Source organism: Canis lupus, chromosome X (genome assembly GCF_011100685.1).
Source record: "Canis lupus familiaris isolate Mischka breed German Shepherd chromosome X, alternate assembly UU_Cfam_GSD_1.0, whole genome shotgun sequence".
NCBI classification, from domain to species: Eukaryota; Metazoa; Chordata; class Mammalia; order Carnivora; family Canidae; genus Canis; species Canis lupus.
Window position 1 is genome coordinate 67,714,948 of NC_049260.1, and position 288,358 is coordinate 68,003,305.

The following is a 288,358-nucleotide window of genomic DNA, read 5'->3' on the forward strand; positions in this document are numbered from 1 at the left end:
CAGTGCAGTGTCCCCTGGTCACCAGAATTTTGCACTTTAAGAAAGTATCCTATGCATGCTGTTTATGTCCTGCTCTTGTGTCTGAGTCATTTTTCCTTCCAGTGAAATCATCTACACTGGCTTTATGCCTATTGTGGGCTGCCATTTCTATCTGCAGTGTTATTGGGACCTAGGAAGGCCAGCTTTGAGAAGGCATGCCTGCTAGGGAACCTGAAATTGAGTTTTGAGGCAGCCTTGTTAACAAAAATTTATGCTGAGCTATTAGTCCTCTGCTGGATCTCCCCTAGCAATGTGACTGCCGAAGTCTGCACACCAGTGTGGCTGTGGGTGTATTAAGTGAACTTGGTAATGGCTGGATGTAGCTGGGCATGGCACAGCGATATGGGTTGATGCTGCAAGTTGACTTGGCATAGCACATTGTGGCAGCTGTGCACCTAGCAGATGCGTGTGGTGCATATGCATCTTAACAAAATTTTTTGTGAGCCCAGAGCAGGCTTTGAATGGATGAGTTCTCAAGAGAATTTCTGGGCATGGTGTACTGCTTGTATATTAGGTAGAAAGTTTCTATACTGCCTAGGCTCCCACAGTTGGGCTTTATTTATGCTTGGAGGCAGGTGAGGTGAATGGCATCTGCCAGGTCCCTCATTTTCAAAGAAGTCCCCCAACACACTCGAAAATCTGTATGAACATATCTGTCTCCCATTTGTCTTCAGTATTGTGTAAATTGCTTTTTTAATTGTTGCCTTTTTTGCAGACTGCTATGTCTGTAGGGGTGGTGACCTGCTATCATTCATCCTCCCAGGTAACCCAATGCTGAGTAGCTGACTTTGAAATCTCCAGGACTCAAGTCATACTGGTTATACAAACTCAGGGGATATAGCCCTTCTGGTTTTCAAATCCAAATGTTATGGGGATTAATCTTCCCCTTGTGAACTACCTGGTATGAGGGCTCATTTCTCTACCTTCTCCCTGCATACGTCTCCCTCCCTTTTGCAGGCAGTCTTTCTGACTGACCTACACTTTCAGATGCAACTTCTTCTCTGTATTTAGTTGTGTACATTGTTCTGTCAGTCTTTGAATTTCTCTTTGGTTTATTGACTTGGATGTGGAAGATATATAGTTGTAAACATGGGACTGTGTTAGCTCAGGATCCTCCTACTCTTCCATCTTCCCACTATCACATCAGATTTCCTGCACTTTCTACATTATCTTTCTCTACTTAAGACTGTTTTGGTTTAGGTTTATAATTAACATAAATCTTCTAGAAGTAAAAATGAAGGCTTTGATGAGGTTTCTCTATCTTCCCTAAGCCATGGCCTACTTGGTTTCTTAGACATGCTTTGTTGAAATGCTATCCAAAAAAAAAAAAAAAAAGAAATGCTATCCAGTTTTTCTCTTCACCAGAGCAATTACTTCACAAAGCTAGTATGATCTGGTTCAGTAAAGGGTGCATACTCTAGTGTTATGGGCTGAATTATGTCTCTCTCTAACATCCATATGTTGAAGCACTAACTCTCCATACCTCAAATTGTGATTTGGAGATAGCATCTTTTAAAAATGTGTTTAAGTAAAAATAAGGTCATTAGAGTAGGCCTTAATACAATATGACTGGGGACCTTATAAGAAGTGAAATCTTGACATACAAAGAGATTCCAGAGATGTGTACATACAGAGGAAAGACCATGTAATGACACAGAGAGAAGGAGGCTAACTGCAAGCCAAGAAGAGAGGCCTCAGGAGAATCTAAACCTGCTGACATTTTGATCTTGGACTTCTAGCCTCCAAAACTGTGTGAAAATAAGTTTTTCTTATTTAACTGCCCATTCTCTGTTGTCTTAGTCCTTTTGGACTTTCATAATAAAAATACCATAGAGTGGCAGATTCAGTATATGTCGAGTACCTATTTTCTGGTTCATAGATAGCCATATCCTCACTATGTCCTTCCATGGCATAAGGGGTCTCAGGAGTTCTTTGGGGTCTATTTTAAAAAGGCATTTATCCCATTCATGACCTCTTAAAGGCTTGACCTACAAATACTGTTACATTGGAGATTAAGATTTAACATATGAGGGGTACCTCGGTGGCTCAGTTGATTGTGTTGACTTTTTATTTTTGCTCAGGTTATGATATCAGGGTCATGAGACAGAACTCCATGTTGGGCATAGAGCCTGCTTAAGATTCTCTCTCTCTGTCTCTCTCTCTCTGTCTCTCTTTCACTCTTCCTCTCTCCCCTGCTCATGCATACTCCTTCTATCTTAAAAAAACATATGAATTTTGAGAAACACAGTATTCAATCTATAATATATCATATTTTGTTATTACACCCATAGAACACTAATATATTTAGAGATAGATAGATAGATAGATAGATAGATGATAGATAGATAGATAATAGATAGGTAGATAGATAGATAGATAGATAGATAGATAGATAGATAGATAGAAAAAGGCAAGTGGATATCCAAGTCCTCCACACAGTGTTAAAACAATTTTAGCCCTAGATTAGATAGGTAAAAATATTTTTTTTTAACTTTAAGGGCAGTGTATGTTAAAATCAGATGTAATAAATTAGAAAAGAGGGGGGAAGACAAAGGACAAAACAGATTCTGAATTAAAGAGACCAAACTGATGGTTACCAGAGGGGACACAAGAGGGGAATGGGGGAAATAAGGGATGAGGATTAAATAGTGCACTTATCATAATGAAACTAAAATAAAATAAATGGTATATCAGGTATTATTTTAATGTTTTATACATCACATACTTCAAATTATCAAGGGTGTCCCTCATTCCTTGGTAACTTGCTTCATATATAGTTGCCTTCAGGGCACACGAAAATTACATTATGAGTATACTCAGTGAACCTAGAAATAGCTGGTAACCACTCTCTATCATTTTTAACACAGTAGTTAAAAGAAAGAGTTATTGGAAAACATTAATCTAAAACTCTCAACGGAGTATACACAAATACCTTGGAATCCCTAATAAGGTTTTTAAAAATATTTCTATTCAAGTTTATTTGAAATATGCACTCATTATAAATCTACTTCTTAATTCCCATCACTTATTTAACCCATGCCTCCATCTACTTCCATCCGGTAACCACCAATTTGTTGTCTATAAATAAGAATCTCTATATTGGTCTGTCTCTCTCTCCCTTTCTCCCTTTGCTCATTTGTTTCTTAAATTCCACATATGAGTGAAATCATATGGTATTTGTCTTTCTCTGACTCATTTTGCTTAACATTATACTCTCTAGCTCTATCCATGTCATGGCAAATGGCAAGATTTCATTTCTTTTGATGGCTGAATAATATTCCATGGTATGTTTATACCACATTTTCTTTATCCATTCATCAGTCAAAGACACATAGGCTGTTTCCATAATTTGGTGATTGTGTGTGGATAAAACTTCTATGAACATCAGGTACATGTATCACTTTGAAATATTATTTTTGTATTATTTGGGGGTAAATACCCAGTAGTGTGGTTCATGGATTATAGGGTAGTTCTAAATTTCATTTTTTGAGGAAATTTCATACTGTTTTCCCCAGTGGCTGCACCAGTTTACATTCCTACCAACAGTGCAAGAGGATACCTTTTTGTCCATACTCTTACCCACACTTGAGGTTTCCTGTGTTTCATATTGTAGCCATTCTGACAGATATGTAGTGATATTTCATTGTGGTTTTGATTTGCATTCCCCTGATGATGAATGATGTTAAACATATTTTCATGTGTCTGTTGGCCATCTGGATGTCTTCTTTAGAGAAATGTCTATTCATGTCTTTTACCCATTTTTTAATTGCAGTATTTGTTTTTTAGGTATTCAGTTGTAACATACCATTTAATATTACATGTGGATTAAAGATTTTTAGTTTATAAAAATATTGACATGTTAGCCTTAATACTGCTGTGTGCTGTTGCTGCTGTGATTGTACAATACCACAGTAATATCAATGATATAAATTAGTGCCTTCTAAATGAACCTTTCTTGGTCAATGTTTTACCCATTATTATATAATGTACAGTTCTGGAATGGTAAGGTAATTCATATCTTGGACATAGTGTTAAAATGATGGTGTGGTTCTGTTTTTGCTCAGCAATTGATCTTTCAAATTTTTCCATTTTCTAGTATTAATCATGTTTATTGGCCCAATATTACTATCAAGAATTGTTCAGTGTTGCAATGTGATTTCTGTAGTTGCATATTAAAATCTCTTCCTTCATCTCACCATTCCTGTTCATTACAGCATAACAGTTTCTTATTGATTTTAATTGGAATTTCATATTTGTTAATGCAAAATTATGTCAATGTATCAACCATAAATTATTTCCCTGCTCCTAGGCAGTCACTATACAACAGCAAACATCTGGATGAAAAGAGAGAATAATTGGTGTAATCATAGGAGGGTGGTTTTCAATGAATATACCAAGCTTCAGCATGGTCAAGAGAATGCTTTCTGGCTCATTAAGCCAGTCTATGATATTCAATCTTATTTCCTACCTTCTAAGCTTCCATGCATGTAAACTGAATGGCTTATATAAAAACCAGAACAATTAATTACTTATTTCTTTCACATTTGATTGGAAAATTTTTATTCATATAGGCAGGGTCAGGTACCCCTTAGGCTTTATAAAGGCTGCTAGAGAATCTGATGTTTTCTGTTTGGTTTGTTGGTTGGGGTTTCTCTTTGTTTTTGTGTGTTTGTTTGTTTTGGTCTAGTATTCCTCTAGTTGGAAATTGGCCAAGACTCACTTTAGAATTAAAGATTGACTTCAGCTACAACGGGACTTGAGTCCCAAGGAGGAGATAGATTCCCAGAGCTGGAGTAAGAGTAGATGAATGCAGGGGTGCCTGGGCGGCTCAGTCAGTGAAGCATCTGCCTTCAGCTCAGGTCATGATCAGGGTCCTGGGATCAAGTGCCTGCAATAGGCTCCCTGCTTCATAGGGAGTCTGCTTTTCCCTCTCCATCTGCCTGCCCACTGCATGTTCTCACTCTGTGTCTCAAATAAATAAAAAATATTTAAAATTTTTTTTTATTTTAAAAAAATAAATAAAAAGATGAATGAATAGAAAGGTTAAAAAAGAAACCTATCAGAGATTCTAGGAGTACTTGGCTTAAAAAAATTTTAAATCTTTAGAAAGAATACCAATTGGCCCTGAAAGCAATTCCATAAAAAGTCTAGAACCTTACAAATGGCTTTTGTAAATGTGGTGGATAAAAGCAAAAGTATAAAGAAAATGTTCAATCTTTTTGGCCCAGAAATTCCACTCCTAGGAATTAATTGTTTCTAAGAAAAAATTCAAATGAATGTTGTTGATACTGTTGATTCAGAATAGTGACAAGTTTAGAGCAAAATCAAAATCCAATATTTAGTAAACTATGAGTACAATAACTCAGTAGACTACTTTGTAGCCTATACATATTATTTTATAAATGTGATACCTGAAGCAACATGGTAAAGTGTTTCAAAAGTAATAATTGGTATCCATATGAACAAAGCACTAAAAAAAGTGAAAATATTTACGACGTTGAATATTAAGAATATGAGCATGAGGGACGCCTGGGTGGCTCAGTGGTTAAGTATCTGCCTTTGGCTCAGGGCATGATCCTGGAGTCCTTGGATTGAGTGCCACATCGGGCTCCCTGCATAGAGCCTGTTTCTCCCTCTGCCTATGTCTCTGCCTCTATCTCTCTCTGTGTCTCTCATGAATAAATAAATAAAGTCTTTGAAAAAAAGAATAGGAGCATGTGATTTTTATCTTTTTGTATAAATGATTAAATGCACACATTTTACAAAGTGTCCAAGATTCTCATACCCACACCTCTTCACAAAACAGAGTCAGTGTTTTAGGCAATATATGGGATAGAGAAATTCAAGTGGAGACAGTAATGACACTGTTCCAGAAAGGGAATGGGAACAGAACTACTGACCTCTGAATGAGTGAACCACTTTACGCAAACAAACGGGGCAGCCCACACAACTATTTTCTTTTCTTTTTCCCCCCAATTTTATTTAAATTATAGACAGTTAAGTTATAGTGTAATACTGGTTTCAGGAGTAGAAGTTAGTGATTCATCAATTACATATAACACCTAGCTCATCACAACTCATGCCCTACTTTATGCCCATCACCCACCCATTTCATTCAATCAACCTTCAGTTTTTTCCTCTGTCATTAAGAATCTCTTATGGTTTGTTCCCCTCCCCTCTCTCCTCTTCCCCTCTTCCTATATGTTCATCTGTTTTCTTTGACTGAATTGTTTGCTTAGTATAATATACTCTAGCTCAATAAATGTCATTGCAAATGGCAAGATTTCATTCTTTTTGGTGGCTGAGGGATATTCCATAATATATATATATATATATATATATATATATATATATATATCCCGCATCTCCTTTTTCCATTCATCAGTCAGTGGACATTTGGGCTCTTTCCATAATTTGGCTATTGTTGATAGGGCTGCTATAAACATTGTCTTGCATGTGCCCCTTTGAGTTATTTTTGAATCCTTTGGATTACTATCTAGTAGTGAAATTGCTGGATCATAAGTTAGTTCTATTTTTAACTTTTTAAGAACCTCCATACTGTTTTCCAGAACTGGCTGCAACAGTTTGCGTTCCCACCAATAGTGTAAGAGGGTTTCCCCTTTCTCTGCATCCTTGACAACATTTGTTGTTTCCTGACTTGTTAATTTTAGCCATTCTGACACTGTGTAATGTGATATCTCAATGTTGTTTTGATTTGTATTTCCTTGATGATGAGTGAGGCCGAGCATTTTTTCATGTGTCTGTTAGCCATCAGTATGACTTCTTTGGAGAAATGTCTATACATGTCTTCTGTCCACTTCTTAACTGGATTATTTATTTTTGAGGTATTGACTTTGATACGTTCTTTACAGATTTTGGATACTAGCCATTGATCAGATATGTCATTCACAAATATTGTCTCCTATTTTGTAGGTTATCTTTTAGTTTTGTTTATTGTTTCCTTTGTTATGCAAAATATATTTATTTTGGCAACGGGTTTGCCACCAGAACACAGGTGTCATGAAAACCACCACTAAACTTAAACCAAAATGGGAAGGGAAAAGACTCACATCAACATCGTCATCATTGGACACGTAGATTTAGGCAAGTCTACCACTACTGGCCATCTGATCTACAAATGTGGTGGGATCGACAAAAGAACTATCAAAAAATTTGAGAAGGAGGCTGCTGAGATGGGAAAAGGCTCCTTCAAGTATGCCTGGGTCTTGGATAAACTGAAAGCTGAACGTGAACATGGTATCACCATTGATATCTCCCTGTGGAAATTCGAGACCAGCAAGTATTATGTGACCATCATTGATGCCCCAGGGCACTTTATCAAAAACATGATTACAGACACATCTCAGGTTGACTGTGCTGTCCTTATTGTTGCTGCTGGTGTTGGTGAATTTGAAGCAGGTATCTCCAAGAATGGGCAGACCCGTGAGCATGCCCTTCTGGCTGACACACTGAGGGTAAAACAACTGATTGTTGGTGTTAACAAAATGGATTCCACTGAACCACCCTACAGCCAGAAGAGATATGAGGAAATCATTAAGGAAGTCAGCATGTACATTAAGAAAATTGGCTACAACCCTGACACAGTAGCATTTGTGCCAATTTCTGGTTGGAATGGTGACAACATGCTGGAGCCAAGTGCTAACCTGCCTTGGTTCAAGGGATGGAAAGTCACCCGTAAAGATGGGAACCCACACTGCCTGAAGCTCTGGATTGCATTCTGCCACCAACTCGTCCAACTGATAAGCCCTTGCATCTGCCTCTCCAGGATGTCTACAAAATTGGTGGTATTGGTACTGTCCCAGTGGGTCGAGTGGAGACTGGTGTTCTTAAGCCTGGCATGGTGGTCACCTTTGCTCCAGTCAATGTTACAACTGAAGTAAAGTCTGTTGAAATGCACCATGAAGCTTTGAGTGAGGCTCTTCCTGGGGACAATGTGGGCTTCAATGTCAAGAATGTATCTGTCAAAGATGTTCATCATGGCAACGTGGCTGGTGACAGCAAAAATGACCCACCAATGGAAGCAGCTGGCTTCATGGCTTAGGTGATTTTCCTGAACCATCCAGGCCAAATCAGTGCTGGATCTGCACCTGTGCTGGATTGTCACACAGCTCACATTGCTTGCAAGTTTGCTGAGCTGAAGAAGATACGTCGTTATGGAAAAAAGCTGGAAGATGGTCCCAAGTTCTTGAAATCTGGGGATGCTGCCATTGTTGATATAGTTCCTGGCAAACTCATGTGTGTTGAGAGCTTCTCTGACTATCCTCCTCTGGGCCATTTTGCTGTTTGTGACATGAGACAGACAGTTGCTGTGGGTGTCATCAAAGCAGTGGACAAGAAGGCAGCTGGAGCTGGCAAAGTCACCAAGTCTGCCCAGAAAGCTCAGAAGGCTAAATGAATATTATCCCCAATACCTGCCACCCCAGTCTTAATAAGTGGTGGAAGAATGGTCTCAGAACTGTTTGTGTCAATTGGCCATTTAAGTTTAATAGTAAAAGACTGGTTACTGATAACAATGCATCGTAAAACCTTCAGAAGGGAAGAATGTTTTGTGGACCATTTGGGTTTTTTTGTGCGTGTGTAGCAGTTTTAAGTTATTAGTTTTTAAAGTCAGTACTTTTTAATGGAAACAACTTGACCAAAAATCTGTCACAGAATTTTGAGACCCATTAAAACAAAAGTTTAATGAGAAAAAAATCTATTTATTTTGATAATGTCCAAATAGTTCATCTTTGCTTAACTTCTATGACGTGTCTAGTAAGACATTTTTACAGCCCATGTCAAATGGGTTGATGCCTATGCTCTCCTCTAGGATTTTGATGTATCCCTGTTTCACATTTAGGTCTTTCATCCATAGTGAATTTATTTTATTTATTTATATTTATAAAAAATATATATTATATTTATAATATTTATTTATTGTGTAAAAAAGTGGTCCAGTTTCATCCTTTTGCATGAGGCTCTCCACTATTCTCAAGACCATTTGTTGAGGAGACTGTTATTATCCTCTTCGATATTCTTTCCTGCTTTGTCAAATGAGTTAGTCATATAGTTGTGGATCCACTTCTGGGTTCTCTATTCTGTCCTATTGATCTATGTGTCTGTTTTTGTTCAAGTACCATACTCTCTTCACAACTACAGCTTTGTAATATAGCTTGAAATCCAAATTGTGTTGCCTCCAGTTTTGCTCTTCTTTCCCAGATCTGCTTTGGCTATTTGGGGATTTTTGTGGTTTCATACACATTTTAAGATTCTTTGTTCTAGCTCTGTAAAAAATGCTGGTGGTATTTTCAAAGTGATTGCAATCAGTGTGTTGATTGCTTTGGGTAGTATACACATTTTTACAGTATTTGCTCCTCCAATTTATGAACATGGAACTTTTCCCATTTCTTTGTGTCCTCTTCAATATCTTTCATAAGTGTTATATAATTTTTAGGGTACAGATACTTTATTTTATTAGGTTTATTCTTTTGGTGTAATTGTAAATGGGATCAATTCTTTTATTTCTTTTTTTTACCCTGATGCTTCATTAGAGTATAGAAATGCAACAGATTTCTACATATTGATTTTATATTTTGTGACTTTACTGAATTCACATTTCCATTCTAGCAATTTTTTGGTAGAGTCTTTTGGGTTTTCTATATAGAGTATCATTTCATCTGCAAATAGTAGAAGTTTAACTTTTTCCTCACTGATTTGGATATCTTTTATTTCTCTCTGTTGTCTGATTCTTGACGCTAAGATTTCTAGTACTGTACTAAATAGCAATGGTAAAGGGGACATCCTCTTTTGTTCCTGACCAAAGAGGAAAAGCTTTCAGTTTCCTCCATTGAGGATAATATTATCTGTGGGTTTCTTGTACATGGCTGTTATGACGTTGAAGTATTTTTCCATCTATACCTACTTTGGTGAGGATTTTTATCAAGAATGAATATTGTAATCTGTGGAATGCTTTTTCTGTATCTATTGACAGTATCCTATGATTCTTATTTATGTATTTATTCTTAAGGATTTTTATATATTTATTTGAGAGAGAGAGCGCATAAAGGGGAGGGGCAGAGGAAGAGGGAGAAGCAGACTCTTCCCTGAGCAGGGAGCCTGAAGTGGGGCTTGAACCCAGGACCCAGGGATCATGACCTGAGCTGAAGATAGATGCTTAACTGACTGAGCCACTCAGGCACTGAGAACATCATATGATTCTTATCCTTTCTTGTATTAATGTGGCATATCACACTGATTGATTTGTGAATATTGAACCACTCTTGCAGACCAAGAATAAATCCCAATTAATCATGCTGAATAATTATTTTACTGTACTTTTGGATTCAATTTGTTAGAATCTTGAGAATTTTTGTGTCCATGTTCATCAGGTATGTTGGCCTATAATTTTTCTTTTTTTATAGCGTCTTTGTCTTGTTTTAGAATCAAGATATTGCTGACCTTCTTTAATAAGTTTGGAAGTTTTCCTTCCATTTCTATATTTTGGAACACTTTGTAAAGGTATTAACTCTTCTTTAAATGTCTGGTAGAATTCTCCTGGGAAGCCATCTGGCCCTGGACTTTTGCTTGTTGGGAGATTTTTAGTTGCTGATTCAATTCTTTGCTTGTTAAGGATCTGATGAAAATTTCTATTTCTTCTTGTATGTTTTCAGAAATATGCCCATTTCTTCCAGATTGTCCAGTTTTTTGGCATATATTTTTTCATAATTTTTGCTTTTAATTGTTTGTATTTCAGTGGTATTGGTTGTGCTCTCTCCTTTTTCCTCATGATTTGTTTATTTGGTTCTTTTTTCTCTTTGCTTTTTGCTAAGTCTGGCTAGGATGTTATCAATTTTATTAATTTTTTGAAGAACAAGATCTTAATTTCATTGCTCTTTTATACTGTTTTGTTTCTCTATTGTTTCTTTATGCTCTACTGTTTATTATTTTCCTTCTTGCTGGCTTTAGGCTTTACTTACTCTTCCTTTTCTAGTTCCTTTAGGTGTAAGATTAGGTTGTGCATTGGAGACTTTTTAATTTCTTCAGGTAGGCCTTTTTTTGCTCTTTATTTCCCCTCTTAGGATCTACTTTCCTGCTTCCAAATGTTTTGGACACTCATGTTTCCATTTTCATTTGTTTCCATGTATTTTTTTTTATTTCTTTAATTTCCTGGTTAATCAATTCACTCACTTTTTTAAAAAAATATTTTTTTTTATTTATTTGAGAGAAAGAGCATGAAGAGAGGTAGAGGGAGAAGCAGGCTCCCCGCTGAGCCAGGAGCCCTATGTGGGGCTCCATCCCAGGATTCTAGGATCATTACCTGAGCCAAAGGCAGACACTTAACTGACTGAGCCACCCAAGGGCCTCTAATGCATTCATTCTTTAGAAGGATATTCTTCAACATGTGCTTGTGGCCTCTCCAAATGTTTTCTTGTGATTGACTTCCAGTTTTATAGCATTGTGGTCTGAAAATATTAATGGTATGATCTCAGTCTTTTTACACTGGTTGAGACCTGATTTGTGACCCAGTATGTGATCTGGAAATTATTCCATGTACACTCTAAAAGAATGTGTATTCTGCCGCTTTAGGATGAAATGTTCTGAAAATATCTGTTAAGTCCATATTGTCCAGCGTGTCATTTAAAGCCATTGTTTTTGTTAAATCTTGTGGATAGACTGGTTTATTATGACATAGCCCTTTTTCTTGTTTTGATACAGTCTTTGGTTTAAAATCTAATTGGTCTGATATAAGTATGGCTCCTCCAGCTTTCTTTTGATCTCTGTTAGCATGATGTATGGTTCTCCACCCTCTCACACTCAATCTGGAGGTGTCCTTAGGTTTAAAGAATGTCCTTTAAGCAACATATGGATGAAGCTTGTTTTTTTTGTTGTTTTGTTTTGTTTTGTTTTGGTTTGGTTTATTGTTGTTTGTTTTACCATTCTGATTACCCTACATCATTGATTTTTTATTTATTTATTTATTTATTTATTTATTTATTTATTTATTTATTTTACCCTACGTCTTTTAGGCGAGATTGGGTGCGTTCAGGGTGGTATGGCCGTAGACCCCTACGTCTTTTAATTGGAGAATTTAGTCTATTTATATTCAGAGTAATCACTGATAGATATGAATTTGGTGCCATTGTATTACATAGAAAGTCACTATTCTTGCATATTGTTTGTGTTCCTTTATAGTCTTTGCTGCTTTTGACCTCTTTTTCCTGCTCAGAGGGTCTCCTTTAATATATCTTGTAGATTTGATTTAATGCTTATAAACTCCTTAAATTTTTGTCTGAGAAACTCTTTATCTCTCCTATTCTGAATGACAGCCTTGTTGGATAAAGTATTCCTGATTACATATTTTTGCCATTCTGCACATTAAATATACCATGCAACTCTCTTCTGGCCTGCCATGTTTCTGTGGACAGATGTGTTGTGAACAAGATATGTCTTCCCTTGTATGTTAAGGACTTTTTTTCCCCTTGATACTTTCAGCATTCTTTCCTTGTCTGTGTATCTTGTATATTTGACTGTCTTGGTGATGGTCAGCTTTTGTTGAATTCTCTGTGCTTCTTGGATTTTGCTATCTGTTTCCTTTCCCAGATTAGGCAACTTTTTGTCTATATTTTGCTTAAATTAAACTTCACCCCCACTTTTTTTTCCCCTTCTTCTGGGACTCTTATGATATGAATGTTAGTATGCTTTAAGAAGTCACTGAGTTCCATAAGTCCACATTTGTGATCCAATTACTTTTCTTCCCTCTTCTTTTTACCTTTATTATTTTCCATAATTTTATATTCTAAATCAGTGATCTTTTTCCTCTGCTTCTTCAATCCTCACAGTCATGGCATCCAGTAGGGTTTGCATCTCAGTTATAGCATTTTTAATTTTGACCTGACTAGTTTTCAAGGTTTTTTTTTAATTTTTTTAATTTTTATTTTTTTATTGGAGTTCAATTTGCCAACATATAGCATAACACCCACTGCTCATCCTGCCAAGTGCCCCCACAGTGCCCATCACCCAGTCACCCCAACTCCCCGCCCACTTCCCCTTCCACTACCCCTTGTTCATTTCCCAGAGTTAGGTGTCTCTCATGTTTTGTCACCCTCACTGATATTTTCACTCATTTTCTCTCCTTTCCCTTTACTCCCTTTCACTAATTTTTATATTCCCCAAATGAATGAGACCATGTAATGTTTGTCCTTTTCCAATTGACTTATTTCACTCAGCACAATACCCTCCAGGTCCCTCCACATCGAAGCAAATAGTGGGTATTTGTCATTTCTAATGGCTGAGTAATATTCCATTGTATACATAGACCACATCTTCTTTATCCATTCATCTTTCGATGGACACCGAGGCTCCTTCCACAGTTTGGATATTATGGACGTTGCTGCTAGAAACATGTTTTTTTTTTTTAATCTCTGCAGTAAGAGATTCTTTAGTGTCTTCTATGCTTTTCTCATACCCAGCTAGTATCCTTTTAATTGTTTTAACATCTGTTTCATACATCTTATATCTGTATTGAATAAATTCCTGGCCATCACTTCCTCTTCTTTCTTTTAAGGTGAATTCCTACATCTTGTCATTTTGTCTAGGTCACTGTTTTTGTTTGTTTGTCTGTTTGTGATTGTTAGGAAAGCATTTTATAGTCTTGCTCCTGAGAGTAATGGCTATATTAAGAAGAGATCTGCAAAAGTGGGGAGGGGTCTTATATGCGCTCTGCTATTGTTTTTTGGTTGCTCCTATTCTCAGGTCAGTCCTCTGCAGAGTTTCTACTTGCCTGTAGAGAGGGGTGTTTGGACCTTGTCCACTGTGTGGCAAGTTTTGACTAGTGTGTTTTGTCTTCAATAAAAGAATCCAGATCAAAAAGGAAGCTATATATTATTTCCTGTAGAGCTGGAGCTTTGTAGCACTCTATGATCAGTAGCCTTGGGGCATGTGAGGGATTTGATCTTCTGGGGAAAGGGTCTGCTGGGCCAATTTTCAGACCAATTTGCCTTAGTAAACATGCACTTGTAGGATATAGGTTGGGGGGAGCTTAATGTAAGCAGCAGCAGTCTCCATTGCAGGGTGCTGTGTTTCTCACTGAAGTTGGTCTGTGCTGCAGTGCAGAGGGTGGGAATGTCATTGCTCCTCTGTCTCCTTCCCGGAGTAAGGAGTTTGAATCCATCACTCATCAGGAAGCGCTCACAGAAGAGTAAACAAGCACCCCTCCTGTGTCCCCAGCTTCCATCAGATCCCTGTCTTCACCTTTTCTGTGTCTGAGTTGTCTGCCTGCCAGGCAGCATAGTATTCCTGTGTTTTATCTCAGGCACGCAGATGGGTTTCAAAACTCCAAATTTTAGGGACTCACATGGTGCAGACCTGCAGTGATCCTCTAGGGCAGAGTCACTGCACTTTCCCCATTTGCTAGTTTGTCCCAGTAAAGCAGTTGCATGCAGTGGTTGGGAGTTTATGGTAAATTATAGCAAAAAGCTGGCACCAAAGTTTGCTGTCCCCAGCCAGTGTCTTTGTTCCTATGCTAGGGAACAGGGCAGCACATTGTCACCACCAGTTCTTTTATCCCCAGAAAGGCCATGCCACCTGGCCCAAATACACTCCAAGAAGGGAAACTCTCTCTCTCGATATAATCCAGGGAATCCTCAGACCACATTTCCCACTCCCATGTGTCTGCCCTCCTTCTTCACAGCAGCATCACTAAACCTACCAAGCAGGACCCTGGCGATGTCACAGACTTCTAAAGTTTCAGACTTTGTGCTCCATTGCTTGTAGTAATTTGCAGTTGTCATACCCTTGCCTTTTCCTAGCCATTGTTTTGGGGGAAGTTTTTCTTGTGTAATCCTCTGCCTGCTGCTTCTCTCTCCTCCTCTCTCTTCACTCTATCTTCTCTCCTCTCTGTAATCATAGCTCCGTGCCTTCTGTAGCACCTGCAATTCTTTTCTCCCCAAAATCAACTCTCTGCATCTCCTACCTTCCATGAAATGGTCATTTTTCTACCTATAGATGTCCAGTTTTGTTCTCTCAGTCCTCAGATGGATGTTTTTGTTGTTAAGAATGATTTGATATTTAACTAGCTGTGTTTGAAGGGTGAGGCAAGCTTAGGGTCCCCTACTCTTCCACCATTTTAACTCAATCCCTAACCATTTTTTTCTTTTTTCTTTTTTTTTTTTTGGCAGTTTTATACCTTTATTTGACAATCAGCGATTAGTTCTCATCCACATTAACGGTCTGTAGATTTTTGAAAGTGGTGACAGGTATGTAGGTAACCAGCATGTAGAGCTTGTTTGGTGAATCTTCATCCTCGTTAACGTTTTCTGGACAACTGCACATGGATACAGTATGGAACATTCCTTATTCCTTTGGTCCAGACAGCTTTGTTGAGCCTGGCATTAATGCGCACATCTGGAGTTCCCATCTCCATCGTGGCAAATTTCCGGATCTCTTTGAGTGCCCGAGGATCACACTTCGTGAAATCTACTCCATGGATACATTTGTTAATGTTGATGGTGTATTCTATGGTCACTACCTCCTTGATGGCAGAACGGCCCTTCTTCTTCTTGCCACCCTTCTTTGCAGGAGCCATTCTGGCAGGCCCTAGTTGGAAAGCCCATTTTCTTTTCTAAAGCCAGATTGTTTGCTATTGCAGTGATTGGAAATCAATCCCTTACCCTTCTTTTTTGAAACATTCTCCTTAAAAGGATGTCCTAGAGATAATTCTGTGGTTGTTTTGTGTATGGTTTTAAGCAGTGGTTCTGTCTTCACAGTATTCTAAGTCCTAGATGAAATAGCTGTCATCGTAGATCATTATGGTAATATAGTAGTCTGCACCTATACACTCTTTACGTCATTCTCTAGTATGGAAGATCAAAATAAAGTAGAATTTCAAATTGGGGGCCATGGCTTTATGTTTTATCCTATTTTGTACAAAATCCTGCTATGTATGAAGAGCTTATCCTTTGCAGGACTGGATCTGAGAACAAAATAGCTGATCATTTCCTTTCTTATCCCGTATTTTTCCATATTATTATGTTCTTATGTGTGCTCTTTTTGAGTAAAGAAAACTGTTCTTCATTAAAACCTAGCATATGTATGTTAAAGCATCAAAATGGGAGACAGTAATGGTTAGTTAATGGCCTACCACAAACTTTCAAAAGCTATCCATTATGACTCCTGACTTATTTAGACTACCTGTAACTATATCATTATTGAGAGTTGTTTATTCTTCTCAGAAGCAGCTTAAGTACAAGGCTATTGAAAGTTTTTGGAATGATTATAAAATTGAGTTACCTATGTTTAATAATAATTTTCTAAGAAGTAAGATTAATAATTTCAACCCTAAAAAGGAATTTTCGAAAAGTCTTCTCATAGAAAGTTGCCAAATTGCAATCTGTTCATACAAATGTTTTTCAGGTGGAAGTGAATCCTCCTGGGATAAGGATAAGATGCAATCTTCTCTTGCTGCTCCTGGACCCCAACATGGACTTGCTCATACATCCCTGGCTAACCAGCCAAGCTTTGGGGGTGCTCCTGCCCTCAATCCACTGCAGCAGAACCACTTACTGACCAATAGTATGTATGCTGTCCTTTCAAAAATTGGTGTGTTGAGAAAAATACCACACAAGACCCACTGGATAACTTGGGCTATAGGGATAATGTATTTTTCTTCCATAGCTTTAATAGTTTGAAATCAGAAGGATAGATTGAAAGGGATTCATCTGAAAGTGTAAAGTTCATAGAGTAAAGACAGATTGAGAGGGCATGTAGCAAATTAAAGATCCATAGGAGTCTATGTAACAGAGTAATTAAGAAAGATGTCTGTAGTCACATAAACTTGAGTTTGAAATCCACATCGTTTGAATTCCATATAACTGTTGACCTTGGAGAATGCACCTAAATTTTTGAAGTCTCAGTGTCCACAACTACAAAGTAGGAACAAAAATATACCTATTAAGTAAGGTTATTATGAGAGTTAAAAATAATAAAAGAAAAGCTATTAGTGACTTGCATATAGTAAGTACTGTATGAATTAGAAGAATTACTGATACTCAGTAATCAAACTTCAGGAATGTGTACAAATTCAGGTGTAGATGATTTTTTTGTTGTTGTTTTTAGGAACTGCAATAACTCAGAAGTCTTTCTGCAGGAAATTGTGTCTTATATACATTACTTGACTAAAACCCTATTTTTTCTTTTTTTAAAGATTTTATTTATTTATTCATGAGAGACAGAGAGAGGCAGAGACATAGGCAGAGGGAGAAGCAGGTTCCATGCAGAGAGCCTGATGTGGGACTCCATCCAGGCATTCTGGGTGGGATCACTCCCTGAGCCAAAGACAGATGCCCAAGTGCTGAGCCACCTAGAAGTCCCTCTTATTTTTTTTAAACCTACTTTTCTCCTAAGCAGAAATCTGAGAGAAAACTTCAATTACTCCTTTCCTTGAGATTTTCATTCCCTCACTAAACCCTAGGATTAAAATAACGGAACAGTCAAATTCTGAGGTATCTTAATATGATGTTTTAAATATTAATTAAATTAATCAGTTTTAAGCATATAAAATAAGTTATGGTATCTTTAAAATTATTACAAACTCAAGTGTGAAGTGTCTTATAAAATAGGAATGTTAAGCAACGGCCAATAAATAATGGCAAGAAATTTATGAATATTATGTTATAAGAAGACAAAAAAGGACTGATTATGGTAGACTTACTTCTTAAAGTAAGAGAACTTAGAAGACTTCTGGTTTCTGATTGGACATGTAAAGAGGTTTGAAGTTGTCACTCTTCCTCAAAGCAAGAGCAACAATTCGTTTAAATCAATCAGAGATAGGCAGATACAGAGAATCAGAGCTTATAGGGAGCAGAAGCCACAGCTGGAGTCAGGTAGAAACCTTTAAATTTCTGGAGATTCAGTGAGGACCTAGCTTGAAAGATAAAAACCACTGGGGGCCAATTCTTAGTGGGTCCCTGCACTTTCATGAGTCTTAAACTTCAGCAGCCCCTTAAGGTTCTCTGGATGAAAATCTGAGAAACTTCCCCTCTTGTCTCTGGCTGGGGGGCAAGAAAAGTACCCATTTCAAAATATTCCCAGAGTGTTCTATTCTTAACAAAGGCCTGCTCTCAAAGGAAACTATTTTACCAGAGTTAAACAATTTATTTTACCAGAGCCTAACTGATGTGGGGGAAAGGATATATTAAAATCCAACACCCTGTAGCCATTGATGTGAGGTTAGGGAGATGCACATCTCCAGCCCCTTTAACATTTCCTGTGGGGAAAGAGAAATATTCAGCTCTATCCCCCTCTATCTTTCTTCTCTCACTTGAGGGAAAAAGCTAAAATTACTTGTGAAGATCATAGCTCAAGGACACATGCTCACTAAGAGACTGAAATCTAATTATATGTTTCTCCTTCTTACTCATTTTCCCACCACCATAATAGGTTTTTTTTTTTATAAGAACCGGGATTACAAATGAAAAAATTAGTCTTCAGACCCAATTGAATTTGGCTTCTTTAGGGTACACCAAAGATAACTCCATCACTAATACAACAGCTACAGCAAACAGTAAATTTAACCTAATGCCCTGACAGATAAAAATAAAGCCTCCTACGTAAAGCCTGTTTACCTCAGTTGCCTTCAGCCAATGCACCATTTCGGCTTTAAAGCAAAAATTGCAAGGCATGAAAAAGAAAAAAAAAAAAACAGTCTAAAGATATGAAGCAAACATCACAATAAGAATTAGATATAACACATATTTTAGAATTATCAGACCTCAATTTAAAATAACTGTAGTTAATATACTGAGAGAGTGGAAAACATACAAGAACACATGGAAATATTAACACCGAAATAATTATACTTGAGAAAAAATAATATGTGGGAAATAGAGGCAGAGAGACGAATTTTTTTGTATATTTTTATTGGAGTTTGATTTGCAAACATATAACATAACACCCAGTGCTCATCCCGTCAAGTGACCCCTTCACTGCCCATCACCCAGTCACTCCATCTCGCTGCCCACCTCCCCTGCCATTACCCCTTGTTCATTTCCCAGAGTTAGGAGTCTCTCATGCTCTGTCATCCTCTCTGATATTTCCCACTCATTTTCTTTCCTTTCCCCTATAATCCCTTTCACTATTTTTTTATATTTCCCGATTGAGTGAAACCATATAATGATTGTGTTTCTCCAAATGACTTACTTCACTCAGCATAACACCATCCAGTTCTAACCACATTGAAGAAAATGGTGGGTATTTGTCATTTCTAATGGCTGAGTAATATTCCATTGTATACATAGACCACAACTTCTTTATCCATTCAACTTTTGAAGGACACTAAGGTTCATTCTACAGTTTGGCTATTGTGGATATTGCTGCTATAAACATTGGGGTGCAGGTGCCCAGTGTTTCACTGCACCTGTATCTGTGGGATAAACCCCCAGCAGTGCAATTGCTGGGTCATAGGGCAGTTGTATTTTTAACTCTTTGAGGAACCTTCACACAGTTTCCTAGAGTGCCTGTACCAGTGGCTGTACATTAACACCAACAGTGCAAGAGGGTTCCCCTTTCTTCATATCCTCTCCAACATTTGTTCTTTCCTCTCTTGTTAATGTTCACCATTATCACAAATGGGGGTGGTATCTCATTGTGGTTTTGATTTGTATTTCTCTGATGGCAAGAGATGCAGAGCATTTTCTCCTTTGCTTGTTGGCCATGTCTATGTCTTCCTTGGTGAAATTTCTGTTCCTGTCTTTGGCCCATGTCATGATTGGATGGTTTGTTTCTTTGATGTTGAGTTTGATAAGTTCTTTATAGATCTTGATTACTAGCCCTTTATCTGATACATCATTTGCAAATATCTTCTCCCATTCTGTAGGTTGTCTTTTACTTTTGTTGACTGTTTCTTTTGCTGTGCAGAAGCTTTTTATCTTGATGAAGTCCCAATAATTCATTTTGCTTTTGTTTGTCTTGCCTTCATAGATGTATATTGCAAGATGTTGCTGTGGTTCAAAAAAGGTGTTGCCCGTGTTCTCCTCTAGGATTTTGATGGAATCTTGTCTCCCATTTAGATTTTTCATCCATTTTGAGTTTATCTTTGTGTATGGTGTAAGAGAATGGTCTAGTATCATTCTTCTGCATGTGGATGTCCAATTTTCCCAGCACCATTTATTGAAGATACTGTCCTTTTTCCAGTGGATAGTCTTTCCTGCTTTGTCAAATATTAGTTGTCCATAGAGTTGAGGGCCCATTTCTGGGTTCTCTATTCTGTTACATTGATCTATGTGTCTGTTTTTGTGCCAGTACCATACTGCCTTGATGATGACCACTTTGTAGTACAACTTGAAATCTGGCATTGAGATGCCCCCAGCTCTGGTTCTCTTTTTCAATATTCCCTTGGCTATTCAGGGTATTTTCTGATTCCACACAAATCATAAAATAATTTCTTCCAACTCTCTGAAGAAAGTCCATAGTATTTTGATAGGGATTGCATTGAATATGTACATTGCCCTAGGTAGCATAGACATTTTCACTATATTAATTTTTCCAATCCATGAGCATGGAATATTTTTCCATCTCTTTGTGTCTTCCTCAATTTCTTTCAGAAGTGTTCTGTGGTTTTTAGGGTATAGATTTTTACCTCTCTGGTTAGGTTTATTCCTACGTATCTTAGGCTTTTGGGTGTAACTGTGAAGGGGATTGACTCCTTAATTTCCCTTTATTCAGTTTCATTGTTAGTGTATAGAAAGGCCCCCTGGTTTCTGGGCATTGAATTTGTATCCTGCCACACTGCCAAATTGCTGTATGAGTACTAGCAATCTTGGGGTGGACTCTTTTGGGTTTTCTACGTACAGTATCATGTCATCTGCGAAGAGGGAGAGTTTGACTTCTTTGCCAATTTGAATGCCTTTTATTTCTTTTGTTTCCTGATCACTGAGGCAAGGACTTCTAGTACTCTGTTGAACAGCAGTGGTGAGATTGGACATCCCTCTCATGTTCCCTATCTTAGGGGAAAGGCTCCCAGTGTTTCCCCATTGAGAATGTTATTTGCTGTGAGCTATTCTTAGATGGCTTTGAAGATGGTGAGGAATTTTCCCTCTATCCCTACCCTCTGAAGAGTTTTGTTCAGGAATGGATGCTGTATTTGTCAATTGCTTTCTCTGCATCAATTGAGAGGATCTTATGGTTCTTGTTTTGTCTCTTGTTGATATGATCTATCATGTTTATTGTTTTATGAGTGTTGAACCATCCCTGTATCTCAGGGATAAATCCCACTTGGTCATCGTGAGTAATCTTCTAAATGTATTGTTGGATCCTATGGGCTAGTATTTTGTCGAGAATGTTTGCATCTGTGTTCAACAGGGATATTGGTTTATAATGCTTTTTGGTGGGGTCTTTGTCTGGTTTTGGAAGTAAGGTGATGCTGGCCTCATAGAACCAGTTTGGAAGTATTCCATCCCTTTATATCTTTCAGAACAGGTTTAATAGAATAGGTATTGTTTCTTCTTTAAACATTTGACAGAATTCCCCTGGAAAGCCATGTGGCCCTGGAATTTTGTGTCTCAGGAGGTTTTTGATGATTGCTTCAAATTCCTCATTGGTTATTGTCTTGCTCAGGTTTTCTATTTCCTCCTGTTCCAGTTTTGGTAGTTTGTGTTTTTCCAGAAATGCATCCATTTCTTCTAGATTGCATAATTTATTCATGTAGAGCTGCTCATAATATGTTTTTATTTTTTTTATTTTTTTTAAATTTTTATTTATTATTCATTTATGATAGTCACACAGAGAGAGAGAGAGGCAGAGACACAGGCAGAGGGAGAAGCAGGCTCCATGCAGGGAGCCCGATGTGGGATTCGATGCCGGGTCTCCAGGATCGCGCCCTGGGCCAAAGGCAGGCGCCAAACCGCTGCGCCACCCAGGGATCCCTCATAATATGTTTTTAAAATCATTTGTATTTTCTTGGTATTGGTTGTGATCACTCTTTTTTCATTCTTGATTTTATTATTAGAGTTCTTTCTCTTTTGCTTTTAATAAGGCTTGCTAATGGTTTATATATCTTAATTATTTCAAAGAACGAACTCATGGTTTTGTTGAGCTGTTCTACAGTTCCTTTGGTCTATATTTCTGTTTGGTGTAGGTTTTATTTGCTTTTCTTTCTCCAGTTCCTTTAGGTGCAAGGTTAGCTTGTGTATTTGAGTTTTCTCCAATTTTGGGGGGGAATGCTTGTATTGCAATGTATTTGCCTCTTGCGACTGCATTTGCTGTATCCCAAGGTTTTTAAACGGTTGTATCTTCATTCTCATTAATTTCTTTTTTTAATAATAAATTTATTTTTTATTGGTGTTCAATTTTCCAACATACAGAATAACACCCAGTGCTCATCCCGTCAAGTGCCCACCTCAGTGCCCATCACCCATTGACCCCCATCCCCCAACCTCCCCTTACATCACCCCTAGTTCGTTTCCCAGAGTTAGGAGTCTTTATGTTCTGTCTCCCTTTCTGATATGTCCCACACATTTCTTCTCCCTTCACTTATATTCTCTTTCACTATTATTTATATACCCCAAATGAATGAGAACATATACTGTTTGTCCTTCTCCAATTGACTTAATTCACTCAGCATAATACCCTCCAGTTCCATCCACGTTGAAGCAAATGGTGGGTATTTGTCATTTCTAATGGCTGAGCAATATTCCATTGCACACATAAAACACATCTGTTTTATCCATTCATCTTTCGATGAACACCGAGGCTCCTTCCACAGTTTGGCTATTGTGGACATTGCTGCTAGAAACATCGGGATGCAGGTGTCCCGGCGTTTCATTGCATCTGTATCTTTGGGGTAAATCCCCAACAGTGCAATTGCTGGGTCGTAAGGCAGGTCTATTTAGAACTTCTTGAGGAACCTCCACACAGTTTTCCAGAGTGGCTGCACCAGTTCACATTCCCATCAACAGTGTAAGAGGGTTCCCTTTGCTCCGCATCCTCCCCAACAAATGTGGTTTCCTGCCTTCTTAATTTTTCCCATTCTCACTGGTGTGAGGTGGTATCTCATTCTGGTTTTGATTTGTATTTCCCTGATGGCCAGTGATGCAGAGCATTTTCTCATGTGCATGTTGGGCATGTCTATGTCTCCCTCTGTGAGATTTCTGTTCATGTCTTTTGCCCATTTCATGATTGGATTGTTTGTTTCTTTGCTGTTGAGCATAACAAGTTCTTTATAGATCTTGGAAACTAGCCCTTTATCTGACATATCATTTGCAAATATCTTCTCCGATTCTGTAGGTTGTCTTTTAGTTTTGTTGACTGTATCCTTTGCTGTGCAAAAGCTTCTTATCTTGATGAAGTCCCAATAGTTCATTTTTGCTTTTGTTTCTTTTGCCTTCGTGGATGTATCTTGCAAGAAGTTTCTGTGGCCAAGTTCAAAAGGGGTGTTGCCTGTGTTCTCCTCTAGGATTTTGATGGAATTTTGTCTCACACTTAGATCTTTCATCCATTTTGAGTTTATCTTTGTGTATGGTGAAAGAGAGTGGTCTAGTTTCATTCTTCTGCATGTGGATGTCCAATTTTCCAAGCACCATTTACTGGAAACTTTCTTCCAGTGGATAGTCTTTCCTCCTTTATCGAATATTAGTTGACCATAAAGTTGAGGGTCCACTTCTGGATTCTCGATTCTGTTCCATTGATCTATGTGTCTGTTTTTGTGTCAGTGCCACACTGTCTTGATGACCACAACTTTGTAGTACAACCAGAAATCTGGCATTGTGATGCCCCCAGCTATGGTTTTCTTTTTTAAAATTCCCCTGGCTATTCGGGGTCTTTTCTGATTCCACACAAGTCTTAAAATAATTTGTTCTAACTCTCTGAAGAAAGTCCATGGTATTTTGATAGGGATTGCATTAAAGGTGTAAATTGCCCTGGGTAACATTGACATCTTCACAATATTAATTCTGCTTCCCATGAGCATGGAATATTTTTCCATCTCTTTGTGTCTTCCTCAATTTCTTTCAGAAGTGTTCTATAGTTTTTAGGGTATAGATCCTTTATCCCTTTGTTTAGTTTTATTCCTAGGTATCTTTTGGTTTTGGATGCAATTGTGAATAGGATTGACTCCTTAATTTCTATTTTTTCAGTTTCATTGTTAGTGTATAGAAATGCCACTGACTTTTAGGCATTGATTTTGTATCCTGCCAGGCTGCCAAATTGCTGTGTGAGTTCTAGCAATCTTGGGGTGGCGGCTTTTGGGTTTTTTATGTACAGTATCATGTCATCGGCGAAGAGGGAGAGTTTGACTTCTTTGCCAATCTGAATGCCTTTAATGTCTTTTTGTTGTCTGATTGCTGAGGCTAGGACTTCCAGTACTATGTTGAGTAGCAGTGGTGAGAGTGGATATCCCTGTCTTGTTCCTGATCTTAGGGGAAAGGCTCCCAGTGCTTCCCCAATAAGAATGATATTTACTGTGGGCTTTTCGTAGATGGCTTTTGAGATGTTGAGGAATGTTCCCTCTATCCGTACACTCTGAAGAGTTTTGATCAGGAATGGATGCTGTATTTTGTCAAATGCTTTCTCTGCATCTAAGGAGAGAATCATATGGTTCTTGGTTTTTCTCTTGCTGTTACGATGAATCACATTGATTGTTTTACAAGTATTGAACCAGCCCTGTGTCCCGGGTATAAATCCTACTTGTTCATGTTGAATAATTTTCTTAATGTATTGTTCGATCCTATTGGTCAGTATCTTGTTGAGAATTTTTGCATCCATGTTGATCAGGGATATTGGTCTATAATTCTCCTTTTTGGTGGAGTCTTTATCTGGTTTTGGATAAAGTTGATTCTGGCCTCATAGAACAAATTTGGAAGTACTCCAGCTCTTTCTATCTTTCCAAACAGCTTTAGTAGAACAGGTATGGTTTCTTCTTTAAACGTTTGATAGAATTCCCCTGGGAAGGCATCTGGCCCTGGACTTTTGTGTCTTGGGAGGTTTTTGATGACTGCTTCAATTTCCTCCTTGGTTATTGGCCTGTTCAGGTTTTCTATTTCTTCCTGTTCCAGTTTTGGTAGTTTGTGGCTTTCCAGAAATGCGTCCATTTCTTCTTGATTGCCTAATTTATTGGCGTATAGCTGTTCATAATATGTTTTTAAAATCGTTCGTATTTCCTTGGTGTTGGTAGTGATCTCTCCTTTCTCATTCATGATTTTATTAATTTGAGTCTTCTCTCTCTTCTTTTAAATAAGGCTGGCTAATGGTTTATCTATCTCATTAATTCTTCCAAGAACCAACTCCTGGTTCTGTTGATCGGTTCCACAGTTCTTCTGGTCTCGATTTCATTGATTTTGCTTGAATCTTCATTAACTCTCCTCTTCTGCTGGGTGTAAGATGTATTTGCTCTTTTTTCTCTAGCTCTTTTAGGTGTAAGGTTAGCTTTTGTATTTGAGTTCTTTTCAGTTTTTGAATGGATGCTTGTATTGCGATGTATTTCCCCCTCAGGACTGCTTTTGCTGCATCCCAAAGATTTTGAATGGTTGTATCTTCATTCTCATTAGTTTCCATGAATCTTTTTAATTCTTCCTTAATTTCCTGGTTGACCCTTTCATCTTTTAGCAGGATGGCCCTTAACCTCCATGTGTTTGAAGTCCTTCCAAACTTCTTTTCGTGATTTAGTTCTAATTTCAAGGCATTACGGTATAAGAATATGCAGGGGATGATCCCAATCATTTGGTATGAGTTCAGACCCAATTTGTGACCCAGTATGTGGTATTTGAAGAAAGTTCCATGTGCACTTGAGAAGAATGTGTATTCAGTTGAGTTTGGATGTAAAGTTCTGTCGATATCTGTGAAATCCATCTGGTTCAGTGTATCATTTAAAGCCTTCGTTTCTTTGGAGATGTTGTGTTTAGAATACCTATCGAGTGTAGAAAGCTCTAGATTGAAGTCATCAAGTATAAGTGTATTATTATCTAAGTATGTCTTCACTTTGGTTATTAATTGACTGATATATTTGGCAGCTCCCACATTCGGGGCATATATATTGAGGATTGTTAAGTGCTCTTGTTGGATAGATCCTTGAAGTATGATATAGTGTCCCTCTTCATCTCTCACTACAGTCTTCGGGGTAAATTTTAGTTTATCTGATATAAGGATGGCTACCCCTGCTTTCTTTTGAGGACCATTTGAGTGGTAAATGATTCTCCAACCTTTTATTTTCAGGTTGTAGGTGTCCTTCTGTCTAAAATGAGTCTCTTGTAGACAGCAAATAGATGGGTCCTGCTTTTTTATACAGTCTGACACCCTGCTCCTTTTGATGGGGTCATTAAGCCCGTTCATGTTTAGAGTTACTATTGACAGATATGAGTTTAGTGTCATCATGATATCTATTCAGTCCTTGTTTTTGTGGATTGTTCCACTGACCTTCTTCTTAAAGGGGAATTTTAAGAGTCCCCCTTAAAATTTCTTGCAGAGGTGGTTTGGAGGTCACATATTCTTTCAGTTCCTACCTGTCTTGGAAGCTCTTTATCTCTCCTTCCATTTTGAATGAGAGCCTTCCTGGAAAAAGTATTCTTGGTTGCATATTCTTCTTATTTAGGACCCTGAATATATCCTGCCAGCCCTTCCTGGCCTGCCCGGTCTCTGTGTAGAGGTCTGCTGTTACCCTAATACTCCTGCCCATAAAAGTGAGGGCTTTCTTGTCTCTTGCTGCTTTAAGTATCTTCTCTTTATCTTTGGAATTTGCAATCTGAACTATTAAATGTCGAGGTGTTGAAAGTTTTTTTTTTTTAATTTTAGGGGGGGATCTCTCTATCTCCTGGATCTGAATGCCTGTTTCCCTCCCCATTTTATCAAAGTTCTCAGGTATGATTTGTTCAAATATGCTTTTTGGCCCTCTCCTTCTCAGCGCCCTCTGGAACCCCAATTAAACATAGATTTTTCCTTCTGAGGCTGTCATTATATTCTCTTAACCTTTTGTCATGGTCTTTTAATTGTTTTTCTCTTTTTTCCTCAGTATCCTTCCTTGCCATCAACTTGTCTTCTATGTCACACACTCTTTCTTGAACATCATTAACCCTCATCATTAGGTCCTTCAGTCTGTTGCATCCATTTATTTGATTTTTAATTTTGGCTTGATTAGATCTAAATCCTGCAGTCATAAAGTGCCTTGAATCCTTTATCTTTTTCCAGAGCCACCAGTATCTTTATAATTGTGCTTTTGAATTTGTTTCCTAATATCGAATTGTAGTGCAAATTCTGTAACTGTGTGGCAGAGAGGACTGTTTCTTTCTTTTTTTTAATATTTATTTATTTATTTATTTATTTATTTATTTATTTATTTATGAAAGCCAGAGAGAGATAGAGAGAGAGAGAGAGAGAGAGAGAGAGAGAGAGCAACAGAGTGACAGAGAGGCAGAGACACAGGCAGAGGAACAAGCAGGCTACATGCAGGTACCCCGATGTGGGACTGGATCCTGGGACCCCATGGTCACAACCAGGGCTGAATGTTGTGCTAAAAAGCTGAGCCACTGCGGCTGCCCAGAGTGTACTGTTTCTCCCTCAGGACTGCTTTTTCTGCATCCCAAAGATTTTGAATGATTGTATCTTCATTCTCTCTAGTTTCCATGAATCTTTTTAATTCTTCTCTAATTTCCTGGTTGACCCTTTCATCTTTTAGCAGGATGGTACATAACCTCCACGTGTTTGAAATCCTTCCAAACTTCTTCTTGTGGTTTAGTTCTAACTTCAAAGTATTATGGTCTGAAAATATGCAGAGGATGATTGCAATCTTTTGGTATCAGTTAAGACCTGATTTGTGACCCAGTATGTGGTCTATTCTGGAGAAAGTTCCATGTGCACTTGAGAAGAATGTGTATTCAGTTGCTTTGGATGTAAAGTTCTGTAAATATCTGTGAAATCCATCTGGTCCAGTGTATCATTTAAAACTCTTGTTTCTTTGGACATGTTGTGCTTAGAAGACCTATCGATTGTAGAAAGTGTTACATTCGAGTCATCAAGTAGAAGTGTATTATTATCTAAATATGCCTTAACTTTGGTTATTAATTGATTGATATACTTGGCAGCTTCCACATTCTGGGCGTAAATATTGATGATTATTAGGTTCTCCTGTTGGATAGATCCTCTAAGTATGATATAGTGTCCCTCCCTCTTCATCTCTTACTACGGTCTTTGGTATAAATTTTAGTTTATCTGATATAAGGATGGCTACCCCTGCTTTCTTCTGAGGACCACTTGAATGGTAAATGGTTCTTCAACCTTTTATTTTCAGCCTGGATGTGTCCCTATGTCTAAAATGTGTCTCTTGTAGACAGTAAATGGATGGGTCTTACTTTTTTATCCAGTCTGATACTCTGCACCTTTTGATGGGGTCATTAAGCCCATTCATGTTCACAGTTACTATTGAAAGATACGAATTTAGTGTAATCATGATACCTATTCAGTCCCTGTTTTTGTGGATTATTCCCCTGGACATCCTCTTTCTACTACAGAATCCCCCTTATCATTTCTTGCAGAGCTGGCTTGGTGGCCACATATTCTTTCAGTTTCTGCCTATCTTGGAAGCTCTTTATCTCTCCTTCCATTCTGAATTATAGCCTTGCTGGATAAAGTATTCTTAGCTGCTGTTGTTCTCATTTAGGACCCTGAATATATCCTGCCAGCCCTTTCTGGCCTGCCAGGTCTCTGTGGAGATGTCTGCTGTTACCCTAATACTTCTCCCTATAAATATTAGATTTCTTGTCTCTTGCTGCTGTAAAGATTTTCTCTTTATCTTTGGAATTTGCAAGTTTCACTATTAAATGTTGGTTGACTGAACAGTTTTTATTGATTTTGGGGGGGGATCTCTTTGTCTCCTGGATCTGAATGCCTGTTTGTCTTCCCAAGTTAGGAAAGTTCTCAGCTATGATTTGTTCAAATACATATTCTGGACCTCTGTTCCTTTCGGCGCCCCCAGAACTCCAGTTAAACATAAATTTTTCCTTCTGAGGCTGTCATTTATTTTCCTTAACCTATCATCATATTCTTTTAATTGTTTTTCTCTTTTTTCCTCAGTTTCTCTCCTTGGCATTCACTTATCTTCTATGTCACTCACTTGTTCTTCTCCCTCATTAACGCTCATGATTAGGACCTCAAGTTTGGATTGCATCTCATTTAATTGATTTTTAATTTCAGCCTGATTAGTTCTAAATTCTGCAATCGTGAAGTCTCTTGAATGCTTTTTTTAATAAATTAATTTTTTATTGGTGTTCAATTTACCAACATACAGAATAACACCCAGTGCTCATCCCGTCAAGTGTCCCCCTCAGTGCCCGTCACCCATTCACCCCCACCCCCCGCCCTCCTCCCCTTCCACCACCCCTAGTTCGTTTCCCAGACTTAGGAGTCTTTATGTTCTGTCTCCCTTTCTGATATTTCCCACATATTTCTTCTCCCTTCCCTTATATTCCCTTTCACTACTATTTATATTCGCCAAATGAATGAGAACATATACTGTTTGTCCTTCTCCGATTTATGCTTTTTTCTAGAGCCACCAGTATCTTTATAATTGTGCTTCTGAATTGACTTTCTGACATTGAATTGTAATCCAAATTCTGTAACTCTGTGGGAGAGAGGACTGTTTCTGGTTCTTTAGAGGTGAGTTTTTCCTTCTAGTCATTTTGCTCAGTGCAGAGTGGCCAAAAATAAGTTGTACTGGAAAAAGGAGTAAAAGACAGAGGAGAAAAAAGAAAAAAAGAAAAATAAATAAAAAAGGAGAAGAAGGGAAAAAGAAAAAAAGAGGGGGAAGCAAACAGAAAACAAAAAACAAGGGGTGGTTTTCTTTGACTCTATATACTGTAAATCCCTCGACTTCCCCTGGAACTTTCCAGTGCTGTTTGGTCAGTAACTTGCTTTTCCCCCGTCCTTCTAGCTGTTCTTCTGGGTGAGTGGCCTGCTGTGCTGATTCTCAGGTGTGTGCACCTGGGGGACCTGCTCAGCCCCCTGCCTGTTTCAGGGCTCAGTGGGAGTTGTTTATCCTGTGAGGTCCCAGGAGGAACAACAACAATGGCAGTGGCCAGCTCTCCAGCCCCAGAGTCAGCTCCCATTGTAACTACCACAGCTCCCGGTCTGCAATGGCCTGGATGCTCCTGGGGCGGGGGCGGAGGTGTGGGCCGCCGATCTGCACAGTTCAGGGCCACCCTGCAGCAGGAGTGTCCTCGCTGTCCTATGTCCTCCCGGCCTCTGCCTGTCCCAGGGGGAGTGCTGGATCCTGGGGTGTTTTCCCCGGTATCCTGGGCTCTGGGTCCTGCGCTGCTGGAGTCACGCACCTGGGGCCGCAGCCCCCTTCGCAGGGAACCACTGCCGAGCCGCAATAGAGCTGCTTGTTCCCTTGCCCCTTTCTGGCATGCACTTCAGCTCTTTAGGGAGCTCGGCTGCCGGTGTGGTGGGCTCTCCCCCGGGGCGCAGTTCCTCTGTTAGTGCCCCTGGGAGTCTGAGGGCATCCCTGCCCCTCCTGGGATCCTGCTCCAACTCCCTGCAAGCGCCTTTCTGTCTGGGAAGATTGGTGAAGCTCCTGCTTCTCAGGGCCTGGGCTTTCCTGTCCTGGGGGCACTCGCGGTGGGACCTTAGCCCAGCTCCTTCCCCTTGGATGCTTTTTTATTTCTTTATTTTTTCCCCCATCTTCCTACCTTGATAGAAGCTCAAACGTTTCTCACTGTAGCATTCCAGCTGTTCTCTCTTTAAATCTCAGACCGAATCCATAGGTTTTCAGGATGATTTGAAAGTTATCTTGGTAATTTGATGGGGCCAGGTGACTTGGGGACCCTACTCTTCCACCATCTTGCCCCCTCCCCAAGTGTACTATTTCTAATTCATCCTTTTGTAGTGAGTTCTTCTTTCTAGTTATTTTGCTCAGTGCAGCGTGGCTGTATGAGCAGACTGCTTCAAGAATATCAACCACAACCTAAGTAAATTTGACCCTAGATGATTCTGCCCACTTCAGACACCAGAAATTGATATCAAAGATCAGAACAAAATAAAAGGACACTAAAGTGAAAGAGAGATGAAAATTTTAAGAAGCAAAGTAAATCTTAGAAATCAGAAACACTCAAACAAAATGAACCTCTTGATGGGCTCATTAGTAGACCAGAGAATGTCAACATTTGAAGACTTTCAATAGAACCTTCCCAAAATGGAAAAAAAAAAGTGAAAAAAAACATTGAAAAAAAAACCAACAAACCTGAGAGCTGTATATTAAGAATTTTGCAACGGTTGCAAAAGGTGTCACATAAATGTAATGGGAATACCAAAATAAAAGGAATGAGGGAACAGAATAGAAGAAACATTTAAAGTATCAATGACTGATAATTTTCTTGAATTAATGAGAGACACTGAGCAAAAGATTCAGGAAGCTCAGAGATTAGTAAGAAGGATAAATATTTTAAAAATCTACATTTATACATATAATACTCAAACTGCAGTATCAAAAACAAAGAGAAAATCTTTTTTTAAAACACCAGAGAAATAAATCCTCCTTACCCATACAAGCACAATGATAAGAATTACGTTGAACTTAACAGAAACCAAGCAAACAAGAATAGAGTGTGTGAAATAGGTACAGTGTTGAGAGAAAAAATAAAATAAAAACCCAACGTAGAATTCTGAATCCAGTGAAATTTCCTTTTAGTAGTGAAGAAGTAAATAAAGACTTTCTCAAACAAAAATTGAGGGAATTTTTACCATACCAAAGATCTACCTTAGAAAAAACTGTTAAAAGAAGGTCTATAGAGAGAAGGAAAATAATTTAGGTCAGAAACAGAACTACATAAATGAAGAATGTTATAGAAAGAATAAATTAAGGTAAATATTTTTTTCTTACTCTTAATCTGTTTTAGAAATAATACTATATTCGGGATCCCCGGGTGGCGCAGCAGTTTGGCGCCTGCCTTTGGCCCAGGGCGCGATCCTGGAGACCCGGGATTGAATCCCACGTTGGGCTCCCGGTGCATGGAGCCTGCTTCTCCCTCTGCCTGTGTCTCTGCCTCTCTCTCTCTCTCTCTCTGTGACTATCATAAATAAAAAAATTTTAAAAAAAGAAATAATACTATATTCAAAATAATAATATTAACAATATTTTGGCAAGTGATATAAATGGCAATAATGTTATAAGGGATAAGAGGGAGGGATTGAAATTATTCTGTTAAAAGATACTTGCACTACACATGAAATGGTATAGTGTTATTTGCAAGTGAATTTATAAGTTGTAAATGAAAACTGAAAACTCCAGATGAACCCCATAAGGTTTTTTAAACAAGTAAAATTAGTATGCTAAGAGAAGAAAGAGAATAATATAAAATATTAACAGCAGAGAATACAAGAATGGAAGACAAGGTTTACAAAACAAAACAAGGGCAATGACTAGAAAACACTAACAAATATTGTAACTACCTATCCAATTATTAATAATCACTTTAATTATTGGTTTATATACACTTATTAGGGACACCTGGGTGGCTCAGTGGTTAAGCGCCTGCCTTCAGCTCAGGGAGTGATCCTGGAGTCCTGGGATAGAGTCCCACATCGGGCTCTCTGTATGGAGCCTGCTTGTCCCTCTGCATATGTCTCTGCCTTTCTTTCTCTTTGTGTGTCAAATAAATAAATAAATAAATAAAATTTTTGAAAAGAGACACACTTATTAGAGATATAGATTTCCCGATGTACTCCAGTGATCAGGGCTGTTGATGCTTTTGGCCATTACTTACAATATACCTCTTATATAATTATGTATCAAGCAAAAACAACCAAATCAAAACAAAAATTAAAAAAATGAAAACTGTCAGAGTAGATAACTTAAGACCAAACTATTTGTTGACTATAAGAAACTAAATTTAAATATAAAGACTACACGTTGATTCAAAGTAAGGGAATGGAGAAATATATACTATGCTAAAATCAATCAAAAGTTGGTGTAGCTATATTAATTTCAGACAAAGCAGATTTCAGATCAAGAAAAACTGTCAAGGATAAGAGAGGTATGGTATAATGACAGGTCAATTCTCCAAGAAGACATTTACAAGCCTTAATGTGTTTGCTCCTATTAACAGAGTGTCAAAATATATAAGGTAAACACTGATAAAACTGTCAGAAAAAAAACCTGATGAATCCACTCTGATAGTTGGAGACCTCAATACTCTTCTATCTGAAATGGACATATTAAATTGATAGAAATTCAGGAAGTGCATAATTGAACTGAAAAACACCATTAATCAACTGGATCTAATGGACATTTATAGAATATTTTATCCAACAACAGAAGGATATACATTCTTCTTAAGTTCACCTGGAACATTTACCAAGATAGATTTGTTAGAGACAAAAAGCAACCTTAGCTTTGCAATAGCCAGACATCCAGGATTCTGTAAATCTTCTTTAACATATGAAAATCCCGGGGATCCCTGGGTGGCGCAGCGGTTTGGCGCCTGCCTTTGGCCCAGGGCGCGATCCTGGAGACCCGGGATCGAATCCCACGTCGGGCTCCCGGTGCATGGAGCCTGCTTCTCCCTCTGCCTGTGTCTCTGCCTCTCTCTCTCTCTCTGTGACTATCATGAATAAATAAAAAAAAAAAAAACATATGAAAATCCCTTTAGAAACTTCCTTTATTTCTACCCCCCAACCTAAAAGTATATAATCAATTGCTCCTCACAATCATATTGCAGTTCTTTCTGCCCATGAGTTCTTTCCCTGTGCCTAAAAAAAGCACATTTTCACACTGAATAAAAAAGACAAATTACATTTCAAGTGATTACAATAATAGAAATCATACAAAATATGCTCTTAGTTGCAAATTCAATTAAGTTAGAAACTAATAACAAAAGACAGCTGGAATATACAAAATATGCAGATATTAAACATCATATAAAGATGGGCATTACATAATAATATAGGGATCATTCCAATAAGAAGATATAACAATTTTAATTATCTGTGCATGCACCCTGGGACACCTAACAGAAAAGTAAAAATAAGGAAAAAAAGAGATTTTGATGTTAATACAGCAATAAGACAAGACCTTAACATCAAGGAAGACAATCAATAAGGAAACAGTGTCTTTGAATGATACATTAGACCAGATGGATACAACAAATACATACCACATTCCATTTCCAAACAACACAATACACATTCTTTTCAGGTACACATGGAACATTCTGAACAGATTATATGTTATGCTGCAAAACAAGACTCAATAGATTTAAAAAGACTGAAATATTATCACACATCTTATCACAATATAAAAATTAGAAATCAATCACAAGAAAAAAATTTGAAAAAATGCAAACATATGAATGTTAAACATAGTAAACAACTAATGTGTCAGCAAAGTAATCAAAGAAGAAATTAAAAGATACATGGAAACAAAACCACAAAGGATAATAAGAGAATATTATGAAAAATTATATACCAATGAAATGGACAACCTAGAAGAAATGTATAAATTCCTAGAATCATACAATCTTTCAAAACTGAACCATGAAGAAATAGAAAATCTAAACAGACTAATAACAAGTAATGAAACTAAATCAGTAATGAAAACACTACACTCTCCCCTCCAAAAACTCCTGGACCAGATGGCTTTAGAGGTGAACTCTGCCAAACATTTTTTTAAAGATTGTATTTATTTATTCATTACAGAGACAGAGACATAGGCAGAGTGAGAAGCAGGCTCCCTTCAGGGAGCCTGATACAGGACTTGATCCCAGGACCTCAGGATCACAACCTGAGCCAAAAGCAGATGCTCAACTACTGAGCCACCCAGGTGCCCTCAACCAAACATTTAAAGAAAAGTTAATACCTACTGTCCTTAAACTATTCCAAAAAATAGAAGAGGAAGGCATTTTTTCAAATACATTATACAAGGCCAGCATCACCCTGTTATCAAAACCTGGCAGGCACCATTAAAAAAAAGAAAGAAAGAAAGAAAACTACAGGGTGATATCCCTATTGAACATTGATGCCAAAATAATCAACAAAATACTAGCAAGCCACATTCAACAATTTATTAAAGGATTATTCAGCAAGATCAAGTAGGATTTATTCTGGGGATGCAAGTATGTTTCAATACTCACAAACCAATCAACATCATACACCACATCAACAAAACTGAGAATAAAACTCATATGATAATTTCAATAGATGCATTAAAAGCATTTGACAAAATTTAACATCTGTTCATGATAAAAACTCTCAACAAAGTGGTATTGTAGAGGGAACTAGCTCAAAATACTAAAGCCATAGATGAAAACCTCACAGGTAACACCTTAATGAAGAAAAGCTGAGAGCTTTTCTTCCAAGATTAAGAGCAAAAAAGGATGTCTAATCTTGTCACTTTTATCAACATAGTATTAGAAATCCTAGTCACAATAATTAGATAAGAAAAATAAATATTCAAATAGATAAGGAAGAAGTAAAACTCTTATTACTTGCAGATGCCATGATACTATAAGAAAACCCTTAAAACTCCAACAAAAAACTACTAGAAATAGTAAATTAATTCAGTAAATTTACAGGCTACAATAATAAAATGCAGAAATTGGTCGCAATTCTTTCTTTTGTGTGTGTGTGTGTTAAAACTTTACACACACATTTATTTTATTATTTTATTTTTTTGTATTTTGTATTGGAGTTTGATTTGCCAACATATACTATAACACCCAGTGCTCATTGTGGAGGCTGAGAAAAATTAAGGCCATCCCACCTAAAGTTTAGCATTAGCACAAGTACAGCCATCTTAGGCCCCTGTGAATAAGAGCTGAACTGTACAGGAAAAACTGCAGAATGTCCTTGGCAGGGAATCCCATATCAGAAAGACAGCAGAGCCCAGCCTGTGGTAGAAAGTCCCATATTAGAATGAGAACAGAGCTCAATGCTCTTGAAAGCCCCATATCAGAATGTAAACAGAACTTTAGAAATTCCTCCACCCCTTCTGAAAATCCCCTAGACCAGCCTATAAAAAACCCAGCTGTAACCCACTTCGGGGTCCAAGTCCCTGCTCCGCTGTGTTGGGTATACTTGGACCTAAGCTCGAGCTTGCTAATAAACCCTCGTGCGCTTGCATCGGTGTTGGCTCCTTGGCGGTTTCTCGGATTTGCAATCTTGGGCACAATATTCATCCTGTCAAGTACCCCCCTCAGTGCCCATCACCCAGTCACCCCATTCCCCTACCCCCCTCCCCTTCCACTACCCCTTGTTTCCCAGTTAGAAGTCTCTCATGGTCTGTCACCCTCTCTGATATTTCTGACTCATTTTCTTTTCTTTTTCCCTTTAATCCCTTTCACTATTTTTTATATTCCCCGAATGAATGAAACCATATACTGTTTGTCCTTCTCCAACTGACTTAACTTCACTCAGCATAATACCCTCCAGTTCTTTTCACGTTGAAGCAAATGGTGGGTATTTGTCATTTCTAATGGCTGAGTAATATTCCATTTTATATATAGACCACATATTCTTTATCCATTCATCTTTCAATGGACACCTAGGCTCCTTCCACAGTTTGGCTATTGTGGACATTGCACAGCAATGCTTTACACACATAACAAAGAAGCAGAAAGAAATTTTATGAAAATTCCATTTACAATTGCACCAACTAGAATAAAATACCTAGGAATAAAATTAAAGAAGTAAAAGGCCTGTACTCTGAAAACCACAAAATACTGAGGAAAGAAGCTGAAGAGACACAAAAAAATTGGGAAGATATTCCATGCTCATGGATTGGAAGAACCAATGTTGTTAAAATGTTCATACTACACAAAGCAATCTAGAGATTCAATACAATCTCTATAAAAATACCAATAGCACTTTTCACAAATCTAGAACAAATAATATCAAAATTTTGCAGCACCGTAAAAGACACTAAATATCCAAAGCAATCATGAGACAAAACAAAGCTGGAGGTATAACAATTCCAGGTTTCAAGATCCACTACAAAGCTATAGTAATCAAAATAGAATGGTACTAGAGCAAAAATAGACATAGATTAAAAGAGCACAATAGAAAAACCAGAAGTAAACCTATGATTATATGGTCAATTAATCTATGACAAAGAATGCAAGAATGTACAATGTGAAAAAGACAGTATCTTCAATAAATGGTCTTGGGAAAACTGGACAGTTACATGAAAAGAATGAAATTGGACCACTTTCTGACACCTTTCATAAAAGTAAGCTCAAAGTGGATTAAATAACTAAATGTGAGACCTGAAACTATGGAAATCTTTGAAAAGAACACAGGTAGTAATTTCTCTGACATAAGCTGTAACATTTTTCTAAGAGTGTCCCCTAAGGAAAGGGCAATAAAAACAAAAAATAAATGATTGAGACTACATCAAAATAAAAAGCTTTTTCACAGCAAAGGAAAACATCAACAAGACAAAAGGCAGTTTACTGAATGGAGGAATATATTTGGAAATGATATGCCCAATAAGGCAAAAGTACCCAAAATATATAAATAACTTATACAAAAAAAAAATAAATAAAAAAAAAATAAATAACTTATACAGAACTTAGAAGATGATGGCAGAGGACTCTAGTCTCACCTCATCCCACAAACACAACTATATAACTATCAGATCATCTTAAATATCCCAGAAGTCGCCAGAAAACTGAGAGAACAAACTCCATAACTAAAGGCAGAAAAGAGGCCACATAAAGAAGGTAAGAAGTATAGAGCTAAGGGTTAGGGGAGAAGCAGATCACAGCTACTGCAGAGGAGGTGGGGAGCCATGGTCTTGGAGAGGGGCACAAGAGAGTGGAACAAATGCAGGAACACTTAAGGAAAACATTTCCCCATAGCCATTGAAAAAAGAGGGACTGAATTTTGTGAGTTCTTGCAACCAGCAGGGCTTAAATTCTGAAGTTTGAAAGGTCAAGAGGTGTCCCTGGGATAGAGCCTGGAGGGCACTTCAGTGATCTGAAGAATGCCTAGGGCACACAGTAGAGAGACTTCACTGTTTGCTGAAGAGTTCCCTGATTGACAGCATTCCTGGAGACTGCTCTAGAAACAAAGGAGCTGGCTGGCACCATTTCCCTGCCAAGTATCTCAGAATAAACACAGAGCCACCTGCAGGAAGCACTGTAGTGCTAACACTGGCTACCTACCTTGCTTAAGCCAAGTCCCATCCCCTGTGCTCTTGCTCTTGTGGATCTACCCTACCCAGTCAAACATGCCTCATCCAAGCACAGAGGTCTTCTTACCCAGAAGACTAATACAAACCACAGCCCACACCACCTCTCCTCTACCAGAAAATTTTACAGGGGCTCAGTTCTGGTGGAGTTAGTGTTAGGTCTCATTTCACAAGCCGACCAAAACACACCTAGTTAAAATGGACCACATTTAAGCCAGGGACAAAACACCACCCACAGCAAGCAAAGAGAACCTCTGCAGATTAATGGCCTGAAGGAAAGAGCAGCCAAAACACAATGGCAGAGTACATGTGGCATTCACCAGAGAGATATTCTTTGTTATAAAAGGCCCTTCACACTACATGACCTCTTCTTCATAAGGCCATTACTTTCAGGAGCAATAGACATAACTTCATTTTCTAATACAGAAGAAAGCAGAGACATAGACAAAATGCCAAGATGGAGGAATGAAAAATAAAAGTTAAAGCCAGCCAGTGATCTAATTGGGAAAAAAATGTATAATTAACATGCCTGAAAGAAAATTTAAAGCAACAATGATAGGGAAATCACTGAGCTTGAGAAAAGAATAGAAGACATCAGTGAGACCCTTAGCACAGAGATAAAAAAAAGTTAGAAAAGAATAAATCAGGATTAAAAGCCCAATAAATCATATTAAAAACATGCCTGATGCAATGAACAACAGATTGGAAGAAACAGAGGAGCAAATTAATGACCTGGAAGACAAAGTAATGGAAAGCAATGAAGTTTAACGGAAGAGAGAAAGAATTATGGAAAATGAGAATATACTTAAAAGAACTCAGTAACTCCATCAAATACAGAAGCATTCATATTGTAGGAGTCCAAGAATAAGAGGGAGAAAAGTGGGCAGAAGATTTATTTGAAGAAATAAAAGCTGGCTACTTCCCTAATCTGAGGGAAGAAACAGACATCCAGATTCATGAGGCACAGAGAATCCCCACCAAAATTTATAATAGCAGGCCAATACCAAGACATATTGTAATTAAAAGGGGGAAATTTTGTGATGAAGAAAGTATCTTAAAAGCAGCAAGACAAAAAAAAAAAAGCCAACTTACAAGGAAAGACCCATAAGACTAGCAGGATATTGTCCAACAGAAACTTTGCAAGGCAGAAGAGAGTGGCATGATATATTCAAACTACTGAATGGGAAAAATCTTCACCCAAGAATATTCTATCCAGTAAGGCTACCATTCAGAATAGAAGGAAAGGTAAAGAATTTCCCCAGACAAACAAAATCTTAAGGAGTTCATGACCACTACACCAGCTCTATGAGAAATATTAAAGGGGACATTTTGAGTGGAAAGGAGAAACTAAAAATTACAGTATAAAAGTAGGAAACACAAAAACAGTAAAAATGAAATTTTTGTAAAAATCAGTCAAGGAACTCACACCAAAAATGTTATAAAGTATAACATATACCTAAAACATGGGATGAGGATGAGAAAAGAATAAGAACAAAACTGAATGACCATCAAATGAATATAGATTTCTATTTGTAGAACGGGATATATACAAACCTCATAGTAACCATAGTGCACAAACCACTAATAAACGTGCAAAAAAGAGAAAGTTATCTGAATATATCACTAATAAAATGTCAACAAAACATGAAAGAAAGACAAGAAAGAATCAGAGAGAATCTCCAGAAACAACCAGAAAATAAGTTTTAAAAAGACAATAAATATACATAGCTATCAATAATTACTTTGAGTGTAAATGGACAAAATGCTCCAATCAAAAGACAGAGGGTGTCAGAATGGATAAAAAGGACCAATCCAAATGATTCTTTCAAGAGGCTCGTTTTTCACATAAGTTGCTGGAAGATTGAAAGTGAGAGTTTGCAGGAACATTTTTCATTCAAATGGATATCAAAAGAAAGCCAGAGTAGCCATACTTATATTAGACAAACTACATACTAAAAATGGTAATGAGATGGGCATTAAGGAGGGCACATGATGTGATGAACACTTGGAGTTATATGCAACTGATAAATTACTAAACTTTACATCTAAAACTAATGATGTACTATATGATGGCTAATTGGATTTAAATTTAAAAAATGGTAATGAGGGGCACTATAAAATAATAAAGAGGAGAATCCCAATAGAACATATAAGAATTATAATATTTATGCATACATGCAACCATCCAAATATATTAAAAATTAATAGCAAGCATAATGGAGCTAATTAATAATGCTACAGTAATAGTAGGGGATTTTAGCATCCCAGTTAGATCCATGAACAGATCATCTAAAAAGAAAATCAACAAGCAAAGAAAACCTTTGAAAAACACACTGGCCCAGATGGACTTAATAGATATATGCAGAACATTCCATCCTAAAATAACAGAATCTGCATTCTTTTCAAATCAACTAGGACATTTTCCAGAATAGATCACATTGTAGGTCAAGAAAAAGGCTTTGACAGGTACAAAAAGATTGAAGTCATACCATGCAACTTTGCTGACCACAAAGCTAGGAACATAGTAGTCAACCACAAGAAAAAAACCTGGAAAGATCACAAATACATGAGAAAAGCTGATTAAAATATATACTAGTGAGCAAATGGTGGGTATTTGTCATTTCTAATGGCTGAGTAATATTCCATTGTATACATAAACCACTTCTTCTTTATCCATTCATCTTACGTGGATGGAAATGGAGGGTATTATGCTGAGTGAAATAAGTCAATCGGAGAAGGACAAACATTATATGGTCTCATTGATTTGGGGAATATAAAAAATAGTGAAAGGGAATAAAGGGGAAAGGAGAAAAAGTGAGTGGGAAATATCAGAAAGGGAGACAGAACATGAGAGACTCCTAACTCCGGGAAACGAACTAGGGGCGGGTGGAAGGGGAGGTGGGCAGGGGTGGGGGTGACTGGGTGATGGGCACTGAGGGGGGCACTTGCTGGGATGAACACTGGGTGTTATTTTATATGTTGGCAAATTGAAGACCAATAAAAATAAATTTATATAAAAAAAACAAATGAGGTAGAATAATAACTATCAGAATGTATTTTATGCTAGAATAAGTATTATTTTGTTAGCTTTTGTTTTTTATGTATCAACATATGTATTGGGTTGCAACTTAGAATGTTTCTTAATACAAATATATATATACTAGTAAACAATGAATGATCAACCAGGAAATCAAAGAAGAAATTTAAAGATATATAGAAACAATTGAAAATGTAAACACAATGCTCCAAAATCTTTTGTATGCAACATAAGTGGTCCTTAGAGGCAAGCATATAGCACTACAGCTGTACCTCAAAAAACAAAAAATCACCAATAAAAAAAACCTTACACCTAATAGAGATCCAATTAAATAAAATCACAAATGAGAGAGGAGAAAGAACCAACAATACAGAAATACAATCATAAGAAAATATTATGAAAAAATATATACCAACAAATTGGTCAATATGGAAGAAATGGATGAATTCCTAGAAACATATAAATTACCAAAACTGAAACAGGAAGAAGTAGAAAACTTGAACAGACCTATAACCAGCAGAGAAATTGAATCAGTAATTAAAAACTCCCAACAAACAAAACTCCATGACCCGATGGCTTCACAGGTAAATTATACCAAACATTTAAAGACTTAATTCCTATTCTTCTCAAACTACTCCAAAAAATAGAAAAGTAAGTAAAAATTCCAAATTCATTCTCTGAGGCCACCATTACCCTAATACCAAAACCAGATAAAGACACCACTAGAAAAGAGAACTTTAGGCAAAAATCCCTGATGTAAATAGATGCAAAAATCCTCAATAATATACTAGCAAATCAAATCTAACAATACATTAAAAAAATTTTTACAACTAAGTGGGATTTATTTCTAGTTTGCAATGGTAGTTCTATATTCACAAATCAATCAAGGTGCTATATCACATCAATAACAGAAAGAATAAAAACATTACAATTAACAAACTCAATAGATGCAGAAAAAGCATTTGACAAAGTACAGCATCCATTCATTCAACCTCAACAAAGTAGGGTTAGAAGGAACATACCTCAATATAATAAAGGCCATGTACACAACAGCTAGCATTATCCTCAGTGAGGAGGGGTCAGGAAGAAGGCAGGAATGTCCACTCTCATCACTGTTATTTAACATAGTATGGGAATGCCTAGATACAGCAATCAGAAAGCAAAAAGAAATAAAAGGCATCCAGATTGACAAGGAAGAAGTAAAACTTTCAATATTTTCAGAGGGCATGATACTATATATAGAAAACTCAGAAGACTCCACCAAAAATTTGCTAAAAGTGATAAACAAATTCAGTAAAGTCACAGGACACAAAATCAACATACAAAAAGCTTCTGCATTTCTATACACTAATAATAAAGCAGAAAAAAAAGAGAAATTAAAGAACCAAATCTCAGTTACAATTGTAGCAAAAATAGTAAGATATCTAGAAATATACCTTACCAATGAGGTGAAAAAACCTTTACACTGAAAAATATAAAATATTTATGAAAGAAATTGAAGATGACACAAAGAAATAGAAAGACATTCCATGTCCATGGATTGGAAGAACAAGTATTGCTAAAACGTCTATACTACCCAAAGCAATCTACACATATAATGCAATCCCTGTCAAAATACCACCAGCATTTTTCACAAAGCTAGAAAAAATGATCCTAAAATTTGTATGGAATCACAAAAGTCTCCAAATAGCCAACACAATTTAAAAAAAAGAAAAGCATAGTTAGAGGCATTACAATTCTGGACTTCAAGTTATATTACAAGTTATATTTAGTAATCAAAATAGTATGATACTGGCAAAAAATAGACACATAGATTAATGTAATAGAATAGAAAACCATGAAATGAATCCACAAATATATAATCAATTAATCTTTGACAAAGCAAGAAAGATTATCCAATGGGAAAAAGACCGTCTCTTCAACAAATGGTGTTGGGAAAACTGGACAGCCACGTGCAAAAGAAAGAAACATGAATACTTTCTTACACCATACACAAAAGTAAATTCAAAATGGATTAAAGGTCTAAATGTGAAACCTGAATCTAGAAGAGAACACAGGAAGTAATTTTTTGATAATGGCCTTAGTAACTTATTTCTAGATATGTCTCTTGATGCAAGGGAAAAAATAAAGACATATATATGGCTATATCATAATAAAAATTTCTTGTGACTATATCATAATAAAAATTTCTGCACAGCAAAGGAAATAATCAACAAAGCTAAGTTGCAACAATGGAATGGGAAAGGATATTTGCAAATACTATATCTGATAATGTGTTAGTATCCAAAATATGTAAAGAACTTATAAAACTCAATGCTGAAAAAACTAATAATCCAATGAAAAAATGGGCAGAAGACACAAATATATATTTTCCAAAGAAGACATATAGATGGCTAAAAGACATGTGAAAAGATGCTCATCGTTATCTATCAACAGGGAAATGCAAATCAAAATTACTATGAGATATCACCTCACACCTATCAGAATGGCTAAAATCAACAACACAAGAAACAACAGTTGTTGGCAAAGATATCAAGAAAGGGAATTCTCTTATACTCTTGGTGAGAATGTCAACTTGTGCAGGTACTCAAGAGAAAATTATTGAAATTCCTCAAAAGGTTAAAAATAGAATTTCTCTGTGATCCAGCAATTGCACTTCTAGGTATTTACCCCAAAAATAAAAAATAACTGTTTCAAAGGGATACATGCACCCGGATATATATATAGCAGCAGTATCTACAATGGCCAAATTATGGAAATAGCCCAGTATCCATGGACTGATGAATGGATAAAGATTATATATATAATGAAAAGAATGAAATTTTGCCATTTGCAACAACATGGGTGGAGCTAGACAGTATTATGGTAAATGAAGTAAGTCAGTTAGAGAAAGACAAAGAGCATGTGATTTCACTTATATGTGGAATTTATAAGAAACAAAACAGAGGGGAAAGAAAAAGAGAGACAGAGGCAAACCAAGAAACAGACTATTAACTATAGAGAACAAACTGTTGCCAGAAGGGAGTTCGGTGGCAGGATGGGTTCAATGGGCGATGGGGATTAAGGCAGTACAGTTATTGTGGTGAACATTAGGTGATGTATGTAAGTGCTGAATCACTTCATTTTATACATGAAACATATTACACTGTGTATCAACTAACTGGAATTTAAATGAAAACTAAAGAAAAAATTATACAACTCAACACCAAAACACAAACAAGCAAGCAATCTAATAAAAAATGGGCAGAGACACTGAATAGGTATTTTCCCAAAGATGCATACAGTGTCAATGTACACATGAAAAGATGCTCAACATCATCAATCATCAGAGAGAGGCAGATCAAACTATAGTCAGCTATCACCATACACTTGTCAGAATGGCCAGCATCAAAATACAAGAAATAGGTTTGGTGAGGATATGGAGAAAACAGAACCTCTATGCACTGTTAGTGGTAATGCAAATTTGCACACCAATTTGGAAAACAGTATGGAGGTTCCTCAAAAAATTAAAAATATTAATATAATATCTAATAATTCCACTATTGGATATTTGCCCCAAAAATGAAAACATTAAGTCAAAAGATATATTCAGCCCTATCATATATATTCACCACCACATATATATTATATATATATATATACATATATATATAATATATATATATTCAGTCATCTTATTCAATGATAAAAAAGGATGTGATCTTGATATTTGCAAAGCAGGGAGGGACCTAAGGGTATTATGCTAAGTGACCTAATCAGAGAAATATAAATACCATATGATTTTACTCATTTGTAGAATCTTAAAAAATAGAAATAAACAAATGAAAAACAGAATCATTCTTGTTAGTAGAGAATAAGCTGATGGTTGCTGGTGGGGAGATGGACAAAATGGGTGACAGGGCTGGGAGATACAGCCTTCTAGTTATGGAATGAAAAATCATAGGAATAAAAGGTACATCATGAGGAATGTAGTCAATGATAATGTAATAGTGTTGTATGGTGACAGATGGTAGCAATACTTGGGGTGAGCATAACATAATGTATAAACTTGTGAAATCACTATCTTGCACACCTGAAACTAATGTAACATTGATTAACTGCACTTGAAAAGAAAAATTTTTTCAAAAAACAGTCTTGGAAGAACTGTAAATGTTTCTAAGTGAAACAAAGCCAGTCTGAAAAAAATAGTTTATGACTCCACCTATATGGCATTGAGGGATAGATATATCTATAAAGAATTAAAAACGAAGGGGGAAAAACCCAAGGTAATAATGAAGGGATGAATCTGTGGAATGCAAGAGATTTTAGGGCAGTGGAACCTGTCTGTATGATACTGTAAAACATGATACACGGTATTATGCATTTGTGAAAAGCCATAGGACATAGGACGTGCAATACAAAGAATGAACTCAAATACAAACTATGGACTGTAATTAGCAAGAATGTATCAATATTGGGTGCCTGGGTGGTTCAGTGGTTGAGCATCTGCCTTAAACTCAGGGTGTGATCCCAGGGTCTGGGATCGAGTCCCGCACCGGGCTCCTTGTGGGAGGCCTGCTTCTCCTTCTGCCTATGTCTTTGCCTCTTTCTGTGTGTCTCTCATTAATAAATAAATAAAATCTTAAAAAAAGAATGCATCAATATTGATTCATTAGTCACAGCAAATATACCATACTAATACAAGATGTTAATAAGCAGAGAAACTGCTGGTGGAGAGGGGATATATGGAATTTCTCAGTAATTTCTGCTGATTTTTGCCATATAGCTAAAACTTTTCTAAAAAGGAAGTCTATTGATTTAAAAAGGAAGAAATTTTACCACACCTAAATAAATAGGGTTAAAGAGGTAGTTTCCAGACAGGGGCATGAGTAAGAGTAAGGCTAGGGTGAATTCAAATTGTAGAGTGCTACAATTAGTCTAGTGAGGCTAAAGTAGAGCATACATAGAAGAATATTCTGAGATAGTGAAGCTAGAAAAGTAACTTCACATGGAACCAAAGAGCTTATATTTTATTTTGGAGATATTAAGTAGCCACTAAAGTCTTAAAATTGGAGTGGAAAGGCAAGTGAAATGGCATAGGAGAACCAACTGAGAAAACAGGGTACCAAATTGTTATGATAGGATTAGTACTTGACTGTAGAAATGGCAAGATATTACAGAGGTCAACATGACTTGGAAATTAGGGAGTGTGGGATTTTAGAAGGAGTATTAGAGTATTACTGAAGTTTATAGCCTTAGTAGCTAGGAAGAAGTGGTGCTATTCATTTACATAAAATTTATAGGAGTTACTGGAATACCAGGATGCTTTAGAAATATGCTTATAGTAGCTAGCCTGATGACCTTGAGGTTAACAGGAAAGAGATGACTATTTCGGTGATTTAAAAAAATAATTTAATTACCATACTATTAAAAGTCTATGTATTTCTGGCATGTTACTAAAAGAGCCAGGTTGTTAGAGTGTGGTGTACTTTTGATGGCTCTTAATTTAATGTTTTCAACTTTGGGTAAATGTTGACTTACATAATTCAGTTTTTGTATATGCTTTGCATGTGCAGCTCATGTGGGGTCACTGTTAAACTAGCCAGTGATGTAAATATTAGCTTAGAGTCTAGGGTATTATAGTCAACCGACAGTTATTTCAGGTCATGATCTGAAAGTGTAACTTTTAAGTAATTCATGGTCTATTGAAATGTTTGATGAATTGTATTTTAAAACTATCAATAGGCTGTTAAACTCTGTAATCTGTATTTAGTTTGCACATCAATTGGACTGTAAGTAGGCATATGACTTGATATGGCCAGATGGTATCTGAATGATGCTGAAAATCTTTGGAGACTGAGGACAGATTATTACACTGTTAAGGGAAATGTAAATTGATCAAAGGCTTATTTAAGTATTGTGTGATTAAAGGAGGCACTGATGGCTACTTTTCATTTCCAGTTTGATCAATTTTCTACTAAAACTGAGTACACAAAGAAGAATTGAGATCTATAATTATCTTGGGTAAATGAGAATCTTGTATAGAAACCTATTTATGTCATTCATGGTTACTATTATGTTGAGTATAAAGTAAAGCTTTTGGGAAAAGATAAACAGTGATTAATTTAATATGTGTTACGTAACATCTTATTATAGCAAAGTCATATGATGAGTATAGTATAAAAATGCATATACATCAAAGTAATTCTGGAAGGCTAACTGAAAAATGTGTATTTTAAAAGGGGATGCAGAGGCCATTTTTAAATTCAGTGTTTACACTATATTGAGGCTTCTTTAATGAATTAATACAGTAGGAAATTTTAAAACTGAAAAGTTGGATTTGGCAGATTGTTCCTTATAAGTATTTAGATATAGTGAGCCATAAGTAAATTGATAGGGGGGAGTTTAAAATATTTTATTAAAATTCTGTGGGAATTAGCGGTCATAGGAAGTACAGAGTATGTTCCCCTTCTTGATTTCCATGCAGAATTTAAGTTTCTAACCTTTTTAAATCCTTGTGAAATTCTATTAATACATTTTACGGCTGAATTTATCACAAATATTGGTGAATGTTGTGTTCTTTATATAGGAGTTTTTTCAACTGAGATGATTACTTTAGTGTTGCATGGGACCTGTTAAGTATATATTTGATTCTATTGCACAACTTTATCTTTTTGTTGTTGTTAATGGCTTTAGTTCAACTATCAGTGTTGAGGCCAGGAGACAGATGTTAAATCAATTAACGGCATTATGTTTAAACCTGCTTTTTGTCCTAAACGTATGTGTTTTGAGAGTTTGTGTTACTGTTACTATTGTTTTGAGAAATGAGATTTAGTGGGACTCTGAATATACTTCCTATTGCTTTGTTGTTGTTCAATAGCTATTGTGATCTTTGAAGCAAGGAAAAAAGAAGATGGCAAAGAGGATAAAAAGATATTATTAATAGTGAATAATTGTGTGTGATATCAACATAAACACTATCCATTGTAGATTTCTATAATCTATAACAATGTAGGAAAAATTATAGACGAGGATGTTTCAGACTATCTGTTAAAAATTATTAACAAATACCAACATCATTGAGTAGTATCTAGAATTCTATTATTTTTATGGAAGATAAAATAGTTTCTGGGCTTCTGCCCAAATGAAGACAAGATTATTGTTGAGGCAACAGTTTAAGATACATTGTAAAGTACTATGGTTTACTTATCGTAGTGATGTTAATATCCATAATGTTAGACAAACCCTCACTAGCCTCTGCTCAAAGATGTATCCTCACAAATCCCAACCTCATCAGGGGTAAGTAGACAACTATTTTAATTTGTTAGCTTTTCCATGATGACATATCTGCAGATACCACAAGTGTAACATGGATAAGACTGGTTTAAATATCCAGTAGTGCAATTGCTGGGTTGTAGGGTAGCTCGATTTTCAACTCTTAGGGGAACCTCCATACTATTTTCCAGAGTGACTGGACCATCTTGTATTCCCACCAGCAATGTACGAGGGTCCCCTTTCTCCACATCTTCACCAAAATCTGTCGTTTCCTGACTTGCTAATTTTAGCCACCTCACTGGTGTGCGGTAGTATATCATTGTGGTTTTGAGTTGTATTTCCTTGATTCCGAGTGATGTTGAGCATTTTTTTCATGTGTTTATTGGCCATTTGTATGTTTTCTCTGGAGAAATGTCTGTTAGATGTTTTCTGCCATTTCTTGAATGGATTATTTATTCTTTGGGTGTTCAGTTTGATAAATTCTTTATAGACTTTGGATATATTAGCCTTTTATCTGATATATCATTTGCAAGTATCCTCTCACATTCTGTCAATTGTCTTTTGGTTTGTCAATTGTTTCCTTGCGGTACAGAAACTTTCTATCTTGATGAATTCCCAGTAGTTCATTTTTGCCTTTGTTTCCCTTGATTTGGAGACATATCTAGTAAGAATTTGTTCTCTAGGATTTTGATGGATTCCTGTCTCTCATTTAAGTCTTCTATCCATTAATAATAAACAAACAAACAACAAACTTATGGTGGCTATTTATTATACTTTCTTAAATTCAAAATGTGTTTGTACATTGTATATTTAAATATATGGAATATGTAAATAAGGAAAAAAGGAAAGCGTGTGAAAACTATTTTATCTTGCATAAGAAAGCAAACAGAATTCTAGATACTACTCAATGATGTTGGTATTTGTCACCAAATTAAAAATAGGTTGAATATTTTGATAGGGGAGTTACTCATTATTGATAAAGTTTTAAATTAGAGCCATACTATTCATTTTAGAGATTATAACTAAAAGGGTAGGACATATTCCAAGGGGTACCTGGGTGGCTTAGTTGGTTAAGAGTCAGACTCCTGGTTTCAGCTTAGGTAGTGATCTCAATAACGTGAGATTGAACCCCACATCGGGCTTCATGCTCAATGTGGAATTTGCTTCAGATTCTCTCTCCTGCTTCTCTCCTTACTTGCATGCTCTCTCTCTTAAATAAATAAATAAATAAACAAATAAACAAATAAATAAATAAATAAAATCATTTTAAAAAGAACATATTCCAAGTCCTATTTACTTCAATAATTCTGAAGCCTAGAGAATATACATCCTGTCTTACCAGCACCACTATTATATTTTTAAAGAAGGTATTAAGTTATAAGCTAACACATCAATATATTATAATTATTAAAAATAAAATTATTTCTTAATTAACAAAATGTCGTTTTGCTTAAAGATTTTTATTTGTTTTTATGAGTAAAAAATTGCGTCTTATAAATATTTTTAGAGTGAGAGCAAGAGCAAGGAATAGGTAGATAAAAGTTTATGGATATAAGAACAATTTTAAAAATATAAAGCAATATTCAATCCTAGGTACCATTAATTGCCTAAAGAGATACTAGGATATAATAAAACTTGATTTAAAAGAAAAGCCAACAAGAATGAATTCAGACACTTTTTCTTACTATTTCATAGCATCAATTTTGATGTGATTTTCCTTTTCCAAATGTAGTAATTTAACATGCACTGTATCTTTTAGGACTGGATCTGCCATTTATGATGATGCCTCATCCCCTACTTCCAGTCAGCTTACCTCCTGCATCAGTTGCCATGGCAATGAATCAGATGAACCATCTCAATACTATTGCCAACATGGCTGCTGCAGCCCAGATTCACAGTCCACTCTCCAGAGCTGGGGCCTCTGTTATAAAGGTAAGAATCATGATTTGGAGGAGGACACAGGTTTTAATTGTATGTAAGTGTTGAGAAAATAATAGCAATACCACTGAATCTTCAGTATAAACACACAGCTCATTGACTCAGTTGTTTATCATATAGTATTGATTTTATTTCTGACTAGGCCTGCTAAGGTGTTTTGTTTGTTTGTTTGTTTGTTTTTATTCCATGACTACAGATCTCACTTTTAATTCTAGTTTCATGTCTTGCAATCATGAATACAGTTGTGGGAGGCATCGCTAAACAATGGAAGAGTAGAATAATGTACAAAAAATCATTACCATTTGTAGGGTGAAATAAACACTGCACATTTTTGGTGTTTGGGAGGTAGTTCTGGGGTAATATATACCATACAGGACTTATAGTTAGAAAGACCGAAGTTTCAATTCCAATCCTGTCACTTTAGCTCAATAACCTTGGATATAACATTAAAACTGCATGAACCTGTTTCCTCAACTGTAAACTAAATGTTATAGTAATAATCTATCCCACTTATTCATTGGCTGTCCAGAGATAATGTGAGTAAAATGTAGGCTAAAAACTTGAAACATTAAGCATTTTTATGATAAATTATAGCATTATCATTATCATCATTATACTATTTTTTTCAAAATTTCATGACCACTGAGTAATGAAACATAAATAATATTTTGTAACCTGTCCTGATGTCTTCTATTAGTCTGGCATAGGGCCTTTCTGCCCTCTCTCTAAGTGTCATGGGAACTTGGTTTTTAAATTTTTTTTCTTTTGGCAAGGAGATAATAAAAGGGTATATAGAATCAAAAGAGTAGTTAATAAGAGCAACCCATTGACTGGTTCCTTTGTTTCTTTATTTATTCAACAAATATTATACCCTTAATGTATACATGTTGTATTGAATGATATGAGATATAGGTAAAGAATACATAGTTCTTGACTTCCAGTACTCACAAACAAAATGTGATACAAACAACAAGTACCGATTTAGCTTGCACTAACAAGACGACTGTGATGAATGGCATACAGCATCACCAAATATTATAGAAATTTAGAGGAGGGAGTTATTATACTTCGCTTGGCAAAAAGAGGAGGAAAGGATCACGAAAAGCATTACAGTTGTTGGATTTGAACTGGACTTTGGTAATTTTGATAAGATTATAATAAGTGTACATAGGGAATTGTGAAAGAAAGGGAGAAGAAATGTGAGATCCTGGACAATTTTGTTTCATTTTAAATTAGCTTCCAGTTTTGGGGATTTTTTAAATAATGAAAAAAATTTGAGGAAAGGACAAGAAAAATTGATAATTTTTATTAAACTCCAAATATATTTCCACTGCTAAGTATAAATAAGCTACCTGCAAAGATTGTGGCCCTCAATAAATCAGTCTATCCTAGCTAATCAGAACTTTGTTGTCTGAATATTTGATTAGAGGCTAAACCAGGAAACAGAGTTATCTTTGAGAAAAAAAAATCATCCATGAACATATTTAAAAGATGAAATAAGTTTTCCATGATTTTGAAACTGGGTGATTACTAATATGTACATTACATATATAATTTATATAATATGTATTGATATATCATTAATATTATTATAATATATATTATTAATATTATATATTATAATATATAATTTATATCACTTTGTCCATTCATCGGTTCATGGACACAGGCTGTTTTCATAATTTAGCTATTGTAGATAAAGCTACTATAAACACTGGGGTGCATATATCCCTTTGAATTAGTATTTTTGTATTCCTTGGGTAAATACCTAGCAGTGCACTTGCTGAGTTGTAAGATGGTTGTATTTTTAACTTTTTGAGGAACCTCCATACTGTTTTCCAGAGTGGCTGCTCTAGTTTGCATTCCCACCAACAGTGCGAGAGGGTTGCCCTTTCTTCACATCCTTGCCAACACCTGTTGTTTCTTGTGTTGTTGATTTTAGCCATTCCGACAGGTGTGAGGAGACATCTCATTGTAGTTTTTATTTGCATTTCCCTGATGGTGAGTGATGTTGAGCATTTTTTCATGTGTCTGTTAGCCATCTGTATGTCTTCTTTGGAAAAATATTCATTGATGTCTTCTGTCCATATTTAACTGTATTATTCTTTTTGGGGTATCGAGTTTATAAGTTCTTTATACATTTTGGATACTAATCGTTTATCAGATATGTCATTTGTATATATATTTTCTAATTCCTTAGTTTTCCTTTTAGTTTTGTTCACAGTTTCCCTCATTGTGTAGAGGCTTTTTATTCTGATGTAGTTCCAATAGTTTATTTTTGCTTTTGTTTATCCTGCCTCAGGAGACATATTTAGAAAGAAGTTGCTATAGTCTATATCAAAGAAGTTATTTCTTGTGTTTGCCTCTAAAGTTTTAAAGGTTTCATGTCTAATATTTAGGTTTTTATTCCTTTTTGAGTTTACTTTTATGTTTGGTGTAAGAAAGTAGTCTAGCTTCATTCTTTCACAAGTTCCTGTCCAGTTTTCCCAATACCACATGTTCAAGAGACTGCCTTTTCCCCATTGCATATTCTTTCCCTCTTTGTCAATGATTAGTGCTAGATATGATCGTAGGTTCATTTCTGGGATTTATCTTCTGTTCCTTTGATCTATTTATCTGTTTTTAAAACAGTACCATACTGTCTTGATCACTTCAACTTTGAAATCTTTTTTTTTAAATTTTTATTTATTTATGATAGTCACACAGAGAGAGAGAGAGAGAGGCAGAGACACAGGCAGAGGGAGAAGCAGGCTCCATGCACCGAGAGCCCGATGTGGGATTCGATCCCGGGTCTCCAGGATCGCGCCCCGGGCCAAAGGCAGGCGCCAAACCGCTGCGCCACCCAGGGATCCCCGATCACTTCAACTTTGTAATATAACTTGATGTCTGGAATCTGGAATTGTGATGCCTTCACCTTTGCTTTTCTTTTTCAAGATTGCTTTGGCTATTCAGGATCTGTTGGGGTTCCATACAAATTTTAGGATTGTTATAGCTCTGTGAAAATTACTATTGGTATGTTGAGAGGGATTTCATTAAATGCATAGATTGCTTTGGGTAGCACAGACATTTTAACAATATTTGTTCTAATCCATTAGTATGGAATGTTTTTCCATTTCTTTGTGACATCTTCATTAATGTTTTATTGCTTTTAGAGTACAAGTCTTTCATCCCTTTGGGTAGGTTTATTTCTAGGTATCTTATGGATTTTGGCGCAATTGTAATTGGGATTTATTCCTTAATTTCTCTTTCTGCTGATTCATTTTTGCTGTATAGAAATGAAACAGATTTCTGTACATTGATTTTGCATCCTGTGACTTTACTGAATTTATCACTTCTAGCAGTTTTTGGTGGAGTGTTTTGGACTTTTTATATATAGTATCATGTCATCTGCAAATAGTGACAGTTTTATGTCTTCCCTGCCAATTTAGGTGCCTTTTATTTATTTTTATTTCCCAATTGCTGTGACTAGGACTTCCAGTAATGTGTTAAATAACAGTGGTGAGAGTGGACATTCCAGTCTTGCTCCTGACTCTGGAGGAAATTCTGTCAGGTTTACCCACTGTGGATGATAATATCTGTGAGTTTTCATACATGGCCTTTATTATGTTAAGGTATGTCCCTTTTTTTCTTTAAAGAGTTATTTATTCATTTATTTATTATTTATTTATTTATTTATTTATGAGAAAGAGAAAGAGAGAGAGAGAGAGAACATTGAGTGGGGGAGAAGCAGAGGGAGAGCATCCTCAAGTAGACTCCCTGTTGAGTGTAAAACCCAACTCAGGGCTTGATCTCAGGACCAATTAGGTCATGATGTGAGCCATGTATAAGAATATAAGAGTCAGACAATCAACTGAGCCACCCAGGTGACCCAAGGTATGTTTCTTCTAAGTCTACTTATTTGAGGTTTTTATCTTAAATGGATGTTGTGCTTTGTCAAATGCTTTTCCTGCATCTGTTGAGATGATAGTATCATTCTTATCCTTTCCACTATTGATGTGATACCTCATGTTGATTGATTTGTGAACATTGAACCACCCTTGCAACCCAGGATTAAATGCCATTTGATCATGGAAAATATTTTTTAATGTATTGTTGGATTCACTTTGCTAGTATTTTGTTGAGAAGTTTGCATCTGTGTTCATCAGGGATATTCACCTGTAGTTCTCCTTTTTAGTGAAATCTTTACCTGATTTTGGTATCAAGATCATGCTGGCCTCATAGAATGAATTTGGAAGTTTCTCTTCCTTTTCTATTTTTTGAAATAGTTTAATAAGTATAGGTATTCAATTGTCTTTACATGTTTGATAGAATTTGCCTCTGAAGCCATCTGGCCCTGGATTTTAGCTTGTTGGGAGCTTTTTGATACGGATTCAATTTCTTTGCTGGATATTGGTATGTTCAAGTTTTCTATTTCTTCTTATTTCAGTTTTGGTAATTTATATATTTCTAGGAATTTGTCCTTTTTTTCCAGGTTGTCCAATTTGTTGGCATATAGTTTTTCATAATATATTCTTAAATTGTATTTCTGTAATGTTGATTTTTATTTCTTCTCTTTCAATTGTGATTCTATTTATTTGGTTCCTTTAGTCTTTTCTTTTTGTTAAGGGGAGCTAGAGATGTATCAATTTTATGATTTTTTTCAAATATCCAGCTCCTGATTTGTTTTATCTGTTTTTTTTTTTTTTTAGTTTATCATTTATTTCTGCTCTAGTACTTACGATTTCCTTCCTTCTGCTGGCTTTAGATTTTATTTGTTGTACTTTTTCTAGCTTTTAGGTGTAAGGTTAGGTTTATTTGAGATTTTTCTTGCTTCTTGAGTCCTATAATGCTATATACTTCTCTCTTAGAACCACTTATGCTGCATCCCAAAGATTTTGGACCATTGTGTTTGTTTTGTCATTTGTTTTAATGGTTTTTAAAAATTTATTATTTGATTTTATTGTTGACTCATTCATTGTTTAGTAGCATGTTGATTATTTATAGTCGTTCCTTTTTTTCATTTTTGTAGTTCATCTCAGGTTTCATAGCACAATGGTCAGAAATGATGCTATAATTTTTGAGGCCTGATATGTGACCTAGTATATGTTCTATTCTGAAGAATGTCTCATATATGCTTGAAAAGAATATGTACTTTCCATTTTAGGATTGAATGTTCTGAATATATCTGTTCAGTACATCTGTTCTAGTGTCATTCAAAGCCACAGTTTCCTTTTTTTAAATTTTATTTATTTATGAGAGAGAGAGAGAGAGAGGTGCAGAGATACAGGCAGAGGGAGAAGCAGGCTCCATGCAGGTAGCCTGACCTGGGACTCGATCCCAGGTCTCCAGGATCATGCATTTGGCTGAGGGCAGCACTGAACTGCTGAGCCACCCGGGTTGCCCTCCTTCTTGATTTTCTGTTTAGATGATCTGTGCATTGATGTAAGTGGAGTGTTAAAGCCCCCTATTATTATTGTATTATTATCAATGAATTCCCTATGTTTGCTGTTAATTGTTTTATATAATTACATGCTTCCAAATTGAGGGCATAAATATTTACAATTGCTAGACATTTTGTTTTTACTTGTCTGGGTATATCTCTCCTTCTATACTGAAAGATAGTTTTCCTACATACAGCAGTCTTGGTACCAGGTTTATCCCATTTAGCACTTTGAATATATTATGCCATTCTCTTCTGGCTTGCCAAGTTTCTGTTGAGAAATCCCCAGCTAGCCTTCTGGGTCTTCCATTGCATGTTATGGACTTCTTTTGTTTTGCTGGTTAAGATTATTTATTTACCACTATATTTTGCAAAATTAAGCATAATATGTGTTGATGTGGGTCTACCTTTGTTGATTTTGAGGAGTGTTCTCTGTGCCTCCTGGATCTAGGTGTCTTTTTCCTTTTCCAGATTAAGGAAGTTTTCAGTTATTATTTCTTCCAAAAAAATTTCTGTCCCCTTTACTCTTTATTCTTTTTATGGGACTCCTATAATACAAATGTTATTATGTTTGATGGAGTCACTGAGTTCCCTAAGTCTATTGTCATGTTTCATAATTATTTCTCTTTTGTTCAACTTTATTATGTCCCATTATTTTCTTTTCTAGATCACTAGTTCATTCTGCTTCTTCCAGATTCCTGTTCATTGTATCAAGATTATTTCTAATCTTTATTGCCTTCTTCATGTTTGATCAATTCATTTTTAAATCTTTTATCTCTGCAGTAGGGTATCAGTGATGTCTTCTATTCTTTTCCCAAGCCCAGTGAGTATTCTTATGATTATTGCTTTAAATTCTCAATCAGGCTTGTTACCTTTATTATTATTATTATTATTATTATTATTATTATTATTATTATTGCTTGTATCTGTCACCATGGCCTTATCTTGTTCTTTCATTTGGGATAAATTCCTTCATCTTCACATTTTGTCTAAATATCTATCTTCTCTGTTAGAAAAGGCACTTACGTCTCTTGCTCCTGAAAGTAATGGCCTTATGAAGAAGTCATGTAATGCCCATTGCCTGGTGCTTCAGGAAGTGTCTCCAGTGTGTGCTGTGTGTGTTCTGCTATTGTGTTTTGGCTGCTCTTTCCTTCAGGCCAATTGTCTGTATAGTATTTACTTGCCTGCTGTGGACAGTGTTTGGCCCCTGGCCTGAATGTATCAAGTTTTATGCAGGTGAGCCCTGGTCTTTTTGTTAAATGAGATCTGACATAACTTCCACCAGAACTGAGGCCCTGTGGAACTCTCTGGTCAGGAGACGTGGTGTGGGTGGGTGTTTTTGCTCATTTTCTTTGGAAGGGGCACTCTGTGGTGAGACTGAGGCAAGTTTAACTGAGACAGGAAGACCTGCTACAGAGCACGGGGTTAAGCTTGGTGAAGCAAATTAGCAACTTATTGTTGGTTCTGGGCTGCTTCCTGCAGGTAGCTTTGTGTTTACGCTGAGGTGCCAGTGAGACAGATGGCACCAGCCAGCTCCACTGTTCTAGAAGAAGCTTCTCTGTGAATGCTGACACTCAGGGAAATGCTCCAATAAGAGCAAATAATATCCCCACTCTATTCCCAGTCATTCTTCAGATCAATGTTTCCATGATATCTGCCCCTGGGTTATTTGCCTGCCTCCTCTCCAGGAGAAGGGCAGTGCCCGCAAGGCTCTATCCTAGCCAAGACTTCTGATCTTTAAAACTCTAGGTTTTAAGCCCTGATGGTTGCAAGAACTCACTGAATTCATCTCAGTTCATTTTCTAGATCGATGGCTATGGGGAAATGTTCTCATTGTGTGTTCCCCTGTGTGGTCTTCTCTGATGGTCACTTCTCTGCAATCATAGCTCCCTACTTTCTGTAGCACCCAGGATCTATTTCTTCTCTAAACCACATCTCTGTACTCTGCTTCCTTTGATGTAGCCTCTTCTATGCCTTTAGTTGTGGAATTTGTTCTGTCAGTATTCATGTCTATTTCTGGGGTATTTAGGATGATTTGATAATTATCTAGTTGTGTTCATGGAATTAAAGGAGCCTAGGGTCCTCCTACTCCACCACCATCTTCCTCTTCTATTTACAGTTTTTTTTTTTTGTCCCAGCATTTTGGCATAAAAAAAATGGAAATTTTAGCTAGTATTATTCATTGTTTTGCAAAATATTTGAAATGAGGTCACCGTACCTTTTATATGATGTTGACCATCTAAGAGTCAATTGACCTCCCAGAATACCATTAGAAAATTTAACATTTTGAAAGGAATTTCATAATTATGAAATTTGATTTCTTTCTGACAAATGCACTGTGAATTTGGGAAAGTCATAACAACCTGATTAACCCTCTTTGCTGTGTATTATATTGTCTTAGCTTAGTAGTTTGCTATAACAAAATACCATAGACCAGATGGTTTAAATATGATAAATTTATTTCTCATAGTTCTAGAGACTGGAAAGTCCAAGATCAAAGTGCCTTATGATTCCTGGTGAGAGCTCTTTTTCTCATTTGCATATTACCACTTTCTCACTGTAGTTCTCACATGGCAAAGACAGACAGGAAGCAAAATTTCTTATATCTCTTCTTATAAGGGTATTAATCCCATCATGAAGGCTATGCCTCCCCATGACTTCATTAACCCCCCAAAATTCCATGTCCAAATTGTTGTGCCCAAGATTGCGAATCCGAGAAACCACCAAGGAGCCAACACGGATGCAAGCGCATGAGGGTTTATTAGCAAGCTCGAGCTTGTCCAAGTATACCCGACACAACAGAGCAGGGACTTGGACCCCGAGGCGGGTTTCAGCTGGGTTTTTATGGGCTGGTCTAGGGGATTTCCAGAAGGGGTGGAGGAATTTCTTAAGCTCTGTTCTCATTCTGATACGGGGCTTTCAAGAGCGTTCTGCGGTTTTTCCTGTAACTGAAGTAGGGTAAAGTTCGCTCTTATTCACAGGGGCCTGAGATGGCTGTACTTGTGCTAACGCTGAACTTGAGGTGGAATGGCCTTAATTTTCTCGGCCTCCACACAAATACCATCACATTATGGTTAGAGTTGCAACATATGAATTTGGGAGAAATAATCAGTTCACAGAATATACAATTTAATGTGATTAGAGTGCCACCTGTGCTAGCAACTCTACAGTTAATGATCTCCTGGTATTTATATTATATCCTTATTTCCAGCATTTTTATTTTATTTTATTTCTTTTAAGATTTTATTTATTTATTCCTGAGAGACAGAGACAGAGAGAGACAGAGACAGAGACACAGGCAGGGGGAGAAGCAGGCTCCATGCAGGGAGCCCGACGTGGGACTCGATCCCGGATCTCCAGGATCACACCCTTGGCTGAAGGCGGCGCTAAACCGCTGAGCCACCTGAGCTGCCCATTTCCAGCATTTTTTTTTTTTTCAATGAGCTCCCTGGTTTTTATTTGTTTTTTTTTTTAATTTATTTTTTATTGGTGTTCAATTTACTAACATACAGAATAACCCCCAGTGCCCGTCACCCATTCACTCCCACCCCCCGCCCTCCTCCCCTTCTACCACCCCTAGTTCGTTTCCCAGAGTTAGCAGTCTTTACGTTCTGTCTCCCTTTCTGATATTTCCCACACATTTCTTCCCCCTTCCTTATATTCCCTTTCACTATTATTTATATTCCCCAAATGAATGAGAACATATAATGTTTGTCCTTCTCCGACTGACTTACTTCACTCAGCATAATACCCTCCAGTTCCATCCACGTTGAAGCAAATGGTGGGTATTTGTCATTTCTAATAGCTGAGTAATATTCCATTGTATACATAAACCACATCTTCTTTATCCATTCATCTTTTGTTGGACACCGAGGCTCCTTCCACAGTTTGGCTATCGTGGCCATTGCTGCTATAAACATCGGGGTGCAGGTGTCCCGGCGTTTCATTGCATTTGTATCTTTGGGGTAAATCCCCAACAGTGCAATTGCTGGGTCGTAGGGCAGGTCTATTTTTAACTCTTTGAGGAACCTCCACACAGTTTTCCAGAGTGGCTGCACCAGTTCACATTCCCACCAACAGTATATGAGGGTTCCCTTTTCTCTGCATCCTCTCCAACATTTGTTGTTTCCTGCCTTGTTAATGTTCCCCATTCTCACTGGTGTGAGGTGGTATCTCATTGTGGTTTTGATTTGTATTTCCCTGATGGCAAGTGATGCAAAGCATTTTCTCATGTGCATGTTGGCCATGTCTATGTCTTCCTCTGTGAGATTTCTGTTCATGTCTTTTGCCCATTTCATGATTGGATTGTTTGTTTCTTTGGTGTTGAGTTTAATAAGTTCTTTATAGATCTTGGAAACTAGCCCTTTATCTGATATGTCATTTGCAAATATCTTCTCCCATTCTGTAGGTTGTCTTTTAGTTTTGTTGACTGTATCCTTTGCTGTGCAAAAGCTTCTTATCTTGATGAAGTCCCAATAGTTCATTTTTGCTTTTGTTTCTTTTGCCTTCGTGGATGTATCTTGCAAGAAGTTACTATGGCCGAGTTCAAAAAGGGTGTTGCCTGTGTTCTTCTCTAGGATTTTGATGGAATCTTGTCTCACATTTAGATCTTTCATCCATTTTGAGTTTATCTTGGTGTATGGTGAAAGAGAGTGGTCTAGTTCATTCTCCAGCATTTTTAATAAAGATTTTATTCATTCATTTGAAAGAGAGACAGAGAGAGAGCAAGAGCAGAGAGAGAGGCAGAGAAGGAGGGAGAAATAGATTCCCTGCTGAGCTGGCAGCCTGATGTGAGGAGGCTTCATCTCCCGCCTCAAAGATCATGACCTGATCTGAAGGCAGATGCTTAACCATATGAGACACTCAGCTGCCCCTATTATCAGCATTTTAAAACTCAGTTGCAGAAAAATAAATTTATATCAGAAACAATATACACAGAAAGAGATTAGGAGCATTATACAAAAAGTCCAAAATATGTGTTTAGTTTATTAAAATTTATGAAAGTTCACCAAAAGACCTACCAATTTATTCATATGTTCGAATTATTCTTATTGTTTACATATCTTTTTATTTGCTTTCAAGTAAAACTTTACCTTTTCCTCATATCATTTAAAAATGTTCCTGGAATTTAAAAAAATGCTATGATATTAAAAGAAAGTTTTGTATCCTAAATGCAGCTACTCTTCTTTAGCATAGTTTATGTTAAGCTGATACCTGTGCCTTGCCACTGATGATCATGAGACTGTGATCTCTATCTCCTTTGGAAGCTGGTCTTACATCACGTGATTTGAGTATTAGTACTATATGATAAATAGAGGTTATCAAGTTAGTGAATGACTGATCTACAAACCATATTTAATTACCAGCACTTAACATTTTAATTAAAGGTCTGGAAGCAACTATTTTAATATTTCTGCACTTCAATTTTCCTTCCTGCAAAATTGATCTCACTTTCTTTACATTTATTTCTGTGTTTATACATTTCTTCTGATTGAGTCTACATCAAAAAACTCTTTAGGTTAATGTATAAGTCATGTTAACTCCTCATTTTAATTCAGTCCAGCCCAATTGGCATTTGTTAGCAAGCCCATTTGTTAACTAATTGAATCAGAATAAGCCACTGATACCTAGTTTTAAAAGTTTTGGGGTCCATCTATATTTTTTGTTTTCCAACAATTGAGTCCCGATTATGTATCAAGAAGTTTTAAGGTTTATGATCTAATGAGGAGAGACAAACAATAAACAGACTTAATAGTTTTATAATTTTTGATTGGAATTTAAATAGACAAATGAACTCATGTACTTGAAAACATGGTTTTGCAGATTTTGTTTTATACTTTGTAAGACCTGGGTTCCTAATCATAGCAAGAATGGAAACTAATATAAAGATTTGAATTTTCCTACAGACTTTGTTTAATATTTTAATAGATGTTTTGTTACTGCACTAATGTTGGTTTCCAATTTTTCAGGTTCTTTAAAGGGAACTACATGGGATGCAGACAACTATAATTGAGTGCATATTTACCTAACATGTATTTTTATCATATGACACTCTATTTGTATTCCTTTGAATGCTCAAAAACTCAAATGACTACAGCATTTAGTGTACTTATTCATATACTTAATATTTGTCTAGTCAGATAATGTTGAATATTACAATGAAATAAAACCCCCAGATTCCTATAAAGGACTTAAACATTCTATGTTTTTTATTTGAACCAGCATCCAATAGTATGCCTGTAAACCAGATCTAAAAATAAATAAATAAAAATGAAAAGCTCTGACTTATAACACTTTCCAATTTCTGTGTTGTAAATATTTCCATCAGGAGTGATTTCAAGTTACCATCATTTTAATACCTGACTCACAAAATTGCTGTGGATATTTAATAATTGGCCCTAGTTTGAACAGGCTTCACTTCAAGATAAGACTTTCCTTTTAAAGCATTATATGAAATATGAAATGTTTATCAAATCAAACTCTTCATGCCAATCTCCCTTCATATCCATTAAACAAAACCAAAACTTTTGAAACCACTTTGTCTACTAATTTCTATTTCTTCAGAGTAACATAACATGTTAACTAAAAGTTTGAGAAACCTCTATGAAAATTAATGACTAAGCAGTTTGTTTCACCATTGAAATTATACCATCTTAACAAAGAATGATGTCAAACTGAAAGGAACATGTTTGCCTTTGAGTATTTTTCTTCTACCAGTGTGTAAATGTTTCTACCTCAGTGTGAGAAACATTTGGTAATTAGAGATGTGGATTCCTGCAAATGCCCTCAAATAGTGAAAACTAACATGAAGAATAGACATGGCTGTTTATTCACCACCGCTGTCATCTTTTAAAAATTTTCTTTTCACAGGTAGGAGAGAAAAAACATAGCTTTTTAGGGATCTGAGAAGTGAGGTGACTTTTAGAAACTTGTACTTCTAAATTTTATATATACATATATAAAATTTTTATATATATATATGAATATATATATATATAAATTTGCTTATAGTTTAATACAATTCCCTATCTCCATGGATGTAAACCATGTAACCATTATAAATAACAATGTTTTTTAAAATATTTTATTTATTTAAGAGAGAAAGCAATCATGATGGAGGGGAAGGGCAGAGGAAGAGGGAGAAGCAGACTCCTGTTGAGTAGGGAGCCTGTGAGGCTTGATCCCAGGACCCCAGGATTATGACCTGAACTGAGGGGAGATGCTTAACTGACTGACACACCCAGGGAGTCCAGCAATGAGTTTTAGATACATAGACATATCCGTGTAACAACACTGTTCAATAGAGCAGCCACTAGACATATATGGCTATTTCAATTTAAATGAATTAAAGAAAATGAAAACTTCAGTTGCTCTGTTGCAAGTAGTCACATTCCAAGTGCTCAAAAGTCACACATCACTTGTGACACATATTAGACAATGCAAGTGCAGAACATTGCATCACTGCAGAACATTTTATTGGATAGCACTGTTTTAGAGCATTAAGTAGGGTGGGCAAAAGGTTGTGAATCACTGGTGATCTTTGAGGAAAAGGGTAATACAGACTAAAAAAATCAAGTATATTGCAATTAGCCTTGCAGTTGGCTAAAAAGGACAGTTATTGCTGAATACTGGCTTACTGTATTATTATTATTTCATCATTTTTTCGTTAGAAAAGAGGGCAAGAACACAGAATTCACTGATTTTGCAAGATTTGATATGTGCAAATGAGTATGTCACATTGCTTTGTCAAAAACACTAAAATGAAACATATGTAAGCTCCACCTTCAGAATAATTTATAGAATTATATACTGTTTCTGGCTAGAACCATCATAGTTTATTAGCGAAGTTAGATCAATTAAGAAGCAGATTTCATTGGAGGCAGTACGTCCTAATGGGTAAGAGTATGGGCTCTGAAGTCAGAATGCCTGCCTGTATTTGATTTTTGGTTTCACCATTCCTTTTTATGTGACCTTAAGCAAATTAGTATACCTGTATCTCAGTTTGCCTCATCTTCCTGTGAAATGGCTAGAGTAATTATACCTACCTCATAGTGTTAACATGAAACTAAATGAGACAAGGCTTGTCAACACACTTAGAACACTGTTTGGCATTTAGTAAATAGCCAGTGTATATTAGAAAATATTGTTTTATTTTACTATGTTTTATATTCAAGGATCCATATCAATAAGTAGAAACCAATATCATGGCCAAGATCTAGCCTGAGAAAAGAGTCACTTCCTTTATATACATTCCTCTGTGTAACCCTTATCAGTACCAGAACTAAGGGTTCCCTCACCATTAGATACATATACATGTATTGGACTCTCTCTCTGCAAAGCATTTATTTGTTCACCTGTCATGGCTGCTTTGATCTCCACGCAGGAAAAAAGAGTTAGGAATTTGGTGGGGACTGGAAAGGAGTGTCCATTCTAATACCCAAATTGATCTGATTTGTATTTTATTTTGAGCCATCTTTGAATGTTTATGGGGAATTGTTTAGTCTTTAGTTTGAACTATGAACATATACATCTCATGTGAAAATATCCATGGACCTTCTTTCCATCCCCAATTGGTACATTAGATTCTTAATAAATATTTGTTGCATGAATTAAAAATGATTAATTGGATATTAAACTTTGGGGAGAATTTCTAAAATAAATGATAGTGATGCAGAATTTAATTTCAAAACTAGAAAAGACATTACAAGTTGCAATTTTTTTTCTTTTTTTGGTTTTTGTTTTTACAAAAATTAGTTGGAAATATTGTTACTCCAAGCACAATTCTTTAGTTCTGCTGCAGATCCCTTTACCATTGGCTCCACTAGTAGCATTTGTATTTCATAACTCATGTAGCTATAACAGGAATTGGAATCTGCATTATGATCAGTAGGCTTGCAAGGCTATTCATCATTCAGTTATATCACTGAGTGTGGCAAGATCCTGAGAGCAAAATAGGTAAAATATACCTGACTGGTATAAAAACCTATTTCCTATTTGACATTTAAGTACCTTTTTTTTTTTTTATCTGTGGGAAACTGTTTTTAAATTTTTATTTTAATTGCAGCTAGTTAACATAAAGTGTTATATTAGTTTCAGGTGTACAATATAGCGATTCAACAATTCCATACATCATGGGATACTTTGTAATATCCGTGTGGCATAGTTTTCTCTGACAAGAAATTTGAGAAATTTACATAGGACGCAGTTATTTGGCTGTTTACCAGTACCATCTGACTAGCTCTGTTTTTTGTTTGGCCAAGCAGCTGGCAATTAATGAATTGATAGGAAATGGTCACAAGGCAGTGGCATTAACATGTGAACATCTGGTATTAAAATTAACACAGGATTCTTTATGATAATTCAAATTCACTAAAAAAATCACTGGTTGAGGCTTTATTTTGAATTATACATCTGAAACTAATATTATACTTTATGTTAACTAACTGGAATTTAAATAGAACTTGAAAAAGAAAAACAATGCTCTATGAGAAGACAAAGCAATTACTATCTTTTAGAACATGAGGTGAAGATATATTGAATGAGAACTGAAGGGTGTGTGTGTGTGTGTGTGTGTGTGTGTGCGCATGTGTCTGCGTGTCTGTGTGTCTGTGTGTTTGGGTGGGTGGTGGTGGTCCAAGCCCAAAACACAATTTGGAAACTCTGCATTTTCCCACTGAATTAATATATTTTCCCACTCAAGGGCATTTGTAAGCCATGAGTAGATATTATGACTGATTCCTTAAAATGTCACCCTCTTCCAGAACAAGTTGATCATATTGAAGGTGCGAAAGGATCCTTTGCCCTAATATAACTTATATCACATGTAGACTGTGCCTATGATTTTGCAGTGTTTCATGGTTTTGTGTTCCAGCTGCAACCTCAATGTGCCTATATTATCTAAATTCATGAAAATCCTGCCATAGTCACCTATGTTAACATTCATAATTGTTAATCATGGAATACAGACTTTTTTATAATAAAAACTTGTTTATTTTAGAGAGATAGAGCATGAGCAGGGGGCGGGGCAGAGGGAGAGGGAGAGAGAATCCACAGATTCCCCTTTGAGCACAGAGCTTAATGTAGGGCTTGATTCCAGGACCTCGAGATCATGACCTGAGCTAAAACCAAGTGTTGGCTGCTTAATTGGCCACCCAAGTGCCCCCAGAGAGTAAATCTTAAATCAATTTGTAAAGATCCATAAGTTGTCATGTTTCCAATGTTGTTCAGAGATACCAAATTTGGGCATCAGATTCTTCCTCAGGATTAATAATAAGGTAAATTAACAGCAACAATGAATAAACTTTTCATTTCCCTGTCCTTGATTTTATTATTAAAGTCTGTCAAGTTTCAATCTGTTCTGTTTCTGCAAAACTCTGGTGACAATAGAGAAGGAGCACATCAATTAAATATGAAATATCATGACAAATGCATGAATAAAAAATATCTAGCACTCAGAGAAACTTCCAAAAGCCACTCCTCAGTAGTGAAGCCATTAAATCCTTTAGGAACTCATTAACAGATTACTATTTGGAAGCATAATTATAGAGAGTTGAATTCCAATTAAATAAAAATTATAAAAAATTATATAATAATCACACTGACTATTTGATAACAATATAATAAGATGTCAGTGGTAACAATTTAACATTGATTGATACAGTTGTTAGTAAAAGTCAACTATACACATGTACACACACATATAAACACATGTTTAATATGCATTTATTAGTACTTCACACATTCCATGTATACTACCATATTTCCAAGGATGTAAAGGAATATATTGAGATGAAATAAAGAATATACATGAAAATCGGCAGAGTTGATACTTAAGTGCCAAAAAACTAAATCCTAAACCAAATTGATTGTGTTAAACCTTGTATAAAAATGAATTTTCTAAGCATTGACCCTATTCTTTATTAAGGTTCAAATGTACTTTCAAATGATTTAATATGATGAATGTCTCCTTTGACTACTTGTGATATATGCCCCCCGAAAGGGGAAAAGTATGATAAAAGAGGGCATAGTATGTACTAAATAATAACATTTTCTGTAATGTTTCTTATTAGGCATAAGCCCTGAACTATAAACATACATGCTAGAATTTGAGTTATTATCACAGATAATTTTACTAATTGCAGGGGGAAATGGGCATTTGATTAAGTATTTATCAATCTTGGAAATGTCTCCCCTTGGCTACTTTGAATCTAGAGAAGAACTGTAGTGTTTCAGAAGAGCTACAGCTGTTGTCAATGGGGCCCAAATGAAATACATGAAGTGTGACAGGGTTGTAAAAGTCATAAATACCAAATAAAATGAACTCATCAATGACTATAAGTGATTGGAGTTTTAGAGTTGCAATTTTCCTTTTTAAATGCCCTTATTGATTTGTTGCAATTACCGTTAACCCTGTATTTGGCAAATGATGAGGACATTATCACTTGTGTTCTCATTTGTAATAAAACAGATTAACTTGCTGTGAAATTTTAACTAGGCTGAGACACAAGAGTAGCCACCTAATGAACCAAAGCACATTGCAATTAAATAGCTAAATAGATGCATACCGATTACAAGGATGAAAAATTGATCTGTTTATTGCAAATAAATTGTTCATAGAACTATTAGTTACTTTAAGAGAAATTAAATATTCCCAGTTCCACACAGACATATATATTTTTAAACCCACCTAACTCTTAATCAATATAAGGCACTGAAGTTATCTAATACAGTTTACATGGTGAAAAAGTCAGACCTCTGTGATGCCTTAGGAAAACAATAACAATGAACTGAACCTTGACTGAATTTGGAAAGTGTAATATCTTAAAGGAGAAATATTACTTTATGAGAATATTATGAGAAATATTACTTTATGAGAATATTACTGTCACCCTAAATCATGTTTTCAAAGTTATTTATCACCTAATATGGTGTTGAAAATGTCAAAGAAAGAGTTGAAGAGTAGGTTGAGTTTATATTATTTGATCATTTGCTAATCTTAATCATTTGAGGGAATCTTCCTTTGTAGTATTGTATCTTTTCTCATTTTCGTAGCATTTTCTATTTGTGTAGATGTTCTTTCAATTTTTTTTTTAAATTCAAAATGAGCTTTAATTTTTTATTAGGTGGAGTGAACAAGAGCAATGATCACTGTTAGTTGGATTCTCTTGTTTTTCCAAATCATCGATTTTATGAATCATTTAAAAATTTTCCATTTTTATTATGGCAGCATATATTTCTATGTGTATGATTCCTGTTTGCCACCATACAGTGATTTTTTTCAGTTCTAGTTTAGCCTACTAACTGCTGTACATTGTCCCTGTCCATTCATTCAGATGTCCATCAAACTTAAAAGTAGGACATTGAATTACATATTTTTTCAACACATTTTCAATGTTACAATTCAAAGACAAATACTGAATGTTTTACAATTTATGTACATATTTTGGCATAGAATCATTGAGTCTATGCAACAGTGAAAACCAAAAACTAATTTTGATCTTATATCAAAAATTCCTTGCATAGGTGTTGTCTGTGTACATATGCTATTTAAAGAATATATTTTCAGTCATGACAATTTTGGTTTAATTTCACAACTAATAAACTACTAGTTTATTAGAAAGTAAAGGAATCAGTACAAGAGCTGTATATACTTTGCTGTCTATCCTTGTCCCATCACTCCAGAATACAAGGGTAATTGTTTAGAAAATAAAAACTCTTCTGCTTTGCTTATATGTTCATTTTGTACTATAAATGTAGCTTTACAACTAGATATTTATCTTTAGTGTAAATATAAATGAAATGTATATTAAAAACATTGAAACATTGTTTTTGAGGTATGAAACCAGTTATAGAGCATTTAAAGTGCAACATAAGTTTATTATAATTATCACTATTTAATTAGGAATAATACTGCAACTAATATACGCAAAGTCTACTATTCATTTTATTAAAATTATCAGATGTTAATTATATGCTAAACAGTAATATAAAACACCATTAAAAATAAAACTACTTCATTGAAGACTGTATTAGTGTTTTCTTGCTGCTATAGCAAAATATGATAAATTTAGTGGCTTAAAACAATGCACATTTATTTTCTTATGGTTCTGTAGGTTGGATGTCTAACATGGGTATCACTGAGCTAAAATCTAAAAGTGTTGGCTGGGCTGCATTTCTTTCTGTAGCTTCCAGGGATGAATCCATTTCCTTGCATTTTTCAGCTTCTAGAAGCCACCCACATTTCTTGGTTCATGGTTCCATAATATTTCCCTCTGACCTTTCCTTTCGGCCTCTAAGTATAATTTATCTATCTCAAGATTCTCAATCACATCTGAAAAATCCATTTACTATGTGATGTAACATATACACAAGTGATGTAACATATTCAGAGGTCTCAGTCATTAGGATGTGGAGTTAACATTTTGGGGGCCCCTATTCTGCCTGCCACAATGATAGACATTGCAAAATGTTGACTTCTACTAATGAAATAATAAGCTTTAACTCTCATGCTATTACTTTTGTATTTAAACAAACAATAGTTTTCTTTAAGGAATTTATAAATTTTAGGTCTCATGCAAAATCAATATGAAAATGCACAAGCACATTTTTGACAAACTAATTCTTAATATTATGATGATTAGAATGCTGATGTCATTACAGATAATTAGAACTTTTAAGAAGCCTGTTATGGATGAATTAAATATTTTATAGAACAAACATTCTCTGTCCCAACTTGCCTATTACCCAGTCACATTTATTGCATATATGCATAAACACAGCAATTTGGTTCTTTTACTGATCAATTTAGTTGAATGATTGTCAGATTTACTCATCAAGTTGTGATGCATAAACATAGTGAATAATTTCAGAGTTTTATAGCATTATCCAGAGTCACAAAATTTTTGAGAACTACAACAGTTACTGTAGAGGTATGTAAAATGAATGTTTTATTTTTATTCAAACTTATTATTTAAAACCATAAAAATCTAAACAATACAAATATTGATACTGATAGGTTTTAGTGTGAGTTTGGAAAATTCATCATTATGTCCTGTGTCTACCAAACCATTTTGGTGGCAGAATTCAACATATATTCCTGAGGTCTAATAGAGTGCATGTATATTTTCTCCATAATTTTTATTTGTGCAGAAAGACTCAATATGTACCAGATGCCACTATCGGTGAGTTTTATTCCTTGGCTCTCAAGTGTTTACTTTTGGGAGATCTTAGAGAGTAGGACCACCCTCTAGGCTTTGGTATATTCTTTATGTAAATATAAAAGTTTATAATAACACCAATCCTCACTACCCACCTATGTTCGTAATTCTTCATGAATTTTCTAGGAAAGGAAATGGAAACTAGCCTTTCTTGAATCTCTATATATATCCAGCATGACACTGAGCCCTTTCATGTTCTCTTATTTAGCCCTCATAATATCCTACTAATTTCACAAGAACAAAAATTATGTATTTGTCTAAAGATACACATTTAAGATCAGGTATTATGAACATGCATACTTTGGGGATAAGTGAAAAGTCAAAATTTCAAATGTTATGGACTCAACCAACATAAAAAAAAACCTTGGTGAACAGGTGACATTTCCTTTCGTGTCAGGAACGGATCCCAGAGAGTCCTTCTCCTGTTGCCTCTCTGGAAGAGAACCATCATCCTGGGAGTCAGGCTTCCTCCCACCCCAGCAGCAGTGTGTCCAGCTCTCCCTCTCAGATGGATCACCATTCAGAGAGGATGGGTAAGTGTCTCATCTAAAACAGAAATTAGATATATTCTTTCAGGAAATTCTTCATTATTAAGAAAGAAACTGGGGGAGTTGATCTCTCCTTAAAAAAGGGGGGCTTTTTGAAGTGGTCATTTTTTATTGCTGAACAACAAAATGAAACTTAAAGTGTTACAAGTTTCTTCTCTGGAAGGGACTTCGTTTACTGCATCACTGGATTCAATGGGAACAATATGATGGGATATTTTTAAGCGTATATGTTAAGATAGTTCAATATATTGGTATTTAACAGTTCAGGTGATATAATACATTTGCTACATTCACTGCATCTTTGAATAATGAAAGATAAAATATCTTTTAAACAGTTGATCATTTAAGAGTGACTAAAATGTGAATCAATATATAATTTGCTGTAATCTCAATAATTTAGATCACAAGTATTTAACATTTTGTTGCTTTTTATTATCTCAGAAGTCTTATACCATAGACACTATTCCAGAAATACTATGCTTTTGTCAGTGATGTGGCATATTGGAGACTTGAATTAGCCATGGTTCTGGCACTGACTAGCTATGAGATCTTGGGTATGTCACTTAACCATAATGAGTTTATTTACTTAATATATGGAAATAATTACTGCCATGCCTAACACACTGGATTTTTGTGAGGTCAAATGAAATATATATGGAAAAATACTTTAGAAATTTAAAATGCTAATGAAGTGTGAGGGATAAGCACTGTTTTTTGCTGCGTCTTTACCATGATTTTTTAAAAGATTTTATTTATTCATGGAGACAGAGGGAGAGAGGGGCAGAGACACAGGCAGAGGGAGAAGCAGGCTCCATACAGGAAGCATGACGTGGGACTCGATCCCAGGTCTCCAAGATCACACCCCGGGCTGCAGGCGGCGCTAAACTGCTCCACCACCAGGGCTGCCCTGTCTGTCATAATTGCTTATCATTCCTTGCTGCCTGATTTTACTCAGGTATACAGATGTTACCAAGTGCATTCACTTGTAACAAGTTCTCATTTAGTATATAACAATTATGAACCAAACAAGATGGTAAAATCTTTATTTTCTGTATCTACAGAACCTAATTTCCTAAATATCCATCTCCTCTAGGAAAAATGATTTCTGCTCCGCTTTTAGTCTTACTCTATAGGGATGTTCCTTATATGCACTCTAAGATTTTATGCTTCATAATAGTGACTGCTTGAAGCCTCTCCAAAGTGGTGTTTTTTTGTTTTTTGTTTTTTTGTTTTTTGTTTCTGTTGTTGTTGTTTTTTTGTTTTGTTTTGTTTTGTTGGGGAAAGTGGTATTTGAGAGATTAGCAGAGGTGTTAGTTTCTGAAACTCTCCTGGGGAAGGATGAATATTATTTCTCCCTTCTGGAAATTCTTCCACGTCTCAGTCTGCCAATATTATTTATTGTTTGCAGCTTATAGTAAGCCCAGTGAGTCTTAAATCTGGCTTCCCATTATAACCACCTGTGGGGCATTTACAAATCTGGATGCCCAGGTTACATGCTCCAATTCTGATTTACCTAGTCTGGAATAAAACCTGGAGGCACTTTTTTTTTTTTTTCAGTGTCTCATAAGATTCTAATGTGTAGCCAGAGTTAAGAATCACTGAGCTAGAACTTGAGGTTAGTGGTCTTTTTTTTTTTAATTTTTATTTATTTATGATAGTCATCAGAGAGAGAGAGAGAGGCAGAGACATAGGCAGAGGGAGAAGCAGGCTCCATGCACCGGGAGCCCGACGTGGGATTCGATCCTGAGTCTCCAGGATTGCGCCCTGGGCCAAAGGCAGGCGCTAAACCGCTGCGGCACCCAGGGTTCCCGAGGTTAGTGGTCTTAAGGGAGTGAATTTAATTCCTGGAAGAGGTAATGGGTCTTCTAGCTTTATTTTGTCATAGCTTTTGGTTGTTATAATACTGTGTGCAACTGATTTAAGGCAGTCTGAGCAAGACAAAGAGATATAGCCAGATGACCATTAATGAATCAAGAAACCAAAACACATATTATTCTGTTAGGATAATCTTTGTATTGATGAGGGGAGGGGCCAAAAAGAGAGAGAGAAATAAATATTGAGAGTTGGCTAAAAGCAGCATAGGGAAATATACTATGTGATAGATATATTGTAAGGGAATGGTATCTTACATTTAGAAGTAAAATCAAATATTTCTAAAGCAATGTGTTATTCTAAAAAAAATACATTAACCACATAAAACATTTCTAACCTCGCTGGTAGTAATTAGGCTGTCTATGCACATTCCCAGTTGTCTGAGCATGATAATGAGATAGACTATAGCAGCAACAAAAAAAAAATTGAGAAATTTTGGTGTAATGTGACCATATTTTATTTAATAAAGCAATACAATGTTTTAATAAAATATAACAAAAAAGAATTAAATGATAAACTATGAAAATTGGCATGTTTTTCCTCTTTCAATAGAACTGTTTTTGTGAAGAAGTATTTATAATAATTACCAGAAAGTTATACTTAACCAATTAATTTTGCTATATGTATTTGCAAAATACTCTGTAAAGTGAGTTGAATCTGTAATTATTTTAAACTCAGGAAATTAAGTAGTAATTATTTCTAGAAACATTTTGGGAAGTAGATTATTAATTATGCAGATAAATAGCTAATTTGCTATGTATTTTAAAAGAGCAAACTTTTAAAGTGATTTAAAGAAAATCTGTGGGCAATTATATATGCTGTATATATTAATTCCAATTTAAAAATTCACATGGTTGAGCAGCTTATTGATTTTTAAATTATATATTCATCAAACCAGCACAAATGATTCCACTATTTCAGAATTAGAGATGTATACAATTCATGCTAATTGTTATTGGAGTAAAATAGATATTTATGTAATACTTTTCTACCTTTCTTTTGGATGTTTTGCAAGAAAATTACTGAGTTTTATCTTTATTTATAGCTATAATGTCCAACAATAGAGAGGAACTTATTGTTGATCAGGATAATGGACCAACCATCAAAAAATTCCAAAAGGATAATAAAAGTAAAATTATTATTGCTTATTTGATGGGCATATAAATATTGGATAGTAACTAAATTAACATGCCAGTGCTGTATATTGCATCCACATTTCCTAATCAGAATATATTTACACTGGCTTTAGATAAATTCTTTTAGTAGTAAAAAAAAAAATCCTTACCTAAAGTTTATTTAATGTTAATAAATTACTTTTCTTTTTTTTTTTTTAATTTTTATTAATTATTTATGATAGTCACAGAGAGAGAGAGAGAGAGAGAGAGGCAGAGACACAGGCAGAGGGAGAAGCAGGCTCCATGCACCGGGAGCCCGATGTGGGATTCGATCCCAGGTCTCCAGGATCGCGCCCTGGGCCAAGGGCAGGCGCCAAACCGCTGCGCCACCCAGGGATCCCCTAAATTACTTTTCAACCTGAAGTTTTTCAGTGCCTGTGGTTGGAAAGTTCACTTTAAGTCCTATTATTATGCCTGATCAGAAACATCTGACTCTTTTTATTATATATGCACTTTGTTAACTATGTTTAAATGACTTAGAATTTGATAATTACATTTGAAAAACTGGGTTGCTGTCATGGAGAAAAGATGTTTCTCTCAACCATAAAAAAGAGATTTTTTAAATATATGCTTACTTGGGCATTTCAAATGAAAGCTTAGCAAGTTACTCCAACCAAGTATTTATTTACCTAGAATTTTGATAGATATGATACCAATCTAGTTTTCGATCCACTGAGGTACATGTATCATCTCTGCACAGTATCTAGTTTTTTTTTTTCCTTTGGATATCAGTTTAAATAAGGTAGGGAGAGTAAGAATTTCAAAGTCATGTTATCTTTGTATGAAAACTGAGTACAATTTTGTTTAAAAGGCTAAAAGATAGGGATCCCTGGGTGGCGCAGCGGTTTGGTGCCTGCCTTTGGCCCAGGGCGCGATCCTGGAAACCTGGGATCGAGTCCCACGTTGGGCTTCTGGTGCATGGAGCCTGCTTCTCCTTCTGCCTGTATCTCTGCCTCTCCGTGCGTGTGTCTCTCATGAATAAATAAAGTCTTTTTTAAAAAAGGCTAAAAGAGAAAAAAAGAAAACATATTGGCGTATCTTATAGGCTATACATTATGTCTAACATGAATTAAACAGTAACTCTAAGCTAAAGAACATAAACTAACATGTAATTTATCAGATCATCAAGCAATCAGTTTGTACTTCAGTATAGGGTGCATTTTTCTAACCCTACTAAAAATACTCCTAATATATAGAAAAAAAAAAAGACTCCATAAGCTGAATAGTTAATGGAGAAATTTATCTTTCTTCTCTATACCGAACTTGCTTCCTAATTACATAAATGGGCATTTTAGTTAGAATTTGGAATCATGTATGATTTTAATTTCATTGATCCATTGTTGATTTCCTTGCCACACGTTTAGTCATTTCTTATCCAAACTCTGAAAGGCTATACCCTCTGGATCTCTGACATGTAAATGATTGATTTCAGAATACTTTCCAGAATGGAAGAAGTCAGTTTAAAATACCTAAACTCTTACAAGTAATATAATTCTAGTTAAAGATCAAATTTCATTCTTAGCCCAGCAACAATTTGTTCCTGAGACCTCCTTCCCACCAAGTCAAAACTATTTGAAGGACAGTGTAGTAGTAAAGCAACTTTTCTAGGAAAATCTCAAGCTGTACATGATACATGTGATTCAATCAGAACTGCAAACCCCATAAGTCAAAATGGCATTTAGGCCTGGTCTGTGTGCTGCAGTGCTCAAGTACACACTATTGTGTCTTATGAAAAATCAGCTGAAATGCTAGTACAGATGTACAATAACTGATTTTCATAAAATGTGCAGTAGTATGTACTGGCACTTCTGAATCTTTTAATGTAGAATGGGAGTTTTACTCATTTCAATCAAATAGGTTGATCACACATTCTGATGAGGATATTAGTAGATAAGAGTGGCATATTACGCTGCATCCAGGCTAAGTGGAAAGCTTTCTTTTAAATGAGTTTTTCAATGTCAAATTCTGCCAGTTATATATGTGATATTAAGGTAAAATATATTTTCTTCAATAGATTCATTAAAAGGAAATGAAGTTAAAATAGAGGTCTCAACATTATTAAATATGACAAATAAGCAGTTTACACACTTGTGGCAAACATGTTTTCACATCTGTTTTGAGTAGTATCATCATGATTTAAAAGTGATTTATAGCTCTGGAAATTATAAAATGCCAACTTTGCTATTATGTGGAAATTTCAGAAAACTGAAGAAATATCATTAGAGTATGCTTCATGTAGCCCACCTCTTGCTGTACCTTGTAAAATTGGGTGACAGTACATGTCTCAATAATTTGCATTTTCTCTTGAATTTTCATATGCAGACATTTAAATCTCTGTATAGTCTGGGATTTTCCTGGCAGTGATGTCCTTTTAGACTTTGACCAAAATTACTTAACTAAAATTGGTATTTTAGTTTTGACTCAAGTATTTTGAGTAAACTGACTTATCAGCTAAGAGAAGCTTTTGATTTTATTTTTCCACAGACTTTGTCAAAGAAATTGAGTAAATTAATTGCATGTTACAGCATTGTGTTACATGGTTTTTAACTGTCAGTTCTGGAATTCCTTAAAGCAGTCATGACTATTCATTGTAGTTAAAGCATGTGGAAGCAGAAACACAAAGCAGGCACAAAGATCCTCTTCCTATGGCAGTCAGTGGTCTACTAAGCCACTAATAGGAATAGAGGTTTTTGATATTTTGCATTTTGTATTGAATTTATTTATTGAAAACTTTACATGTGCAAGAAGCACTGATGATGAAATCTGAAATTCTATAGAAACAGTGGAACAATAAATTTATCATCTAGCCCAAGACTGGAGTCGACTGACCCATTGTATTTTATATCTATCAGTCCACAGGCTACAGATGAAAAGCTAATAATTTTAATTTACTATGATCATAAGAATCTAAAGTACATCTAGTATATCTCATCTAGAATAAAAATATCATATTCGTTTTTATACAAATGGACTAATTTCAGTTTAGAGGAAGATTGGGCTATGTATTGACACTATAATAATTTAAATGTCGTCTATTCAGTCGAGTGCTTTTTTTTTATTCCTGAGACAATGTTAGATACTATATTAACTTTTCAGACCAAGTGGCACTATTTAGGTTTTTGGAAATGATTATTGACTCTGATTAAAGTGGAAAATATATCTTCTGAATAATACGTTACCTTGAATAAGAGAGACAAATGTATTGGGCCAACTAAAATACAAAAATCATTACAAATAAATTTTATCATGAAGCCAAAATACACAAAAAAAGAAATATATAGTTTCATCCATTTTAAGCTTTTCAGTGATTCTAAATAGAAATGAGAGGGAAAAGGGATATATATCACTGGAAATTTTCTTTTAGCAAGAATCATGCCTTAGATAAACCTCATTGGCTATACTTTCACTGCCTAAAGCTGGGAAAATTTCTTTGAATTTCTTTCATTTATTTTTTTATTTAGAAATAATTGTAGATTGACAATAAGTGCAAAAAGAATATAGAAAGGCCTTGTGTTTCCTTCAACTAGTTTATCCCAAAGGCAATATCTTATATAAGTATAATACAATATGAAAATCAGAAAATTTACAGTACTGTAACCAAAGACCTTATTCATATTTCACCAGTTTTATGTATACTTACTGGTGTGTATATCTGTGTGTGTGTCTTTCTATGGAATTATATTGCACATATAGATTTGTATAACCAACACCACAAATCTATACATGTTCCATCACCACAGGGTTCTCTCCTGCTATTCCCTTATTGTCCATCTCCACCTCAGATCCCTAATTTCTGAGAACCACTAATGTGTATTCCATCATTCTAAGAATTTTCTAAAAATGGAATAATACATTATGTGACTTTTTGAGATTAGCTTTTATTCCACTCAGCATAATTCTCTTAATATCCATCCATATTGTTGCATGCATCAATAATTTTTCCATTTTCTTGCTGAATAGTTGTGTAACCATTCATCTATTTTAGGACATCTTGTTCCCAGTTTTTTTGGGGGAATTATTATTATTTATTTTTTAAAGAGTAATGTCACAGTTTTTATTTTTATTTTTTAAAATTTTTTTATTGGAGTTCAATTTTCCAACATATAGCATAACACCCAGTGCTCAGTTTTTCCATGTTATTAATAAAGCTTCTATGAACAATTATATACAGGTGTTCATGTAATATAACTTTCATTTCTCTGGGACAAATGCCCAAAATTGCAATTGCTGGGTCACATGGTATGTGTATGTTTAGTTTATAACAAACTGCCAAATTGTGTCTGAGAGTAGCTATTTTTATATTCCCACCAGCAATATATCAGTCGCTCAAGTTTTCCACATCCTTGCCAGCATTTTGTGTTGTCCTTTGTAAATTTAGCTGCTCTCATAGGTGTGTGTAGTGATGTCATTGTGATTTTAATTTGAATTTCTTTAATGGCTAGTGATATTGAGCCCCTTATCTATATCCTTTTTGTTTAAATGTCTCATCATGTCTTATCCCCTTTTTCTAATTGGTTTGCTTGTTTTCATATTGTTGAATTTTGAAAGTTCTTTATATATTCTAGATACAAGTCCAGTAGGCAAAGAGAACTCCCATCAAAATCCAATAAAAGTAGGCCAAAATATACCAAGACGTATCAAAGTAAAATTTTCATAATATAGAGATAAGGAAAATGTCCTACAAGCAGGAAGGGTAAAAAAATATCCCTAACTTATAAGGGAAGCCAAATAAGATTAGGAGCACATTTCCCCACAGAAACTTGGCAGGTGAGAAGACTGGCATGGTATATTCAATGTGTTGATTGGGAAAATTCTACAGCCAAGAACTTCATCGATCAAGGCTGTCCTTCAGAATAGAAGCAGAGATAATGAGTTTCTCAGACAAACAAAAACTTAAAAAGTTTATGACCACTAAACCAAACCTTCAAGAACCATTAGAGACTCTGAGTTGTAAAGAAAGACAAAAAGCAACAAATACTAGAAAGAATCAGGGAACATTTCCAGAAAAACGGACTTTATAGGTAATACCATAACACTAAATTCATATCAACAATTACTCTGAATGTAAATGGACTAAATGCTCCAATCAAAAGACACAGGGTATCAAAACCAAGACCCATCTATATACCATCTACTAAAGATTCATTTTAGACCTAAAGATGTCTCCAGAATGAAAGTGAGGGGATGGAGAACCATTTATTATGTTAATGGACATCAAAAGAAACTCAGAGTACCAATGCTTATATCAGATAAACTAGATTTTAATCCAAAGGCTGTAACAAGGGCAGCCCGGATAGCTCAGCGGTTTAGCACCGCCTTCAGTCCAGGGTGTGATCCTGGAGATCCCGATCGAGTCCCGTATCAGGCTTCCTGCATGGAGCCTGTTTCTTCCTCTGCCTGTGTCTCTGCCTCTCTCTCTGTGTCTCTCATGAATAAATAAATAAAATCTTTAAAAAAAAAGGCTGTAACAAGAGTTGAAGAAGGGCACTATATCCTAATAAAGGGGTCTATCCAATGAGAAGATCTAAATTGTAAATATACCCCCAACTTGGGAGCAGCCAAATATATAAATCAGGTGATAACAAACATAAAGGAACCCATTGATAATAATAATAATACAATAAAATTAGCGGATTTTAACACGCCACCAATGGGCAGATCTTCTGAGCAGAAATTCAATAAGGACAAAGGACTTTGAATGACACATTGGACCATATCACCTTAACAGATATATTCAGAATATTTCATCCTAGAAGAGCAGAATACACATTCTTTTTGACGCATGAACATTCCCCAGAATAGATCACATACTTGTTCACAAATCAAGCCTTAACAAATACAAAAAGACTGAAGCCATACCATGCATTTTTCCAGGCCAGAACTCTATGAAACTTGAAGTCAATCACAAGAAAAAATTTAGAATGACCAAAAATATATGCAGGGTAAACAAAATCTTAATAAGAATGACCTAGTTTAAAGAAAAAATTTAAAAAGTACATGGAAACAAAAATGAAAATATAATGGTCTGAAGCATTTGAGCTGCAGCAAAGGTGGTCCAAAGAGGGAAGTATATAGCAATGCAAGCTTACCTCAGGAAGCAAGAAAAATCTCAAACATACAACCTAACATTTCACCAAAAGGAGCTATAAAAGGAAAGAAAATAAAGCCTAAAGCCAGCAGAAGAAGATAAATAATTAATATTGGAGCAGAAAAAAAGATTGGAGCAGAAATAAATGTTATGAACAGAACATATCAGTGAAACAAGGAGCTCATTCTCTGAAAGAGTTAATAAAATTGATAAACCCCTAGCCAGACTTATCAGAAGGAAAAGAAAAAGGATCCAAGTAGATAAAATCACAAATGAGAGAGGAGAGATCACAACCAACAGCACAGAAATACAAACAATTATAAAAGAATATTATGAAAAATTAAATGCCAACAAATTGGGGAACCAGGAAGAAATGGATCAATTCCTAGAAACCTATAAATTACAAATGCTGAAACAGGAAGAAATACAAAACCTGAACAGACCCATAACAAAGAAATTGAATCAGTAATCAAAACTCTCCCAAAAAACAAAAGTCAGATAGCCAGATGACTTCCTATATCATAAAGGTTGCACACAAAAAACGCACAGGTAATATCATCCTAGTTGGAGGAAAACTGAGAGATTTTCCTGTATGGTCAGGAAGAAGACAGGGATGTCCACTCTAAGCACTTATTAAACATAGTACTGGAAGTCCTAGCCTCAGTAATCAGACAACAAAAAGAATTAAAAGGCATCCAAATCAGCAAGGAAGAAGTTAGACATTCACTATTCATAGATGAGATGATGTTCTAGGTATAAAACACAAAAGCCTTCACCAAAAAAATTACTGGACATGATAAACAGATTCAGAAAAGTCGCAGGATACAGAATCAATGTGCATAAATCTGTTGCATTTTACACACCAATAATGAAGCAGCAGAAAGAGAAATCAATGAATCAATCCCATTTACAATTGCACCAAACCCATAAGATACCTAGGAATAAACCCAACCAAACAAGTAAATGTCCTGTACTCTGAAAACCACAAAAAACTTATGAAGGGAATTGGAGATGATACAAAGAAATGGAAACACATTCTATGCTTATAGATGGAAAGAATAAATATTGCTAAAATGTCTATACTACTCAAAGCAATCCACACTTTTAATCCAATTCCTGTCCAATCCAATCACCAGCATTTTGAAAAGCTAGAATAAATAATCCTAAAATTTGTATGGAACCACGGAAGTCTCTGAATAGCCAGAGCAATCTTGAAGAAGAAAAGAAAAGCTGAAGGCATAAGAATTCTGGACTTCAAGTTATATTACAAAGCTGTAGTCATCATGCAGTATGGCACTGGCACAAAAACAGAAACATTGATTAGTGGAACAGAATAGAAAGCCCAGGAATGCACCCTTAGCTATATGGTCAACGAATCTTTGACAAAGCAGGAAAGAATATCCAATGGAAAAAAGACTGTCTATTCAACAAATGATGTTGGGAAAACTGGACAGCAATGTACAGAAGAATGAAACTAGACCACTTTGTTACACCACACAAAAATATATTCAAAATGGATGAAAGTCCTAAATGAGAGATTTAATTATAAAAATCATAGAAAAGACCACAGGCAGTATCATCTCTGACATCTGTCAAAGCATTTTTTTTCCTAGTGAAGTCCCCTATGGCAAGGGAAACAAAAGCAAAAATGAACTATTGGGACTTCCTCAAGATAAAAAGCTTCTGCAGAGCAAAGAAAACAATCATCAAAACTAAAAGGCAGCCTACAGAATTGAAGACCACATTTGCAAATGACATATCTGATAAGGTATTATTATTCAAAATATATAAAGAACTTATCAAACTCAATACCCTAAAACCAAATAATCCAGTTTAAGAAATGGCAGAGGACATGAATATACATTTTTCTAAGGAAGACATACAGATAGCTAGCAGACACATGAAAAGATGCTCAATGTCACTCATCATCAAATAAATATAAATTAAAACCATGATGAGGATACCTGGGTGGCTCAGTCAGTTAAGCATCTGCCTTCAGCTTAGGTTATGATCTCAGGGCCTAGGATCAAGCCCCGCATCAGGTTCCCTGCTCAGCAATGAGTTTGCTTCTCCCTAATCTTCTCCCTTTGTGTTCTCTCTCTCTTTCTCTCTCTCTCTCTCTCAAATAAAGAAATAAAATCTAAAACAAAACAAAACACAATGAGATACCACCTCATACGTCTCAGAATGGCTACAATTAACCACACAGGAAACAACACATGTTGACGAGGATGCAGAGAAAGAGAAACCCTCTTACACTGTTGGTGGGAGTGCAGGCTAGTGCAGCCACTCTTGGAAACAGTATGGAGATTCCTTAAAAAGTTAAATATAGAACTACCCTAAGACCCATCAATTGCACTACTAAGTATTTACCCAAAGGACCAAAAATACTGATTTGAAGGGGCACATGCATGTGTGTGTGTGTGTGTGTGTGTGAGTGTGTAGAGAGAAAGAGAGAGATAATAAAATGAATGAGTTCAGCAATAAAATGAATGAGTTCTTGCCATTTGCAATGACATCAATGGATAGGATTTCTCATAGTAAGTGAAATAAGTCAGAGAAAGACAAATACAATTTTATTTCACTCATATGTGGAATTTAAGAAACAAAACAGATGAACAAAGAAAAAATAAAAAAGGGGGGAGAGGAAAATAATAACAAACTCTTAACTATAGAGAAGAAACTGAGAATTGCTGGAGGGGGTGGTGGGAGTGATGGGTATTAAGGAAGGCACTTGTGACGAGCACTAGGTGCTGTATGTAAGTGACTTTTCCTCCAATAAGTAATGGGCTGTTATCCTCTGGCTACCTTACAGGATTTTCTTTGATAGTTTTAAATTTTGGCTATGATGTGTCTGATGAGGATTTCTTTGTATATATTCTTTTGGAATTTATTCAGTCTTGAATCTGTTGGTATATCTTTTGAGAAATTTGGGAAGTTTCAGACTTTATTTCTTTGAGTAGCTTTTTAGTCTTGCCTTCTTTCTTCTTTCCTGAGACCCCAATGACACAAATGTTGGGTCTTTGATATAGTCCCACATACGCCTTTAGCTCTTTCTCTCACATGTTTTTTGTTTTGTTTTGTTTTGTTTTTAGTACATTTTTTCCCTCTTTTTCATATTAGGTAATTTCTGTTTTTCTCTCTTGAAATTCACTGATTCTTTCCTCTAACCTCTCCATTCTTTCCATTGAGCCTTCCTATTGAGTTTTGAAATTCTGGTTATTACAGTTTTCAGTAGTTATTAATTTATTGCCTCTTGAAATTTTTATTTTTATTTTTTTTGCTGCAACTTTCCATTTCTTTACTGATATTTATATTCTTTCATTTGTTTCATGTATCTTTGTAATTGTTTACTGAACTTTTTTATAATACTGCTTTAAAATCCCTTTCAGAAAGCTAAAATGTCTGAGAAATCTTAGTGTTGGTGGCTGTTCACTGTCTTTTATCATTCAAGTAGAGATATTCTGAGTTTCTTGGTTTGACAAGTGATTTTTTTAATTGTCACCTGGAAAATGTAGGTATTGTGAAACTCTGGATCTTATTTAAATCTTGCATTTTCTCTTACCTTTGTTGACAAAGCCCCACTGGAGTAATGGAGGCAAAATTGCCTCATTTTTACCAAATGTGGATGGGAGTCCAGATTCTCCATTATGTTTCCATTGATATCTTGGAATGAAGTGGTACTAAGTTAGTGTTGGGTGGAGCAGGAGTTCAGGCTCTTCATTCTAGTGATACCACTCTGTCTGGAAGGGGTTACCACTCTCCCATGTGGCTTTGCCTCCCACTGTTGGAGCAGGTAGCCTCATTCCCACTTGGCTATGGTGATAATCTTGACTTTCCAGTATCTTTTGTCTGATATCACCCCAGGTAGGAAGGTGAAAGGTATCGGTTAGAAGATGGAAGTCTAAGCTTTCCATGTAGTCTCCACTGGCACTGTGTGTGTTTGTGGGGGCTGAGTGGTCTCATTACTGCTAAGCATGCCTGAATCTCTACTGAGGTTCTTCTCTAACACCAGCCTTGCTGGATGAAGGAGGGAAAGAGTTTGAAAGGCATTGGCACACCTCATTACAGCCTGGCAAGAGTGAAGGTTAGGTTTTCCATTTGGCCTTTGCTGGTATGGTGGGGGTGGGACTGTAGATTTTTCTAGGATATTTGTTTGAAGTAGAGTAGTTCTCTAAAAGTTTTTAGTATTGCTAAGCTACCCATTCCTAATCTTTTGGCTAGAGAGAGCTTGCTATTCTTGAGGAGTGTATGTGTATGTGTGTGTGTGTGTGCATATATGCTCACATGCGTGTGCATGCCTATGGGTGTTTCTGAATTTCTGTCTTTTCTATTATTCAGTCAGGGACATATGAGAAAAAAAAAGGCCAGGGGTATCATTTCCATGTTATTCACTAGGTTCCAATGACACTAACTGATCTTCCTTTTTCTGTGTATTTTCAGAGTATTCTTATGTTTTATCTAGAAAATGCCCAGAGGTTTTAGTGGTACTTAGAGGAATACTATGTATATATATATATATATATATATATATATATATATATATATACTCCATCTTTGGAGGTAGAAGCCTCTCTACCGTTCCTTTATTTTTTAAACAATATTGAATTATACCCCATATATAACAGAGCTCACCCATTTATTTATTTTTTTTAAATATGGATTTTTTTAAATTTTTTATTTTTTATTTATGATAGTCACAGAGAGAGGGAGAGGCAGAGACACAGGCAGAGAGAGAAGCAGGCTCCATGCACCGGGAGCCTGATGTGGGATTCGATCCGGGGTCTCCAGGATCGTGCCCTGGGCCAAAGGCAGGCGCCAAACCGCTACGCCACCCAGGGATCCCAAGCTCACCCATTTAAAGTGTGAATTTTAGTGTTTTTTATTGTACTATCAAGGTTGTGCAAACATCAGTACCATCTAACTCAAGAACATATTCATTAACCAAACCAAAACAAAACAATCCTGTACCTATTAGTTGTCACTGCCCATTCCCCTTCCCTCAGCCTCAGGAAACCACTAATCTGATTTTCTTTCTGTAGATTTGCCTAATCTCGATATTTAAAATGGAAATGATACAATATGTGTCTTTTTGTGTCTTGTTTCTTTCACTTTTATGATTTCACGGTTCATCCAAGATGTAGAATGAATCAATATTTTCTTTTTTGTGTCTGAATATTATTCTATTATATGGATATACTACATTTTGTTTATCCATTCATCAATGGATGGACATTTGGAATGTTTCCACCCTTTGGCTATTATATATAAAACTACTATAAATGTTTGTGTAATTTTTTTGTATTCACTTATATTTTATTTCTCTTCTGTATATACCTAAGAGATGAATTGCTCAGTCATATGGTAACTTTACATTTAACCACTTCAGGAACCACCACACTGTTTTCCAAAGTGGCTACAGAATTTTATATTCCTACCAGCAATGTGTAAGTGTTCCAGTTTCTTCCCATCCTTTCCAATGCTTGTTATTATTTTCCTTTTTAGTTATAGCTATTCTAGTGGATATGAAGTATTAATTTGTGGTTTTAATTTTCATTCCTTAATGAATAATGACTTGAGGCATTTTTTGAGGCATTTATTATCCATTTGTTTATCTTTTATGGAGAAACATCTATTTATGTCCTTTTGCCATTTTTAAATTGAAATGCTTGCCTTTGTTGTTTTCAACTTTAAAAAATTCTTTATATATTCTGGATATATAAGACCCTTATCAGACACAAGGTTTGCAAATATTTTATCCTATTCTACAGATTGTCTTTTCACTTTCTTCACAGTATTTGTCAATGAATAAAAGGTTTTAATGAAGTTTATCTATTTTTTCTTTTGCCAGATATACTTTTGTTGTCATATATGAATCCTTTGCAAAAATCAAAGGGTATTCCTTGAAAATATAGTACTGTTCTTCGATTCTTAAGGAAAAAAACATACTACCTGAAAATGGACTCCAATTCTTTGAGATAAGAGTGTTATAGTTTTAGCTCTTATACTTAAATCTATGATCACTTTTGAGTTAATTTGTGTGTTTGGTGTTAAATAGGGAACCAATTTAATTATTTTGCATGCAGATATCCAATTTTACTAGCACAATTTATTGAAAACATTTATTTCCTTAATGGATTATGTTAGCAACCTTGTCAAAACCATAAAGTAAGGTTTATTTCTGGACTCTCAGTTATATTCTATTATCTATGTCTATCCTTATGCCAGTATGCAATGGCTGGAATACTGTAACCTTATAATAAGTTTTAAAATTTGGGAATTTGAGTCCTCAAACCTTATTCTTTTCTTTTAAAGTTTATTTTGGAAATTCTGGGTCCCTTTTACATTTACATAAGAATTTCACAATTGAATTCTGCTAAAAAGCAACTGGAATTCCAATAGAAATTATACTGAATCTGTAGAACAAATATTAGGAATATTGTCATCTTAACACTACTAAGTATTTTGATCCATGAACATGAAATGTCTTTCCATTTATTTTGGTTCTCTTTAATTTCTTACAATACTTTATAGTTTTCAGAGTATGTTTTAAATTTATTTTAATGTTTATTCCTAAGTACATTATTTTTCAATATTTTTTATTTTTATTTTTTTTTAATTTATTTTTTATTGGTGTTCAATTTACTAACATACAGAATAACCCCCAGTGCCCGTCACCCATTCACTCCCACCCCCCACCCTCCTCCCCTTCCACCACCCCTAGTTCGTTTCCCAGAGTTAGCAGTCTTTACGTTCTGTCTCCCTTTCTGATATTTCCCACACATTTCTTCTCCCTTCCCTTATATTCCCTTTCACTATTATTTATATTCCCCAAATGAATGAGAACATATAATGTTTGTCCTTCTCCGACTGGCTTACTTCACTCAGCATAATACCCTCCAGTTCCATCCACGTTGAAGCAAATGGTGGGTATTTGTCATTTCTAATAGCTGAGTAATATTCCATTGTATGCATAAACCACATCTTCTTTATCCATTCATCTTTTGATGGACACCGAGGCTCCTTCCACAGTTTGGCTATCGTGGCCATTGCTGCTATAAACATCGGGGTGCAGGTGTCCCGGCGTTTCATTGCATTTGTATCTTTGGGGTAAATCCCCAACAGTGCAATTGCTGGGTCGTAGGGCAGGTCTATTTTTAACTGTTTGAGGAACCTCCACACAGTTTTCCAGAGTGGCTGCACCAGTTCACATTCCCACCAACAGTGTATGAGGGTTCCCTTTTCTCCGCATCCTCTCCAACATTTGTTGTTTCCTGCCTTGTTAATTTTCCCCATTCTCACTGGTGTGAGGTGGTATCTCATTGTGGTTTTGATTTGTATTTCCCTGATGGCAAGTGATGCAGAGCATTTTCTCATGTGCATGTTGGCCATGTCTATGTCTTCTTCTGTGAGATTTCTGTTCATGTCTTTTGCCCATTTCACGATTGGATTGTTTGTTTCTTTGGTGTTGAGTTTGAGAAGTTCTTTATAGATCTTGGAAACTAGCCCTTTATCTGATATGTCATTTGCAAATATCTTCTCCCATTCTGTAGCTTGTCTTTGAGTTTTGTTGACTGTATCCTTTGCTGTGCAAAAGCTTCTTATCTTGATGAAGTCCCAATAGTTCATTTTTGCTTTTGTTTCTTTTGCCTTCGTGGATGTATCTTGCAAGAAGTTACTATGGCCGAGTTCAAAAAGGGTGTTGCCTGTGTTCTTCTCTAGGATTTTGATGGAATCTTGTCTCACATTTAGATCTTTCATCCATTTTGAGTTTATCTTTGTGTATGGTGAAAGAGAGTGGTCTAGTTTCATTCTTCTGCATGTGGATGTCCAATTTTCCCAGCACCATTTATTGAAGAGACTGTCTTTCTTCCAATGGATAGTCTTTCCTCCTTTATCGAATATTAGTTGCCCATAAAGTTCCGGGTCCACTTCTGGATTCTCTATTCTGTTCCACTGATCTATGTGTCTGTTTTTGTGCCAGTACCACACTGTCTTGATGACCACAGCTTTGTAGTATAACCTGAAATCTGGCATTGTGATGCCCCCAGATATGGTTTTCTTTTTTAAAATTCCCCTGGCTATTCGGGGTCTTTTCTGATTCCACACAAATCTTAAAATAATTTGTTCTAACTTTCTGAAGAAAGTCCATGGTATTTTGATAGGGATTGCATTAAACGTGTATATTGCCCTGGGTAACATTGACATTTTCACAATATTAATTCTGCCAATCCATGAGCATGGAATATTTTTCCATCTCTTTGTGTCTTCCTCAATTTCTTTCAGAAGTGTTCTATAGTTTTTAGGGTATTGATCCTTTACATCTTTGGATAGGTTTATTCCTAGGTATCTTATGCTTTTGGGTGCAATTGTAAATGGGATTGACTCCTTAATTTCTCTTTCTTCAGTCTCATTGTTAGTGTATAGAAATGCCACTGACTTCTGGGCATTGATTTTGTATCCTGCCACGCTACCGAATTGCTGTATGAGTTCTAGCAATCTTGGGGTGGAGACTTTTGGGTTTTCTATGTAGAGTATCATGTCATCGGTGAAGAGGGAGAGTTTGACTTCTTCTTTGCCAATTTGAATGCCTTTAATGTCTTTTTGTTGTCTGATTGCTGAGGCTAGGACTTCCAGTACTATGTTGAACAGCAGTGGTGAGAGTGGACATCCCTGTCTTGTTCCTGATCTTAGGGGAAGGCTCCCAGTGCTTCCCCACTGAGAATGATATTTGCTGTGGGCTTTTCATAGATGGCTTTTAAGATGTCGAGGAATGTTCCCTCTATCCGTACACTCTGAAGAGTTTTGATCAGGAATGGATGCTGTATTTTGTCAAATGCTTTCTCTGCATCTAATGAGAGGATCCTATGGTTCTTGGTTTTTCTCTTGCTGATATGATGAATCACATTGATTGTTTTACGGGTGTTGAACCAGCCTTGTGTCCCAGGGATAAATCCTACTTGGTCATGGTGAATAATTTTTTTAATGTACTGTTGGATCCTATTGGCCAGTATCTTGTTGAGAATTTTTGCATCCATGTTCATCAGGGATATTGGTCTGTAATTCTCCTTTTTGGTGGGGTCTTTGTCTGGTTTTGGAATTAAGGTGATGCTGGCCTCATAGAACGAATTTGGAAGTACTCCATCTCTTTCTATCTTTCCAAACAGCTTTAGGAGAATAGGTATGGTTTCTTCTTTAAACGTTTGATAAAATTCCCCTGGGAAGCCATCTGGCCCTGGACTCTTGTGTCTTGGGAGGTTTTTGATGACTGCTTCAATTTCCTCCCTGGTTATTGGCCTGTTCAGGTTTTCTATTTCTTCCTGTTCCAGTTTTGGTAGTTTGTGGCTTTCCAGGAATGCGTCCATTTCTTCCAGATTGCCTAATTTATTGGCATATAGCTGTTCATAATATGTTTTTAAAATCGTTTGTATTTCCTTGGTGTTGGTAGTGATCTCTCCTTTCTCATTCATGATTTTATTAATTTGAGTCTTCTCTCTCTTCTTTTTAATAAGGCTGGCTAATGGTTTATCTGTCTTGTTAATTCTTTCAAAGAACCAACTCCTGGTTTTGTTGATCTGTTCCACAGTTCTTCTGGTCTCGATTTCGTTGAGTTCTGCTCGAATCTTTATTAACTCCCTTCTTCTCTTGGGTGTAGGATCTATTTGCTATTTTTTCTCTAGCTCCTTTATGTATAAGGTTAGCTTTTGTATTTGATTTCTTTCCAGTTTTTGAATGGATGCTTGTATTGCGATGTATTTCCCCCTTAGGACTGCTTTTGCTGCATCCCAAAGATTTTGAACGGTTGTATCTTCATTCTCATTAGTTTCCATGAATCTTTTTAATTCTTCCTTAATTTCCTGGTTGACCCTTTTATCTTTTAGCAGGATGGTCCTTAACCTCCACGTGTTTGAGGTCCTTCCAAACTTCTTGTTGTGATTTAGTTCTAATTTCAAGGCATTATGGTCTGAGAATATGCAGGGGACAATCCAATCTTTTGGTATCGGTTCAGACCCGATTTGTGACCCAATATGTGGTCTATTCTGGAGAAAGTTCCATGTGCGCTTGAGAAGAATGTGTATTCAGTTGAGTTTGGATGTAAAGTTCTGTAGATATCTGTGAAATCCATCTGGTCCAGTGTATCATTTAAAGCTCTCGTTTCTTTGGAGATGTTGTGCTTAGAAGACCTATCGAGTATAGAAAGAGCTAGATTGAAGTCACCAAGTATAAGTGTATTATTATCTAAGTATTTCTTCACTTTGGTTAATAATTGATTGATATATTTGGCAGCTCCCACATTCGGGGCATATATATTGAGGATTGTTAAGTCCTCTTGTTGAATAGATCCTTTAAGTATGATATAGTGTCCCTCTTCATCTCTCACTACAGTCTTTGGGGTAAATTTTAGTTTATCTGATATAAGGATGGCTACCCCTGCTTTCTTTTGAGGACCATTCGAATGGTAAATGGTTCTCCAACCTTTTATTTTCAGGCTGTAGGTGTCTTTCTGTCTAAAATGAGTCTCTTGTAGACAGCAAATAGATGGGTCCTGCTTTTTTATCCAGTCTGAAACCCTGCGCCTTTTGATGGGGTCATTAAGCCCGTTCACATTCAGAGTTACTATTGAGAGATATGAGTTTAGTGTCATCATGATATCTATTCAGTCCTTGTTTTTGTGGACTGTTCCACTGAACTTCTTCTTAAAGGGGAATTTTAAGAGTCCCCCTTAAAATTTCTTGCAGAGCTGGTTTGGAGGTCACATATTCTTTTAGTTGCTGCCTGTCTTGGAAGCTCTTTATCTCTCTTTCCATTTTGAATGAGAGCCTTGCTGGATAAAGTATTCTTGGTTGCATGTTCTTTTCATTTAGGACCCTGAATATATCCTGCCAGCCCTTTCTGGCCTGCCAGGTCTCTGTGGAGAGGTCTGCTGTTACCCTAATACTCCCCATAAAAGTCAGGGATTTCTTGTCTCTTGCTGCTTTAAGGATCTTCTCTTTATCTTTGGAATTTGCAAGCTTCACTATTAAATGTCGAGGTGTTGAATGGTTTTTATTGATTTTAGGGGGGGATCTCTCTATGTCCTGGATCTGAATGCCTGTTTCCCTTCCCAGGTTAGGAAAGTTTTCAGCTAGAATTTGTTCAAATACATATTCTGGCCCTCTGTCCCTTTCGGCGCCCTCGGGAACCCCAATTAAACGTAGGTTTTTCTTTCTCAGGCTGTCGTTTATTTCCCTTAATCTATCCTCATGGTCTTTTAATTGTTTATCTCTTTTTTCCTCAGTTTCCCTCTTTGCTATCAACTTGTCTTCTATGTCACTCACTCGTTCTTCCACCTCGTTAACCCTCGTCGTTAGGACTTCTAGTTTGGATTGCATCTCATTCAATTGATTTTTAATTTCTGCCTGATTAGCTCTAAATTCTGCAGTCATGAAGTCTCTTAAGTCCTTTATACTTTTTTCTAGAGCCACCAGTAGCTGTATAATAGTGCTTCTGAATTGGCTTTCTGACATTGAATTGTAATCCAGATTTTGTAACTCTGTGGGAGAGAGGACTGTTTCTGATTCTTTCTTTTGAGGTGAGGTTTTCCTTCTAGTCATTTTGCTCAGTGCGGAGTGGCCAAAAGCAAGTTGTATTGGGAATAAGAGAGAAAGAGAGGAAAGAAAGAAGGAAAGAAAAGAGAAAGAGAAAAAAAAGGGAAAAAAAAAACGAAAAAAAAAAGAGAGAAGAAAAAGAGAAAGAAAAAGAAAGGAGAAGAAAAAGGGGGTGGGGGAAGGAAACAAATCAAAAAACAAAAAAAAAAAAAAAAAAAAAAGAACCACGGGGGAGTATCTTCTGATTCTGTGTACTTTAAGTCCCTTGGCTTCTCCTGGAAGTTGTCAGTCTAGCTGGTGTTCTGGGGGAGGGGCCTGTTGTGCTGATTTTCAGGTGTTAGCAGTTGGGGGAGCTGCTGTGCCCCTGCCTGGTGCAGGGCTCAGTGGGGGTTGTTTACCCCATGAGGCCGCAGGAGGAACAGCCCCAGTGGCGGGGCAGCTCTGGAAACCTGGATTCAGCTCCGGCAGGAACTCCGTCTGCAGGGCCTGGAGGCTCCGGGGCGGGGCCGCTGATGTGCTCAGCTCGGGGCAGGAGCGTCCTTGCTGTCCTGGGCCCTCCCGGCCTCTGCCTGTCCCGGGGGAGGCCGGATCCTGGGCTGTGTCCCGGCGCCCTGTGCTCCGGGGCCTGCGCTGGTGGATTCGCGCTCCCGGGCCGCGCAACCCCCTCCGTGGAGCTGCCGCCCGAGCCCCCCCGAGCTGCTCCTGGAACCGCGCAGCCCCCTCCGCACGGAGCCTCTTCCTCTGCCCGAGCCCCTCCGAGCTGCTCCCGGGGCCGCGCAGCCCCCTCCGAGGAGCCGCCCCCCGAGCCCCTCCGAGTGCGCGCTGCAGCCCTTGGGGAGCTCGGCGCACTCTCCTGGGCGCGCAGTTGCTCTGTTACTGTCCCAGGGAACCCGAGGGCATCCCCGCCCTCCTGGGTCCTGCTCCAACTCCCTGGAGCCCCTTTCTGCCCGGGAAGGTCGGTGCAGCTCCTGCTCCTCCGGGTCGGGGCTCTCCTGTCCTGGGGACACTCGCCCCGGCCTCAGCCCGGCTCCTCGCGGGGCCCCTCCCCCTTGGAGGCCTTTGTTTCTTTACTTCTTTTTCCCCGTCTTCCTACCTTGATAGAAGCGCGAACTCTTCTCACTGTTGCATTCCAGCTGGTCTCTCTTTAATTCTCAGGCCGAATTCATAGATTTTCAGGATGATTGGAAGGTTTTCTAGGTAATTTGGTGGAGACAGGTGATTTGGAGACCCTACTCTTCCGCCATCTTGCTCCTCCCCCTCTATTTTTCAATATTTTTTAAAAAGATTTTATTTATTTATTCATGAGAGACAAACACACAGAGAGGCAGAGACATAGGCAGAGGGAGAAGCAGGCTCCCCACCAGGAGCCTGATGTGGGACTCGATCCCAGGACCCCAAGATCATGACCTGAGCCAAAGGCAGATGCTCAACCACTGCGCCACCCAGATGCCTCATTTTTTTTCAATATTTTTTATTCAACTGTAAATGGAATTGTTTTCTTAATTTCTATTTTGAACTGTTCACTGCTAATGTATAGAAATGCAGTTGATTTTTTATATTGATTTTGTATTCTTCAACCTTGGTTATTAGTTATAATGGTTTTTCTGTAGATTCTTTAAGATTTTCTACGTATAAAATCATGACTTCTAAAAATGTAGTTTTACTTCTTTTCCAATCTGTACATCTTTCTTTTTCTTATCTAATTCCCCTGGTTAGAGCCTTTAGTATAATGTTGAACAGTAGCAGTGAGAGTGGAAATTCTTGTCTTATTCCTGAAATTAGGGGGAAAGCATTCAGTCTTTCATCATTAAGTATGATGCTATCACTGGGTTTTCAATAGATGCCTTTTATCAGGTTGAGGAAGTTTCCTTCTGCGACTATTTTGTTGCATGATTTTTACCATGAAAATTTGTTAGATTTTGTCACGTTATTGTTCTGCTTTTATTGAGATCATCATTTGGATTTTGCCCTTTATTTTATTAAAAAGTGCATTACATTAATTTTTAAAAAATTTTTAATGAAAATTTCATTCATAATAATAAGTAATTTTATCATTTTATCATAAGAATATTTTTTAAAGATTTTAAAAATTTATTCATGAAAGACACAAAGAGAAAGGCAGAGACATAGAGCAAGAAGCTGGCTCCCTGCAGGGAGCCTGATGTGGAACTTGATCCCAGGACCCAGGATCACAATCTGAGCCAAAGGCAGACGCTCAACCACAGAGCTACCCAGGTGCTCCATGATAAGAACAATTAACATGACATCTATCTTCAACAAAATTTTAAGTGCACAATACATTATTTTTCACTATAATACTATAGGCACAATGTTGTACACTGTATCTTTAGAATTTATCTTGCATAACTGAAACTTTGTATCCATTGAACAACTTTCCATTTCCCTTTCTCCAGTCCCACACAATCATGATTCTCCTCTTTGTTTCTATGAGTTTCACTATTCGAGGTACCTCCCATTGTGGAATCCTATAACATTTATGTTTCAGACTGGCTTATTTCACTTAGCATAATGTCCTTTAGTTTCATCCATGTTGCATATGCCAGGATTTTCTTGTTTTTAAGGCTGAATAATATTGCATTGTGGATATGTATCACATTTTCTTTATCCATTCATATACTTATGGAGATATATGTTGTTTCCATATCTATGGTATTGTGAATAATCTGTAATGAATTTGGAATACAAATATCACTTCAAGTTTTTAATTTTGATTTTTAAATATATACCCAGACATGGGATTGCTGCATCATATGGTACTTATATTTTATTTTTCTTAAGGACCCTCCATATTGTTTTCCATAGTGACTGCATCATTTTATGTTCCCACCATTAGTGTACAAAGATCCAATTTCTCCATATCCACACAAATATTTGTTATATTTTCTTTTTAAGTTTTATTTAAATTTCAGTTTTATTTAAATATTAGTTTTAGGTGTACAATACAGTGATTAAGCACTTCCATAGAACATGCTATATTTATCACAAGTGTGCTCCTTAATCCCTATCACTTATTTAATCTATCCCTCCATCCACCTCTTCTCTGGTCACCATCAATTTGTTCTCTATAGTGAAGCGTCTGTTTCTTGGTTTGCCTCTATCTTTTTTTTTCCTCCTTTACTCATTTATTTTGTTTCTTAAATTCCACACGAGTGAAATCATATACTCTCTAGCTCCATCCATGTTGTGGCTAATGACAAGATTGCATTCTTTTTTATGGCTGAGGAATATTCTACTTTAGATATGTATAATTTCTTTATCCATTTATCAGTCAATGGATATTTGGGCTGTTTCCACAATTTGCTTATTGTAGATAATGCTGCTAAAAACATTGGGATGCATGTATCCATTTCAATTAGTATTTTTGTTTTGTTTTTTTGTTGTTGTTGTTGTTGTTTTGGTAAATACCTAGTAGTGAAATTACTGGATCATAGGGTAGTTCTATTCTTAACATTTAGAGGAAACCCCATGCTGTTTTCTAAAGTGGTTGCACCAGTTTGCATTCCTATCAATCATTCAAGAGAGTTTCACTTTCTCCACATGCTCACCAACATCTTTCACTCCTGTGTGGTTAATTTTAGCCATTCTGACACGTGTGAAGTGATCTTATTGTAGTTTTGATTATCACCTTTGTGATTATGAGTGATGTTGAACATCTTTTGTATTCCTATTGGCCATCCATATGTCTTCTTGGAAAAAATGTCTATTAAGGTCTTTGCCCATTTTTTACTGGATTTTTGGTTTTTGGGTGTTAGGTTTTATAAGTTATTTATATATTTTTGGATACTTACCCTTTATCAGATAAACACTTGTTATGTTTTTTTTTGTGTGTGTGTGTGTGTGTTTTTGTTATGTTTTTAAATAACTATCATAACAGGTGTAAGGTTATATCTCATTTTGATTTTGATTTGAATTACTTTGATGATTAATGATATTGACCATATTTTTATATACCTGTTGACCATTTGTATGTCTCTTTTGGAGAAATGTCTGTATAAATAAATTTTATTTTTTAAAAAACAGATTATTTATTTTACTTTTTACTTGAGTTGTAAGAGTTCTTTAAATATTTTGAATGTCAACTCCTTATCAGATATATGTAGTTTGCAAATATTTTCTTCAATTCTATGGGTTGTCATTTTAGTATGCTGAGTTTTTCTTTGACAGTATAGAAGTATTTTTGTTTGAGGTATTCACACTTGCCTTTTTTGCTTCTGTTGCTTGTGCTTCTGGTGGTATAGTCAAGAAATCATTGCCATGCCATGTTTTCCCCTATATTTTCATCTAAGTTTTACAATCTCAGTTTTTAAGTATTTAATTCTTTTTGAGTTTATGTAAGATGCAAGATAAGGATCTAATTTTATTATTTTTCATGTGGATATCCCATTTTCACAGCACCATTTGTTTGAAGAGTCTATCCTTTCTCCATTATGTATTCTTGGGGTCTTGGTCAAAGATCAGTTGAGCATATATGAGCAGATTTATTTCTGGAGTCTTTATTCTGTTCCATTCATCTGTGTGTCTGTATTTATGCCAGTACCATACTGTTTTGATTACTGTGGTTTTGTAGTATAATTTTAAGCCAAGAAGTATATTTCAAGCTTTGATTTTTTTTCTCTCAAGATTGCTGTGGATATTTGGGATATTTTGTGATTCCATATGAATTTTAGGATTGTTTTTCCTGTTTCTGTAAAAACTGTCATTGAGTATTTGCTAGAGATTGGATTGAATCTGTAGATCACTTTGAGAAGTATGGACATTTTAACAATGTCATGTCTTCCAATTCAAGAACATGAGATGTCTTTCCGTTTATGTGTGTCTTCTTTAATTTATTTCAACAACATTTTGTAGCTTTCAGTGTACAGGGTATGTTTTTTAACAACCTTGATTAAATTTATTCCTAGACATGTTCTTTTTGAAAAAATTGTAATTGGGATTGTTTTCTTAATTTCTTTGTCTGATATTTCTTTATTAGTATGTAGAAACACAGTGGACTTTTGTATGTTCATTTTCTATCTTGTTACTTTAATGAATTTGTTTATTAGTTCTCACAGGATTTTGTGGAGCTTTTAGGGTTTTCTACATATCAGATCATGTCATCTGCAAAAATAGATAGTTTTAATATTTTTGTATGTTGAAATTACATTTTGTCTTTGGATAAGACATTCTTGGCTATGGTGTATAACCATTTTTACAAGCTATTGAATTTCAATTGCTCATACTTTGTTGAGCATTTTTGCACTAATATTCATAATTGCTTTTTCTCTATGCCTTTTTTTTCCTTTTCTTGTGATATCTTTGTCTGGCTTTGGTATCAAGGAATTATTGCCCCATAGAATGAGCTGGAAAACTAGTCTTATATAATTAGTTGGAAGTGTTTTCTACCTTCATTTTATCTCACAGATTTCATTAGTGGAGAAATATATTGCATAATTTGAGGTACTTCTTTGACAAATAATTAATTTTTTACACTGATGAAAGAAGGGTAGATAAAGCATGTACACAACACCTGAAACATCAATAGGCAAATGTGATATGAGGATTAATTCTCTAGAAGTTTTTTTTTGTTAAGGATTAAACTTAAAGCATCCAGATAGGGTGAAAAAGGTACAAACAATGAGCTGAGAAACCAAGGTATATATTAGATTTAAATATTTTTAAGTGTGATGTTATTTTATAACATCTACAACATGTTTTGCCCTATTATTATTTTGGATTAGTTGTGACCTATGAGCTAGAGACTATTATTCACGTCATTTTCAATGTAAATAGTTCAAGGCATGATTTTCTATTTGTCCTAAAGGATGTTTTTGATGATAAATATACATCTTTATATCTATTTCTATTACAATCTTATCTCAAGACTAGACATCAATCTCTCCTTTTTCCCATTTTGTAAGATCATGGCAAACAAAGCCTTTAACATTAATAATTTAACATTGCAGATTAAAATGACAAGGTGTTTTGAAATAAACTAACTTAATCTCAGTTCCTATTACCCATATCTGAAAATCACATTAGAAAGGAATCTAATGCTATTTGTAAGGATGTAGTTATTATGACGACCACTTCTGGGAATAACTTGACAATCTCAAATAAGGCAGATCAAGCTAGTAGTTTTTACACCTTTTAGAAACCCCCTTTTGGATCTTTTTTTTCCTTTGTATCAAAATCCATCAGGGTCAACTGCAACACTTTTGACACTGTCTGACATATTTTGATCAATATAACAGAATTTCACTTTTAAAAAATCACTTGCACCTGATATACAGATTTGTTATAGGTCTCAAAGCATACTTATTTAAACCATCAGCTGGAAAACCAGTAATAACACATAAAACAAACTGAACATAATCAGAGTGTATTTATGTTCTCTTTAACCTACAGCCTTTCTTAAATGATGAATAAACCATGGTGAGTGTGTGTGAAAGTATGTCTGCATGGGCACACATACACACATGTATTTTTATGAATCTAAATTCCAAAAGCAACTTTTGAGATTGTATTGAATTAAAATATGAGAGCTCAAATAATATAAACTTACTTGTTATTACTAATTTTACATTAATAGTCTCATATACATAAAGCTCTGGCCTAAGAGATTTCCTATGGAATTATTAGAGTTGTATTATTCAGTTACATGTCTATATTCAGGTTTAAACTAATTGAAAATATAGTCATTTGAGTACAAAAGTAAACAAAATGATCAGTTTTCTTGATTCTTCCCTATTATAAAACATAGCACTTTTAAATACATTTTACTCTTCTTTTTTTTTTAAAGCTTTCATAGTTACCTATCATTCTAGGGGTGCCTGGGTGGCTCCATTAGGTAAGCATCTACCTTAGGCTCAGGTCATGATCTCAGAGTCCTGGAATGGAGCCCTGCTTTAGGTTCCCCACACAGTGGGGAGCTTGATTCTCCCTCCCCCTCTGCCCATCCCCACTGCTCATACTTTCTCTCTCTCTCTCAAATAAATAAATAAAATGTTTTTTTTTTAAAAAGCCTTCCATAGTTATCTATAATTCTAGCAATATTTGTTATTCAAGGATAAAATATACTGTTAATATTTATGAAACTGATATATTCTGGTCCAAAATAAGTGATTTATAATTTCAGTGACAAATCAAGTAGTCATAGTAATGTATCTTTATTTATTCTAATTTATTTTTTAAAGATTTCATTTATTTGTTCATGAGAGACACACAGAGAGAGAGAGGCAGAGGGAGAAATAGGCTCCATTCAGGGAGTCAGATGTGGGACTCCATCCTAGGTCTCCGAGATCACACCCTGAGCTGAAGGCAGATGCTCAACTGCTGAGCCACCCAGGTGTCCCTATTTGTTTTAATTTAAATATTCTTGTCATTTTGACAAGAATTTATTTGAGATAAGAGTACTACATGTTAATATAATCACAGAATAATGTGTATTTTTAAAAGTAAAAAAACTTCAATTTATACAATTTATAGGCTGAATCTTCAAATAATTAATATTTTAAAGGTTTTTATTTATTCATTATGAGTGCACTTGTCTGCATAATCATAGTTTACAGGTCCCTAAGTACATTTTTAAAAGTATTTAAAAGTCTTTTATGAATGAAAGTGTAGTTAGATATATTAGTTACTATGTAGATATTTATAAACAGAAAAATCTTGATGATTTCAACGGTGACAAAAGATCAAAGCTGATTTTATTAAAGTATTATAATACTGAATGTTATAGAAATTGAATTAGCATTTGATATGGCAATGATAGAATAAGAAAAATAGTTTACACATGCATACTTTTTTTTCAAGGTTACTATTTGGGTCCTTTCTGTGATTTCAGTTGATTATTTATATAAATAATGTTTTTTCTGTCTCACATTAATTCAGGCTTTGGAAATTCTATGATGAAGGATATCTTGTCCTCAAGTAGCTCACCAATATGGTTATAAGTCTTTTGAAATAAGTGATATATTCTCTAAATAGAGATTATTTTCTGTGAGCTTTGTATTTAGCATAAGAGTCTATACATTTACATGAATATTTCTAATAGATATATTTAATATTATTTGTTTTTAGAATATTTAAAAATGTTCTAGCATATTGGTAGGTGTCTTCTAAAGTAACATTTTCATAAATGTGTTATACAGTGAGCTTAAACTTACAGTAACCCATGTTTATTCATTTATTCATTCATTGTAAACATATATTGAGAGTTCAGCTTTCAACAATATCAAGTTAGATACACTGAAGAGATCTCCTGCTACAATATAATTAAATCTTCACTAAAGGAACATACTTTTTAATGCATTGTTGGACTCACAAACGGTAATTCCTAGTGAACAAGAAAAAAAGGAAAGAAAAAGACAGGAACAGAGAAAGGCAGAAAAGAATGATGAAAGGAAAGAATAAAGTATGCATGGAATTGAAACCAAGAGTCCAAGAAAGTTGCTCTAAACAATGACTGGGTGACAGGCACTGAGGTGGGCACTGAGGTGGGCACTTGACAAGATGAGCACTGGGTATTATTTTATATGTTGGCAAATTGAACACCAATAAAAAATAAAGTTATGAAAAAAATAAAGGAAAGCTTGGCTGCCATCAAGATAAAGTAAGGTGGGGATGCTGAACTGGAGATTCCTGCATCAAGCCAGTTCCCTATATCAGTAGCATCACCTAGCTCCTAACATAAACAAAAAATTTTTCTCTGAAGAAATGCATCTTCATTGTAGGTTCTTGGAATTCTCACAATTTAATTTAACCAGATATGGGAGGAGGGGCAAGATGGCAGAAGAGTAGGGTCCCCAAATCACCTGTCCCCACCAAATTACGTCGATAACCTTCAAATTATCCTGAAAATCTATGAATTCGGCCTGAGATTTAAAGAGAGAACAGCTGGAATGCTACAGTGAGAAGAGTTTGGGCTTCTATCAGGTAGGAAGATGGGGAAAAAGAAATAAAGAAACAAAAGGCATCCAAGGGGGAGGGGCCCCGCGAGGAGCTGGGCTAACACTGGGGCGAGTGCCCCCAGGACGGAGAGAGGCCCTTCCCGGAGAAGCAGGAGCTGCACCAATCTTCCCGGGCTGAAAGGCGCTCCCAGGGATTTGGAGCAGGACCCAGGAGGGCGGGGAAGCCCTCAGGCTCCCTGGGACAGTAACAGAGGAACTGCCCCCAGGGAGAGCGCGCCCACCTCCCTGAAGGGCTGCAGCGCCCTCAGCTGGACCCGGGAACATCTCAGAGGGGCTCGGGCAGCGGCTCCACGGGGGAGGCTGCGTGGCCGGGGAGCAGCTCGGGGGAGCTCGGGCGGAGGAAGAGGCTCTGGCGGAGGGGGCTGCGCTGCCCGGGAGCAGCTCAGAGAGGCTCGGGCATGGCTCTGCAGAGGGGGCTGCGGATCGGGAGCAGGAATCCAACAGCACAGCCCCAGGAGCACTGGGAGCAAGGACACAGCCCAGGATCCGGCCCTCTGCCTGGGACAGGCAGAGGACCGGAGGGCCCAGGACCACAGGACGCTCCTGCCCCAAGCTGAGCAGATCAGTGGCCCCTCCCCGGAGCTTCCAGGCCCTGCAGACGGAGAGCTCTGTAGTTCCTGCGGGAGCTGACTCCAGGGCTCCAGAGCTGGTCACCGCCACTGCGGTTCCTCCTCATGGGGCCTCACGGGGTAAACAACCCCCACTGAGCCCTGCACCAGGCAGGGGGCAGAGCAGCTCCCCCAGTGCTAACACCTGAAAATCAGCACAACAGGCCCCTCCCCCAGAAGACCAGATAGACGGACAAGTTCCAAGGTAAGTCAAGAGACTTAAAGTAGACAGAATCAGAAGACACTCCCTAAGGTCTTTTTTTGTTTTGTTTTGTTTTGTTTTGTTTTTGCTTTTTGATTTGTTTGCTTCCCCCACCCCTTTTTTCCTTTCTTTCTTTTTATTTCTTTTTTCTTCTCTTTTTCCGTTTTTTTCTTCCTTTTTTCTTTTTTCTATTTCTCTTTTCTTTCCTTTTTTTCTCTCTCTCTTTATCTCCTTTTCCGAATACAACTTGTTTTTGGCCACTCTGCACTGAGCAAAATGACTAGAAGGAAAACCTCACCTCAAAAGAAAGAATCAGAAACAGTCCTCTCTCCCACAGAGTTACAAAATCTGGATTACAATTCAATGTCAGAAAGCCAATTCAGAAGCACTATTATACAGCTACTGGTGGCTCTCGAAAAAAGCATAAAGGACTCAAGAGACTTCATGACTGCAGAATTTAGATCCAATCAGCCAGAAATTAAAAATCAATTGAATGAGATGCAATCCAAACTAGAAGTCCTAACGATCAGGGTTAACGAGCTGGAAGAACGAGTGAGTGACATAGAAGACAAGTTGATGGCAAAGGGGAAACTGAGGAAAAAGACAAACAATTTAAAGACCATGAAGATAGATTAAGGGAAATAAACGACAGCCTGAGGAAGAAAAACCGACATATAATTGGGGTTTCCAAGGGCGCTGAAAGGGACAGAGGGCCAGAATATGTATTTGAACAAATCATAGATGAAAACTTTCCTAATCTGGAAGGGAAACAGGCATTCAGATCCAGGAAATAGAGAGATCCCCCCTAAAATCAATAAAAACCGTTCAACACCTCGACATTTAATAGAGACGCTTGCAAATTCCAAAGATAAAGAGAAGATCCTTAAAGCAGCAAGAGACAAGAAATCCCTGACTTTTATGGGGAGGGGTATTAGGGTAACAGCAGACCTCTCCACAGAGACCTGGCAGGCCAGAAAGGGCTGGCAGGATATATTCAGGGTCCTAAATGAGAAGAACATGCAACCAAGAATACTTTATCCCGCAAGGCTCTCATTCAGAAAGGAAGGAGAGATAAAGAGCTTCCAAGACAGGCAGGAACTGAAAGAATATGTGACCTCCAAACCGGCTCTGCAAGAAATTTTAAGGGGGACTCTTAAAATTCCCCTTTAAGAAGAAGTTCAGTGGAACAATCCACAAAAACAAGGACTGAATAGATATCATGATGACACTAAACTCATATCTGTCAAAATTAACTCTGAACGTGAATGGGCTTAATGACCCCATCAAAAAGCGCAGGGTTTCAGACTGGATAAAAAAGCAGGACCCATCAATTTGCTGTCTAAAAGAGACTCATTTTAGACAGAAGGACACGTACAACCTGAAAATAAAAGGTTGGAGAACCATTTACCATTCAAATGGTCCTCAAAAGAAAGCAGGGTAGCCATCCTTATATCAGATAAACTAAAATTTAAGCCGAACACAGTAGTAAGAGATGAAGAGGGACACTATATCATACTTAAAGGATCTATCCAACAAGAGCACTTAACAATCCTCAATATATATGGCCTGAATGTGGGAGCTGCCAAATATTTAAACCAATTAATAACCAAAGTGAAGACATACTTAGATAATAATACACTTATACTTGGTGACTTCAATCTAGCTCTTTCTATACTCGATAGGTCTTCTAAGCACAACATCTCTAAAGAAATGAGAGCTTTACATGATACACTGGACCAGATGGATTTCACAGATATCTACAGAACTTTACATCCAAACTCAGCTGAATACACATTCTTCTCAAGTGCACATGGAACTTTCTCCAGAATAGACCATATACTGGGTCACAAATCGGGTCTGAACCGATACCAAAAGATTGGATCGTCCCCTGCATATTCTCAGACCATAATGCCTTGAAATTAGAACTATATCACAACAAGAAGTTTGGAAGGACCTCAAACACATGGAGGTTAAGGACCATCCTGCTAAAAGATGAAAGGGTCAACCAGGAAATTAAGGAAGAATTAAAAAGATTCATGGAAACTAATGAGAATGAAGATACAACCATTCAAAATCTTTGGGATGCAACAAAAGCAGTCTTAAGGGGGAAATACATCGCAATACAATCATCCATTCAAAAACTGGAAAGAACTCAAATACAGAAGCTAACCTTACACATAAAGGAGCTAGAGAAAAAACAGCAAATAGATCCTACACCCGGCAAAAGAAGAGAGTTAATAAAGATTCGAGCAGAACTCAACGAAATCGAGACCAGAAGAACTGTGGAACAGATCAACAGAACCAGGAGTTGGTTCTTTGAAAGAATTAATAAGACAGATAAACCATTAGCCAGCCTTATTAAAAAGAAGAGAGAGAAGACTCAAATTAATAAAATCATGAATGAGAAAGGAGAGATCACTACCAACACCAAGGAAATACAAATGATTTTAAAAACATATTATGAACAGCTATATGCCAATAAATTAGGCAATCAAGAAGAAATGGACGCATTCCTGGAAAGCCACAAACTACCAAAACTGGAACAGGAAGAAATAGAAAACCTGAACAAGCCAATCACTAGGGAGGAAAATAAAAAACCTCCCAAGACACAAAAGTCAAGGGGCAGATGGCTTCCCAGGGGAATTCTATCAAACGTTTAAAGAAGAAATCATACCTATTCTACTAAAGCTGTTTGGAAAGATACAAAGAGATGGAGTGCTTCCAAATTCGTTCTATGAGGCCAGCATCACCTTAATTCCAAAACCAGACAAAGACCCCACCAAAAAGGAGAATTACAGACCAATATCCCTGATGAACATGGATGCAAAAATTCTCAACAAGATAATAGCCAACAGGATCCAAGAGTACATTAAGAAAATTATTCACCATGACCAAGTAGGATTTATTCCCGGGACACAAGGCTGGTGCAATACTCGTAAAACAATCAATGTGATTCATCATATCAGCAAGAGAAAAACCAAGAACCATAGGATCCTCTCATTAGATGCAGAGAAAGCATTTGACAAAATACAACATCCATTCCTGTTCAAAACTCTTCATAGTGTAGGGATAGAGGGAACATTCCTCAACATCCTAAATCCATCTATGAAAAGCCCACAGCAAATATCATTCTCAATGGGGAAGCACTGGGAGCCTTTCCCCTAAGATCAGGAACAAGACAGGGATGTCCACTCTCACCACTGCTGTTCAACATAGTACTAGAAGTCCTAGCCTCAGCAATCAGACAACAAAAAGACATTAAAGGCATTCAAATTGGCAAAGAAGAAGTCAAACTCTCCCTCTTCACCGATGACATGATTCTCTACATAGAAAACCCAAAAGCCTCCACCCCCACATTGCTAGAACTCATACAGCCATTTGGTAGCGTGGCAGGATACAAAATCAATGCCCAGAAATCAATGGCATTTCTATACACTAACAATGAGACTGAAGAAAGAGAAATTAAGGAGTCAATCCTATTTACAATTGCACCCAAAAGCATAAGATACCTAGGAATAAACCTAACCAAAGATGCAAAGGATCTATACCCTAAAAACTATAGAACACTTCTAAAAATATTCCATGCTCAAGGATTGGCAGAATTAATATAGTGAAAATGTCAATGTTACCCAGGGCAATTTACATATTTAATGCAATCCCTATAAAAATACCATGGACTTTCTTCAGAGAGTTAGAACTAATTATTTTAAGATTTGTGTGGAATCAGAAAAGACCCCGAATAGCCAGGGGAAGTTTAAAAAAGAAAACCATATCTGGGAGCATCACAATGCCACATTTCATGTTGTACTATAAAGCTGTGGTCATCAAGACAGTGTGGTACTGGCACAAAAACAGACACATAGATCAATGGAACAGAATAGAGAACCCAGAAGTGAACCCTGAACTTTATGGTCAACTAATATTCGATAAAGGAGGAAAGACTATCCATTGGAAGAAAGACAGTCTCTTCAATTAATGGTGCTGGGAAAATTGGACATCCACATGCAGAAGAATGAAACTAGATCACTCTCTTACACCATACACAAAGATAAACTCAAAATGGATGAAAGATCTAAATGTGAGACAAGATTCCATCCAAATTCTAGAGGAGAGCACAGGCAACACCTTTTTTGAACTCAGCCACAGTAACTTCTTGCAAGATAAATCCACGAAGGCAAAAGAAACAAAAGCAAAAATAAACTATTGGGACTTCATCCAGATAAGAAGCTTTTGCACAGGAAAGGAAACAGTCAACAAAACTAAAAGACAACCTGCAGAATGGGAGAAGATATTTGCATATGACATATCAGATAAAGGGCTAGTTTCCAGGATCTATAAAGAACTTCTTAAACTCAACACCAAAGAAACAAACAATCCAATCATGAAATGGGCAAAAGACATGAACAGAAATCTCACAGAGGAAGACATAGACATGGCCAACATGCACATGAGAAAATGCTCTGCATCACTTGCCATCAGGGAAATACAAATCAAAACCACAATGATATACCACCTCACACCAGTGAGAATGGGGAACATTAACAAGGCAGGAAACCACAAATGTTGGAGAGGATGCGGAGAAAAGGGAACCCTCTTACACTGTTGGTGGGAATGTGAACTGGTGCAGCCACTCTGGAAAACTGTGTGGAGGTTCCTCAAAGAGTTAAAAATGGATCTGCCCTCCTACCCAGCAATTGCACTTTGGGGATTTACCCCAAAGATACAGATGCAGTGAAACGCCAGGACACCTACGCCCCGATGTTTATAGCAGCAATGTCCACAATAGCTAAACTGTGGAAGGAGCCTCGGTGTCCATCGAAAGATGAATGGATAAAGAAGATGTGGTTTATGTATACAGTGGAATATTACTCAGCCATTAGAAACGACAAATACCCACCATTTGCTTCAACATGGATGGAACTGGAGGGTATTATGCTGAGTGAAGTAAGTCCATCGGAGAAGGACAAACATTATATGTTCTCATTCATTTGGGGAATATAAATAATAGTGAAAGGGAATAGAAGGGAAGGGAGAAGAAATGTGTGGGAAATATCAGAAAGGGAGACAGAACATAAAGACTCTTAACTCTGGGAAATGAACTAGGGGTGGTGGAAGGGGAGGAGGTTGGGAGGTGGGGGTGAATGGGTGACGGGCACTGAGGGGCACTTGACGGGTGACCACTGGGTGTTATTCTTTATGTTGGTAAATTGAACACCAATAAAAAATAAATTTATTAAATCAAAAGGGAAAAAATAAATTTAACCAGATATGAACTCTCAAGAAAAAATCTTCAAATACCCAAAGAATCAAACCACCATATTAGATATTCACAGGATCAACAAACCATAGATTTATATCCCTAAGGACTTCAGATATATAGTTATCTCATACTTTATATGAACTCCCTTAAGAAAGAAAAAAAATGAGGTTAGTGAGTAAGAAACTAGAGATTTTCCAAAATTGCTCAACATATGTTTCTTGATTGAGGGTTAGTAGCCACTCTGAAGAAATCATCTATCAAATCATCTAGCTAATGTAAATGTGCCCAGTAAATGTTTATGTAACCCAAATCCTGGGTAGAAAAGAAATCCCATATTTTATTAATAGCCTAGCTGGATTGGGTTATACTAAATGAGAATGCAGTATTTTTTACATCCGTGCATTAACTGTACTCTACATTTGGAATCTTTATCTTGGCTGAATTCAGTAACCTTTAAATTACTAATGGTTTACTTCTGTGAATGTAGAATTACGTGTTAAACATCTGTTCTCTTGGATTTATTTATTGAAATCCAGACAATACAGAAAGAGATATAAAATGCAAAAGTATATGAAAATATAATCTTTACTGTTTCAAAAACGATGTAGAAATTGAAAGACACTGAAGACAGAAGCCATAGTGCCAATTATTATTTTAACTACTTTAATACACTTCTTTGATTAAATTTGTACTCAGCATGCTGCTTTGAAAACACAATCTAATTTGTTTACTTCTCTTTCTGTTTTAATCTATATAGGATTTTAGCATCAATTTTCTGTAAGACAGAGTTCATTTCCTCTCAAGGAAAGCAATTGAGAGTTTAATAAATAAACAGTCAATAGAGACAGGAACAGCTTCAAACATGGACTCCATTTTGTTCGCTATTTTAAAATATAGGATACTATTATAAAAATGCTCATATAGATCCATTTTGTAGATACATAAGTATATGTTAGGCTTGATATCATTCTATCTCTATCCATATCCATATAACTAATACACTGCTTCCAAGCAAAAGAAAGGGAATGCATATTAACAGATAAACGCAAGTTGCTATTCATCTTTTGAATATTTGTCATAATGCCTCAAGCATTAAAAATTAAAAGGAATTAAATGGAAGAGAAATAAAAGAAACTATTTTTAAAATATTTTTAGATTGATTGATTGATTGATTGATTGATTGATTGATTTTAGAGAGCAAAGCAGCGCAGAGAGAGAGCACAGGAGTGGTGGGGAAGGGCAGAGGGAGAGGGAGAGGCAGGCTCCCCGCTGAGCAGAGAGCCAGATGTGGGGCTCAAGCCCAGGACCCTGAGATCACAACTTGAGCTAAAGGCAAATGCTTAACCGACTGGGCCACCCAGGTGCTCTTTTTAAAAGATTTTTTTTTTAATTCTCAAAAATACAATAAAGAATTTAAAAAATTCTCATTAAAGGTAAAAAAGATGAAGAAACAAATGAAAGATTCAAACTATCGTGAATTCAAGCCATCTTGATAACTGCAAATGGATCAAAAAAGAAGTGCCTATGTCACCTCATGAACTCACCAAAGCTCCCTTAAACAGCAATAACCTGAAAGCCATTACTTAGTTCAGTGGAAACAAATGACTGACAGAACCTATATCTTTAAATAAGTATCAATAAGCAATTATTCTTAAATAACGATTTTTTATATAAATGTTCGTGAATCTCATTGCTCAGTGGGTGTTGAAATAAGAGAAAGCTAACTTTTTTCCCAATCCCTTCATATTCTTTCTTTGAAAGTTTTTAATTTATAAGATGCTTTGCTAGTCCCTGAAATTGGGAAGCCATCTCCCAGGTAACGGGAAAAACTGAGGAGTATTTTCTATTCTCTATGATGAGTAGAAATATTAGAGATCTGTTTGCATGTTGCTATTTCCGAGTAAGAAAGACATAATCTTTGTTAAGATGTCAACATCCCACTTAAAGAAATATTATCAGAAGCAAAGTAAAGTAGGAAACTTACATCTAAGTCCTTTTCCCAGCTTTCCTACACACTAACCATTGTATCTAGTCATAATTGGTCCTTGATAATGTTGAATGAAATAGTGAAATAATTAACCAATAATACACTAGACAAATTAAAGTTTCTAAGCCTTAGTTTCCTTATCTGCAAAATGGGAATATGTGGCATCTCAGTGTTGAGCTCAGCATTGGTATTAATGAATTTGAGACTATTTTTTTACACTGTCAATTTAGAGTTATTTATTTGGAGAGTAGTGCTGGGTTTGATTTTGTTTTAAAAATGAGTTCTAGGGGCACCGAGATGGCTTATTTGGTTAAGCACTGGACTCTTGTTTCAGCTCAGATTTTGATCTCATGGATTGTGGGATCGAGCCCTGCTCCATGCTCACCACAGAGTCTGCTTGGGATTCTCTCTCCTTTTTTTTTTTTTTTTTTTTTGGGATTCTCTCTCCTATCCCTCTGTCTCTCTCTGTTTCTGTCTCTGTCTCTCTCATAAATAAATAAACAAACCTTGAAAACAGTAAAATGAGTTCTAAAGATATAGTTTCTCCATTTTTTCAAAGATGTTGTTTATTTAGCCTCTGCCTTCAACTCAGGTCATGATGATCTCAGGGTCCTGGAATTGAGCCCCACATAGAGCTCCCTGCTCAGTGGGGAGCCTGCTTTTCCCTCTCCCTCTACCCTTCCCCACCACTCCTGTGCTCTCTGTCTCTCTGCATCCTCTCTCTCTCTTTCTTTCTCTCTCTCAAATAAATAGATTGAAAAAAAACTTAAAAAATAATTTATTTTATTTCTCATCCATTTAAATTCCTTTCAATTTTTAAATTAAATAAAGAGCGAGAGAGAGAGAAAGAGAGAGAGAGAGGGCACAAGTGGGGAGGAGGGTGAGAGGGAGAGGAAGAAGCAGAATCCCTACTGAGCAGGGACCCTACATGGGGCTCAATCCTAAGCCTCTGGGATCATGACCTGAGCTAGAGGCAGGCATTTAACTGACTGAGACACCCAGGCACCTCTGATTTCTCTATTATTACTACTATTGCTATTATTAATTATTAATTATTATTATTATTTTATGATTATTAGTAAAATAAACCATTGAAATCAGATTTTTGAGCTCTTAGAAAAATAGAAACAGATGTATATTAATTGTTTTAATCTCTCATGTGCCATACATCAGTATAATTAAATATCTTCAATGTTTGTCAGTGTAGGTGTTTCTGCTTCAAAATACTTAGCTAAAATTCCTTTTCCAGATAGTAGCCAGAATTTCATTTTCAGGAAAAAAAAACCTTCATATTTAGGCATATGGATTATATTCCTACTTGTTTTAAAATATCTGCAGTTTCATATATTTTAATTGATCCAAGTCAAATGATTATCTTCCATTTGCCTCAGTGAGGCACATAACAAATAAGAATGGCCACATTTTTTTTGGTGGCTGCATTTTTTATAGTCACAGATAATAGAAAGATGATCCTTATGAGGTCCAAAATTTATTTGTCTTTATTCATCTTTTCAAGGAAAATTAAAGCAAAATCTCTAGAAGTTATTTCCTGTATGAAATGATAAAGAGTATATTATGTTTCTATTGTTATAATAACAAATTACCTCCAACTTGGTATCTTAAACAATAAAAATTTATTATCTTACATTTCTGTAAGTCAAAACTTAGGTATGGGCCTCACTAGCCTAAAATTAAGGAGTTGGCAGTCTGTTTTATTTTCTAGTAACTCTAGGGGAGAATCTATATCCTGGTATTTCAAATTGCTGGCAGAATCAGTCCCTGTGGTTGGTTGTAGGACTAAGGTTCCTGCATTTTTTCACTGGCTGTCTCTGAAGGCTGTTTCCAGTATCTACAGGCCATCTATGTTCCCTGGTTTATGTCTCCCCTCCTTCATCTTCAAAGCCAGCACTGGTGGATTTAAACGTTCTCATGTTGCATCTCTCTGACTTTCTTACTTAATCATTCAAGTGATTACACTGGGCCCATTCTGATAATACAGAAGTTATTTGATCTCATGTCCATAAGCTTAATCACATCTAGAAAATTATTTTTTCCCATGAAAAGTCACTCAATTAAAAAGAGAAAGGCCACACAAAAATAAAATCATAAGTGAAAGAGAAGTAACAACCAACACCACAGAAATACAAAGATTATATTACTGTTAAAGTTATATTAAAACAAATTGAAAAACCTAGAAGAAATGAATAAATATCTAGAAATGTTAAGTCTTCCAATATTGAGTCAGCAAAAAATAGAAAAATCTGAATAAAAATATAACTAGCAATGAGAATTAATTGGTAATCAAAAATACCCTCAAATAAAAATCCACAACCAGATAGCTTCACAGATGAATATTTCTAATATTTAAAGAAAAGTCAATACTTGAACTCCTCAAACTATTCCAAAAAATAGAAGAGGAAGGAAAGCTTCCAAATACATTCCACAAGACTAGAGTAACACTGATATAAAAATGAGACAAAGACAACACACACAAAAAAATACTACAGGCCAATATCCCTGATTAACATACATGCAGAAATCTTCAACAAAATATTAGCAAACTGTATTCAACAATACATTTGTAAAGAACATTCACCATAGTCAAGTGGGATTTTTTCCAGGGATGCAAGGATGGTTTAATATTCACAATTTAATCAACAGCACACCATGTTATGAAAATGAAGGATAAAGGGACACCTGTGTGGCTCTGTGGTTGAGCATCTGCCTTTGGCTCAGGGCATGAGCCACAGTTACAGGATTGAGTCCCACATTGGACTCCCTGCATGGAGCCTGCTTCTGCCTCTGCCTCTGCCTCTGCCTCTCTCTCTCTCTCCCCCTGTGTTTCTCATGAATGAATAAATACAATATTTTAAAAATGAGGATAAAAATCATATGATTATCTCAATAGATGCAAAAAAAACTAGAATTTGACAATGTTTAATATCCATTCACAATAAAAACTCTCAACTAGGTGGTTTTAGAGGGTACATACTTGAACATAGTAAAGTCCATGTATGAAAAACCCATACCTAACATCATCCTCAAATGTGAAAAATTGAGAACTTTTCCTTTAAGATCAAGTAAATGGCAACATTGTCCTACTCTCATCACTTTTATTCAACATAGTGTTAGAAGTCCTAGCCACAGCAATAAGACATGAAAAAGAAATAAAAGGTATCTAAATTGGTTAGGAAATCATTAAACTGTCACTATTTGCAGGTAACAGTATATAGAGAAAACACTAAATACTCCACCAAAAATATTGGAAATAATAAATAAACAGTAAAGTTTCAGGATGCAAAATTGATATACAGAAATCAATTGTATTTGTGTACAATAATAACAAAGTTGCGGATGTTGAAGAAGACAATCACATTTATAATTACAGTTATAAATTGCACCCAAACTAATAAAATATCTAGGAATAAACTCAACCAAAATAGTAAAAGACCTGTACTCTGAAAATGACAAAACTTTGATGAAATAAATTGAAAACAACACAAACAATTGGAAATATATTCCATGCTCATGGTTTGGAAGGATTAATATTATTAAAATGTTCATACTACCCAAAGCAATCTACAGATCAATGAAATTCTTGTTAAAATACTAGCAGCATTTTCAACAGAACTAAAACAAATAATACTAAAATTTGTATAGAACCTTGAAAATACTCCAAATAGCCAAACTATTCTTTAGAAAGAGAGACAAAGCTGGAGGTATCACAATTAAAGATTTTTAAGATATACTACAAAGCTGTAGTAATAAAAACAGTATGTTTCTGGCACAAAAATAGCCAAAAAGGTCAATGGAACAGAGTAGATAACCTAGAAATAAACCTACGCTTATATGGTCAATTAATCTGTGACAAAGGAAGCAAGAATATACAATACAGAAAGACAATATCTTTAATAAATGGTGCTGGCAAACGGGACAGCTATATGCAAAATAATGAAACTGAACCACTTACATCATATACAAAAATAATCTTAGATCAATTAAAAACCTAAATATGAGACCTGAAACCATAACATTCTGGAAAAAAACATAGGCAGTAATTTCTTTGACATCGGACTTAGCAACACATTTCTGGATATGTCTTCTCAGGTAAAGGAAACAAAGACAAAAATAAACTATTGGAACAACACCAAATAAAAATATTTCTCACAATGATGGAAACCATCAACAAAACAATTGGAAGAAGATTTTTGCAAATGAGATATCTAGCAAGGGGCTATTACTCAATACATATAAAGGATTTGCCCAGCCCAGCACCAAAAATCCCCAAATAATCCAGTTAAAAGATAGAAGATCTGAATAGATATCTTTTCAAAGAAGACATACAGATAACCAACAGATACATGACAAGATGCTCAGCATCACTAATCATCAAGGAAATGCAAATCAAACCACAATGAGATATCACCTCACAGCATTCAGAATGGCTAGAGTCAAAAAGAGAAAAAATAACAAGTTTTAGGATGTGTAGAAAAAGGAACACTTGTGCACTGTTAATGGGAATGTAAATTTGTGCAACCACTGTGAAAAACAGTATGGAGGTTCCTCAAAAAATTAAAAATATCATCTGATCTGGCAATTCCACTATTGGGCATTTGCCCAAAGAAAATGGAAACATCACTTTGATGACACGTGCACCCCTATGTTTATTGAATCATTATTTACAATAGCTGAAGTATGGAAGCAACCCAAGTGTCCATCAATAGATGAATAAAGAACAAGTGGGATATACATATAAGGGAATATTACCACCCATAAAAAAAGAATGAGATCTAGCCATTCAAGATAACATGGGTAGAATTAGAGAGTGATATGCTCTGTGAAATCAGTCAGAGAAAGACAAATACCATTTAATTTCATTTATATGTGGAATGTAAAACACAAAACAACCAAAAAGCAGAAATAGACTCATAAATACAAAGAATTAACTGATGATTGTCAGAGGGTAGGGTTGTTGGGCACATATGCAAAATAGGTGAAGGAGATACAGGCTTCCAGTTATTGAGTGAATAAATCATTGGGATAAAAAGTACAGTATAAGAAATATAGTCAATGGTATTATAATAGTGTTGTATGATAACAGATGGTAGCTACATTTGTGGTGAGCATAATATAACTCAGGGTTATCTAAACATTATGTTGTACTCCTGAAGCTAATGTAACAAAAATTAAAAATAATAGTTAAAAAAAAAAGAAAAGAGTAGGTTTTATCTCCAGTTCACAGGATATATTCTTATCTAGTAAGTCTCAGTCACTCTTTACATACCAAGAAAGTGTACCAAGTTATTAAGTTTAATTACATTAAAGAGCATGTCTTGCCGTTTAATAAGTACAAAGACAAAGGGAGGATGTGACACAGTATATTGCAGGAAAAATTATTCTGGCCTTGGAATGAAAAGGCCTGGGGATTGCCTGGGTAGCTCAGTTGTTTAAGCATCCAACTTGACTTTTGGCTCAGGTCATGATCTCAGGGTCATGAGATCAAGTCCCACTTTGGCCTCTGCACTGGGTGTGAAGACTGCTTAAGATTTTCCCTCTCCCTCTGCCCTTCCCTGCCTCTATGCTCATGCTCTCGAAGGAAAGAAAGAAAGAAAGAAAGAAAGAAAGAAAGAAAGAAAGAAAGAAAGAAAGAAAGAAAGAAAGAAAAAGAAAGAAAGAAAGAAAGAAAGAAAGAAAGAAAGAAAGAAAGAAAGAAGAAAGAAAGAAAGAAAGAAAGAAAGAAAGAAAGAAAGAAAAGAAAGAGGGGGTCCCTGGGTGGCGCAGCAGTTTAGCGCCTGCCTTTGGCCCAGGGCGCGATCCTAGAGACCCGGGATCGAATCCCACGTCGGCTCCCGGCGCATGGAGCCTGTTTCTCCCTCTGCCTGTGTCTCTGCCTCTCTCTCTCTCTCTCTCCTCTCTCTCTCTCTGTGACTATCATAAATAAATTTAAAAAATGTAAAAAGAAAGAAAGAAAGAAGAAAAAGAAAGAAAGAAAGAAAGAAAGAAAGAAAGAAAGAAAGAAAGAAAGAAAGAAAGAAAGAGAAAGAAAGAAAGAAAGAAAGACAAACGCCTGGGTTATGGTTCCACACTCTTTCTTGTCAGATGTTTGAATTTGGATAAATCACTTAGTATTTCTCAGCCTTGCTTACATCATAAGTAAAATGGGCGTTATACTTACTTCATTGTGTTAAGAAGGTTAAATGAAATGATGTACATGAAAGTGCTTTGTACTATACACATGTTAGATATAAATTTTAAGTCTAAAAAGGTTGGTGAGGGCTCATTGCCAGTAGTAGAACACTTGATAATAAGAATTATTCCAGGGTAAAACCACAGAACACCATATTTAATGCATAGTATTAATATGAATCTTGACGTTTTTACTCTCTTCTGTTTCTTTTATATATGAATTGCTATTTAAAATGAGATTATTCTAGGCCTTTTTTAAAAGACTTTATTTATTTATCTGAGAGAGAGAGAGAGAGCGAGCACAAGCAAGGAGAGAGGCAGAGGGAGAGAGAAAGGAAGAAGCAGACTCCCTGCTGAGCAGGGAGCCAGATGTGGGGCTCAATCCCAGGACCCTGGGATCATGACCTGAGGCAAAGGCAGACGCTCATCCCAACTGAACCAGCCAGGCACCCCAGATTATTCTAGACCTTAATCACATTCTAGGAAAATCCATTTTATACTTGATCCACAGTGACCTTTTGTTTAATAATGTGTAATATACTTGTATGACTGTGTGTTATGTAGTAAATGTACAGTAGTAGTCTATGTGACCCCTACTATGTCATTTTGCTCATTTTCTTTTCCTTAGGGCCTTTTCTAAACGTTAAGGATGCTTGAAAGTTAATGTCTTTTAGAAGTTAATGTCATTTCATTCTTGAAACCTTTATTTTATGAATTGACTTTTAAAAAAAAGATTTTATTTATTTATTCATGAGAGACACACAGAGAGAGGCAGAGACATAGGAAGAGGGGGAGGCAGGCTTCCCACAAGAAGCCTGATGCAGGACTCAATCCCTGGATCACACCTTGAGCTGAAGACAGACTCTACACCCCTGAACCACTCAGGTGTCCGATGAATTGGCTTTATTTTAATCTTCCTTTTACTGGCTCCTGTTCTTCTGTATTTCTTTGGTAAGCTCCTTTTCTCCTTTAATTTCAGATTTTTCTAAACATTTTTCCTCAGAACCCTTTTTTCCCTAAACACCTACTTTCTTGGAAACACTGTCTATGTCTGTGTCTTTAACTTACAACTCTAGGGAAATGACTCTGAAATCATGTCATTTCTCTGCTAATATTCTTCAACACCTTACATATGTTTTCTAGATAAAAACTTTCCTGAATCTAGCATTCAGATTCTTAAAGACAGTAGTATCCTGAAAAGTGTTTATCAGTGAATCAATCAATAGCTCTGTTGCACAGCATTTGACAAAATGGTGTAAATTCTCCTTCTGTGACCAGTTTCAAGCTTGTAACAACATGATGTCCCTGAATGCAGACATGATAAGAGATGTCAATAGTCAACTTCAGAAGCTGGTGTGAGGCCAGTTCCAATATACCACTGCCTTTTTACCACCTGTTTTCAAATTCTATCTCCAGCCTTATCTTGTCTTTTTGCCCCAAATTAGATTAAAAATGTTTGCTATATGTGCACCATACATTTCTACTTATATGACTTATGCATTGTTATGTTGTTCATGCCATTGACTAAATTTGGTAAAACCTTGCACTCCACGTTTATCTACTAAAATGCTAATAAGCTTTTCTAGGCCCAATTACTTGAAGATTTTCCTGGTATTCACATGAACTTACTCTATATTATACTCTTCTGTGAGTTGTGTTTACTAATTGCAAACCTCTGTATCTTTATTTTCACCACTAAGGGTCTAAATATCTTTACTCCCGGGATTTGTTCTTCCTCCCTGTAGTTCTTCCTCCCAGCCTCTTGGTTACCCTTAATACTACACCTGAAATGAATTAATTGCTGATGGGCAGATCAATCTCTCAATCACAGCTCGTTAATATGATTTAATATTTTAGTGGTATATTTAAACTCTCTCTCCTCATTTTGTAAAGTAGCAGAAACATGTTTCCGGAAACATATCACCTATACCCACCAAAACCAGTTTAATCTTGTATAGACTTGACCTATATGCAATGAATTCTTGCTGCAGACAATTGTTTTTAATCATTAATTTAACATTAGGGATTTAATTGACCATAGAATGTCATTATTGTGGGAAAATTAATACCACTGAACTCCTGTGCTTTATCTAATTTTGGGTTACATAAGATGTGAACAAGAGTTAATTCATTGGCTAGAACCTCACAAGCAATATTTATTTCCTATAAGGATGCGAATTTGTATTTTACTTGTGGCATTGTTTAAACATGTATTTTTTTCCTACCTCGCTAGTTTAAGCAAAATATCACAAAGAAAGGAATGTCCCTTAAGTATTTAAATGATATTTGCATTTTCCCTACAAAGCATCAAAGAAGGAGGGCACCTGCCAGAAATGTGGGTGAGTGGATACTCTCAGAATCCATTTGTATAAATAGAGTGCAGATTTTTAGGGAGTTTTCCCTTCAGGTACTATTAACTGAATTATAAGGTAGCACACTGATGTCAAATCTTAATTTGACCTTTTGTGTTATTTGCCACTCTGAATTCTCTGGCAAATTTAAATATGAGAACACTCAGGTGGTCTAGGCCATATGTATCTTTTTTTAAGTCCCAATATATTTACCATCCAGTGTTATATTAATTTCAGGCGTATAGTATAGTGATTCAAAAATTCCATATATTACTGGCTGCTCATAAAGATAAGTATACTTTTAATCTTCTTCACCTCTTTCACACATGGCCCCATCTACCTCCCTCCCCTCTGGTAACCAATTATTTGTTTTCTATATTTAGGAGTCTGTTTTTTTAGTTTGTCTTCTTTTTTTCCTTTGCTCATTTGTCTTTCTCTGGCTTACTTTATTTAGCATTATACTCTTTAGATCAATCCGTGTCATTGGAAATTGAAAGATTTTGTTCTTTCTTGTGGCTGAATCATATATAATCTATTTATCTATCTATCTAGTGTATGTGCTATAGTGTATGGTATATACACTCCATTTTGTTTAACCATTCATCTACCAATGGATACTTAGGTTGCTTCCATAATTTGGCTATTATAAATAATGCTGCGATAAACATAGGAGTGTATGTATCCCTTTGAATTAGTGTTTGTATTTTTTTTTGATAAATACCCAGTAGGGCAATTGCTGGATCATAGGGTAGTTGCATTTTTAACTTTTTGAGGAAACTCCATACTGTTTTCCAGAGTGGCTGTACCAGTTTGCATTCCCACAAACAGCACAAGAGAGTTCCCCTTCCTCCATATTATCACCAATATCTGTTGCTTCTTGCGTTGTAGATTTTAGCCATCCTGACAGGTGTGAGGTGATATCTCAGTGTGTTTTGATTTGCATTTTCCTGATGATGATGTTGAGCATCCTTTCATGTGTCTATTGTCCATCTGTACGTCTCCTTGGAAACATGTCTTTTTATATCTTCTGCCTATTTTTAATTGGATTATTTATTTTTTTGGTGTTGAGTTATATAAGTTCTTTATATACTTTGCATATGAACACTTTATCAGAGATGTGTCATTTGCAAATATTCTCTCCCATTCAGTAGATCTTATTTTCGTTTTGTTGACTGTTTACTTTGCAGAAGATTTTCATTTTCATGTACTCCAAACAGTGTAATTTTATTTTGTTTCCTATGTCTAGGAGACATATTTAGAAATATGTTGTAATGGTTGATGTCAGAGAGATTGCTGCCTCTACTCTCTTCTAGGATTTTTATGATTTCAAGTAACACATTTAAATCTTGAATCCATTTTGAGTTGATTTTTGTGTTTGGTGTAAAAAGGTGGCTCAGATTCATTCTTTTGCACCTAGCTGATCAGTTTTCCCCATAACATTTGTTGAAGAGACTTTTTCACATTGCATATTCTTGCTCCTTTGCTGAGTATTAATTAATCCTCTAATTGTGGATTTATTTCTGGGCTTTTTATTCTGTTTTAAAGACCTATGCATCTATTTTTTTTATCAGTACTCTATTCATTTGATTACTACAGCTTTATAATATAACTTGAAGTCAGGAATTGTGATGCCTCCAGCAATGCTTTTCTTTTTCAAGATTGCTTTGGTTATTCAGGATCTTTTTTGTGGTTCTGTACAAATTTTAGGATTGTTTGTTGTACCTCTGTAAAAAATGCTGTTGGCATTTTGATAGGGATTGAATTAAATGTGTAGATTGCTTTGTATAGTATGGACATTTTAACAATATTTGTGCTTCTGATTCATGATGAGTATGGAATGTTTTTTTATTCTTTGTCTTCCAGAGTTTTCAGAATACAGATATTTTACCCTTTGGTTAGGGTTATACCTAAGTAGCTTATGTCTTTTGGTGCAATTGTAAATGGAATCAATTCCTTGATTTCTCTTTCTGCTGATTCATTATTGATGTGTAGAAATGTAATAGATTTCTGTACATTGAATTTATATCCCATGACTTTGCTGAATTATATCACTTCTAGCAATTTTTTGGTGCAGTCTTTTGGGCTTTCTACATAGAGTATTACATAATCCGCAAATAGAGCATCTTTGACTGCTTCCTTGCTGATTTAATGCCTTTCATTTCTTTTTTTTTCTGTCTGATTGATGAGGCTAGGACTTCCAGTACTATGTTAAGTAACAATAGTGAGAATGGACATCCTTGTTTTGTTCTTGACCTTAAAGGAAAAGCTCTCAGTTTTTGCCTGTTGATGATATTAGCTGTGGGTCATTTGTATATGTCCTGTATGATATTGAGGTATGTTCCATCTATCCCTACTTTATTGAGGGTATTTGTCAAGAAGGGATGCTATATTTTGTCAAATGCTTTTTCTGCATCTATTGAGAGGATCATGTGATTCTTATCATTTCTTATTAATGTTGTTTATCACATAGATTGATTTATGAATATTACAGCCTAGAAATAAATTCCACTGGATTGTGGTGAATGGTTCTTTTAATATATTGTTCAATTTTATTTTCTAGTACCATGTTGAGAATTTTTGCATCCATGTTCATCAAGGATATTGGTCTGTAATTCTTTTCAGTGAGGTCTTTGTCTGGTTTAGAATCAAGGTAATGCTGGCCTTGTAGAATGAGTTTGGAAGTTTTCCTTCCATTTCTATTTTTTGGAAGAGTTTGAGGAGAATACATATTAACTCTTCTTTAAATGTCTGGTAGAATTTCCGTGGGAAGCCATCTGGCTCTGGTCCTTTGTTGGGAGATTTTTGATTAATTTTTTTGCACATTATGGTTCTGTTCATATTTTCTATTTTTTCCTGTTTCAGTTTTGGTATTTTGTATGTTTCTAGGAATTTTTCCATTTCTTCAGGTGGCCCAATTTGTTGGCATATTATTTTTCATAATATTCTCTTATGATTGTTTGTATTTCTGTGGTGTTGGTTGTGATCTCTCTTCTTTCATTCATGATTTCATTTATTTGGGTCCTTTCTCTTTTCTTCTTGAAAAATCTGGCTAAGGGTTTAGCAATTTTTTTCTTCAAAGAATCAGCTCTATGTTTTGTTGACCTTTTCTATTGTGGGATTTGTTTGTTTCTATATCATTTATTTCTTCTCTAAACTTTATTATTTCCCTTCCTCTGCTGGATTAGGCTTTATTTCCTGTTCTTTTTGTAACTCTTTGAAGTATATGGTTAGTTTGTATATTCGAGACTTTTGTTGCTTCTTGAAGTAGGCCTGTACTGCTATATATTGCCCTCTATGACAGCCTTTGCTGCATCCCAAAGGTTTTGGACTATCAAGTTTTCATTTTCATTTGCTTCCAAGTATTTTTTTTTATTTCTTAGTATTCCGGTTAACTCATTCATTCTTTAGCAGAGTGTTCTTTAACCTCCATGTATTTGTGATCACTCCAATTTTTTTCTTGTTGACTTTAAGTTTAATAGCATTGTTGTCTGAAAATATACATGGTATGATCTCAATCTTTTTGTACTTATTGAGGGCTGATTTGTGACCCGGTATGTGAGCTATTTTGGGGAATGTTCCATTTACCCTCAAAAACAATGTGTATTCTGCTGCTTTAGGATGAAATGTTCTGATTATCTCTGTTAAGTTGTTCTGGTCCAGTGTGTCATTCAAAGCCATTGTTCCCTTGTTGATCTATTTAGATGATCTTCCCATTGCTGTGAGGGGGTGCTAATGTCCCCTACTATTATTGCATTATTATCAATGAGCTTCTTTATGTTTTTTATTAATGTTTGTATATATTTGTGTGCTCCCAAGGCAGCATAAATATTTACATTTGTTAGATCTTCTTGTTGGATAGACACCTTCATTATGATATAGTATACCCTTTTTCATCTCTTGTTACAATCTTTGGTTTAAAATCTAGTTCAGCTGATATGAGTATGGCCACTTGGCTTTTTTTTTTTTTTTTTGACATCCATTAGCATGATAAATGTTTTGCCATTCCTTCACTATCATTCTGGAGATGTGTTTAGGTCTAAAATGAGTCTTTTGTAAGTAGCATATTGATGGGTCTTATTTTTTTTATTCATTCTAATACACTATGTCATTTGATTGGAGCATTTAATTTACTTACATTCAGAGTAATTTTTAATAGATAAAAGTTTAGTGCCATTGTATTACCTGTAAAGTTGGTATATCTGGAGATTTTCTCTGTTCCTTTCTAGTCTTTATTGTTTTTGTTCCTTCTTCCCCACTCAAAGCATCCCCTTTAATATTTCTTGCAGGGCTGGTTAATAGTCATAAACTCCTTTAGTTTTTGTTTGGGAATCTCTATCTTTCCTTCTATTTTGGATAACAGCCTTGCTGGATAATTATTCTTAGCTGCTGTTTTTTCTATTCAGCACATTGAATAAACCATACCACTATCTTCTGCCCTGCCAAGTTTATTTATTTTTTATTTTTTAAATGATTTTTATTTATTTATTCATGAGAGACAGAGAAAAGCAGAGACACAGGCAGAGGGAGAAGCAGGCTCCTCTTTGGGGAGCCTGATGTGGGACTCGATCCCAGGACCCCAGTATCATGACCTGAGCCAAAGGTAGATGCTCAACCACTGAGCCACCCAGGTACCCCTGGCCTGTCAAATTTCTGTGGAAAGATCTGCTACTAACTTTATCTTCTCTTGTAATTTTGAGATTTCTTTCCCCTTGCTACCTTTAGGAATTTTTCCTTATCTCTGTAGTTTGCAGATTTTACTACAATATGTCCTTGTGTTGGCCTGTTTGTTTGTTTGTTTTTTTATTTTGGTGGAAGTTTTCTGTGTCTCCTGGATTTGAATGTCTGTTTCCTTACCAACATTAGGGAGGTTTTCGGCTATAATTTGCTCAAGTAAATGTTTTGCCTCTTTTTCTCTGTCTTGTTTTTCTGGGACTCCTATGATATGAATGCTATGCTTTATGGAGTCATTGAGTTCCTTATGTCAACATTCATGATCCAATACTTTCATTTCCCTCTTCTTTATAGCTTTATTATTTTCCACAATTTTATCTTCTATATCACTAATTTGTTCATCTCCTTCATTCATCTTCAATGTCATTACAGTCAGTTTTACATCCTGGTTATAGCATTTTTCATTTCAGCCTGACTAGTTTTTAGTATTTTATCTTTGCAGTAAGGGACTGCTTTTATGTCTTGTGTCTTCTATGCTTTTCTAAAGTCCTGCTAGTATCCTTATAATTGTTATTTTAAATTTTGGCTCAGGCATATTACTTATATCCGTTTTGATTAAATCAATGACCCTAACCTCATTACGTTCTTTCTTTTGGAAAGAAATCCTCCATATTGGCATTTTGTCTAGGTCACTGTGTGTGTGTGTGTGTGTGTGTGTGTTAGGAAAGCATGTTAAATTTTCTGCTCCTGAGAGTAATAGTGATATTAAGAAGAGGTAATATAATGTCCAGGGCCTGGCACTTCAGAAAGTGTTTCAGAGTGTTTAATCTGCTGATGTATTTTGTCTGCTTTTTCCCTGTGGTCTGTCTTCTGCAGAGTTTCTCCTTGCCTGCTGTGGGAATGCTTGGACCTTGTCCAGTGTGGTTGCATTTTAACTAGTTGTCCTTTGGCATACTTGTTAAAATAAACCTGATCCTATTTGCACTAGAGCTGAAGTTTTGCAGGACTCTATGATCAGTAGACTTAGTGTATTCTTGTTTTTGGGGGGAGGCGCTGTGCTGGTTCTAAAGCCAACTTCCCCTAGTAAAGATACACCTGTAGGCACAGTGGGGCAGGGGTTGGTGTAATTGGTGTGAGCCTCCACTGGGGTGTGCTGTGTTCCTTAGTGAAGTCTGTCTCGATCTGCAGGGGAGAAAAATGGCATCACTCCACTCTCTCATCCTTAGAAAGAAGAGTTTGCACTTGCTACTGTTCAGAAAGCCATCACATAAGAGCAAACAATCTCCCCTCTCGTGTCCCAGGCTTCCTGAAGAACCCTGCTTTCACTCTGTGTCCAAGCCATGGGCCTGCCTAGTGGCTCAATACCCCTGTGTTTTATTTCAGGCATGCAGCTGGTTTTCAAAAATTACAAATTTTAGGGACCTGTTGCAGCACAGACCTGTGCTGGTCCTCTAGGGAAGGGTCTTCCCCCACTGTGGCTGTTTGTCCCAGAAAAGCAGCTGCATGACTGTGAAGAGTCTTGGTGTTTATGATAAAGAGGAACCAAATTTAGCTTCCAAGCTAGCTGCCTTCAGCAGTTGCTTCTGCTGCTATCCTAAGTAATGGGGCTTCTCAATGACATACACCTTCTATTTTGTCCTCTGAGAGTCAGTGCCACCTCTCCCAAATGCACTATAAGAATGGGAACTGTTTCTCCCTATGACCCAGGGATCCTCAGATCAAGCATTTTGCTCCCAGGCCTCTGCCCTCCTTTCCCACAGAAGCACCTCTAATCCCACCAGGTGCAATCCAGCAATGGCACAGACTTTATAACTTCAGACTTTAAGCTACCCTACTTATAAAAACTTGCAATAATCAGCCCCTCTCCTTTTCCTAGTCAATGTTTTGGGGGAAGAGTTTTTTTTCTTGTGCAATCTCCTGCATGCTGCTTTCTCTCTTTATCACTCTCTCTCTTTTCCTCTTTCCTCTCTCCATAATCAGTGCTCCCTCCATGCCACAGTACCCACAGTTCTTTCTCCCTCTAATCAGTTCTCCACACCTCCTATCTTCCACAATGTGACTGTTTTTCTCCCTCTATATCTGCAGTTTGTCCTTTTAGTCCTCAGATTGGTTTCTTGGGTGTTCAGAATGATTTGATATTTACCCAAACGTGTTCAAGAGACAGGCAAGTGTAGGGTCCCCTTACTATTCCATCATCTTAACTCCAAGCCACAATAAACTTTTCTGTTAGAAATGCTTTTGCTGCATCTCAAATATTTTGGATCATTGTATTTTTATTTACATTTGTCTTTATGTATTTGTATTTTTTTTAATTTCTTGGTTAACCTATTCATTGTTTTATGATCTACTATGTCATCTATTCTGGAGATTAATTCATACTTGAAAGGAATGCATATTTTGCTGTTTATGATAGAATGTTCTGAATAGATCTATTAAATCAATCTGGTCCAGTGTGTCATGAAAGCTACTGTTTTCCTCTTATTTTTCTTTACTTTTTTCTCATTTAAATTCCAATATAGTTAACATACAGATTTATATTAGTTTCAGGTGTACAATAAAGGGGCTCAACAATTCCATGTATCACTCAGTGCTCATCACAACAAATACACTCTTTGTTGATTTTCTTTTTCAAGTGCATATGAACTAATCTTTCCCTTGATGTAAGAGGAGTGTTAAAGTCTTGTACTATTATTATATTACTGTCGATTAGTTCCTTTATATTTGTTATTAACTATATTATGTGTTTGGGTTACTGATGTTGAGTCTTGGATTGTTCTGTTTATGATCATAGTGTTCTTTGTCTGTTTATAGTCTTTGTTTTAAAGTGAATTTTGTCTGATAGGAGTATTGTTACTCTGGCTTTCTTTTCACAACCATTTGCATTATAAATGTTTTTTCTTCTCCTCACTTTCAATCTTCATGTGTCTTTAAGTCTGAAGTGAGTCCCTTTAAGCAGCATATAATTTTTTTTCATTCCATCACCCTATGTCTTTTGATGTGGGCATTTAGTCCATTTACATTCAAGGTAATTAATTAGTATGTATTCACTACCATTTGGTTATTTGGTTTGTGTTTGTTTTTGTTAAACTTCTCTGTTCCATTCTTCCTTTACTTTCTTCTCTTACTATAAGTTGACTTTCTTTAGTGATATATCTGGATTTCTTTCTCTTTATTCTTTGCATATTGACTTGGGGTATCATTAGGTTTTTATACAACATATTCTGTATATGGTAGTCAATCTTAAGTTGATGGTTGCTAAGTTTGAACCCATTCCTTAGTCCTTTCCTCACGTTTTAGGTTATGTGATGTCATACTTGACTTCCTTTTACTCTGAGTCCCTTGACTGATCTTTAAAGATATACTTATTTTTACTGCTTTGTGTTCCTACTTTTCTTAATCTTATGCTCTTTCCTTTCTACTCACAGATTCCCCTTTAACATTTCTTGTAGGCTGCTTTTGTGTCCATGAACTCCTTTAACCTTTGAGAAATTCTTTATATTGTCCTTCTATTCTGAAGGACAGCCTTGCTGGATAGAATATTCTTGGCTGCATATTTTTTTCCTTTTCAGCACTTTGAATATATCATGCCATTCCCCTCTAGCCTCTAATGTTTCTGTTGAAAAATATGCTGATAGCCTTATGAGGTTTCCTTTGTATATAACTGTCTTCTGTTCTCTTGATGCTTTTAGAATTCTTTATCATTGCTTTTTGCCATTTTAATTGCTATGTGTCTTGTTGTATATGTCCTTGGGTTGATTTTGTTGGGGGAACTCTGTGCTTTCCTAGTCTGAATTTCTATTTCCTCACTCATATTTAGGAAGTTTTATGCTATTATTCCTTCAAATAAATTTTCTGCTCCCCTTTCTCTCTTCTTCTTCTTCTGGGATCCCCATAATGCATACATTATTATGCTTGATGATGTCACTGACTTCCCTAAGTGTATTCTCTTTTGCATATTTTTTTCTCTTACTTGATCAGCTTGATTAATTTTCATTAGTCTATTCCTCCAGGTCATTGATTCATTCTCCTGTATATTTTAGCCTGCTATTTATTCCATGTAGTCTATTTGTAATTTCATTTATTATGTTCTTCTCTGATTGGTTCTTTTTCATCTCTGTGGTAAAGGTGTCACTGATGTCTTCAACCCTTTTCACACATTCAGTGAGTATATGATAATTTGTAAAAATTCTCTATCAGGCATATTACTTACCTCCATTTTGCTTAGGTCTCTTGCTATGATTTTTTTTTTCTTGCTATGATTTTGTCCTGTTTTTTCATTTATGAGATATTCCTCCGTGTCTTCATTTTAATTAACTTTCTGTGTTTGTTTCTTTGTGTTAGGAAAGTTACCTATGTCTCTTGGTCTTGAAAGATGTAGTCAGGCTATGCACTTTTAACAAGATAGTTGTGGTTCTTTTCCATATGATACACGGTTCCTGTCAAGACCAGGGCTAATTATTGGTGCTCCATAACACAGGTGTGGGCAGGAATGTAGTGCCCATAAGTTGTGTATGCAGGTCTTCTTCCACAGGGTATACACCTCCACTGCAGAGGCCCAGGTTGGCTAGGGCACTCCAGAAAGAACATGCTAGCAGGGTGTGTAGCTTTAACAAGGTGCAAACACCCTTCCTGGAAGGTGACCAGCTGCTGCTGCTAGGACCAAGGCCCAGCAAAGCATGCAATTGGAAGATACATTGTTGGCAAGTTTTGTGCCAATCTTCTGGTGGAGAGTACCTTTAGAGCTGCACTGAGTCAGGCCAAACTGGGGAGGGGGGGCAGGGAGTGATGTAAGCAGGGTAGTTACTTAATCAGATGTATCTACATTGAAAGAATTAAGTGATCAACAAATGTACACAAAACATTTAATAGATGGGTTCTGTTCAAAGAAGTATCTAAGAATATTGGTGAACAGAAAATATAGGCAATTTTGCCACTTTGACACAGCTAATAGGCATTACACCAGAATTTGAACTCAGTTGTGCAATTGCCCTATAGCACACTTCTGGTCCATGAGATATCTTTAGGGAAGTGAGCCTGCCTTTTTTCCCAATGAAAAAGGGTTCATCCATTAGAAACTTGTAGCTGAAATGGCAAGAAAAGTCAGTGGGATCCAATTGTGGAGTATCAGGATTTTCAGGGTAAAGGGTTGATATTTTACTTTATAGGCCTTAGAATAATGTGATCAAAATATTGTTTTTTGAGTGGTAAGTCTATTGGTCATTTGCAGGATGGATTATAAGGGGAGAAAACAAAACCCATGTTTGCTCAGAAAATTGAAATTTGTAAATATGCTGTAGTTTAAGTAAATAATTAGAAAGGAAAATTTTCTTAAGATCGTATATTTCACAATCAAAAGAATGTGCTACTTTGGATTATTTTCTATGTTATATTTTCCTTCTCTTTTATGAATAATTAAGAGTTGGCTCTGTTATTATTATAACATATAACAAATATTTTCCCTGTAGGATAGTATATGGAATAGTATTTTTACATGACACATCATTCACAGCTTTAATTCAAACTTAAACATGAGTCCTCTCATCATGTTTGATATTTCTAAAGTGATTAATGAACTTTTGTAATACCAATAAATTATCAATGTAAACAACAAAGATAAAGATATTGTGTTAGGGAGAATTTCATGATTAGCAATGTCAACTTCTAAAAATATTATATTAAAAAATAATAAAATAAAAATATTATATTTACCTTTCCTATTTAAGAATACAAATTTTTCAAATTTGTTCTAGGTAAAACACTGAAAACTGTCTGTTGTATTTACAGTCCATGTTTTTCTAATTGTCTCTTCCTGTGTAGAAGCAAATTTCAGTAATATCTAGAGTTTGCTTGTAATTATTTGAAAATAATTGATCTTGCAGAAGGTTCAGAATAGTAAGACAGAATTAAATAATAAATCAATACATCTTAAAATAAGATTATTTGTAGTATTTTCCAAGTAATTTTTAGAAAAATTTGAGGTTATTTATATTACTAACTCATTTGAGACAAGATGGACTATTATAATATTAGTTTATGCTTTTTTTAAAATTCTAGGAACATACATCTATAATCATGTAAGAATAAAGTCATATAATCATATAGGGATTGAGGACATAGTAGACATACTCATGTTCTTGGCAGTATCAAGAGTAGATTGGGATAGTCATTTCATTATATGGGTCACATTTATTGGCACCTGTGGCTCAGTAGGTTAAGCATCTGCCTTCAGCTCAGCTCATGATCCCGGAGTCCTAGGATCCAGGCCCACATCAGGCTCTCTGCTCAGTGAAGGGCCTGCTTCTCCTTTTCCTCTACCTGCCACTCTGGCTACTTGTGCTCTCTCTCTGTGTCAAATAAATAAATAACATTTTGAAGGTCACATTTATTTTTTTAATGGCAAGATGCTATCATTGATTTTGACACACAGAATGATACCGGAAGCTCTGTGTGATTCCTTAGATAGTCTAGTAGTAGAAACCTTTAGGTAAAATGATCCTTTAGTCTGCTTTCATTTTATACAGGGAATACTCAGTGAAATCACTTGCAATTTTAAACACATGTACACATACAAACATACACTCATCAGTGACTATATTTTAGGAATTCACTTATTTTTTCACTCAAGCACTAATATGCACATATATTCATGTGGGTGGCTACATTTTCACAGCACAATTATGGAGTATCATTCCTGACTCTAAATATACTGTGGAGCCCTAAAAGAAGAACCTTAATTCAAGGTGTCTAAGAATTCTCAAATGTTAGTCCCTTAGCTTCAGAACATCTTGTGAAGAAACATGAACTTTTGTCTGCTTTTGAATTGAGATACTTGTAAGCAATTGACTTGAATTGCCTATGGCTTTCCCAAATCATATTAGCCTATTTTTCCCAGTCAATTGCAAACATAAAACAAAATCCTTCCTTTTCTCCTTGTCCAACTCTCACTTTCAAATGGTAAATAAATATAAATAAATTAATTAATTAATTCTTTTACTTGGAGATGTCTAGAGAGTGTATCTCACCTGACACTTTCTATCACTAGACCAGTTGACAAGGTCAAACTATCAAATGTAGCCAAATAACTTAGTTTTCAGAGGAAAATAACACATTTTGATGCAGAATTTAACTATATAGAAATAATTGATTCTGTATTTTTTTAGTTCTGGGATATTCTGGGGCCCTAATAATAAGAGCAACTAAAATACAAAACATTCCTTGAAGGCTATGTACTTATTTTCTGTTGAAGTGCTAGTGCCTGATACAGAGTCATATTCCCCACTTGTACTCAACAAATACTATTTAAATATAGATGATAGCCCGGTGGCTCAGCGGTTTAGTGCTGCCGTCGGCGCGGGACATGGTCCTGGAGACCAGGGATTGAGTCCCCGGTCAGGCTCCCTGCATGGAGCCTGCTTCTCCCTCTGCCTGTGCCTCTGCTTCTGTGTGTGTGTGTGTGTGTGTGTGTGTGTGTGTGTGTGATGAATAAATAAATAAAATCTTAAAAAAAATTAAATATAGAGAACTTTGTAAAGTGTTCAGTGCATAATTCCTTGGAAAAGGCTATTGTCCACAAGCATTGAAATCTTAATGTATAGCATTGGTGCATGCTTACATTCCATATATTGGCTATTTTATTTTTGTGTTTATATTGACATTTACTAGCGAACACTTGAAAAACAGTACAAAAATTGTCAAGGTCTTATTACATGAACATTATGGAAATGTTATATGGCTTCCTTAACTGAGGCTCATAGTGACATATTATCTAGGACTTGAGTTCAGTTTTGTTTACAAGTCAAGTTGATGCTGAGTCCACTAATGTTTTACTTACATTGCTTTTGTTAGCTGAATTGATTTGATTATTAAATTGATTTTGGATGTCTTTCATTTGTTATTGATCTAAAGTGAGAATGAAAATATTTCATGTTTAACTGTATTACCTTTAATTGCTAAACAAAATATACAAAAAATTAAAGGTAAACAATGAAAAGCCTTTCTTCATTACAATTCATTAAAATATAAATTCAAACAAATATCTGAAGAAACTCTAAGGTTTATGTGGACAAGAATGATACTAAAGTTAATACCATTGTGTTTGCTTTGCAAGAATAATTTGAAGTTAATATTGATGCTACGGTATGAAACTATTTAAGTGGGAAGATAATGTTAACTCAGCAGTATCATTGCTGTCATCTTTGTTTAAAGTCATAAAACCAGACTGCTATTTGATTGACAACCTTGTCAAAGAGTGAATGAAGACTGACACTATAATATTGAAAACGCAGCATTTATAAAACTTGTAAGCCAAGTTTTTTCCATGACATTGCTTCTTTTGTGGAAGACTGCATTTTACGCTTAAAAAAAAATGTGTATGCTGTTAGATACAGTTAAACCTGTATTTTTGTATCTTCTCTTCCTGGATCCCTTTCACCTAATCAACCACAAATGCTGATGAAAGAATTAGTAGAACAACTATTTATCTTATTTAGTTGTCTTGATAACAAGACTGACTAGTAATCAGTCTCAGTTACCTTCCTGGGTTTACAAACCTAGTTTTTATTTTGTGGAGCTTAATTTCAATCTTATAGAAGTATTCATGCCATACAAGCAAACTGTAAATATAAATTTTTATAAAAATTAGGCATGAGTGCTTTGTTTTACTCTTCATCAGGGAATAGTGGTGATATAATACTACATTTGGAAAGGGTAGGAGATATAGAGGAAGAAAGGCATTGTCAGAATTCAAGTTCCCTTTTTAATTACCAGAAATATACCAGGTTATATTTCTACTCCTATTGTATAGAACTAGTGTTCTGATATGGCTTCACCAAACACAAAATGTGAGATAGAATCCTGGGCTGAATTACTTTAAGGGAGTCACATCACTGTCAGTAAAAGCATTTATGGAATTCCTAAGGACAGATTTTCTTCTCTGCTATATGGGACAGTCATATTTCTAGTGTTGTTGTATTAAGGAAATCATCATATAACCCCCATGCACACTGAATATTTGATCAAGTGATTCTGTGGAAACATAAGACCTACACAAGGCTATCTTCTGTCAAGGATCTTAAAATATGAGAAAATTAAAATTTCTTTCACAAATGCAATCTTAAAATATTTCTAATTATAGTAATGATTCTTTCTATTCCAAAGGACCAATATATAGGGGTAACCAGCTCAGCTCATTTTTATTTTTTTAAACCTCAGGAACCAATTTAATGTTCTGAAAACGGTTCTAGTTTTTATTCTAATTCAGTAGGGACTGAGAGAGTTTAACATAATGTCTCAGAATCTTAGCTTGAAGTATTAATACCTGGATATTAGAACATGTAGGTAATTAGCTTAATTTTCATTGCTTGCATTTCTTTATGGGATTTTCAGAGTAAGATTTAGGTATTGGTTTTAGTGCAGCAAAATTGCATTGTTCCTGAAGGAAAAACTCTCTTAGAATGAAATGCTGAAAATTAATTTGTTTTGTATATAATACATATGCTTTAGGCTTGGTTTAAATCACAGATATGACTTTAAATCTGTGTATTTTATTGCAAACAATTGTTCATTTTCTTTCAAAGTATTTTTATTATCATGATTTGATCATTTTTGCACTTTTACGATTGACATTTACAACTTGAACTAAACTTGTAAATGTCAACATAGTATAAATGAGAACAATTCCAAGACCATGGTATTTTTTCAATATTTATGTCCTTTGTCTGTTTACTATTTCCACACATTCCCAGAGTCACCTATCAGTGTCATTGGGAAGAGGCAATAAAACTCATTAGACTTATATCTCACTGTCAGCACCTTTACCATCACATTACCACCACCGCATATAAGAGCCTTTTAGCATCAGCTTTTGTTATTTTTTATTCCCTTTCTGATCATGTCCATTTATTTTTTTGTGATTTATTCCTATCTTTCATCATTGTAAAAAATGTTTAAGTTAGGCATTTATAAACTAGTTAAGTTCTACTTGGAAAATAAATATTCCTATGGTATTTCAATTAATAAATTAATCTTAGAAAAGCTATTAAATTTTCCCTGAGAATTGTATTTGCAAATGAAAATTATTCCTTTATAAATAACAGTTAAATACCTCCATGGTGCTTTTTGAGCTTAGGATAGTTCCTTAAAAAGATATGTTACTGCCATCCTTCTAAAACATGAGCCTTCATTTACTGTTTCCTTTCATCTGTTTAAATAATTACTCTTCTTTCCTGTCTTCAATAATCTATTCTGTTCATTAACATTTCTGTAAAATTAAGTTTGAAAGGTGCTTTGAATGTTCAGATAGACTGCAGTGCACATTTGGCTACTAAAATCAACCTACTTAAGGCTGAACTAATGTTTAACACTCACAGCTATTTGAAGTAGTTCACTACTAAGTTTAATGATGCTGCTAAGGGCATTGTTCATATTACATGCCATTATATTTTTGGGGAGTTGTTATTCCAGTAATAGAAACTATCAATGGCATTTCTGAACAGTGGTTTGAATCCCTTACGTAGTGCTTTCCCACTAACAAGCTACAAATTGTAATTTCAATGGAAATAGTAAGTGGAAGTCATTACCTGATATCTATTCCAAGGAAATTCATTGAGAAAATTAATTATATCAATGATAATATTATTTATAACTGTGTGTATGTGCTTGCTTACATGCCCACAAATGAGATCCATTTATATATGCATGATGATTATAAACTCATGAGACAGGTTTTTTTTGTATATGAAATTTAGAGAAATCAACATTATTATATTATTACCTTATGCAAAACAGAATGGAATAAAACAACAGACAATTATTGTGAATCTACAATGTCTGCACAGGAGTGTTCTAGGTGCTCTTTGAATGTAAAGGAGTGATTATGAGAGAAGAGGCCTAAGGACTGAGCCTTTAGGCACCCATAATATGTCTTGGAGATAAGAAGAACTTGTGGATGAAACTCAGAAGGAATGGTAAATGAATAGGAAGAAAACTCATAGAAGGGTATCTCAGAATTAAAATGATGTACATACATTAATGGCATGATTTGCTGCTAAGTCAAGTAAGATTGGGGCTAATAACTGACCACTGGATATAGCAATGGAAATAACTGGCCACTTTTATAAGAGTACTATCTGTGGACAAGTGGGAACAAAAGCTTAATTGAAGTAAGTTTTCAAGAGAATTGGCTACCACAAACATAGACAACTCTTGAAATGATTTTTTCTCTAAAAGGTAAGAAGATAAATGGTGTCAATAAGAAGCAAATCTTTATAGGAATGCATAGGAGAAGTCATGGATAGAAGTTCGAACTCCCCTCCGTCTTTCCATAACCAAAATAGACCACTAAGTACTCCTTAATACCAGACTACCACATACACTTAGGTCATGGGTTTTGAGGAAGGGTAGGAAAGAGGAGGCAGAAAGGAAGAGAGGCAGATAATCACTTGGAAGTGGGGTGACAGATTTGAAATAAGAAAAATACGCATCTTGGCTCTTTCCCATACCTTCAAATTGGAGCAGAGATCAATACCAGAAGTTTCTGTAATAGTAAGTAGGAGAGTGGAGATGCACATGCACATATGAACCTAAAGAGCAAGCTGCTGCCCATTAGATTTTGAGTGCTTGGTAATGATTATATCACAGCTGATACAACAGCAACCTGCAGGGACCCAGGAACGAGCCAGGAACAATTAGTGTTGGTGTCGTGGTTATCATTGTGATAAGGAGGCAGCCAAACTAATTAATCTAAGTGATGGATGAGGATGTGGATGGAAACAGCATGTCCAAATTATTGTGATGAAAATTCTTACTGATTATGTGATAAAAACATGGCATCTCAAATATTCACAGTAGTCTTGGTTAAGTGTTTATAAATTACTTATAAATACTTGTAACATTTTTGTATTAGTATTTTATGTGCCAATTATGACAGAACATTGTGGCTATTGGATTTGGAAACCTTTTTTATTTAATGAAAAGGAACTGTGAATAAATTTTAGACTAACATAGTAAACAATATTTTCCTGCTTTCATCATAATTGCCTTTAAATTAGTTGATAATTTATTTGAGAGAGAGCAGAGAGAGTGAGAGAAAACATGAATGGGGGGAGGGGCAGAAAGAGGGAGAAGCAGGCTCGCAGCTAAGCAGGGGGCCCGAGGTTGGGTTCAATTCCAGGACCCCAGGATCATGACCTGAGCCAAAGGCAGACTCTCAACCACTGAACCACCCAGGTGCCCTGTTTTTCCCCCTCTTGATAAAACATCTACTTAAAGTTGAATGATATTCTAAGAATATGTAGGTGTTACTCATTTTTTAATGTAGGCTTGCTTTACTCCTAAGGTACATCTAATTACACATTTCTTCTTTCTGATTTGTCCTTTTTCTGACTTGTTCTTTCTGATTTTGTCCTTGTGGGGCTAGCTTTCCAACTTGTGAGAATTTTTTTATATAAATTTATTTTTTATTGGTGTTCAATTTGTCAACATACAGAATAACACCCAGGGCTCATCCTATCAAGTGCCTCCTTCAGTGCCCATCACCCAGTCACCCCCACCCTCCCGCCCACCTCCCTTTCTACCATCCCTAGTTCGTTTCCCAGAGTTAGGAGTTTCTCATGTTCTGTCTCCCTTTCTGAAATTTCCCACTCATTTTTTCTCCTTTCCCTTTTATTCCCTTTCACTATTTTTTATATTCCCCAAATGAATGAGACCATACAATGTTTGTCCTTCTCTGATTGACTTATTTCACTCAGCATAATACCCTCCAGTTCCATCCACGTCGAAGCAAATGGTGGGTATTTGTCGTTTCTAATGGCTGAGTAATATTCCATTGTATACATAAACCACATCTTCTTTATCCATTCATCTTTCGGTGGACACCGAGGCTCCTTCCACAGTTTGCCTATTGTGGACATTGCTGCTATGTGAGAATTTCTTTTTTTTTATGTGAGAATTTCAAGATGTCTTTTTAAAAAGATTCTATGTATCTACATTTGCAGATTTATATTTAAGGGTTTTTTTCTAGTCCAAAGCTTTATTCTCAACTTATGTAACACCAGACCATTTTTATCATGCATCTAAAAATATGTGTAGCCATGATTAATGATTCACAAAACAAGAACAAAGCTCTTATTGTTATTGCAAATGTATAAATTTTAGAGTTTTCTCTGTGGTTTGAGTAATAGAAAAGAACAGTGGCCCCCATAGGGCAATTTTATCTTCCTCATGAAAGGAGACCCTTATCTCTGATGGACATTTTTGCAAGGCTTTCCATTTTCAAGTACTTCATAGTAGGTTAGTTCTTAAAAGGGTGGTTGACAATTTTTATTTTGTCTTATTTGCATGGTTAACACAGGCATATTTCCCCTAACTTTTGGGTAGTAACAACCTTTTGAAAACTATAGAAGCTCAAAAGATTATATCTTAGTATTAATAATTTGTTTTTCTTTTTTGAACTTTTTTATTTAAATTCAATTAATTAACATATAATGTATTATTGGTTTCAGAGGTAGAGGTCAGTGATTCATCAGTCTTATGTAATACCCAGTGCTCATAATTTTTTAATTGTAAAAACAATGGAGCTAATTTCAAATGCTATGTACAATTTGGAAAACATCCCTGTTTTTAAATTGTCTTTAATTACAATTTAAAAATATTATTTTTATTAAAAAAGTATAAAAAATAGTCTAGTATCTTAAGCCCCAAGTAAAATCGTAGAGCTCTATCTATCCTGGTTCTTCTAAATGAAATTGAACAGGTTTGAGATACACTGAATGGAGATAAGAGACAAAAGACAGTTAAATTTTATAAGTTCATGTGTAAATACCTTGTTTGTATACAGAGATACTGTAGCAAAGAATTAATATTGTCTTCTGCATATAAGGGCCAAAATGACTTATAAACCTAGCTTTTTCTTAAGGTATTAGAAATGTCACCTATTTCACAAATGATGAATAACTTGACAAAAATAGAGGGGTGAAATCAACTGAAGGAAAATAAATAATAATAATTGAATTAATTAATTTCCCAGTTGTAATTCAATTTAGAATAATAATATTAAGTGCTACAGAAATTTATTTGTATAGAAAGAAATATTTCACACATGTACCTTATTTGTGATTCTATCACATACACATATACACACACAATTTGGTCATTAAAATTGAAGTGGACAAATCAATTCAATCTGAAAACATGTCAACTCTGTAAGATAATTGATTGGTTTCTTATTCCTCTCAATTTGCTAAATACTTTATACCAAATTGGTTCAGTGAAAAGAATCAAACTGGTTGTTATGCATAGAAACAGCCTATGTTGCATACTACTATAGTCTCTTTTAAAACTGTAGTATTAAAGATTAAATTCTATTTTTTGTATATAATAAAGAACAAGTACAGAAGAGCTTAGAAACCACAAATTAAAATTTCACTTTTTCAAAATGTTAGAAGTTGAAATGAAGAATAACTTCAGTTTAAATTATAAATAGCATGTTGTTATTAAGGATGAAAAACACTTATGTAATCAACTGTAAGAATAAGAGTAAGAACCTAGTTCCTACCAAGTGTAGAATGTTGCTTAAGGAAAATATTAAGTAATGGTAGGAAAATGATACATTTTCTTTTCCACCTATAAAAACCTATTCTGTTTGGATTTAGGAAATTAAGATCTGTTCAGGATTGAATCAATACCTCAAATTCCTAACCTCATTAATGACTTTCTGACAACTAGACATGTCCACAGCTGTCACAATCTCATTCCATCCACAAAACAAATGTTATCCTGTTGAGTGCCCTTTCCTTAAATTGAGGATCTTGGGAAGTTTCCAAAGAGTCAAAGTCTAGGACTCTATGCTTCTGTGTTCTAAGTCTTCATGAGTGCTCTTTAAATAGCCCTAACCTCTTTAAAACATTCTTGTTGTCTCCCATTCTATGTAATTTAGAAATCAAACTACAAATATGTATTGAATGAACAGTGCGTATGGCAAAATAGTAGTCTCTGCAGAGGAAAAAGAGAATAAGTAGACAACATTCCATGCTCTCAAATTATTCAATGTCTAAATGTCTAATTAGGGACCTTAACCATTAATATATAAATATTTAATTACTAATAAAAGCTGTCAATAACACTGTGAGGGATATATTTTTAGTAGAATAATATGCTTCTATATGTGTGGTTCAGAAAATTAACTATAGGATTGAAGAAAAGTGGAAGGTTATTATGGGCTGAAATAGTCAGGAAAAGCTTCAATGGAGGATATTAATTTAGATCTTAAGTGAAATATAATATGTAGAAATGTGGAGGATATGGGCTAATATTCTAGATATGTGTGTTGAAGAAAATTATAGAAATGAGAAAGCTTTGAGAGTAGTAGGCAGCAGGGAGTTAAGTAGGTTGATTAAAACTGAAATTTTTGTAGAGGAGTATTTGCAGGTGAAATACAAAAGGTAGGATAAAATTATGGAGATCCTTCAGGGTCTTTTGTTTTTTTCACAGAGGATAACATTTATTTTGAGCATTTTAATCTAGTGTTATTGTACAAAAGTGGCATAAAACAGGGAAGACCAAAGCTATGGATTCCAGGTAACTATCCAAGTGTGCGGTAGTTGGAATAGGAGATATTCTAAAGGTAGTATTAAGAAGATATGTTTACAGATTAGATATGATGAGAGAGGCAAAAGAGAGAAGAGTCTAAGTGATTAGGAGGACTCAAGCCTTGGAAAGAGTGAATATGATTAAGAATCGCGATATGAAGTCATATTTGGTTGAGGCCTGTAGTTGGATAAGTGATCTTAATAAAGTGATGGGTTTGCTTTCTGAATAGTTTCATGTAATGATATAATATCCTGATGAATGTGTCCAGTGAAAAGTAGAAAGTGAAAAATTGGAGCTAAAAGTAATTGCTAAAAACAGATTGGAATAGATCTAGGTACTCTCTCTTTCAAAGAAAAACAAAGAGAGTAATATAACTTTTTTTCTTCCATAGTGTGGACATCTTTAAAGGCAGGGAAGAATAAATATTTATGACATGTTTAAGATGTTTCAATATTTTGCCAGACATAACATAATTGAAAAAAAGTCAGCTGGATAAAAAAGTAATTGGTGGAGGTATTACATTTCATGATTATATCTGTATTCATTTGGACAAACAATTGGGAATCACAAAAAATTTTGAGGAAAAGTGCTAGTTAAAAAAAATTGGTTGAAATGCATAAAAGAATAAATTCTTTGGTATAAAGCAAGGAGGTGTAAAGTGCCCTTTTATTTTACCTTGAATTATAGGAGAGAACACACACACACACACACATGCTTACCATTCCCAAATATGAAAATTTATGAGGACTGAGTAGAAGGCAATATTCAATAGTGAGGAACTTCATTTTTAATTAATTCCTAAGACTTTCTAAAAATAATAAAGCATAAGAATGAAAACAAATATCCCCAAATTTCAACCCCAGAAAACCTGAATTTAGGATTTGACTGTCTTTGCTTCTAATTTAAATTTTAATCTACTCTACCATAAGGAACATATTGGGCATTTTTCCCTACTCTGGCTTATTTGGAACTTACCCAAACATATACAGCATGTTAAATAGGTATAATTTCATTTTTCTTTGCTAAGTTACAGTCATCAAACAATATCCTGTGCATAAGCATAAAACTTATGTTTAAGGGAAAATGAATTTTCTGGTTTCATTTTGGTAAACATTGTAATATTGCAAATTTGTGGGCAGCTTTTTAAGTATCATACTTGCATACAGATTGCATTGCACTTAAAATATTTTTAAAATTTCACGAGCAAAGCTTGTGAAAAGTCAAGAATATTGAAAGAATCTGAACTTTAGTATGTAAGACCTATTCTATTCCAGCTCTTAAAACTTTTTAAACAAGTGCTATGGGAAGCCATTTCCTTTATATGGCTTTTAAGATGTTTACAGTAAAACATTTTTCCCTGTGATTGAATTTTTCAAAGTACTAAAATACTGTAGAGAGATATGTTTTCCATCAGTTTTATGGCTCCCTAGATGCATTTTCTACAAACCTTGTATCTGCTTGGACACAAGCAGTATTGCAAAAATATGCCATGCCATTTGAACAAAGTATATAGCTTTGAAACGGTATGCACAACATACAAATGGGAATGTCAGTATCATAAGAGTAATACAGTTTAAGTGATACTCTTTTATTAAAGTGGACCTGAGCAATTTGTTCCTATTTTATATATCTATTTTATTAGGAGTATTTTACATCTGCAAAAATACTACTGTTGTGTCTATACTTTTTGGATTCAGTGGATGACATGGAATATATTTCTGGTCTAAGACATAATAGTAGAATTGTCCCTTACAATATGATTCATCCCATAGGAAAATAAATTAAAAATAATTATCTGGTACCTGAAAATGCAGCTTCTGTATATTTTAAATGTTTGGAAGAGTTGACAAAATTTAAAGAGCTGTGAAGTGTGTTGAATAGAATTTTGCTAATCACAGAGCCCATATTCTAGGCAAGTGGGGAAGATACCATTATAGCTGAGTCAATAGAGCAATATATACCATAATTCAAACTTGAATAGTATTATTTCATTGCTTTTACACTCTGATAGTTTTTCTTATAACATCAGACTGTCTCAGAGACAGTGTAGGTAAATATTAGGTCGTTTCTTAGGTTTTCAGTAAATTCTCTCAAGATTCTGTGATACAGTTTGTACTTGAGAATCATAGGCTAACTATAGCACATTTCACTATCTTTTAATACAGGTACTTTAAATGAAAATAAGATGGAATCCATTGTCAGTAACCAAGGAGGTAATTTCAATGTCATGTAAAAAATATGGTATTTTCACATTGGAGAAATGCAAAATAGGAACTGAATAATGGTTGGGAGGTAACAGGGGACACAGGCAGTAGCAAAGTGATTTTCCTAATGATCAATTCAGATTAGGAAAATGACAATCTCTAAGGGAATTAGGTAGATACAGCTGCTCAGGGGGTGGAGGCATGTTCCTTAAAGTCATCTAAAGTGAACATGAAGACAAATACAGATCAAATGCAGAAATGGAAAACATATGGTACTAAACTGAATATAACTACACTGGAAGCAAATGTTATAATATTGATCCTTAAAGCACTTAACCAAATAACTGAATCATTAAAATAGAACAATTTCATAAAATTGAAATCTGGGACAGAAAGTTCAAATGATTTGTTCAAGTCGGTTTCCAAGATTTTAGTGTTATAAGATATTAGATATTAGTTCTTGATTTCCTATTTATTTCCATTTTTTCACATTACAAGTTTCCTTGTAACTCTGGCTGAGTTCACAATATTTAAGCATTCATAAAAATAGAAAATGTTAGATAACTGCATTTCACATTCATTCTTGATTTTTGTCAGCCTTTCTGGAAATTAAATCTTTAAAATAATTTTTCCTCTAAAAAGTATCATTTACTTTGAGGATGTATAAGGATAGGATCAGATACAGAAAGAAAAGAGGAGAAAATCATAATGTGGTACTGTCACTGGAAGTAGACGGCTGAGAAATTATTCATGCAGTTTGGATCAGTTTCTGCAGTTTTAGAGAAATTTGGATTACCCAAACAAATTTTCCCTTTTTATTTCAAGCTTTGAAATATATAAATGTATATCTGCTTGCAGGCTAATAAAAATATCAAACTCTATTTTGTCTGTATAGACCTACACTCAGCATAGATATAATCTTATATAATGTTATATTCAGTAAATGTATTATATTCTGCATTCAGACTAAAGCCCTTATGATAGAAGGTGAAAATAAAATCCTCAAGTACTAGAGTTATTAGCAAAAGTGAAAAATATCTGCAGTATCTTGTTTCAATACCTGCCATTCCATAAATATTTGTAACAATTCGTGGGTAAAGGAATTTCAACATTAATAAAATAAGGATCAATTTGCCAGGAAAATTTAAGAGACATTTTCCTGTTTTTTTTTTAATAGAAGGCATAATCTCATTAATTTTCAATTTTCCATATGGATAAAAGTGTAGCCTAAATTAAATTTAAGGGAAAAAGAATGTGACTCAAATAATGTGAGCCTGAAGTCTTCCAACTACCTTTGAATTAATCTGAGAGACTTTAGTTACAGAATTGCAAGTTTTTGTCTGATATTAGGAAAACAAATACAATAAAACCTTAATTGATGATTGCTACATTAACTAAGTCCTTTAAACAATTTACTAGATGAAATTGAAGAAAAGGAAATTTCATGGGCAAATCAATGTATACTCAATGCAGTTTTTTTATCTTAAACATTCCATATCTACAAAGATAGCATAGCTTCAGATCTAACGAATTTTAACTGAGGATCAAGTATATTAATAGGTAATTCCACTTTTTGTTTTCTCTTTTTTTAAAATGTTTTTATTGGAGATCAATTTACCAAAATTCAGCATAACACGCAGTGCTATTCCCGCCAAGAGCCTCCCTCAGTGCCCATCACCCAGTCACCCCAACCCCCTGCCCACCTCCCCTTCCACTACCCCTTATTCATTTCCCAGAGTTAGGTGTCTCTCATGTTTTGTCACCCTCACTAATATTTACACTCATTTGCTCTCCTTTCCCTTTATTCCCTTTCACTAATTTTTATATTCCCCAAATGAATGAGACCATATAATGTCTGTCCTTCTCCGATTGACTTATTTCACTCAGCATAAAACCCTCCATTTCCAACAATGTCAAAGCAAAGTGTGGGCATTTGCGTTTCTAATGGCTGAGTAATATTCCATTGTATACATAGACCACATCTTCTTTATCCATTTGTCTTTTGATGGACACCGAGGCTCTTTCCACAGTTTGGCTATTGTGGACATTGCTGCTATAAACATCGGGGTGCGGGTGTCCCGGCGTTTCATTGCATCTGTATCTTTGGGGTAAATCCCCAACAGTGCAATTGATGGGTCATAGGGCAGGTCTATTTTTAACTGTTTAAGGAACCTCCACACAGTTTTCCAGAGTGGCTGCACCAGTTCAAATTCCCACCAACAGTGCAAGAGGGTTCCCCCTTCTCCACATCCTCTCCAACATATGTTGTCTCCTGTCTTGTTAATCTTCCCCATTCTCACTGGTGTGAGGTGGTATCTCACTGTGGTTTTGATTTGTATTTCCTTGATAGCCAGTGATGCGGAGCATTTTCTCATTTGCTTGTTGGCCATGTCTATGCCTTCCTCTGTGAGATTTCTGTTCATGTCTTTTGCCCATTTCATGATTAGATTGTTTCTTTACTGTTGTGTTTAATAAGTTCTTTATAGATCTTGGATACTAGCCCTTTCTCTGATAGGTCATTTGCAAATGTTTTCTCCCATTCTGTAGGTTGTCTTTTAGTTTTGTTGACAGTTTCCTTGGCTGTGCAGAAGCTTCTTATCTTGATGAAGTCCCAATAATTCATTTTTGCTTTTGTTTCTTTTGCCTTCATGGGTGTATCTTGCAAGAAGTTACTGTGGCCAAGTTCAAAAAGGGTATGGCCTGTGTTCTCCTCTTGGACTTTGATGGATTCTTGTCTCACATTTAGATCTTTCATCCATTTTGAGTTTATCTTTGTGTATGGTGCAAGAGAGTGGTCTAGTTTCCTTCTTCTGCATGTGGATGTCCAATTTTCCCAACACCCCTTATTGAAGAGACTGTCTTTCTTCCAGTGGATAGTCTTTCCTGCTTTGTCAAACATTAGTTGACCATAAAGTTGAGGGTCCACGTCTGGAGTTTCTATTCTGTTCCATTGATCTATGTGTTTTTGTGCCAGTACCACACTGTCTTGAGGACCACAGCTTTATAGTACAACTTGAAACCCGGCATTATGATGCCCCCGGCTCTGGTTTTCTTTTATAATATTCCCTTGGCTATTCAGGGTCTTTTCTGATTTCACACAAATCTTAAGATGATTTCTTCCAACTCTCTGAAGAAAGTCCATGGTATCTTGATAGGGATTGCATTAAACGTGTAAATTGCCCTGGGTAACATTGACATTTTCACAATATTAATTCTGCCAATCCATGAGCATGGAATATTTTTCCATCTCTTTGTGTCTTCCTCAATTTCTTTCAGAAGTGTTCTCTAGTTTTTAGGGTATAGATCCTTTACCTCTTTGGTTAGGTTTATTCCTAGGTATCTTATGCTTTTGGGTGCAATTGTAAATGGGATTGTCTCCTTAATTTCTCTTTCTTCAGTCTCATTGTTAGTGAATAGAAATGCCACAGATTTCTGGGCATTGATTTTGTGTCCTACCACACTGCCGAATTGCTGTATGAGTTCTAGCAATCTTGGGGTGGAGTCGTTTGCGTTTTCTATGTATAGTATCAAGTCATCTGTTAAGAGGGAGAGTTTGATTTCTTCTTTGCCAATTTGAATGCCTTTTCTTTCTTTTTGTTGCCTGATTGCTGAGGCTAGGACTTCTAGTACTGTGTTGAAAAGCAGTGGTGAGAGGGAACACCCTTGTCGTATTCCTGATCTTAGGAGAAAGGCTTCCAGTGTTTCCCCATTGAGAATGATATTTGCTGTGGGCTTTTCTTAGATGGCTTTTAAGGTTATGAGGAATGTTCCCTCTATCCCTACACTCTGAAGAGTTTTGATCAGGAATGGATGCTGTATTTTGTCAAATGCTTTCTCTTCATCTATTGAGTGGAACATACGGTTCCTTTTTTTTTCTATTGTTGATATGAACTATCACGTTGATTGTTTTATGAGTATTGAACCAGCCTTGCATCCCACGGTTAAATCCCACTTGGTCATGGTGAATAATCTTCTTAATGTATTGTTGGATCTTATTGGCTAGTATTTTGTTGAGAATTTTTGCATCCATGTTCATCAGGGATATTGGTCTATACTTCTTTTTGGTGAGGACTCTGTCTGGTTTTGGAATTAAGGTGATGCTGGTGTCATAGAATGAGTTTAGAAGTACTCCATCTCTTTCTATCTTTGTGAACAGCTTTAGTACAATAGGTATGGTTTCTTCTTTAAAAGTTTGATAGAATTCCCCTGGGAAGCCATCTGGCCCTGTACTTTTGTGTCTTGGGAGGTTTTTGAGGAGTGCTTCAATTTCCTCTCTGGTTATTGGCCTGTTCAGGTTTTGTATTTCTTCCTGTTCCAATTTTGGTAGTTTGTAGTTTTCCAGAAATGCGTCCATTTCTTCTAGATTGCCTAATTTATTGGCGTATAGCTGCTTATAATATGGTTTTAAAATCGTTTGTATTTCCTTGGTGTTGTTGGCGATCTCCACTTTCTCATTCATTATTTTATTAATTTGAGTCTTTTCTCTCTTCTTTTTAATAAGGCTGGCTAATGGTTTATCTATCTTATTAATTCTTTCAAAGAACCAACTCCTGGTTTTGTTTATCTGTTCCGCAGTTCTTCTGGTCTCTATTTCATTGAGTTCTGCTGGGACCTTTATTAATTCTCTTCTTTGCTGTTTTTTCTCCAGCTCCTTTAGGTGCAAGGTTAGCTTTTGTATTTGAGTTCTTTCCAATTTTTGAATGGCTGCTTGTATTGCGATGTATTTCCCCCTCAGGACTGCTTTTGCTGTATCCCAAAGATTTTGAACGGTTGTGTCTTCATTCTCATTAGCTTCCATGAATCTTATTAATTCCTCTCTAATTTCCTGGTTGACCCTTTCATCTTTTAGCAGGATGGTCTTAACCTCCACGTGTTTGAAATCCTTCCAAACATCTTGTGGTTTAGTTCTCGTTTCAAGGCATTATCGTCTGAAAATATGCAGGGTAGAATCCCAATCTTTTGGTATCGGTTAAGACCTTATTTGTGACCCAGTATGTGGTCTATTCTGGAGAGAGTTCCATGTGCACTTGAGAAGAAATTGTATTTAGTTGCGTTTGGACGTAAAGTTCTGTAAGTATCTGTGAAATCCATCTGGTCCAGAGTATCATTTAACGCTCTTGTTTCCTTGGAGATGTTATGATTAGAAGATCTGTCAATTATAGAAAGCGCTGTGTTCAAGTCTCCAAGTATAAGTGTATTATTATCTAAGTATGTTTTAACTTTGGTTATTAGTTGATTGATATACTTGTCAGCTCCCACATTCGGGGCATAAATAATCTTGATTGTTATGTCCTTTTTTTTAAATTTATTTATTCATGATAGACATAGAGAGAGAGAGGCAGAGACACAGGCAGAGGGAGAAGGAGGCTCCTTCACGGGAGCCCGACTCGGGTTCGATCCCGGGACTCCAGGATCAGGTCCTGGGCCAAAGGCAGGCGCCAAACCACTGAGCCACCCAGGGATCCCCTGTTACGTCCTTTTTTTGGATAGATCCTGTAAGTATGATATAGTGTCCCTCTTCATCTCTTACTACAGTCTTTGGGATAAACTTTAATTTATCTGATATGAGGATCGCTATCCCTGATTTCTTTTGAGGACCATTTACATGGTACATAGATCTCCAACCTTTTACTTTCAGGCTGTAGGTGTCCTTCTGTCTGAAATGAGTCTCTTGTAGACAGCAAATAGATGGGTCTTACTTTTTTATCCAGTCTGAAACCCTGCGCCTTTTGATGGGATCATTAAGCCCATTCATGTTCAAAGTTACTATTGAAAAATATGAATTTAGTGTCATCATGATACCTATTCAGTCCCTGTTTTTGTGGATTATTTCCTTGGACTTCCTCTTTCTTGTACAGAGTCCCCCTTAGTATTTCTTGCAGAGCTGGCTTGGTGGTCACATATTCTTTTAGTTTCTGCCTATCTTGGAAGCTCTTTATCTCTCCTATTCTGAATGAGAGCCTTGCTAGGTAAAGTATTCTTGGCTGCGTGTTCTTCTCATTTAGGACCCTGAATATATCCTGCCAGCCCTTTCTGGCCTGCCAGGTCTCTGTGGAGAAGTATTCTCTTTACCTAATACTTCTCCCCATAAAGTTTAGGGATCTCTTGTCTCTTGCTGCTTTAAGGATCTTCTCTTTATCTTTGGAATTTGCAAGTTTCACTATTAAATGTCCAGGTGTTGAACAGTTTTTATTGATTTTAGGGTGGGAATCTCTCTATTTCCTGGATCTGAATGCCTGTTTCTGTTCTGAGGGAAGTTCTCAGCTATGATTTGTTCAAATATACTTTCTGGTCCTCTGTCACTTTCGGCGCCCCCGGGAACCCCAATTAAATGTAGATTTTTCCTTCTGAGGCTGTCACTTATTTCCCTTCACATATCCTCATGATGTTTTAATTGTTTTTGTCTTTTTTCCTCAGCTTCATTCCTTGTCATCAGCTTGTCTTCTATGTCACTCACTTGGTCTTCTACCACATTAACCCTCATGATTAGGACCTCAAATTTGGATTGCGTCTCATTTAATTGATTTTTAATTTCAGCCTGATTAGATCTAAATTCTTCCATCATGAAGTCTCTTGAATCCTTTATGCTTTTTCCTAGAGCCACCAGTAGCTTTATAATTGTGCTTCTGAATTGGCTTTCTGACATTGAATTGTAATCCAAATTCTGTATCTCTGTGGGAGAGAATACTGTTTCTGATTCTCTTTTGTGGTGACTTTTTCCTTTTAGTCATTTTGCTAAGTACAGAGTGGCCAAAAATCAATTGTACTGGAAAAAGGAGAAAAGGAGAGGGAAAAAGGGAGGGGGGAGGAAACAAACAGAAAACAAAAAACAAGGGGGAGTATCCTTTGATTCTGTATACTGTAAATCCCTCGACTTCCCCTGGAGGTTTCCAGCGGTGCTTGGTCAATAACTTGCTTTTCCCCTGTCCTTCCTGCTGGTCTTCTGGGGGAGGGGCCTGCCGTGTTGATTCTCAGGTATGCGCACCTGGGGGAGCTGCCCCGCCCCCTGCCAGGTGCATGGCTCAGTGGGAGCTGTTTATCCTGTGAGGCCCCTGGTCAGTACCAGGTACAAGGTGACAGAAGGAGGAACAAGAACAGTGGTGGCGGCCAGCTCTCCAGCTCTGGAGGCAGCTCCCACAGTAACTACTGCAGCTCCCAGTCCCCAGGGGCCTGGATGCTCAGGGTGGGGGTGGGGTGGGGGTTCCGATCTGCTGGGTGCAGCCAAGGGGCAGGGGAGTCCTTGTTGCCCTGTGTGCTCCCGGCCTCCCCCTGTCCTGGGGGGAGCGCCGGATCTTGGGCTCTGTCTCCCAGCCCCCTTGGCTCCAGGGCTTGCGCTGCTGGAATCGTGCTTCCAGTGCCTTGCAGCCCCCTCCACGTGGAGGCGCTGCCTGAGCTGTTCCCAGACCCTGCAGGGTGTGTGCTCCAGCCCTTTAGGGAGCTCAGCCAAGGATGTGTGGCACACTCTCCCCGGGGGCGCACTTCCTCTCTTAGTGCCCCTGGGAGCCGGAGGATATCCCTGCCCCTCCTGGGATTCTGCCCGAGCTCTCTGTGCCTTTCTGTCCGGGAAGATTGGTGAAGCTCCTGCTTCTCAGGGACTGGGCTTTCCTGGGGGCACGCTCTGCGCAGCCTTAGGCCAGCTCCTCGTGGGGGCCCCTCCCCCTTGGATGCTTTTTTATTTATTTTTTTCCTTCTTCCTATCTTGATAGAAGCGTGAACTCTTCTCACTGTAGCATTCCAGCTGTTCTCTCTTTATATCTCAGGCTGAATTCGTAGATTTTCAGGACGATTTGAAAGTTACCTAGGTAAGTTTGTGGGAACGGGGGTCTTGGGGACCCTACTCCTCCACCATCTTGCCCCACCTTCTCTCTTTTTTTAATTGAAATTCAATTTGCCAACATATGGTGTAACACCCAGTGCTCATCCCATCAAGTGCCCTCCTCAGTGCCCATCACCCAGTGACCCTTACCCCCAGCCCACCTCCCCTTCCACAACCCTTTGTTCATTTCCAAGATTTAAGAGTCTCTCATGGTTTGTCTCTCTCTCTCTAATTTTTCCCACTCAGGTCCTTCATTGAGCCCTTTGAGGTGGTTCTTCCCACTCTAAAATAGGGACACTAAGGTTTAGAGATATAACATCCCAAAATACAGAGAGATCTAATCATATTCATTGTGTTGTGAGTAAAATAACAGACTCCTACATTTTAGGGGGAAAATGTTTTAAAAAAAGAAAGTGGGGATATTTGGTGATTAACCCTTGAATAACCACTGAAATTAAGCTGAAAAATACATCTGTGAAAATTCTTTAATTGATTGAGATTTTTTGGAATTATTTCTCTTTGTCACACAGGCAAAGTATAATTGTCTAATATAGTTATTAGAAGAAATCACTACCACACACTTTAATTTAAAATTCTGTGAACTCGTCTTAATTTTCATCACAATACCATGCCCACCAAGTATTCACTAAATGTTTCTGATAAATGTCCTTAAGTTATTGCATTTAGAAACAATAATTTGAAGCAACATTATAACTAGTTTGATTGGTGATCTTTGTTCTGGCTTGAAGTAGTTAATGAATTTAGGAAAAATAATATCTGCTTTTACCAAGGCAATCCTGTGGATTTGGTAGCAATTATGGAGACCAATTAGAAATTGAAACACAGCTCTTTTTTTTTCAATTTAAATTCAATTAGCCAACATATAGTACATTAGTGAAACACAGTTCTTACTCTATAGAAACTTACAGCAGAATAGGAAAATAAAGGCACAATCAAATACATAGTAATACATAATAAGTAGAAAATGCCCTAAGAGAGTATCCAAATGTGCTTTGAGTGTTCAGAAAACAAATGGATTAAGAATTTATAAGTTACATCATAGGATTGAATACAATGAAATCACTAAAAGAATACTGTGTACCAAGATGCCTGGGTGGCTCAGCCCGGGATGCCTGACTCAGCAGTTGAAAGTCTAGCCTTCAGCTCAGGGAATAACCTCAGGGTCCCGGGAATTGGTTCCCACATCAGGCTCCTCACAGGGAGCCTGCTTCTCCCTCTGCCTTGGTCTCTGGCTCTCTCTCTCTGTATCTCTCATGAATAAATAAATAAAATCTTTAAAAAATACTGTGTACCATGAATGTATGTTTACAACAAAAGTATTTCCACAATATACTGTCAAATAAAATAAAGTTTCATAAATAAAAAAATTAGATACAAATATTGAAAATAAAGAGAGTAAAATGGAAACAAGCCCTCCAATGTACCTATAAATGAAGATGAGGAAGAACAATGTTGAAACATGAAATAAAATGGCATATTAATATGTTCTACTGATTGTGTTTACCCTGCCCCTTTAACTGTATCTTATAAATTATCATTTTATCCAAAAAAAAAAGAGCTTGTTCAATGGATAAAGTAAGTTCTCAGGGCAATAGACAACATCTAAAAGGAGGATTGTACATTTGGCAAAGGTTGTTGAGTGGAGCATTACTGATAGATGCCTGCTTCTTTGATAAAATTGTAGAAGTTTTCAGAGGGCTTCAACAGGTTTGAGAGTCTTAATGCCTCCATTACACAAGAAAGAAAAATGTGAAAAACACAGTGCTTTGCCCTAATTATTAATACTTATTTTAAAAATTCAGCTTTGTAAAATAATTAAATTAAATGATATTATGAACTGGCTAGGTTTATAACAGTGTTGCTATTATGATTGCTCATCTATTAAGAAAACATTTCATAATTTTTATCATAAAATTATGGTGCCTTAGTTCCTCAGTTGCTTATTTCTTAGCTAAAACAAAAAAATCAACATATATTCTCACCAGTGTGTGTATGGAGGCATTCATGTATGCATGTGCATGTTTGTGTGTCTGTGAGAGGGAAGAGAGAGAGATAACCAATGATAAAAGAGTATTCTTAATTTTCTATAATTGGTATGGAGGTAAAATAAAAAATATGACTATGCACAGATTATAAATAGGTATAATTGCCATTATTAGTGAGGATATCTATATAAATGTCAAACCTGTATATCTATTCATTTCTTATTAAAGATTTTATAGGAAATGACAAATTATAAACTGCTATATAGACTATTATTGACAAGTTTTCTATGACAGTGTAATTCTGATTTTGAACTATCTTTATTTTTAAACCTTAATCCTACCAGAATACTCAGTTTCCACCTTTCCTGAATATAGGGAAATACTATGTAAGGATTAATCCATAGGAGTGTGATTTTCCTTATTAAACAATTGCTTATGTTAAATTCATCCTTGGAAAAGAATTTTGCTTTAAACTTTGTAGACTCACATTTGTTTTTTTTTATTATTTTGTTTCCCAATTCTATGTTTTTTTTAAAGGTTTTATTATTTATTCATGAGAGACAGAGAGAGAGAGAGAGGGAGGGAGAGAGAGAAAGAGAGAGAGGTAGAGACACAGGCAGAGGGAGCAGCAGACTCCATGCAGGGAGCCTGACGGGGGACTCAATTCCAGGTCTCCAGGATCAGACCTTGGGCTGAAGGCGGCACTAAACCACTGAGCCACCCCGGCTGCCCAATTCTGTTTCTAAATAGTTTCCATTATACACTTCCTTTCAGTGCAGTGTAAATTGATTTTTAGAATCTCTAGGTCTGTAGAAGAGGCTCATTGATGTGTCTTTAATTTCATGCAATTCTTAAAGCTGTGAAAATATATATTTAAAATATAGTTATCATTTTGAAAAGATTTTTAAAAATTGTACAGGCTAGCTTAAAAAGATATTGTGATAAGAGGGAGTGATCTGGGAGAGCTAGATTCTTGTCTCACAGAGTGGAAGAATGAAATCTCGTGGACAACAGAGAGTGAGCAAAAGATAGAGGTTTATTGAGCAGAGATACAGAGAAAGCTCTCAGAAGGGACAGGGGCCCCAGTAGGGTTATCACTGAGAGCTTTTAGTGGCAGTCTTTTATTGAGAAACTAGCCAAGGAGCCCGAGGCCTTGAGATTCTTGTGCAGTCTTGGTTTGAGCAGGGACTATTGATAACACCTCAATGACATATTTGTTTGTGGTCTGGTGAGTTTCTGTGATTACTTAGTAGCCATTAAAGGGAGATACTCCCTAACATTTTGGAGCTAGGGAGCCAGGCTTATTATTTTCTATATTTTTACTGTCTTATCTCTGTTTTCTTGGGATAGGTAGAAGCCTGACTCTGGGCCTTTTGGTGTCCTTGTGGTTTAAGGGAGCCCACAGATTTCTGGGAGCCTGACTCTGGGCCTTTCCCTTATCTTTCCCTGCCTAGCCCCATCTACCCCTAACTCATTCCTACATCAGCAGTATTAATCATGTTTAAAGGTAGCAAAATTTGACTTTTATATAATCCAATGGTTTCTCAAGCTGTGGTCCCCAAACCAGTAACATCAACTATCAATTTGGGCACCTAGAAATTCGAGTAGACAGGCCCTACCCCAGGCCTAATAAATCAGAAACTTTGGGAGTTGGGAACTTTTTAAAAAACAGGACATTCTGATACATAATACAGTTAAAGAACTCATGCTGTTAAAGTGCTAGATATTAGGATCATGTTCCATTGTACCTTCCACCAAACCTCTCTAGTCAGATATGTTAAGTCAAAACAACAACAACAACAACAGTGATTTTAAAGTTAGCACCTGAATTTCCAGGTCAGAACAATAAATTTGTCTTCCTGATTTGTGCCAGATTTAGAAGAGAGCTTTCTAGTTGATGGAAAGTCTTGCACATTTCCTGGCAGAGAAACAAAATGAGAAATCTGCTTTATAGCCTCTGCAGTCAGCCTGATCAGCCTGATGACCAAACCCCTAGTAAGGGTAAAAGCAGGGTTATATTGAAGCTCTGAGGCCATTTTAAAGATAAGTCAGCATAATAAAACATTATCACCTGAAACAGTCAGCTAATTGATGGAAATGTGTGCCCTCCCCAGAATCTTTCCTAAACACATGCTTCCTTCCCATTTTACCTCTATGCCCACTCCTGCCTCTTGTTTGTCAATTTCTAATGCAGATTGTTACATTCTTACTCTCCATTCAGTTAATGTTATCTCTGCAGCCTTATTCACAGAAGTAGCCAGGGTAGTTTTCTGGAGAAGGGACTTGCACATGGCTCTGGTACTGTTTGTTTTTTTATGTTAGAAATTTTTGTCTGTCTTGCAGTTTTCAGAGCAAATCCTGGTCTGTGTGTAAGATTGCTTTTCATTCTGGATCCTCAGCCTTTTTTTTAATTTCTAGGCTCTAGTAAATATAGATATACTTCTAAAAATCAGTCAAGTTTGCTTTATTTTTGATGCAATAATATATCATCTCAAAGATGATGGGAAAGTATGTGTGTGAGCCAACTATTTATATTTTACTATTTTTTGCTCAAAGGACTATAATATGTAGACAAGTTCAATAAATATACAGTAGGCATGTTATGACAACTATATCAACTATTTTTCAAAATTACAAACTTTCAGTTTGTCACATTATATATATAGTAATCATTGACTTTATTGAAAAGGCTGAGATTTGACCAGAAGCTCCTCACCTCCACCCTCTTTCTTCCTTTCTGACCATATACTTATATAAAAAAATTCAAATTACATATTCATTTACAATATTGTCTTTTTAAATGGAAAAAGATAATGGAATCATTTTGATGAGTAAAAATATTACCTCAAGATTTAAGATTACCATTTGGCACATCCAAAGTCAGTACATGTGCCGTAGACCCAGGATAGTTACTATTTAGATACTGAGAAAACAGCATTGGACAAATTTTTAGAAAAACAAAGTTCCCATTTTCCTAAAGAATATATTGTAGTGAGATAAAATAGATAACAAAAATAGTTAATAAGTAAGTTATATTGTATATTTTTGGTGATACATTTTCCAGGAAAAAAGAAAACATGTTAAAGGAGTGAAAATAGGAGTGCAAGTTGCAATATTAAATAGGGTGTTCAGTATAGATTTCAATAATAAGGTGGCATTTGAGCAAAGAACTGGAGTTAAGTACCCAAAATTAAATGCATAAGATCTATAAAACATACCTTGTAAAGTATTATGTTCTAAATCACAAAGTATCTTATTAAGCTTATTAAACTCTCTAGTAGAAGCTCAGTGCAGAAAGATGCCAGTATCACATGCTCCTACCCCCTCAGTTCTGACAGTCAAAAATGTCTCCAGCCATTGCCAAATGTCCTTTGGACTACAAAATTACCCCCAGTTGAGACACTGACCTTGACTTAAGAAGTCTCTTCAGACCTTTGATAACTGAAAAAGTAACATTGGCATAATTTAGGGTAAAGCCAGGCTTATACAATTACTACCTAAGAAAAGTATTTTGCCACATGTTTTATGAGGTGTTGATGGATGCTTAGGTGTTCAAATATTTTATTTTAGGCTCGTCTCCCACTCCTGGGAATTTTCAATCGCTCTTTAATTTTTCTAAGATTTTATTTATTTACTTGACAGAGAGAGCACAAGCAGAGGGAGAGAGAGAGAAGCAAGCTCCCCACAGATCAAGGAGATCATGTAGGGGTCAATCCCAGGACCCTGGGATCATGACCTGAGCGGAAGGCAGGCACCTAACCATCTGAACCATCCAGGCACCTCACCATTTAGTTTATTTAACAAACAATTATTTTGCATTTCCTTTGGGTCAGGTATTGTTGTAAAAGCTTTACAAATAGTAGCTCATTAATCTTTATAACAAACAACCTTATGAGATAGGTATTATTATCTGAACTTTACAGATGAGGAAATTGAGGCACAGAAAAATTAAGTAACTTTCTCAGGGGCTAGTAAATCACAGAACAGAGTTTCAAACCTACACAGTCAGAGTTTGGCATCTTTTGCTGTTCATCATTATGCTCTCGGCTGCCTAAACTAATATGTAACATATGCTTATATTTAGCACTAGCTTTTTAAAGGACCTGAGTTGTTTGCTTTAATATACTTTGCAAACAAAAAAGAGAACAACATGTCCAGTGATATTTGAATCAGATAAACAACATATTATTATCATCTTAAAGATTTGTTTATTAGAGAGAGAGAGTATATGCATGCATGGGGTGTAGGGGCAGAGGGAGAGGAAGAAAGAGAATCTGAAGCAGACTCCCCACTGAATGAGAAACCTGAAAGGAGGCTGGATCTCATGACCCTGATTTGATTTTTTAAAAAAGATTGATTTTATTTATTTGAGAGAGAGAGGGCACGAGAGAGCACAAACAGGGGGAGGGAGAGGGATGACACAGACTCTCCATTGAACAGGGAGCCCTATGTGATGCTCAATCCCAGGACCCTGATATCATGACCTAAGCTGAAATTGACTGAGCCACCAGGTGCCCCAAGAACAAATTATTCTTTTAGTATAATGATGACCCATGGAGTATTTTTGGACAAACATTGAACAATCATTTGCTATTTATCCGAAAATCAAATTTCACTAAGCACCTTGTAATTTATCTGCTAACCCTTGCTTTAATTAAAACTGTTTATTATTGTTTAACCCAGTTTGTTCACTATTAGTTTGAGTAAGAAACACTGTTGGCATACCTAATATCTTAGGGAAATCCATGGGACTTTAAGGATAGTGGGAACACTTCTCAGCTATAATGAATGGATTAGTTTAAGTGCTTACTCCAGACTGAAGTATTCTTCCCTTTGAGAGGCACTTAACAGCCTAAGTCACATGATTTCACACTTAATTGTCTGCTTCTATAACTCATTGACTTTTATTCAAGGTGTATCAGCTCCTGAACAGCAAGCGCTGGGTATCATACTTCTTCCAATCCTTCACTGGATATAATATTTGTTATCAGGATAATATTTTATCTGAAAGTTGACTTCTTTCTAATTCATAATTTATAAAGGGACCTATTATGTCAAATTGATCATATAAAGATCCAGAGTAAAACAGAGCCATTTTAGTTTTAGAAGTATCATATCATACTTTCTCAGGCTGGTGACCCTTCATCTGCTCACTACTAGTTTTTGGTTTTCATTTGTCAGCATAATTTCTTTTTCATTTCCCTAAAGAAATGTAACAATTTAGGGATCAAGTTTTTCTTTTCCACATTCAGGAAGGGCAACATTTGAATCATTCATTGTTAAACTCAGACGATGAACACTTTCTTATATTCATGCAAGTCACATCATTACACAGCAGTTGGTCATTTTGTTGTTATTGTTCATCTGTCTGGAAGAGGGAAGCAGGTGTCTTGCTTCTGCCAAATGTAATACTGATGGCACCAACAAAAGAAAGTCTCTTGACAGCTCTATTTAGGGGAAAGCACGCAAATCAAATAGAGAAATATAATTTATTTGTTAAAGAATAAAAGCTGATGACCTGATGGCAGGTGGCTGCATTTTTCCACTGCTGAGTGAGTCAGTGGTGTTCATTTTCTAATCCTGTATTATAATCCTCAAAGCCCAGAGGAAAGAAGAAACACTGAACTATGAAAAAGTGGGAAAATAAGCACTACGTTCATATAGAAAGTCTAGCAGTCTTGATTTTAATTCTTAGGGGAATTTCTTCATTCTGAGTAATTATCAAATGTTTATCTTTTTTCTACAAATAAAGTTCTTGTCAAGTTTAACATCTATTCATCCGGGCCCTAAGGAAGAAATTAAAATTAAGAGTTTGTTCAGCAAATAGATTTCCAAGTGCTATACAAATTATAGCAAGTTTAGCCAACAGGCTCAATAAAAGCAGTCTCCACTTTGCTTCAATGAATGAAGAGGTTGCTGATGTCCTCAACTAGATAACAGTTGTCCTATCTTTATCTTTTAGTTTATACCATTGCATCATATGTGTTGATAAAGGTTTTAATATACACATTTTGAACACCAGCCTTTTAAATCAAAATGCTCAGCCAAAACCCTTTCTCCCTGGCTTACAAAGAGTTACTCTTATTTACCTGACAATCTATGGTTCTAGTACTTGTCTATATTTAATTTCATTAACAATTAGGATTTATCAGGTCTATGGGAAACATTTGTACATAATAGTGAATGTCTTTAAATTCTGAGCAAAATGTTGATGTCATTCAGATGTGAAGACCTATTACAAGATTGAAATAGATTTCTAATGCATTTGTTATACATTTTTGTAGCGTGGAATTTAAATCAGAAAAAAAAAGACAAATGGTTTGATATTTTCACTCATTTACACCAAAACATAATACACTTCGACTAGCTTTAGGCTATTATGGACCTTAACATGCAATGTGACCTTGGTCTGAAAAAGCATGTTTGGTTATCACAGAAACTTAATCATAAGAAGTCATAAGTAGAATCCTTCTTCTTTACTGCCTTTTTCTAGGTCTAGGAAATTTATTGCTTGTGGGACAAGTAGGATATGAACAATGGGCCAAATAGAGTCCAGGGTTATCTCATCTGTGTGAAAACTGCTGCTGAAAATCGATGTGACCCCTGCTACACTGTCATCCCAATTCCCACCCTCTGTGTCCTATTTGTCTTTTGGTAGAAGCTTAGATCTGTGTGCTGTCTCTATGTGTCTCTCTTGGGCCAGATTATCAAAATGAATCATTGCCTGCATACCTCTTATATTTCTATTTATTTTCCTGGTGTTGACTAGGTCCGATGAAATATGATTCTTTGTGCATTTGATCCTCACTGTGGCAAGCAACACCTAATTCAACTGTGTCCATCTCTTTTAAAAAGAGTAATGCTATTTTGAAACTTCAATCTACTATACAGCAACATTACAAAGTATAGACCATGCGACCTGTTTTCATAGTCCATAATAATTTTCCTTTCAGCCAACTTAATAGCATTTATTTCATCTCCAAATAGGTGACTTCTAGGAATTTTAATATAGTTTTAATTTTGTTTTATGCATGATGAATGTATTGCTTTTCTTTTTGCATATCTTGTTTGTAGAAAACTCCTCAGATTCTTATTAATGAGGTTACTTGTATATAGAGTGATACAGAACAAAGGATCTATTAATTTTAAGAATTCTGCCCCAGATAGAAAATATTTATTCAGGGGAAAGATTATATTATCTTAGACTCAGCAGGATGTCAATGTTCTAACTTTGTAGCAGTTCGTTTTGTAAAAATAGATCTTCCAGACTAAATAAATTCATACTTTAAGATTTATAAACAACAGTGCAAAAGCATAAAACCTCTCCAGTTATTATCAATAAATCATTATGAAGTTATTTTTTTAAAGATTTTATTTATTTATTCATGATAGTCACACAGAGAGAGAGAGAGAGAGGCAGAGACACAGGCAGAGGGAGAAGCAGGCTCCATGCACCCGGAGCCCGATGTGGGATTCGATCCCGGGTCTCCAGGATCACGCCCCGGGCCAAAGGCAAGCGCCAAACCGCTGCGCCACCCAGGGATCCCCATTATGAAGTTATTTGATCCACTTATAAAGTGCAGAAAACAAAATACTATCTAAATACAGACTTCAAACCATAGAAATAAGACATAATATTGCTTGGTTAGGTGTTGAGAAATGTACTTTAGAAGCACTAGAGATGCTGCCTAAGACATTTTAGAATTTAGTTTCTTAATAACATATTTCAAATGTTCAAACATTGTAGTTGAAGTAGATCATAGAATTTCTAATATTGTGCTCACTCCCTCTGGAATAGTTACCTCTTCCAAAACCACCACTGGGAAGGAAGGAAGGAAGGAAGGAAGGAAGGAAGGAAGGAAGGAAGGAAGGAAGGAAGGAAGGAAGGAAGGAAGGAAAGAGTTTAGGGTTAATTTCACAACAGTGGAGTTGTACAAGACACATGCATCATGCATTTATAATCAAAATATTATTTTTTATGTTTTATGATAAAACAATTCCTGAGAATATGTTTATTATAGATTCCTGTGCTAAAAGAAAATTAATAGGTTAATTTATACATTTTATTGAATTCCTTTTTTAAAAAAACATTTTATTTATTTATTTGAGAGGGAGCAAGAGAGAGTACAAATGGGGTGGGAGGTGCAGAGGGAGAGGGAGAAGCAGACTCCCCACTGAGCAGGGAGACCTATGCAGACTGATCCTAGGACCGTGGAATCATGGCTTGAGCTAAAGGCAGATGCTTAACGACTGAGCCACCCAGGTGTCATTTTATTGAATTCTTCAAGACCAATAAACAAATGCTTTTTATAACATTTTGGATTCAAATAATATGGGGGGGAGGAGCAAGATGGCGGAAGAGTAGGGTCCCCAAATCACCTGTCTCCACCAAATTACCTAGAAAACCTTCCAATCATCCTGAAAATCTATGAATTGGGCCTGAGAATTAAAGAGAGACCAGCTGGAATGCAACAGTGAGAAGAGTTCGCGCTTCTATCAAGGTAGGAAGACGGGGAAAAAGAAGTAAAGAAACAAAGGCCTCCAAGGGGGAGGGGCCCCGCGAGGAGCCGGGCTGAGGCCGGGGCGAGTGTCCCCAGGACAGGAGAGCCCCGTCCCGGAGACGCAGGAGCTGCACCGACCTTCCCGGGCGGAAAGGGGCTCGCGGGGAGTGGGAGCAGGACCCAGGAGGGAGAGGATGCCCTCGGGCTCCCTGGGACAGTAACAGACACCTGCGCCCCGGGAGAGTGCGCCGAGCTCCCTAAGGGCTGCAGCGCGCACGGCGGGACCCGGCGGGACCCGGAGCAGCTCGGAGGGGCTCAGCCGGCGGCTCCGCGGAGGGGGCTGCGGGGCGGGAGCAGCTCGGAGGGGCTCGGGCAGAGGAAGAGGCTCGGTGCGGAGGGGGCTGCGCGATTCCAGGAGCAGCTCGGGGGGCTCGGGCGGCGGCTCCGCGGAGGGGGCTGCGCGGCCCGGGAGCGCGAATCCACCAGCGCAGGCTCCGGAGCACAGGGCGCCGGGACACAGCCCAGGATCCCGCCTCCCCCGGGACAGGCAGAGGCCGGGAGGGTCCAGGACAGCGAGGACGCTCCTGCCCCAGCTGAGCACATCAGCGGCCCGGCCCGGAGCCTCCAGGCCCTGCAGACGGAGTTCCTGCCGGAGCTGATCCAGGTTTCCAGAGCTGCCCCGCCACTGGGGCTGTTCCTCCTGCGGCCTCACGGGGTAAACACCCCCCACTGAGCCCTGCACCAGGCAGGGGGCACAGCAGCTCCCCCAACTGCTAACACCTGAAAATCAGCACAACAGGCCCCTCCCCCAGAACACCAGCTAGACTGACAACTTCCAGGGGAAGCCAAGGGACTTAAAGTACACAGAATCAGAAGATACTCCCCGGTGGTTCTTTTTTTTGTTGTTGTTTTGTTTTGCTTTTTGATTTGTTTCCTTCCCCCACCCCCCTTTTTTTTTCTCCTTTCCTTTTCTTTCTCTTTTTCTTCTTTTTTTTTCCGTTTTTTTTCTTCCCTTTTTTTTCTCTTTCTCTTTTCTTTCCTTCTTTCTCTCCTCTCTTTTTCTCTTTTTCCCAATACAACTTGCTTTTGGCCACTCTGCACTGAGCAAAATGACTAGAAGGAAAACCTCACCTCAAAAGAAAGAATCAGAAACAGTCCTCTCTCCCACAGAGTTACAAAATCTGGATTACAATTCAATGTCAGAAAGCCAATTCAGAAGCACTATTATACAGCTCCTGGTGGCTCTAGAAAAAAGTATAAAGGACTCAAGAGACTTCATGACTGCAGAATTTAGAGCTAATCAGGCAGAAATTAAAAATCAATTGAATGAGATGCAATCCAAACTAGAAGTCCTAACGACGAGGGTTAACGAGGTGGAAGAATGAGTGAGTGACATAGAAGACAAGTTGATAGCAAAGAGGGAAACTGAGGAAAAAAGAGACAAACAATTAAAAGACCATGAAGATAGATTAAGGGAAATAAACGACAGCCTGACTAGAAAAACCTACGTTTTATTGGGGTTCCCGAGGGTGCCGAAAGGGCCAGAGGGCCAGAATATGTATTTGAACAAACCCTAGCTGAAAACTTTCCTAATCTGGGAAGGGAAACAGGCATTCAGATCCAGGAAATAGAGAGATCCCCCCCTAAAATCAATAAAAACCGTTCAACACCTCGACATTTAATAGTGAAGCTTGCAAATTCCAAAGATAAAGAGAAGATCCTTAAAGCAGCAAGAGACAAGAAATCCCTGACTTTTATGGGGAGGAGTATTAAGGTAACAGCAGACCTCTCCACAGAGACATGGCAGGCCAGAAAGGGCTGGCAGGATATATTCAGGGTCCTAAATGAGAAGAACATGCAACCAAGAATACTTTATCCAGCAAGGCTCTCATTCAAAATGGAAGGAGAGATAAAGAGCTTCCAAGACAGGCAGCAACTAAAAGAATATGTGACCTCCAAACCAGCTCTGCAAGAAATTTTAAGGGGGACTCTTAAAATTCCCCTTTAAGAAGAAGTTCAGTGCAACAATCCACAAAAACAAAGACTGAATAGATACCATGATGAGACTAAACTCCTATCTCTCAATTGTAACTCTGACCGTGAACGGGCTTAATGACCCATCAAAAGGCGCAGGGTTTCAGACTGGATAAAAAAGCAGGACCCATCTATTTGCTGTCTACAAGAGACTCATTTTAGACAGAAGAACACATACAGCCTGAAAATAAAAGGTTGGAGAACCATTTACCATTCGAATGGTCCTCAAAAGAAAGCAGGGGTAGCCATCCTTATATCAGATAAACTAAAATTACCCCAAAGACTGTAGTGAGAGATGAAGAGGGACACTATATCATACTTAAAGGATCTATTCAACAAGAGGACTTAACAATCCTCAATATATATGCCCCGAATGTGGGAGCTGCCAAATATATCAATCAATTATTAACCAAAGTGAAGAAATACTTAGATAATAATACACTTATACTTGGTGACTTCAATCTAGCTCTTTCTATACTCGATAGGTCTTCTAAGCACAACATCTCCAAAGAAACGAGAGCTTTATGATACACTGGACCAGATGGATTTCACAGATATCTACAGAACTTTACATCCAAACTCAACTGAATACACATTCTTCTCAAGCGCACATGGAACTTTCTCCAGAATAGACCACATATTGGGTCACAAATCGGGTCTGAACCGATACCAAAAGATTGGGATTGTCCCCTGCATATTCTCAGACCATAATGCCTTGAAATTAGAACTAAATCACAACAAGAAGTTTGGAAGGACCTCAAACACGTGGAGGTTAAGGACCATCCTGCTAAAAGATAAAAGGGTCAACCAGGAAATTAAGGAAGAATTAAAAAGATTCATGGAAACTAATGAGAATGAAGATACAACCGTTCAAAATCTTTGGGATGCTGCAAAAGCAGTCCTAAGGGGGAAATACATCGCAATACAAGCATCCATTCAAAAACTGGAAAGAACTCAAATACAGAAGCTAACCTTACACATAAAGGAGCTAGAGAAAAAACAGCAAATAGATCCTACACCCAAGAGAAGAAGGGAGTTAATAAAGATTCGAGCAGAACTCAACGAAATCGAGACCAGAAGAACTGTGGAACAGATCAACAGAACCAGGAGTTGGTTCTTTGAAAGAATTAATAAGATAGATAAACCATTAGCCAGCCTTATTAAAAAGAAGAGAGAGAAGACTCAAATTAATAAAATCATGAATGAGAAAGGAGAGATCACTACCAACACCAAGGAAAGACCAACAATTTTAAAAACATATTATGAACAGCTATACACCAATAAATTAGGCAATCTAGAAGAAATGGACGCATTCCTGGAAAGCCACAAACTACCAAAACTGGAACAGGAAGAAATAGAAAACCTGAACAGGCCAATAACCAGGGAGGAAATTGAAGCAGTCATCAAAAACCTCCCAAGACACAAGAGTCCAGGGCCAGATGGCTTCCCAGGGGAATTTTATCAAACGTTTAAAGAAGAAACCATACCTATTCTCCTAAAGCTGTTTGGAAATATAGAAAGAGATGGAGTACTTCCAAATTCGTTCTATGAGGCCAGCATCACCTTAATTCCAAAACCAGACAAAGACCCCACCAAAAAGGAGAATTACAGACCAATATCCCTGATGAACATGGATGCAAAAATTCTCAACAAGATACTGGCCAATAGGATCCAACAGTACATTAAAAATATTATTCACCATGACCAAGTAGGATTTATCCCTGGGACACAAGGCTGGTTCAACACCCGTAAAACAATCAATGTGATTCATCATATCAGCAAGAGAAAAACCAAGAACCATATGATCCTCTCATTGGATGCAGAGAAAGCATTTGACAAAATACAGCTTCCATTCCTGATCAAAACTCTTCAGAGTGTAGGGATAGAGGGAACATTCCTTGACATCTTAAAAGCCATCTATGAAAAGCCCACAGCAAATATCATTCTCAGTGGGGAAGCACTGGGAGCCTTTCCCCTAAGATCAGGAACAAGACAGGGATGTCCATTCTCACCCCTGCTATTCAACATAGTACTGGAAGTCCTAGCCTCAGCAATCAGACAACAAAAAGACATTAAAGGCATTCAAATTGGCAAAGAAGAAGTCACACTCTCCCTCTTCGCCGATGACATGATACTCTACATAGAAAACACAGAAGTATCCACCCCAAGATTGCTAGATCTCATACAGCAATTCGGTAGCGTGGCAGGATACAAAATCAATGCCCAGAAATCAGTGGCATTTCTATACACTAACAATGAGACTGAAGAAAGAGAAATTAAGGAGTCAATCCCATTTACAATTGCACCCAAAAGCATAAGATACCTAGGAATAAACCTAACCAAAGATGTAAAGGATCTATACCCTCAAAACTATAGAACACTTCTGAAAGAAATTGAGGAAGACACAAAGAGATGGAAAAATATTCCATGCTCATGGATTGGCAGAATTAATATTGTGAAAATGTCAGTGTTACCCAGGGCAATATACACGTTTAATGCAATCCCTATCAAAATACCATGGACTTTCTTCAGAGAGTTAGAACAAATTATTTTAAGATTTGTGTGGAATCAGAAAAGACCCCGAATAGCCAGGGGAATTTTAAAAAAGAAAACCATATCTGGGGGCATCACAATGCCAGATTTCAGGTTGTACTACAAAGCTGTGGTCATCAAGACAGTGTGGTACTGGCACAAAAACAGACACATAGATCAGTGGAACAGAATAGAGAATCCAGAAGTGGACCCTGAACTTTATGGTCAACTAATATTCGATAAAGGAGGAAAGACTATCCATTGGAAGAAAGACAGTCTCTTCAATAAATGGTGCTGGGAAAATTGGACATCCACATGCAGAAGAATGAAACTAGACCACTCTCTTTCACCATACACAAAGATAAACTCAAAATGGATGAAAGATCTAAATGTGAGACAAGATTCCATCAAAATCCTAGAGAAGAACACAGGCAACACCCTTTTTGAACTCGGCCATAGTAACTTCTTGCAAGATACATCCACGAAGGCAAAAGAAACAAAAGCAAAAATGAACTATTGGGACTTCATCAAGATAAGAAGCTTTTGCACAGCAAAGGATACAGTCAACAAAACTCAAAGACAACCTACAGAATGGGAGAAGATATTTGCAAATGACATATCAGATAAAGGGCTAGTTTCCAAGATCTATAAAGAACTTATCAAACTCAACACCAAAGAAACAAACAATCCAATCATGAAATGGGCAAAAGACATGAACAGAAATCTCACAGAGGAAGACATAGACATGGCCAACATGCACATGAGAAAATGCTCTGCATCACTTGCCATCAGGGAAATACAAATCAAAACTACAATGAGATACCACCTCACACCAGTGAGAATGGGGAAAATTAACAAGGCAGGAAACAACAAATGTTGGAGAGGATGCGGAGAAAAGGGAACCCTCATACACTGTTGGTGGGAATGTGAACTGGTGCAGCCACTCTGGAAAACTGTGTGGAGGTTCCTCAAACAGTTAAAAATATACCTGCCCTACGACCCAGCAATTGCACTGTTGGGGATTTACCCCAAAGATACAAATGCAATGAAACACCGGGACACCTGCACCCCGATGTTTATAGCAGCAATGGCCACGATAGCCAAACTGTGGAAGGAGCCTCGGTGTCCAACAAAAGATGAATGGATAAAGAAGATGTGGTTTATGTATACAATGGAATATTACTCAGCTGTTAGAAATGACAAATACCCACCATTTGCTTCAACGTGGATGGAACTGGAGGGTATTATGCTGAGTGAAGTAAGTCAGTCGGAGAAGGACAAACATTATATGTTCTCATTCATTTGGGGAATATAAATAATAGTGAAAGGGAATATAAGGGAAGGGGGAAGAAATGTGTGGGAAATATCAGAAAGGGAGACAGAACGTAAAGACTGCTAACTCTGGGAAACGAACTAGGGGTGGTGGAAGGGGAGGAGGGCGGGGGGTGGGAGTGAATGGGTGACGGGCACTGGGGGTTATTCTGTATGTTAGTAAATTGAACACCAATAAAAAATAAATTAAAAAAATAATATGAAACTGTTAATTCTATAAAATAATTGCTTAGCATTTTTATCAGTATAGATTTTGGGAAATTGGAAGTTGTAAAAGAAAAGAATTTGGAAAAGGTGATCTCTATTAAAAACATTTTATTCAGAGATAATGCTGTCCCATTACAAATCTCACAGAAGTTTCCCAGAATTCTATGCCACAGCTTTCCATACAGTAAATAGGGCATGTCATTTGCTATGCAGCAAACAATGATGACTATGAAATCTGTGTGGTTCAAGACTGCATACTAGATGTATAGGCTGCTTGCAATTACAAAATTAGCTATATCTGTACAATAAATCCATATTTCTATCACCACTGGAACCAGAACCAATAGCTAGATTTTTGTGGAAATTGTTTAGGTCCAGATTCAAGCCTAGGTTTTTCTTTTCTTGGATGATTTTTGTAATATATGGGGTCACTGAAAATTTTTCTGACCAGGGATATGCATATTTTCAAACTTTGTTTGTGGCCCATTACTGAAGTAAAGAGACTGTGGTGAGTAGAGTAATTTTGTCTGAGGTACTATGATTTACCCCTCATGCACTGTAGTTGAAGGCATTTAAGAATTCCAGGGTTTGGGGACACCTGGGCAGCTCAGTTGGTGAAGCAACAACTCTTGGTTTCAGCAAGGGTCATAATCTCAGAGTCCTGAGATCGAGCCCTGCGTCAGGCTCTGTGCTAGGTTGGGTGTATGCTTGAGATTCTCTCTCTTCCTCTTCCTTTGCCCCTTTCTCCCATTCTCTCTCTTTCTCAAAAAATAGGTGAATGAAAAAAAAAGAGAGAACACCAGGGTTTGTTTGATTACCTTCCAAGATCACTTCTTTGTAGCCTTTTATACTTACCTATGTTAAAAAAGAAAAAAATCTCCAGTTTCTAATTGCAGGGAAAACTTTGCTATCTGGTTCATACATCTCACATAAAAGATTTGCAATCAGAATTCAAAGATATAGTCATGTAGTTAGGTTCCCAGTGTAAGAGAAAATTCCTTTTGTAATTAGATAGATCTGTTCAAGACAAATTTGAAACATTTTATTAAACAAAAATTCTATTGGAAGCTAAGAAAGAATCTTGTTAATGTAATGAAGATGTGAGAGAAGATAATATAAAAATAAAAGGAGAAAATACAGCTTGTGTTTATATGCCACAGGTGATATTTTTTCATAAGTAATATTCTTCAAAATAAAAGGTAACACCAGAAATAATCAAAATTCCTGTCAGCTAGTAAATAATTAAACAGAGGGCAATGTATCCATGTAATGGAATACTTTTCAGCAATATAAAGGAAGAAACCACTGAAACATGCTACCACATGGATGAACGTCAAAAACATTCTGCTAAGTAAAAGAAGCCAGACATAAAAGACCACATATTGCATCTATTTGTATAAAATATCCAGAATAGGCAGTCCTATAGAGATAGAAAGTAAATTAGCTGTTGCCAAGGGCTGGGGCTGGGGCAGGAGATTAACTGTAAGTGGGCATCAGGAGTATTTTTGTGGTGATCAAGCTGTTCTAATATACATTTGTGATGTATTTTACATCTAATTACTCACAATTATAGGAAACTACTCTGTACTACTCTCATATCCACTGAAAATCATTGAAATGTACACTTAAGATAGGTGAATTTTATTATGTATGAATTATACTTTGATAAAGATATTAAAGAATGGAGATGATAGATAGATGATAGATAGATGACAGTTTTTTAAAAAAATGCAGTGTATGCTTTACAAGAAGGTGATCTGGTTATTTAATTTATAGGTATTCATAAACATATCATAAATTTGTTTCTCCAAGTCTCATGCCTCTTTAGCAGCAAATGTTGTTTCATTTTCACTGATTATTTACTGAAACATTTATTTTAAGAAAGTAGAGGCAGCTGGGGGATAGGTATGAGTTCCAATTGAGAGTTTTCCATCATCTAGTTATAGAAATAAAATATTTATAGATGCTATTAGAGGTAAAGGAAACACAGTGAAGTTTTTGAGCTCTTAATTCGTGAATGCTCTGATATTAATTTTCTTTTTGCAGAAGAGGTACCATTTCAAATTCCAACAATGAAGTCACCCTTGGACAAGATCCAACTGACTCCTGGGCAGGCATTGCCTCCTGGATTTCCTGGACCACTCATTTTCGCTGATAGTCTGTCCTCCGTGGAGACACTGTTGACCAACATTCAGGTCAACAATATTTCTATAAACAAAATAAATGTAATACAAGACATTAGCATCTACATAAATTATTTCACATTTGAGAAACTAAAACAGATAAGATGAACTGCATGTCATTTTCTGTACTTTGACAGGGTCTGCTGAAAGTGGCTTTGGATAACGCTCACATCCAGGAGAAGCAGATTCAACAAGAAAAAAAGGAACTGCGAATGGAGCTCTATAGAGAGAGAGAAATTAGAGAAAACCTTGAAAGACAACTTGCAGTTGAGCTTCAAAGCAGAAGTAAGTTTAACAAGTTCAATTACAGAATAAACATTTTGTTGTAAATATATTCAATAATAGTAGAAATATTCTTAGGGATAGCTTGGAACTACTGAAAAAAATGACAGGCTAAGAATCAAATACTGTGTGCAATTCACAAGGTAAGATATTTATACTCTTTCTCTTTAATTATAAAAGATAATGAAATATATCTGACTTCAGGCCACTTGCAGATTTAGAAAACATGAATATTCTTAGCTTCCTCACAATTTCATAAAATATTCCTGGATGCAAATAATCTAATAATTTCTTGTAGACGAAATGCTCTTTGCCAAGAACAGTGATAGATAAATAAGATAAATAAAACTCAGTCCTTGTCTTTGAGAGATTTACATTTTAGAGGGCCAGCACAACCAACCAGTTAATTCAAGACAATGTGGCAAGAACAATGAAGCACAGTATATATGGCTATACAGAGAAGGGGTAGTTAGTTCAGTTTGGTGGGGAAGTGAATAGTTGAGGAAGGCTCCCTGTTGCTGACACTTGAACCTGAGTATTGAAGATTGGCAGGCTAAGTAAGGGCAGGAAAGTATCTGAGTGATTTGGACATTCTCAATAGAGGTATCAGTAAGCATAGGCATGAAGGCAAGAAGCTTTATACATGGGCAACTATAAACAGATTGTTATTACTCTGAATTTAATGAAGTGAATCATGGGAGATGATGTAGAAAGATGAAAGTAGAAGCTAAATTGTGAAGGAAATTTTTAACCATGTAAAATTTTAGCTTGGATTTTATCCTATAGGTAATGGGAAGTAATAAAGAAATAAGCAGGGGGATGATCTGGTCTGATATCAATTAAACCACTTTAGTGTTGGGAATAGAGAGAGGGCTTGGAGTAAGACTACAAACAAGGAATTTATGTAAAAGGAGTTTGCTCTCATCCTGGCAGTGGAGATGAGGACTGAATTTGGATAGCATAAGTAGGGATGGAGATAAAAGAGAGAGAAAGGAGAGATAATCTTCACAAATAGAATTAACTTTCAAACCATGGGTAGACATTAGGTCATGTACAGATGTGGATAAAGACACTAGTTCATATAAAAACCAGGAAAATTTTAAATCTTCACTTCAGCCAATAATTTTCACCTTTTCCTTACATTTACCTTAAATACTAAATAGCAGCAAGAGTGTCGATTGTGAATTTCAACTTCTTCTCTTCTCTGCTTATTCTTCTATGGAAGGGTAACAAAGTAAATGCTAAATAAAATAGAGAGTGAGAAGGGGAAGGAAAAAAAGAGAAAATCCACAAGATAGATAATGCCTCCTTAACCAAGGAAGAATAATTCCAGTTGAGTGAAATCCACTAACTTTACCTTATTCCAAAGTTGTATATTATATTCCAAAATTTTTGGCAAGCAATTGAAAACTTACAGTATATTTTCCTTAAGGCCCAGGAATCATTATTAGTCCAGTTCAAAATATAAATTCAGTCACTTCATTTAAAAAGAATTAAATGTCTTTAAAAAATAAAATCTTAAAAAAATGGAGGAAACCTGGTTGGCTCAGTTAGTAGAGCATGTGACTCCTGATCTCAAGACTATAAGTTCAAACCCTACATTGGGTGGAGAGTTCAAATAAATAAACAAACAAATAAATACAATCTTAAAAACAAAAGAATTAAACCTCTCATTATCTTGTCAAAATCATTAAATACTATTAAGCAAAACCTAACTTGTCTTTTTAAAGTTTAGAAAAATCCATTTATATCTGGTGTTTGATATGCAAAATAATTATAATTAACAATCATAAAAACACACATTTTTAGTAGAATGATTTTTTATACTAAAGAACTTAATAATCATATGTCAAATATAACATTCCCAGATTAGCATATGTGTAACTACTACATAGAGTAAAATTGGCTTCTAACTTTTAGAGTTATACCAATTTCTGTTCATTAACTCCTCTTAGATTCTTGAGGTATATCTTTATAATTACTATCACATCTATTATCTTTTAAAAAGGTCTAGACAGGGACACCTGGGTGGCTCAGCAGTTGGGCATCTGCCTTCCAATCAGGGCATGATCCCGGGATCCTGGATCAAGTCCCACATCAGGCTCCTTGCAGGGAGCCTGCTTCTCCCTCTGCCGATGTCTCTGCTGTGTCTCTCATGAATAGATAAATAAAATCTTTAAAAAAAGGCTAGACATGATAGGGGCACCTGAGTATCTCAGTTTGTTGAGCACCGGCCTTCAGCTCAGGTTATGATCCTGGGGTCCTGGGATCAATCCCCAAGTTGAGCTCCCTGCTCAGCAGAAAGCTTGCTTCTCCCTCTCTTCTCCATCTTTCTCCCTTTCCCTCTACCCATGCTCCCCCATCACCCTTCGTGCTCTCCCCCCATTCCTGCTCCTGCTCTCTGACACACCATGTTGTCTCACTTGCACTCTCAAATAAAATCTTTAAAAAAATAAAAAGGCCTAGACATGGTTGACGTAATATTATATCTATTATCAAATTTATTCTAAAGTATTTGTATTTAATAAATGTAGCACATTATGATGTAATAATAATACCACTGCTACTATCATTACATACCACATTATCACTACTACTATCATTACTGTCACTACTACTACTACTACTACTACTACTACTGGTGGGTAATGCTTATCAATTGTTATGTGCTAAGCACTGTTTTTAACATTTTACATCTAATTACTCACAATTATAGGAAACTACTCTGTTATCCTCAATTGATGTAGAAAAATTATGTACTTCATCTCTATGAAGCTCAGTATTCTCATCTATTACAATAGTTGAACTGGATAATAACTTAAATTCCTTTCTAGTTCCCTAAATATCTCATATCCACTATAACTAACTTTTTATTACAAAAGGGGAACTTTTTATCTGAAGTCATATGATAGAAAAGAAAGAGGGGGAGGAATTGATCTTATGCTTAGAAGTAACAACAGTCCAAGTATATCAAAAGAATAGTAACTATATATTTGTATAAAACTACATGTGTAAATATTATATTATTTAATGCTATCATTAAATGCATGTAGTTAGTGAAAGTAGAAAATAATTTTCTACCACTTCTACCATTGCCATACAATTGGATGTTTATTATAAAGCATATGCACTGGAAAGGTGAAAGCAAAAAGAAGTAAATTGTATGTATAATTCTGGTTATAATAAAACTATTATTTTATATATAATATTATATATTATTATCTTTTTTTCCAATTAAAATGTAATGAGATATAGTCCCAGAAAATGCTCAGTACATATTAGGTCCAAAATACATGAAAGTTATTATTATTTATTTATATATTTAAAAATGTAATATGCTAATGCTGTGGGATTGTTGAACACGGTGGTCAAGAGAGAATTCTTGAGACATTTTATGGTGCAACTTAATAAGTTTATTGAAGTAGCACGAGGACAGGACCCACGGGCAGAAAGAGCTGTACTTTTTGCTATATGAAGCTGGTGGTTATAAGCTTAGTACTCAAAGGGGAGGAGATGTGCAAGGATTATTATAGCATAAATGTCTTCTTCAAATAGCTTCACATAAAACTGCTTTCACAAGATTTCTCAGATGCTAATCATTCAGTTCATATTAGCTATGAGTGGGTTTACCCACAGTCATGAGATCCTTTAAAAGTGTAGCAGTCAGCACATATGTGATCACTATCAAAACAACGCAGTCTATAGGTCAGTCTTCTGAGCTAAAGGTGAACATTTTTTCTGCTTCTATCTCTCCTCACTGTGCCATTGTAATATACATAATCATAAATTTCAAGAAAAACTATATTATAGAATACTTTTGAGCCAATAATTTTACTGGAAGCAAAATTGTGTATTATCAAGGACATTAAGTTATAAATTATTTTTAATAAATTAAGATTTCTGATTTAAGTAATTTGTTAAATGCTTTATATTAATGATGATAAATAAGTATAATTAAAATAGAAAAACAGCTTTATGTTGAACCTCATTTAATAATCTTTTACCCAAACCAACAGAAACCAGGGGTGCCTGGGTGGCTTGTCAGTTAAGCATCAGATTCCTGGTTTTGGCTCAGGTCATGATCTCCTGAGTTGTATGATAGATCCCACACTCAGTGGGGAGTCTGCTTGAAGATTCTCTCCCTCTGCCCTTCCTCACTCTCAAAATAAATAAATCTTTTAAAAAAATAACAGAAACCATACATTCTCAGTGTCTTTGTTTCAAGTTTTCCAATTTTGTTATTACCTCAAAGCTCTGAATTTTTGTTTCACATGAATGTAAATTTACATGGGTGTCTAATTCTTTTCAAGTTGCTGAAGGTTACTTATTTATTTATTTATTTAGATTTTATTTATTTATTTGAGAGAGAGAGAGAGAGAGAGAGAGGCAGAGACACAGGCAGAGGGAGAAGCAGGTTCCATTCCATGCAGGAAGCCTGATATGGAACTCCATCCTGGGTCTCCAGGACCACATCCTGGGCTGAAGGTGGTGCTAAACTGCTGAGCAACTGGGGCTGCCCAGCTGTAGGTTATTTATGTGAAAGACATTGAACTGTGAAATAAATACAAGTGAAACAAATTAGCATCATAATTAGTTTAAAATATATTTTAATTATATGTGAACACTTTAAACATTTTTTAAATGCCAAAATTTTAAAGTTTGCATATTTCTTGAATGTTTTTCTACTTTCACAATAAAAAATATCTTCAATTTTTAAAAACTGATTCAGGGGGACCTGGGTGGTTCAGTGGTTAAGCATCTGCCTTTGGTCAGGTCATGATCCCAGGGTCCTGGGATCAAGTCCCACATCAAGCTCCCACTGGGGAGCCTGCTTCTTCCTCTGCCTGTGTCTCTGTCTCTGTGTTTCTCATAAATAAATAAATAAAATCTTTAAAAAAGTAAAATTAAAAAGAATGATTCAGAAAGACTGTAAAGATTGGTAGGCTTAAAACCCTTCTATGAGCCAATATATTGAAGGAACCCAATAATTCTATCTAAGAAATTATCAAACATTTAATGCTATCACTAAGTGCATGTAGTTAGTGAAGGTACAAAATAATTTTCTACCACGACTACCATTGCCATACAAATGCATGTTTATTATAAAGCGTATGAACTGGAAAGGTGAAAGCAAAAAGAAGTAAATTGTATGATTTAACACTCTGGTTGAACCTAATGAGATCTGGAACCAAAATAAACTAATGATATGCATTTATGTCTCTCTCAGTATCTATTTATGGTTTATAATCCACCAAAATAGGCAACATTATTTTATTGACTAAAGTTTTGCCAACTAATTACCTTTTCACGTTTCAGCTACCATGCAAAAACGTCTGAAGAAGGAGAAAAAAGCCAAGAGAAAACTGCAGGAAGCCTTGGAATATGAATCAAAGCGCCGGGAACAAGTGGAACAAGCATTTAAGCAAGCCACTACTAGTGACAGTGGCCTGAGAATCTTGAAAGGTAGTATTTGTTTTTTTTTGTTTGTATGTTTTGTTTTTTTTTAATAAATTAATTTTTTATTGGTGTTCAATTTACCAACATACAAACACCCAGTGCTCATCCCGTCAAGTGTCCCCCTCAGTGCCCGTCACCCACTCACCCCCACCTCCCGCCCTCTGCCCCTTCCACCAGTCCTAGTTCGTTTCCCAGAGTTAGGAGTCTTTATGTTCTGTCTCCCTTTCTGATATTTCCCACACATTTCTCCTCCCTTCCCTTATATTCGCTTTCACTATTATTTATATTCCCCAATGAATGAGAACTTATCATGTTTGTCCTTCTCCGATTGACTCATTTCACTCAGCATAATACCCTCCAGTTCCATCCACCTTGAAACAAATGGTGGGTATCTGTCATTTCTATTTCTAATGGCTGAGTAATATTCCATTGTATACATAAACTACATATTCTTGACCCATTCATCTTTCGATGGACACCGAGGCTCCTTCCACAGTTTGGCTATTGTGGACATTGCTGCTAGAAACATTGGGGTGCAAGTGTCCCAGCGTTTCATTGCATCTGAATCTTTTGGGTAAATCCCCAACAGTGCAATTCCTGGGGCGTAGGGTAGGTCTATTTTTAACTCTTTGAGGAACCTCCACACAGTTTTCCAGAGTGGCTGCACCAGCTCACATTCCCACCAACAGTACAAGAGGGTTCCCTTTTCTCCACATCCTCTCCAACATTTGTGGTTTCCTGCCTTGTTAATTTTCCCAATTCTCACTGGTGTGAGGTGGTACCTCATTGTGGTTTTGATTTGTATTTCCCTGATGGTAAGTGATGCAGAGCATTTTCTCATGTGCATGTTGGCCATGTCTATGTCTTCCTCTGTGAGATTTCTCTTCAGGTCTTTTGCCCATTTCATGATTGGATTGTTTGTTTCTTTGGTGTTGAGTTTAATAAGTTCTTTATAGATCTTGGAAACTAGCCCTTTATCTGATAGGTCATTTGCAAATATCTTCTCCCATTCTGTAGGTTGTCTTTGAGTTTTGTTGACTGTATCCTTTGCTGTGCAAAAGCTTCTTATCTTGATGAAGTCCCAATAGTTGATTTTTGCTTTTGTTTCTTTTGCCTTCGTGGATGTATCTTGCAAGAGGTTATTGTGGCCGAGTTCAAAAAGGGTGTTGCCTGTGTTCTCCTCTAGGATTTGGATGGAATCTTGTCTCACATTTAGATCTTTCATCCCTTTGGAGTTTATCTTTGTGTATGGTGAAAGAGAGTGGTCTAGTTTCATTCTTCTGCATGTGGATGTCCAATTTTCCCAGCACCATTTATTGAAGAGACTGTCTTTCTTCCAATGGATAGTCTTTACTGCTTTATCAAATATCAGTTGACCATAAAGTTCAGGGTCCACTTCTGGGTTCTCTATTCTGTTCCACTGATCTATGTGTCTGTTTTTGTGCCAGTACCACACTGTCTTGATGACCACATCTTTGTAGTACAACCTGAAATCTGGCATTGTGATGCCCCCAGATATGGTTTTCTTTTTTTAATTCCCCCTGGCTATTCGGGGTCTTTCTGATTCCACACAAATCTTAAAATAATTAGTTCTAACTCTCTGAAGAAAGTCCATGGTATTTTGATAGGGATTGCATTAAACGTGTAAATTGCCCTGGGTAACATTGACATTTCCACAATATTAATTCTGCCAATCCATGAGCATGGAATATTTTTCCATCTCTTTGTGTCTTCCTCAATTTCTTTCAGAAGTGTTCTATAGTTTTTATATAGTTTTATAGATCGTTTTATAGTTGTATAGATGTTTATAGTTTTATAGATCCTTTACCTCTTTGGTTAGGTTTATTCCTAGGTATCTTCTGCTTTTGGTTGCAATTGTAAATAGGATTGACTCCTTAATTTCTCTTTCTTCAGTCTCATTGTTAGTGTATAGAAATGCCATTGATTTCTGGGCATTGATTTTGTATCCTGCCACGCTACCAAATGGCTGTATGAGTTCTAGCAATCTTGGGGTGGAGGCTTTTGGGTTTTCTATGTAGAGTATCAGGTCATCAGCGAAGAGGGAGAGTTTGATTTCTTCTTTGCCAATTTGAATGCCTTTAATGTCTTTTTGTTGTCTGATTGCTGAGGCTAGGACTTCCAATACTATGTTGAATAGCAGTGGTGAGAGTGGACATCCCTGTCTTGTTCCTGATCCTAGGGGAAAGGCTCCCAGTGCTTCCCCAATGAGAATGATATTTGCTGTGGGCTTTTCGTAGATGGCTTTTAAGATGTTGAGGAAAGTTCCCTCTATCCCTACACTCTGAAGAGTTTTGATCAGGAATGGATGCTGTATTTTGTCAAATGCTTTCTCTGCATCTAATGAGAGGATCATATGGTTCTTGGTTTTTCTCTTGCTGATATGATGAATCACATTGATTGTTTTACGAATGTTGAACCAGTCTTGTGTTCCGGGGATAAATCCTCTTGGTCATGGTGAAAATTTTCTTAATGTGCTCTGGATCCTATCGGCTAGTATCTTGTTGAGAATTTTTGCATCCATGTTCATCAGGGATATTGGTCTGTAATTCTCCTTTTTGGTGGGGTCTTTGTCTGGTTTTGGAATTAAGGTGATGCTGGCCTCATAGAACGAATTTGGAAGTACTCCATCTCTTTCTATCTTTCCAAACAGCTTTAGTAGAATAGGTATGATTCCTTCTTTAAACATTTGATAGAATTCCCCTGGGAAGCCATCTGGCCCTGGACTCTTGTGTCTTGGGAGGTTTTTGATGACTGCTTCAATTTCCTCCCTGGTTAATGGCCTGTTCAAGTTTTCTATTTCTTCCTGTTCAGTTTTGGTAGTTTGTGGCTTTCCAGGAATGCGTCCATTTCTTTAGGTTGCCTAATTTATTGGCGTATAGCTGTTCATAATATGTTTTTAAAATCGTTTGTATTTCCTTGGTGTTGGTAGTGATCTCTCCTTTCTCATTCATGATTTTATTATTTTGACTCTTCTCTCTTCTTTTTAATAATACTGGCTAATGGTTTATCTATCTTATTAATTCTTTCATAAAACCAACTCCTGGTTCTGTCGATCTGTTCCACAGTTCTTCTGGACTCGATTTCATTGAGTTCTGCTCGAATTTTAATTAACTCTCTTCTTCTGCTGGGCGTAGGGTCCATCTGCTGTTTTTTATCTAGCTCCTTTTTGTGTAAGGTTAGCTTTTGTATGTGAGTTCTTTCCAGTTTTTGAATGGATGCTTGTATTGCGATGTATTTCCCCCTTAGGACTGCTTTTGCTGCATCCCAAAGATTTTGAATGGTTGTATCTTCATTCTCATTAGTTTCCATGAATCTTTTTAATTCTTCCTTAATTTCCTGGTTGAACCTTTCATCTTTTAGCAGGATGGTCCTTAACCTCAACGTGTTTGAAATCCTTTCAAACTTCTTGTTGTGATTTAGTTCTAATTTCAAGGCATTATGGTCTGAGAATATGCAGGGGACAATCCCAATATTTTGGTATCGGTTCAGACCCGATTTGTGACCCAATATGTGGTCTATTCTGGAGAAAGTTCCATGTGCACTTGAGAAGAATGTGTATTCAGTTAAGTTTGGATGTAAAGTTCTGTAGATATCTGTGAAATCCTCTGGTCCAGAGTATCACTTAAAGCTCTCGTTTCTTTGGAGATGTTGTGCTTAGAAGACCTATTGAGGGTAGAAAGAGCTAGATTGAAGTCACCAAGTATCAGTGTATTATTATCTAAGTATTTCTTCACTTTGGTTATTAATTGGTTTAAATATTTGGCAGCTCCCACATTCGGGGCATATATATTGAGGATTGTTAAGTCCTCTTGTTGGATAGATCCTTTAAGTATGAGATAGTGTCCCTCTTCATCTCTCACTACAGTCTTCGGGGTAAATTTTAGTTTATCTGATAGAAGGATGGCTACCCCTGCTTTCTTTTGAGAACCATTTGAATGGTAAATTGTTATCCAACCCTTTATTTTCAGACTGTAGGTGTCCTTCTGTCTAAAATTAGTCTCTTGTAGACAGCAAATAGATGGGTCCTGCTTTTTTATCCAGTCTGAAACCCTGCGCCTTTTGATGGGGTCATTAAGCCCATTCACGTTCAGAGTTACTATTGACAGATATGAGTTTAGTGTCATCATGATATCTATTCAGTCCTTGTTTTTGTGGATTGTTCCACTGAACTTCTTCTTAAAGGGGAATTTTAAGAGTTCCCCTTAAAATTTCTTGCAGAGCTGGTTTGGAGGTCACATATTCTTTCAATTCCTGCCTGTCTTGGAAGCTCTTTATCTCTCCTTCCATTTTGAATGAGGGCCTTGCTGGATAAAGTATTCTTGGTTGCATGTTCTTCTCATTTAGGACCCTGAATATATCCTGCCAGCCCTTTCTCGCCTTCCAGGTCTCTGTGGAGTGGTCTGCTGTTACCCTAATATTCCTCCCCATAAAAGTCAGGGCTTTCTTGTCTCTTGGTGCTTTAAGGATCTTCTCTTTATCTTTGGAATTTGCAAGCTTCACTATTAATTGTCGAGGTGTTGAACGGTTTTTATTGATTTTAGGGGGGGATCTCTCTATTTCCTGGATCTGAATGCCTGTTTCCCTTCCCAGATTAAGAAAGTTTTCAGCTAGGGTTTGTTCAAATACATATTCTGGCCCTCTGGCCCTTTCGGTGCCCTCTGGAACCTCAATTAAACGTAGGTTTTTCTTCCTCAGGCTGTCGTTTATTTCCCTTTATCTGTCTTCATGGTCTTTTAATTGTCTGTCTTTTTTTTCTCATTTTCCCTCTTTGCCATCCACTTGTCTTCTATGTCACTCACTCCTTCTTCCACCTCGTTATCCCTTGTCATTGGGACTTCTAGTTTGGATTGCATCTCATTCAATTGATTTTTAATTTCTGGCTGATTGGATCTAAATTCTGCAGTCATGAAGTCTCTTGAGTCCTTTATGGTTTTTTCTAGAGTCACCAGTAGCTGTATAATAGTGCTTCTGAATTGGCTTTCTGACATTGAATTGTAATCCAGATTTTGTAACTCTGTGGGAGAGAGGACTGTTTCTGATTCTTTCTTTTGAGGTGAGGTTTTCCTTCTAGTCATTTTGCTTAGTGCAGAGTGGCCAAAAACAAGTTGTATTGGGAAAAGGAGAAAAAGAGAGAGAGAGAGAAGGAAATAAAAGAGAAAAAGAAAAAAGGAAGAAAAACAGGAAAAAAGAGAAGAAAAAGAGAAAGAAAAAGAAAGATGAAAAAAAGGGGGGGGGAAGCAATCAGAAAAAAAAAAAAACAACAACACACGGGGGAGTATCTTCTGCTTCTGTGTACTTTAAGTCCCTTGACTTCCCCTGGAACTTGTCCGTCTAGCTGGTCTTCTGGGGGAGGGGCCTGTTGTGCTGATTTTCAGGTGTTAGCACTTCGGGGAGCTGCTCTGCCCCCTGCCTGGTGCAGGTCTCAGTGGGGTTTGTTTACCCCGTGAGGCCCCTGGAGGAACAACCCCAGTGGCGGCGGCAGCTCTGGAAACCTGGTTTCAGCCCCTGCAGTAACTGCGGAGCTCTCCGTCCAAAGGGGCCTGGATGCTCCGGGGCGGGGCCGCTGATCTGCTCAGCTTGGGGTCGCCTGGTGGCAGGAGCGTCCTTGCTGTCCTGGGCCCTCCTGGCCTCTGCCTGTCCAGGGGGGAGGCCAGATCCTGGGCTGTGTCCCGGCGCCATGTGCTCCTGGTCTGCGCTGTTGGATTCGCTCCCGGCCTCGCAGACCCCACCGCGGAGCCGCCGCCCGAGCCCCTCCGAGTCCTGCCGTGCGCGCTGCATCCCTTTAGGGAGCTCGGCGCACTCTCCTGGGACCGCAGGTGTCTGCTAGTGTCCCAGGGAGCCCGAGGGCATCCCCGCCCTCCTGGGGTCCTGCTCTAACTCCCTGCGGGTGCCTTTCACCCGGGAAGGTCGGTGCAGCTCCTGCTTCTCCGGGACGGGGCTCTCCTGTCCTGGGGTCACTCGCCCCAGCCTTAGCCCGGCTCCTCGCGGGGCTCCTCCCCCTTGGATGCCTTTTGTTTCTTTATTTCTTACCCCCGCCCCGCCCCGTCGTCCTACCTTGATAGAAGCGCGAACTCTTGTCACTGTAGCATTCCAGCTGTTCTTTTTTAAAATCTCAGTCCGAATTCGTAGATTTTCAGGATGATTTGAAGGTTATCTATGTAGTTTGGTGGGGACAGGTGATTTGGAGACCCTACTCTTCCTCTATCTTGCCCCTCTTGAAAGGTAGTATTTGATTTGACTTTAACTCTCAAGGTACAGAAAGAAAAAAAAAACCAACCTGATTTATTTTTTTATAATATATATATATATTTTTAATTTTTATTTATTTATGATAGTCACACAGAGAGAGAGAGAGAGAGAGGCAGAGACACAGGCAGAGGGAGAAGCAGGCTCCATGCACCGGGAGCCCGACGTGGGATTCGATCCCCGGTCTCCAGGATCGCGCCCTGGGCCAAAGGCAGGCGCCAAACCGCTGCCCTACCCAGGGATCCCAAAAACAACCTGATTTAAAAAGAGAGAGGAAGAGAGAAAGAAAGACAGAAAGAAGAAAGAAAGAGAGAGGGAAAGGAGGGAAGGAAGGAAAACCTAGAAAAAAAAAGAAGGAAGGGAGGGTGAAAAGGAAGGAGAAAAGGAAGAAAGGGAAAGAGGAAGGCAGGGAGGAAGGGAGGAAAGAAGGAAAAGAAGGAAGGAAGGAAAGAAGGAAGGAAGAGGCTTTGTTCAACAATAATTTAAAAATCAATTTGAGGCCAGGCTCTTTAGGTTATGAATTAAATGTGTCAAAATAATCCCTATTCTGGGAGATACAAATATCCTAGGAATAACATGAAACCCTGCTGACTTTTGCAATAGAAACAGTAATGCTGATAACCTTCTTGTTTTTAAAATGTAAGTATTTTATGTCCACTCATTTTAAAATATGCTGATAATTGGTCTACTCTTTTTAAATAAGTTATAGGATGCTGATTTATTTAATGTAGATTGTATCAGTGTTGGGGGTTTAAGGAGGGCCTGGATGAAAAAAAATGTTCTAAGTACATTCCTAGGGACGTCTGGGTGGCTCAGCAGTTGAGCATCTGCCTTTGGCTTAGGGCATGATCCCGGAGTTCCAGGATCAAGTCCCATATTGGGCTTCCTGCATGGAGCCTGCTTCTTCCTCTGCCTGTGTCTCTGCCTCTTTCTCTCTGTGTCTCTCATGAATAAATAAATAAAATATTTTTTAAAAAATTTAAGTACATTCCTGGAGATTCTGTTAGAAGAAATGCTTCTGTCATGAATTTTCTTAATTCCAATATTTTTCTGATTACACTGTCAATTATGAAACTCCACAACATCATCTCATCTCATAGAATATTCAGGTTCTTCTTTCATTGCACACTAACAGCTTGTGTTTTTAACTGACATGTTAAATATACATATGTATATTAACTGCTATGTGTGTGTAGCAAATATAAACTGAAGAATTTTACACAAACATGCACACATACCCCATATACATGCATGACACACACATAAGACTAAAAGGGTGCTTCAGTGTCCTATACTAAGAATGAGTAAGGGATTTTTTTTATAAATGTGAATCATATTCTTTCTTTCCAAAAGTTCAATTTCCTTTTCACTGTGACTGTCTTGGATCATTGTGTTCACAATCAATAGAAATAGTGTTACATTATTACCTCATCTTAACCATGCCTCATTGAAACACAGAAAAGAAGGAGTAATTATACATTAATATCTTACAAAATGGGACATCTCAGTGGGAGCCAGCATCCTTGCTTATCAAAGGTTTTAAAAATAACATTACTTGAGTAGCATGGGACATATGTTCTGTGCACTCATTATTATCATTCGAGGCCCTTGTCATTCTGAGGTGGCTTGAATTTTTTTACATATTTAAAATTCACCCATCCAGGTCTAGCTTTTCTATTATAGAGGAAAAACAGCTGTTTCTACAGCATGGTGGGTATCTTGTATTCAAATCATTTTATTCTCATATTAATCTTTGATGGCATTGGATGATATATTGGCATCTGTTGCCACATTACCCAAGGGTGCCCAAGCAAATGTGTATATATAGAAATGCTCATATAAAGCTGTGCTTCATGGATATGGATAGCTTTTAGATAATCACATCTCTTATTTAAAATTGAAAATAAAAACCTAACTTCTTATTTCTTTTTCTCATTTTTTTTCAGAAACAGTTCATGTATCTCTCTCTGCCTTTATAGCCAGTACTACATAAAGACCACAAACCACAACTGTGTTCTGATGTTCAGTATGCTTAGCATAGAGATATTCTCATCATCTATCATATTTTACAATTAAAAATATACCATAAGAATAGGGAACTTCCATTTATGTAATTGCATCAGTCTTTTTTCTTATTCTATAGTCAGGTCGTGTTACCTGATAGTATGAAGTAATTTTTATGGATAGATTATTTTCCTGAGAATTATCTCTAGAGAATGAAATAAAGAAGTATTTACTATATACTTGAAAATATATGTGAAATTGTAGAATTCAGCCATAGTTTATAATTCTCCCTCTTACCATTAAAAACAGACATACAAAAACAAAACCAAAAATGCCATCCAGAGTCTTGTGTTATTGATAGGACCAAATTACTGGTTTCACTTTAAATAGAATCAGAAAAAACAGAATTGTACCTTAATCTTGAATGTCCCTTCTTTCAGATACTGGAAATCCAGATGTTGAAATAGAAAACAATGGGACTCCTCATGATAGTACTGCTGTGCAAGGTACAGTAAACAGCATACTTCTCTCTATAACTGTGTGATATGGGGTGGGTATGTGCTCCTATATTGGTATTCTTTGTATGAATAAAATAAATAAGTTTAATTCTTCTTACTTTATGTCAGAGGCAGAAATCTTCAGTGATACATATATACATATAAAAAATATATATACATACATATATATGGACTAATAATTTTACATATACAATGTGGGCAAATTTCTTATATGTTTAGCTGTTACAAGTATGTATATTTATGTTTTAGGCATATTCTAAAAATGCTTAGCTGTGAATATAATTTACCTTTATGAGGTGTACAAAAATATACTTCAAAGAAATCTCACTACTGTTTGTAAAACTCACAGGTAAAATAATCATAACCTATCACTATGTTTAAAGCGTTCAAGGCAACACTTTTTATCAACCTTTAAATTCCAGTGCTAAATATAGATAACTTTAGAAACAATCTAAATATGGAAATAAAACCACGACTTTTAATTCATGATTTTCAAGATTCCCATAAATGCCTAGATCCTTTAAAGTATATAAAAATATTTAGTAGTAAGAAAATCGGTGAAAAAATTCAGTATAGAATTTCATTGGAGTGCAAAACAACCTGAAAATAGAAATTGAATTTAACCACTGGAGTTTTTCTAGTCTGATTCTAATGCAGTTTTCTAGCCCTCTGTATGCAGATTACTTTTGTTTTCATGTTTAATATGAAAAGATGTCTCACGCTAATAAAAAAGAAAAGACATCTCCATGAAAAAGTGATTTCCTAACTTCAGAAAGCAAGACAACAACCATGGATATGTTGTTGATAGAGGATTAACTAATCAATGCCTTTTCGTTATGTGATGTCTGGATCTACATGAAGGCAACAGAACTGGATGTGAAAAAAAGATCCATTCGTGTTCATTTGAGGGTCTCCATTTATGTGGCAGCTTTAGAATATTTAGAAACCCTGTTTCATGTAGATTTGCCCATCATTTTTACAGAACAAAGAATGTCAGAGCTCATGGATCTTCTGTTAATACCTGTCTCTGCTGAAGTTGAGTAGACCTAATTAATGCATTAATTTTGCTACGTGTGAAAATCATGTACGTTTATTTCATTCAGTGAAGATTTTGCTATTTCTTATTCTTCTTTTGCTTGCCTGCTTTCTTCCCTCAATTTAAAAGGTGTGTCTATGTGACCAAAACCAATATGGATGAGACGCTGTATTTATCCAATTAATTCACACCACAGTTAAATTTATGAGGAAAGCCCCACTAGTTGTGGGCTACCACTAGTTGAGTTTGCTACCACATATCAGGCCAAGGTAGAACCCTAAGCCTGAAGTGTTTAATGCCTTCTTAATTTGTGGCACACAAATATAATCCCAGTCTTTCATGGAATATTGAGCTCGATTGTGCCTCTCCTTTGATAGGATGTAAGGTCAGCTTTGGAACTGAGGATGTTAAAGCAAACATACCATCAGTGGTTTATATATTTCTTATCCTTTAATCCTATATTTCAATTCATTGCTGTTTGTTTAATGTATATTATTCCTTTAATTTGCAGCAGTAACATCTTTCCCAACTCTGAAATAAATACAAGCTTTTTTTTTTTTTTTTTTTTACTGTTCTAAAGTTATTTCATTTCCATGCAACAAAAAACACATACCTTATTCATGGGAAGTTAGTTAGATGATATAAATTAAAAGCCTTCCATTTGATTTAAATTTTCTTATTTTAAACAAGTCTGTAAAGAATGGCTTTTGAATATTAATTTGTGGCTAGGGGTAGGGAACATTTAATATTTATTTTCATTGAGCATACTTTTAGTAAGTTCTATTCTTGCTGGCTAAACATGAGAGAATAGTACACCTTTAAAAGGATTAATGGGATTTATTTTAAAGCAAGGAAATCAACTTTTATTATTTTTTGAAATTATAAATCAAATTGTCTAATATATGTCTAATATATGTCATTAATAGTGTCAATATATGGTAAAAGTATGGCATATTAATGATTACTTGTTGAATGTCTGCATTTTAGTTTATGTTAAATAATCTTGATAAATGTAATGAAAATGGAAAAGTACACATTCTCATCTCTCATAGCATAGTATTAAAGCACTACAAATAATAAAGTTCCCATCATCAGTTTATGGAAAACTAGAGTGAATTATTTGTGTTAATATGACAGTAAAATCATAGTTTAATATCTAAAGTAAGTTTATTTTTTGAGCAAAAAAGAAAAAAAGATTTATTAGACAGTGAAATAGGTGCCTGAAAATATTATCAGAACTATCTTGAGTATAGGTCACAAAATCAATCAGTTCAAGTAACTACCTGAAAAGTCCCAATAATATTACTTATTATTTAATAGGCTCGGAATTGATAAAATACTTTTATATGCATATACGAACTTCAGAAAATGTATAATGCCAGAAAACATAAAATGAAACATTAGCCAATATTTTTTCATTCTTCCTAATGGATTTGCTCTTGTGTATTATAATTTTTATCTTTCAGGACATTTTTTTGATACTGATTTCATCTTTTCATTTCCCTCAATTACCCATTTTTTATTTGGGAAAAAATAATCATTTGCTAGCATTGTTTATGAGGATGAATTCATGCATGCCAATCTAATGCCATTTCCAAAACTCATCTTTTCATAGCAAACAATTCCAGCACCAGTGAATTCTTCTTTTTCTGTTGTCAATAGCTCTGCTGGAGAGAAATCTATCAATCTCCCAGTGCTCTCTCTTTTGAAATTAAATTAGTTCCAATGGGATATCTCCTTAAGAGAGTTCAAAGAGGACTAGGAAGGATGTTGCTTGGCCAGCTTTAAAAGTAATAAAGTCACATACAGTTTTATGATAATTATCACTTGGACTTTATTTTTTTTATTATTTTTTTTTCACTTGGACTTTAGTACAAAGATTCTTTGCACTAAGATTCTTTTTTTTAATTTTTTAAGATTATATTTATTTATTCATGAGAGACACACAGAGAGAGAAAGAGAGGCAGAGACACAGGCAGAGGGAGAAGCAGGCCCCATGCAGGGAGCCTGACACAGGACTCGATCTTGGGTCTCCAGGATCAGGCCCTAGGCCGAAGGCAGTGCTAAATCGCTGAGCCACCCAGGCTGCCCTGTACTAAGATTCTTATATATATTCTAAACCTCTTTAGCTTAGTTATTTCATGTCCTTTATGCTTTGAATGTTGTTTGATAGACAAGGTATGCATAAATCACCTTCTGTATCCCTTATCTTAGAAGGCTATTATAGCAGCTCCCTCTGAATATTTTAAAGTGATCAAACAATGAATACATACTCTGATGGCTCTGTCCACTATTGCTGGAGGTGAAGGATTCGGTGAAGCATATACACTAACATTCTCCCACCCAGATTCACAGAACTCAGTTGAGGGCCTGCAAGACAGCACATTAGCCATCTTATCAACCAATCTCTGTTTCACGTAAAATAAACATACTGGGTGTCATTAAGTGCACCTTCAGATCAATGGTTCTTGCAAATGACTTTCAAGTACCATTTGCGTAGTGCATTTTTGCTGATAAAAGCAAATTGAATTAGCACAACTACAAGTGCACTGATAAAAACTAAAACTGAACTGAACGGCAGTACCATCAGCTAACAAAGTAATATTTTCTCTTTACCATGTTCTGCCATTTAGTTATTATTCTATTGGAAATCTAATTATAACCCTTTTACTCCCTAGTCAAACTTCACAGTTTTTGCAAGCTTAGCACTGACAAGTGATTTCATTATATTTGATTGCCTGTGCCCAGATTGACTTAACTTCATGTAGAGACCTCTCAGTTTCTCAGATTCCCTATTTGCACGTTATAGCAACATCCTTTAATTAATCGGCATTAACAGCAGTAACATTAACTGCTGAACAGAAAATAACATCATTTTATGATCACAGGGAGAATTCTTTTGCGTGTTTATACCTGAGTTAACTTTTATATGTCTATATTTCATTGTTTAGGGCTACTGGTATAGTTGACAGTGCATGTTTCTTAAATTTTTGAGAATTGACATCATCATCTTACTAATAACAGATAAAATGAACCTAGGATATGAAGCTCTTAAGTTCTAGAAAACATACAACAGCCTTCATGAACTGACTTTCTAGATAAAAAAAAAAGTTCAAGGGAGATAGCATCATAAAGTGCAAGGTCTAAGTGACACAATGCTCCTGTTCCTGACATTGTATTTGTTCGGGGAAAACAAAACAAAACAAAACTTAAAAAGCAAACAAACTAGGAACTGCTTTTGCAAGGGTAATGTCCATCTGTATGACCAATTTTTACATTTGTGGGGGAGTTTTGTTTGTTTTTGTTTTTGTCTTGCCTACGTGTTTGACCATGACACAAAATGATTCACCACTGGAAGGTATTTTTCCATAAATATGGTGGAATCAAATAATTTTCCTTCCTTTTGCTACTAACACAACAGAAGTAGATATTAAATCTCATCTGCATGCTAAATGTAAACCAAAATTTGGTGCAAAAGATAAACCTATTAAATGTTTCCCTGCTGACCCATTTTTGCTAAAAAAAATTTGAAAGCTTATTCAGAGAATATGGACTAATCATTCTAAAATACAAAAAGCATGATCTCATCAATGCAGCACTTGGTGAAGATGCCACTGAAGAATTTTTTTTTGAAAAATTAACAGATTTTACTATATAATTTTTTTAAACAGAAAAGCCTTCTATATGGTGAAACACAGAGTCAGAGTTAAAAGAAAGCAAAGAGTAGTAGGGAATGGTTGCAGCATATTCAACCAAGAACTATTGCACCAAACATATGAAGAATTTCTACAGATATGTAACAAAAACACAAAGATGCCATAGACTCCAGGTCAATGGGATGGCCAGGTAATTTCTAGAAGAAAATGACTATAGTGGTGGCCTTGGAGGTGAGTTGGTTAGATCTCCCTTCAAGAGAACTTTCGATTAGTAGAGAAAAAGCTGATTGACAGCCTTAAGCTAGAGGATCTTTGGATCCACCGTGGTGGACATGCTGGGCCATGCTTCCTGTAGGCTGTTCCCAGCCAGTGACAGAGCATGGTGGGATCCTGGAACAAGGCCACCTTGGAAACTCGCCACTAGTCTGCTTGAGCCACTGATGAATTAAAAGCAAGGTGACTAAAGTGCCATTTGGCTCTAAAAGCAACAGACACAGTTTAATACTTCTATGCTAAAAAAACCCCACAATTATTATATATTACAACATGATTTAACATACATGTCTGTAATATAGAAAATCTAATATATATTTATACTATGAAATATATTTGAATATGTATATTCTCATCTACTCTCTCCAAATCAATTTGAGCAATGTCTACCCTTCCTTGATTTTTGAAACTTCCTTATAGTCCATCTTTGCAGCTCACTTGGTAACCCAGGATAACATCCCTCCTATGAGCTTCAGATGGCGTGCCAATATTTATTGGAAACACTTACCCATGGACTAAGGTTGTCATTGCAGAATCTGGTAGGATAGCAATGAAAGTGATGTTAGGAGCAAGTAAAGAGACTGGAAAAACTAAATTGCATATGATTACCAGCCGTGTATATGGCTTGACAAGAAAAACTAAAAGGAGATCAGATAGAATTTCTCTATAGGCTTTTCTACTCATTTCCACCAGATTGCGCTCTACATCTTTCTCTTGGGACTCCACAACTTCCGACTCTATCCTCATCAGTCATTAATTGTCCTCCCCTTTTATGTCTTATACTATGTTGAAAGGTATACGTAGGCACTTTAATATTCCCTTGTAAAGTGGAAATGTTCTTTTGTAAAGTGTATTAGCATGTCAGAGATTAGATTGTGGGAAGTGGGTCTTCTCTCCTCTTAAGTGCAGGAGCCTTTTACTACTCAGAGAAACTTTAGTGCAACTGCCATCATAGAGTGAAAAAAGACTAGGTAGTACACACCCCACAGAGTAGATTTTAGCATCTTTCTCTAAAGCAGCAGTATTATTTTTCCTGTAAGATTCATTAGGTGGCTCAAGTCATTTTATTTTCTCCCCCAGGAAGTATTTCTCTCATTTTCTTCATCCTTCACAGGATTTTTATCTTGATTGATGGTACCTCCCAGACCACATCATACCTTTATCTGTGAAATACCTGTCAGATTGTAGCACACATTATGTTTTTAGTTCTTTCTAAGGAGGATGTAAACAGCTTATATTATTTGAGAATTTACGGCTTGGTTGTCAAGGGGTGGCTTGCACCACCTACCACTACATTGTTAAAAGAATATTTGCAATGACTGAAAGGCTGCCACATGATGCTAACATAAAATCCCATCTACAAATCTAAGACTTACAATTCCAGTTATATCTCACCTACACAATATATGGATTTGGAGTCGTAGTGATAGCAAGACAGTGAGACTTGCAAGCCAAAATAGGTTGCTCTGCTACTCAGCATTTTGGAAGTCTATAGAAATAATTCATCAATCAAATATTTTTCTGACTATTATCTAGGAAGGATTGTTTAGCCTAACTCTGTAACTGCTTAACCAGTTACTTTATGTTCCATTCTCTGTACTTAGACAATATATTTTTAAGTTGAAATTTCTCTCTATCCCTCCCCAAACCCAGATAAGCTTGAGGAAAATGCAAAAGGAAAGCCTTTCTCTGACCCAAAATTCCTGTTTCACATTTGTGTCTTATTTTTTAAAATATTTTATTTATTTATTCATGAGAGAGAGAGAGAGAGAGGGAGAGAGAGAGAGAGGCAGAGACACAGGCAGAGGGAGAAACAGGCTCCACGCAGGGAGCCCGATGTGGGACTCGATCCCCGGTCTCCAGAATCACACCCTGGGCTGAAGGCAGCGCTAAACCGCTGAGCCACCCGGGCTGCCTCACATTTGTGTTTTAAATAAAAACACACGGCATTTTCATAGAAGGTTGTAATAACATGCTATTGTTGTCATACCATTTTTTAAAAATAAGTAGTAGAATAAAATGAAAAAAAAAGCAGAATGATGTTGCAGTCACATAAATGTGTTGTGGTTCTATGCCAATATGCTTATTGGATAATCCTAAAACAGGAATATTGAGAAAAAGAAAGGCAAGATCTAGTGTTTGTATACCCTGGTAAACTCTGTGCCATTCTTTTCTTTTTGGGACTTTAAGGAGGGGGAGGGCTTAATTTAAAAATGTAACTTACTGAGTGACTTAACTGAAACTTCTGAGAATATATTCAGGCATGGCTTCATCCAGGAACTCAAAGAATACATCAATTTAAGATATTCCCTTCCCATTCCATCCAGTGTCCCTACCCATGGAAGACTTTTTTTTATATTTGGCTAAGTTTTTCTGCTCCATTTAACAACATGTGGCAAGCCTAGGCTTATTTTTAGTTATTTCATTAGTAACAATTCCATCAGAAAGAAGATTTTGTCTTTGTGCCACTCTTAATACACATCCTCTACCAGGATTATCCCTGTATGATAGTTAAGAAAGGTATGATTAACCCCCATTTCTTAAGTAGGGAAATATCCTTGGAGAAGTTGATTGGCTTGCTATTGATAGTGGGTTCTAAAACATAGGAATCTTAACCCCCTCACCCATTAACCTCATTGTCAATTCATGTTGATATTATCACTTTCAATCCATCCTGTTATAAACTCTCATAGTCAGCTAGCTAGGATGTTTAACTAGACTGTAATATTATCCTATGCAAAACAATGCATTGGGACCTAGGTGGAAGAAAGATTTTCTAGTTTTAAACAAAAATAGTCTAAAACCAACTCTAATTAAATAATCACCTTTGCCTTAAAACTTTGCAGAGAGTGGGATAGTAGTTATAAAAATTACACAGATAAAGCTCTCTTTCCTATTTAAAACTGTGTAGAGAAGCTGAAATAAAAATAGGAAGAAATATTTCTATTTGTGGCAAAACTCACATCATCTATCAGAACAAACCTTAACAGATCCTCAGTTATATAACTTAAGCCAGAATTCTTTACTGTGGTCCATTAGCATAAAGTGTTATTTGTTTGCTATAAGGAACTTCTTTCTCATTTATAATAACCATATAGCAATCAGTTTTGGAAATTAAAGTAAATGTAAAGAAAATCATTCTTTAAATTTTATACAGACCTTCTTGACATCCCCCCAATCTGTTGACCCCCCCAGGTTTATAATTTACTTGTTTAGTGCATGAAAATTAACCTTAGTAATAATCTGCATACTTAAATTGAAATCTACTTTATATCAATAATGCAAATGATTATTTGGACAACATTTTCACCAATTTCTCTTTTAAGTTTAAAGAAAAAAGCCTGTTTATAAACATGTCTTCACTATTTCCTTATTATAAAGGAATAATAAACATAAATGTTTAAATGCTCTTATTTTTTAAAAAATACAAATGAATATCATGTTGATCTCAACATTGGAGAGTAGCCATTTAAATGAGTGAAGCAAAAAAAAATAAAAAAATAAAAAATAAAATAAAATGTGTGAAGCAAAATCTGCAACTCAAATTTCAAATTTCACAATCTCCTGGTAACTGCATTCCAACTGTCTATGGGAAATGTTGGATGTGGCTATTTTTAATGTTCAAGTAAACATTTAATGTTTTCCCATTACTTCCATTTTTATTTTCCTCCATATTTTGATTGTACATTTTGATTCCTTTGAAATGTAGGATTATGGTGTTTTTCTATTAGTTAAACATACAAAAGGAGTAGTTAAAAGTTATAAAAAGAACTTAATTGTATTTCTAAATATTATATTAAAATATTTACAATATTCATCCTAAATAAAACTCAAATAAATTTGTCCTTTATTTACAAAATATTTTGTGATTTATACACTTATGGAAGATGGGTAATATAACCTTAGATTTTTAGAGGAATGACATAGAAACATAAGCAACTTTTCACCATTTATAAGAAGTAGTTTAAAAATATGGCATTCCATATGTGACACAAGTGCTTAGAATGGCTTAATGTGGCTCCTAACATAGTCAGTGTTCCATAAATACTAGTTTTCATTTATTCTGTCTTTTCCTTTCTTTTCTCTGCAGGAAAGTAGAATTCAAGTACATCTAGAGCTCTTAGTGTGACTCAAATTTGCAAATCTGTGTACTAGACACATGCACTTTCACTGACATTTTATAAGTGGTCTTTGGAAGACACAATGTAGGAAGAGCACTTGTCTAGTAGTCAGAATTTTTCAGTCACTAACTGGCTAACTCAGTTACTAAGCTTGAGAAGTAATTTAACTTCTCTCTGCCTTAATTTTAGTAAAATAGTAATTATAGTATTTGCCTAATTATTCTCTTCAATAAGTTAGATCCATACTTTCTGACAAGTATGACAAATACTGGATTTTATTATTACTGTGCCCAATAAAATACATATGAAGTTAGCATTTGTTTTCATGTGTAGATTTTAGTAGGAATGAAATATTTGGCATGTAATTGACGTATAAAACTTCCTTTAAAACGTATTCTCTTCCGTATACAGTTACAGTAAATATATTTTTTATAATTTATCCTCATATGAGAATAGAAGTGTATCCATTCCACCTTTTTAGGGTGGGTCTTACAAAGACCAGGGATTAAATAATAGTGAAAAAGATAAAGAATTAATTCACAAACAAAATGAGTTAAAAGTGAGCAAGAAAGTTTCATGTTCCATTGTGATACAATTCGCAAAGAAAAGAAAACCTGTACTGATCTTTGTTTTGATTGGAGTATAAATATCAGAAATTTTGGGGAGCTAATAGTCAAGTGATTATGATTTTCAAGAAACTTTGATTTTTTTAGGACTTATAAAATCAATGTAAGACCGTGTTAAACAATGACTCTAAAACAATGCTTTCTCTAGACAAAGAGTAATCAAATGCTATACTATTCTATTATCTGCCCCATTCTTGCATTAGTCTACTTTTCCTATTCTCAAATTAGTAGCTCCATATTTAACTGGACCCCAAATTATTATCACTTATTTGATTTGCAAGTGCAAATCTCCAATGCCACATTCTGAATATGTTTCCACAAACAGGTAGAGCTCATAATTGACTGAATATTTAATTTGGATTGAACCTAAGAGTGAAGTGGAGCAGTAACCAGCACATTGTTTTATCTCTTTCTTATTCAGGCTAGAAAAGCATGGCCTTTCAGATGTGATCTTATTTAGTACCAAATAACATAGCGCCCATTTGAAGATTAGAAACACATCACTAGTTAAGCGATGTAAAGAAAACATAAAACTTACTACTTAGCTGGAGAAATCATTTACAAAATATTGTCATTAGTTCATGAATAAGGCAGATACCCCAAAAGAAAGTTTTGATAGCCCAAAGTATGCCTGTGATGAATCCTATCAGTTCTTAAGGAAATCTCATTGTCTTTTTTATAGTTTTTACTTAAATTCCAGTTAGTTAACATCAGTGTAATATTAGTGTACAACTTAGTGATTCAACAGTTATATACAATACCCAGTGCATATCAACACAGGTGCACTTTTTTTTTCAATTTTTTATTTAAATTCCAGTTAGTTAACATACAGTGCAATGTTGGTTTCAGGAGTAGAATTCAGTGAATCATCACTTGCATACAACACCCAGGGCTCATCATATCAAGTACACTCCCTAATCCCATTGTTTATATAAGTGATTAAGTGGTGAAGAAACACTTGGAAGAAAACATGAGCTCTGAGTAGGAAAAATAGCTTTTTCAAAACATAAATTAAACCTTCAAAAGCATAATAGACTAATTTCTTTGCAGCTTTTTTATTTTTTATTATTATTTTTTAAATATTTTATTTATTTATTCATGAGAGACACACAGAGACACAGGCAGAAGGAGAAGCAGGCTTCACACAGGGAGCCCGACGTGGGACTCAATCCCAGGTCTCCAGGACCAGGCCCTGGGTTGAAGCCAACGCTAAATCGCTGGGCCACTGGGGCTGCCCTTCTTTGCAGCTTTTTAAAAAGCAAATACAGGCTTCCAATTATGGAATGAACAAGCCACAGGAATAAAAGACAAAGCATAGAGAATAGTCAATGATATTGTAATAGCCCTGTGTGGTGACAGATGGTAGCTACACTTGTGGTGAGCATAAAACAACATATAGAGGTATTGAATCACTATGTTGTACACCTGAAGCTAATGTAACCCCATGTGTCAACTATATTTAATATGTTGGCAAATCGAACTTCAATAAGATAAATAGATATATGGAGATATAGAGATATATAACAAAAAATAAACAGTGAAAAGTTACTTTTAAATTACCATCCTGTCAGGGAAGGAAATCTCATCCAGAGGGGAAACTGCAATCATTAACAAAGATTTTGATTCAGGGAAAATGGTGTGGCCATTTATTCATGTTTTAGATCATGAAGGGGGAAAAACATTTCTTAATGCCTGGCTTGTTAAGCTAGTCATGCATTTCACTGCAGGTTGTAAAAACAGTAGAACATGCACAAGAGGCTCATAAGCATATTTTAGAGTTAGGAAATATCATTTACACTATTTTTATATTGTCAGTATCACCCCTAGATAATAAGAATAAGCTTTAAACTACTGTAAATCTACAGTTTTGCTCACCTTTGTATGATTTCATTTTTAATAGAATGAAACTCACATCAATGAATATATGTTTAAGGGCTAAGCCTAATAAAGTAATACATTTACTACACAGAGATTTATTCAAATCTTGAACATATATAGCACAGCAAAATACTATAAAGCCAGTTTGTGGTTTTCAGTGAAGTTCATTGAGTAGATGGATTGAGGATTTTCTTTGTCGTAATAAAATTTTGACCAGGTCTTATTGTTTTTTCTGTGCAGCCTGAACACTGATGCCGGAACTCCAACTGATCATAGGCACGAGTAGAGTGCTGTAGCAGTTACCTGCTTATCTAGTGCTGTAATTCTTTAGAATTAATACTCAAATTCTTAAAATATGGAATCTTCAATTAGTATTTGTTCACTAGGGATAAATAGAACCTTGCACGTACTGGGAAAATGTGCTAGTGAATAGGTTTCATAAGTTTTTAGGGGATAATCATAATGATGATTGAAAATGATACTTTACACTTTTATAACCCCTTTCTTCCATGGAGTTCATAGTGCTTCATAAATGTTATCACATCAATCCACACAGCATTGTAGTGGGGTAAGTAGGTGCTATAATGTTTGAGACAGAGAAAATGCTATTTCTAAATAGTGTGGCAGAAACTTAAATGTAGGCACATCCACTTTAAGCTGTGATTACTGTGAAATAGCTTTATATTTGGCTGACCTGGGATTTAACAGGAAATATGTGAGGAGGTAACTCATTTGTGCAAATGACCAATATTTGTTATCACTGAATTGGAGCTCACTTTTCTAAACAAAAACAAAAACAAACAAATAAAAAACACACTTGTAGTGTTCTTTAAGGGAATATAGACAGATCTAGTTTGCAGATTTTGCCATATCTAGTTCTTCCTTTGAACTTTTGAGAGTAAAGCAAGTCATTTAATCCCTTTATACTAGCACATTCTTTATTTATAAAGAAGGCAATGATAAAAACACATACCCAAGCTGCTAAAAATATCCCCTTTATTCTTTTCTGCTCTCCTCCCATCTCCAATCCTGCTTCCTCTTTATTAAGCTATCAACAACTAAACAGACTGAAAAATCTATAGACATAAGAAAGGCAGATATGATGGACCACTCACATCATGGTTATTTTCTATTGTTCACTCTATGATCTAGATATGACCAGATGCCTAAGATGTTCCAGTAATTAGAATCAAATGGATCATTTGGCTTGAATTGTCCAGGAAATTGCCTTACATATCTTTAACCATTTACTAAATGGAGATCTGGACAAAGGCTGGTGGCAAATACCTGTCATTATTTTTATGCCTCCTGAGAATGTAATAGAGCAGTATTCCAATGTGTTAAGTGGCATTCTAGTGATCAAAAAGTTTCAATGTCTCATCCTAATATGCCCTCCTTACACCAAGCAAAATATAATCTATTATGTTATTTTTACATCTGCCCTACAATTAATTGATGATGTGACAAAAGCACCACTCATCCTATGCAAAATTCCAACTGCGTTTTTAATCCATTCTCCAATAATCAGTTCCCTTTTTTGCACAACAGTACATACAATGGCCACCTACTCTACACAGTTTTAAATGTTACATTAATTCATATCAATGTGACATTCGAGTCATTCCATGCTCTAAAGGAATCTCTTAAGGCACAGGAATTTGACTTCCTGTGTTCTTGATAGACTATAGAAAGTCTACGTCCATAGAGTAGGTGTGCCGCTTCAATCTACTTCAGGGAAACAATGCCAAATTAGAAATAAATCATGGGTAAGAAAAACAATCATGGATTGAGGCAAATATAATTTTTTAAAAAATTATTAATATCAGATATCTGAACTGCATAACAAATAGGTGTGATTAAAAATACAGCATCCAGAAATGTCTCATTATTATCTGATAGTCAAACGTGTACTAAACTATAGGGGAAATTGAAGAGCATTTTCAAATTAACTAAGTCACTTAAAAACAAACAAGAGTCTTTTAACAAATAGATGTGTTTCATTGTGCTTGACTGAACTATAAGAAATCTTTTTGTTGTTGTTGTTGTTGTTTCTGGCCTTTTCCCACATATCTGCCTTTTTTGTGACACGTGATTTTAGCTTTTTACTTTCATAAGCTTCAGATGTATGCTACAGAAGGCAAGTCTCACACTTTCTGGGTTTGAAACAACCAGGCATGTTCTTTAAAGATAATTCAATTGATCAGCAGAGGCTCACCTCCTGTAGGAAGGGGGCCACACCAGACTCCTGTGCCATGGTGTATGCCTATATCAGGCAATGCTGTGCTAACAGAAGGACTATATGGACCTTCATTTTTATTTTAAAAGATCACATTTGTGTATATCAAATCCCCCTTTGACTTATCTGGTAAATCTTAAAGCAATAAACTGCAGCAGCTCTTTCCAAATGTTAGTGTTTATTGCTCCTTATAAATTCTCAAGCTTCCTAACATTCTTCTAAAGAGGTTTTGTTGGTTGCTCTCCCTGATCTTTAATTTTGTTTATATCTAGAATGAATATTAGATAATCTCTTTTGGAACTCAAGTGCAAACCTTCTTAAAAACATGAAACATTTAATTACTAATTGGCTATTTCCTGTTCCAAATGAAATGAGCACGCTGGGTTTGGATTGAAATTCAGCGACAGCTCTCCTCTATTTATGGTTCCAGATGTTTTTGTTTTATCTAGTTTACTTTGACAGCTACTACTAAATGATAAATCACTCATATTATAGCGAAATGCATTTTGAAATTGAAATGTGGCAAACATTGAGATTGCTGTAAGCATCAATGTCAATTAGCAGGTCAATATTGGCTCCTTCCTTATGATCACTCAGTATTGATATATGTAAAACAGTAACAATCTCAGCCATTATACAGCATGCTGCACAAGAGTCTATTTTGCTAGTATCATCTAAGTTAGGAGAAAAAGTTTTACCACTATGAAATCTCAATTTATTGTATTCTGGGTGGGAAAATTAATTCATATTAATACTGTCATTTTCTTGTTAGCCTAGTTTTTCTTTGGATTTTTGAGCTTCTGTAGAAATAGCTCCTAGGTAGGCCTTCTAAACAAGCATATTTAATGAAGGGTATGGGCAGATATGTTTGTCTTTTTTTTTTAAGGCAGTAATTAAACATAATAAGAGAGATTTTTCAGAAATCATTTTTCTAAAGGGAAATGGTGATTGCTTTTTACCATTTGTTACTGTGCTTATGGGCCTTTTTTATAAGATTATTTTGTTTTGTTTCAAGTTTGTAATGTTCACAATTTATATTGCATGATTTTAGCTTTAGCTACATTGTATAAAATTCAATCCTGTTTTCCATTTGATGCTGAAGAGCTTTCCTTTGACATTCAGGCTGTTTACACAGAAGATGAGGTAGACTGGAAAACAGCAACGATCTGGCGAGTTTTCATAATGACTATTCTTAGATGCCACAAAGGAATTTGACCAATTTTCTGGGGTGACAGACTACTAAACAGTTCCCCCAAATTCAAACATTGTTTTCTTCCGGTCCTAGGTAAAGTTCAAGTGAATTCTACAGGATTTTTGGCAAAATATCTGGTTGCCCTCTAATGAAGTTTGGCCCTCTAGGTCATCTGACTAACATAGACTTTTATTCTTCTATTACTTTACCATTATCTTTATTTTTGGTTCTGAAGTATTATCCAGATAATTCCACTCACTCAACACAATATCTATATAGAGAAAAAAAGAAATATTTTAAAGATTTTATACACAAGGCTTAAAAGATATATTTTCCTCCTGACAATGCTAAATTTTGACCAGACTGAATTAATATCTTAGACTAAGCATATCAGTCCAAAAATGATAATGTACTTTCCTTTCTATGTAAATTTTATATATTCGGCTCACAAATAGAGACTTTCATTGTTTCTTAAGCATGGGTGATGGACTTGTACATCCCACTTTATTTCCTGGTTCTTCTTTTGTGACCAAAGTCAAATTTTTATGATGTAGTTGGATAGAGACTCAGGTCATAAGCCATGACTATCAAAAAGAGCAAGGTTAGACAAAAGGAGGTAGAATTCCTTTTGGAAAATTGTTTCCAAGTATAATTTTATCCATACAATCAAATATGGATAGTATGCATTCTTTTGATTGCCAACATTTAAGTTTGACCAAACACATGGTTAAATTGGTAATCAGAACTAGTCCCCCTTCATGCAGTATACATAGTCTCAGGGTTAGTCTGGGGAGGGGAAATTCTAAATGTACAAAGCTATCATTACCTTAGATGATAGCCAGACACTCTTTTCTCCTTGTTGTGGTAAATCATAGGGATCTTGAACATATCATTATATGCAAAACGTGACAGTCATGTGGATAACTGTAGATATCACATTTTATGAAAGAAGTCTTCTCAGTCTTCAAGGTCTTAAGTGCAGTGAGAAGAACAGATGCTGTACCAAAAAATGAGAGATCTTTGAAAACTTACCCAATAACAATAGATGTGTTAAGAAATTTTAAATTTTACCAATATTAAATCAATCCTGTTACATCAGATCATTTAGGTTCCTGAAAATAGAAGTTCAATATTTTTAAGCACATATCAGAATTATTCCTCAGAAGAACTAACTTGTTTTCTTTTTTTTAAAGGAGGTAACTATTACTGTTTAGCAATGGCACAACAGTTTTATTCGGCCTGAAAGGTCCTCGCTGGCTTTACATAAATGAAGATGCTTGTGATTCCAGTTTATCTCTGAAACTATTCAACATGGAATTATTGCAATTGTGTTTATCAACAAAGCTTTGTTTACTGAAGCATCTATTCAGTCTGTTACATTAAAATAGGAACATGTGTACAGTTTAAATGCAATGATGTAAACTCTTTCCTTGCATTCGATTGATCAGTTTAAGAATATGAGCTAAATCCTAATCTAATGGGTAAAGTAACCTGACCATATATGATGCTTTTCTATGCTCACTTCAGCTTGATTTTTGTCTTTTAAGGAAAAACAATGCAGTAATGTGTTAGAGACTAGAAACATATGTATGGTTTCTCTGTTCTGCCATATATAAGTTAAAGTACACCTTCTTTGTTAAAAATGTACTTGCTAAACCTCAGTATAAATAAAAGCATTTTGATTTTGTCAGTTGTCACTGAGTTTTTATTTTCAAATTGCCAACTGCAGTCATTGAAGTAAAGTTATAATGCAAATCAAAATTCAGGAACTAGGTTGGTATTTGCAAAACTTTCTCTGGTTTGGTTATTTCCAAACAAATATGAACATCCATCTTATTTCAGTTCACTAGTTTAAATAGGCCAATATTCTTGTCCTAAATTGTTCAATTGAATCACACCAGATTGCCATTTCCTGGCTGTGTGTGCTTAGTGAACTTGCTTTTAGGAGGAAGGGTTGTATTGGGAAACAGAAAAAATGTGGTAAATAAAAAACTGTAAAATCATTTCTGAACATCTGTTATTTCTAAAAAGTTTCTTCTTGAGAACCACCTTCAGTGAATAACAAGAAAATGGAAAGGGCATGTATCTATTCTGGCCCAAAGAAATTTCTGTACATCCAAATATTCATTGTAGTCTAATGAAAAACCAAGGCTAGATTTTTAAAAAGCTTAATGAAAACCAAAACCAAAACTGTGGCCCTACCCTAGTTAATCTAAAATGTCTTCACCTTCTCTTTGGTTTATTCCCACTAAAATCCTTGAGTCTATCTAAATTCTGGTTCATCAAAGAGCCTCTCAGTTACTCCTACACATTGCTACTTCTACTCTTCACCGTGCCTTATAAAAGATGTGTTGCATTCCACAGCTGGCTCACCACAGACTGTAGGTCTTCTAATTTGGAATCATATTGCTTACTTCCAGATGTTTGTTCTCACCATCACCTCTTTATCACCCTTATTTATGGAAGTTTTAAGAGTCCTAAGATGACTGTAAGCTCATCCTCTGCTTTGGAAGAGAAATATCCCTCAGAGTTTTTGGTGGCTAAACAGGCCTGCTCTGGTAGTATGACCTCCTTCCACCATAACACAATAAAAAGGGTACCAAAGAGTCAATCACATGATATGCAGGATTGCATAATTCAAAGTTGAACGCAATGACCAGAGGAAGCATGTGCCCTTTGCTGCCCAACCCTCAGGGTTCCAGGTGCTCAATACTGTCTGTGGTTTAACCTCATCTGGAAGCAGTTATCCACACTGGCTTAACGTTGTTGGGGCAATTTGATTCTGAGTCTGGTGGATAGCTGGTACTTCCTAGGAAGTAGAAGCAACTATAGGATTCTTCTGATTATTTGAAGCTTACCTCATTGGCCCATCTGAGGAGAATGGGAGCAGAAAATACTGGAATTGAAACCCACTCTGCACCCTCATGTTTCCTGGGATAGGATTGCTTTCTATTTCAATGCGAACCCTTGACCACCCTTCCACCACCTCCTCCTCACCACTACCTCCCCCTCCTCTGACAACATAAGAACCTTAGTCTTGAGAAAAGAGCACAAGACAGGAATTCCTTCATTGCAGGGAAGTGGATTCACTGTATATCAATTATTTCTTAGGTATAAGCTGTCTTCTAGGGTTGGGAGGATCAGCATTACATCATTTCCCTCTCCTTGGAGATTGTATAATTTACATTTATCCTGAGACTGGCTAGAGAGGCTTGATTAGCTGCATGCAAATTTCAGGGACTGTGATCTCCAGTTCACTGCTTATGCACTAGTGGTGGGGGGAAACAACTGCTCCTACCTCCAGGCATAATCATAAGACTGTCATTCTTAATGATAATTCTAGTATAAGGGTCTTCTCATCTCTTTTAAAGTACCTAAAATTTTTGGAGATCCAATTGTCACTCTTCCCAACTACTACGTGTATAAATGAATGCTGAGGGATTTGGTCATGAAGGCTCCCCTTCATCAACAAACACCAACGTTGTGCCTTCTTACTCAGGGAAAAGTGTCTCTGTGGATGATGATCCAAAAATAACTTATAATAGAATCTTAGACTAAGGAGTGTATGGGAGGACCTTTGAAGATCATCAGTAGCCTGATATCTCAAAGGGAGGCACATAATTAGTATTTGAACAATTACAATGCCAAGAAGATAATTCTTTCATTAGCAGCTTTTAGTATAGAAAAGTGTAAACTGATAGTGAACCAAAATTTTGTCATTTCAACTTGAACTTGATAGAGAAAAACTAGCGCAATCATACACATAGGTAAGTGATTCCTCATTAAAAATGATAGAAATCCATCAGATGTTAGATGTTATAGGTAATGGAAACAAATCAGCATGGTTTCTTCGTGTTTGCACTCATGTTCATGCATGTATGCCCACACACAGTATATAGACACAAAACACAACTTTTCTTTCTCAATGAGTTATTGAAATCAAATCTGAACCTTTTATAAATTTTACATGGTTCAATTGTCTCTTGGATAATATGAGCAGCTACATTATGAGATTGTAAAAAGAAAGGTAGGTATGCAGCTAGTAAGCTATCATCAGAAAAGGTGGAAGTAATCTTATATATAAAATGCCTAGATGTCGATGATAATTCTGAAGCTCAGCTCCTTAATGTTTTAAACAAAGTCCCCTCTATTGACCTCATACTATCCATGTGAGATTTCCCCTTTTATGCATTATCTCAGTTACATTGCAATCTTTCTCTAAAGTTTCTAGTTTTAAACTAAATGATAGAACTGAGAACACAGCCTGGGGCAATGTTTTAAGTCCTGATACATTAGACATATGGAAGACGGAAATTTCAGGAAAGTAAACACACTGATTTAGTAAAAGTAAGACTGCCTAGGATATCCAGGAATATTTATTAAAATTTTTGGAATTGATTTATGCTCCATCAACAATTTCCCTTACCTATCTGGGTTTTTTAATTTTTATTTTTTAAAAATAATTTATTTATTTATTTATCTGAGGGAGAGAGAACTGTCAGGAGCCATAAGCAGGGGCAGGGGAAGGGCAGAGTAAGGGGGCAGAGAAAGGGGGGAAAGAAGGGGAGGGAGTCAAAGGAGGAAGAGGGACAAGCAGACTCCCCACTGAATGGGGAACCCTGCATGGATCTCTTTCCAGGATCGAAAGATCATGAACTGAGCTGAAGTCAGATGCTCAACAAACTAAAACACCCAGGCACTCTCTCCCTTACCTATTTGAATCAGAGAGTTGTGACAGGATGCACTACAATAAATGCAAATGCAGTTAAACCTTAATAATGAACTTTCCAGGCCATGACTTGTTAATTAATTGTGTTATGATGGGGGGAATGTTTTCTCATCTTTAGACGACTTTTCTTGAAGCAAATTAAACACATTATACTCAGTTAATTTTATGCTAAAAAATACAATAAGTAGCAATAAACATATAACAGGAACTCATTAGAGAGATTAATCTGAGGGCAGTGTGGGATGGATTGAATGGAGATGGTACAGGAAGAGAGACAGTTACCTGTCATAAAATAACACTTTTAAGAGGAGGGGCAAGATGGCGGAAGAGTAGGGTCCCCAAGTCACCTGTCGCCACCAAATTGCCTAGATAACCTTCAAATCATCCTGAAAATCTAGGAATTTGGCCTGAGATTTAAAGAGAGACCAGCTGGAATGCTACAGTGAGAAGAGTTTGCGCTTCTATCAAGGTAGGAAGACGGGGAAAAAGAAGTAAAGAAACAAAGGCCTCCAAGGGGGAGGGGCCCGCGAGGAGCCGGGCTGAGGCCGGGGCGAGGGTCCCCAGGACAGGAGAGCCCCGTCCCGGAGACGCAGGAGCTGCACCGACCTTCCCGGGCGGAAAGGAACCCGCAGGGAGTTAGAGCAGGACCCAGGAGGGCGGGGATGCCCTCGGGCTCCCTGGGACAGTAATAGACACCTGCGCCCCGGGAGAGTGCGCCGAGCTCCCTAAGGGCTGCAGCGCGCACGGCGGGACCCAGAGCAGCTCGGAGGGGCTCTGGCGGCGGCTCCGCGGAGGGAGCTGCGCGGCCCAGGAGTGCGAATCCAACAGCGCAGACCCCGGAGCACAGGGCGCCGGTACACAGCCCAGGATCCGGCCTCCCCCCGGGACAGGCAAAGGCCGGGAGGGCCCAGGACTGCAAGGACTCTCCTGACTCGAGCTGAGCAGATCAGCGGCCCCGCCCCGGAGCATCCAGGCCCCTTTGGACGGAGAGCTCCGGAGTTCCTGCGGGAGCTGAATCCAGGGCTCCAGAGCTGGCCGCCGCCCATGAGGTTGTTCCTCCTGGGGCCTCACGGGGTAAACAATCCCCACTGAGCCCTGCACCAGGCAGGGGGCAGAGCAGCGCCCCCAAGTGCTAACACCTGAAAATCAGCACAACAGGCCCCTCCCCCCAGAAGACCAGCTAGACGGACAAGTTCGAGGGGAAGTCAAGAGACTTAAAGAACACAGAATCAGAAGATACTCCCCCGTGGTTTGTTTTTTTCTTTTTCTTCTTGATTTCTGATTGCTTCCCCCACCCTTTCTTTCACCTTTCTTTCTCTTTTTCTTCTTTTTTCCTTTTTTTCTTCCTTTTTTCTTTTTTCTTTTTCTCTTTTCTTTCCTTCTTTCTCTCCTCTCTTTTTCTCCTTTTCCCAATACAACTTGCTTTTGGCCACTCTGCACTGAGCAAAATGACTAGAAGGAAAACCTCACCTCAAAAGAAAGAATCAGAAACAGTCCTCTCTCCCACAGAGTTACAAAATCTGGATTACAATTCAATGTCAGAAAGCCAATTCAGAAGCACAGTTATAAAACAACTGGTGGCTCTCGAAAAAAGATAAAGGACTCAAGAGACTTCATGATTGCAGAATTTAGATCCAATCAGCCAGAAATTAAAAATCAATTGAATGAGATGCAATCCAAACTAGAAGTCCTAACGACGAGGGTTAATGAGGTGGAAAAAGGAGTGAGTGACATAGAAGACAAGTTGAGGGCAAAGAGGGAAACTGAGGAAAAAAGAGACAGACAATTAAAAGACCATGAGGACAGATTAAGGGAAATAAACAATGGCCTGCGGAAGAAAAACTTATCTTTAATTGGGGGTCCCGAGGGCGCCGAAAGGGCCAGAGGGCCAGAATATGTATTTGACAAATCCTAGCTGAAAACTTTCCTAATCTGGGAAAGGAAACAGGCATTCAGATTCAGGAAATAGAGAGACCCCCCCCCCAAAATCATTAAAAACCTTTCAACACCTCGACATTTCATAGTGAAGCTTGCAAATTCCAAAGATAAAGAGAAGATCCTTAAAGCACCAAGAGACAAGAAAGCCCTGACTTTTATGGGGAGGAGTATAAGGGTAACAGCAGATCTCTCCACAGAGACCTGGCAGGCCAGAAATGGCTGGCAGGATATATTCAGGGTCCTAAATGAGAAGAACATGCAACCAAGAATACTTTTTCCAGCAAGGCTCTCATTCAAAATGGAAGGAAAGATAAAGAGCTTCCAACACAGGCAGGAACTGAAAGAATATGTGACCTCCAAACCAGCTCTGCAAGAAATTTTAAGGGGGACTCTTAAAATTCCTTTTAAGAAGAAGTCCAGTGGAACAATCCACAAAAACAAGGACTGAATAGATATCATGATGACACTAAACTCATATCTGTCAATAGTAACTCTGAACGTGAATGGCCTTAATGACCCCATCAAAAGGCGCAGGGTTTCACACTGGATAAAAAAGCAGGACCCATCTATTTGCTGCCTACAAGAGACTCATGTTAGACAGAAGGACACCTAAAACCTGAAAATAAAAGGTTGGAAAACCATTTACCATTCAAATGGTCCTCAAAAGAAAGCAGGGGTGGCCATCCTTATATCAGATAAACTAAAATTCACTCTGAAGCCTATAGTGAGAGATGAAGAGGGACACTATCTCATACTTAAAGGATCTATCCAACAAGAGGACTTAACAATCCTCAATATATATGCCCCGAATGTGGGAGCTGCCAAATATTTAAACCAATTAATAACCAAAGTGAAGAAATACTTAGATAATAATACACTGATACTTGGTGACTTCAATCTAGCTATTTCTACCCTCGATAGGTCTTCAAAGCACAACATCTAAAAAGAAATGAGAGCTTTAAATGATACACTGGACCAGATAGATTTCACAGATATCTACAGAACTTTACATCCAAACTCAACTGAATACACATTCTTCTCAAGTGCACATGGAGCTTTCTCCAGAATAGACCACACACTGGGTCACAAATAGGGTCTGAACCGATACCAAAAGATTGGGATCGTCCCCTGCATATTCTCAGACCATAATGCCTTGAAATTAGAACTAAATCACAACAAGAAGTTTGAAAGGATTTCAAACACGTTGAGGTTAAGGACCATCCTGCTAAAAGATGAAAAGGTCAACCAGGAAATTAAGGAAGAATTAAAAAGATTCATGGAAACTAATGAGAATGAAGATACAACCATTCAAAATCTTTGGGATGCAGCAAAAGCAGTCCTAAGGGGGAAATACATCACAATACAAGCATCCATTCAAAAACTGGAAAGAATTCACATGCAAAAGCTAACCTTACACATTAAGGAGCTAGAGAAAAAGCAGCAAATAGATCGTACACCCAGCAGAAGAAGAGAGTTAATAAAGATTTGAGCAGAACTCAATGAAATCGAGACCAGAAGAACTGTGGAACAGATCAACAGAACCAGGAGTTGGCTCTTTGAAAGAATTAACAAGATAGATAAACCATTAGCCAACCATATTAAAAAGAAGAGAGAGGAGACTCAAATTAATAAAATCATGAATGAGAAAGGAGAGATCACTACCAACACCAAGGAAATACAAAAGATTTTAAACACATATTATGAACAGCTATATGCCAGTAAATTAGGCAATCTAGAAGAAATGAATGCATTCCTGGAAAGCCACAAACTACCAAAACTGGAATAGGAAGAAATAGAAAACCTGAACAGTCCAATAACCAGGGAGGAAATTGAAGCAGTCATCAAAAACCTCCCAAGACAGAAGACTACAGGGCCAGATGGCTTCCCAGGGGAATTCTATAAAACGTTTAAAGAAGAAACCTTACCTATTCAACTAAAGCTGTTCAGCAAGATAGAAAGAGATGGAGTACTTCCAAATTCGTTCTATGAGGCCAGCATCACCTTAATTCCAAAACCAGACAAAGACCCCACCAAAAAGGAGAATTACAGACCAATATCCTTGATGAACATGGATGCAAAAATTCTCAACAAGATACTAGCCAATAGGATTCAACAGCACATTAAGAAAATTATTCACCACGACCAAGAAGGATTTATCCCCGGGACACAATGGTGGTTCAACACTCATAAAACAATCAATGTGATTCATCATATCAGCAAGAGAAAAACCAAGAACCATATGATCCTCTCATTAGATGCAGAGAAAGCATTTGACAAAATACAGCATCAATTCCTGATCAAAACTCTTCAGAGTGTAGGGATAGAGGGAACTTTCCTCGACATCTTAAAAGCCATCTACGAAAAGCCCACAGCAAATATCATTCTCAATCGGGAAGCACTGAGATCATTTCCCCTAAGATCAAGAACAAGACAGGGATGTCCACTCTCACCACTGCTATTCAACATATTATTGGAAGTCCTAGCCTCAGCAATCAGACAACAAAAAGACAGTAAAGGCATTCAAATTGGCAAAGAAGAAGTCAAACTCTCCCTCTTTGCTGATGACATGATACTCTACATAGAAAACCCAAAAGCCTCCACCCCAAGATTGCTAGAACTCATACAGCCATTTGGTAGCGTGGCAGGATACAAAATCAATGCCCAGAAATCAATGGCATTTCTATACACTAACAACGAGACTGAAGAAAGAGAAATTAAGGTGTGAATCCCATTTACAATTGCACCCAAAAGCATAAGATACCTAGGAATAAACCTAACCAAAGAGGTAAAAGATCTATAACCTAAAAACTACAGAATATCTCTGAAAGAAATTGAGGAAGACACAAAGAGATGGAAAAATATTCCATGCTCATGGATTGGCAGAATTAATATTGTGAAAATGTCAATGTTATCCAGGGCAATTTACAGATTTAATGCAATCCCTATCAAAATACCATGGACTTTCTTCAGAGAGTTAGAGCAAATTATTTTAAGATTTGTGTGGAATCAAAAAAGACCCCGAATAACCAGGGGAATTTTAAAAAAGAAAACCATATCTGGGGGCATCACAATGCCAGATTTCAGGTTGTACTACAAAGCTGTGGTCATCAAGACAGTGTGGTACTAGCACAAAAGCAGACACATAGATCAATGGAACAGAATAGAGAACCCAGAAGTGGACCCTGAACTTTATGGCCAACTAATATTCAATAAAGGAGGAAAGACTATCCATTGGAAGAAAGACAGTCTCTTCAATAAATGGTGCTGGGAAAATTGGACATCCACATGCAGAAGAATGACCTAGACCACTCTCTTTCCCCATACACAAAGATAAACTCAAAATGGATGAAAGATCTAAATGTGAGTCAAGATTCCATCAAAATCCTAGAGGAGAACACAGGCAACACCCTTTTTGAACTTGGCCACAGTAACTTCTTCCAAGATCCATCCATGAAAGGCAAAAGAAACATAAGCAAAAATGAACTATTGGGACTTCATCAAGATAAGAAGCTTCTGCACAGCAAAGGATACAGTCAACAAAACTCAAAGACAACCCACAGAATGGGAAAAGATATTTGCAAATGACCTATCAGATAAAGGGCTAGTTTCCAAGATCTATAAAGAACTTATTAAACTCAACACCAAAGAAACAAACAATCCAATCATGAAATGGGCAAAAGACATGAAGAGAAATCTCACAGAGGAAGACATAGACATGGCCAACATGCACATGAGAAAATGCTCTGCATCACTTGCCATCAGGGAAATACAAATCAAAACCACAATGAGATACCACCTCACACCAGTGAGAATGGGGAAAATTAACAAGGCAGGAAATAACAAATGTTGGAGAGGATGCGGAGAAAGGGGAACCCTCTTACACTGTTGGTGGGAATATGAACTGGTGCAGCCACTCTGGAAAACTGTGTGGAGGTTCCTCAAACAGTTAAAAATATACCTGCCCTACGACCCAGCAATTGCATTGTTGGGGATTTACCCCAAAGATACAAATGCAATGAAACGCCGGGACACCTGCACCCCGATGTTTATAGCAGCAATGTCCACAATAGCCAAACTGTGGAAGGAGCCTCGGTGTCCAACGAAAGATGAATGGATAAAGAAGATGTGGTTTATGTATACAATGGAATATTACTCAGCTATTAGAAACGACAAATACCCACCATTTGCTTCAACGTGGATGGAACTGGAGGGTATTATTCTGAGTGAAGTAAGTGAGTCGGTGAAGGACAAACATTATATGTTCTCATTCATTTGGGGAATATAAATAATAGTGAAAGGGAATATAAGGAAAGGGAGAAGAAATGTGTGGGAAATATCAGAAAGGGAGACAGAACGTAAAGACTGCTAACTCTGGGAAACGAACTAGGGGTGGTGGAAGAGGAGGAGGGCGGGGGGTGGTAGTGAATGGGTGACGGGCACTGGGGGTTATTCTGTATGTTAGTAAATTGAACACCAATAAAAAATAAATTAAAAAAAATAAAAATAAATAAAAATAAAGTATAAAATGCAATGATTTGCTATAAAAAAAATAACACTTTTACATTTTCTTCTACATATTTCTAATTTAAAAGCAGTTTTCCTTTAATTAGAGATGGCACACTTGCTACCAACTTTTATAGATGTTTAAAATCTTAATTATGAAAATGTCAGTTATTCTGTCGGTTGATCAATATGAAGTAAATGTTCTTAGCAAGGTTTAATATTTAGACTTAAGCTTCTACAAACATTAATAAAATCATTTGCCACAGAAAGTTTTATTTGAAATAGAACATTTCAACTAAAGACTCAATTAACTTAATTCTTTCACCTTTACTCATACAGTCAATCCTTGAATGTTTAATTGCATAACAAAGGATCATCCTTCATGTATAAACTATGGCTCCAGCTTGTCTCACCTTTTTTTCCTACCACCCAGTTTCACTCCGTTTGCTACTTTTAGATGTTGGCTGTTCTACCACCTGAGAAGGCATGCTCCCTCTGAACCCTCATCCACTCTCTGTCACCTATACTTTCTTGTCCAGGATAACCCCAAAGTCAGTACTTCTACAACATTAACAGCCCCATGAGATTCCTTACTCTCATCACTCAATACATTGAAATGGAGATGAAATAATTCCATATCTTGCTATTAAGGATACCATGGTTGTTATATTCTTTGGGCTTATGATGGAACTCATAAGGAGGACAATTTTTTCCCATGGACAATATTATTAGATTTGATAGGTAGCTGGGAGTTTTAAAGCACTGATGTTTCTATCTACAGATCAACTATTCTAGTAGTTCAATTGTATTTTTTTTTTTTTTGGTTTAAGAAAGCAAACGTTACAAATGACAAGATTGGATCCCTGGGTGGCTCAGCGGTTTTGTGCCTGCCTTTGGCCCATGGCGCGATACTAGAGTCTCGAGATCGAGTCCCACGTTGGGCTCCCGGCATGGAGCCTGCTTCTCCCTCCTCCTGTGTATCTGCCTCTCTCTCTCTCTATGTCTGTCATAAAATAAATAAATAAATCTTAAAAAAAAAACAAATGACAAGATTGATATAAAAATGTATTTTTTATTCTGAACAACTGAATCATCACTGAAACTCTTGAACACTTTCCAGTTGGAAATCAGAGGTTGCCTAGCAGTAATAACATGTAATTAGACTGTAACAGGAAAGAAAGTGAGGCACATAAATAGATTTTCCCAATTATTAAAATATGTTTTAATTTAATAATCACCATGCTGTACATTATATCCTAGAACTTATTTATACCTGGAAGTTTTACCTTCTGACCTCTTTCACTCAGTTTGTCCATCCCCATCCCCATCTCTGGAAACCACCAATATGTTATCTGAATCTATCATCTTAGGTTTTTAGAGATTCTACATCTAAATGAGATCATACAGTATTTTTCTTATATATATATATATATATATATATATATATATATATAATTTCATTCATCATTGATGGACATTTAGGTTGCTTCCATGTCTACCATAAATAAAGCTGCATAAACATGGGGATGCAGATATCTTTTCAAGATAGTGATTTCATTTATTTTGGATAAATACCCAGAAGTGAGGTTTTTGGATCATATGGTAATTCTACTTTTAATTTTTTGAGGAATCTCCATTCTGGTTTCCATAGTGGCTGTGCCAATTTACATTCCCAACAGTTTACAAGGGTTCCTTTTATTCCACATCCTACCAAACTCTCATAATTTCTTATCTTTTTGATAATAGCTATCTTAAAAAATATAAGACAGTAGCTCATTATGATTTTGATTTATATTTCCCTGATGATTAGTGATTTGGGGCACCTTTTCATGTATCTGTTGGCCATTAAGATATCTTCTTTGGAAAAATGTCTGTTCAGTTCTGTCCATTTTTAAATTGGTTTCTTTTTCTGATATTGAGTTGTGTGGGTTCTTTATATATTTTAGATATTAATCCTTTATCAGATATATGCTTTGCAAGTATCGTCTTCCATTCTTTAGGTTTCTTTATCATTTTGTTGATGGTTTCCTTTGCTATACAAAAGCTTTTTGGTTTGATGTAGTCCCACCTGTTTATTTTTGCTTTTGGTGTCAAATTAAAAAATAAATTATTTCTAAGACCACTGTCACAGAGATTATCCCACATGCTTTCATCTAGAAATCCTATAGTTTCAGGTCTTATGTTCAAATCTTTAATTGATTTTGAGCTGAATTTTGTGTATTCTGTAAGATTATGGCCCAATTTCATTCTTCTGCATGTGGCTGCCCAGTTTTTCCAACACCATTTATTGAAGAAACTATCCTTTCCCTATTATATATTCTTGACTTCTTTGTTGCAAATTAATTTATCATATATGTATGGGTTTATTTCTGGACTATCTGTTCTGTTCCATTCTTTGATGTGTCTGCTTATATGCCAATACCATATTGTTTTGATCACTAAAATTATTTTAAAGATTTAAATATCAGAGGGGGGTTATTTGGGATAAAAAAATCAATCACACAGAAGCACCTGGGTGGCTCAGAGGTGCAGCATCTGCCTTTGGCTCAGGTCTCAATCCTGGGGTCCTGAGATGGAGTCCCACATCAGGCTCCCCACAGGGAGCCGGCTTCTCCCTCTGCCTATGTCTCTGCCTCTATCTGTGTGTCTCTCATGAACTGCCTATTTCTCTGCCTCTCTCTGTGTGTCTTTCATGAATAAATAAAATCTTTTTAAAAATAAATCACATATGTACCATGTATGCTTTATTTTCAAACTTCTGACACCTGATTTGTATTTTCTTTATGATCCAGGATTATAATTTTGATGTTTTCTTTTTTAAGATTTTATTTATTTATTCATGAGAGACACAGAGATAATTTATATTTATATATATTTTTATTTTCAATATACAAAATGTAATAAATGTGCCTACATGGAATTTGCATGGAATTTGCGAGTTTAATTTTTGAGAGAAACCATATAAGTAATTAAGCTAATATAGATTATTATCTATATTGTGTTGTGAAAATAAAGACTTCTCTAAGTATAACCCCTAAGACAGAAACCATAAAGGAAAAGATGGAGGAATCTTAGCAATCAACCACATCTGCATAGTAAACACACTATAAAACAAAAAAGTTAGGGGTACCTGGGTGACTCTGACAGTTAAGCATCTGCCTTTAGCTCAGGTCATGATCCCAGAGTCCTGGGATGGAGCCCCACGTTGGATCAGCGGGAATCTGCTTATCCTTCTCCATCTCCCTCCAACCCCACTCATTCTCTGTCTCTCTCTGTCTCTCTCTCTCAAATGAATAAATAGAATCTTTAAAAAAAAGTTAAAGAAAAATAATAGGTAAAACAAAAAGAAAAGAAAAGACAGGCAGGCAATATATTTGCAATATAGGCTGATAAAGGGGTAGTAACTTTATCATATAAAGAGTTATTGCCAAATAATAAGAAAAAGTCAAATGAAAAGTGGACTAACCACTTTATTAAAAAATTCAAATTTGAAGCATACTCAACATCACCTTTAATAAAATACAAATTGAAATGAGAAACCCTCTCTTACATATAGTATTAACAGAAAGGAAAAATAATAATTCTGTGTAGTGTTAATGAATATTATGTGGAAAAATTAACTCTCACATTGCAATAGAAAATGTTTACTGTTAAACTTTTTGGAGGAAAATTTACCAATGTTTGAAAAAGCTTCATAAATTCACATATCTTTGACTTAGTAATAATCTTTAAAAATTTATTCTATAAAATCTTTGCCATAACTATATAAAAATGGATACAAAAGATTATTCACATTAGCACTTTTTTGTATCAAGAGAAAATGAAATAAACTTTAAATGTCCAGCAATAGGTATTAAATAAATAATGATACCTCCATTGAGGGGACTTCTCTGAAGCCATGGATATTTTCTATATATGATAGACATAAGAAAATGTTCACAATACATAAATAAATGAAAAAAGTCAAACTATGAAACTGTGGGTACCATAATCACACAGAAACACACACAGACACATACACCTGTATGTCTATAATTACTACATTGTAAGGTTGGAAGTGTTACTGTATAAAAGATGATTTTTTTCTGTTCTTAAAATTTTTTAACTGTGCTGTAATGTATATGGAATGTTATTATAGATGCTTACTTTTTAATAAGAATATGTATTAATAAGAATTGTGTTAAGAATATCCAGAACTAGTGTCAGCCATATTTTATTATTCAGGTTGGGTTCTAATTCATAGATAACTCTCTAAATAAAAGACACTGATTTACAAAATGTGCAAAAGTTTCCAATTGCATTGTTATTTTCATAAAATTTATTGTTCTTTTCTCATTACAAAAACAATATCATTTTATTGTTGATGATTTTCAAAGTATGTAAAAGACAAATCAAATAAAAACTGCCTACAATTTTACCACCAATATATAATCACTTTTATTATATTTTTGAGTTATACCCTTTTCATCTTATTTTTGTTATTAAAATAAAGATACAGATGTGGATCTAAAGCTTTTAAAAGTTGGAGGCTTATTGTACATACAATTTTGAATACAGCAAGTGTTTGGGTCTTGTTATCCACTCTGGCATTTTCTCTCTTTTAATTAGTGTATTTAGACCATATTTAATGTTTTTTATATTGAATGTTATTATTAATATAGTTTGTTTCATCTACTACATATATATCTATGTTCAATTCATTGTTCCATTTTTTTCTCTTGTCATTTTGCCTTCTTCTTTTCTTCTTTGCCTTAATTAAGCATTTTATATGATTAAATTTTGTCTTCATCCTTAGCATTTCAAATATATATATTTTTTAATTCTAAGTGAATGTCCTAGAGATTGCACTGTACATTTACAACTAATCCAAATCAACTTTTAAATAACACTATTCTTCTTCATGGGTAGTGTAAGTACTTTATAACATATTATTCCAAATTCCTCCCTTCCATATCTTATCATATTATTATTCATTTCAGTTTTCCATAAACTATAATCATTGAATACATTGTTGCTATTATTATTTTGAATAAATAGCTGAGACTGTCAAATCATTATTTTTATCTTTGCATTTATGCTTTAGATGTATCTATGGACATATTTTAAAGCTCACTGATTCTTTCCATAGTCATGTTTACTCTATTGATGAACCTATTGAAAACATTCTTTGCTTCTTTTTATATTATTGTTGATTTCTAGCACATATTTTTTATTCTTTTTTATCATGTCCATCCCTCTACTCACATTACTTATGTGCTTTCCCATGTTATCTTCTTTTTCTATTGGGGCCATTAGCATATTTATCATAATTATTTTAAATTCTATTGATAATTGCAAAATTTCTGTCATACTTTAGTCTGATTTTTAAAAGATTTTATTTATTTATTTGAAAGAGTGTGTGTGTGAAAGAGAGAGAGAGAGAGAGAGAGAGCAGGAGCAGGGGGGAGAGGTAAAGGGAGAGACAGACTCTGTGCTGAGCAGGAAGTCCATTGCAGGACTCTATCACAGCACCCTGGGATCATGACCTGAGCTGAAGGCAGATGCTTAACCAACGGAGCCATCCAGCCACCCCTTTAGTCTAATTTTGATCCTTTTTGTCTTTTCAACTGTCTTATTTGCCTTTTAGCATGTCTTGTTATTTCTTGTTCAGTCAAACCTGATATATTGGTGAAAGGTTTTGTTTTTCTGGCTGAGAGATAGTCTGTGTTTACCATTTGCTGTAGCTACCCTTAGGAATGGCTAAATTTTTCTCTAGTGTGCTTGTTTTTATCTCCATTGTTGTCTTTGGATTTTCCTAAGAGAGTCCATTTTAAATAGAGTCTGAAACTTGTAGTCCTTTAAGTTGTAGTCCACTATTATCATACAGTAGCCAGAATTATATGATGGTATGGTGTGAAGGAGAGGAGGAATTCTATACTCCTATGGCTAGTCCTCAGTAATTTAAGAGCATGTGTCACTGTACTGTGACTTTCACAAGTGCTTCTTATATTTTTCTTTCCTTCGATGAGTCAGAGCAACCACAGGAGACTGAAGTTGGTTATTTCCCTTCCTCCAGGTTAGTTAGGGTCTATCTATTCATTTGAGAGAGACAGAGAGAGCACAAGCAGGGGGAAAGGCAAAGGCAGAGGGAGAAGTAGACTCGCAGCTGAACTGGGAGCCGGATGTGGGGCTCAATACCAGGACCTGGAGATCATGACCTGAGCTGAAGGCAGATGCTTAACCATCTGAGCCACCCAGGTGCCCTTAGTTAGGGTCTAGTAAAAAAAATAATAAGTGGGATTAGTCTCTAATGAATAGTTTCTTTTAAAGATGTTCCATAATTAAGAAGAACAGAATCCTCTGATGTTTTTCAAAACAGCTACTTTTCCCTTTCCTGTGCCATAAGCTGAGGGGATTTTCCTCCAAAGTTCATCCAGTGGACATGGTGGGGCTTCAGAAGATAAAATTTATAACATTTTGAAAGCCTTGCTAAGACTAGACATGCCAAGTTTTTAATTCTCAAGTTAGGCTACCCCAAGCCTCCAGTAATTCATCAATTAGAGTTTAAGTGTTACAACCAGTACTAACTTTAATGGTAGACTTCTGCTACTGGTAAGCTGTAATTATCTGCATCAATTTCTCCAATTTTCCTGGCAATTGTTTGCCCTCTGATCTCAATTTTCTGATGAATATAAGAAGAGTTGTTGACTTTCAGATCACCTTCTTCTTGTGAGGACAATAGCAACAACTTGTAATCTCTTTACCCATCAGATCCAAACCCTGAAGTCTCCTTGTACATACTATTTTAGAATCTCTTTTATTCACATAGCAATATATAACATCACTTTTTACAATATGTTTTTTAAAGATTTTATTTATTTATTCATGAGAGACACAGACAGAGAGAGGAAGAGACAGAGGCAGAGGAATAAGTAGGCTCCATGTAAGGAGCCTGATGTGGGACTTGATCTCAGGACTCCAGGATCACACCCTCTGCTGAAGGCAGACACTCAACCATAGCCACCCAGGTGTCCCAATACAATATGTTTTTTAATGACTTTATTCTATTGCACAATTCAGAGGTACAATAACTCAACTTATGTCATATTGTTAGATATGTAGGTTGTTTAAAATAATATCATTTTGAGCAAAATGGCAGAATAGAAAGTCCCCTGCTCATATCCCTCCACAACAGCAATTTGACTTACATTCATGGAAAAAAAAGTGCCTTTGTGGGAGATTTGAGACCCATGTAGGAGACTGTGAAACACTAATCCAGCCCAAGGCTAAGCAAGGTGATTTTAGGAAACAGGCTCATGCCCAGGTCACAAGACCCTTTTTGTAATCTTGAATAAAGACCTAGAAACCCTGTGTACTTAGCTGCAGCCCCATTTGGCTTTGGTCCTGCCACCAGCACAATCTGCCATGAGACCTTGGAGGAGCCTCACCTGCCCCTGCTTCAGGTAATAGACTAACTGAATCTGGTCCTGGCTATGGGCACTGAAGAGTCCTAGCCTCACTCAACTGTGATATGGGAGCAGTTCTGACTACCCAGGGACTCAGCAAAAGACATACCCATCCAGGCCCCAGTAGACAGGCCTACTGACCATGGTCTGATTGCAGATCCTGAAGCAGACCTGTGTACTGGATTTAGCCTTTTTTAGACATTGACCATGGTCTGATTATAGACCCTGAGGCAGACCTGTGACCTGGATATAGCCCTTTTTAGACATAGTCCAGGGAGAGTTTTACCTGCCCAAGAACTTGACAGAAGACATGTCTCTCTGTAACCATGGAAAGAAGATGGAAGACTTCAGTCCCAGGTGTTGACCCTGATGTTGCACTGAAATTTGGTTCCAGTCTTTCTCAGTTATGGCCTGAATCAAGGCCTGTCACCCAGTGACTTACTGGGGTTACCCACCTGGTAACAGGCCCACCATATGTGGACCCAACTTCCCTGAAGGAGACTTATGTCCAGCACTAACCCTACTGACCAAGTCCTGGAGGCAATCCTGTTCATCTATCACTGAAGGAGGATCCAAGGCCACCCAAATGCCAAGTAACAGTTGTACAAACCATAGATCCCACTACAGATGTGTTTGTTGACAGCCATGTGACCTGACTCAAGCCCTGCTTAACTGTGATTCTGGAAGCAATCCCATCAGTCCAGGGACCTGACAGGAGGAAGTCTTTACCTGCTGAACCAGTCTGTAAATATGGGAATGAGTATTTGCACTTTCAAATGCACGAACAACACAAGACTACATGGATCACAAAGATTCAGGCAACTATATCATCACCAAAGGAAACTAATAAACTTCCAGTAATTGACTCCAAAGAAATATCTACAAATTACTTGACAACAAAATAAAAAAAATAATTTTCTTAAAGAATTTCCAAGAGATGCAAAAAAAAAACCCCTCAAAAACCCCACAGATAGACAACTAAATGAAATTAAAAAATGAATGAACAAAATGAAAATCTAATAAGGAAGTGAAAACTGTACAAAAGAACCAAACAGAAATTCTGTAATTGATTAACAGAAATTCTGTAATTGATTAATATAATTATTGAGATTTGAAAATTCAATAGAAGTCTTCAACAAACAGACTCATTCAGAAGAAGGAAACAGTGAATTCAAAGGAAGTTATTTGAAATTAGAGGAACAAAAAGAACAAAGAATGAAAAAGGGTGAAGAAAAAAATACAGCCTATGGGGCACTGGATGAATGAATATATTTTTAAAAATATTTTATTTATTTATTTGAGAAAGAGAGACAGAGAGAGACAGTGAGAGTAAGAGCACTAGTGTGGGGCATGAGGTAGAGGGAGAGGGAAAAGCAGACTCCCAGCTATGCAGGAACCCCCCCCCCCATGGAGGGCTTGATCCCAGGACCCTAGGATCATGACCTGAGCCAAAGGCAGACACTTAAATGACTGAGCCACTCAGATGCCCCTGAATTAATATATTTGCTGTGGGAGTCCCAAACTTGTAAATTAGAAAAGGACAGAAAGCATATTTAAAACATAATAATAGCTGAAAACTTCCTTAATCTTGGAAAATATATGGACATTCAGATTCATGGAGCTTAAAGAACTCCAAGAAAGATAAACTCAAAGAAGATCATTCCAAGATACATTATAATGAATTTGTCAAAATTATAAGGTAAAGATATAAGTTGGAATGCAGCAGGAAGAAGCAACTCATCATGTACAAGAGAACCTCAATATGGCTATCAGCAATTTCCTAAGCAGAAAATTTGCAGGCCAGTATGGAGTAGAATTATATATTCAATGATTTGAAATAAAGAATACAACCTTGACAAATAAGAATACCGTACCTGTCAAAGAGAAACAAGATATTACCAGACAAACAAAAGCTGAAGAACTTAATCATTACTACTTCTGACTTATAAAAAATGCTAAAGAGAGTTTTTCAAATTGAAATAAACTAATGCTAGTAACAACATGGAAACACCGGAAAGCATAAAACTCACCAGTAAAGGTCTAAGTACATAGGCAAATTCAGAATTCCCTACTACTGTGATGATGGAGTGTAAATCACTTTTAACTCTAGTATAAATTTACAAAAACAAAAGTATCAGTGTGTCTGGGTGGCTCAGTCAGTTAATCTTCCAATTCTTCTCTGCTTCTCCCTTGCCTCTGCCCCTCTCCCTGCTCATGTGTTCTCTCTTTCTAAAAATGAATAAACAGACCTTTTTAAAAACCTCAAAGTATCAGAAATAGCTACATCCACAATAAATTATTGACTGATACACAATAGAAAAAGATAGAAATTCTTATGTCAATCACATAAAAACTAGGGGAAGGAGAAGTGGAAGTGTGGAGCTTTTGTATGGGATTGAAAATCAGTTGCTGTCATCTTAAAATAGACTATTATAATTATGGTTTTTAAAATATTTTATTTACTTCTTCATGAGAGACACACGGAGACAGAGAGGCAGAGAGAGGCAGAGGGAGAAGCAAGCACCCCTTGGGGACGCTGATGCAGGACTCAATCTCCAGACCCAGGATCATGCCCTGAGCCAAAGGCAGATGCTCAACCTCTGAGCTATCCAGGTGTCCCTATAAATATGTTTTATGTAAGTCTTATGGTTACCAAAAAGAAAAGAAAAAAATTTCTAGTAGATACACAAAGGATAAAGAAAAAGGAACCAATGCATACCAGCACAAAATTATCAACAAATCACAAAAGCAACACAACAAAAGAGGAAGATGGAAAAAATAAGAACTAAAATACAGTAGGAAAACAACTAAAATAATAGCAACTGTACAGCCTTACCTATCAATAATTACTTATGTAATCATACTAAATTCTCCACTCAAAAGACAAGAGAATCTGAATGGATTAAAAAAAAAAAACAAACAAACCACATTCCATCAATGCTTTGCTTACAAGAGATTTAATTTTTTCACATTTTATTTATTTTATTTTTTAATTGAAGAAATATTTAACTTCTAGTTAGTTAACATACAGTGCAATGTTGGCTTCAGGAGTAGAATTCAGTGATTCATCACTTACATACAACACCCAGGGCTCATCACAGGAAGTGCCTTCCTTAATACCCATCACCTATGTAGCTCATGGCTGACCCACCTCCCTGCATCATAAGAATCTCTTATGGTTTGCTTCCCTTTCTCCTTTTTTTTTCTTTTTTCCCTTTCCAATATACTCATCTCTTTTGTTTCTCAAATTCCACATATGAGTGAAATCATATGGTATTATTTTTCTCTGACTGACTTATTTCACTTAGTATAATACAGTAACTCCATTTATGTCCTAGAAAATGGCAGGATTTCTTTTTATGGTTGAGTAATATTTGATTGTAATGTATAATAATATAGTATGTATAATAATATATATTGTAATGTATAATATTGTAATGTATAATAATATATATTTAATATATAGCATTTATATATAATACTATTTATATATATTTATAATATAATACTATATATGCATAAAAAATCTTATTTATCCTTTCATCAATTGATGGACCTTTTGAACCTCCCCATAATCTGACTGTTGTTAATAATGCTGCTATAAACATGGGCCTGCATGTATCCCTTTAAATCTGTATTTTTGTAACATTTCGGTAAATACCTAGTAGTGCAATTGCTGGGTCACAGGGTGGTTCTGTTTTTAACTTTTTGAGGAACTTGCTTACTATTTTCTAGAATGGCTGTGCCAGTTTCAATTCCCATCCAACAATGCACGGGGGTTCCCCTTTTACACATTCTCGCCAACACCTGTCATTTCTTGTATTGTTAATTTTAGCCGTTTTGACAAGTGTGAGATAATATATCACCATGTTTTTTTATCATCATGTTTTGATTTGTATTTCCCTAATGATGAGTACTGTTGAGCATCTTTTCATGTGTTTCTTAGGCAACTGGTTGTATGCTTTGGAATATTGTTTGTTCATGTCTTCTATTCATTTCTTAACTGGATTATTAGTTTTTAGATGCTGAGTTTGATAAGCTCTCTATTGATTTTGGATATTAACCCTTTATCAGATATGTCATTTGCAAATATCTTCAACATTCCAGAGACCACCTTTTTGTTGATTGTTTCCTTCACTGTGCAGAATATTTTTATCTTGATGAAGTCCCAATAGTTCATTTATGTTTTTGTTTCCGGGGCCTCTTGAGACACATCTAGTAAGAAATTGCTATAGCTGATGTCAAAGAGATTGCTGTCTATGCTGTCTTCTAAGATTTTGATAGTTTCTTGTATCACATTAGGTCTTCCAACCATTTTGAATTTATGTTTGTATATGTTGTAAGAAAGTAGTCTAGTTTCATTCTACTGTCCAGTTTCCCAAACACCACTGCTTAAAGATATTGCATTTTCTCCAATAGATATTCTTTCCTGGTTTGCCAAAGATTAGTTGACCGTACAGTTGGGGTAAATTTCTGGATTTTCTATTCTGTCTCATTGACCTGAGTGTCTATTTTTTGTACCAGTACCATACTGTCTTGATGACTATAGCTTTGTAATATAGCTTGAAATCTGGATTAATGATGCCTGTTTTTTCTCTTTCAGCGTTGCTTTGCCTATTAAGAGATATTTGTGTTTCCATAAAAATTTTAGGATGGTTTGTTACACCTCTGTGAAAAATACTGGTAGTATTTTCATAAGCATCGCATTAAATATACAGATTGGTTTGAGTAGTTTAGGCATTTTAACAATGTTTGGTCTTCCAATCCAAGAGCATGAAACGGCTTCCCATTGTTTGTGTCCTCTTCAATTTCCTTAATAAGTCTTCAATAGTTTTCAGAGTATAGCTCTTTTATCTCATTGGTTAGGTTTATTCATAGGTATCTTATTGTTTTTGGTGCAATTGTAAGTGAAGCTGTCTTCTTTTTTCCCCCTTCTTTTGGTGTATCTTTTTATTGGAGTTCAATTTGCCAACATATAACACCCAGTGCTCATCCCATCAATTGCCCACCTCAGTGCCCATCACCCAGTCACCCCCATCCCACTGCCAAGTTCCCCTTCCTCTACCCCTGGTTCATTTCCCAGAGTTAGGAGTCTCTTATGTTTTGTCACCCTCTCTGATTTTTCTCACTCATTTTCTCTTCTTTACCATATGATCCCTTTCACTATTTTTTATATTCCCCATATGAATGAAACCGTGTGATGAATGTCCTCCTCTGATTGACTAACTTCACTCAGCATATTACCCTCCAGTTCCATCCACACTGAAGCAAATAGTGGGTATTCATCCTTTCTAATGGTTGATTAATATTCCATTGTGTGCATTCCACTCTTTATCCATTCATATTTTGATGGACCCCAAGGCTCCTTCCACAGTTTGGCTATTGTGGACATTGCTGCTATAAACATTGAGGTGCAAATGTCCTGCTGTTTCACTGCATCTGTATCTTTGGGGTAAATCCCCAGCTGTGCAATTGCTGGGTTGTAGGGTAACTCTACTTTAGCTCTTTGAGGAACCTCCACACAGTTTTCCAGAGTGGCTGTACCAGTTCACATTCCCACCAACAGTGTAAGAGGGTTCCCCTTTCTCCACATCCTCTCCAACATTTGTTGTTTCCTGTCTTGTTAATTTTCACCATTCTCACTGATGTGAGGTAGTATATCATCACAGTTTTGATTTGTATGTCCCTGATGGCAAGTGATGAGGAGCATTTTCTCATGTGCTTGTTGGCCATGTGTACGTGTTCTTTGGTGAAATTTCTGTTCATGTCTTTGCCCATTCTATGATTGGATTGTTTGTTTCTTTGCTATTGAGTTTAATAAGTTCTTTATAGATCTTGGATACTAGCCCTTTATCTGATATGTCATTTGCAAATGTCTTCTCCCATTCTGTAGGTTGACTTTTACTTTTGTTGACTGTTTCTTTTGCTATGCAGAAGCTTTTTTATTGATGAAGTCACAATAGTTCATTTTTGCTTTTGTTTCCCTTGCCTTCATAGTTGCATCTTGCAACAAGTTGAGGTGGGAGAGACCAAAAAAGTTGTTGCCTATATTCTCCTCTAGGATTCTGATGGATTCTTGTCTCACTTATAAATATTTCATCCATTTTGAGTATATCTTTGTGTATGGTGTAAGAGAATTGTCTAGTTTCATACTTCTGCGCATGCCTGTCCAATTTTCCCAGCACCTTTTATTGACTGTCGTTTTTCCAGTGGATAGTCTTTTCTGCTTTGCCTAATATTAGTTGACCATAATGGAAGGCCCATTTCTGGGTTCTGGATTCTGTTGCATTGATCAATGTGTTTGTTTTTATGCCAGTACCAATGTCTTGATGATTACAGCTTTGTAGTACAACTTCAAATCCGGCATTGTGATGCTCCCGCCTTTCGTTTTCTTTTTCAACATTCCCCTGGCTATTTGGGGTCTTTTCTAATTCCACACAAATCTTAAGATAATTTGTTCCAACTCTCTGAAGAAAGTCCATGGTATTTTGTTAGGGATTGCATTAAACGTGTAAATTGCCCTGGGTAACATTGACATTTTCACAATAGTAGTTCTTCCAATGCATGAGCATGGAATATTTTTCCATCTCTTTGTGTCTTCCTCAATTTTTTTCAGAAGAGTTCTGTAGTATTTAGAGCCTAGATCCTTTACCTCTTTGGTTAGGTTTATTCCTAGGTATCTTATGCATTTGTGTGAAAGTGTAAATGGTACTGACTCCTTAATTTCTCTTTCTTCAGTCTCATTGTTAGTGTGTAGAAATGCCACTGATTTCTGCGCATTGATTTTGTATCCTGCCACAGACCAAATTGCTGTATGAGTTCTAGCATTCTTGGGGTGGAGTCTTTTGCGTTTTCTATGTAGAGTATCATATCTTCTAAAGAGGGAGAGTTTGACTTCTTCTTTGCCAAATTGAATGCTTTTATTTCGTTTTCCTGCCTGATTGCTGAGGCAAAGACTTCTAGTACTCTGTTGAATAGCAATGGTGAGAGTGGACATCCCTGCCGTGTTCCTGATCTTCAGCCAAAGGCTCCCAGCGTTTCCCCATGGAGAAAGATATTTGCTGTGGGCTTTTTGTAGATGGCTTTTAAGATGCTGAGGAGTGTTCCCTCTATCCCTACACTCTAAAGAGTTGGGATCAGGAATGGGTTGTATTTTGTCAAATGCTTTCTCTGCATCTATGGAGAGGATCATATGGTTCTTGTTTTTTCTCTTGTTGATATGATCTATCACATTGATTGTTTTATGAATGTTGAATCAGCCTTGCATCCCAGAGATAAATCCCACTTGGTCAAGGAGAATAGTCTTCTTAATGTACTGTTAGATCCTATTGGCTAGGATCTTGTTGAGAAGTTTTGCATCTGTATTCATCAGGGTTTTGTGTCTGGTTTTGGAATTAAGGTGATGCTGGCCTCATAGATTGAGTTTAGAAGGATTCCATCCAATTTTATCCTTAGGAACAGCTTTAGTAGAATAGAAATTACTTCTTCTTTAAATATTTGATAGAATTCCCCTGGGAAGTCATCTGGCCTTAGACTTTTGTATCTTGGGAAGTTTTTGATGACTGCTTCAATTTCCTCCCTGGTGATTGGCCTGTTCAAGTTTTCTATTTCTTCCTGTTTCAGTTTTGGTAGTTTGTGTTTTTCCAGAAATGCATCCAATTCTTCTAGATTGCCTAATTTATTGGCGTATAGCTGTTCATAATATGTTTTTAAAATCATTTGTATTTCCTTGGTTTTGATGGTAATCTCTCCTCTTTCATTCAGGATTTTATTAACTAGAGTCTTTTCTCTTTTGTTTTTTAATAATGCTGGCTAATGGTTTATCTATATTATTAATTCTTTCAACTACTGAACTCCTGGTTTTGTTGATCTGCTCTACAATTTTTCTGGTCTCTATTTCATTGAGTTCTGCTCAAATATTTATTATCTCTCTTCTTTTCCTTGGTGTAAGTTTTAATTTCTGTTCTATCTCCAGATCCTTTAGGTGCAAGGTTTGCTTGTATATTTGAGTTTTTTCCATTTTTCTGAGGGATGCTTGTATTGTGATGTATTTTCCTCTTAGGACTGCTTTGCTGTATCCCAAAGATTTTGAACTGTTTTATCTTCATTCTTACTAGTTTCCATGAATCTTTTACATTCTTCTCTAATTTCCTGGTTGTCCCCTTCATCTTTTAGCATGATGTTCTTTAACCTCCACTTTTTTTAATTTCTTCCAAATTCCTTCTTGTGATTGAGTTCTAGTTTCAAAACATTATTGTCTGAAAATATGCGGGGGACAATCCCAATCTTTTGGTATCAGTTGAGACCTGATTTGTGACCCAGTATGTGGTCTATTCTGGAGAAAGTTCCATGTGCACTTGAGAAGAATGTGTATTCAGTTGCCTTTGGATGTAAAGTTCTGTAAATATCTGTGAAATCCATCTGGTCCAGCGTATCATTTTTAGCTCTTGTTTCTTTGGAGATTTACTGCTTATTATATCTGTCATTTGTAGAAAGTGTTATGTTGAAGTCTCCCAGTATTAGTGTATTATTATCTAAGTATGTCTTTACCTTGGTTATTAATTGATCGATATACTTGGCAGCTCCCACATTAGGGGCATAAATATTCATGACTGTTAGGTCCTCTTTTGGATAGTTCCTTGAAGTAAGATATAGTGTCCTTCTTCATCTCTTACTACAGTCTTTGGGATGAATTTTAATTTATCTGATATGAGGATGGCTACCCTTGCTATCTTTTGAAGGCCATTTGAATGGTAAATGCTTCTCCAACCTTTTATTTTTATGCTGGAGGTGTCCTTAGGCCTAAAATGAGTCTCTTGTAGACAACAAATGCATGGGTCTTGTTTTTTATCCAGTATGAAACCCTGTGTCTTTTGATGGGATCATTTAGCCCATTCACGTTCAGAGTTACTATTGAAAGATATGAATTTAGTGTCATCGTAATACCTAATAAGTCCCTGTTTTAGTAGATCATTTCTTTGGGCATCCTCTTTCTTTTTCAGAGTTGCCATTATTTCTTGCAGAGCTGGTTTGGTGGTCATATATTCTTTCAGTTTCTGCCTATCTTGGAAGCTCCTTATCTCTCCTTCTATTCTGAATGAGAGCCTTGTTGGGTAGAGTATTCTTGGCTGCAGGTTCTTCTCATCTAGGACCCTGAATATATCCTGCCCTTTCTGGCTTGCCAGGTCTCTGTGGAGAGGTCTGCTGTTAATCTCATATTTCTCCTCATATAAGTTAGGGATCTCTTGTCCCTTGCTGCTTTAAGGATCTTCTCTTTATCTTTGGAATTTGCAAGTGTCACTATTAAATGTCGAGTTGTTGAATGGTTTTATTGATTTGGGGGAGAGTACCTCTCTATCTCCTTGATATGAATGCCTGTTTCCCTTCCCAAGTTAGGGAAGTTCTCAGCTATGATTTGTTCAGTTATGCCTTCTGGTCCTCTGTCCCTTTTGGCGCCCTCTGGAACCCCATTTAAAGTAGATTTTTCCTTCTGAGGCTGTAATTTATTTCCCTTAACCTTTCCTCATGGTCCTTTAACTGTTTTTCTCTTTTTTCCTCAGCTTCCTTCCTTGACATCAATTTGTCTTCTATGTCACTCACTCGTTCTTCTACCTCGTTAACCCTCGTCGTTAGGACCTCCAGTTTGGATTGCGTCTCATTTAATTGATTTTTAATTTTGGCCTCATTATATCCATATTTTGCAGTCATGAAGTCTCTTGATTCCTTTATGCTTTTTTCCAGAACCACCAGTAGCTTTCTAATAGTGCTTCTGTGTTGGCTTTCTGACATTGAATTGTAATCCAAATTCTGTAAGTCTGTGGCAGAGAGTAGTTTTTGATTCTTTTCTTTGAGGTGAGTTCTTCCTTCTAGTCATTTTGCTCAGTGCATAGTGGTAGTATGAGTGGGCTGAGTCAAGAATATCAACCACTACCTAAATAAATTTCACCCTAGATGATTCTGATGATAAATTGAAAACAAAGATCAGAACTAAATAAAACAAAAGGACCACTAAAGTGAAAAACAAATTTTAAAAAAGTAGTAAAAAATAAAAGGCCAGGAATCCTAAATATGAAGAGAAAAAAAAGAAAAGAAAACAAAAAAAGAAAAAAAGGAGAAAAAAGGGGGTAGACTGGGAGATGATGCTGGTGAAGTAGTTGTAGTTGAGGGAGAATGTAGTCTGCCTGAGGGATCATAGAGGGTGATCCTCTTGTTTCTGAGTATATTAAGTTCTATATATTAGAAGATTCTCAGTCTCAAATTTATATAAACCAGAAGTACTAGTAGAGGGCCCCAACATTGACCACCAAAACATAAATGAGATAAAAGATAGGGCCAAATGACAATGAGAAATCTCACAGAATGAACCAGCACAGTATACCTCTTGGTTCTGGGTGCATACTTGTCATCTTTTAACTTCTGCCTTTGGAGAACAAAATGAGGTAGAGAAAACAAAAAACACAAAACAAAAAATATATCTCTTATAACTCCCAAAATTAACTTGAGTATGTTGAGGGGAATCTAGAATTGGAAAATATATCTAGGACCTGTAATTGTAGATATATGAATGTCAAAATGGAAGAATCTTAAGAATGAAGAGGTGGTAAAAATTGTATTTAAGGTGGGAAAAGAGAAAAAAAATTGGAAATTTACAGTCTGATATAAAAACGAATTGTGGGATCCCTGGGTGGCTCAGTGGTTTAGCTCCTGCCTTCGGCCCAGAGCATGATCCTGGAGTCCAAGGATCGAGTCCCACATTGGACTCTCTGCATGGAGCCTACTTCTCCCTCTGCCTGTGTCTCTGCCTCTCTCTCTCTCTCTCTCTCTCTCTCTCTCTCTCCGTGTCTCTTGTGAATAAATAAATAAAATCTTAAAAAAACAAAAACAAAAACGAGTTGTACTTGAAAAAAGAAGAAAAAAAAAGGAGGGGTATCCCTGGTTCTATATACTGTAAATCCCTCAACTTCCCCTGGAGCTTTCCAGTACTGCTCAGCCAAGAACTTGCTCTTCCCCAGTCCTTCCAGCTGGTCTTCTGGGGGAGGGGCCTGCTGTGCTGATTCTCAGATGTGTGTACCTGGAGGATCTGCCCCGCCCCCTGCCAGGTGCACGGCTCAGTGGGAGCTGTTTATCGTGTGAGGCCCCTGCTCCCTGGTGGCCCCACTCTTTCCCAGGCACAGGGTGACACAGGGAGGAGCAACAACACTGGCAGAGGCCAGCTGTCCAGCTCTGGAGTCAGCTTTCACAGTAACTACCCCAGTCTCCCAGTCCTCACTGGCCTAGATGCTCCAGAGCAGGGAATGCTTTTATGCACAGCCTGGTGGCACCTGGGGGCAGGAGAGTCCTAGCTGTCCTGTGCTCTCCTTACCTCCGACTGTTCTGCGGAGAGTGCAGGATCCTGAGCTGTTTCCGCTTGGTGCCCTGGGATCCGGGGCCTGTGCTGCTGAAATTGCACTCCTGCGGCCTCATCTCCCAAAAGCATCAGGGCGCAGCCCCCATCCATCCAGAGCCAGCACCTTAGCTTCTCCTGAGGCCCCACTGGGCCCACGCTCCAGCCCTTTTCAGAGATGACCCCACAGTCTGTGGCATGCTCTCCCCTGGGCACACTTCCTCTGTTAGTGACTCTTGGAGACTGGAGGCTCCACTACCCCTCCTGAGATTCTGCCTGTGTTCCCTGCTAAGCGCCTTTCCATCTGGGAAGAATCCGGTGCAGATTTTTAAGGTTCTCACTTTCCCAGGGCTGGGCTTTCCTGTCCCGGGAGGCTTTCACCATCTGCCTTAGCCCGGCTCCTCGTGGGACCCCTTCCCCTTGGATGCCTTTTATTTCTCCCCCACCCCCCCCACCCCCCCACCCCCGTCTTCCTACCTTGTTAGAAGAGCAAACTCTTCTCTCTGTAGCATTCCAGCTATTCTCTCTTTAAATCACAGGTTGAATTCGTAGGTTTTCAGGATGAAAGTTATCTAGGTAAGTTGATGGGGACAGGTGACTCGGGGACACAACTCCTCCACCATCTTGCCCCCCCCATTCATTCTTTAGTAAAATGTACTTTAACCTCCATGTATTTATGGTCTAACTTTTTTTCTTGTGGTTGACTTCAAATTTCACAGCATTGTGGTCTGAAAAGATGCATAGTATGTTATGAATATTTTCATACTTGTTGAGTCCTGATTTTTAATCCTGTATGTGATCTATTCTGAAGGATGTCCCATTAGCATTGAAAAAAATGTGTATGAAGCTGCTTTATGATGAAATATTCTGAATATATCTGTTAAGGCCATCTGGTTCAGTGTGTCATTAAAAAGCCAATGTTTCTTTGTTGATCTTCTGCTTAGGTGATTTGTCCATTGAAGTAAGTGGGATGTTAATGTCTCCTACTATTATTGTATTATTATCAACAAGTTTATGTTTGTTATGAGTTGTTCTTTATACTTAGGTGCTCTCATGTTAGGGGTATATTTTCCTTCATTAGATCTTCTTGTTGCACAGACCCCTTTATTATGACATACTGCCCTTCTTAATCTCTTGTAACACTCTTTGTTTTAAATTTTTTTTTACTAATAAATTTAATTTTTATTGGAGTTCAATTTGTCAACATACAGAATAACACCCAGTGCTCATCCCATCAAGTACCCCCCTCAGTGCTCATCACCCATTCACCCCCACCCCCTGCCCTCCTCCCCTTCCACCACCCCTAGTTCATTTCCCAGAGTTAGGAGTCTTTATGTTCTGTCTCCCTTTCTGATATGTCCCACACATTTCTTCTCCCTTCCCTTATATTCCCTTTCACTATTATTTATATTCCCCAAATGAATGAGAACATATCATGTTTGTCTTTCTCCGATTGACTTATTTCACTCAGCATAATACCCTCCAGTTCCATCCTTGTTGAAGCAAATGGTGGGTATTTGTCGTTTCTAATGGCTGAGTAATATTCCATTGTATACATAAGCCACATCTTCTTTATCCATTCGTCTTTCAATGGACACCGAGGTTCCTTCCACAGTTTGGCTATTGTGGACATTGCTGCTATAAACATCGGGGCGCAGGTGTCCCAGCGTTTCATTGCATCTGTATCTTTGGGGTAAATCCCCAACAGTGCAATTGCTGGGTCGCAGGGGAAGTCTATTTTTAACTCTTTGAGGAACCTCCACACAGTTTTCCAGAGTGGCTGCACCCATATTATGAACAGCTATACGCCAATAAAGTAGGCAACCTAGAAGAAATGGACGCATTTCTGGAAAGCCACAAACTACCAAAACTGGAACAGGAAGAAATAGAAAACCTGAACAGGCCAATAACCAGGGAGGAAATTGAAGCAGTCATCATAAACCTCCCAAGACACAAAAGTCCAGGGACAGATGGCTTCTCAGGGGAATTTGTTTTAAAATCTATTGTGTGATATATGTATGGCTAGCCTGGCTTTCTTTTGACGCCCATTAGCATGATAGATGGTTCGCCATCCCCTCACTTTCAATCTGCATGTGTCTTTAGGTCTAAGATGACTCCTATGGGCAGCATATCAATGGGTCTTGGTTTTGTTATCCATTCTAATACCCCATATTTTTTATTAGACCATCTGCCCATTTATGTACAGAATTATTGATAAAGATGAATTTTGTGCCATTGTATTATCTCTAAAGTTGATGTGTCCAGAGATTTTTCTCTGTTTATTTCTGGTCTTTATTGCTTTTGGTCTTTCTCATTCAAAGTGTCCCCTCTAATATGTCTTGCAGGGCTGGTTTAGTGGTCATTAATCCATTTAGTTTTTGTTTGTCTATGGCTTGAACACAACCCTGAGATCAAGACCTGAGCTGGGATCAAGAATCAGTTGCTCAATCGACTGAGCCACAAAAGTGCCCCTGTCTGAGTAACTCTTTTTCTCTCTATTCTGAATGACAGTTTTGCTGGATACAGCATTCGTGGCTGCGTATTTTCCCCATTCAACATATTGAACATATCATGCCACTTTCTTCTTTCCTTCCAAGTTTCTGTTTTGAGATCTGTTGCTAAAATTATCTTTCTTCCCTTGTAGGTTAGGGATTTCTTTTTTTTTGTTGATTTCAGGATTCTTTCCTTTCCTCTATATTTTGCAAATTTACTATAATATGTCTTGGTGTTGGTAAGCTTTTGTTGATCCTGATAGAAGTTCTCTCTGATTCCCAGATTTTTATGGCTGTTTTCTTCTCCTGATTTGGAATGTTTTCATCAATAATTTCCTCAGATAATCTTTCTGCCCCATTTTCTTCTCTTCTTGAGAGTTCTATAATATGAATCTTAATATATTTTATGGATTTGATTATTTCCCTAAGTCTACATTTGTGATCCAACGTCTTTCTTTCCCTCTTTTTTTCAGCTTCATTTTTTTCCATAATTTTATCTTCTAAATCAGTGATTTGTTCCTCTGCTTCTTCCATCTTTGTGGTCATTACATTCAGTTGGTTTTGCATCTCGGCTATAGCATTTTTAATTTCAGATTGACTAGTTTATATTTTTTTTATCTTTGTAGTAAGGAACTTCTTGGTGTCTTCTATGTTTTTCTGTAGCCTAGCTAGTATCCTTATGATCGTTTTAAACTCTGGTTGAGGCATTTTACTTATATCTGTTTTTATTAGATCCTTGACTATCACCTCTTCTTGTTCTTTCTTTTGGGATAAATTCCTCTTTGGAATTTTGTCTAGGTTTCTATCCCTTTGTGTGTTAGGAAAGTCTATTACATTTCCTGCTTCTCAGCATAATGGCTATATTAAGAAGATATCATATACTGTCCAGGACCTGATGCTTCAGGAAGTGTTTCTGGCATATGCTATGTACACTCTGCTGTGTTTTGCTTGCATTTCCCCTCAGGTTAATCCTATCCAGAATTTTTCCTTTCCTGTAATATGGAGTGTTTGGGCTTTATCCACTGTGTGGCAAGTTTTAACGTATGTTTTGATATGCTTGTTAAAGAAGGCAAATCCTACTTCCTCTAATGCTGAAGTTTTGCAGCACTCTATGGTCAGTAGACTTGGTGGGTGCTAGGAGTTTGTGCTGTTCTTCTGAGGGAGGCCTGCTGCTATTCTCTCAGACACACTTGCCCTAGTGAAAAAGAAGCTGCATAGTGCAGGGTGGTGGGATTTGATATGAGTCCCTTGTTAGTCTCCTATAAGTCCTTAAGTTTTATCTAGCCTTTTTAAAATTACTTTTCTTGTAGTATGTCTGCCTGGATAATTTCAAATGATCTATCTCCAAGTTCACTGATTATTCTGCTCAATCAATTCTGTTTTTGTTGAAACTCTCTATTCAGTTTTCCTGTTTTCTTTATATTCATCAGCTCCAGAATTTCTGTTTTTTTTTAATGGTTTTTATCTCATTGTCAGTATTTTCATTCATTTTTATATCATCTTCCTGATTTTGTTTAGTTGTCTCTATGTATTGTAACTTATTAGGCCTCTTTAACATGATTTAAAAAAATCTTTGCTAGTAATCCTAGATTTCTATTTCATTAAATTTAGTTACTGGAAATTTATATTCTTCATTTTGATTTATCATGTTTTCTTGATTCTTTGTGTTCCTTCTATCTTTGTGTTGGTGTCTATACATTTGAAGAAACAAGCCTTCTCCCAATAATTATGGACTGAATGTAAAAAGAAAGAGTCATTTCAGGAGAGATTCTGGGAGACTTTCAACCCATTTTTAAGAATGTACACACTAACCCCATCTTCCTACATCTTGGGAGAATTTTCAGTTTTGTGCACAATTTGCAATCTTGTAGAGCCATGCCATTTACAGTAGACAGGCTGTTCATTTTACCTCTAGGTCCACTGAAAGGCTGTTGTGTTGGATGAACACTACACTTCTTTCTTACCCTTCTAGTGGACTTTCAAGGTTGTGTGTCTTGTCTCCATTTTGCAGAGCCTTGCCTGATGCAGTAAGCCACACACTATTTTTTTCTTTGTTCTTAGTTGCTCCTAGATATCTGAACTATGCTAGTTCCTTCAGAACTCTGGAAGGGAGTGAGACAGAAGCACACCATTCAGGAAACATCCTGAAGAAACAGGAATATTCTATTTATACTCCACTCTCTCTTTCCACTGAAGCGATATCATAGGACAACACAATATCTCAGTACTGTGCTTGGGGGAAGGTCTGATATAAGTAAATTGAAAATACTTTTATTACCCACTTCAATGTAGTTATTCTTGATTTTGTTCCTCTGTTTTACTGCAAATTCTAAAGCGGATTCTCAACCCCTCATAAAAGTGTTATGGTCTGCATATCATTGTTAATCAGTATTTCTATGGGGGAAATAAGTGTGGGGAGATTATATTCTGTCATATTGTTAACATATCTTTTTCATCTATTCTGTATTTATATTTTTCCATTTTATTGTTTTAAATACTTATTATTTGTATCTTCTTTTTGTCCCTGAGAATATTTGTTCTGCCAATCAGTGAACATAAAATATCTTTCCATTTCTGTTATTGAAGAATTTCTTTTATCAGTGTTTTATAGTTTTCAGAGTATGTATTTTTACCTCTTTTATTAAGTTAATTACTAAATTTTTTTATTCTTTTTGGTGCATTTGTCAATGGAATTATTTTCTTAATTTCCCTTTTTGCTACTTCATTATTAGTGTATAGAAATGCAACAGATTTCTGTATATTAATATTGAATCCTGTGACTACTGAATTAATTTTTCAGTTCCAGTAATCTTTTGGTGAAATTTTTAAGGTTATCTGAATAGTATCTTGTCATCTGCAAATAAAGAGTTTTACTTCTTTTTCTAACCAATATAAATGCCTTTAATTTCTTTTTTTCTCTAATTGGTGTGTCTAGGACTTCCAGTATTAGGTTGAATAAAACTCAGAATGGACATCCTTGTAGGGGGAAGGTTTTTAGTTTTTATTTCATTGAGTAGAATATTAGCTCTGGGTTTTTCATATATGCCTTTTATTTTGGTGAGGTATGGTACAATCAACCTACTCTGTTGAGTTATTATCATAAGACTATGTTACACTTTATCAACTTTTCTTCATAGCTTTTTCTCCATCTATGGAGATTATCATTTTTTATCCTTTTTCTTCATTTTCCTTTTGTTAATTTTTAATTTAAATTGCAGTTACTTAACATATAGAGCAATATGTCTCAAGTGCAATTTAGTGATTTAATACCTATATGTAACACCCTATGATCATCACAAGTACACTCTTTAATCTCCATCACCTATTTTACCCATTCACCCACCCACTTTTCCTCTGATAACTATCAGCTTGTTCTCCATAGTTAAGAGTCTGTTTCTTGGTTTGCCCCCCCCTCTCGCTATGCTCATGAATATTATTTCTTAAATTCAACATATTAATGAATAATATGGTATTTGTCTTTCCCTTACTGACTTACTTCACTTAACACAATACTTTCTAGATACACCCACATCTGCAAATAGCAAGATTTCATTCTTTCTTATGGCTGAGTAATATTCCACTTTATCAGGTTCCTGAGTGGCTCAGTCAATTGAATGTTTGCCTTCAGCTCAGTTCATGATCTCAGGGTCCTGGGATCAAGTCCTTCGTTGGGGGGTGTCCCTGCTCAGTGGGGAGTTTGCTTCTCTCCCCCTGCTCCTGCACTCTCACTCACTTGTGCTGTCTCTCTCCCTTTCAAGTAAATAAATAAAATCTTTAAAAAATTCCACTTTATCTACTCATAAGTCTTCTTTATCCACTCACAAGTCAATGGACATTTGGCCAGTTTCCATGTTTTGGATAATGTAGATAATGCTGCTACTCACATTGGGGTGTATTTATCCCTTTGAATTAATATTTTATTATTATTTGGGTAAATACTTACTAGTTAAATTGTTAGGCAATAAGGTAGTTCTATTATTAACTTTCTGAGGAAACACCATACTGTTTTCTAGAGTGTCTGTACCAGTTTGAATTATTACCAACAATGCAGGAGGGTTCCCCTTTCTTCACATCCTTGCCAAAACATATTGTTTCTTGTGTTGTTAATTATGGCCATTGTGATGGGTGTTAGATGATATCTCATAGTAGTTTTAGCTTGCATTTCCCTGATGAACAATGATCTTGAGCATCTTTTCATGTGTCTGTTGGATATCTGGATATCTTCTTTGGGAAAAAATGTTTATTGATGTTTTCTGCCCAATTTTAAATTGGATTAAATTATTTGTGTTTTTTTTAATTTAAGTTTTATAAGTTCTTTGTGTATTTTGGATACTAACACTTTATCAAATATCATTTGCAAATATCTTCTCTCATGCTGAATGTTCCTTCTCAGTTTTGTTGATTGCTATTTTCACTGTGCAGAAGTTTATCTCTTGATGAAGCCCCAATAGTTTATTTTTGTTACATATTAACCTAAAACAGTAGAATAAACATTATTTATAAGTACATATGAAATATTCTCCAGAATAGATAATATATTAGGTCAAAAAACAAGTCTCCACATATCCACAAGGATCAAAGCCATACCATGGATCTTCTCCAACCAGAACCCTATGAAACTAGAAGTGAACCATAAGAAAAATTTGAAAGACCACAAGCACTTGGTAGTTAAGCAACAATAAATGACTCAACCAGAAAATTAAGGAAATGAAAACATACATGGAAACAAATGAAAACAAAAACACAGTGGTCCAAAGCTTTGTAATGCAGCAAAAGCAGTCCTATGATGAAAGTATACAGTAATACAGGCTTACCTCAAGAAACAAGAGAAACCTCAAACAATCTAACATTACACCCAAAGGAGCAAGAAAAAGAACATCAAACAGAACTGAAAAACAGCTGATGGAAGGAAATAATAAAGATTAATGCAGAAATAAATGACATAAAAGCTAAAAAAGCATTGGAACCCATCAATGAAATATAAGCTAGTTCTTTGCAAAGCATCAATAAAATTGATAAGCTTCTAGCCAGATTTTCAAAAAGAAATGAGCATTGACCCTAAAAAACAAACCACAAATGAGCCAGGAGAAATAACCAACACCACAGAAATATCAACAATTATGAGAGAATATTATGAAAAACTATATGCCAATAAGTTGGACAGCCTAGAAGAAATGAATAAATTCCTGGAATCTTATTAACTACCAAAACTGAAACAGGAAGAAAATAGAAAACCTGGATAGTCCAATAAGCAGGAAAGTATTAGAATCAATAATCAAAAACTCCAATCAAAATCCATGACCAAATGGCTTCACAATGGGATTCTACCAAATATTTTAAGAGTGAATACCTATGTTTCTCAGTATTTCAAAAATAGAAAAGTCAGGATAACTTCAAATTCGTTGTATGAGGCCAGTATTACTCTAATAGCAAAATCAGATAAAGACACCACAAAGAAGGAGAACTACATGCTGATATGTCTGATGAATAAAGAAGCAACCAAAGAATAATTCTATACAAAATGCTAGGAAACTGAAACTGACAATACATTAAGAGAATCATTTTACCTTAATCAAGTGGGGTTTATTCTTGTGTTGCAAGTGTGGGCCAATATTTACAAATAAGTGTGATACATCATATCAATAACAGAAAGAATATGAACTATGTGATCCTTTCAGTAAAATGAAGAAAAAGAATTTGACAAAATACATCATCCACTCATTACAAAAACCCTCAGCAAAGTAGGTTTATAGGGAAACAACCTCAACATAATAAAGGCCATATATGAAAAACTCACAGCTAATATCCTCAGTAGGGAAATCTGAGAGCTTTTCCTTAAGGTCAGGAACAAGACAAGTTGCCCACTCTCACCATTGTTGTTCAACATAGTACTGGAAATCCTAGCCACAGTGATCATAAAACAAAAAGAAATAAAAGGCATCCAAGTTGCTAAGGCAAAACAAAACTTTTGCTATTTTCAAATACCAAAATATCAAGATAGGCTATATAGAACTTGTAGAGACTCCACCAAAAAAAATGCTAGAATTGATAAATGAATTCAGTAACATTGCAGGATACAAAATCACTGTAAAGGAACCTGTTGCACTTGTATACACCAATAATGAAGAAACAGGAAGAGAAGTTAAGAAAAAAACCCATGTACAATTGCACCAGTAATTACAATCACTCTGGAAAACAATAAGGAGTTTCCTCAAAAAGTTAAAAATAGAACTACACTATGATCCTGTAAACACACTATTGGGTATTTACCCCAAAATACAGAAACATTAATTCAAAGGGGTACATGCACTCCTATGTTTATTACAGCATTATTTATAATAGCCAAATTATGAGATCAGCCTAAGTACACATGATCAAAGAATATGTGATGCATATATAATATATATATATATAATGAGATATATAATATAGATATATACCTATATAATGTAATATATAACATATATCATAGATCTATGTAATATATAATATATGTATATTATATGATGAGATATATAATACATATATATTATATGAGATATATAATATATATTATAATATCATATCACATTATATGTATTAACCAGTCATAAAAAAGAACGAAATCCTTTTCAGTACCATGGATAGAGCTAGAAAGTACAATGTTATGTGAATGAACCCAGTCTGAGAAAGACAAGTACCATATGATTTCACTCATATGTGAAATTTAAGAAAACAAACAAAGGAGCTAAGTGTTAGAGAGAGAGATAGGGATAAAAAGACTCTTAACTATAGAGGACAAACTGGAATGAAGGTGGGTGGGAGTTTGGGTGAAATAGGTGATGGGGCTTAACGAGTACAAATATCATGATGAGCACTGAGTAATGCATGGAAATGATGAATCCCCATATTGTGCACCTGAAAGTAATATAACACTATATGTTAAGTATACTGTAATTTAAATAAAGTATTTAATAAAATATTGTCTTTCAAAAAACCATAAGGAATCAATAAACATACCCCCAAATGTATGTTTCCTTGGGCTCAATCTTATTTCATTTTTGGGTACATGTGTTTTCTTTTCATTTCTGGACTTCAATTGTCCCTGTCCTTTTAGGTGGCAGGGAGGTTAGCGAGGAGAGTGGGGTTGGTTTAATCTAGTAAAAATACTCCCTCTGTCCCCATGTTGGTCACTGAAAGTTTCTGTTACATAGAATAAATACTTTTGAAAAATAAGCAGCATCTAATTCCTGTGTGAATAAAGGAATCCTAAATTACTTAAAATCATTATTTGAAAAAGAAAAATTAATTGTAAATAACTAGAAGTCAATTAAAGCAGCCATCAGCAAGTAATGAAAATATTTTATAGTTTTGTTTCAGTTAACTGCCTCATTAATGATTTATAGATGTGCATATAGCTGGGGGAACAATAGCATTATTTAATATACCCAGAGACTAATTGCATATTTAAAAAAAAAGCTATGTTGCTCAAGGGAAAATCTCTAAAATTACTTATCGCCTTAACTTCAACCATAGTAAAATGCAAAGCATTTAGAAAATGACTGTGATGTTTTAACATGTTTTTGACTCATAATGTTGCCAGGTTTTTAAAGAAAAAATAAGATTTTCCATCATATTAAATTATTTGCATACTTCTCCAGTGCACAGTATGCATAAACATTGGGCTTATCAAACAAATAAAGTAAGCAATTTATTTTTTAGAACAATTCATAAAATATTTCCTTTTTGTGCATCTGTTATGTATGAAGAGTGAGAATTTGTACAGTAAAATAATTGATACACAAAACCATTCTTCTTCTTCTTCTTCTTCTTCTTCTTCTTTTTATTATTCAATGCAGACAATTTTAAGATAAAAGCCATAGAACATCATTTTCCACCATATTATTTCTAGTGCTTTAGGTGAATATTTTTACCACATCCAGTACTTTTTACCTCCAAATTTTTCCAGATCTATTTTAACATTACCTTTTCCAATCCTTACCCATTTTTTCTTTGGTACAGTTACTGTGTTTTAACTGCCTTAAATGATACTATAAATCACTGGTGACTTCTTGACTATTTTTGTTTCTGCATTTGATAAGCATACATATAACTTTGGAATGAAGGTTCTTAATTCTGGCTTTATATTTATAAATAATGTGTACTCATAATTTCAGAGATCTCTATGTACTGCTGTGAAAATTTAATGTAAATTGATTTCTGGTTTTCCAGGGATTGAAAAAAAAAGAATGGAAATTGATTTTAAAAATTTAAGAGAGAAGTTAAAAAGCTATACATTTTTGGTTATTAACACACTGCCTATGAAATGTATCCCATTGCTTAATTAGACAGAAGTACAAGTTGTTATTGGCTATAAGATTCTTACTAAATGCAATTAGACCTCGCTCTCTTCCTGTCAAAAGTTCTACTAAGTCAGATTTTAGGTGGAATTAAAATAGCTTGTAACTCATACACAGTACTTTCCCACTGAAGAGAATAATAGAAGGCATACATGATCACTAGGAAAACAAAATGTAAATGCATAAACTCAACTGAGAATCATAAACTTAAAATAGGATTTTGTATTGTCCATTAGGACTGAATTTTTATTTAAACCTTTGGCATTAGACCAAATCAGTGTCTTTTCTGTTTCACAGAAAATTCATAACTCTTATTAAAACCAAATATATATTTAGAAATCATGGAGGATATACAAGATGATCAATATGCTGTTTTCATTTCTATTTTATATGATTAGATGATAAATATTCTCTGCATGTTAACATTAATGCCATATGAGTTCATATCTAAAGATCAAAATGGCATCACATGAATAAATTTTAATATTTTGATATTAATAATATAGTGGATAAGACAAAAATTAAGTAATAATGAAAAATAAGCATAAATTATTCCAAAGAAGCATCACAGATTTTGGTTTGTGGCTTTAAATAAGATTTCTGAAATTATTTGCATGCATAAAACATGTTCAATGGGAAGAAATTATAATTTTCATATAATTTTGTGTGATTTAGATTTCCACTATTTTTAAAAATATTTTATTTATTTATTCATGAGAGACACAGAGAAGAGAGAGGCAGAGACAGAGGCAGAGGGAGAAGCAGGCTCCATGCAAGGAGCACAATGTGGGACTTGATTCCGGGTTTCCAGGATCAGGCCCTGAGCTGAAGGTGGCGCTAAACTGCTGAGCCACCTGGGCTGCCTGATTTCCACTATTTTTTAAAAAGATTTTATTTATCCATCCATGAGACACAGAGAGAGAGGCAGAGACACAGGCAGAGATAAAAGCAGACTCCCCACAGGGAGCCCAATGTGGGACTCTATCCTAGGACCCCAGGACCACCCCCTGAGCCAAAGGCTCAACACCTGAGCCACCCAGGAGTCCAAGATTTTCATTATTTTTTTATGAGAGGCAAATTTCATGTCTCACAGCCAATTTTCAGTAGTTCAAAAGGTATTATTTACAATTAGACTTTAAAAAAATCACTCAACCATGGGACATGAAGCCATTTTCTCATTTCCTAATAACTCTAGACTTGGACCATATAAAAGCAAATTTTCAGGTTTTCAGTTTTCAATGGAAAGGAAAACACTACTTGAAAATATTCCCCCCTTAATCCTCAGATTTTTTCATTAAAAGAACAAGTAATAAAATAACAAATATTAATAAAAACAGCAAAAATATAAGAAAAAGATAAAAAGTAATACAAAAAAGCTAGTAAACCCTAGACAAGGAAATAGGCACAGACCAATGTAATTAGCTTCAAAAAATGACAGCTAAGAAAAAAAAAAGAGGTAACAATGTGGCAGGACACACCTTAGAGAGGGACACAACAAGGCCTATTTCATCCTTATCGGTGAGAAACTGTAATGGTGATTCCACAAAAACCTGAGAACTTTTACTAATTTTACCAAATGTGTAATAACAGACTATTTGGATATCCTTACTTTGACTCTCTTAGGAAAAAAAGATGCTGGAGAGATACTTGTGAAACAGAGGAAATTACGAGACTGGATTTTTCTGTCAGAAAGAAAGATTCTAAGAATAAGAGAACAATTAGTTGAGTAAATTTTATGTTGAAAGCTACATCAAGAAAATAAATACACTTCACAACTAGGTCATCTTGGTACAGCAGATATAACAAATCTTGGGAAAGAAAAGCCAATTTCAACATTGTCCTTTCTTCTCTCCATGGATGCAGACTACATAAAAGTATGGATAGAACAAAACTAACTGTCTTTAAATAACCTCTTCTTGGAAAACTTAACTATCAGAAGCATTGGCAAGGAGTTAAAGTCATCCATATTATATGAGAAATAGAAAAAAAAAGATTTAGACAAACTTAAAGGAGCTCCATAGTGTGAAAAGCTAAAAAGATTTGTCATGGAAATTATGGAATGTGTTACCGAAAAAAGAAAACAAAATAGTGAGATACTTTTATTTTTTATTTTTTAAAGATTTTATTTATTTATATGAAAGGGAGAGAGAGAGTGTGTGTGAGCATGAAGCGGGGGGAGCAGAGGGAGAAGCCAAGAGAGAAGCAGGCTCCCCACTGAGTGGGGAGTCTGAAGAAGGGCTGGTTCCCAGGACCTTGAGATCCTGACCTGAGCCAAAAGCAGAAGTACTTAACTGACTGAAACACCCAGGTGCCCTGAGACACTTAATAAAAGGGACAGAGAAAGAAACTATACTAGAAGAAAACATAACCAAAGGAACATAAAGTCACCACAAATACTTTGTATTTTAGAACAAAATGGATTAAATAAAATGAAGAGGTAAAAAGTGAGAGGAAAAAAATGAGGTTGTTGACTTAAGATAATAAATCAAGGGCCAAAACATTTTTATATAATTAACAAACCAGAAAGAGCAAAGAATAAATATGGATAAAACAAATTAATAACAAGAAAAAAGTTTAGATATAATTATTAGTTAACATAGTTGTGAAAGACCAAGGAATCAGAAAACAATATAGAAAAGACAAAATCTGCTGTGCAAATTGGTGTTTCTAAAGTAAAAAAAAACCTCAGCGTATTAATGAGGAAAAATATTAAAATACTTGATAAAATTAAGTTTACATGCAATTAACAAAGAGTTATAGATGATTCCAGAAAAAAAAAATGATACTGACTGGTCACACTAGTATATATTTCATGGTGAAATGATCAATCTTCAAGATAAAGAAATTCTTTTTTCTTAATGAAATAAAATGCGATTCAAAATCCTTTACCCAGAAAAAAAAATGTTGAAACATGAAAGCAATAGTCATTCTAAAATATAAAATAATTAGAGAAGTAACACTACTGAAATCTTGAAAAAAACTCTACTTGATGATAAAACCAAGTGAATTAAGAGATAAATAAAAATAAAGAACAAACCATACAATTATACAACTGTGAAAATTATGGTAAAAGTGGAGAATATAAATGCTATAATCTTGGTGGTATAAAAAATATAAATATCAATTCAGGAAGCGGAAAGGAGGAAGGAAAATCTATAAGAATTCCAAAGTCTATCTTTTACAGCAGAGCCAATTGGTAATGTGTAAACTTTAAAACAGGAGTTAAAGATACAAAATGAAAACAACTAGTTTTAAAAAGTCGTTTAAAAAAAATAAATAAATAAATAAAAAAAGTCGTTTATATTTAGAAATATATATATCAAAAAACAATTTCCTTTCTAAGAATCATTTCCTTGAGGTATAATTGACATACAAAAATATGGACATAATTAATGTGTAAAATTTGATGAGTTTGGGGATAAGTATACATGCATTACACTCTCACCACAACTTGTGATTTAAACATATCCATCACTTCCAAAGGTTCCTTTCAATTTCATCATTATTATTATTGTTATTATTATTATTAATTTTCTCACATGTGATAAGAACATTTAACATAAGAATCACCCATTTTTAAAATTTTTAAGTGATTACATAAAAGGTATTAATTTCTAATACGATAATGTATTGTTAACTACAGGCACATGTTGTATAGGAAATCTCTAAGACAGACTAAGTGAAATAAGCCAGACACAAAAAGGCAAATACTTCATGATACTACTTACATGAAAAATCTAAAATAGTCAAACTCATAGAAGCAGAGTAGAATGGCAGTTGCTAGGGGCTGGGAGTGTAGAAGGAAAAAAACTAGGAGTTACTATTTGAAGGAAATAATTTCTTATGATGAAGTAATATTTATGTGAACCTTCAGCATTTACTTCAGTTCCACTTCAGTTTGTTTGGTTAAATTCATATATACTTACCAACTTATTTTTTAAAGAAATGAAAGTGTTAGAATCTGATATTTATAAAACAATTTTATTATCAATTAATTTATAATATAGCTATGTCTCTATTTGTCTGTCATCTGTTATCTGTCATCTATCATTTATCTATATTTACCAACCTATCTCTCCACCTATCTATAAATTCATCTATCTTTATATTTTTATAATTCATTGCCTGGAATGATATCAGCTGGTGGTAAAACATACTGTGTTTTTTTCTTTAAAGATTTTTTTTTAATTTATTCATGAGAGGCAGGGAGAGAGAGAGAGAGGCAGAGACACAGGCAGAGGAAGAAGCAGGCTCCATGCAGGGAGCCCGACGTGGGACTCAATCCCAGGTCTCCAGGATCAGGCCTTTGGCGGAAGGCAGCGCTAAACCGCTGAGTCACCCGGGCTGCCCCTTTTTATTCTTCAAAGTTATTTTTTGATGTACACAATGTCATCTCCTGTGACATAACTTTCTATTCAATTCTTCAGAAGTATCTGGCAATTTTAATTTTTTTCTTCTTTTAAAGTTTTTACTTAAATTCCAGCTAGTTCGCATACGGTGTGATATTAGTTTCAGGTGTACAATTTAGTGATTCAACACTTCTATATAACATCCAGAGCTTATCACAAAAAGTGAACTCCTTAATCTCCATTATGTATTTAACCTATTCATTCAACTCACCTCCCTTTTGTAACCATTACTTTGTTCTCTATTGTTAGGAGTCTGTTTCTTGGTTTGTCCCCCTCTCTCTTTATTCCATTAGCCTCTTTGTTTTGTTTCTTAAATTCCACATATGAGTGAACATAATATATTTCTCTTTCTCTGACTTTTTTCGCTTAGCATAATACTCTCTAGCTCCATTTACGTTGTTTCAAATGGAATGAATTCATTCTTTATTATGGCTGAATAATATTGCATTATAAATACATACCACTTCATCTTTATCCATTTATTAGTCAATGTATATTTGTGCTCTTTCCAAAATTTGACTATTGTTAATAATGCTGCCATAAAGATCATGGTCCATGTCTTCCTTTGAATCAGTATTGTTGTATCCTTTGGGTAAACACCTAGTAGTACAATTACTGGATCATAGGGTAGTTATATTTTTAAATTTTGGGGGAACCTCCATACTGTTTTCCACAGTGGCTGTACCAGTTTTTATTCCCAACAGTGTAAGAGGGTTCCCTTTCTTGACATTTTTGACACCATCTGTCATTTCCTGTATTGTTAATTTTAACCATTCTGACAGATGTGAGGAGATATATTATTGTAGTTTTGATTTGCATTTCCCTGATGATGAGTGATGTTGAGCATCTGTGTTTGTTATTCGTCTGTATGTCTTCTTTGGGAAAATATCTCTTCATATCTTTTGTCCATTTCTTAACTGGATTATTTTTGGGAGTTGTTGAGTTTTATAAGTTCTTATATGTTCTGGATACTGACCCATTATCTGATATGTCACTTGGTGGTCATTGCTCGAATTTTCTATTTCTTCTTGTTTCAGTTTTGGTAGTTTATACATTTCTAGGAATTTATCCCTTCTTCCAGATTGCCCAAATGTTAGTATATAATTTTTATAATATTCTCTTATAATTGTATTTCTGTGGTGTTGGTTGTGACCTCTCCTGACTCATTTGAGATTTTATTTATCTGGGTCCTTTCCTTTTGATATGTCTGGCTGGGGTTTTTTCAATTTTATTTATTCTTTCAAAGAACCAGCTCCTGGTTTCATTGATCTGTTCTACTGTATTTTAGTTTCTGTATCATATATTTCTGCTTAATCTTGATTATTTCCCTTCTTCTGGATTTAGGCTTGTTTATTGTCCTTTTTCTAGCTCCTTTAGGTATAAGGATAATTTGTTTATTTGAGGTTTTTCTTGCTTCTTGAGGTAGGGCTGTATTGCCATGTAATTCCCTCTTATCAATGCTTTTTACTGCATCTCCAAGGTTTTGGACTTTTGTGTTTTTATTTTAATTTTATGTATATTTTTAATTTCTTCTTCCATTTCCTGGATGACCCATTCATTCTTACTAGGATGTTCTTTAACCTTCATATTTGTGATCTTCCCAATTTTTTCTTGCAATTGACTTCAAATTTCATTGAATTGTGGTCAGAAAAGTGTCATGGTATGATCTCAGTCTTTTTGTAATAGTTGAAACCTCATTTGTCACCTAGAATGTAATCTATTCCAGAGAATAGATTCCTCTAGTGAACTCAAACAAAATGTGAATTCTGCTGCTTTAGGAAGATTATATCTGTAATCCATCTTGTCCAGTGTATCATTCAAAGTCATAGCTTGTTAATTTTCTGCTTAGATGATATGTCTGTTGATATAAGTGAGGTCTTTAAGTCCAGTAATATTATTGTATTATTATCAACAAGTACCTTTACATTTGTTATTGTTTTATGTATGTGAGTATTCCCAAGTTAAGGGCATAAATATTTACAATTGTTAGATCTTATTTTTGGATAGACACCTTTATTGTGTTATAGTGTCCTTCTCCATCTCTTGTTACAGTCTTTGGATTAAAATCTACTTTGTCTAATACATCTATGGCTATTCCACATTTCTTTAATGTCCAATGGCATAATAGATAGTTTTATTTCTTGTTTTGTTGTTCTTTCTGGAGATTTTCTCTGTTCCTTTCTATTCATTGTCACTTTTGGTCTTTCTTTCCCACTCAAAGAGTCCTCTTTATTATTTCTTGCAGGGCTGGTTTAGTGGTCACGAATTCTTAGGCAAGAATTTATTTACTTTTTGATTTTATTTTGTTTTTGTTGTTGTTTTTATTTACTTGAGAAAGACTTTATCTCCCCTTCTACTCTGAATGATAGCCTGGCTGGATATAGTATTCTTGGCTGCAGTTTTTCCCATTCAGCATGTTGAACACATAGTGCCCTTCTCTTCTGGCCTGCCAACTTTCTGTAGAGAGATTTTCTATTAATCTTATTGGTCTTCCCTTTCAAGTAAGGGACTTCTTTTGACTTACTGCTTTTAGTATTTTTTCTTTATCTGTATATTTTGCAATTTTAACTACAATATGTCTTAATGTCGGACTGCATTTATTGATTTTGAGAGGAATTCCCTGTCCCTCCTGCATTTGGATATCTGTTTCCTCCCCCAGATTAGGGAGGAAATATACCTTGTGCCACTTTTCTCTCTCTTCTTCTGGAACTCCTATGATATGAATGTTATTATGCTTGATGGAGTCACCAAGTTCCCTAAGTCTACTTTCATGATCCAAGATTCTTTCTTTCTTCTTTTGTTCAACTTCATTATTTTCCATAATTCAGTCTTCTTTATCACTTACTTGTTCCTCTGTTTCTTCCATCCTTGAGTTCATTATATCCCATTGGTTTAGAATCCTGGTTATTGCATTTTTCGTTTCACCTTGATTCATTTTTTGCTCTTTTCTCTCTGTGGTATGCACCTCCCTGATGTCATCCATGCTTTCCTGAAGCCCAGCAAGCATCCTTATGATTTTTTATTTAAATTATGAATTAGGAATATTACCTATATCTGTTTTTATTAAATCCCTGTCCATGACCATTTCTAGTTTTCTTTTGGGATGAATTTCTCCACTTGGTCATTTTCTCTCTGCTAGGAAAGCCTGTTATATTTTCTGCTCCTGAGAGTCATGGCTTTATGAAGAAGAGGTCATACTGTGTCCAGGGTCGTGTGCTTCAGGGAGTGCCTCTGGTGTGTGCTTCTTGCATTCTGCTCTATTCTACAGGCCAGTCATCTGCAGAGTTTCTCCTTGCCTTCATTGGACAGCATTTGGTCCTTGGGCAGAGTGTGGTGAGTTTAAGTAGGTGGCCTCTGTTCTACTTGTTAAAAGAGACTCAATGCTATTTCCTGTAAAACTGAAGTTTTGCAGAACTCTATGCTCAGTAGACATCACACATGTGGGCATTAGTGCTTGTCTTCTTTGGGAGGGTCCAACTCTGCTGGTTCTTAGGCACACTTGCCTAAGAAAAGCAGTACCAGTAGAATGCAAGGCTGCAGGAATTGTCACACGCAGGTTAGGCAGTCAGTGTTGAAGCTGTGATATTTACTGAAGTTGACTTATGCTTTGAGATTGGGTGGCATTAGCACCAGCCAGTTCTTTTGTTTCTGGACAGGGGAGTTCATGCTTGCTGCTGTCAGGGATATCCTCCTGGAAGAGTGAATAATTTCTCTTTGTACATCCTTGGCTCTTCTCAGATTGCTGTTTTCACACTGTCTGTGTTGAGTGTGCTTCCCTGCCTGGCACAGCTCAATGCACTCTGGGCTTCATCCCAGTCAGGCTGGCTGAGTTTTAAAACTCCAAACTTTTAGGACCTGATGGCAGGGACCTGCTCTGATCTTCTCAGGAAGCATCTCACCATGCTGGGGTTGATACAGGTTTAACCCAGAAGGGCAGTAGCACCACAGCACAGGAGTGTGGGGTTTGTCGCAAAGCACACTACACAGCCAATATCTAGGTTAGCCACCCTCAGCAGGTGTCTCTGTGCATATGCTGAGGAACAGGGGAGGGAAAAGGCGTCTTTTGTCCCCAAAGAGGCAGTGCCTCCTCTCCCAGATGAACTCCAGGAAGATGGAATGGTCTCTCCCAGTGCATCTTAGCCAATCCTCAGATAGTGATGTCTGCCCCTGGGGTTACCTGCCTGAATTTTCTACTGCAGCATACTCAGAGCTCCATACCAGCCATGCTACAGACCTCTAAAACCACAGTCTTTTGAGCAATGCTGATTGCAAAAACTCAGGAAAATCAGCCTCTTTCATTTTCCCAGTCAATGACTTTGGGGGAGTATTCTCCTTGCTCAACCCCTGTGCTCCTCTCTCACATCTTTCTCTGTGACTAGGACTCTGTCTTCTCCACCTGCAATATGTTTCTCTCCCAAACCAGGTGTGCTCTTCTCTTTCACACATCTACCATTTAGATGAAGACAAAATTAGTCTTGCCACCATTTTATATGACAATTTTCTAATATTTGAAAGAGATATAATATTTATATTTAATTTTCTCTTTTCCAGGTTAACATATAAGATTACTTCAAAATTTCCAACATGGGCATCATTATGAAATATTTCAAATGCTAAACATATAGAAAATAATATTATGAACAACCATGTACCTACTTCAACTTTTTAAATACTGTAACAAATTTACTTCCAATTACTTTTAAAAGAAATGTTACAGATAGGGTTATAGTGCCGTGTAACTACCTTTTTCATTTGTTTTCCTCCTCATAGGTGATGGCTATATTGAATTTTATTTAATTCTATATTCATCATTCATACATATAAGAGTTATGTAATCACTTTTATTATATATCTGTGCATTCATTGGTGATATAATGAATTGCTTTGATGTTGTAAGACGTTAGATACATAATGTCATTCTGTCCTTACATATGCAATTTATGTATTTTATCTAATATTATATTAAAGATTTATCCATATTGATGCATTGAATCTAGTTCATTCATTATCACTGCTAGATAGATTTCATTGGATATAAATATCAAAGTATATATATCCACTTTCCAATTAATGCATTTTTAGGTGCACTTATTCTCTCAACAATTATTTATGGAGTCTTTACTATGTATGAAACATTTTTCTAAGTGTTGGTTATTGATATTTATTTTCCTTTCTGTCACCAACAATCTTACTATGTACATTTTTATACATACATCATTGTGCAAATGTTTGAGTATTGTATAGGTTAAATTAAATTCTTTGAAAGATGGAAATCTCAAGTTGTTATATATGTGTTTTGGCTTTACTAGATATTGAGAATAGTTGTATCAATTTATACTCACACATTCTTTATTTTAGATATTCTGTTTTCTCCATCATTGCCAACATTTATTCCCTGATTAATTTTTTGCCAATCATGTGAAATCATATCTTCATTTTAAAAGTTGCATTACTTGCTTACTAATAACATTGAACATTTTTAAAATGTTTGTCATTCTTTCTCTTTAGATTTACTCATTTTATTTATATTTATGTTACTATTCAGAAGTGTTCTTTTCTGCCAGTAATGTGCACTCCAAATGTAGTAATTTATGACTTTAATTTTGCTTTGATGTTTTATTGTGAAGTTAATTAAAAGTTAGTGTCATCAGTTTATCATTCTTTTTCATTTTTGTTGTGAATTTTCTTTGTGTATAAATCCTACCTTACATAAAGGACATGAAGATAGTATCCTGGATTCCTCTTCAAATATTATAAAGATTTTTTCACATCTGTTTTTTATTTTTTAATTTTTTGTGTTCTTTTCTTTTTTTTTGGTATATTTTTTATTGGAGTTCAATTTGCAAACATATAGCATAACACCCAGTCAAGTGCCCCCCTCAGTGCCCATCACCCCAACTCCCTGCCCACCTCCCTTTCCACCAGAGTTAGGGGTCTCTCATGTTCTGTCATGTTCTGTGATATTTCCCACTCATTTTCCCTCCTTTCCCCTATAATCCCTTACACTATTTTGTATATTCCCCGAATGAATGAGACCATATAATGTTTGTCCTTCTCCAACTGACTTACTTCACTCAGCATAATATTCTCTAGTTCCATCCACGTTGAAGCAAATGGTGGGTATTTGTCATTTCTAATGGCTGAGTAATATTCCATTGTATTTATAGACCACATCTTTTTTATCCATTCATCTTTTGATGAACACTGAGACTCCTTCCACAGTTTGCCTATTGTGGACATTTCTGCTATAAACATTGGGATGCTGATGTCCTGCCTTTTCTCTGCATCTGTGTCTTTGGGGTAAATCCACAGCAGTACAGTTGCTGAGTCCTAAGGCAGTTCTATTTTTAACTCTTTGAGGACCTCCACACAGTTTTCCAGAGTGGCTGCACCAGTTCACATTCCCACCAACAGTGCAAGAGGGTTCCCCTTTCTCCACATCCTCTCCAACATTTGTTGTTTCCTGTCTTGTAAATTTTCTCCATTCTTACTGGTGTGAGGTGGTATCTCATTGTGGTTTTGATTTGTATTTCCCTGATGGCAAGCGATGCGGAGCATTTTCTCATGTGATTGTTGGCCATGTGTATGTCTTCTTTGGTGAAATTTCTGTTCATGTCTTCGGCCCATTTCATGATTGGATTGTTTCTTTGCTGTTGAGTTTCATAAGTTCTTTATAGATCTTGGATACTAGCCCTTTATCTGATAGGTCATTTGCAAATATCTTCTCCCATTCTGTAGGTTGTCTATGAGTTTTGTTGATTGTTTCTTTTGCTGTGCAGAAGCTTTTTATCTTGATGAAGTCCCAATCATTTTTGCTTTTGTTTCCCTTGCCTTCATAGACGTATCTTGCAAGAAGTTGCTGTGGTCAAGTTCAAAAAGGGTGTTGCCTGTGTTCTTCTCTAGGATTTTGATGGAATCTTGTCTCACATTTAGATCTTTCATTCATTTTGAGTTTATCTTAGTATATGGTGTAAGAAAATGGTCTAGTTTCATTCTTCTGCACGTGGCTGTCCACTTTTCCCAGCACCATTTATTGAAGTGACCATTTTTTTTCCCAGCAGATAGTCTTTCCTAAACCAAAGAGGTAAAGGATCTATACCCTAAAAACTACAGAACACTTCTGAAAGAAATTGAGGAAGACACAAAGAGATGGAAAAATATTCCATGCTCATACATTGGAAGAATTAATATTGTGAAAAGGTCAATGCTACCCAGGGCAATTTACTCATTCAATACAATCCCTACCAAATACCATGGACTTTCTTCAGGGAGTTGGAACAAATCATCTTCAGATTTGTGTGGAATCAGAAAAGACCTCGAATAGCCAGGTGAATATTGAAAAAGAAAACCAGAGGCGGGGGTATCACAATGCTGGATTTCAAGTTTTCTACAAAGCTGTGGTCAACAAGACATTATGGTACTGGCACAAAAACAGACACAGAGATCAATATAATAGAATAGGGATCCCAGAAGTGGGCCCTCAACTCTATGGTCAACTAATATTTGACAAAGCAGGAAAGAGTATCCACTATAATTGTGCTTCTGAATTGGCTTTCTGACATCAAATTGTAATCCAGATTCTGTAACTCTGTGGCAGAGAGTACTGTTTCTGATTCTTTCTTTGGTGGTGAATTCTTCTCTCTAGTCATTTTGCTCAGTGTAGAGTGGCTAAAAACGAGTTGTACTGGAAAAAGGAAAAAAAAAGAAAAGAAAAAAGAACAAAAACAACAACAAACAGAAAAAAAGAAAAACAACAACAACAAAAAAAAAACAAAACAAGGAGGGGTATTCTCTGGTTCTATATACTGTAAATCCCTCGACTTTCCCTGGAGCTTTCCAGCGTTGCTCAGCCAAGAACTTGCTCTTCCCCTGTCCTTCCAGCTGGTCTTCTTGGGGAGAGGCCTGCTGTGCTGATTTTCGGGTGTGTGCACCTGGGACAGCTGCCCTGCCCCCTGCCAGGTGCACAGCTCAATGGAAAGTTTTATCCTGTGAGGCCCCTGTTCCCTGGTGGCCCTGCTCTTTCTCAGGCACAGGATGACACAAGGGGGAACAACAACACTGGCGGCAGCCGGGTCTCCAGGTCTAGAGTCAACTCCCGCAGTAACTACCGCTGTCTTCCAGTCCGCACTGGCCTGGATGCTCCCGGGTTGGGGGACACTGATCTGCAGAGCTTGGGGGCACCTGGCGGTAGGAGCGTCCCCCCTGTCCTGTGCCCTCCCCACCTCCGCCTGTCCTAGGGGAGTGCAGGATCCTGGGCTGTGTCCCCCGGTGCCCTGGGATCCGGACCACAGCTCCCGAAGGCAGCAGGGCGCAGCCCCTCCACCTGGAACCTCTGTCTGAGCTTCTCCTGAGGCCCCGCCCAGCGCCTGCTCCTGCCCTTTACCCAGATCAGCCCGTGGTGTGTGGCATGCTCTCCCCCGGGGTGCACTTCATCCGTTAGTGACCCCAGGAGACTGGAGGCTCCAGTGCCCCTCCTGCAGTTCTTCCCGAGTTCCCTGCTAAGCACCTTCCCATCCGGGAAGATTCCGGTGCGGATTTTTAAAGTTCCTGCCTCTCCAGGACCAGGCTTTCCTGTCCTGGAGGCTTTTGCCGCCAGGCCTTAGCCTGGCTCCTCACGGGCCCCTCCCCCACTTGATTCCTTTTTTTTTCTGCCCTCTTACCTTGTTAGAAGTGCAAACTCTTCTCTCTGTAGCATTCCAGCTGTTCTCTCTTTAAATCTCAGGTCGAATTCATAAGTTTTCATGATGATTTGAAAGTTATCCAGGTAAGTTGGTGGGGACAGGTGGCTTGAGGACCCTACTCCTCCACCATCTTGCCCTGCCCCCCATGTATATTTTTTTAACTTTTCCAAACTTGCTTATTTGTTCATAAATTAGATATTTATATACAGAACTTCTGTAAGAATTTATTTATATATATATTCCTGAGAAGAACACTGCCACTTTATAGTCACAAATGCAGGCCTAGCCTTTACAAAGACATCAGCAACAATAAACCAAGGGGAGAAGGACACAAACTCCTAGTAAGAGATGAAAAAAATGATTTTCACAATGTGTTCTCCTTTCTCTATTCAATGAACTATTATATTTAAAATGTTTAATAGAGACAAATTAATTTATCTTATTTTTCATATAGCTTAAGTCAAACTGTGGGAATAAGATTTTGTTATTCATGAAAACATTCATAAATGTAAATGAAAACTGAAAAGAGACCTTCTAAAGATTATCCATTGCAAAATGAATGGTAGAGAAGGCAAATGTTTGTGTGTGTGTGTGTGTGTGTGTGTCTGAGTCTGTATGTGTATGTGACATTAAAGTCTTTGGTAATTGTTCTAAAAATAACTAGAAAACATTAAAGAAAATGTTGGTGAGAACAGCACTTGTGCCATGCTTTTTTCATATTCACCCCCAGCTCAGTGTGACAGAGATTCTACTCTAAGCAATTGTGGTCAAGGATATAGAAATTCCTATGCCATACAATTTCACTCCAGGGCTCTGGTAAGCCCTGGAAGGTGCAGGTCATTATCATTTTATATTTCTCAATCTCTGAGGAGATGTTACATTGCAGGTGAGTGCAGCTCAAGGGTCAGAGATTCCCTTCTTCCATATAGACTACAGCTATGTGACAGAAGCAAACTGAGAATACTGGGGTCCTAGTAATCTTCCTCATTCTTATGGTACAGTTTCCTTTTGAGGAAATGCAAGGAGAGACCAGAGGCTGCCACCCCTGTCCAGTGACACAGTCATAAATTAGGTGTGTCAATAAGAAAGAAACATGCTACTGGTCTTATCCAATCTCCAGAGTAGTAGCACAGACATTTTATGAAGAGAAAGTAGCAATCCATACAAGGTAACTGACTATATTTGTAACAGAGTGTAGAGAAGTTCAAGTTTTATGGTACTATAGAAAATAATGAAAAAAAAAAAAAAAAAAAAAAAAAAAAAGAAAATAATGTAGATTTTAGTATACTTTATGTCTCCATTATTTTCTATTATTATTATCTCTTAAGCAACTAGGAGAGTGGTGTCAGCTCCATGAGAACAGTGAAATAACTCAAAGGTTAGCTGGTTGATAGGAAACAATCAGGGATGGAGCTAAATAGAAATTTTCTCTGGTTAGAAAAAAAAGGTCAACATGGCCTCAAAAACCACCCTTATAAAGGGGACTGTGGCTATATCAGATTGTGGAGTAATTCATGCCCCCAAGGCACTGTAGAAAACAATAAAATATCCAAGTAGCAATTATGAAGGCTAACAATTGAGTCTAAAAGATACTAAAAGATACTAGTAAAAGATATCTTAACAGAGCTATCAGAAGAAAAGACAAGTAAAATCCTGATGAAACTACCATGATTCAATGGTGACAGTGCACCTGCCCTTATGAGGAGAGACACCAGAGGCTTCACACTGTGGAGTAAATAAACATCACTAAAATATTCCACTAAAATCACCCCAAATTGAACAATATAAAGCACCAGGAAGGTTGGAGGAGTTGAGATGGTGGAGGAGTAGGGGTCCTAAGTTTGTTTCATCCCTCGAATATAACTAGATAGTTATCAAATCATTTTGAACACAAGAGGAATCAACCAGAGGTCTGAGAAAACAAATGCTGCAAATCTATAAGTAGAAAAGTGACCACCACTTGGAAGGTAGGAAGTGGGGAGAGCTGAATCAGGTATGATATAACTGAGGATATGGCAGTAGGGAGAGCCTGCTTAAGGAGACTACCACAAAATATTATAAGAAGCAGAGTGCCAAATCACAACTTTTAGTGTGCTACATGTGGGACATGCCTGGCTTAAAGGTATTCAGGTGGTAAAACGGGGTAGAATCCCAGGTGTGACAGCACGGTCTCAGGATCCGCAGAGTTCCAAGAAGAATGGATAGTGCCTAATTGTGGCAAGTTTCTCAGGTATAGGATCATGGAAGCCAGCTGAGAACAGCAAGTCTAGGTGCTGACTTTCTGCTCTGTGTTGCCATAAACTGTCAACCACTGTGCAGTCATACAACTACTTTCTTGGAATAGGTGGAGCAATAGGCGGAAGCAGGGTAAGACTCTCCCCAGGAAGGGTCCATGCCACAGAAATCCTTAAAACTGGAGTTTTGAAGTTCAGTTGCTTGCTTGAGATAAAAGCACTCAAACAGAGGGAGGGTGAGCACAGAGTTCTGACAGAAACCAGGGAGACAAGAATAATTGATTGTTCTTCTGTGAGGGCTCACTGAAGAGTGAGGGACCCAAATTATCAGCTCTGGGGCAAGAGAACTGGGTGCTGCCATATTCATTTCACCTATCAGCATTGAAAGCCCTCAGGGAGCAAAACAGCACCACCTAGTGGAGTCTGGAGCTACATACACTGAGCCCTGCCGCCCTGTGCACTGGAGGCTCATTTCACCAGAGCCAGTCCATTTGAGAATCAGTGTTACAGGCCCCTCTTCCAGAACACCAACACAAACATATCACTGGTGCCAAGTTTACTGATCTTAGAGGGCTGAAAAGTTTCAGCTCTAGAGGAAAACAGTATATAATATTCTTTGTATTCTTTAAAATAGTTTATTTATTTGAGAGAGAGAGAGAAAAAGAGAGAGAGAGATAAGAAGGGGAGGGGCAGAAGGGAAGCAGACTTCTCACTGAGTGGGGAACCTAACGGGACCCTGGGGTCATAACCTGAGTTGAAGGCAGATACTTAACTGACTAAATCACCTAAAAGCCCTTTGTATTTTATTCTTTAGTTTTTAATTATTTGTTAGTTATTTTCTTATTTTTCAATTATTTTTAATTTTTATATATATTTTATATAATTTTTGTTTTTGTTTCTTTGTATTGCATTTTCTTTCTTTCTTATTTTGGGATCTAGTTTCTTTTAAGAAGCATGCCAATACACACCCAGGATCAAGTTTTATTTTGTTTGTTGTTGTTGTTGTTGTTGTTGTTGTTGCTGTTGTTAGTGCTATATATTTTTCTTTATTCCTGTCTTTTCTGGACAAAATGATGAGATGGGGTAAGTCACCACAAAAGAAAGAACAATAGCTAGTATTTACAGCCAGGGATTTAATCAATGCAGATATAAGATGTCTGAACTAAAATTTAATGCAATGGTTATAAAGATACTATCTGGGCTTTAAAAAACATAGAAGGATCTAGAGCACCACATACTACAGAGATAAAATAACTAAAATCCAGTAAGGCAGAAATTAAAAATTCCATAACCTACAGAGATGCAATCCCAAGTGGAGGCCACAAAAATGAAGGTGAATGATTCAGAAGAGTGAATTGGTGATATAGAAGATACAATTATGGAAAATAATGAAGCCACAAAGAAGAGGAAAAGAAAACTATAAGATCATGAAAGTAGACTTAGGGAATTCAGCAATTCCATAAAATTAAATAATATCCATATCACAGTAGTTCCAGAAGACAAAGAGTAAGAAAAAGATGAAATATTTATTTGATTAAATTATAGCTAAGAACATCCTTAATTAGGGACATAGGCATTCAAATCCAAGAGTCACAGAGAAATATCTTCAAAAACAAAAATAGGTCAATACCACAACACATTATAGTGAAACTTGCAAATTACAAAGATAAAGAGAAAATTCTGAAAGCAGCTCAGGAAAAGAGGGCTTTAACCTATATGAGTAGACACAAAGCTGTCAGCAAACCTGTATGTAAAGACATGGCAGGACAGAAGGGACAAACAATATATTTAACGTATTAAATTGGAAAAATATGCTGCCAAAATCACTTTGTCCATCAAGCCTGTCATTCAGAATAGAAGGAGAGATAAAGAATTTCCAAGATACACAAATAAATTAAAGAATTCATGAACACTAGACTAGCCTTAGAAGACATATTAAAGGGGAAACTTTGAGCCGAAATGGAGACCAAAAGTAACAAGGACCAAAAGTAACAGAGAAAATCTACAAGAACAATGAATATACAAGAAATGCAATCCCACTAAATTTACATTTTTTCAATAATTACTCTGAATGTAAATGGACTAAATGCTTAATTAAAAAACATCTTTTTTTTTTTATTCTAGCACACATCTGGATCCCAAGGTTTTAAGGGAGACATTTATGGATACCATATGCCAGTTCTTAAAAAAATAACGAAGTATGGCAGGGGTCAGGGGAGGCTGTTCTAAGCCAATGTTGTCCCTTCTTGTTGGACATCCTTGGCCTAATCATAAAGAGGGTCACATGAGCAAAATATCCCAGGGGACTCCTTGTTTCCTCTCAGGACCTCTCTCAAAGCTTTATATTCACATCGTTCTCTGCTGAAAGCCTATTGGGATACCTTCCCAGAGATTTTTCTCCTCTTCTGAGTGCCAGCCTCTCCCTGCCAGGCCCTCGTAGGCCCACAGATTCTTATATCAGACAAACTAGATTTTAAACAAAAGACTGTAATAAGAGTTTAAAGAGGGCACTATATCATAATAGCAGGGTTATTCCAACAATAGGATATAACAATTGTAAATATTTATCCCCTTAAACTAGGAGCATCCAATATATAAATGAATCAATAACAAACTTAAAGAAACTCATTTATAATCATACAATAAGTGTAAGGGGCTTTAATACCCTATTCACAGTAATGGATAAACCATCTAAGTAAAAGATCAACAAACAATGGCTTTTAATTGGACACAATGGACCAGGTGGACTTAACAGAGGTGGACTTAACAGATACATTCAGAGCATTTCATCCTAGAGGACCACAATGCACATTGTTTTTGAGTACATGGTCTATTCTTCAGAATAGATGACATACTGAGTTACAAATCAGGACTCAACTGGTACAAAAAGATTGAGATCATACCATGCATATTTTAATACCATAGTGCTTTGAAACTTGAAGTCAGTCTCAAGAAAACATTTGCAATAACCACAAATACATTGAAGTTAAAGAACATGCTAGTAAGGAATGAATGAATCAACCAATAAATTAAAGAAGAATTAAAAATATACATGGAAGCAAATGAAAATGAAATCATGACAGTTGAGAACCTTTAGAATGAGCAAAGATGGTCTGAAGGGAGAAATATATAGCAATAGTAATAACAGGCTTTCCTCAGGGGGCAAGAAAAATCTCAAATATGCAACTTAACCTTATATCTCAGGGGGCTGGAAAAAGCACAGAAAATAAAGACTAAATCCAGCAGGAGAAGAGAAATAACAAAAATTAGAGGTGAATACAATGATAAAGAAATTTAAAAAACACAGAAAAATGAAATGAAGAGATGGTTCTTTGAAATAATTAATAAGATTGATAAACCTCTAGCCAGACTTATCAAAGAGAAAATAAAAAGGACCAAAATGAATAAAACCATGAATGAACAAGGAGAGACCCCATCAAAACCAAAGACACAAAAACAATAATATTATGAACAATTATATGCCAACAAATGAGGCAATCTGGAGGAAATGGATGCATTCCTGGAAACACTGAAACTACCAAAACTGAAACAGGAAAAAACAGAAAACATCAATAGACTCATAACCAGCAAATAAATTTTTAAAAAATCAGAAATCTCCCAAAAGACAACCTTCTAGGGCCAGGTGGCTTTCCAGGGGAATTCAGCCAAACATTTAAAGAAGTATTAATATGTATTCTGGAAGTGTTCCAAAAAAATAGAAATGGCAGGAAAACTTCCAAACTTATTCTATGAAGCCACCATTACCTTGAACCCAAAATCAGACAAGGACCAATGAAAAATGAGAATTACAGGCCAATATCCCTGATGAATATGGATGCCAAAATTCTCAACAAGATACAACTAACTACTATTCTTCAACAGTACATTAAAAGGAGTATTCACTATGACCAAATGGGATTTATTCCTGGGTTGCAGGGGTGGTTCAACATCCACAAACCAATCAACATGCTGCACCACATTGATGAAAGGATAAGGGCAGTCCTGGTGGCTTAGTGGTTTAGCGCCACCTTCAGCCCAGGGCATGATCCTGGAGACCTCAGATAGAGTCCCACGTCAGGCTCCCTGCATGGAGCCTGCTTCTCCCTCTGCCTGTGTTTCTGCCTCTCTCTCTCTCAATCTCTCTCTCTCTCTCTCTCTCTCTCTCTCTCTCTCTCTCTCTCTGTGTGTGTGTCTAATAAATAAATACAATCTTTTAAAAAAAAAGAATAAGACCATAATATCCTCTCATTAGTTGCAGAAAAAGACATTTGACAAAATGTAGCATCATTTCTTTATAAAAACCCTTCACAAGGTAAGGATACAGGAAACATACCTCTACATCATAAAGGCCATATAAAAAAGACTCATGATGAATAACATCTTCACCATTGGGAAAACCTGAAAGCTTTCCCCAAGGTTAGGAACATGACAGGGATGTCCATTCTCACAACTGTTGTTCAACACAGTATTAGAAGTCCTACTTCAGCATTCAGACAACAAAAATAAATAAATTGCATCCAAATCAGCAAAGACATCAACCTTCCAATCTTTGCAGAGGACATTATAAAATCTAGAAAACCCAAAAGATTCCACCAAAAAAATTGTTAGAACTGATACATCTGTTCAGTAAGGTTTGAAGATATAAAATAAATGTGCAGAAGTCAATTGCATTTCTATACAATAACAATGAAACAGCAGAGAGAGAAAACAAAAAATCAATCCAATTTACAATTGTACCAAAAGTAATAAGATATCTATGTATAAACCTAAACAAATAAGTAAAAGATTTGTAGTTTGAAATCTATAGAACACTTATAAAAGAAATTGAGGAAGACAAAGAAATGGAAAAATATTCCATGCTCATGGATTGGAAGAAGAAAAGTTGATAAAATGTCTACGCTACCCAAAGAAATCTTACATTCAATGCAATCCCTATCAAAATTCCAACAACATTTTTCACATAGCTGTATCAAGCAATTGTATAGTTTGTATGGAACCAGAAAATACCTCAAATAGCCAAAGTAATAAACAAAAAGAAAACCAAAGCTGGAAGCATCACAATTCTGGACTTCAATCTGTACTACAAAACTGTAATCATAAGGACAATATTATACTGGCACAAAAATAGACACATAAATCAATGGAACAGAAAACAGAACCCAGAAATAATCCCTCAACTCTATGGTTAACTAATCCTCAGCAAAGTAGGAAAGAATGTTCAATGGAAAAAAGACAGTCTCTTCAACAAATGGTACTATGAAAATTAGGCACCCACATGCAGAAGAATAAACTGGACCACTTTCTTATACCATATATAAAAATAAATTCAAAATGGATGAAAGACCTAAATGTGAGACAAGAATCCATCAAAATCGTAGAGAAAAACACAGGCAGCAACGTCTTAGAACTTGGCCACAGCAACTTCTTGCTAGACAAATCTTCAAAGACAAGAGAAACAAAAGGAAAAATGAACTATGGGGACTTCATCAAGATAAAAAGCTTTTGCACAGCAAAGAAAATAGTCGACAAAACCAAAAGACAACCTACAAAATGGGAGAAGATATACACAAATGTGATATCAGTTAAAGGGTTATTATCCAAAATCTATAAAGAATAACAAGCTCACCACCCAAAACCAAAAATTCCAGTCAAGAAATGGGCAGAAGACATGAACAGACATTTATCCAAAGATGCAAAAATGGCTAACAGACACATGAGAAAATGCTTATCACCACTTGGCATCAAGGAAATACGAATCACAACTATAATGAGATACCACCTCACACATGTCAGAATGGCTAAAATTAACAAGTCAGGAAACAACAGATGTTGGTGAGGATGCTGAGAAAGAAGAACCCTCTTATACTGTTGGTGGTAATGCAAGATGGTATAGTCACTCAGGAAAACAGTAAGGAAGTTCCCCAAAATGCTAAAAATAAAACTTCCATATGACCTACCAATTGCATTGCTATGTATTTATCCCAAGGATGCAAACATAGTGATTTAAGGATGCACATGCAGCCCAATGTTTATAACAGCAATGTGCACAATAGTCAAACCCTGAAAAGGGCCCAGATGTCCAAAAACAGATGAATATATAAAGAAGATGTGATTTTCATGTATACATGATGGAATATTACTCAGACATCAAAAGGAATATAATCTTTCCATTTGCAACAACATGGATGGAATGCAAGGGTATTACGTTAAATGAAATAAGTCAGTCAGAAAAAGACAAACATCATATGATTTCACTTATATGTGGAATTTAAGAAATAAAATAGATGAACATAGGGGAAGGGAAGGAAAATAAAATAAGATAAAAACAAAGAAGGAGGCAAACCATAAAGACTTTTAACTATAGGGCACCAACTGAGGGTTGCTGGAGGAGAGGTTAATGCAAAAAGGGGGTAATTGGGTGATGGGCACTAAGGAGGGCAGTTGATGTAATGAGCATTGCGTATTATACGCAATTGATGAATCACTAAATTATATCCCTGAAATTGATAATATACTATATATTAGCTAAATTGAATTTATATAAAAATGAAAATGAAAAAAACTCACTAGGAAATCCATATACAGTTGATACAAAATATTTTTAAATGTCCTTATTCAACAGAAGTATATGAGACATCCATTGAAACAGAAAAATTTGAAAAATACACATAAAATATAAGAAGACAGAAACTGCAAAATAGGTATCATAAATTTGCTTAAAGAACAAAGGAAACTGTTCTTTAAACAGTTTAGCATTTTTAGCATTTAAGCATCTTCTGCTTAAAGTTTATAGGTAGGTACAATGACAAAATCTCATCAAATAGAGAATATCAATAAAAAGAAATTTTTTAGAAAGGGCAAAATATAAATACTATAACTGAAATGTATAATAAGTAAAAGAAATATCACTAGAGGATGCAACAGCAGATACTGTTTAGGAATATTAGAATATGAAGATGGATCAGAAAGATGATAAAATATGCAGAATAGAGAGAAAAAAGGGAAAGAAAATCATCAGAAATGCAGAGAAATGTAGAACACCATTAAGTACACCAACATTTCTATAATTGGAATAACAGGAGAGGAAGAAAGAACAAGAAAATATTTCTGAGGAAATAGTGTCTGAAAACATCCTGAATTTGATGTAAAACAGTAGTACCCACATTGAAGATTCTAAGCCAGTTCTAAGTAGGATAAACAAATCCACTACCAGACACATTTAGTACAACTTTTAAAATATAGTTCAGTAGGATAAGTGTCTGACTCTTGGTTTTGGCTTGGGTAATGATCTCATGGGTCATAGGATCCAGTTCCACATTGAGTTCCACACTGAATGGGGAGTCTGCTTGAAGATTCTTTTTCTTCATGCCCCCCCCTCAAATAAACAAATCTTTTAAAAATTAAAAATATTAAAATATGAAGACAAAATATTGAAACCAGGAGAGGAAAAAAAAAGACTCATCATATGCGGGAATCCCAAAAGAATTAATCACAATCTGTAGTTTATTTTTCATCAGGAAACATGGAAGATAAACCCATGGTTATGACATATTAGAAATGGGAGGGGGGGATGTACAACTTTTCACCCAAGAATTTTATATCCAAAAAAAAAAAAAAACTTTCAAAAGTGAGGGTGAAATAAATACATTTCCAGACAAACAAAATTTGAGAATAATCATTGCTTGCAAAACTGTTCTATAGGAAATAATGAAAGTTATTCAGGTTGAAAGCAAGTGGATCCAGACTGTAATTCAAATACACACACACACACACACACACACACAAACACACACACAAAGTATTAATCATTAGGAACATTAATTATGTAATTATGAAAGAGAGCATATATACATTTATTTTCCCCATTCCTTCTTAACAAGTTTTTAAAAATTATATAAAAATACATGTATAATTTTTCATTCAGATCCATAACATAGAAATGAAATATATTTGAAATTAACTGCATAACAGAGGTAAGTGGGAACATGGAAAAGGCAGGAAGAAAGGATACTAGATGGTAACTGGAACTCACAAGAAGAAATCAAGAAAACCAGAAGTAATAAATAGTTAATAAAACAAATTCTTTCTATATGAGGTTGCTCTCCATTCTCAGGATATTTAACAGACATAAAATTGTATAAAGAAATAACTATAACAATTTTGGGGGTTTGTAACATATATATGCCACATATATACTTGTAACAGTTATATATATAACAGTGGCAAATAGAGAAAAAAATAGAACTATATAGGAGGACTATACCTATTTCCCACTGAATTTAAGTTAGTATAAATCTGATGATATATGAATATACATATGTGGTAATCTCTTGAACAACTACTAAAAAATTGAGAATCATAGCAAAAAATTACTAAACAAACTCAAATATTAAATTAGAAAATATTCAATTACTGTAAAAAAAGCAATGAAGGAAGAATAGAAAAACCAAAAGACATGAAACCTATAGAAAACAAAGAAAAATCAATCCAATTATAACAATATTAAGTGTAAATGGATTAAATAATCCAATAAAGAAAACAGAGAGTTAGATTGAATAAAAAGGCATTATACAATTAAATATTGTCTATATAAAATATATTTTATATTTGAAGGTACAAATAGATTGCAAATGAAAGGATGAAAATGTAAAAATCATGCAAATAGCAATAGTAAGAAGGCTAAAATGGCTATACAAAACAAAACAAACCAGGACTTTAAAACTGGAAAAAAAAGTTACTAAAAATAAAGATGGAGATTTATAGTGATTAAAGGACCAATTCATTAGGAAGATGTAACAGTTATAAATATATACACTACAAACAACAGAGCCCAACAAATACATGGATAGATTTAATGGTTGAAATAGACAATTTGAAAATAATATATGGAGATTTTAATACCTCATTTTAAATAATGGATAGAACAATTAGACAAAAGACCAACAAGAAATAAAATACCTAAATAACACTATAAATCACACAGACCTAACAGATATCTATAGAATACTCCACCTGATATCAGCAGAATATAATCCAAGATAGATCATATGCTAGTATAGTTAAAAAGCCTCAATATACTTAAAAGACTTGAAATCATATACAGTATGTTCTCAGAACACAAAATTGAATGAAATTAAAAATCAATAACAAATTCTGAAAATTCATAAATATGCAGAAGTTTAAAAAAGATATTCCTAGGGCAGCCCTGGTGGCTCAGTGGTTTAGTGCTACCTTCAGCCCAGGGCTTGATCCTGGAGACCCAGGATTGAGTCACACGTCAGGCTCCCTGCATGGAGCCTGCTTCTCCCTCTGCCTGTGTCTCTGCCTCTCTCTCTTTCTGTGTGTCTCTCATGAATAAATAAATAAAACCTTAATGATCAAAGCAGAAATTGATGTAGAGAACAGCAAATTAATAAAAAATAATTGACATCAAAGTTGGTTCTTTGTAAAGATCAACAAACTTGACAAACTTTTAGATTGAATTAACAAGAACAAAATGGTTCAAATGATTAAATAAATCGGAGAAACAACTACTGATCTTCTAGAAACAAATTACATGCCAATATGGTAAATGACTTAGATGTATGAAGAAATTCCGAGAAAAGCATACAGAAATGAAACTGACTGAAGGAGAAATATAAAACCTAAATGAAATTTTAGCAAGTAAAGATATTGAATTATTATGTGAAATATAAAAAGCAAAACAAATGAATAAAAAGGTAGAATCAGGGATGGCAGTGGCGAAATGGGAAAAAATGATGAGGAGGAATGGGAGATACAGTCTTCCAGTTACAGAATGAATAACTCATGGGGATAAAATGCACAACATAGAAAATATAGTAAATTATACTGTAATAGTGTTGTATGGTAACAGATGGTAGCTACACTTCTGGTAAGCATAGCATAACCTATAAGAAGTTGAATCACCATGTTAGACACCTGAAACTAATGTAACATTGTGCATCAACTATACAAAAAACAAGAACAATAACAACAAGAAAAACAAACAAAAGCCCAGGCACAGATGATTTCACTGGTAAACTGTACTAGACATTTAAGGAAGTATTAATACCAATATGTCACAAACTCTTCCAAAAATTAGAAAAAAGGAGGACATTTTTCAACTCATTCTTTGAGATGAATGTAACCCCAATATCAGAAGAAAGGCAAAAAAGAAAGATAAAACTAAATACCAAACTTTCATCATATAGATGCAAACTCCTAAACAAAACACAAGCAAACCAAATCTAACAACATATTTTTTAAAAAGCCACTGTGACCAAGTGATAGTTATTCCAAGCAGGCACATTTGATTTAAAATATAAAAATCAACATAGTACTTTAAAAACTAAAATCACATGGTGATGTGGACACACAAAAATAATTTGACATAATTGAACAGCACTTCATGACAAAAATACTCAACATACTATGAATAGAAAACTTCTTCATTCTCATAAAGAAAAAAACTATGGAAAACCTATAGGTGACATAATATTTCATGGTGAAAGACCAGAATACATAATTTCCCTCTAAGATTGGAATAAAGTAAGAGTGTCTGCTACTGCCACTTCTATAAAACATTGTACTAGAGGCTCTAGCCTTAGAAATTAGACAAGAGGGGTGCCAAGCAGGCTCAGTGGTTGAGCCTCTGCCTTTGGTTCAGCTCATGATCCCAAGGTCCTGGGATCGAATCCTGCATCATGCTCTTCACAGGGAGCCTGCCTCTCCTTCTGCCTATGTTTCTGCCTCTGTGTGTGTGTGTCTCATGAATAAATAAATAAAATCTTTTAAAAAAGAAATTAGACAAGAAACAAAGGGAATACAAATTGGAAAGGAAGAAGTTGATTTTTATTTGCAAATAACATCTATTATGTAAATAGATATAAGGAATACACACACACAAATACACAGAAACTATTAGAGATAATATGAGTTCAGAGAGAAAGGAAGAGGGAAGAATAGTAGGGGATCCTCATTTCATTTGGTTCCTTTAATTCAGCTAGATATCTATCAAATCATTCTGAACACCTGTGCATTCAACATGAGATCTAAGACAAGAATTTCTGCAATTCTACAAATAGAGAAGTAACCGCTTTTTGCAAGGTAGGAGGTATGGAGAAGTGAATATGAGGGGATATATCAGAAGATAAACCTCAAGAGTATAGTGGGAGGATGGAGGCACCCAAGCCAGGAGACTCAACTTCCCTATCGTTTGTAAAAATATATTTATGGAAGTTTTTTAGAGTCATAAAAATAATCTTTACCAATTAAAAAAAAAAGATAAACCTCAGAGGGATCCAGCTTCTGGAAAGAGATATAGCAGTGGAGTACAAAATTGAAACTTTTAGAAGTCTGCTCCGATGAGGGATGTCCCTACCTGTAAGGTGCCCAGGTAGTGACGTGGGACAGAATCCTAGGTGAGACAGTCTGGTATCAGGATTCCAGGGGGTCACAGAAGGAATGGAGGTGCTTGAGTGCATATGCGTTCCCAAGCATTGGAACACGGAAGGTGGTACATTCAGCAAACATGGAAATGGGCTCTCAGTTTGATGTTGCCATGAACTACAAATGGCAGCTCGATTGGGTAACCACTCTCCAAGCTGGGGCCTGGCAAGTGGTATTACCACAACAAGACCCTCCTCCTTCCATCAGGAGGAACAGTGCAAGTGTGCACAGAATCAGGCAACTGCTCCAGATGCAGGGGCTCAGCAGTGGCAGAACTGTGGTGAGAACCTCCCATTTCCCCAGGAGGATTGCTGAGGGTGTGTGCCACAGGAGTCTGCTGAGTTTGGTGCACACAAAAGTGACTGACTGCTATTCCCTGAGGATACACTGAAGAGTGGGGGCCACAATCCTTCAGTTCTGGGGCTAGAGATCTGGGCACTGTCATTTCTTTTTTTCTTTTCTTCATCCTCTAAAGTAACCTGGAAACCTTTCAGTGAACAAAAACAACTTATACTGATCCCCGCTGCCTGTCAAGGGGTGGGGAAACTCAACCCAAGCAAAGACACCTGAGAATCAGTACAACAAGCCCCTCCCCAAGAGACTACAGGAACATCAGGCTAATGCCAAGTTTATGGAACAAACAGAACTGAAAAACTCCTGCACTAGGGGAAAATTGTATACACATGATTCTTTAGTCTTTCAGTTTAACATTTTCTTTTTCTTTTTTTCCCTTTCAACTAGTTTCTTGTTATATCAACTCTTGTTTAAATTTTGTTTTCAGTCTTCATATTTACATTTACATTTTATAGATATGTTCTTCATTTTTGGCTTTTTACCACTGTATTCAATTTTTGTATATATTTATATATATATATGTTTTTCTCTTTTTTAAAAGATTTTATTTATTTATTCATGAGAGAGAGAGAGAGAGAGAGAGAGAGAGGCAGAGACACAGGCAGAGAGAGAAGCAGGCTCCATGCAGGGAACCTGACGTGGGACTTGATCCTTGGTCTCCAGGATCACACCCTGGGCCGAATGTGGCACTAAACCACTGAGTCACTGGGGCTGCCCTGTTTTTCTTTCTTTACAATTTTGGGACCTACTGCTTAAAACAAACAGAACAAAATACACATAGGACCAAGTGTATCACACTGTCTTATCCACCTGTTAGATGATATCCTCTTTTTTTCCTTATTTTTTATCTTTTGGTTTCTGATCTATTCAGAATTGTCTAGTGTATATTTCACTGGGGTCATGATCAATATTTTTGATTTTGTTCTCTCGTTCATCTGTTCCTCTCTTGACCAAATGACTACAAGGAGAAATTCACAACAAAAAAGATAATGAGATATAATACATTCTGCCATAGATTTAATTGATATGGATATATGTAAGATGCTATATGTAGAATTCAAAATAATGATTATAAAGGTACTAACTGGGTTTGAAAAAAAAGCATAAAAGATGCTAGAGAATCCCTTAGTACAGGAATAAAAGAACTAAAATCGAATTAGACCCAAATTAAAAATGCTTGAACTGAGATGCAGTTTAAAATAGATACTCTAGGGATGCCTGGGTGACTCAGCAGTCAGGCATCTGCCTTCAGCTCAGGGTGTGATCCCCTGTTTGAGGATTGAGTCCTACATCGGGCTCTGTGAGGAGCATGCTTCTCTCTGTCTGTGTCTCTGCCTCTCTCTGTGTCTCCCATGAATAAATAAATAAAATCTTTTCTAAAAATAAGATAAAATAGAAACTCTAATGCCTAGGGGAAATGAAGCAAAAGAGAAAATCAGTGACATAGAAGAACAAATGATGGAAAATAAGGAAGCTGAGGAAAAGAGAAAAACAACTACTGGATCATGAGGGAATGTTTCAAGAAATAAGTGATACCACAAAGTGAAACAATATTAGAATAATTGGGGTTCCAGAGGAAGAGGAAAGAGAGAGAGAGAGAGGGATAGAATGTATCTTTCAGCAAATAAAGTCTGAAAATTTCTCTAGTCTGGGGAAAGTAACTGGCATTCAAATCTAGGGGGCACAGAGAAACCCTCTCAAAATTGATAAAAATGGATCAACATCCTGACATACAATAGTGAGGTTTGCAAATTTCAGAGATAAAGAAAAAAAAATCCTGAAAGCACCTCAAGAAAAGAGGTCCTTAAAATACAAGGATAGAAATGTTAGACGGGCAGCAGACCTATCCACAGAGACATGGTAGGTCAGAAAGGGTGACATGATATATTCAAGGCACTTAATGAAAAACTCATGCAGCCAAGAATACTTTATCCAGCAAAAGTATCATTTAAAGTGGAAGGAGAGGGCAGCTCAAGTGGTTTAGCAGTTTAATGCCGCCTTTGGCCCAGGATGTGATCCTGGGGTCCCGGGATCAAGTCCCACATTGGGCTCCCTGCATGAAGCCTGCTTCTCCCTCTGCCTATGTCTCAGCCTCTCTGTCTCGCTGTGTCTCAAATAAATAAATAAATAAATAAATAAATAAATAAATAAAATCTTTTAAAATAATAAATAAAATTGAATGAAATGGAAGGAGAGATGAAGAACTTCCAGGACAAGAAGAAAATAAAAGTTTATGACCACTAAACCAGCCCTGCAAGAAATATTAACAGGGATCTTGTAAGTGAAGAGAGATCCCAAAAGTAATATAGATCAGAAAGGAACAGAGATTACATACATAAATAGTACTTTACAGGTAATACAGGACACTAAATAAATATATTTTAATGCTTACTCTGAATGTATGTGGGTTAAGTGCTCTAATCAAAAGACACAGGATATAAGATATAAGATTGGATAAGGTAGCAAGGCACATCCAAATGCTGTCTATGAGACACTCATTTTAGACCCGAAGACACTACCAGATAGAAAGTAATGGGTGATAACAATCTATCAGCTAATGGACATTAAAAATAAACTGTCACAGCAATACTTATATTAGACTAATCAGATTTTAAACCAAACAGTACAGTAAGGCATGAAGAAGGACAATATATAATATGTAAAGTGTCTATCCAACAAGAAAAGATAACAATTATAAATATTTAGGTTCCTAAATTTGGAGCAGCAAATTATATAAATCAATTAAACGCAAACAAAATTAAACACATTGATAATAATACAATAATTGTAGGGGACTTTAACATCCCACTCACAGCAATGGACTGATCACCTAAGTATAGGATCAACAAGGAAACAAGGGATTTGAATGACATACTGGACCAGATGGACTTACAGATATATACAGAGCATAAAATCCTAAAGCAACACAATACATATTCTTCTTGAGTGTACATGGAACATTCTCCAGAAGAGAGAACATACTGGTCACAAATCAGGTCTCAAATGATACCAAAGACTGGGATTATTCCCTGCTTATTTTCAGACCACAATGCATTGAAACTTAAACTCAATCACAAGAGGAAATTTGGAAAGAACTCAAGTACATGAAGAATAAAGAATGTCTTATAAAGAATGAACAGGTCAATCAGGAAATTAAAGAATATTTTTTAAATCATGGAAATAAATGGAAATGAAAACAAAACTGTTCAAAACCTTTGAGGAATAGCAAAGGCAGTACTAAGAGATAAGCAGATAGCAATACAAGGCTTTATCAAGAAACAAGAAGTCTGAAATACACAACCTAACATAGATTAGGGGCTAGAGAGAGAACAGAAAATAAAGCATAAACCAAATGAATGAGAAATAATAAAGATTAGAGCAGAAAACAGTGAAACAGTGAAATAGAAACAAAAAACAAAAAAGAAGTTTAACCCAGATCCATGAAACTAGGAGCTGGTTCTTTGAAAGAATTAATACAATCAATAACCTCCTAGCCAAACTTATCAAAGGAAAGAAAAAAAATCAAAATTAATAAAATCACGAATGAAAGAGGAGAAATCACATCCAACACCATGTAAATACAATTATAAGAAAATTTTATTTGCAACTATATGTCAAAAAATTAGGCAATCTGAAAGAAATGGGTGGATTCCTAGAAACATATAAACTCCCAAAAACTGAAACATAGAGACATGGAAAACAGACCCATAACCAACAGGGAAATTAAAACTGTAATAAAAAATCTCCCAACAAACAAGAGTCCAGTTCCAATGGCTTCCTAGGGTAATTCTACCAAATATTTAAAGAAGACCTAACGCTTATACTTCTGAAACTGCTTCAAAGCATAGAAGAAAAATTCCAAACTCTTTCTATGTGGCCAGCATTACCTCATTCCCCAGAACAGAAAATGACTCCCTCGAATTAAAGGTCAATATCCCTGATGAACATGGATGCCAAAATTCTCACTAGATACTAGCCAATAGGATCCAACATCAATTAGAAGAATTATTCACTATGAACCAATTATTCCTGGGATGCCAGGGTATTTCAATATTCACAAACAATGTATTATATCACATTGCAAAAAGAAAGGTCAATAATCATATGATCGACTTAACAGATGCATAAAAAGCATTGGAGAAAGAACAATATCCTTTCTTTTTTTATAAATTTATTTTTTATTGGTGTTCAATTTATCAACATATAGAATAACACCCAGAGCTCATCCCATCAAGTGTCGCCCTCAGTGCCCGTCACCCATTCAACCCCACCCCCCACCCTCCTCCACTTCCACCACCCCTAGTTCTTTTCCCAGAGTTAGGAGTCTTTATGTTCTCTCTCCTTTTCCGATATTTCCTACCCATTTCTTCTCCCTTCCCTTCTATTCCCTTTCACTATTATTTATATTCCCCAAATGAATGAGAACATATAATGTTTGTCCTTCGATTGACTTATTTCACTCCGCAAAATACCCTCCAGTTCCATCCACGTCGAAATAATGGTGGGTATTTGTCATTTCTAATGGCTGAGTAATATTCCATTGTATACATAAACCACATCTTTATCAATTCATCTTTCGATGGACACTGAGGCTCCTTCCAAAGTTTCGCTATTGTGGACATTGGTGCTATAAAGATCGGGGTGCAGGTGTTCCGGCATTTCACTGCATCTGTATCTTTGGGTTAAATCCCCAGCAGTACAATTGCTGGGTTGTAGGGCAGGTCTATTTTTAACTTTGAGGAACCTCCACACAGTTTTCCAGAGTGGCTGCACCAGTTCACATTCCCACCAACAGTGCAAGAGGGTTCCCCTTTCTCCACATCCTCTGCAAATTTGTTGTTTCCTGCCTTGTTAATTTTCCCCATTCTCACTGGTGTGAGGTGGTATCTCATTGTGGTTTTGATTTGTATTTCCCTTTTGGCAAGTGATGCAGAGCATTTTCTCATGTGCTTGTCGGCCATGTCTATGTCTTCCTCTGTGAGATTTCTGTTCATGTCTTTTCCAATTTCATGATTGGACTGTTTGTTTCTTTGGTGTTGAGTTTAAGAAGTTCTTTATAGATCTTGGAAACTAGCCCTTTATCTGATACGTCATTTGCAAATACCTTCTCCCATTCTGTAGGTTGTCTTTTAGTTTTGTTGACTGTATCCTTTGCTGTGCAAAAGCTTCTTATCTGGATGAGTCCCAATAGTTCATTTTTGCTTTTGTTTCTTTTGCCTTCGTGGATGTATCTTTCAAGAAGTTACTGTGGCCGAGTTCAAAAAGGGTATTGCCTGTGTTCTCCTCTATGATTTTGAAGGAATCTTGTCTCACATTGAGATCTTTCATCCATTTTGAGTTTCTCTTTGTGTATGGTGAAAGAGAGTGGTCTAGTTTCATTCTTCTGCATGTGGATGTTCAATTTTCCCAGCACCATTTATTGAAGAGACTGTTTTTCTTCCAATGGATAGTCTTTCCTCCTTTATCGAATATTAGTTGACCATAAAGTTCAGGGTTCACTTCTGGGTTCTCTAGTCTGTTCCATTGATCTATGTGTCTGTTTTTCTGCCAGTACCACACTGTCTTGATGAACACAGCTTTGTAGTACAACCTGAAATCTGGCATTGTGATGCCCCCAGATACGGTTTTCTTTTTTAAAATTCCCCTGACTATTCGGGGTCTTTTCTGATTCCACACAAATCTTAAACTAATTTGTTCTAACTCTCTGAAGAAAGTCCAAGGTATTTTGATAGGGATTGCATTAAATATGTAAATTGCCCTGGGTAACATTGACATTTTCACAATATTAATTTTGCCAATCCATGAGCATGGAATATTTTTCCATCTCTTTGTGTCTTCCTCAATTTCTTTCGAACTGTTCTGTAGTTTTTAGGGTATAGATCCTTTACCTCTTTGGTTAGGTTTATTCCTAGGTATCTTATGCTTTTGGGTGCAATTGTAAATGGGATGGACTCCTTAATTTCTCTTTCTTCAGTCTCATTGTTAGTGTATAGAAATGCCACTGACTTTTGGGCATTGATTTTGTATCCTGCCACACTGCCAAATTGCTGTATGAGTTCCAGCAGTCTTGTAGTGGAGGCTTTTGGGTTTTCTATGTAGAGTATCATGTCATCAGCGAAGAGGGAGAGTTTGACTTCTTTTTTGCCAATTTGAATGCCTTTAATGTCTTTTTGTTGTCTGATTGCTGAGGCTAGGACTTCCAGTACTGTTGAATAGCAGTGGTGAGAGTGGACATCCCTGTCTTGTTCCTGATCTTAGGGGAAAGGCTCCCCGTGCCTCCCCATTGAGAATTCTATTTGCTGTGGGCTTTTCGTAGATGGCTTTTTAAGATGTTGAGGAATGTTCCCTCTATCCCTACACTCTGAAGAGTTTTGATCAGGAATGGATGCTGTATTTTGTCAAATGCATTCTCTGCATCTATTGAGAGGATCCTATGGTTCTTGTTTTTTCCCTTGCTGATATGATCAATCACATTGATTGTTTTATGAGTGTTGAACCAGCCTTGCATCCTGGGGATATATCCCACTTGGTCATGGTGGATAATCTTCTTAAAGCATTGTTGTATTCTATTGGCTAGTATCTTTTTGAGAATTTTTGCATACGTGTTCATCAGGGACATTGGTCTATAATTCTCCTTTTTAGTGTGGTCTTTGTTTGGTTTGGAATTAAGGTGATGCTGGCCTCATAGAATGAGTTTCAAAGTATTCCATCTCTTTCTATCTTTCCAAAGAGCTTTGTAGAACAGGTATGGGTTCTTCTTTAAACGTTTAATAGAATTCCTCTGGGAAGCCATCTGTCCCTGGACTTTTGTGTCTTGGGAGGTTTTGGATGACTGCTTCAATTTCCTCCCTGATTATTGGCCTGTTCAGGTTTTGTACATCTTCCTGTTCCAGATTTGGTAGTTTGTGGTTTTCCAGAAATGCATCCATTTCTTTTAGATTGCCTAATTTATTGTCGTATAGCTACTCATAATATGTTTTTAAAATCTTTTGTATTTCCTTGGTGGTGGTAGTGGTCTCTCTTTTCTCATTCACGATTTTATTAGTTTGAGTCTTTTCTCTCTTCTTTTAGATAAGGCTGGCTAATGGTTTATCTGTCTTATTAATTCTTTGAAAGAAACAACTCCTGGTTTTCTTGATCTGTTCCACAGTTCTTCTGGTCTCTATTTCATTGAGTTCTGTTCAAATCTTTATTAATTGTCTTCTTCTGCTGGGTGTAGGATGTATTTGCTGTTTTTTCTCTAGCTCCTTTAGGTGTAAGGTTAGCTTTTGTATTTGAGTTCTTTCCAGTTTCTGGATGGATGCTTGTATTGCGATGTATTTCCCCCTTAGGACTGCTATTGCTGCATCCTACAGATTTTGAAAGGTTGTATCTTCATTTTCATTAGCTTCCATGAATCTTTTTAATTCTTCTCAAATTTCCTGGTTGACTCTTTCATCTTTTAGCAGGATGGTCCTTAACCTCCACGTGTTTGAAGTCCTTCCAAACTTCTTGTTGTGATTTAGTTCTAATTTCAAGGCATTATGGTCTGAGAATATGCAGGGGACGATCCCAATCTTTTGGTATCAGTTAAGATCTGATTTGTGACCCAGTATGTGGTCTATTCTGGAGAAAGTTCCATGTGCAAGTGAAAAGAATGTGTATTCAGTTGCGTTTGGATGTAAAGTTCTGTAAATATCTTTGAAATCCATCTAGTCCAGTGTATCATTTCAAGCTCTTGTTTCTTTGTAGATGTTGTGCTTATAAGATGTATCGAGTGTAGAAGGCTCTACATTGAAGTCACCAAGTATAAGTGTATTATTATCTAAGTATGTCTTCACTTTGGTTATTAATTGATTGATATACTTGGCAGCTCCCACATTTGGGGCATTTATATTGATGATTGTTAAGTCCTCTTCTTGGATAGGTCCTTCAAGTATGTTATAGTGTCCCTCTTCATCTCTGACTACAGTCTTCGGCATAAACTTTAGTTTTTCTATATAAGGATGGCTACCCATGCTTTCTTATGAGGACCATGTGAATGGTACATGGTTCTCCAACCTTTTATTTTCAGACTGTAGGTGTCCTTATGTCTAAAATGAGTCTCTGGTAGACAGCAAATAGATGGGTCCTGCTTTTTTATCCAGTCTTAAATCCTGTGCCTTTTGATGGGGTCACTGAGCCCATTCACATTCAGAATTACTATTGAAACATATGAGTTTAGTGTCATCATGATTACTATTCCGTTCCTGTTCCTGTGGATTGTTCCATTGGACTTCCTCTTTCTTTTACAGAGTCCCCCTTAAAATTTCTTGCAGAGCTGTTTTGGAGGTCACAGATTCTTTCAGTTCCTGACTATCTTGGAAGCTCTTTATGTCTCCCTCTATTATGAATGTGAGCCTTGTGGGATAAACTATTCCTGGCTGCATGTTCTTCTCATTTAGGACCCTGAATATATCCTGCCAGCCCTTTCTGGCCTGCCAGGTCTCTGTGGAGAGGTCTGCTGTTACCCTTATACTCCTCCCCATAAAAGTCAGGGATTTCTTGTCTCTTGCTGCTTTAAGGATCTTCTCTTTATCTTTGGAATTTGCAAGCTTCGCTATTAAATATCGAGGTGTTGAACGTTTTTTGTTTATTTTAGGGGGGTTCTCTCTATTTCCTGGATCTGAATGCCTGTTTCCCTTCCCAGATTAGGAAAGTTTTCAGCTATGATTTGTTCAGATACATATTCTGGCCCTCTGGCCCTTTCGGCACCCTCGGGAACCCCTATTAAACGTAGATTTTTCTTCCTCAGGCTGTCACTTATTTCCCTTAATCTATCCTCATGATCTTTTAATTGTTTGTCTCTTTTTTCCTCAGTTTCCCTCTTTGCCATCAACTTGTCTTCTATGTCACTCACTCGTTCTTCTACCTCGTTAACCCTTGTTGGTAGGACCTCTAGTTTGGATTGAATCTCATTTAATTTTTAATTTCTGCGTGATTAGATCTAAATTCTGCAGTCTTGAAGTCTCTTGAGTCCTTTATGCTTTTTTCTAGAGCCACCAGTAACTTTATAATAGTGCTTCTGAATTGGATTTCTGACGTTGAATTGTAATCCATATTTTGTAACTCTGTGGGAGAGAGGACTGTTTCTGATTCTTTCTTTGAGGTGAGTTTTTCCTTCTAGTCATTTTGCTTAGTGCAGAGTGGCCAAAAACAAGTTGGTTTGGGAAAAGGAGAAAAAGAGAGAAGAGAAAAAAGAAAAGAAAAAGAAAACAAAAAGGAAAGGAAGGGTAAAAAGAGAGAAGAGAAGAAAAAAAAGGGGGGAAGCAAACAGAAATCAAAAACAAAAAATAAGGGGGAGTATCCTCTGATTCTGTATACTGTAATTCCCTCGACTTCCCCTGGAACTTTTCAGTGATGCTTGTCAATAATTTGTTGTTCCTCTGTCGGTCTACCTGGTCTTCTGGGGGAGGAGCCTGTTGTGCTGATTTTCAGGTGTTAGCACTTGGGTGAGCTGCTCAGCCCCCTGCCTGATGCAGGGCTCAGTGAGTGATGTTTAAGCTGCTTATCCGGTGAGGCCAATGTGAGGCTCAGTGGGGATTTTTTAGCCCGTGAGGCCCCAGGAGGAACAACCATAGTGGCGGTGGCCAGCTCTCCAGCCCTGGATTCAGCTCCTGCAGTAACTATGGAGCTCTCAGTCTGCAGGGGCCTGGATGCTCCGGGGGTGGGGCCGCTGATATGCTCAGCTTGGGGCAGGAACATCCTTGTTGTCCTGTGCCCTCCTGGCCTCTGCCTGTCCCATGGGGAGGCCGGATTCTGGGCTGTGTCCCTGGCGCCCTGTGCTCCTGGGCCTGCACTGTTGGATTCGTGCTCCCAGCCGTGCAGCCTCCTCTCCACGGAGCCTCCGCCTAAGCCACTTCCAAGCTGTTCCCGGGGCCACGCAACCCCTCCCGCGCGGAGCCGCCACCCGAGCCCCTCTGAGCTGCTCCCGGGTCCAGCCGGGCGCGCGCTGCAGCCCTTTAGGGAGCTCAGCGCACTCTCCCCGGGGCGCAGGTGTCTGTTAGTGTCCCAGGGAGCCTGAGGGCATCCCCGCCCTCCTGGGATCCTGCTCTAACTCCCTGCGAGTGCCTTTCTGCTTATTATGGTTTTTGGTTTAAAATTTAGTCTAGCTGATGTAAGCATGGCTACTCCAACTTTCTTTTGATGTCCCTTAGCATAATAAATAAGTCCCCATCCCCTTCACTTTCAATTTGGAGATGTCTTTATGTCTAAAATGAAATTGTTATGGGGCAGCTGGGTGGCTCAGTGGTTGAGCATCTGCCTTTGGCTCAGGTCATATTCCTGGGGTCCTGGGATCAAGTCCCATATTAGGCTCCCCACAGTGAGCCTGCTTCTCCCTCTGCTACATCTCTGCCTCCCCTCTGTGACTCTCATAAATAAATAAATAAATAAATAAATAAATAAATAAATAAATATCTTTTTTAAAAAATAAAATGAGACTCTTATAAATAACATATCAACATTTTTTAAATCCATTCTGATACCCTATGCTTTTTGATTGGAGCATTCAGTCTGTTTACATTCAGAGCAATTGTTGATACATATGAATTCCTGTAGTACTGTGTGTTCCTTTCTAGTCTTTGTTGCTTTGGTCTCTCTGTTCTCAAAGGTCCATTTCAATATTTCTTGCAGAGATGGTTTGTGATCATGAGCTCCTTTAGTCTTTGTCTTAGAAACTTATTTTCTCTTTGTCTATTCTGAATGACAGGCTTGAAGGATAAAATATTTTTGGTTGCATATTTTTCCCATTTAGCACATTCAATGTCTCATATCACTTCTTTCTGGCCTGTTAAGTTTCTGTGGACAGATCTACTACTAATTGTGTGTCTGTCCTTGTCAGTAAAGGACCTTTTGCCCTAGCTGCTTTCAGAATATCCTCTTATCTTTGTACTTTTTAAGTTTCACTATGATTTATCTTGATGTGACCTGTTGTTGTTGTTTCATTTGTTTTGTTCTGTTTGTTGTTTTTTTATTTTGAGGGAAATTCTCTGTCACTTTTGGACTTGAATGCTTTTGCCCTTCCCCATAGTTGGGAAGTTCTCAGCTGTAATTTATTCAAAGAAACTTTCTGCCCCTTTTTCCTGCTTTTCTTCTGGGGCTCCTACAATACAGATATTATTGCAGTTTATGGAGTCGGTAAATTCCTTAAATCTACAGTCATGATCTAATAAATTTATTTCCCTCTTCTAGTCAGCTTCATTATTTTCCATAATTTTATCATTTTTTATCACCTACTCATTTTTTTCTGATTCTTCCATGATTATTGTGATCACATCCAGTCAGTTTTGCATCTCAGTTATAACATTTTTACATTTTAGCCTAACTTAGATCCTTTCTCTCTGCAGCAATTGCTCCTCTGGTGTCTTCTATGCTTCTTTCAAGCCCAGCTGATATTCTTATGACTGTTTTAAATCATTGTTCAGATCTATCTCTTATATTTGTTTTGAGCAAACCCTGAGTGTGATTTCCTCTTGATCTGTGTTTCCCCAAGAGGTAATCATACAGTGTCTGGGGCCTGGCACTTCAGCAACTGTTTCTGATGTATGTTGTATACACTCTGCTATTGTGTTTTGGCTGCTCGTTCCCATAGTTCAGTCCTCTGCAGAGTTCTCCATTGTCTGCAATGGGGTGTTTGGACCTTGGCCTAGGTGTGCTTTGATTTGTTTGTTAAAATAAGTCAGGAAAAAAGACTGATCCAAAATGAGAAGAGGAACAGGAACAAAAACAGATTACAAACAAACAAAAAACTACCAGCCTGATTCCAAGAAAAAGAAGGAAGGAAAAAAAGAAAGCCTGGTCTTATTTCCACCAGAACTGATGCTGATGTTTTTAAGCACTCTGATCAGTAGATTTGGTGCATGTGTGTTTTGGGGGGGTGCTGTCCTGATCTTCTTGGGAATAAGCCCACTGAGATAGCTCACAGTCAGACCTGCCTTAATAAAGATGAACCTGCGGGGTGTGGGAGGGATTTAGTGTAAGCTGGTCCAGCTTACACTTGGGATGCTGTGTTTCTCGCTGAAGTCTGACAGTGCTGGTGACTGGATGGGGGAATGGAATTACCCAGACTCTCTTCCTTGGAGAATAGAATTCATGCCAACTATTGCTTAGAAAGCTCTCACAGAAAAGCAAGCGATATCTCCTTCTGAGTACCAGGTTCTGTCAGGTCCATGCCTAAAACATCTCTGTGCCCAGTGTTGTTGGCATGCCTGGCACCATAGTTCTGTGCTTTACTTCTGGTACCTGGCTTGGATTCAAGACTCTGAATCATCAAATGACACAGCATCATGTAGACCCACTCCCCTCCTCTGGAGGAGAGCCTTGCCATGTTGTGTCTGGTGATGTTTCATCAAAGAAAAGCAGTGACACAGCTGCACAGGTTCTTGGGGATTTTTTAGAAGCACAGCAAAATGCACTCACCAGGTTGTCTGTCCTCTGCACAAGCCTCTTCACACTGCTGATGAATTGCTATTTGATGGCATCTGCTGGATGTTTTGTCCTTGGAAAGGCAATATGCCCTCTTCCAAATGTACTCCAGGAAGAGTACATTTGCTCTTAGTGGGAACCATGGCACACCATTCTGTCTACTTCTGGGCCTCTGCCCTCCTCATCAAGAGCACCACTATGCATCATCAGCTCAACTCCAGGAGATAGCATCAACTTCCACAACCTCATAATTTAAACTCTGTTGTTTGTTAAAACTTGCAATAGCCAGTTTCTCTTGACTCCCCAATCAATTCTTTTGATGAAGTGTTTTTCTTGCACAAACCTGATGCGCTGCTCTTTCCCCCACCTTTTCTCTCCTTTTTTTTTTCATGGAAAGGGCCCCCTCCTATCCATGTCACAGATTTTTTTCTCCCCCAATTCACATCTCCATATCTCATACCTGTCACTTTCTCTCTGCAGATTGTTCTCTTAATCCTAAAATCAATTCCTTAGGTGTTTAAAATGATCTTATATCAATCTAGGTGTATTAAAGGGATGAGGCAAGCCCAGGGTCCCACTACTACTCTTGATTTTAACTTCCTCCTAATTGTATTATTCCATTTAATATTCACATCTTAATTGGAGAGCTCCATTATTATCAGAGAGAAGTTAACTGACTTGCTCAAGTTTATTGAGAAAGTAAATAAAGAAGCTAGACATCAAACAAAGACAATTTACTTTTGGAACTTATGTGATTTGGAACTTATGTGATTAGTCACTTTATTATTTACAACTAACTAAAATGGAATTCTGACTTTAAGAAACTTTAAGCATGTGGTAGATATTTTAATGAGAAAATATACAAATGAAATATAATTTTGGGCCTTTTCACTCAACAAATATGAACTAAATGCCTTCTATATATCTAACAATGTGTTTGTTATTAGACATGGGGAAATGCTAAAAAAATAAATGAAGCCCTGCCCTCAAGAAGTTATATTATAGTGGCATAGATGGGAAAATACATATAATAAACTGTTTGAACATAATAAGCACTATGAAAAAGATAATATGGCAAAGGAAGTGTTAAATGTCAAAATGGATTTGGAAATTATAATTTTAAATTGGATGGTCATGGTTGTCCTCATTGAAAATGTGACATTTGAAAATATACTAAGAGGTAAAAAGGGATGCCTGAGTGGCTCAGCGGTTGAGCATCTATCTGCCTTTGACTCAGGGCATGATCCCAGGGTCTGGGATCGAGTTCCACATCGGGCTCTCTGTGAGGTGCCTGCCTCGCCCTCTGCCAATGTCTCTGCCTCTCTCTCTTTCCATCTCTCATGAATAAATATATAAAATCTTAAAAAAAGAGGTAAAAAGTAGTCATGTTAGTATCTAAGGGAAACAATTGCATGGTAGGAGAAAAAAAGATGTGACAAATCATTAAGACAGTATATTTATTGGCTTTTTTGAGCAATTGTAGTAGATTGGTGAAACTAGAACAGTGACCTTGGGTAGGGGAGCAGGAGATGGAATCAGAAAAGTAACAACCTTGTAGATCTATGCACAACATTTAAAGTATTTTCGCTTTATTTTGAATAAGTTGAGAAAATCCTGGAAGGTGTCAATAGAGGTGTGAAGTGATCTTTTGTAGGATTTAAAGGGATTATTTTGGATATTATGTTTAGGATAGATTTTTTTTTTCCAGAGGAAAGAATAAAACCTGAGGAATCAGTTAAGTGACAATGTTAATAATCTATGTTAAAGATAATGATGGCTTAGACCAAGGTAATATTATATAAGTGCAAAGAAGTGGTCATATTATGGTATATTTTGAAGGTATATCCAAGAGAATTAATGAATGGCTTGGATATGATATGGGTTTGAGGGGGAAAAAGTGATTATTTTTTAAAAATGGATTCAAAACTTAGATTGCTAAAAATAGAAATAAAATTGATAAAACTCTAGCTAGGCTAATTAAGATAAATAGAGGAGGGACACCTGGGTTGCTCAGTAGTTGAGCATCTGCCTTCAGCTCAGGGTATAGTCCCAGATCGAGTCCCACATTGGGCTCCCTTCAAGGAGTTTGCTTCTTCCTCTGCCTATGTCTCTGCCTCTCTCTGTGTGTCTTTCATTTATAAATAAATAAAATCTTTTAATAAAGGTAGAAGGAGGGAAGATATAATATCAGAAATAACAGTGTCCTTATTAATCATAGACATAAAACATAAAATAATATTATAAACAATTTTATATAAAGCTATTCAATACATTAGATGAAATACACATTTCTTAAAAGCTAAAAATACCAAACAGATGTAAGAAAAGATAGAAAAATTAATAGACTTATGTATATTAAATAAATTGAATGCATAATTTAAAAATTTCCCAGGAATAAAACTCCAGACCACATGACTAGAGTTGTAAATTTTATTAAATATAAAAGGAAAAAATAAATATAAAAGGAAGACTTAAGACCAATCATATTTTTTATCTAGAAAATAGAAAAGTAGGAAGCACTTGTGGATTACTTTTTCCTTTCCAAGAAATATTTCTGATTGACTTGTACCAGAAAATTTTCATCAACTTTAAAAAAGATAGTTTCCCAGTTTTGAAAACCAGATTAGGTCCATTGTTTCATCCTAGCCAGATAAAATCATAAGACTGTCCTCTCTCAGGTCCCACAATACTTCACACATTGCTTTATTATACTTACCTTGACCTTCTCGAAGACAAGTAGAAACCTGGGGACTTCAGCCCAGCATTAGATGTAGAATCTTGCACTCTTCCCCTATACATAGAAGTGAACAGAGTTGGCCTGAGAGTAGTCCAACTGTGGAGCCAAGGCTGGCTAGAGAGACAGAATTCAGGGGAGAGAGAAGAAAGTAAGGCCATGCAAAGAAGTATTAAATCTAAGCAACTAGGCAAAGAAAGTGAAAAACATTGGAAATGGAAAATATATCAGAATAAAAAAATAGAAAGCATATCTTGAGAGGTAATTGCTGGGGAAATTTCTAAAGCAAAACTTTACTTAGGTACCTTTATGGGTTTTACAAGGAGGCAGACATAACTGAGTCCAGAGTCTGTCTCAAGACCATGTGGCTTAAAATGTTGAATTATAATGGTATATTTACATGCTGCTTTTCCTTCTAGACTGAGATCTTTGAGTTCAGAGGCCTTTTTGTAGTTCTGCATATACCTAAAACTCAACACTGTGTTTGGTAACACTTCATTTCAATGAATTCCTGCATGCATGCATGAATGAATGAATGAATGATGACAAACTATGAAAAATCATTTTACATAGTTTCTATTTTTACCATATAAAATATTTTAGCAAAATGATAATAATTCAATTAAAATAATCATATACAAAGGATTAGAATCAGTAAGAAAATAAGCATTTGCAAAAAATGCCTTCAAATCAGTTAAAATATTTCTGCTTATTTAATAACTCTGCTTGCATATTTTACTAAATGCTTGTTTTATTTCTCTTCCAAACAAGCCCCATGTCTTTAACTGCCACGTGTTTGATTTATTTATTTTACATTCTATGTACTAGGCAAACTAGGTCAGAGACTGGCAACACATTGCAAGTTTTTTGTTTTGTTTTGCTTGGGTTTGTTTGGTACAACTATTCATGTTTCCTATGGTAAAAACTGGCATAAGGAAGGAAGCTTATAAATAATATTCTCTCCAAAAGGCAAGACAACTTAGTCCCTTATGACCATTTTCACTAGAAAAAAAATTATTCCAAATTAATAATTTAATTTCACACATGGCTATGTGAAATAAATCTCCTAACAGGGTTTTTCTATTTTATTTATATTATTACAAGCCAAATATTAAGCAAAAGTGTTATTATTCTTGTACATAATAACCCACAGAAAAAGCAAGTAGATATGACTGGTCATTGGTATTTTAAATTTGAAATTCTAGTTACATACGAGTCTTAAAATAGAACATCACTTTTCTATTAAACAATACGCTTTCCTTTTAATTTCTGATTCCAACCACCAAATATCATTTTCTTACTACATATTTTACACTATATTGTGTAAATATAAACTACAAATGCCTTTTACTTGTGACTACTGGCCTTTCAAGTGTCAACTAAAAATGCATACTGCCCAAGTAACGATTCATACTTTGAACAGAAAGCAAGTTTTGAATGAAAAACTTCTATTGACTTTGCTCTTAACCAAATAAAAAAAGTACAAGTACTGTAACTAGAAGTGATTTTAGCACATTTATCATTTGAGATGGTGAAAACATTCATTCAGTAATATTGCTATATTATTTAGTGTTTGCTCACTTCAAAAAATTAGATGGTAAGTATCACATCCATTAAAATGTAATTTGGAGATTTTTAAGATAGAGTAGCAAAGGGACCTTGAACTTCCCTTGTTCTTTAAATACAACCTTCAACTATTTTGAACAACTAGGAAAGGACTGGAGAAGTACGGAAAAAATCTGCACACTTGTAGCAAGAGAATTTGTCAGAGGTGAGGTTCAGATACCTAAATTTGGGGATAGTGAAGCTATATGTCTGGAATGGGAAAGAAACCTGGTTCATGGAAAAAAGTCAGGAATAGGGAGAAAGTTGAAAATAGTGCAGCTATTTGTAACTGCATAATAAACCATAGTGAATGGATCCCTGGATTGCTCAGGAAGAGATTGCTCTCCTTTTTGGAGGGCATTTAAACGATCATAGTTGCCTTCTCCAGAGACAAAGGGACACATAGGGAATCAATGAGTGGAGTTCAGCAGTGGGGTCAAAGGGACCTGCAGAAGGGAGGAAACCTCTTAACTTTTTGGTGTGAGCCATAATAGGCATAAACTTCTGTGTGGCACTGATTGGCTGCTTTTCTGGAACTGACTGAAAGGAGCACGGAGACTGGAGCAGATTGCAGATAACCTGGTTGTGCCACTTTATGCTGTGAGCCACAATAAACTCAAGCTTCTGCAATGTTTTTTCTGGCACAAAGTGACTAAGGCCTGAGTCCAGTACAGATGACTAATAACCTGGCTTCAGATTTGCTGAGTGTTACAATGAACTCTAACCTCTGCATGAGCATTTTTTGATGGCTTTTTGGGGACAGAGCTGTGCTGGGCACACCCTAAGCTACCATGCCAGGGGATGGAAGTGGGCAAGCACATTGCCATGTGCCTCAAAACTTGGAATTTTGAATCCTAGCCACTGGCCAGAGATAAAATACAGGAGATATGTGGCTCTGGGCATGACAATCACCTGGACACAAACAGGTTAGGGAAGGAAACTGATGCTGATGAAGGCCTGGATCACAGGAGATTGTCCTCTTTTCTAAGAGGCCTCCTAAGCAGCGGCTGCTGGAAATTCTGCTTCCCAGGAACAAGAGGGTAAGGTGATGCTATCTATATTCTATCTCCTTTGCCACCCCACCCTCCTCCTGCACACTAACACAGACTCCAGAGAGAACCATAGCGCCTCTAGTGGAGGCTTGAGTCCCATACACTAAACCCTGCCCCCCTGACATGGCATGAGCATCTTTAGGAGGCCAAGTCAGCTTTTGAGCCAGGGCAGCAGCCCTCTTCCTCAGAACACCAACATAAATACCCACATGTACCAAGTCTACTGATTAAAGAAAGCTCCAAAACATCAGCTTCCAGCTTAACTTCACAATAAACTCAGCATACCTACATAAAACAGCACAGTGTACGCAGTGTACACTAGAAACATTTTCTAAGATATTGTTGATTATACTATTATTGCTGTTTTTGATATTTTTATTTTTCTTTCTTTACTCTTTCCTTGACAAAATAAGTAGAAGGAAAAATTCACAGCAAAAGAAAGAACCAGAGGAAGTACTGTCTACATATATTTGATCAAAATGGATATAAGTAAGATGTCAGAACTGGAATTAAAAACAATTATTATAAAGTTAAAAGCTGGGCTTGTAAAAAGCATAAAAGACACTAGAGAAACCCTCATTGCAGAAATAAAAAAACTGAAATCTATTCAGGCAGAAATTAAAAATGCTATTAGAGAGATGCAGTAAAAAATAGAGGCTCTACTGCTAAGGTAACTGAGGCAGTAGAGACAGTCAGTGATACAGAAGGGAAAATAATGGAAAGTAAGGAAATTAAGAAAAAGAGAGAAAAACCACTACTGGATCGTGAAAAGAGACTTTGAGAAATCGGTGATAACATAATGGTCAATAATATTCGAATAATAAGGGTCCCAGAAGATGAAGAAAGAGATGGGGGCAGAAGTTTATTTGAACAAATTAGAGATGACAATTTCACTAACCTAGGAAAGGAAAAAAGTATTCAACCCGGGAAGCACAGAGAACCCCCATCAAAATTAATATAAATAGGTCAACACCCTGACATATAATAGTGAAGCTTGCAAATTTCATAGATAAAGAAAAAATTCTGAAAGCAGTTTGAAAAAGAGGTCTTTAAACTGTAAGGGTAGAAATATAATACTGGCAGCAGACCTGTCCACAGACACCTGGTAAGCCAGAAAGGACTGTCATGTTATATTCAAGGTGCTAAATGAGAAAAATATGCAGCCAAGAATACTTTATCCAAGAAACTGGCATTCAGAATGGAAGGAGAGACAAAGAGCTCCCAGGACAAACAGAATCTAAAAGAGTTTGTGATCACTAAAGAAGCACAGTGATAACTTAAAGGACAAAAAGTGAGGCTAAAAGTAACAAGGAGGAGAAAAGGACGAAGACAATCTACAGAAACAGTGACTTTACAGGTAATATAACGGCACAAAATCTTTCAATAATTATTCTGAATATGAATGGACTAAATGCTCTAATCAAAAGACACAGAATATGAGATTGTATAAAAAACAAGACCGTCAATATGCTGTCTACAAGAGACTCATTTTAGACCCAAAGACACTTCCAGATTGAAATAAATGGGGTGGAAAATCACTTGTCATGAGAATGGACATCAAAAGCTGGGGTAGTAATCCTTATATCAAAGTATATTTTAAAACAAATATGGTAATAAGGAGGCAGGGCAAGATGGCGGAAGAGTAGGATTCCCCAAGTCACCTGTCCCCACCAACTTACCTAGATAACTTTCAAATCATCCTGAAAACCTACGAATTTGGTCTGAGATTTAAAGAAGGAACAGCTGGAATGTTACAGTGAGAAGAGTTGTGCTTCTGTCAAGGTAGGAAGACGGAAAAAAAATAAAGAAATAAAAAAGCATCCGGGGAGCGGAGGCCCCCACAAGGAGCCGGGCTAAGGACACACGGTGAGTGCCCCCAGGACAGGAAAGCCCAGGCCCGGAAGCAGGAGCTTTACCAATTTTCCTGGATGGAAAGGTGCTCACAGGGAGCTCCGGCAGGATCCCAGGGGGGGCAGGGATGCCCTCAGGCTCCCAGGGACTCTAACAGAGGAACTGCGCCCCAGGGAGAGCGTGCCACACACCCCGGTCGAGCTCCCTAAGGGGCTGCAGCGCACGCCCGGCTGGACCCTTGGAGCAGCTCAGGCAGCGGCTCAGGCAGCGGCTAGCACAGAGGGGGCTACTCGGCCCGGGAGTGTGATTTCACTGGTGCAGGCTCCGGAGCCCAGGGCGCTGGGAGACACAGCTCAAGATCCAGCGTCCCCCCAGGGACAGGCAGAGGCTCGGAGGACACAGGGCAAAAGGACGATCCTGCCACCGGGAGGCCCCTAGCTGTGCAGATCAGCGCCCCACTCCCACACCCGGAGCATCCAGGCCCCTGAAGACTAGGAGCTGTGGTAGTTACTGTGGGAGCTGACTCCAGAGTTGGAGAGCTGGCCGCAGCCACTGTTGTTGTTCCTCCTAGCATCACCTTGTACCTGGGAATGAGCAGGGACCTCACAGGATAAACAGCTCCTGCTGAGCCCTGCACCTGGCAGGGGGATGGGCAGCTCCCCAGGAGCTGAGAATCAGCACAGCAGGCCCCTCCCACAGAAGACCAGCTGGAAGGACAGGGGAACGGAAAGTTATTGACAAAGCAGTGCTGGAAAGTTCCAGGGGAAGTTGAGGGACTTACAGTATATAGAATCAGATGATACTTCCCCTTGTTTTTTGTTTTCTGTATGTTCCCCCAATCCTTTCTTTTCTTTTTCTTTTTTTTTTTTCTTTTTCTCCTTTTTCCAGTACAATTTGTTTATGGCCACTCTGCACTGAGCAAAATGACTAGAAGGAAAAACTCACCACAAAAGAAAAAATCAGAAATAGTCCTCTCTCCCAGAGTTACAAGATTTGGATTACAATTCAATGTCAGAAAGCCAATTCAGAAGTAAAATTATAAAACTACTGGTGGCTCTGGAAAAAAGCATAAATGATTCAAGAGACTTCATGATTGCAGATTTTAGATCTAATCAGGCAGAAATTAAAAATCAATTAAATGAGATGCAATCCAAACTGGAGGTCTTAATAATGAAGGTTAATGGGGTAGAAGAATGAGTGAGTGACATAGAAGACAAATTGATGGCAAGGAAGGAAACTGAGGGAAAAAAAGAAAAACAATAGAAAGATCATGAGGATAGGTTAAGGGAAATAAATGACAGCCTCAGAAGAAAAAAAAATCTTGTGTAATTGGGTTTCCAGAGGGCACCGAAAGGGATAGAGGTCCAGAAAGTGTATTTGAACAAATCATATCTGAGAACTTCCCCACTTGGGAAGGGGAACAGGCATTCACATCCAGGAGATAGAGAGATCCCCCCCTAAAATCAGTAAAAACCACTCCACACCTTGACATTTAATAGTGAAACTTGCAAATTCCAAAGATAAAGAGAATCTTAAAGCAGCAAGAGACAAGAAATCCCTGAGCTTTATTGGAAGAAGTATTAGGATAACAGAACACCTCTCCACAGAAACCTGGCAGGCCAGTAACGGCAGGCAAGATATATTCAGGGTCCTAAATGAAAGGACATGCAACCAAGAATACTTTATCCAGCAAGGCTCTCATTCAGAAGGTGCAGAGCTTCAGACTGGATAAAAAAGCAAGACCCATCTATTTGCAATCTACAAGAGATTCATTTTAGACCTAAGGACACCTCCAGCCTGAAAATAAAAGGTTGGAGAACCATTTACCATTAAAATGGTCCTCAAAAGAAAGCAGGGGAAGCCATCCTTATATCAGATAAAGTTTATCCCAAAGATGCTAGTAAGAGATGAAGAGGGACAGTATATCATACTTAGAGCATCTATCCAATGGGAGGACCTAAGAATCATGAATATTTATGCACCTACTATGGGACCTGCCAAGTATATCAAGCAATTAATAACCAAAGTTAAGACATACTTAGATAACAATACACTAATACTTGGTGACTTAATATACCACTTTCTACAATTAACAGATTTCTGAGCACAACATCTCCAAAGAAAAAAGAGCTTTAAATGATACACTGGACCAGATGGATTTCACAGATATTTACAGAGCCTTACATCCAAATGCAACTGAATACACATTCTTCTCAAGTGTACATAGAACTTTCTCCAGAATAGACCACATACTGGGTCACAAATCAGGTCTTAAATGCTACCAAAAGATTGGGATCGTCCCCTGCATATTTTCAGACCATAATGCTTTGAAACTAGAACTAAATCAAAAGAAGTTTGGAAGAATTTCAAACACCGGGAGGTTAAGGACCATCCTGCTAAAAGATGAAAGGGTCAACCAGGAAATTAGGGAAGAATGAAAAAGATTCATGAAAACTAGTGAGAATGAAGATAAAACCGTTCAAAATCCTTGGGATACAGCAAAAGCAGTCCTGAGGGGGAAATACATCGCAATACAAGCATCCATTCAAAAACTGGAAAGAACTCAAATACGAAAGCTAACCTTGCACCTAAAGGAGCTGGGGAAAAACTGGAAAATAAATCCTACACCCAGCAGAATAGAATTAATGAAGATTTGAGCAGAAATCAATGAAATAGAGACCAGAAGAACTGTGGAACAGATTAACAAAACCAGGAGTTGGTTCCTTGAAAGAATTAATAAGATAGATAAACCATTAGCCAGTTTTATTAAAAAGAAGAGAAAAAAGACTCAAATTAATAAAATCAGGAATGAGAAAGGAGAGATCACTACCAATACCAAGGAAATACAAACAATTTTAAAAACATATTATGAGCAGCTATACGCCAATATATTAGAAAATCTAGAAGAAATGGACACATTTCTGGAAAACCACAAAATACCAAAACTGGAGCAGGAAGATATAGAAAACCTGAACAGGCTGATAACCAGGGAGGAAAATGAAGACCTCTTCATCAAAAGCCTCCCAAGACACAAAAGTCCAGAGCCAGATGGATTCTCAGGGGAATTCTATCAAACGTCTAAAGAAGAAACCATAGCTATTCTACTATAGCTGTTCAGAAAGATAGAAAGAGATGGAATACTTCAAAACTCATTCTATGAGGCCAGCATCACCTTAATTCCAAAACCAGACAAAGACCCCACCAAAAAGGAGAATTATACACCAATATCCCTGATGATCACAGATGCAAAAATTCTCAACAAGATACTAGCCAACAGGATCCAACACTACATTAAGAAGAATATTCACCGTGACCAAGTGGAATTTATCTCCAGGATGCAAGGCTGGTTCAACACTCGTAAAGCAATCAATGTGATTGACCATATCAGCAAGAGAAAAAAAAAAAGAAACAAATGATACTCTCAATAGATCCAGAGAAAGCATTTGAAAAAATACAGAATATATTCCTTTTTTTAATTTATTTTTTATTGGTGTTCAATTTACTAACATACAGAATAACCCCCAGTGCCCGTCACCCATTCACTCCCACCCCCTGCCCTCCTCCCCTTCTACCACCCCTAGTTCGTTTCCCAGAGTTAGCAGTCTTTACTTTCTGTCTCCCTTTCTGATATTTCCCACACATTACTTCTCCCTTCCCTTATATTCCCTTTCACTATTATTTATATTCCCCACATGAATGAGAACATATAATGTTTGTCCTTCTCCAACTGACTTACTTCACTCAGCATAATACCATCCAGTTCCATCCACATTGAAGCAAATGGTGGGTATTTGTCATTTCTAATAGCTGAGTAATATTCCATTGTATACATAAACCATATCTTCTTTATCCATTCATCTTTCGTTGGACACTGAGGCTCCTTCCACAGTTTGGCTATCGTGGCCATTGCTGCTATAAACATCGGGGTGCAGGTGTCCCGGCGTTTCATTGCATTTGTATCTTTAGGGTAAATCCCCAACAGTGCAATTGCTGGGTCATAGGGCAGGTCTATTTTTAACTGTTTGAGGAACCTCCACACAGTTTTCCAGAGTGGCTGCACCAGTTCACATTCCCACCAACAGTGTAAGAGGGTTCCCTTTTCTCCGCATCCTCTCCAACATTTGTGGTTTCCTGCCTTGTTAATTTTCCCCATTCTCGCTGGTGTGAGGTGGTATCTCATTGTGGTTTTGATTTGTATTTCCCTGATGGCAAGTGATGCAGAGCATTTTCTCATGTGCATGTTGGCCATGTCTATGTCTTCCTCTGTGAGATTTCTCTTCATGTCTTTTGCCCATTTCATGATTGGATTGTTTGTTTCTTTGGTGTTGAGTTTAATAAGTTCTTTATAGATCTTGGAAACTAGCACTTAATCTGATATGTCATTTGCAAATATCTTCTCCCATTCTGTAGGTTGTCTTTTAGTTTTGTTGACTGTATCTTTTGCTGTACAAAAGCTTCTTATCTTGATGAAGTCCCAATAGTTCATTTTTGCTTTTGTTTCTTTTGCATTCATGGATGTATCTTGCAAGAAGTTACTATGGCCGAGTTCAAAAAGGATGGCCTGTGTTCTTCTCTAGGATTTTGATGGAATCTTGTCTCACATTTAGATCTTTCATCCATTTTGAGTTTATCTTTGGGTATGGTGAAAGAGAGTGGTCTAGTTTCATTCTTCTGCATGTGGATGTCCAATTTTCCCAGCACCATTTATTGAAGAGACTGTTTTTCTTCCAATGGATAGTCTTTCTTCCTTTATCGAATATTAGTTGACCATAAAGTTCAGGGTTCACTTCTGGATTCTCTATTCTGTTCCACTGATCTATGTGTCTGTTTTTGTGCCAGTACCACACTGTCTTGATGACCACAGCTTTGTAGTACACCCTGAAATCTGGCATTGTGATGCCCCCAGATATGGTTTTCTTTTTTAAAATTCCCCTGGCTATTCGGGGTCTTTTCTGATTCCACACAAATCTTAAAATAATTTGTTCTAACTCTCTGAAGAAAGTCCATGGTATTTTGATAGGGATTGCATTAAAAGTGTATATTGCCCTGGGTAACATTGACATTTTCACAATATTAATTCTGCCAATCCATGAGCATGGAATATTTTTCCATCTCTTTGTGTCTTCCTCAATTTCTTTCAGAAGTGTTCCATAATTTTGAGGGTATAGATCCTTTACATCTTTGGTTAGGTTTACTCCTAGGTATCTT

At 36.4% G+C, this 288,358-nt stretch overlaps 1 protein-coding gene and 1 pseudogene across 1 annotated transcript; one reads left to right on the top strand and one right to left on the bottom strand.

Moving 5' to 3' along the window:
• Positions 1 to 15,243: 15,243 nt before the first annotated feature.
• Positions 15,244 to 15,631, bottom strand: LOC102157129 (annotated as a pseudogene).
• Positions 15,632 to 16,202: 571 nt separating this feature from the next.
• Positions 16,203 to 181,535, top strand: DACH2 (dachshund family transcription factor 2). Its single transcript, XM_038588811.1, has 9 exons — positions 16,203 to 16,353; positions 16,450 to 16,608; positions 50,245 to 50,417; positions 70,456 to 70,591; positions 165,827 to 165,975; positions 166,101 to 166,248; positions 171,562 to 171,708; positions 180,414 to 180,479; positions 181,420 to 181,535. The coding sequence occupies exons 1-9, from the start codon at positions 16,203 to 16,205 to the stop codon at positions 181,533 to 181,535; spliced, it is 1,245 nt and encodes a 414-aa protein (XP_038444739.1).
• The last annotated feature ends 106,823 nt before the right edge of the window (positions 181,536 to 288,358 follow it).

What these genes read in the sequence shown, in the direction of transcription:
- DACH2 (XM_038588811.1), top strand. Translation starts at nt 16,203, where the DNA reads ATGACTCCTGACTTATTTAGACTACCTGTAACTATATCATTATTGAGA. An exon ending in GAACCACTTACTGACCAATA is followed by an intron (nt 16,609 to 50,244) that starts GTATGTATGCTG and finishes TGTATCTTTTAG; the next exon opens with GACTGGATCTGCCATTTATG. An exon ending in TCACCATTCAGAGAGGATGG is followed by an intron (nt 70,592 to 165,826) that starts GTAAGTGTCTCA and finishes TTCTTTTTGCAG; the next exon opens with AAGAGGTACCATTTCAAATT.